Genomic DNA, 274285 nt, shown 5'->3' with positions numbered 1-274285 from the left:
GCCCAGTGCATGTGTGTGCACAGGTCCCAGAGGGACCCTGGGTCCCTCTCAGCCAGTGCTGCCTGGGTGTGGTCAGTCTGGGAAGAAGACAGCAGACTTCAGAAGCAGCTTTCCCTTCTCCCCCTCCCTCCCACCCCTTCTCTGTCCCCAGACCCTGTCTGAGTGGGTGAGTGGGCTGTAAACACAATCAGGTCCCCCAGTTCTCCATAAGCCCCCCAACACCATGCATGCTCAGTGCTCTGTGTGGTGGGGAGACCAGCCCTTGCTGACCAGGGCCCCAGGTCCAGTGATCTTGTGAGTGGGGTCTCAGTCATGCACCAGGGAGGGGAGGGGTGAGGACTGGGACTTCTCTGCACATTAGGAGCAACTGCTTCTTCTGTGTCCCTGCCCCCCAAAGTTTTCCAGGACACAAATCTCCATTTGTATTACCAAAATAGTATTTGAAGTTCTCTTTCAAAGCGGGTCACACACATATTTGTGGGATGCTCAGAACAAGTTGAAACAGTGAGAACGTCTTTCCTTCACAGCAGGGTCAGAGCCTCACCCCCAGTGGCTGTGATGAACCAGACACTGGTCACCGAGTTCCTCATTCTGGGATTCTCAGAAACACCTCAGCTGCAAATGCTCCTCTTTCCTGTCTTCCTCCTCCTCTACATGGTGGCCCTCTCTGGAAACCTGCTCATCGTGGTGGCCATTGGCTCCTGCCCTGCCTTGCACACCCCCATGTACTTCTTCCTGGTAAACCTGGCCGTGGTGGACATCCTCTGCACCTCCACAATCCTGCCCAAGCTGCTGGGCAGCATGGTGGCTGACAGGACCATCTCCTACGGGGGTTGCATAGTGCAGCTTTTCTCCTTCACGTGGTCTCTGGGAGCTGAGCTGCTGCTGTTTTCTGCCATGGCCTATGACCGCTACGTGGCCATCTGCTGGCCCCTGCGCTACAGCACCCTCATGGACTCCCAGGTTTGCAGGCTCTTGGCCGTGGCCGTGTGGACCATCAGCCTGGCCAACACTAGTGTGAACACCGGCCTCCTGCTGCACCTGCCCTTCTGCCATTCCAACGTGGTCGAGCACTTCTTCTGCGAGATCCCCCCTCTGCTGAAGCTCGCCTGTGCCCCAACACGCCTGAACGAGGCCATGGCCTTCACTGCAGACGTGATCCTGGCCTTGGGGAACTTCTCTGTGATCATGCTCTCCTACGGCTGCATCATCGCCAGCATCCTGCGCATCCGCTCGGCCTCAGGCAAGCAACGGGCCTTCTCCACCTGCTCCTCCCACCTCCTGGTAGTCTCCCTGTACTACTGCACTGTCATCTACACCTACATCCGCCCAGCATCCAGATACTCGTTGCACAAGGACAAGGTGGTGTCTGTGATCTACACTTCGGTGGCGCCCTCCCTGAACCCCCTTATCTACTCCCTGAGGAACACAGAGGTCAAAGCTGCCCTCCGGAGGCTGTTCTCCTGAGCTAAGGTCTGTGTGCCCAATGCCCAGGCCCCGCCACCTCCCCCGAAGGGTTTGACAACAGGCAGTGATCCAGGGTGTAGGTTTCCCTAAAGTGAGATGTGTCCTAGTGTCCGGGAGCCCCCATCCTGATCCCTGCACGCACATCTCAATGTGCTGTGCAGCATCCATGGGGCCCAGCTGTGACACCACTGCACCCTGGGGCCCCAGGAAGCCCCTTATCCTCCCAGATGCTGGGTGTCCTGCCCTGTAGGATCAAGGAGACCTGTGTGGCAGCTCTGTGAACTGAAAGGCACTAAATAGATTAAAGAAGTCATCAGTGTGGACATGGCCCTGTCCCCAGCCCTGGCTACCAATTTTCTCTCCAACATGCCTGTGCTCAAGGCAGGGGCTCAAGGCACGGGCTTTAAGTGGGGCCCGTGGCCGCCCCCCCACCCCCACACTCTCGAGGCTGTCTCGAGGCAGAGCCAGTGAGGGTGGCAGCTTGGGGGAGGATTTGTTTTTAGGAGAAGAGGTTCTGCCTGGAAACAGAGTCTCCAAGAGTTGTCTTTAAAAAAATGTTAGCACTTTTTAGGGTGATATTCTGACAAGGCTTTTTCAAGTCTGGAATATGGAGATGGTCATCAGTGTGGGAGGTGAACCAGGGTGGCTGTGCCCTGCCCTCTTCCATCACAAACCAGGAACCTGTCGACCCTGGACCTGAGGAGGTTTGGGTTCCAGAGAATTTGGGCACCAGGGGAGGCCTGAAGGAAGCGAAGCTCCTCGTGGCCCAAACACTCCATTCCCCCTTGAGATCTAACTGTGCAGGGCTGGGACGGGGTGCAAGAACATGTGTAGTTTGGAAGCTCGTGGACAGAAATGGTCCTTTGATGGAACAGGGCTGTGACCCCCACATGCTCTGTCACCATGTTTCCAGGCCTGCCCTCCTCCACGTCACCTTGTCTATCTCCCTCTACAGACTTTAAACTCTTTGAGGACAAGGACAATGTCCTGTTCACCTTCTTACTCCTGCACCAGGGATGTTTGTCTAAATCAATTCACTTGCAAGCATTGTGCACCAGGCACATGGCAGGAACTCAGTAAATACCAGCTGACAGAATGGACCAATCATCCAGGGATGATTTCTACCAATTAGAAGTAGTTTTGGAAAGGCTGCACAGAAGCATTTTTGTGACATGGTTAGTCAGGGGGACAGTGACCATTCTCTTTATTTTTCCCTAATTGGAAATAAACTTCATGTTTATGAGGTTTACAGAACCTGTGGAACCTGGGCAGAGCTATCAGGATGGCGGCCAGGGGCAGAGTTTGCAACACAGTCCTGGAGCCTCCAAGTTTTGCACAGGACACAGGAGGGTGGCTGGTCAGCACAGCCATGTTGGGACTGGCTGCAGCCACAGAGGTGGCTTAGCCTGCCTTGCTGCTCGGACCACAGTGGGAGACGGTTACCAGAAATGCTCCCAGGGATAAACTCTGGGGCCAGAACTCTGCAGGAGAGGCGCCAGTTCCCACCCTCGGGTTGAGGGAGGCATTCTGCAGAGGGGAGGGTCTGGAGCCACCATGGAGGACCCCAGGCCCAGGGACCCCCAGCATGACTCACACCCTTAACTCGTATCTGCTCCTAGGTTTTCTGTTGCTCTGTGTGGTAGGGATTCTCTGAAAAAGATCCATGGGGTTTCTTATCTTTCCAAATGTGTATTTCATGCTAATAAAATTGGAAAACAAAGACATTTAAAAGGAGAAAGTAAAAAAGCAAAGCCTTTTAATTTCATCCAAAGGCTGGTGTGAACAATTTTTTGTTTGTCTATGTTTGCACATATACACAGACTTTAATAAATATAGAATAACTTTATACTTATTATTTTATAAACTGTTCCTTTCAGTTTAAAAAACACGGTGTAATCCTTTCCTTCTCATTCCAGGTTCTCCCAAATTAGTTCACATTGGAAGTGTTCACTTTAGTTACCAGCGTGTATACACAGGTTCAGAGGCTCACCAGTGCCTCAGACACATGTGCTAGAAATGTTGGCCTTCTCCCTCTTCTCAAGCCCCTGTATTCAAATTATCAGCAAGTCTTTTGTTCTTTTCTTACTTCAGAATAAAATGTATTCAAATTATCAGCAAGTCTTTTGTTCTTTTCTTACTTCAGAATAAAATGTATGCATATTTAAGGATTTTTGGAAAAATTTGAATTAAAAAGGATACAGTGGGCTGTTTCTAGACTGTGTCAGTAGCCCTCACATAGATACCAATTACAATCTCCTGAATAAATATTTTTTAAATGTCACAACTCTTTTTAGCACCTGAGACTGACCTAAACCAGGAAAATCTGGGTAGGAATAAACCTCGAACGAATGGAGTCACTGTAAAGATCTCCTGTATCTAAGCTCAACTGCTAATGAATTCAGAGCACTTATGACTCATCACCGGGCCATAGACCTGTTGGTCCAAGGTCTCAGAGGACAGAGATTGTGGCTGCCAGGCAGATGGAAATTGAGGATAAATGTCTCAGAAAAAGTCAAGAGCTTCTGGGGGTGGGGAAAGGTCTTCCGGCCATTGGCTGATACTTGAACTGTGCGTGAAAAGAGGGCCCTGAAAGGAGACAATATCTGGCAGGCTCTAGTGGCTGATACATGAGCTACTTCTCATCATGGGACAGATGGAGTTTGAAATTCAAGTCCTCCCACATTAGAGGGGCTTGGTAAACACCTCAACATCTCCATTAAAACCCAAGAAGGGCCACACCTAAGGAATAAAGACTATGTCACAGGACCAAAGGTTTACCTTAAGACTAAGATCACTCAAATACAAATCAAAACCATATTGATGTGTCACCTCACACCTGTCAGAATGGCTCACATCAAAAAGACAAGAGATAATATGTGTTAGCAGGAATGTGGAGAAAAAGGAACTCTCTTGCACTATTGGTAAGGATGCAAACTGGTGCAGCCAGTGTGGAAAACACCACGGAGGTTCCTCAAAAATTAACATACAACTACCTCATCATGCAACAGTTGTACTTCTGGGTACATATCCAAAGGGATTGAATCAGAATCTTGTAGAGACACCTGCACTACCGTGTCCATCACAACATTGCTCACAATAGGCAAGATGTAGAAACAACCTAAGCATCTGTTGGTGGATGAATGGATAAATATATGGCTCATATACAGTAGAATACTATTCACCCATGAGAAAGAAGGAGATCTGCCATTTATAAAACTTGTATGTACCTTGAGGACATTGTGCCAACTGAGGTATGTGGACAGAGAAAGATACATACTGTATGATATCTCTTATGTGTGGAATCTAAAAAAAAAAAAACAAGAGAAACAGACTGTAAGGTGAGGATTAGCAGGGGCTAGAGGGTGTGGGGTAGGAAATTGGAGATATTGGTCAAAGGGTACAAACTTCCAGTTATAAGATTAACAAGTTCTGGGGATCTAATGTACATCATGGTTATTATAGCTAATAATACTATTTACATACTTGAATGTTACTAAGAGAGTAGATCTTAAATGTTCTTACCACAAAAAAGAAATGGTAATTATTTGACATGATGTAGGTATTAGCTAATGCTCTGATGGTAATATTTTACAATACACAAACTTTCCAATATACAAACGTATAAAATCAAGAGGCTGTACACCTTAACCTATAAATGTTTTATGTCAATTATATCTCAATAAATCCAGAAAAAATAAATTTAAAATAATGAGGGAAAAACTGAGGTCAAAACCAAAACAGAACTATCCTGACAAAATAAAAAGTAACCTCTAACAAACAAAACTAAGCCTCCATAAGATCCCCCAGTAATTTAACTCCACTAGAAGAAAAAGTCATCAGTCTTCACATGAAGGTAACATAATCAGAGTCTTTGTGAAGTTTCATTTACAAGGTCTAGTAGTCCAATGTTACACATACAATAAAGAAGGCGTGTGACCAAAGACAGACAGAAAATACAGTTGATACAATTAGACCTTGTGATGACCCAGATGTTGGACTTATCAGACAATTACTCTAAAGTAGCTATTTCCTATGTCATGGTTGCTTCAAAGATTTTCTCCCTTCCTCTCTCTCCTTTTTCTCCTTCTATTCTTACCATTACACGTGTGTTTCACCTTCTGCACTTGCCCCACAGCCTAAGGATATTCTGCTTTTTTGTTTCAATCTTTTTCCTCTCTTCTTTGCAATTGTTGAAAATTCCACTGATTTATCCTGTAGCTCAGATATTGTTTTTTCCACCATGTCCAGTCTACTAATGTGCCCATAAAAGAGATTCTTCATTTCTGTTATAGTGATTTGTATATCTAGAATTTCACTTTTGTTCTTTCTTGGGATTCTACCTCTCTGCTTACATTGCCCACCTATTAATTAGAATTGTTTTAAATTCTTGGTCTGATCATTCCAACATCCCCGTCATGTCTGGTTCTGATGTTTGTTCTGTGTCTTCAATTTGTATTTTTTGCCTTTTGATATTCCAGTAATCCCTTTTTCAGAGGCAGCTATGATAGAACGGGTGAAGGGACTAGTGTAAGTAGGTCTTAAGAATGTGGTCATGATGCGGAGGCAGGAAAAGCCTTCTGCAGTCCTACAATCAGGTCTCAGTCTCTTAGTGAGAGAGACTGACTCCTGTCTGGCTTTGGTGTCCATGGCATTCCATTTCTATGCACCTCGGTTTTCAATTTCCATCCCATACAGTCAATTCCCCTAGCATGCACTGAGTCTCCAGACAGCACCAGGCCCCATTCTGAGGGGCCAGGATTGAGTGTGAGGGAACTAGCAGCTGGACCTGGTGGGTCCTCTGTTAAGAGGGTCACCCAGGAGCATGTGAGCATGCTTGTGGCTCAGTGACACGTGAAGTGTGTGTTCCTCTGAGAAAATCAGGTACAACTGTGGTGTCTTAGCCTTTCTAGTCTTCAATAAAATATATTAAATGAGATTTAAAAAAACAGCAATAAAACAGCAATAATGTAGAAATTCAACCTAAAAATGCCATCTTCAAGCCAGTGACCTTCACCTAGGAGGGGGAGGGCGAGGCCCTGGGGGCAGTGAGGTCTAAGATGGGGGAGGGTCAGAGCATTTGGGGGCAACGCGGTTTACGGGCCGAGAAGCTGAGCAGGGTGTTTTCCGTCAGGAGCGTCAGAGCAAACTCAACAACAGCACCAGCAATCGTGTGTTCCTCCCCACGTCAAACATCATGCTGCTACAAGATAATCCATATTTCCCCAACTTCCCTTGAGCTTGTATGAGTACGTATTGTGTCTTCAGGTCCTTTACCAGATGGTGCTCATCTTCCATTCACGGCCCCACCACCACTGACCTCAGACGTGCACTGCTGTCTGATCAGCACCACACTCTGAAGGAGGATGATTAGACACTCTATGCAGAGTCCCCACCTCAGGGATTTTACTGTCCAGGGCAGGGGCTGCCTTTACACAAACAAAATAAAAATAAGAATAAAAAACAAGAAAAGTGATGTCCTTGCATCTCTGTAAGTGTTTGATATAAAATACCTAGATTCCAGGGGCACCCATCAGGGACTCTAACCTCTCATGTAGGGCTATGGGTGGGGAAGTGTGATGTCAGAGGCAAGTGGCCTGGGGCACCTGGGGGGCTCAGTCGGTTAGGCGTCCGACTTTGTCTCCGGTCATGATCTCACGGTTCGTGGGTTCGAGCCCCGCGTCGGGCTCTGTGCTGACAGCTCGGGGCCTGGAGCCTGCTTCGGATTCTGTGTCTCCCTCTCTCTCTGCCCCTCCCCTGCTCTCTCTTTCTCTCTCTCTCTCTCTCTCGCTGTCTCTCAAAAATAAATAACATTAATTTTTTTTAAAAAAAAAGAAAGCAAAGGGCCAGAATAACATATTCTTGGCAAAGCAAGAAGGGTAGGCTTCAAGGAGGCGGCTGGGATGAGGGGCCCTCACAGAAGCAGGGCATGTGACAGGAGACTGCAAGAGGGCCAGCTGGGAGTGAGCAGCGTGTGTCTGAGACCAGCCAGCCAGAGCACAGTGACGGGAAACAGGGGACAGGAGTAGATGGGGAAGAGTCGGAGGACCTTCCAGGAGACACTTCTGTGCAGCCAAGGGCATGTGAGAACAAGGTGAAGGATGTCTTCAGAGAGTGAATGTTTGCGCAAGATGACCCTTCAAACCTTGAGCTGTGAGGGGACGTGACTTGCAGGCAAGATTGTTCTGCCATTTTGCTTCTTTGATTTAATATGTGACCAGTGAAGGAAGGAGGCAGCCAGGAGGGAAAGTTCACTACGCAGGAGAGAGGGCAGAACAGAGGAGGAGGCCTCTGAGGGGTGGGAGGGGGGACACCCAATGCAGAGCAGGGCCCAGGCCAGGACGATGGAGAAGCCGAGGTCAGAGGGTGAGCAACTCTGCCAGACACCTGGTGGGCAGGGCCCAGCACAAGGGGTAGGCTGAGTGGGCCCCTAAGCCCCTGTATGTACGTCTCAGCAGAGTGGTGGCTGCAGGTAGCCTGGGTTGAAATGCAGTGGGGACTGGGCACGCCCTCTGTCTCCCCAAAGCTTGTGCTCTTACCACTCTACATTCTCACCTCCCAAACCATGTGCCCACCACTTCTCAAACACTGAGTCAGAACCGGTGGCAAGCCTCCACTGCGTCTCCAAATTAATCTTTATAACAGCTCTTCGAGGTAAGTTTATCCACACTCTATGAATGAAAAACTTCAGGCACCCATCCGCTAAGTCACTTGCCATGGTTTCTCCCTCCTGTCCACTCTTGTCAAGCTCCCCGGCGTCTGTTTTGTCTCTGGCGTGAAGGCAGAAAGCCCCCACTGCTGTGCAGTCTCCCCAGACCGCAGTGGAGGGGGTGATGAGAACAGCCCTTCTCTGTTCGCTTCTCAAGGACCCGTGTGCCAACTGCACAGCCCTCCTGGCTCCTCCTGTCCCACCACACTCGGGGGCACCTGCCAACCTCCTCAAATGTCTCAAGATGTGGCCCAGCTCCACTGCCTCTACAATTTCTTCCTTGATTCCTACAAAACTGTTCACTGGTTGCCTTCCCTGCAGCCCAGCCTCGATCTACTTCCCACGCTGGCCTCGGGAGGGTCTTCTGCAAAGCCACAGGCTGCCATGCCCTTGCTGCAATTCTCATCCCTCTCGTGAGGCCCCGAGCTCCTTGCTCAGGCCCTTAGCTCCCCGTGGATGGAAAGAGGGAGGCAGGAGGAAGGGAGCTCCGTCAGCTGTGTGTCCAGGAACCTTGCCAGGCCCCTCAATGTGTCACTGGTTCTACTGGCAGCACTGGAACCAAGTTGCACTTTAGCTGAAGACACACGATGTTCCACAATCTGTTGGCCACGATGCCCATTAGATCTGGCAGGTTGCTCATCTACTGCCAAGTGTCTTCCCCCGAGGTCAGCTAGTGTGTGAGGACCCCTGGGCACCAGGCAGGCCGGTGGCCAGAGTCTCTGCAGGGCAGGTGCTTACGTCTCATATGTGGTGACTGCCGTGTCCACATCCACAGTAACAGATGTTGTCCCCACTCTTACCAGGTCACCTGTACCCTAACCTCCACCCCGGCTGAGCTCTGCTGGCCTCTTCTGGACTGGACCTCCATGTACCTCCATCTCCAAGAGAGCCATAATCCTGTGTCCACCCAGCAGGCAGGACAACATGGCCATTTTGTCTGTGGGGTTTGTGCCCAGTCGGGGTTGGAGACACCGTCCATTGGCAAACAGACCACCATGATTCTGGGTGGACATGTCCCTGGGTCTCGGCGTGAGGGCGGTGGCAGGGGAGAAGGTGGGACAGTAGCAAGGCCCCAGGGCGGCAGATGGCAGCCCCCCGGAGCACTGAGCCCCACGCTGGGGTGGGTTTAGCGCCCGTCCCATACGCTTGCTTGAGAATCAGCAACACAAGAAGAACAACTTGATTAGCTTGGAGAATTTTCTCTAAAATCCAAACACTGCTTACAGAGCAAGACTTCACCGCCAAAGGAGCGGCTTCACCCTGAACTGGCATCTGGGCTTTGCAACCCTGGGACTGGCCCAGAATCACCAGCATCCAGCTCGTCTCCCAGTGGGACAACCCCTGCCAAACACCTCATGCTGAAGAGGGTGCAGGCACGTGGAATATTACTCAGCCATGAAAAAGAATAAAATCTTGCCATTTGCAACAACGCAGATGGAACTGGAGAGTACTGTGCTAAGCAAAGCAAGTCAGTCAGAGGAAGACAAATACCCTATGATTTCACTCGTGTGTGGAATTTAAGAAAGAAAACAAATGGGCAAAGGGAAAAAGAGACAGAGAGACAAACCAAGAAACAGACTCAACTACAATGAACACACTGCTGGTCACCAGAGGGGAGGTGGGTGGGGGTGGAGAGTGATGGGTATTCAGGAGCCCACTTGTGGTGTTGAAAACAATTAAACTAAAACAAAGCACCCCACACCCCGCTCCAGAGAGAATGCCTCTGTGGGCCTCCCTTCTGGCCTTTCCCTCCGTCCACTGTTCCCTCTCTTCCACTTTTCCTCTTTTCTTTCAATTTAATTCACTATAATGACACACTCACAGGCGAACAAGTTCCCCTTGGAAACCCAAACATCAAGAGCCAGAGCTGAAGGCCCTCGACCACCCCCAGCACCACTGCCGTTGTGTTGTGTGTCCACAGAAACTGCTGCCTGTGTATTCGCATGCCTGTGTTTATACAGAGAATTATAGCCCCTGCCTCATAATTTTCTTGTTAGCAGCAAGATATGCTTCTTGTTCTATAACTTGCCATTTTCAGTCTCTGGAAGACGGTGACTTGGAGACCTTCATCCTACCTGATGCGCTGCCCTGGTGAGAGGCGCCATAGCTTGGCCATGACCCAAACAGTGGTCTTCAAGGCATGCCTCATTGTTGCTGTGGTTCAGGCTACAGTGAGGACAGGGAACGTCCACCACAGGCAACACCACATGCCAGACCGCAGACGCGGTTGCCGGGGCCGACAGCGCGGATGTGGAGTGACCACTTGAGAGCTACAGTGTCTCCGTTTGGGCGCCAAGAAAGTTCTGCACCTAGACAGTGGTAATGGTCACATGATATCAAGAACGTCTTCGGTGCCACTGAATTGTTCACTTTAAACGGTTAAGGGGCACCTGGGTGACTCAGTTGGTTAAGCATCCAACTTCAGCCCAGGTCACGATCTCTCAGTTTGTGGGTTCAAGCCCCATGTCAGGCTCTGTGCTGACAGCTCAGAGCCTGGGGCCTGCTTCAGATTCTGTGTGTCCCTTTCTCTGCCCTCCTCTGCTTGCGCTCTGTCTCTCTCAAAAATAAATAAACATTAAAAAACTTTTTACAAAATAAAAATAAAATAAAATGGTTAAAATAGGGACATGTGGGTGGCTCAGTTGGTTAAGCATCTGACTCTAGATCTCAGCTCAGGTCTTGATCTCACGGTCTTGAGTTCAAACCCCACACCGGGATCTGTGCTGGGGAAGAATCCTACTTTAAAAAAAACGTAAAATGGTTAAAATAGTAAACTTTATGTTATGGGTATTTTACCACAATAAGGAAACGTAGAAATGCTGTGGGAGAATATTAAGTCACATACCCTTGAATAGATACAACTTTTATTTGCAAAATCTTTGTTCTGTTTTTGTTTTAATTTTTTTAATGTTTATTTATTTTTGGGAAAGAGAGACAGAGCACCAGTGGGGAAGGGCAGAGAGAGAAGGAGACCCGGAATCCGAAGCAGGCTCCAAGCTGGAGGCCCAGAATCACTGCTGGAACAACCCTCCCAGCCTGGAGGCTATGCGTGGGGCCACGTCCAGCTCTGCTCTGCCATCCACAGGCCCATGATGTGGGGCAATCCCCCCCTCACTGCACCTGCTTTCTCCTCTGTACATGAGGGTCAGCACCATCACCTCCAAGGAGACTTCCAGTGCTGTGTTTCCACAAGGAACCAGCACTCGGAGTGTGCACTTGGCGTTTCGTTGTCTGGCAGACATTCTCCACCACAGCCCCGTAGGGAAGTAAGTTCTTGTCTGCTGAACCTCGAGGAGGGACAGCTAACGTCAACACCTCTTGTCTCTGTCCATAGTGCTACCCACTCTGTGCTGCGGCCACCGCCCTCAGGTTCAGAGGCTCCCAGGACTTCTGAGTTCCTCTAAGTGACAGGATCTGGAGCTGGGTCCCAGTGGGTTTATGCCCTCACTCGCTGCGTCACACAGCAGCCTGGCTCTTTAAAACCAGGCCACCCTCGGCTCCGGCTACTGTCCCCCATCCTGAGCACAGGAGGACCCAGACTGTGCCTACACAAGGGGATGTGGTTTGTTTCTTCTGAATCAGTCCCGAGGGGATTCCCTCAGCAGTTTAAGGACCATCTGCAATGTTTCCAGGACTTGAGAAGAAGCTTCAATCTGCCAAAAAATTGTTTAAGTGGTACTGTGTATTTATTCTTGATTGTGAATCTCTTGCTATAGTTGGAGAGATTCACTTTACAAAATTAGTGGAATACAATGACTTAGATCATGAAAGTTTTTATTTGCTAGGTCAAAAGTTATTGAGCAGTTTTGAATTTTAAGGGGTTTAATCAGCTTCAGTGTTCACAGAGAGAGCAGGGCAGGGAAGGGAGTAGGGGCTAGGACTCTGTGGCTGAAGTCCACGTACATGAGTTCTGCAGCTCAGGGCAGGTGCAAGGGCAGAGATGTGCCCCGTCCTCTCTGGACCACCAGCAGACGCCTCCAAATACCTGTCAGGAAGGCAGAGGACAGCACGGCTCTCCTCTGAGGTGGGTGCTGCCACATTTGTCACCTCTCCTGACCCCAAGGAAGTGAGACAGGCCCCCAGTTGCTCCCATCTCCCTCTGGCTGATGCACCTTCTGTCCTGGGTTTGCATGTGGTCACGTCCGTGGTGGCCTGCTGCCCCCCAGAGCCCAGTGCCCTTAAGTTCTGCCATTTCTGTCTGTCTGGGTCACGTACCCTGGCTGTGCCCTGGGAGGGGGTCGTGTGCAAGTCTGTCCTGGACATTAGGGAGAGTTTGAAAGTTACTGGCTTCTGCTTTTTGAGGGAATATGTTGTTATGATAAGTTGCAATTTCATAAACCAACAACTGACCACACACTGTCCAGGGTCAGTTCTTCCGTGGCCGGAAAGGAGAGCAGGGTGGGAGTTTTCTGCGTCTTCACAAGAGCGGAGGGTTTGCCCTACGGTGCTTCTATGTTCCCACTGCTCTCCTCTGACCCTCAGACTTCAGCCTCTGCTCTTCTTGGGCCCCTCATGTTCACAGCACAGCCCAATCCAAGGGCAGCAGATCATAAATAGCTCATTCTGTGCACTATTCTCTTTTCTGCAATGGGAAAAGCCTGAAAGGGTCTGACTTCAGGTCCAGTTGCCAGAATGATGTATTTAATGACACTTCCAAGAATGTCCCTATTAATACCACATTACCGCACAGAGCAGGAGCAGTATCTTCCTTCAGAAGATAGACTGGCTACCCCATGCTTGCTGGTCTTTCCAACATGAAAATCCCTTGGGTTGTAAAAATGAGGATGCTGGGACCCATTCACACCTGATATTTTAAGCAGAAATATTTTTCTTAAGACTGTGAACTTCCCCTGTGAACTTGGGGAAGGTTTGTACATTTGCTGGACAAAGTCATCATTAGAACAGTGACAATACAACATGTCACCTGTTTGTCATAGGAAACCCTTTAAGAAGTGCTTTACTGACAGACTTAACTGGTTCACAGTGTCCTTCCGTTCAGGCAGGTCTGGGCTCGGGATGGAAGAAAGAGACTCTCCCACTCAGCAGTAGGTAATACTGTCATCTGATCTGCAATAGGGTTACTTGTCTGCACGTGTGAAGTATGCTTGTGGGGGGTGTGGTCCTGATACTGGGTCCGGTTAACGGGACACCGTGTAACCCCATCCACTGGAGCAACTGTGTCTTTCTGAAGTGTCCAGCCTTCTCCATAAGCCTGACATTTATGCACTTGTCATTTACAGGCTCATCCTTGAAATATCTCTTGTGTCTGTTTTCATACAACAAATATGATTAAGGAATATGAAATACATCTGCAGTTGTGCTAAGTTCCAAAGGGCCAGCATGGAATCAGCATGGACAAGGGCTACGGACAAGGTCACCCCTACAGAATCAGTTGATGCTGCCCTGACCTGGCCTTGGGTGTATCATTCCCAGGACTGGGCAGTCATCGGGGCAGAATCAGCAACCCTGGGCTCTGGGAAACCCCTTGATCTGCTCCTTCTTTGTGTGTCTGCCCTAGACCCCTCAGCCTGGGACTTCCTCCTTGCTTCCAGGACTACCTGAACCACCACTGGCCTTCCTCTTCTGGTCTTGACTCTGCCCACCAGCCTGGACCTTGTGTCTTGTCCCCATTGGTGACTTACTCTCCCACCTGACTGCAGACCACCCTTCCCTGAACCTGGGCTCCTGCTTCCCCCGGCAGCAGCCCCTGTCCCCTAAGCAGAGCCCAGGCTCCATGTTGGGGTCTGACGTTCACTTAGGTGGAAGCTCCCATCTGGGGCAGCTCATCAGGGGATGTGCAGAGGGTTGGGGGACCAGGCAGAGAGAGCAGAATAGGACACTTTGAGGGAGAGGGGAGAAGAGCAGGGGTGAGGCTGGACACTCCCTGGCCAGGATGGGACATGGGGACACTTTAAGGCCCACTGTGGACGTTGTACATCATGCTCCTGAAGGGTTCTAGCAGGGACAGGGTGAGGTCAGACAATCACTGCGGGAGACCACTGCACCAGGTAGGGGTGTGGGTAGTCCTGAGCACAGGGGTGTGGGGGGCGGGGAGGTAGTCCTGAGTGTAGGGACATGGAGGGGTGGGGAGGTAGTCCTGAGTGCAGGAGGTGGAAGGGTAAGTGCTCCTACCCGTTTCCCTGAGAGGAGCTTGTTAGCTGGTGATGCCTGAGTCTAATGAAATAAGAAATTTGGTAAATTCCGGGACAGTCTGACATATGAAGGTATCTTGACCAGAAAGAGTCTGGACAGACCAAAGTCCATGAGTAATCGGATGCTGGTGACACAATTCCCACTGCAGGGCTTCTCAGAAGTGCCGCCGTTCCAGGCTCTCCTCTTCATTCTCTTCCTCTGCCTCTACGCCGTGGCACTCTGTGGCAACTCCCTCCTTGTGGTGGCCATCACCCTCAGCTCCAGGCTCCACACCCCCATGTACTTCTTCCTGGCCAACCTGTCTGTGCTGGATCTTGTCTGCACATGCACCATGGTGCCCAAGGGATCCTGGTGGAGGAGAAGAGGAGCATCTCCTACTGGGGCTGCATGGCCCTGCATGGTTGTGGGCGGTGGCAGGGGAGGTGCTGCTCTTCACTGCCGTGGCCTACGACCGCTACATGGCCATCTGTCAACCACTGCACTACGGCTCCATGATGACCCCCAGGGTGTGTGCAGCGCGGGCTGGAGCTGTGTGGGCATCGGCATGCTTGGCGCTGGAGTCAATGCCTGCCTGATGTCACGGCGGACCTTCCGTGGGCCCAACGTGATTGGCCACATCTTCTGTGGGACCCCTCCTCTGCTGCTGCTCTCCTGCTCCTCCACATATGTGAACAACATCATGGCAATTATAGCTGACGTCTTCTTTGCCATGTTGAACTTCCTGCTCACCATGGTGTCCTACGGGTTCATCATGTCCACCATCCTGAGGGTTCGAACAGCCAAGGGGAAGCAGCGGGCCTTCTCCACCTGTTCCTCCCATCTCATTGCAGCCACCTTGTACTACTTCACCATCATCTACACCTACTTGAGCCCTGGCTCCAGCCACTCCCCAGGGACGGGCAAGGTGGTGGCTGTGCTTTACTCCACTGTGAGCCCCACCTTGAACCCTCTCATCTACAGCCTGAAGAACAAGGATATCAAGGCAGCTCTCAGGAAGGTCTTGATGCACATGGCCAAAAATCTGTAAATGGGCAGTTTCTAAAGTTCGCGTTCTTTGTTGCTCTCTGACCCCTGACTCTTATGTGTCCTACCTGTTATAAACACCCTCTTTCTATGTGAGTTGCCATTGACACCTTCAAAACAGCTTTGTTGAGGAAATATTCCTCTGTGGATTCTCCACGGCATCCTAGTGAGATGTGGCTTTCAGCCACCTGTTACTGAAAGTTTGCAGTTCCCAGAATATGACACACATTAACACACAACGGATGCATTGGTTCCTTCTGAGATCCCTGGGATTTCTCACCAACCCACAGTCTCTGCCTATGTCTTATTGACCTTCAGGAGGTGGGAGCTGGCTCAGTTCCATTAAAAGTGCCCCTGTATAGCTGCCCAGAGTTCTGCTTAGGCCACGTGGGTCTCGGTCCTGAACCGCCGAGGATGTCTCTCCTACAATAGTTGCTTTTGTGTGCCAACCTGACTGGGCTGCAGCACACCAGACAGCTGGTCAAACATTATTTCTGGGTGTGCGTGTGAGGGTGTCTCTGGAAGAGATGAACATTTGAACGGGAAAACTGGATAAAGAAGGCTGTCCTCACCAGCGGGGATGGGCGTCATCCAGGCCAGTGACGGCCAGAATGGAACAAAAAAGGGAAGGAAGAGTATACTTGCTTCTTTGGCTTTCAGACCCAGAATCGGACTTACATGTTGCCCCCCAACTTACAGACCTTCAGACTTGGACTGAATTATTCCATCAGTTCTTCTAGGTCCCCAGTTTACAGATGGCTGGTAGTGAGGACTTCCATAACTGCATGAGCCAATTCAATAATGAGCCTCCATATGTATGTATATGTGTATTGCACGCTATATTGTATAATGCCGTTCATGTAATTACACATATATTAGTTATACTATGTTATACATATGTGTGTATGTGCATATTATGTGTGTGTGTGTGTGTGTGTGTGTGTGTATAAATCATCATAAGCCCAGAAGTATGTATATCTCCCACTGGTTCTGTTTCTCCGGAGAACCCTAAGACATCTCCCTTCCCATCTAATGATGGCCCTGGAATCTCTGGTCCAAGGATAGGATAAGAACCTCATGACTCAAGGCAACATGCCTCCTTGAGTCTTGTGGACACATTATTCCTGCACGAAATGCTATTTGCCTGGTTAGCTTATGCTCTTTTCACATCCCAGCTGCATGTTAAATCCCTGATTTCCTCCTAACCAGACTGAGTCAGCTCCCTCCACCATCTGCCCTCCTAGTGCCTTCTTATTTCCCTTAGAGCTACTCATTCAGTTGATTACTTAATTAATATCTCTCATACTGGGTTTCATTAAGAGAGGGGCTATAGTTTGTACTCACCATTGTATCCTCAGCAAGAAAACAGGACCTGGAACACAATAGGTGATAACTAAATGACACGTGATCCACAGGACTGTCTTACTTTGCACATCTATTCAAGGTGAAGATGCACATATCTACTATACAACAATTTCACTCCTGTGTGTACAACACAGGGTCACAGTTGTTTATTCCATCACTTTGTGCAGGAGCAAAAAAGTGGAAACTACCTAACCACCCGCCCATGGGAAGATAAATTAGCAAGCCATGGATTCATCACACATTGATTATCATCCCAAATCCATACATATTAATGTGGACACACATCACATGTGGACTGTCATGTTGGATGTGCCTTTTTCACAGGGACACACAGCAAAAACATAATGTCAAGTAAGGAAAGCAAGTAGAAAGTGACGGCAGACAGGTGGCAAGCATTGCCGTATTTATAAAAATATTGAAATAATACATCGTATTGTTTACTAAAATAAATATATGCAAAAACATATGAAGTGATGTTCAGTCTTCAGAATAGCAGTCACATCTAGGGTGCAAGGAGGGAGAGAGATTAAATGGGAAACTTGAGTTGCTCTGTGATGTTTTCTTACACAGAGATATAAAGCAAATGTGGCAAGAAGTCAGCATCTTGTTACACGTATACATTTGAAATTTCACATGATTAAAAATAGTTTTAATTTTACTGTTAATTTTTACTACTAAAAAAGGAATCACTTGGAAAGCTCATTAAAACCTAATGAATCAGGGGCGCCTGGGTGGCGCAGTCGGTTAAGCGTCCGACTTCAGCCAGGTCACGATCTCACGGTCCGTGAGTTCGAGCCCCGCGTCAGGCTCTGGGCTGATGGCTCAGAGCCTGGAGCCTGTTTCCGATTCTGTGTCTCCCTCTCTCTCTGCCCCTCTCCTGTTCATGATCTGTCTCTCTCTGTCCCAAAAATAAAATTAAAACGTTGAAAGAAAAAAAAACAACCTAATGAATCAGAGTCTGCATTTTAACAGGCTCCTTGGGTGATGCCTGTGTAAACCAAGGTGTGAGTACTCCTGATCCAGGGTAAAAGCACGACTTTCTGTATTGTCATGGATCTGATACTCTCCCTCAACCCAGAGAAAGCTGAGGACCCCCTCAACTAAATTCCTCCATTTAGCAGATAATTTTTAATTTTCACTCAGCAGAAATACTCATATACTGTTTGTTTAAAGAGAAGTTGCCAGTCTCATAATGTGAGGTTTCAGAGGTACCCTTCTCAGTAAGTGTAGGCAGCTCAGCTGGTTGGCAAGTGCATCGTGTCCCCCAGAACACCCCGTTTCCTCTCAATGGCCTGCAGGCCATGGGTCATCTCCCCACTGCAAGGCCCAGCCACAGGCAGCTCCCAGAGGCTCCATGAAGGTTATGTTTCACTGCTTTTGGAGGGTCACCACATGGCACATGAGTCCCTCTGTGACCAGGTCCTGATGTACCACTGGCAGCACGGTCACGCTGTGGGAAGGCTGTAGAGGACCACACACTACTTCGGATGGTAACACAGTACTTGAGCTCTGAAGATAGTATTACAGGGAAAAGATTTCTTCCAAATTCTATCAAAATATAAATCACAGGAATGCTTCCAACCACCATCCAGCCATCTGCATTTCTATCATTCTCAGCTTGCCTGACTCCAAAAGATAAATGAACCGGCTACAGAATGTTACATAGCACTGGCAGCTTGTGAGTCAGCAGGATCAAAACGGTTTCAACCGGCCCCTCCGGACCACTTTAGTCACTTAGAATTCATCTCCCAATTTTCTTAATGTTTATTTATTTTGAGAGAGCGAGCAAGCGAGAGAGCACAAGCAGGGGAGGGGCAGAGAGAGAGAGAGAGTGAATTCTAAGCAGGTTCTATGCTGTCAGCACAGAGCCCAACATGGGGCTTGATCTCACAGACTGTGAGATCATGACCTGAGCCATAACCGAGAGTCAGAGGCTTAACCGACCGAGCCACCCAGGCACCCCTAGCCAGGCATTTATTGATGGAAATTTGATTACTTCATTTTTGTTATAAAAATGCTACACTTGGTATTTTCATAAATATTTGAGCACTGGGTATTTATGCAGAACACAGTCTGGGAAGGGGGATGAATCTTGGAAGGGATATTTATGAACACTGACAAATTTTATTTGTTCACAAAATACAAACAATGTACACATGTATTAATTTCCCCTTCTCTTCACCAAAATTTTCAATCTGAAAGTGAAATTTTATTTCATCATTGATGTAATCTGCACTCATTGTTCCTCCTCTGTGACATGTGTTTGCCCACCGTCATGATTCATAGAGACTTCACATACTCCGTGGAGGACGCAGAAGGGCTGTAGGTCAGATGCAAGGCCAACTTAGCTGCAGAATAAAGACTACTCTAGACAACCCCAGGGCACTTACATGTAACCTTAAAAGCAGCAAACAGATCAGCAACCCATTAGTTTCCTGCCAGAAAAACTACAAAAACAGGCACAGCCCTCTGCACTGGGGAAGGGCAGGGAGCACTCTGTACTGTGGCAGGGGAGGGAGCACTCTGCACTCTGCAGGGGAGCACTCAACACTGGAGAAGGGCAGGGAGCACTCTGCACTGGGCAGGGACAGGGAGCACTCTGCACGGGGGAAGGGCAGGGGAGCACTCTCCACTGGAGAAGGGCAGGGGAGCACTCCTAACCAGGGAAGGGCAGGGAGCACTCTGCACTGTGGCAGGGGCGGGAGCACTCTGCACTCTGCAGGGGAGCACTCAACACTGGGGAAGGGCAGGGAGCACTCCACATTGGGGAAGGATGGGGAGCACTCCTTACTGGTGAAGGGACGGGGAGCACTCTGCACTGGGGAAGGGACAGGGAACAGTCTGCACCTGGGGAAGGGACGGGGAGCATTCCGCACTGGGGAAGGGACAGGGAGCAGTCCGCACTGGGGTAGGGCAGCACAGATGGAGGAGCCCTGCATCCTTCCTCTAAGTCCCAACCTACTCGGGCTGCTCAGCTGACATCCTTACTCTGCTCCCCATATATCTTCCAGGTCTCCTGTCCCATACTCAGACCCCCACACCACTGCCTGCCTGCTCATTTCTCTCCCTCCTGACCCCAGGGACACCCTCCTGCTGCACATCTTCCCCCAACCCCCAGGCCCCAAGGATATCCAGTGTGAGTGGGGTGGGAGGGGAGGGCAGGGCAGGTATGGTCAGGGTGAGGTCACGGTGAATGTGGCCAGAGAGGGTCGAGTGGGGAGGATGGGATCAGGAATGAAGATGTGAGGGTTAGGGTGGGGAGGGTGTGGTCAGGGTGTGGTCGTGGTGGGTGTGGTCAGAGGAAGGTGTGAGGGTGGGGTGTGGTCATGGAGGGAGGGTGTGGTCAGAGGAAGGTGTGAGGGTGGGGTGGAGTGTGGTCATGGAGGGAGGGTGTGGTCAGAGGAAGGTGTGAGGGTGGGGGTAAGGAGGGTGTGGTTGAAAAGGGCTGGGTCCTTCCTGGAGTACTGGGGACTCTGGTACAAGGGAACGCCGGAACACCACTGCAGATGTGAGGAGGGGTGGCAAGGAGCTGGTTCACTGGCTACCCCACCCCAGTGCGTGCCCACCCCAGTGCGTGCAGTGAGGAAGTCGGACACACTCGGCCCGCATCCGACCAGGGTGAAGCGGGGAGGAAACACAACCCGGGCTGTGGCGGGGCCTGAGGAATGCTTCTGAGATGAATTAATGGGTGAATGAGGAACTTCAAAGGGAGTTTAATGACATCTCTCTTAGAAATGAAGATAATGAAAGACCCCGGGGCCTGGGTTCTCTCCCCACTCTGGTCTCGCTGACGCTGACGTCCCATGGCCAGCACACTGTCATCAGGTCCTAGGGCACGCCACATCTTCTGTCTCAGCAGGAGCTTGGGGGCCCAGGCTGCAAGGAACCCCACCTGTGTTGAAGGAGAGAGACGCACGTTGGGCCCTCTGGAAACCCCTCAGAGCCCCCACGGTCTCTGGTCCCTGCTGTGTCACTGCACCCTGAAGCCAGAACGTCAGACAAGAACAGGACAGCATGAGCCGGGGCCACCCTCCCACCCTTTCTGCTCAGGCCCCCTGCAGCCGACTGAGACAAGGTGCTAGAAGGACCCTGTGGGCAGCCACAAAAAGAAACCCAAATAAAACTCCAGGACCCTCCCTGGACTCCACGTCCACCCACGAGAAGATTCCAGTCTAAGGAGCAACTTTGAAGGGACAGCTGAATCCCCTAATGTCCAAGCCTGGACACAGCAGTGAGGGTCACGGACTCATGGAGAGGTGGCTCTCAGGGTCTTTAAATGTAGGCACTGGCCAGAGCAGAGCCCTGGGCGTAAGAGTACAGCAGGAACAGCAGCGCAGGCGCCAAGGCGCAGAGGTGCACACCGGCGGGGTTCAGGGGCGCGTCCTCCTCCTCAGGGCCCTGTTCTGGTTCCCCAGCGTCATCATACTCCTCCTCCAGGGCCAGGTTCAGGGACACTCTGGGCCCCTCATCTTTCTCCCCCGTGGGAACAACTCCGATGTCCTCATAAACACCCTCCGAGGGCAGACTCCCCAACATTCTGGAACCTGCAAAGGGCATGCCACAGCTTCTAGGACAGGCGCTCTCACAGTCTGGGCCCACCCGCTGCTGGCCCCGTGGGGTGTCTCACGTGTGCCCACCCAGAGCCACGTCCCAGACAGCCGGGGCAGTTGGCCCTACTACACAGATGACATGGGGAATCGGGATACCCCTGGGGCCTTGTCCTCACACCCAGGCACCCCTCAGAAGCGGAGCAGGGCCCAGGGTCCCCTGACCCCAACCACTCCTGGGCCCATGAGTATCACTGAGAAGTTGCCATGCAGCAGGGTTCCAGGTGGGACCTGGCAGAAAGGGCCTGTGATGGGCTGGGGTCTCCAAGTATGCCCCCAACCTCCCTCCCCCACAGTCCTGTGTCGCCCACCCCGGCCACACCCACCTACCCTGGCAGACTCTCCTTCCACGGAACCACTGTAGCCCCAGGACCAGGGAGACGATGACCAGGAGGGTGCCCAGGACAAGGCAAAAGGTCATGGGTAGGTTCCCAGCCTTGAGGGCAGTCGGAGGGGTGAGGGGGGCACCTGTGAGGACAGTGAGAGGCGGGGTCTCCCCTGTATGTCTGTGCTGCCTGGGGTATTGTGACCTTGGGCCTGGGCCACCTGAACCTTTCGGGGAGAGGGAGGGCACCCAAAGGAGATGGCCCTGGTGCTCCTCCCCCAGAGATGGCCCAGAGGTCACAGGGCTGAAGTCACAGGGCCAGGGTCAGGAGGGAGGGGGGAGACCACAGTGTTCCAGGGTCAAATGCCCCCAGTGGGTAAAAGAAAGACCCCGGAGAAGTGGCTGGGCCTGCTGTCCCTCCCCATGGTTCTCTGCCCAGGCTAGCACAGGAGGACAGAGTGGGCGGTCCTGACCCTCCTGACCCTCCTGACCCTGGCCTGATCAGCCTAAAGAGTGGCTGGCTGCAGCCCTGGCACCCACCGGAGACTGCCCCACTGTGCAGAGCCCACGGCAGGGCCCCTCTGGGTCGGGGCCAGACAAGAGGGCGTGACCTGAACCCTGAGAGAGAGCACACCTACCTGATGCCCATCCCAGTGCTGGTGGCCGAGCCGTGGTCCCCCTGTCACCTGCAGGAGAAATGGGAGGGACTCCCAGGAAGAGAGGCAGCTGCAGCCCCGGGCAGCCCAGACCCTCAGGAAGTGTCCCAGCCCCACTCAGCCTGATCCCAGCATGGCATGGGACAGCCGCAGAGGCAGCCAGAAGGACCCAGCACAGGGACGGCCTCAGGGCCATGTTCTGGGTGGGGAGACCCCCTCCCCAGCCCCAGGCAAACCCTCCCACCCACCTGTGCCCCCTCCCCTCCCCACTCACGGGAGCAGTGCACGCCCGCGTCCTCCTTGTGCCCACAGTCTCCAAGTCCCCACGGCTCTGCGGGGCAGTTCCACAGAGATGCCTCGCTGCCCCGGCACCCCACCTCGTCCAGCCACACGGGCCCTGAGCCTGGGCCAAAGGCGGCCCCGGCAAGGGCACCCACAGCTGGGCCACAGCCCAGCTGGCGGCATACCACCTCCGCGTCTGCCAGGTCCCAGGAATCGTCACACACGGTGCCCCAGGAGCCAGCGTGCCAGAGCTCCACGCGGCCCGAGCAGCTGTCCTTGCCTCCACGCACACGCAGCATGCCCTCCCCTGGAAGAGGGGGCTGTGGTCACTGCAGGGCAGGACCGAGGTGAAGAGTGCACAGGGAGGCGGACAGAAGGGTACCTGGGCAGCTGTGGGCGGATGAGCAGTTGGTCTCCCCAGAATCCTGCGTCATTTTCTCTGACAATCCTACGGGATTAACCAGTGACCATCCCTCTGTAAACGCCCTGAAAGCTTCAGAATGAAGTGTGTGGAGCCTGAGTGACCTCCAGGCCCTAAGTCACAGATCAATGGCAGCCTTGCAGGTGACTTGTCAGAAACCGCCAGAGACCCACCTGCACAGGTGACCCAAGCCTCCTCTCCGTGGGCACAGGAGCGTGGGTGCCATGGTGCCGAGGGGCATTGCCACAGTGTGGAGTTTCTCAGCTTGCGACACTCGATGTTGTCCAGCCAGGAGGTGCCCACGCCAGTGTGGACAGGCCTGTTCTCTAGCCAGCCCTGCTCCCCACAGCCCAGCTGCTTGCAGATGATGGACAAGGAGATGTCTTTCAGGGCATTACTGCACACGGCGCCCCACGTCCCATTGTAGAACACATCTAGCCACCCAGCACACTGGTGGGTGCCACCTCGCAGCCTCAGGGCCACTGACCCTGGAAGACAAAAGCAGTCGGGCCAGGAGAAATCTCCAAAGGATGACCCCAAAATGAGAGGGTCCCAGCACTAAGATCAATGCTGCTCAGGGGCATCAAGCCCAGTGAGCCCCCAGCAAGAACCTTAAATCAGTCATGTGTCCCCGTGGCAACCTCCCACCCCAAGGATGCAGGTAGCAGTTAATCTCAGGTGATCAGATTTAACTGCCAGCTGTAACATCTTAGCAGGTGTCACCTGATTGCCCAGAAATCCACCCTTGGAAATCATTCAAAAAAGAATAATCTTTTGCACAAGATGATCAATTTAGCAGTGATTATAAAAAGTTTTTTTAAAAATCAGCAAAACTAAAAGGCAACTGACAGATGGGAGAAGATATTTGCAAATGACATATCGGATAAAGGGTTAGTATCCAAAATCTATAAAGAACTTATCAAACTCAACACCCAAAAAACAAGTAATCCAGTGAAGAAGTGGGCAAAAGACATGAATAGACACTTCTCCAAAGAAGACATCCAGATAGCCAACTGACACATGAAAAAATGTTCAACATCACTCGTCATCAGGGAAATACAAATTAAAACTGCAATGAGATACCACCTCACACCTGTCAAAATGGCTAACGTTAACAACTCAGGCAACAACAGATGTTGGCGAGGACGCGAAGAGAGAGGACCTCTTTTGCATTGTTGGTGGCAATGCAAGCTGGTGCAGCCACTCTGGAAAACAGTATGGAGGTTCCTCAAAAAACTAAAAATAGAACTACGCTACCACCCAGCAATTGCGCTAACTAGGCATTTATCCATGGGATACAGGTGTGCTGTTTGAAGGGACACAGGTACCCCCATGTTTGTAGCAGTGCTATCAACAATAGCCAAAGTATGGAAAGAGCCCAAATGTCCATCGATGGATGAACAGATAAAGAAGATGTGGTTTAGGGGTGCCTGGGTGGCTCAGTCGGTTAAGCGTCCAACTTCAGCTCAGGTCATGATCTCACGGCTCGTGGGTTCGAGCCCCGCATCGGGCTCTGTGCTGACAGCTCAGAGACTGGAGCCTGTTTCAGATTCTGTGTCTCCCTCTCTCTCTGCCCCTCCCCTGTTCACACTCTGTCTCTGTCTCAAAACTAAATAAGCATTTTTTAAAAAAAGGTGTGGTATATATATATACAATGGAGTATTCCTCGGCAATCAAAAAGAATGAAATCTTGCCATTTGCAACTACGTGGGTGGAACTGGAGGGTGTTATGCTAAGTGAAATTAGTCAGAGAAAGACAAAAATCATATGACTTCACTCATATGAGGACTTTAAGAGACAAAACCGATGAACGTAAGGGAAGGGAAACAAAAATAATATAAAAACAGGGAGGGGGACAAAACGTAAGAGACTCATGAATATGGAGAACAAACTGAGGGTTACGGGAGAGGTTGTGGGAGGGGGATGGGCTACATGGGTAAGGGGCAGTAAGGAATCTGCTCGGAAATCATTGTTGCACTCTATGCTAACTAATTGGATGCAAATTTTTAAAAATAAGAAATAAAAATAAAAGCAAAAAAAAAAGTAACGAGTACAGAGTTCTATGTTTGGAGACAGCAGCAGCCCTGGCTGGTCAGGGCCCAAGCCCTCAAGCAGAGTAATCTCCACAACAGTGTGACGAAGCAAGGAGACTATAATATCACCAATAATAAAGTATTTGATAGCCCTTTAAAATTATGTTTTGAATGTCTGATACGTCAAAAATACCTCCACAGGATAAATGGAGACAGTAAGATATGAATTGCATGTGACAGAGTCATAACCAATTAAAATTTAAATAACCTTTAAAAAACAAAAACACTTGAAGGAAGTACATCCATGACAGATTACCAACATGGCCACAAAGGTCTGCTGCCTGTACCCACAGCCCTAGAAAGGAGTCTGTGTCCCCACCCCCCAACTCTGGGCTGCCCTGGGACTTCAGCCGACTGACCACGTGGCGTAAGAGCTACCCTCACTCCTTGCAGGCCTGGGCTTCCCATGCACCTCGTCTGCTTCTGCTCTCGATTTGGGAACACTGCTTCCATGTTGAATTGTGACAGAAACAGAGCGTCCCCCACCCCTGCCCACAGCCAGTCCCCAGCAGCAGAGTCCTATCAGTCGGCAAGTGACCAGCAGCCTGAGGGAGCCCATGAGACAAGGCAGAGGAGACCTGCAGGCACAAAGGCCACGTGGGATGTACATCCGAGCACGCAGGCCCGGTGTAGATGCTAAGCCAATCAGTGATGTGCACAGTACCTGGAAACGCTCCCAGAATTCATGAGGAAGAGCAGACTCCCCAAAAGATAATGAATAAAAAGGATGGGGAAGAGGTAAAATGATGAGCCCAAGTGTTACTTTAAAAGAAACAGGACGATTGAAATGAATGCAACCATCTGAGACACAGTTGAGGGAACGGCTGAAATCACTGAGAAGAAACCACACCCGAATGCTCACCCCACCCCTGGAGAAGAGCCTGAAGACGCCCCAGGAGGCTGCCCTGTACACACCCCTCCCAGGTTCCCCAGTGACCGCAGAACCCCGTCCCTCAAGAATGGTCACACCCAGACAAGACCAACGTAAGGAACCTCAGATATGCACAAGCTGAAAAGCAAAGACACTCCAAACACCACCTTTCCTGCAGCTCACAGAAACACGGGCCAGGAGCTGGGGGGAGAACCCTCCCGCACAAATGTGAGACCAGCCTGTGAGCAGCGGGGAGAGACCCGGCTGTGCCCGGCCCGGCCCGCAGCAGCGTGGCAGCAAGAAGACGGTGCAGTACACGGTGGGGGCCCCATTCGGGAAGGGGTCAGTGGGGTCTGTGGAAGGCCCAGGGAAGCCCCGCGGAAGTCCCGTGGAAGGCCACGGAAGGCCTGGGCGCACAAAGACAGTGCACCGCTCGATACCCAGCCGCCCCGAGAAGACACCCAACTACCCTCACCGACCTGAGCAGACGACGCCGGCGTCCTCCTTGTGCCCGCAGTCCCGCGGGCCCCGGCCCCCTGACGGGCACCGCCACAGCGCAGACTCGTGGCCCCTGCAGCCCAGCTCGGCCATCCAGATGCGCCCCGCCCCGGCACCGAAGGGCGCGGCGCCCAGGGCACGGAGGGCGCGGCCGCAGCCCAGCTGCCGGCAGACCACCTGGGCGTCCCGCAGGTCCCAGCCGTCGTCACACACGGTGCCCCAGTCGCCCCCGTGCAGCACCTCCACGCGCCCCGCGCAGCGGTGGGGCCCCGCGGCCAGTCGCACCCGCCGGCTCCCTGCGGAGACACCGCGTCAGGGCGGCGGGCCCAGGGGCCGAGGGGCGGGCGGCCCGGGCCTCACTCACCCGAACACACGACGCCCGCATCCCGCGAGGCCCCCGCGGGCACCAGCGGGGACGCGGACACGTTGCACTGGGTCAGGCGGGTCTCAGTGCCCAGACACAGCGCGCGGCTCAGCCCCACGGGGAGCGCCCCGCGCCCAGGCGCCGGAGTGTCGTACGCCCGGTCGGCCTGTCCGCACCCCAGCTGCCTGCACACCACGCGGGCGCCACGCAGGTCCCACGCGTCGTCCAGGACGCGGCCCCACACCCCGTCCAGGGAGACCTCCACGCGGCCGTCGCAGCGGCTCTGTCCGTCCCTCAGTCTCAGGGCGTGGGGGAGACCTGGGGAGACCGGCGGACGAGACAGGGTGTCGGGGGAGGGGCCCTGCGCCTGCAAAGGGGAGAGGACCACCCCTCCCCGCAGGACCCCTCCCACTCCCAGCCTCCAGCACCCACCTGAGCAGACGGCGGTGGCTGCGTTTCCCGGGGCACAGGCCCGGGCCCCCAGGGTGGTTACTGGGCAATTCCATAAGTAGGGCTCTGTCCCCACACAGTGAAACACATCAGGCCAGATGGGAGCGTCCCCGACCCCAAAGTGGCCTCCTCGGGGTGTGGCCACCGCGCTGCCACAGTTGAGCTGGTGGCAGAGGACGGTGGCATCCGCTAAGTCCCAGTGGGCAGCACAGAGGGGTGCCCAGGCCCCCTGCACCTGGAGCTCCACGCGTCCCTCACAGCTGCTGCTGCCGTTAACCAGCTGGAACTCTAAAGAGGGGGCTAGGGGTCAGCGCCTCCCTCACCCGCAGACCCAGCTTGGGGCAGTTTCTTCCGGTTGCACCCAGTGTGGTGACCACAGAGCCAGGCCCTTGCCTCACCAGCCCCCGACCCACCTCAGCCCCCCCCATCCAGATCATGCCTCTCTGCAGATGGGCCTACAGTCTGTGGTACAGCCTTAGCGGGGAACACAGTCCTCTCTTCCCTCCCCCCTCAACCCCCAGAAACAACACTTCTTAGCCAAGAACACGCACACCCCCAACTGGCCAGAGGGGCCTTCATGAGCCTAGCTTAGAGCCCCCAGGCGGAGTCATTGAGGGAGGCTGGCAGGGAAGGGGGCAAGGCTGAGCCTCAGATCCCACCCTCCCAGCCTCACCTGAGCACCTGAGCCCAGCGTCCTGGTGGTGCCCACACTGGCGCCCAGGCCCCCGAGGGCAATGGAACAGCAGAGACTCATTGCCTGCACAACGGAAGGCCTCTGTCCACATGAGCCCAGAGCCCTGGCCGAAGTGGGCGCCCCCAGGAGTGGACACAGCAGAACCACACTGCAGCTCCCGGCACACCACATGGGCCGTCGCCCGGTCCAGGTCAGCATCACAGACAGTGCCCCAGGTCAGGCCGCGCCTCACTTCCAGACGCCCAGCACAGGGGTGCTCACCGCCCTCCAGCCGGGCTTCCATGTGTCCTGGGGGACACACAAACTCTCAGTTAGGGATAAGTGTTCTCAGGTGAGCAGTTCAGCCACCTCCCTGGACCACAGGAGACTCTGGCCAGGGTAGACCATCCGGGACCAGGCAGTGGGTCTGCAAGTCCTGGGCAGAAACTGATAGCCAAAGACCCATACACCCTGCACCCAGAACAGAGAAGGGGTCCCTGGTCACTTCCCTGAGGTCAGAGGTCAGAGTCACCTCCTACAGGTGCCCACATGTGTGACATAGCCTCTGCCTGCCCAAGGCAGTGGCATCAAGGTCCTGTATAGTCTTGGAGGCCAGGTCAAGGCACCTCTCCGGCCACAGAACGCTGCCTTCTTAGGGGCACCAAGGAGGCTGGCCTGTCCGTCTCACGTTAGCCTGCCCTAATTCCCAGAACACAGCCAGAATCTGAGGGTCAATTCGCTTGCCCCTTTGAGACAGGACTGGGAGGGGGTGACCACCAGCCACCTTGACTCCTACTGGACACACAATAATCAGAGCACAGATGCTGCAGGACAGACAGGACCCCACGCCCACCCCCACCCCCACCCCCAGGCCCGGGTTTCTGAGCCAGCACACCTCTGCTGGGACGTAGGCACAGACCTGAGCCCACCACACACCCACCGGCGAACCATCCACCAGCACTTCCTGTGCCCTCTCTTCTAGGCCTCTGTCTGCAACAACCCTGAGCTAGAGAGCATCGGATCTTCCCAGCACAGTGCCTTCCCTCGCCTGCCCAGCCCGCTCTTAGTCCCTCTGGAACAGCAGGCTGCACAGGCATCAAGAGGGGGACACACTGTGAGATGTGAGGACAGAGCGTCCCCCAAGGGTCTGCACCGCCCCCCCCTCCCCAGAGCCTGGCTGTGCCCGGCGGGCCTCACCTGAGCAGACCACCTCGGCATCATGCTGGAAGTCACAGCCCCTGCGCAGGCGGTTGTTGAGTCTACAGTTCCGGATGGTCGGCTCGGTGCCCCGGCACGTCATATACTTCCCAACGATGCCCGCATCCTGGCGGGGAGCCTGAAGTGCAGGCCCACACCCCAGCTCCCGGCAGAACACCGTGGCCTCCTCTTCATGGAGGCCACAGAGGCGATCCACCCCGTTCACATTCCTGATCTCGGGGAGTCCGGAGCAGGGGCTGCGGCCCTTTACCAGCCGGATCTCCCGAAAAGTGCCATCTGAGAAGCACAGGCCCACATTACCGAAGGCGCGGACTCCGCGGGCCCCGTGGTCCCTTGGAACCCATGGCCTGCCCCAGCGACCAGACGTTGCCATCTGGGCAAGCAGCCCCTACCTGGGCCTCCGCCCTGGGCCTGGGTTACAGCCTGAGACCAACCCTGCTCCTTCAAGAGGGTCATCGCTGGCTGAGAGGGCCCTTTCTGGGTGGGAGGTCACAGAGGACCCCTCGCTCAGAGGGATCTATGCCTCGTTTAACATTCTGCCGTCATTGTCTTGAAAATCTTGTTGTTGAACGAGGATCCCTGCATTTTCCCTTCATCCTGGGCCCATAAACCATGTCATGGGTCAGCTTCAGAGACAGGATGCTGTAAGGGAGCCTCAGGAGCTCCCTGTCACATAAGTGCCCAGACACAGCAGAAGACCCTCACGACAGACCTCACAGGGAAAGCATTTGCCTCCTGGTCACTTTTGAAATCATGTTGAGATACCTAATGTTAAATACCTACGGTGGGGGGTGGGGGTGGGGCAGGGACAGGGGTGTCAGGCCCTCAGGCATCTAGAAGACAAGGTGTCTCTGGCCCTCCCTCCCCCCATCTGTTTTCTGCATCTCCATGTTCCCGCATTGCTGTTTTACTTAGTTGTTCACTGTTTCTCCCGGGACAGTACAGGCTCCATGCAGCAGGATTTTTGTCTGGTTTATTCACAGCTGCATATGGCCAAGCACCTAGAATAGAGCATCTGTTGCGAATAAGCATCTGTTGGGTGAAAGACGAAGGGCCCCTTACAGAAGTGACCGAGTCATGAGAGACTGGAACCAAGACAGGTCAGCATGGTCCGGTGCCCTGGGAGGAGCCCCCCACCTCTGCCACAGAGCCGCCAGACCCTCTCTCCACCCCTCCCCCAGGCCCGCCCACCTCCTCCTCCTCCCCCTCCTTCCCCAGACCCACCAGCTTCCTCCCCCTCCCCCTCCCCCTCCCCCTCCCCCCCAGGCCTACCCACCTCCTCCTCTTCCCCTCCTCCCCCAGACCCGCGCTCCTCCTCCCCCTGCACCAGACCCTCTCTCTGCCCCTCCCCCAGGCCTACCCACCTCCTCCTCCTCCCCCCAGGCCCGCCCATCTCCTCCTCCTCCTCCCCCTCCCCCCCAGACCTGTGCTCCTCCTCCCCCTGCATTAGACCCTCTCTCTGCCCCTCCCCCAGGGCCGCCCACCTCCTCCTTCTCCCCCTCTTCCCCCAGACCTGGCTCCTCCTCCCCCTGCACTAGACCGTCTCTCCCCCTCTCCACCAAGCCCTCCTCCCCTCCTCCCCCAGACTCACCCTCCTCCTCCTCTTCCCCCTCCTGTTCAGACTTACTCGCACACAGAGCGACCACCACCCACTCATGGGGACACTCGGTCTGTGTCCAGGCCCCAAGGCTGCACTCCCAGAGGGAGGGCTCGTCACCCCTGCAGGACACGTTGTGGAGCCAGGGCCGCACCATCTCCCCGGGCAGTGGGACGTACTTGGGGGCTCCCACAGCATGTCCACAGCCCAGCTGCCTGCAGACCACGGATGCCTCTGCCAACGTCCACTCCTGGTTGCACACGTGTCCCCACTGCCCATCGTGTAGGACTAGCACCACTCCGTCACAGGGACTGTGTCTGTACGCCAGCCTCAGTTCTCTTGGTCCACCTACAGAAGAACAGGCCAGCCTCAGAGGGGCCCGGAACCAGTTCGCGGGGTGGAGGGTGAGCCAGCGCCAGCTGGGAGGTAGGAAGACTCCTACGTTTGCCTGGGGCCACTTCCAAGGCCTTGCTGCAAAGCCTCAGCACAAAGCCAGGTCCCCCTACCCCCACCCCCAATACTCACAGTCCAGAAAGGTGATGGGGTGGAGTCACATGGAAACCCTCCCACTGCCCCCACGCAGCCCTGCATCCTCACCTCCACAGACCCCCTTCCCTCCCGCCAGGACCACGGCCTCTGCTCCCCTCCCAAGCCCTCTGAGGCCCCCACGATGTGGGTGACCCTCACCCTCTTGGCAAGGAAGTGCCCTTGTGTTCCGCTGCCTAGAAGCGGGGTGGCTCTTCCAGGCCACCCCTCCCCACCCCCAATCGTTTCTCCAGTGCAGTAGAGGCACCGGGGCCCCTGACTCTCTGTTTCCTGCCTCACCGGCCGGCCACCTGCCCTTCCAGTTACAATCTCTAGGCCGGCCTCCTCAGGTCTCAGGGTCTCAGCAGCTCCCTGGACCTGAACTTGGACCAACAGGACCTCCCACCAGGGCCACGGATGCACTTCCTCAACCATGCCCCTTCTAGGCCCTGCGCCCTGGTTCTCTCTGCACAGCCTCTCCCCATCACAGCCCCTTGGTCCTCACAATTCCATCCACAGCTGGTGCAGAAGAAACACAGCAGCCATGAAGAAGTCTTGCACACAGTCCCAGCCTGGGCCACCCCAGACCACCTCCAGTGCCCACCCTGAACTCATGTGAGGAGGGGACAGAGCGCAGACCCCCACATATAGGTACAGAGAAAAGCATGCCCCTCTCACTGCCCCTCTCACCACCCCCTGATGGTCGTCATTCACCGCTGGCATCCTCCCCCACAGCTTCCTCACACCCTGCCGGCCTGTTCTTCTGCAGACGTAAACGTGCACACATATCTGCATCTTTAACACAAAACAGGATCCCCTCCAGCGTTCCCACACCGCTCCCGCCAGACAGCATCACTGCCCACAGATTCCTGCCACCAGCACCCAGGATGCCCCTACTGTCCAGCCCTGAGGTCACCCTCTTGCTGGACCTTGGATCGGCCTGCCCAGCAGAGTGTTCTTCCATCAGCTTCCAGAGCACTGGACACCGACTGCTACCCTCTCCTGTCTCTCTGCCCAACTCACATGCGTGCACGTACTCACACACACATGCACACTCTCACACTCTCTGACACTATCACACACGCATGCACGCACTCACACTCTGACACTATCACTATCACACACATGTACACTTGCTCACACTCTGACACTATCACACACGCATGCACACTCCCTCACACTCTGACACTATCACACGTGCATACACGCTCTCACACACTCTCTGACACTATCATTGTCACACACATGCACACTCTCACACACTCTGACACTATCACACATGCATGCATGCACTCACACATGTGCATGCTCTCATATACTCTCTGACACACTATCACACATATGCATGCATGCACTCACTCTGACACTCACACACACATGCATGCTATCACACACTCTCTGATACTATCACTATCACACACATGCACGCTCTCACACACTCCCTACCACACACACACACACACACACACACACAAACACACACACGCATGCTCTCACACCCTCTCTGACACATACTATCACACACTCACCCAGAGGCTCTGTGTTACTGTATGCAGTACCCCCAGGGGTCATTCTGTCACGTCCAGCCTCTCTGTGCTGTTCCACCTGACAGAACCCCTCTCTACAGGCTCCTGCCCATGATTCTGCCTCTTGTCTTCTAGACCCGGCAGCCCTCACACCCCTAGGCCCCTTCCCCAGGTTGTTGCCACTCCCTGGAACAGTGAGTGAGCTGGAGATCACCCTCAATGCCAGGTGCAGCCAGCTTTCACACTCCCCCACCAGCACCCCAGCCCCAGGGACAGGGGTGGAGCAGCCCCTCTGCTGGACCTATCACCACCTCATGTCCATCGGGGTCACTGGGACCAGACGCTACCCATGCCCCCTCATTCCATCCAGGCTCTGACCCAGCTCCGCACCCTGGGTTCACCCTGGAGTTAGGCTCAGTCAGTGTTGGAACAAGAGTCTCTGGGGGTACACACTTTGGAGCCCACATGCCCTCCTGCCCTCCTGTGGACGACCCATCCATGTCCAGGCTGAGCAAGAGCCAGAAAGACATCTGGTCACAGCAGGAGATCCCCATACCCCAGGGTCTCAGCTTCTACAGAACCACCGCCTCCAGGAGCCTCCATAGATGAAGGAAGGAGAAACTTACCAACAGGGACTGCCCTGAGAGTGAGGAGAAGGGTCCCCAGTCCCAAGGCCCAGAGAGCTGCCTTCATGGCACCGTGACCCCCCAGGGCTCAACCAGTTCCTGCTGTTCAACTAGGACAAGAGCAGAGATTTCAGTCCAGAGTGAAATATGCAGAAATAGGAGTCACCAATGGCCTCCAGGAACCAGTGGAGACAGCAAGGGCCTTTCCAGAGCATATCAGGGGCCTCAGAAGCCCTGAGCACATGAGCAAGGGCCCCAGGCTGCGGGTTTCCTCTCACACTGATAACTGCTGACAGACCAGGTTCACTCAGACCCAAAGTCAAGCAGGTAGTCCAATCTGCCCACAACCACAGCCGCAAAGCTCTGTGTGCCTCTGCCTTCCACCCAAGCCCAGTGGCTCTGACTCCCCACCACAGATAGTGGCACAGTGACAACCAACTTCTGGGGACCAGCAAGGACTGAGTGGGAGCCCCACAGCACCAGGAGAATGAGACAGGCCAGGATAGCCTCACAAAGCCCCTAAAAACTGAACTGTCATTGGAGCCAAAGCCACAAAAGGCCAGAAGCTACACCCTGAGCTCAAACAGGTGGCTACCTGCCAACCTGGAAAAGTCTCCTAACATCACAACCAAAATTGTCCAAAATACAAGTGAAAATCACTCATCATTTGAAAGCATCACACTCAGTGAAAGTTGTCAGACACAAAACACCACCTGTATGACTCCACTGATATGAAACGTCCTGACGAGGCCAATCCACAGACAGAGACAGTGGCTGGGTGGCTGCCAGGGGCTGGAAGGAGGAGAAAATGGAAATGGCTGCTGATGTGCCTACGGGGTTTCCTTGGGGGAGATGAAGATGCTCTGAAATCAACTGGTGCTGATTGCTGCATAATTCCGAGTATGCTAGAAACTACTGGAGTATACACTTTTTTCTAAAATTTTGTAATGTTTATTTATTTTTGAGAGAGAGAGAGAGAGAGAGAATGACAGAGTGAAGGGGAGGGGCGGAGAGAGAGGGAGACACAGAATCCGAAGCAGGCTCCGGGCTCCGAGCTGTCCGCACAGAGCCCGACGCGGGGCTCGAACTCATGGACCGCGAGATCATGGCCTGAGCCGAAGTCAGATGCTCAACCGACTGAGCCACCCAGGCACCCCTAAAGTTGTTACTTTTTAAAGAACCAAGTGGAGATTATAGAACTGAAAATACAGTAACTGAAGTTGCTTTAAAAAATCACCAAATGATCTCAAGAGTAGAATGGAAATGACAGAGGACAGCATCAGTCAACCTGAAGACAAATAGAATTTACCTAATGTAAACAAAAGAGAGAAAAGAGACAACAATAATACAGCCTCAGAGACCTCTGGGACAATAACAAAAGATCCATTATTTCTATCAATGGAGATCTGAGAAGTAGGGGAGAGAGGAAAGAATATGAAGAAACAATGGCTGAAAACTTCCCAACACATAAACTTACAGATTCAGGAAGCTGACTAAACTCCAAACAGGATAAATCCAAAGAAACTCACACCAAAACACATCATAATTAACATTTTGAAAACTAAAGATTAAAACAATCCTAAAACCAGCCAAAGAAAAATGATACATCATCTACAGAGAAAAACCAATTAGAATGACAGCAAATTTCTCCTCTGAAATGGAGACCAGTAGGGAGTGGACAAGTTTTTAAGTGCTGAAACAGAGGATGTGTCAAGCCTGAATTCTACGTGTGTGATACTATCCCGCAGAAATTAAGGGGAAGTAAAGGCATGCTCAAGTGAAGGAAAACTAAAAGAACTTCTTGCTAGCAGACATATTTATTACATGATAGTTAAAGAAAACTCTCCAAACAGAAAGAAAATGATAACAAAAAGATGGGGCTTTCAGAAAGGAAAGAAGAACAATGAAATGGATAAAAGTAGAAGTGACTATAATAGACTGTCCTTCACTTTGTGAGTTTCTTCAATCACATTTTACGTTATGACACTACCAGAAGTAGTGCTCAGGGAATACAGAGGAAATACTTAGCACAATTATGTGTTTAAATTGGGAGGGTAAAAACCAAAATTTAAGTAAGGTTTCCATATTTCACCTGAAGTGGTAAAATGTCAACACCAGGAGGCTGTTATAAGTCCCATACAAGGCAACCAATAATAAAATTATACAAAATACAAAAATATTATAAATACATCAAAATAGAAGTCTAAAAAATGTTCACATAACTCACAAGGAGACAAGAGAAAAAGAAACGCGTACATGAGAAACAAGGGAACAAATAGAAAATAAAAAGCAAGTGGCAGATATAAGCCCCAACACATCAGTAATAATCTAAATGTAAAGGTTCTAACCACACAAATTAAAAGACAGATGTTGGCAGAGCAAATTTTTAAAAATTATCCAAATGTGTGCTGATTCAAGAAAAAAACATTTCGTGTGAACATTAAACCAAAAAAAGCAGAAGTGGCTATATTGATATCAGACAAAATTTTCAGATAAAAGGAAATTACTAGGAAGAATGGGAGACATTACATAATGAAAAAAGACAAATCCACAATTCTTGGGCACTTCAAGATGCCATTCACAGCAATCAACAGAAACTCAGCAAGGTCTGGAAGAATGGAACAGCAACCAAGAGGATCACAGAGCACTTCCTACAACAAAGTCGAATACACATTTGTTTCATGCACACATGGTACATTCACCAAAACTGACTGTACCCTAGGTCACAAAATAAACCTTAACAAGTTTAAAATAATTTAAATCATACAGAATGTTTTCTGACCATAATAGAAAAAAACAAGAACTCAATAACAGAGAGACAATGGAAAAATCTGCAAACACTTGAAAATTAAACACACTTCTAAAAAAGCCATGGCTTAATGATGAAGCTCAAATGAAATTTTGAAAATACTAAAAAGTGAATAAAAAATGAAAATAACATATCAGAATTTATGGGATGCCGCTAAAGTAATGGTGAGAGGGAAATTTATAGTGTTTGATACTTACGTGAGAGGAAAGATCTCAAATCCATAATCTAAATTGCTATCTCAAAAATCTAGAGAAAAAGTGAAAGGAAGGAAAGGAATAAAGGAAGGAGTAAGGAGGGAAACAATAAAGATAAAACCAGAAATCAATGAAGTTAAAAACAGGAAAATAATAGCAAAACATTAGTGAAACAAAAAGCTGTGTTTTTGAAAAAAATAAAAATAAAATTAACACACTTCTAACAAGTTTGACAAAGATCAAAAAAGACCCAAATCAATACCTGGAATAGAAAAGGTGATAACCCAAGGTGCCTGGGTAGCTCAGTCGGTTGAGCATCTGGCTCTTGACTTTGGCTCAGGTCGTGATCTTAACATTCATGAGACTGAGCCCCATGCCAGGCTCTGTGCTGACAATGTGGAGCCTGCTCGAGATTCTCTCTCTCCCTCTCTCTCTCTCACTCTTTCTCTGCCCCTCCACTGCTCACGCTCTGTCTCTCTCTGTTTCTCAAAAATAAATAAAAATGTTTTAAAAAATTTTTTAAAGAAAAGAAAAGAAAATGGGTGTGTGCAGGCATTTCAGCAAAGAGGACATACAGATGTGTCATACGAGGACATGAAAGGATGCTTACCTCCATTAGCCATTAAGTGACTGCAGACAAAAAACACAATAAGGTATCACTACAGAACTACCAGAAAGGCTTTTTAAAAAATTAGTGATAATACCAAATGCTGGCAAGAAGTCAAGAAACTAAATCACTCATGCATCACTGGTGGGGAGGTGAACAGCGCAACCATGGCCGCCCTGTAGAATAATTCAGCAGTTCTTTTTAACCCTCAGACTAGGCTTGCCCGCACGACTCAGCGACCACACAGTTGGGCATTGACCCCAGAGCAGTGAAAACTTCCCTTCGTGCAGAAACGTTTACTCTGGCGCTTACAGTGGCTTTATTCATGGTAGCCAGAAACTGGAAATTACTTAGGTGCCTTTCCGTGGCTCAACGGTTAACAAATCGTGGTGCATTCATACATGGAACATTGCTCGGCAGTAAGAAGGACCAAGGTATTGATACACACAGCGACTTGGGTGAAACTGAAGGAAATTATGCTGAATGAAAACAGCAATCTGAAAGGGACACATATCGCATGATCCCATGTATACGATATTTCTGAAATAACAGTAGACATGAAGAACAGGTTAGCAGGGTTAGGTATGTGGGGGTGGAGGGGTGTGAATGTAAGGCGGCAGCCCCAGGGAGTTCACGTCATTGCTGTGGTGGTCACCTGAAGCTACACATGTGGTAAAATTGTGAGTTCCACGGACGCACGAATGAGCACATGCACAACCGGCAAAACTTGAAAAAGCTCCCTGGATTGTTCCAAAGTGTATTTCCTGGATTGTGTACAGTTTGGGACTATTATAAATAAACCGGTTAAGAACATTCTTGTACAAGCCTTTTGGTGGATGTATATTCTGATTTCTCTTAAGTAAATACTGAGGAGCACAGTGGGGGGTCGGATGGCAGGAACGTGTGTAAGTCACCATGAAAGGCCGGAACTGTTTCCAAAGTGGTTGTGCTCTTTGGGGCTTCAGGTCCTCCACATCCTCTGCACTACATAAATTTCCAGGAAATGCAAACTAACCTGCGGTGACAGAAAGCAGGTCAGTGGTCGCCTGGAGAGGTAGGTACGGGGAGGGGCAGGAAGGGGGAAAGTTTTGGGGGTGATGAAAATGCACATTCCGTTGGTTGTGGGAATGGTTTCATGGAGATATAGATATGTATATGTCGAAGCTAATCAAATTGTTCACTTCAAATATGTGCTATTTAATGTATGTCAATTGTCCCTCAATAGTCCTGTTCTCAAGGAAAGATTATCCTCCCACAAAGAAAACCCTGGGCCCAGAACCAATAAAATCAGTGATGCGTACAAAGCATAGCAGCGGTGCCCACGATGGCCTTCTTCCAGGAGTGCCAAGTTGGTTTGGCATTAGGAAATCCATCATTGTCACTTGTCACACTGAAATACTAAGGGAGAAAAATCATATTATCATCTTAAAAGAGGCAAAAAGTTTTATATTAAAAAAACCATTTACTACAATAAATACTTTGCAAACTAGAAATAGCAGGGAACTCCCTTAATCTGATAACAAGGATCATGGAAACACGCCACAGCAAGTGTCCGGCTCTCTGAGGCCGGAGACACCACAGGACAGCCCTCCCCATCTTGTCCCTCCCCACCTTGTCCCTCCCCACCTTATCCCTCCCCACCTTATCCCTCCCCACCTTGTCCCTCCCCACCTTATCCCTCCCCACCTTGTCTGCCTCTGCTCTGCCCTGGGGGCTCTCACGGTGCAGTCAGTTCGGAGAAGGAAGTTGTAAGACAGGATGGGAGGGTGAAGCCCTCTTACCCACATACAATGCCACCGGGAATATAGGGAATCCAGAAAAATCTGCAGAGAAGTTAGAATTCATGACAAAGTTCACTTAGCAAGCTCACTGGACACAGTTAATAAACAAAAAGCCGTTATCTTTCTACATAAAAGCAGCAAACAGAAAATGAATTCTTTTAAGTAGCTACCACTTATAAAAGCAACAAAAATATTAAACATCTAGGAATTACTCTAATGAAAGATGTGGAAAACCTTTACACAGACAACTGAGACATCACAGCAAAGTTTAAATAAGAATGGAAATACGCCAAGTTTATGAGTCAGAAAAGTTTATCTTCATATTTAATGTTTATTTCTTTATTTTGAGAGAGAGAGAGAGAGAGAAAGAATGAGCAGGGGAAGGGCAGAGACAGAGAGAGAGAATCCCAAGCAGACTCCACACTATCATCACAGAGCCCTTCATGAAACTCGATCCCATGAGCCAAGATCATGACCTGAGCCGAAACCAAGAGTCAGAAGCTTAACCAACTGAACCACCCAGGCGTCCAGAAGACTCAATCTTGCAAAGACAGAAAAAAAAATCCCCCAAATTAACTGCTGAAGGAGGGATCCCGGACCTAACAAAATGATTCTAGAATTGACATGGAATCCCGAATGGGCGGGCATAGCTGTCAAACCCACGAGCAGCAGAATTGTGCAGCCCCATTTGGATTAGCAGTAACGCAGTTGTGGGGTCTCCAATGCTTGTTGCCCAGCCAGTGTGGACGGAAGCAGACAGCAGGGTTAGGAGGGGATTCTCTGCTTCTTGAAGGCCAGTGACAGGAGGGGCGGCCTGCTGCCCAGCTGACAGGGACACTAGAGCCGAGGAGAAGGTAGATGAGGACAGGCGGGTGCTGCTACCAAGGGGCAGAGGGTGTAGTCTGAGGGCTGGGGCTTCCTTCCCTTTCGCTTCTCAGACAGGAGGCTGGAGCCTGTGTCCATGCTGACGTTAGAAGGCAGACCCAGCAGCAAAAGCCAGGGGAGGGCCCTTAGGGGTTGGGGGCCAGGTGCAGAGCTCAGCACAGCCAGGAGCAGGAAAGCCCCCAGGATGTGTGTGCATAAAGATAAGGTGTCTGAAGCAGGATGTCAGAGTCCCTGCCCCTTGGCTTGTTTTCTGAGAAGGGGTGGGGCGGGGGCCAGAGTTTAGGACACCTGCTTGGGGAAGGCAGGGACGGGGGGTGGGGGGGCGTGGGGGAGGCTGCCAGAGATCTTGCTGCAGGGGGAAGGGGTGAGCACTGAGGTTGGGGAGGGGGTGGTGGGCCCAAGGTGGGACTAATGTGCTGGGGCAGTGATGTGAGAAACAGGCAGGACCTTCATCTACATGGCTCGGATCCAGAGGTGAGGTTCTGGGCCATGGGAAGCCAGGGGTGTCTGTGGGAAGGGGCTGAGCGGGCACAGGGAAACAGGAGGCCGGGAGCTGTGAGTGGGGAGGGCTGTCTGTGGATGCTGGGGTCCCCAGAAGAAAACTCCACCCAGCCACCAGAGTCTGCAACAAACCAGCAAGAAGCCAGCAGCCCTACAGCCCAAGACACACCCGCGGAGAGACCCCTGACCCCACTGCTGGAGACAGGCCAGGCTCCCGGGAGGGTGCAGGGGTGCTGGGATTTGCACCAGGGCAGGAAGCCCCAAGCAGGCCAGGGCGAGGGCGAAGACACTCACACGGGTCACAGAGCTTCCTGTCTGGAAGGCTCCAGCCACCATTCTGCAAAGCTGCCTGGTGGCACAGGTGGAGCCCAGGGTGCCATGGTCAGCCCTGCCTCAAGGCCCAGCAGGCAAGATGGCATAGGGGCCGAGAGTGTGGACACGTGGGCCAGTATCCGAGCATCCTTTCTTGGCCACTCCCGCTGGCCACGCTCTTGTCGCATCACACTGCACCTGAAGAGCCTCGTCCAGCGCGAGTGAGAGCCTACAGCAACGGAAGAGCAGCCAGCCAGCCCTGCTCCCGCACCCTCCTTGGCCCTCCACCGGCACCCTGGCAGACCCCAAGCGCCCACCTCCGGGAGGTTCCGCGAGGTTCCGGACTCACATGTCCACGCCCCCACCTAACTTCCCCTCATCCTAAATCTGCACACGGAAAACTTCCTCCCGCCCCCCCCCCCCGGAAGACTCCAAAAGCCACCGATCCCACATCCTCGGGCCCTCGCTCCTGCACCCCATGCCGGATCCATCAGCAAACCCAGCGACGCCCTGCGCCACCACGGTGATCGCGAGCTCGGACTGCAGCCTGCACCCCATCTGGACCCTGCCAGTCTGCCCCCCCTCCCCGGCAGCCCTGCTCTGCCCAGAACCTGGCCCGTCTCCGGGGCGCCGCCAGGCCGCACCCACCGGGGAGCTGGGCCGCCGAGCCCTCCCCAGCTCTGAGTCCAGGCCTGTCCCGCCACACCCAGCACACAGAAATCACCCCATTCCCCACCCGGCAGCCCACGCCACCTCCGCGGTCCGCAGCATTCTGGACAAGCTATAACTGCACCCCAGACCTCCTCCGTGACCCCGCTGGCGGGAGCGCTCTTCCCCAATCCCGCTTGTGGGTTCCCTGCAACACCAGAGCGCCACACACAGGAGCTTGTCTGCTCAGTGTCGTATCTGGAGTGCAGGGCCCGGCTGAGACGCTGTAGGAGCCAGCAGACTTTGCTGAGAACACGTGACTTCTTTAAAATGACTTAGGGACCCAGGGACACAAGGCCAACCCATGCCGCCCTGGGCCACCAGAGAGGCAGCTCCAGAGATCTGGGTTCCACTGAGGCACGGACCCCAGGCCCAGCAGACAGCAGGTCCCTTGCCCACCTCTAAGGGGCCGGTCTGCCGTCCCCTGTGGCCTGTGGGGACCCTTCTCTGACTGAGTACAGAGACTGACAGGACAGTGTGGGCAGACCTTGGACCCCACGTGGCAGGGAAGGGCTGTAGCCCAGTGCGGGGTCCTGGACACCTTCCTCTCACCTCCACCTCTGTGGGAGAGAGGGACACACCTCTGCCCCACAGCTGTGTCACAGCTGACAAGGGGGCGTCTCTGACCACCTCATGTGACCCTCACAGTGACCAGCTGGAGAGCAGGGAGGTGGGTGACCATGAGGCAGCATGGAGCCCATTCAGGGGAGTGGGGTCTGGGACCAGCCTGGGCCTGCTCGTCACCCACGGTTCTGGCGGGGTGGGGGAAGAGACTTCCGGGCCCCTCTGCTGCACCGAGCTGTTGCTGGTTGGACGAGAGTGACCCCCATACCCACACCCCACCCCCATCAGGTCACAGCTGCCCTGTGCCCACAAGGAAACCAGGGAGGCCATCTGGCCTCTGATTCTGGCCACTTTGGCTGACAAAGCTGCTCCCAGGGGGTGTGGGTCCCTGAGCGGAGACTCAAGGGTTTCCCAAGAGGAGCCGTTGGTGTCTTGGGCACCAGCCCCTGGGACATCGAGGAGGGACGGAGCCTTGCCACTCTGCCCAGTTCCTGCTCTGCCTGTCTCTCCTGTGAGACCTTCTCCAGTGAGCAGATGGTGAGCAAGGGCTGAGGTAAGCTTTCCGTCTGCCGCTCGGTTATGCTTTAGAAACACACTCGTTCGTGGTCTGGGGGGCCTGGGGGTGCTCGGCTCCTGGGCTGCCCAGGCTCTCCCCATGCAGAGGGGATGTTCCCAACGGCCGCGAACCGGGGGTCCCCCATACTTTCCCCCCACACCTGACTCTTGGTCCTGTGAAATGCAGACAGCAGGGGAGGCACCAGTGGCCGCCTCGGACTTGAGGTCTCTTTGTCTTTTTCATTGTGAGGAAGGGTCTTTGCAGCGGCTCATCTCGTTTCGTGTCTTCCAAGCTCTCTCCTGGACCTACATGCTCACGGGGTATGTGACATCCCTGGGAGGGGGAGACGCATGGGGCCGGCACCCAGTGCCACATTCAGCTGAGAGCAGGACACAGCCCTGTCAGAGCCCTCTGTCACCTCTCATGCCGAGCCCCCTCTCAGCACTCAAGGACCAGGTAGGGACCCACTTTTGCTGAGTCCCTGGCTGGAACAGCACCGAGTCCTGAGGAAAGCCAGAGAACTGAGAGACCCTCCCCTCCACCCGTGAGGAGCTGGGGCTGGGGGTTGAGAGCAGAGGGCGGGCGGGGCTGGGATTCCAAACCCGATCTCCCACCTAAAACCAGCAGTCTCCACACAGGTGAGAGCTGAAAGGTGCACGTGTCTGTGTGCAGTGCATCCCTGAATGTGCACAGGCATGTGCACCTGTGTCTGTGTGTGCTCCTGTGTGAGCCCCTGCTCGTGAGTTTGTGTGTGCCCAGGCATGCGATGAAGGCAACGAGCTGAGCAGTCTGTCTCGAACCAGTGTCTCTGAGGGCCAGGTGTCTGTGGTCTGGGGGTTTATCCCTGTGTCCGTGTGTGTTTCTGTGGCACAGCGTATGGCTCCTGAGGCTTAGGCCGTGGGGGGTGGGGGCCAGCACCTGTCTCCTGGGCAGGACCGGGTCTATAGGGGCATCTGTGTGTCTAAGGCATGGGCACTGAGGTCTGTGTGCCGGATCTGGATCCGCTGGGGGGCGTCTGCTGGGGGTCCAGCTGGCAGGACCCTGGTGTCTGCATGAACACCTGCGTCAGGGGCCTCTCGTGGGGCGTGCGGGACTTTGACTCAGGGAGGCTGGGTGCCTGAGCGAATCTGTTTGGGGGAGGACACGTGTGATTCCGCACCCATGTGAAGTTTGGGGAGCACACATGGAGCATCACAGTGGAGCCTGGGGACTCACCGTGTGTCCTCTCCTGTCTGTGTGACGAGAACTTGGGGCCCCTAATGAAGCACCAGTCTCCCATCCCGTTGGCTAAGCTGACGGCTTTGCTCCCTCTTTCACACAAACAGGCTCTGGATGAGAGAGACATTGATTCCAAGTCCAACAGCTGATCAGTGGCAGGTCTGAGCAGACACTCCTGGAGTCACCAGGGGCCACAGTGGGGGAGAGATAGAGCCCCAGCTACGGGGGAGCTGACCAGGCCCACTGAGATCTGGCCAGGCCGCCTCCTGCTGCATAGGCATCGCTGCCCACCCGGGCCACCAAGCCCACCCGAGTGAACGCAGCAGATGTGCAGGCTTTCTGTGGTCCTCCGAGCTGGTGTATCCCCACCCCCTCGTGGCGTTCTGGGGCCAGGACAGCCCAGCAAGGGTCTGCTCTGACCCCATGGGACAACCGAGGCAGAGAGGGTGGCTATCCCATCCCAGGCACAGGTGTCTCCGGGAGGGTGGGGTTTAAACTGGAGCCACCCATTCCAGAGCTACACCTTAGAGCTCTGGGATCTGCGGCCTGGGATCTGGGGCAGCATGCAGGGGAGAGAGGCAAAGGGCCTGTGGTCACTCAAGGGCACAGGCCAGGAGGAGCCCTGGGGAGTTCTGGGGTTCCGGGAAGAGGCAGGAAGCCGAGAAGAGCTGACACCTGGGCTAGGGGCAGCCCACCCTACCAGGTGCTGGGCTCAAGGGCCTCCCCAGAAGGGGCATCTACTCCATCAGGGCAGGAGGACCACCCTCCACACCCCGCTCAGCCCCAAGCTCAGGTCTGAGGCCCCGGTGGGTAAGGCCTGGTGTGGGGGATGCCCTCTGAGGGCTCACAGCAGCACTCGCTTCGGCAGGACATATACTAAACTTGAGGGTTCAAGGCAGCAAGATGCAGAGCGGAGGCTGGTTTTTGTCCTCCAAGCCCATTCTCCATATCAGCCAGCTTGTTTTAGCAAACTCACTTCCACGTCAAGTGTACGGATACACTCAGGGTGCAGGTAAGAAGCCAAAACCCCAACCGTTCTACAAATGAGTGGATTGGTCCCGACACAGGTTTTGGAGGTCAGGAAGCACGCCTGTGGCCTGCAGGGACGTTCCTAGGACAGAGGCCCTGGCTGATGTGGGGTGGGGTGCAGGGGAGCATTTCAGGGGGCCCCTGAGCCAGGAAACCCGTGGGCGGGCAGGAGGGGAACGCCCGGGGTGAAGGAAGCTGACTTCTGTTTTTAGGGTCTGGCCCTTTCACTGTTGTGAAACAGGTCCTTGTGGAGGCAAGGAAGCCACCTGCCAGTCCTGCCCCTTTGATCCCCTAGCCATCCCTGCAGGGGCTGGAATCGGGGGGCATAGGAAGTCATGGCCCTGAGGGCCCCCTGCACACCTGTGGCCATACCAGTGCGGCTTGGACAGAACCAGGCGAGCCACACATGGAGTCGGGCGGTGGAGGGCTGGACCCCCAGGGCCCATGGCAGGGAGCACGGCTCACCTGGCCAGGACAGGGCGAAAAGGGGACCCAGGGTGGGAAACTCGGCTTCCTGCATCCTCCTAATTCCCTGGGACCCTGAATTCTTCTAGGGAACTGGCACCCCAGGAGTGGCCGTGTTCCCCATCAGCCCCTGTGGCACAAGCCCACGGACGTCCTCCTCAGCATCCCACCCCCCTGGAGGTGCGATAGGTCTGCATCCAACCTGCAGGGCAAGTTCTGGCTGTCATCGTGCGTACAGATGAGGAAGCCCCATCTCATGGCCGCAGATACCCTCCCCCCCGCCCGACCCAAGAAGACGGCGGGAGCCCAGCAGGTCCCTGTCCACCCCAGGCCAACCCCTTGCCCCCTCCCCACAGCAACCATTCTCCTAACCTGGGTGACCTTGGCCAAGGCCTCCCCCACCATCCTGTGGGGCCCCATCCACACCCGTGAGCAGGTCCCCAGGCCGGGCCCCTGAGAGGTTCTCATGGCACCCAGCACACCACAGCCTTCATCCAGTCTGCGGCCAGGCAGGGCCGGTGGCCCCAGGGCAGAGCCCACATCTGCCCAGATCCCACCTGTGCCTGAGGGGAGGCCCACCCGTGGGCAGCAGAGCAGGGGCCGTGGCCTCCAGCACCCCACCCACCAGCCAGCATCTGACCCATTGTCTCTGCCACCAGGTGAACACCATGCCCTTCGGGGACAATCGCTCGGAGGTGACAGAGTTCATCCTGGTGGGCTTCTCGGGCTCGCTGGGCCTCCACGTGTGCCTGGTGGTGCTGTTCACGCTGGCCTACATGCTGACCGTCACAGAGAACGTGGTCGTCGTCGCCATGATCCGGGTCAGCCCCCAGCTGCACAAGCCCATGTATGTCTTCCTCAGCAACCTGTCCTTCCTGGAGGTGTGGTACGTCTCCGTCACCGTGCCCAAGATGCTGCTTAGCCTGGCAGAGCCCCAGTTCCGACACATCTCCTTCACGGGCTGCATGACGCAGCTGTATTTCTTCCTGGCGCTGGCCTGCACCGAGTGCATGCTCCTGGGTGTCATGGCCTATGACCGCTACGTGGCCATCTGCAGCCCCCTGCGCTACCCGGCCATCATGAGCCCCAGCCTCTGCAGCTTCCTGGCCACCAGCTCCTGGCTCTCGGGCTTCACCGTCTCCCTGGGAAAGGTCTTCTTCATCTCGCGCCTGGGCTACTGTGGCCCCAACGTCATGAACCACTTCTTCTGTGACGTGTCCCCCCTGCTGAGCCTCGCGTGCTCCGACGTGTCCGTGGCAGAGCTAGTCGACTTCCTCCTGGCTCTGCTCATCCTGCTGGGGCCGCTGCAGCTCACCATCTTCTCGTATGCCGCCATCCTCGGCACCGTGCTGCGCATCCCATCCGCCGCCGGCCGGCGCAAGGCCTTCTCCACCTGTGCCTCGCACCTGGCCGTGGTGGTCATCTTCTACTCCGCCTCCCTCTTCATCTACGCCCGGCCACGCGCCATCTACTCCTTTGACTTCAACAAGGTGGTGTCCGTGGTCTACACGGTGCTCACGCCCCTGCTCAACCCCATCATCTACTGCCTGCGGAACCAGGAAGTCAAGGAGGCCCTACGCAAGGCAGTGCAGAGGGTGGCCCAGGCCCTGGGTGCCCCGTCCTAGGGGCCTCCCTGGGACCTCGCGCTCCCTCAGACCTGCTCCAGACCTCTGTGTCTCCGGTTTATCTCCTGAGTGGCTCCGGTGGGGTGAGGGGCTGAAGGCAGAGTCCTTCCTGTCCCTCATCTGAGTGGTGCCTGCCCAGGACACAGGTTTGGTGACCACCTCAACCTGGCTCACCCCTTCCCAATGCCTGGAACAGATGCCTCGTGTGGAGCCCCCAACCCTGACCCTCTCCGGGTGCCACACAAGGTATCATCCTGGGACACTTTACAACTGCTGCAGAGTACCAGTTACCCCCGCTCCAGGTGGGGACACCCCCGTCCCCCACATCATGCAAGAGTGGGGGGCCAGGTTGCAGGCTGGCCCCACGTCCTTGCTGAGGCCCCAGGCAGCTGGGCGCTCCCTCCTCTAACCAGGCCCCTGGAGACCCGGTCAGCTGCAGCACCACGACCCCCTGCAGTTATGGGAGGTCTTGGACCATGCAGGGTGATGCCCAGGGCAGGTGTGTTGACAACCCAGCCGAGCAAATAAGACTCTGAGGAGTGGTGGATATTCCCAAATGAAAACCAGAACTGGCCACTGAAACCAGCGTCCCCTGACCAGTGTCCCTGTGACCAGCATCCCTCTCTGTTGGGAGTAGGTGGAGTAAGCGAGGCCAGGCTTGAAAGTGTATGTGGGCCCTGGTGCCTGCCCCAGCCACAGCCCCCACACACGCATTGTCACCAAGGGGCAATAGGGTGGCGTCCACGCCCGCTGCACGCCTGGCTGGCCCGGGAGGGCAGGACCTGGGTCTCCCCAGAGGAGCCCTCACCTGCTCTCCTGCTCTCCTTGGCGCCTGGCTTCAAAAGGCGCTCCATCCGAGCCAGCGGATGACTGTGATGGTGCCGTGAACTTTCCACAGCGGCTTCTAGAGTCACAAGGCCTGGCCCCAGCCTGTGCCGCCTGAGAGTTGGTCAGAAATCTCGTGGTGCCTGTGCAGGATTTCAGGTAATAGCTGTCAACTGTGCTGGCAAGGTTGGGAAACCTAGAATGTTCGTCTTGTGCAATGGACGATGGGGGCTTTGAGCTTCACTCTCAGGGCCACCCCAGAAACACACTACAGACTGAGGGTTCAGACCACTCATTCAGCACACACTGGGCTCAATGGGTGTGATGGGCCTTGTGCTGAACGTGACCCGAAGCCTATGAGACCAGGCCCCACCTTGAGCACAGTGTTACCGAGGGCAAGGGCTCACGGAGCACAGGGCAGCGAGGTAGCAGCGGACCGTCATTGCATTAGGAGGTGGTGCTAGGCGGCGAGGGGCTCTCTGTTGTCCCAGGGAGGACACTGCAAGGAGCGGGGGCCAGGGCTATGGGCGGAGCTAAGCAGGGAGCTGCTGCTGGACAGACCAGCACTGACCAACCCGTCGCTGAGTCCTTTCCAAGGGTCTTGGCACAGACCCCACTGCCGTGGCGGCCACTAGGGTTAGCGAATGTCCCATGCAAGGTGCCTGTAAGTCTACAATTTCAGGCACCTCCCTCTTTCATGTGGATGTGCTTCCAAATCAAACTACTGTAAAATGATTGCTTTAAAACATGGGGTGAAAATACTATTGTGCTCACTGGTTTGTCAATTCATAAAGCAAGCATTGAGTGCCAGCCTCTCACTGGGTGCTGTGTGGCCCTGCAGAGACCAGCTGGGTCAGGGAATTCACAGCCTGGCTTAGATACCCGGAAGCAACAGACACCGCTCGGGTCCGGGCCCAGCACAGCAGGGCCTCCAAGGCACCAGAGACACAGGAACTGGTCCAGGCCGGGCATTGGTGCTGTGGGCAGGACCTGGTCTGGGGGGGGCACAGGCACCATGGGCAGGACCTGGTCCGGGGGGGGCACGGGCGCCGTGGGCAGGACCTGGTCCAGGTGGGCACGGGTGCTGTGGGCAGGACCTAGTCTGGGAGGGGCACAGGTGCCATGGGCAGGACCTCCTCCGGGGGGGCACAGGCGCCGTGGGCAGGACCTAGTCTGGGAGGGGCACAGGTGCCGTGGGCAGGACCTAGTCTGGGAGGGGAACAGGTGCCGTGGGCAGGACCTGGTCTGGGGGGGGCACAGGTGCCATGGGCAGGACTGTGAGGCTACAGAGCCGCCCGAGGGAGGAGCCTGAGCTCTGGGCCACCTGAGGCTGGGTGGTCAGCTGTCCATCCACCCAGACAGGCAGGTCTGAGAAGGAGGACCCTGGAAAGCCCAAGAGGTTGCCCGGTTCCTGGCTCTGGAGCTCCAGGGAAAAGTGACCAGAAACAGAACTTGGAGAGTCGTCAGCTTACAGAGGGTGCGCCGTCAGGAGTACGAGAAGGTCACCAGCCGGGGATGAAGCAGAGAAGCACCCTCAGCAAGGAAGCCCTGAGGCGGGAGAGGTGGCCAGGGGGGAGGTCCCCGTAAGGCACCAAGTGAGGACAGACCTGTTCCACTGGGTTTATCAGCAGGTGGCTTGTCAGGTGGGAGAGGGAGAAGGGGTGCTGGAAGGGGCACACCTGCCAGGTCAGCTGGAGAAAGGGCATTGAAGGAACACTGGTGGAGGAGGGGGCTGCTAGAGGAGGCGGCTGTTGGCGGGAGGGGGTTCCTTGTTGCCGAGCAAGCTGATGGGAAGAGCTTGAGGAGGGAGGGGTTGAGGCAAAGGGGTGTAGCCCATCTGGGCAGGAACAGGCCAGGGCCTCAGCTGGGAGGGAGCCCGGCCCTCAGCTCTCCCCGTTCTGAGCGAGGACTGCAGGAGGAATCTCCCTACCAGACTCCCCAGAGCTGCAAAGGGTACCCTTCTCTGAACTGGCCCCTGCTCTCCAGGCCATACCCGGTCCGGGACGATTCTCATCCTAAGCTCCACCTACCCCCACCCCACACCCTGTCCTGGGCTCCAGGCCTCTCAACAGCCCCCACTCCACAGGGGCCCCTCCCACCAAATTCGGATGACTTCCCCTCCAGGGGGACAGAGAGACTTCACGCTGTAATACTGGCATCCACCTGTGCTCACCCCACATTGCCAGCCCTGCAGGGCTGTGCCTCTGTCCCCCTCCACACCGTCCCCAAGCAGAACCCCTGCTGGGACCACCCTGGTCTCCTACCCCTCACCCATTCACTTGACCCTGCCATCAGACTCCTGTTGTCCACAGGTTAAATTTCCAAATCCTTACTGAGACCCTGTGATCCAGGTCTCACCAGCCCCTACCCGAGGACACTGAGGAGGACAGTCCCCTTTGCCCTGACCCCTCTCACAAGCTTGACTCCAAGTGGGGCTCACACAGAAAGACATCCCCTAAGCTGACCCAGCTCCCCGGGTATCCACCTGTGTCTGTCCATCTACTATATACACGTGTTCCAGGCACCCCACCCTCAGGTGGACAGAAGCATCCTGCAGGCCCAGCTGCTCTGTCCACATGTGCCCTGGTGCAGGGACCAAGCACCAGGAGAAAGGCAGCTGTAGGACTGGAGGCCATGAGAGAGGCCCCTGGCATCCACTGGGAGCATCCAGCTGGCTCCTTCCTCATCAGGGCCAGAACTGCCTGATCTGATGCTCCATTTGTTCTGTTTCCTCAGACTCTGGAAGACGGATATTCCTACCCCTCTCTCTGCTCACTGTGAAGTTGGGGGCTATTGCAGCAGACAAGGAGGAGGCCCCTACTCCTGTCTGAGCAGCAGTGTGGAGCCAGACCTGCCCCATTCCCCAGAGCCACAAGAAACAGGATGACCCATTAGCAGATGAAGAGACAGAACTCTGTGGGCTGGAACGCCTCACCACCAGCGGTCCTGTTGACGGCCATTCCCCCCGCCACAGGCCATCTCCAGGGCCTCCTCTGTCTCCTCCCCCAGCCCCAGTGAGGACACAGTTTTCAGTTAAAGATAGTGGATTGAGCATCACATCCTCCCGCCTTAAATCCCACCAGAGTGAAGAGAAAGGAACCCATAGACTAAGGACAATGACAGAGAGGACAGCAGCAACAAAACTCCAGAAACTGGATACATGGAGTGGGCTTGGCAGAGCAGAGAGGACTCAAGTGCAAAGCCCAGGAGCAGCGAGCTTACCACCCAGTACCTCTGACATGGTCTTTATTCGTGGCCGACATGATGGAAAAAGAGGAAACTCATGGAATCTACAATAAAGCTTATTATTCAAAAATCAATTATATTTCTATATACCAGTGACAAACAATAGGAAATTAAATTATCTTTCAGATACCATTTCCACTAGTATCAAAAAAACATAAAATAGCTAAGTGTAGATCTTACAAAAATGTGCAAGAACTGTACTCTCAAAACTACAAAATATTGCTTAGAACATTAAAGAAGACCTAAAGAAATGGAGATGTAAACCATGTTAACTGGTTGAAACACTCAAAAATGTTAGGGTGACAATTCTCCCCAAATTGATCTATAGATTCAATGCGCTCTCAATCAGAAGGTAAGCAGGTTTCTCTTAGAGATTACCAAACTGATTCTAAAGTTTATATGGGAAGCAAAGGACCTAGAATTTTCAAAACAAGTTGAAAAAGAGCCACAGATTTGGAAAACTAATACTATCTGATTTCAAGTTTTATTATAAAGCTACAGTGGTAAGACGGTGTAGTATTGCCATCAAGAGAGACAAATAGATCAGCAGATCAGAGTAGAGAGACTAAGAAATGGAGCCACACATACAAAGACAACTTATTTTTTTAACTTGTTTTACTTCTTATTTTTTTAAATTTGCATCCAAATTAGTTAGCATAGAGTGCAACAATGATTTCGGGAGTAGATTCCTTAGTGTCCCTTACCCATTTAGCCCATCCCCCCTCCCACAACCCCTCCCATAACCCTCAGTTAGTTCTCCATATTTATGAGTCTCTTCTGTTTTGTCCCCCCACCCCGCCATGTTTATAGCCACACTATCAACAATAGCCAAAGTATGGAAAGAACCCAAATGTCCATTGATGGATAAATGGATAAAGAAGATGTGGTTTATATATACAATGGAGTATTACTTGGCAATCAAAAAGAATGAAATCTTGCCATTTGCAACTACATGGATGGAACTAGAGGGTCTTATGCTAAGCAAAATTAGTCAGAGAAAGACAAAAATCATATGACTTCACTTATATGAGGACTTTAAGAGACAAAACAGATGAACATAAGGGAAGGGAAACAAAAATAATATAAAAACAGGGAGAAAGACAACTTATTTTTGACAAAGATGCAAAGGCAATTCAGTGGAAAAATAATAGTCTTTTCAACAAATAATACTGGAAAATTCAGGTATCTCTTATTCCCCAAAGCAGGCTTTGATCCATACCTCACACCATATATACTAATAAACTCATAGACCTAAATATAACCTAAACCTCCTAGAAGAAAACATTTGAGGAAATCTTTTTTACCTTGGGTTGGGCAAAAATTTCTTAGACATAAAAGCAAACCAAAGTCCATAAAAGAAAAAAATCATTAACTGGACTTCAACAAAATTTAAATCTTAATGGGGGTGGGGAGTGCCTGGGTGGTTCAGTCAGTTGAGCATCTAACTTTGACTCAGGTCATGAACTCATATTTCATGGGTTCAAGCCCTGTGTCAGGCTCTGTGCTGACAGCTCAGAGCCTGGAGCCTGCTTCAGATTCTGTGTCTCCTTCTCTCTGCCCCTCCCCCAACTGGTGGTCTTTCTCTCTCTCAAAAATAAATGAAGAGTTTTAAAAATTTGTTTATGGTCTTCAAAAACACAGTTAAAATAATGAAAATACAAGCCATAGTCTGAGAGAAGATATTTTCAGATCACTAGTCTTGGTTGGAATGTAATGACATAACCACTTTGGAAAACGAAGTGGAGCTTCCTGAAACATTAAACACACACCCACCCTATGGCCCCCATCACACTCTTAGGTATTTACCCACAAGAAATGAAAGCATATGTCTTTCAAAGACCTGTAATTGTATGTTCATAACAGCTTTCTTTGTGATAGCCCCAAGCCAGAAACACCTCAAAGCTCCATGAGAAAGCGTAGAAACAAATCACGGTGCATCCACATGCTGGATTTATCAGCAATAAACAGGAATGAACTATTGACACAGGCAACATAGATGGTCTCAAAGTAATGATGTCAAATGGGAAAAGTGTGATATATAAAAATCTAGAAAACACAAACTGATCAACGGTGACAGAATGCAGATCGGTGGTTGCCTGCGAAGCAGGACGGGTGGGCAGGAAGACTGAGACCTGCCAGCCAACTGTATGTACTCTCTGACCCTTTCCAGAAGAGGCTTGTCCTGGGGCACCTGGGCGGCTCAGTCGGCTGAGCAGCTGACTTTTGATTTTGGCTCAGGTCATGATCTCACAGTGCCATAGGTTCGAATCCCGTGTCGGGCTCTGTGCTGACAGCTCAGAGCCTGATTGGATTATCTCTCTCTCTCTCTCTCTCTCTCTCTCTCTCTCTGTGCCCCTCCTCTGCTCACGCTCTCTTGGTCTCTCTCAAAATAAATAAATAAACTTGGGGAAAAAAAAGGTTTGTCCCTGGTATAGAGCAATACTTGAAGAGACCATAATTGAGAATATTCCAAAACTGATGGGCAATAGAAATCTATACATTCAATAAAGGTCAATGAATGCTGAGCAGAATGAATATAAATGATGCCCAGACACATTACACCAAAATTACAGGACATCAAGGACAGAGAGAAACTCTTAGAAGCAGCCAGGGGAGCAGGTGGTCCCAGGGAACTGGAAGCTGACTTTCCAGCAGCTTCTGTGGACATCAGTGAGACAGTGCCTTCAATGCTAGAAAAACCTGCCAGCCTAGGATCCTGGACTCAGGATAGTGGGTCACTATCTAAGGTGGACATTTGCCACTACTGCAGACACTCAGAACCAGCTGGCCCAGGCCTTACAGAAGTGGCCTGAGAAGTTCCTGAGGGTGGCTCTAGGGGACCATCCTCTGGAGGGGCTTCTCCTCTGCACCCCAGGTCACCTGGCTGTGGCCAAAAGCACCTGTGCAGTCTGGAGAAGTGCTATTTAAGTAGTCTCAGATGACTCTCGTGCCCTACCTAAAAGCCCCTTCAGTAATTGCTTATTTTAACATTATCTTCAGCCTCACATTCCACCATCCTTCCCTTAACCATCTATATTAGTTTTCCAGTGCTAGATAACAAATTATCACAGATTAGCAGCTCACAACTATTACTTCATAGTTTCCACAGGCCCTCAGCTCAGGGTCTCGCCAGACTGCAGTCAGATGTCAGCTGGGGCTCCACTGGGGTGGGACCCACTTCCAAGCTCCCTCAGGTTCTTGGCAGAATTCATCTCCTCGCACCTGCAGGACTGAGGTCCCCATTCTTTTTCTGGCTGTTGCCAGCACTGAGGCCACGTGGCTCCTTCAAGACCAGCAGGGCCAGACCCAGAGGGAGTCCCACGTAACCTGTCATCATGAGAGTGATGTCCCACCCCCTTTGCATGTCTGCTGGTTGCTGTCCACTCTCAAGTGCTTTACGTTGTCCTCAAAATATTAATAAAAGCTAATTGGAGATGAACTGGGTTCACTCATTAGACTAGAGGCCTTTTGCCCACAAAACTGTTGGCCACACTTGTACCCAGGTATTTCCACTGCTTAACCTTTTTAAAGTCTTTTTTTCAAAAAGCCTTCATTCAAATTACAGACAAGGGGAATATAAGGCAAATTTTAACAAAGTAGAACTTATTTATTGATAACAATGAAGTTGTATTACTAGGAAGAAATTTCACACCAGGATAAATGTGAGGTGCAGTGTTTTTCTTTAAAATGTTGACTTTTTGGGGCACCTGGGCAGCTCAGTCGGTTAAGGGCCCGACTTCGGCTCAGGTCATGATCTCACAGTTCATAAGTTCAAGCCCCGTGTCAAGCTCTGTGCTGACAGCTCAGAGCCTGGAGCCTGCTTCGGATTCTGTGTCTCCCTCTCTCTCTGCCCTTCCCCTGCTTGTGCTCTGTCTCTCTCTGTGTCTCTCTCTCTCTCAAAAATAAATAAACATTTAAAAAATAAATAAATAAATAAATAAATAAATAAAATGTGGACTTTTTTTAGTTTATTTATTTATTTTGAGAGAGAACGAGAAAATGAGCACAAGCATAGTAGAGAAGGAGAGACAGAATCCCAAGCAGGTTCCGTACCATCAGTGCAGGCCCGATGCAGGGCTCAAACTCACAAACTGCGAGATCATGACCTGAGCTGAGATCGAGTCGATTGCTTAACCAACTGAGCCACCCAAGCCCCCCTAAAATGTTGACTTTTAAGGAACACCTGGGTGGCTCAATCGGTTGAGAGTCTGACTCTTGATTTCGGCTCAGGTCATGGTCTCATGGTTCATGAGTTTGAGCCCCATGTTGGGCTCTGCGCTAACGACACGGATCCTGCTTCAGATCTCTTTCTCTCTCCCCTTCCCCCCTCAACTCTCTCTCAAAAATAAATAAACATTTTAAAAAGTTGACTTTTAAAAATTCTCATTGTAATTCTGGCAAATAAGTCCAGATTTGTTTATTTATTTGTTTATTTATTTGTTTGTTTATTTTTGAGAGAGAGAGAGAGAGACAGTGTGAGCTGGGGAGGGGCAGAGAGACAGAGGGAGACACAGAATCTGAAGCAGGCTCCAGGCTCCCGGCTGTCAGCACAGAGCCCATCATGGGGCTCAAACCCGTGAATTGCGGGATCATGACCTGAGCCTAAGTCTACACTTAACCAACGGAGCCACCCAGGCGCTCAGTCCAGATTTTACTTTTACCATGGAGTAATTCCTGAGAAATGTTTAGCTTGCATGCCTCAACCTGACAGACACTGTGATTTATAGTGTCTAATACAATGTACCAAGTATAGCCCTAGGCCCCATTGAACAACTGATGATTGGTTGGACAATAAAGAACTTGCTATGGGGGGTTGGGGTGCCTGGTGGGGTTCAGTCGGTTAAGCATCTGCCTCTTGGTTTCAGCTCAGGTCATGATCTCTTGGTTCATGAGTTCGAGCCCCACATCAGGCTCCGTGCTGACAGCTCGAAGCCTGCTTGGGTTTCTCTCTCTCTCTCTCTGTCTCTCTCTCTCTCTCCCTCTCTGCCCTTCCCCCGCTTGTACTGTCTCTGTCTCTCTGTCTCTCCCTCTCTCTCTCTGTCTCTCTCTCTCCCTCCCTGCCCCTCCCCCACTTGCACTATCTCTGTCTCTCCGTCTCTCTCTCTCTCTCTCTCTCTCTCTCTCTCTCAAAATGAATAAATAAACTTTAAAAGAAAGAACTTGCTTTGAAAGAAGGAAAAAGTCCCACTCACTCTCAAGAATTATACAGCAGGGGACATGGGGCCACCCTGGGCTCTGCCTCCACAACCTTCTCCTTTCTCAAACTTTCAAGTGTATGCCCCAGTGTTGTCAACGTGAGCAGTGTCATGCAGCAAATCTCTAGAACTTACTTGTGTAACTGAGACTCTGTGCCCATTGAACCACAAGTTCCTGTCCCCCTGGCCAGCTCCTGGCAACCACCACTCCACCCTGTTTCTATGAATTGGACTCTTCTAGGTGCTTCATGGAAGTGGAACGGTGCAGTATTTGGCCTTCTGTGCCTGGCTTATTTTTTTTAATATAATTTATTGTCAAACTGGTTTCCATACAACACCCAGTGGCTCATCACAACAGGTGCCCTCCTCAATGCCCATCACCCCTTTCCCCTCTCCCTCACCCCCCCATCAACCCTCAGTTTGTTCTCATTGCTTAAGAGTCTCTTATGATTTGCCTGCCTCCCTCCTCTTTTTCCCCCCTTCCCCTTCCCCCACGGTCTTCTGTTAAGTTTCTCAAATTCCACATATGAGTGAAAACATATGATATCTGTCTTTCTCTGACTTATTTCACTTAGCATAATACCCTCCAGGTCCCTCCACGTTGCTACAAATGGCCAGATTTCATTCTTTCTCACCACAGGTAGTATTCCATTGTGTATATAAACCACATCTTCTTTATCCATTCGTCAGTTGGTGGACGTTGAGGCTCTCTCCATGATTTGGCTATTGTTGAAAGTGCTGCTATAAACATTGGGGTACAAGGCACCCCTGTGCATCAGCACTCCTGTATCCATTGGGTAAATTCCTAGCAGTGCTCTTGCTGGGTCGTAGGGTCGTTCTGTTTAGCATGTCCTCCAGGTTCACCCATGAGGTCGTGTATGGCAGGATGTCCTTTTCTAAGGGTGAATACTATTCCACTGTATGTATGTGTGTATACGTGTGTATGTGTGTATATATGTGAATTGTGTATATGTGTGTTTATGTGTGTGTACATGTGTATATGTACATGTGTGCATGTGTGTGCATCTGTGCATATGAGTATATGTGTGTGTCTATTTATGTCTGTGTGTATGTGTGCATATGTGTGCACATATACGTGTATATGTGTGTATGTCTTTATGTGTATATATGTTTGTATGCATGTGTGTATGTGTGTGTGCATGTGTGTGCGTGTGTGTACATGTACATGTGTATATGTGTGTATAAATGTGTGTATGTGTGTTTATTTGCATGTATATGTGTATATGTGTGTTTATATTTGCATGTATGTGTGCATATGCATATGAATATTTTATGTGTGTATGTCTATGTGTACATGTATATTTGTATATATGTGTATACACAGATGTATTTGTATATGTGTCTATATATTTGCATGTATGTGTGTGTGTGTGTGTGTGTGTGTATCCACACATCTGTTGATGGACATTTAGGTTGTTTCTGTGTCTTTACTATTGCAATGAATGTGGAAATGCAGACAATCTTTTCACTCTTAGTTCTTTCGTTTGCTGTTCAGAAGATTGTTGTTTGACATCACCCCACTCATCTACTTCTGTTTTTTGTTGCTTATGCTTTTGGTGTCATGTCCAAGAAATCACTGTCAAGACTGATGGCATGAAGGTTCTCCCCTGTGTTTTCTTCTAGGGGTTTTACAGTTTCAAGGCCTGTATTTGAATCTCTAATCCATTTTGAGCTTATTTATGTGTAAGACCAGGGTCCAATTTCATCCTCTTACATGAGGGTCTCATTTTCCAAAAACATTTGGAAGGCTATCCTTACCCACGTGTGTTCCTGGAACCTTGCTGGAGATCAGTTCCATTGCCCGAGCTTGTTTCCGGGTTCCCTGGTTTGTTCTGTTGGCCTATATGTCTGGATTTGGCCAGGACCACACTGTTTTAATCCCTGTAGCTTTTGAAATCAGAACGTGTGATGCCTCCAGCTTTGTTCTTCTTTCTCATGATTGCTTTAGCTATTCGGTGTCTTTTGTGATTTTGTGTAAATTTTAGGATTACCCTGATACTTATGCCAGACAAAGACACTATAAGAAAAGAAAATCACAGGCCAATATCCCTGATGAACATACATAGAAAAATCCTCAACAAAATACTATCAAACCAAACTCAGTGGCACATTAAATAGCTCACACACCATGATAGAGGGATTTACCCTTGGGATTCAAGGATGAATCAAAGCACAAATATCCATTAATGTGATGCACCACGGTAACAAAAGGAAGAGTGACAATCCTTGTAACAACCACCTGCCATCATCCAGCTCCAAAGTTCTGGGTCACAAATGGCTTCAGGACTGGAGGAGAGCAAGTGCATCCCCCAAGCCCATGAGAGAGCCCAGCCAGCCCACAGCTACCCACACACACCTCACTGAACACAGCCAAGCCAGGAAAACTGCAGCTGTAGACTCATGAGGGGTAATAGAGGGCTTTTGTTCGATGCGATCGCAATGCAACTTTAAGCCACTGAGGTTTTTATTCAGGTGTTATTTGCATATGATGAAATTCACTCATGTAAAGTGTGGAGTCTGATGCGTCATGGTAACTGCATGAAATAGTGTGGCCATCAATACTATCAAAATGCAGACCAGTCTCCTCTGTCTAAGCAGCTCCCAGTCACTCAGATTTGCCCCTCCTAGAATAGCACATAAGTGAGGCATGCAGTACATTGTCCTGTGTAATTCTTTTCGTCTCTACCTATTGTTGCTGTGTGGGATACCACAATGTGACTATCCCACACTGCTTATCCAGGTGATGGACCTTGGGTCACATTCAGTTTGGGGCTACCATGAACAGTGCTGCTATAAACACACTCATAAACATCCGTGTGTACATCCAGTTCCAGTCCTCGTGGGTAAACACCTACGAGTGAAATTGCTGGGTCACATGGTAAGTGGATAAAGATACTGCCGTGCTGTTTTCCGAAGTAAGCTGGTAAGACCTGAGGTGCCTTATTACCCAGTCACTGTATGACCAGATGACCTACACCTAATATGAACAGTATAGCAATATGAACATCAAAGCAACAGGGGACAAGCAGGGTTTCCCCGCTGCCTGTCATGACCCCAGCTGACGGGCACACCTGTGACCTGGGGTCAGAGCCACATCAACGACCCACCGGCCCAAAGCCAGGGCTCACCAGCTGCTCAGTGAGCAGAGACACACAGCACACAGCCACGTACAGACATTCTATTCACTTCAGCAGGAATGAAACTGTGATGATCGTGATCACAACAACTAATGTAATAATCATAAACGGTGCTTTATACCAAAAGGAATATTTTCTTGTTTCTAATTCTTTTAAGTTTACTTATTTATTTTGAGAGTGACAGAGACAGCACAAGTGGGGAAGTGGCAGCAAAAGAGGGAGAGAGAGAATCCCAGGAAGGCTCTGCACTGCCAGCACAGAGCCCGACAGGGGGCTCAATCCCACAAAGCCATGAGATCATGACTTGACCCAAAACCAAAAGTTGGACACTTAACCGACTGAGCCACCCAGGCGCCCCAGGAATATTTTCTTAAAGAATTGTGTCCAGAAAAAATGCTCAACATCACTCATCAAAGGGGAATACAAATCAAAACCACAATGAGATACCACCTCACACCTGTCAGAATGGCTAACGTTAACAACTCAGGCAACAACAGATGTTGGCGAGGATGCGGAGAGAGAGGATCTCTTTTGTATTGTTGGTGGGAATGCAAGCTGGTGCAGCCACTCTGTAAAACGGTATGGAGGCTCCTCAAAAAACTAAAAATAGAACTACCCTATGACCCAGCAATTGCACTACTAGGCATTTACCCACAGGATACAGATGTGCTGTTTCAAAGGGACACACGCACCCCCATGTTTATAGCAGCACTATTGACAATAGCCAAAGTACAGAAAGAACCCAAATGTCCAAATGTCCATCGAGGATGAATGGATAAAGAAATGGATAAAGAAATGGATAAAGAAAATATATATATATATATATATATATATATATATATATCACATTTTCTTCATATACACACACACACAATGGAGTATTACTCAGCAATCAAAAAGAATGAAATCTTGCCATTTGCAACTACATGGATGGACCTGGAGGGTATTATGCTAAGTGAAATTAGTCAGTCAGAGAAAAGACAAAAATCATACGACTTCACTCCTATGAGGACTTTAAGAGACAAAACGGATGAACATAAGGGAAGGGAAACAAAAATAATATAAAAACAGGGAGGGGTACAAAACATAAAAGACTCTTAAGTACAGAGAACAAAGTGAGGGTTGCTGGAGGGGTTGTGGAGGGGGGTGGGCTAAATGGGTAAGGGGCATTGAGGAAAACACTTCTTGGGATGAGCACTGGGTGTTATACGTAGGGAATGAATCACTGGAATCTACTCCTGAAATCATTATAGCACTCTATGCTAACTCAGATGTAAATTAAAGTATAAATAAGTAAATAAAAATAAAGAATTGCATTCAGAGCAACTCAGTCATCTTCAGAGTAGAAATCATCGTGGACAGTATCCCCGGGGGCTGTCAGGGTGGCCCTTCCGCTCACAGCTGCCAGGCTGAGTCACTGCATTCAAGTCGGGGACAGTAGGTGGACAGAGACTCAGGTCATGGGTCTGCGCTGTGCTCACCATGTAACCATGAGTCTCTTCAACAAAGTGAGACTCTAGCCCCACTTCGTCCTGCCAACAGGACAGGTGAGGGGGAACCCAGGTCCTCACAGTGCAGACATGGTGGTCACTCTCATTGTGCAGATGGGCATGACGACAGAGCTGCTGACAGCTGACAGATGGAGCACAGGGTCACAGAGCCACTGAGACGGGGAGCAGGGCCCACCCCGGCTCCTGCCCGAGGCTGTGCTGCCTCGAGTGACGAGTAATGCCTGATGTGTGGCCCAGAGAAGCTCACAGCAACTCTGTGGCCCCATCCAACATTTCTTCATATTTAAGAGGAGCTTGTTAGCCAACCACATGCATTTCAAACAGAAAGGTTTTGGGAGATGTGCTGGGACAAAGAGGTTGACCTGGCCCACCATCTCCAAGGAAACACAGCATGGTGCAATGCAGCCCTGCTGGTCAGTGGGGATAAACGGGTTCCCACAGAAGCCCTGTCCTGCTCTCAAATCCAAGATCAAGAGAGATCTGACTCATATCCCAGTGGTAAATGAGCATGAAGAAACGCCCAACTTCATAGTCATCAGGAAATGTAAGTTGAAACCACAATGTGACACATCCTCCAGGATGGCTAAAATGCAGACAGTACTAAGTGCTGACGAGGACAGAGAGTGCTCCTACACCCCCTAAGGGACTGGACGGTGCGGCAATCATTCAGAAAGACTGCTCATCTGCTAAAGCTGAACAGACACAGACCTATGACCCAGCGATTCCATTCTTGTATATGTGCCCAAAGGGAGCACCTGGGTGGTTCAGTCAGTTAAGCATCCAACATCAGCTCAGGTCATGATCTCAAAGTTTGCAAGTTCAAGACCCATGTCAGGCTCTCTGCTGTCAGCGCAGAGCCCACTTCAGATCCTCTGTCCACACCCCCCACCTCTCTGCATCTCTGCCTCTCTCTCTCAGAAATAAACATTAAAAAAAAAGAAAAAGAATGCATGCATATTCTCCCTGAAAGAGCAGAACTACTTATAATAAACAAAAGATAGAAACAACCTAAATGTCCATCAACAGTTGAGTGGTGAATCGTGATCTGTTCGTGCAATGGGAATGAATTTCAGCTGCACACGACTCCTGAGAGAGCCTCACAGCCATGATGTTGAGGGAAAATGCCACATCCACAAGAGCACATCGTGTGGTTTCGCTTACATAAAGACAAAAACAGGCAAAACTAATCTGTGGTGGTAGGTGGTTAAGATCATGGTTACATTTGGGGGCCATGGGGTCCATCTGGCTCTCAGCAGGGTGCTGGTTTCATACGTGTGTGCTGTTTCTAAGAATTCATCAAGGGTCTCTGGGTAGCTGAGTCAGTTAAGTGTCTGGCTCTTGACTTCAGCTCAGATCATGATCTCACAGTTGTGGGTTCAAGCCCTGGAGCCTGCTTGGGAATTCCTCTCTCTCCCTCTCTCTCTGCCCCTCCCCTGTTCACATGCGCTGTCTCTTTCAGATATTTCAAATATTTCAAATAATTCATCAAATTATACACCTAAGGTTTGGGCACTTTTCTTTATGCATTTTATGATTCAATAAAAAGTTTGCACACTGGATGTAGTGCACAACACGGTGACTACATTGGGTCACACTGTGTTGTATTTTTTAAAGCTGCTGAGAGAGTGGATGTTAAAAGTTCTCATCACAAGAAAAAAAGTTGTTACTATGTGTGGTGATGGATGTTAACTAAACTTGTGATCATTTCTCAGTATACACAAATACCAAATCATTGTGTTGTATGCCTAAAACTAATATAATGTTATCTGTCAATCAGACCTCGATATAAATAAATAAATAAATAAATAGTAAATAAGTGCAAAGTACTGTCAAAGTTTTGTTTGCCACATACTTACATAGCTTACTAGAAATCAAAAGGGGTGAACAAGCAGCCCTTTGCCTGGCGTGACTGTGTTCTGGGTGCAGGTGGGGAAGTGTTGGAGACCTGACATGATGTGCAGCCTGCTGGTGTTTAAGGTCGCAGCCATACTGCATGATGCTCTGGGGCAGCCCGCAGACCCTGTCCCAACTGAGTGTGGCAGCCAGGGTCCTTGCAGGAAAATTCCACACAAACCGGGGAATCCAACGTCTGCTGAGGCTGGGAAGCAGTCAACACGCCTCATCTCCCACAGCGCCCCCTCTCCTGGCTCTGCCTCCTGCTGCAGCCACCCCACTCTCCGGAGGCTGTGTCCAACAACATAATTGTTTAAAACTAATTGCCTCCTCTGAGCCGAACTCCTCTGAGTGAATTTGGTGTCGTTAGTAACTGGGATAGACTTCATCATGCTCATGATGATGCCCTAGAGTCCCGGGTCCCACATCTCCCTGTGCCTAACAAGCCAGAACCACCCAACTTGTCATCAACTGGGGCCTGACAAGGCATGTCCCCCCATTGGCTGCTCAGCCTCCGGCAGCCCACCCACCTTCTTTTTAATGATGCCCCTGGGAAGACAGCACTTTGGTCTCCCAGCTGTTAAAACTTCTCCCATCAAAGTTGGCTGGAACTGTAAACTTTGATTGGGTACCAAGAGGTTTATTAAGAATTCCCCAATTGCCTGAAGAACACAAACTTTTTCTCAGAAACAGGGCTCAAGCTAAAACACACCCCCTTGGGTGAAGCAGGTCAGGCAGGGGGCAGAGGCCGGGCAGACAGCCCCAGCTCAGCATGAGCTGTGCTGTGTTGGAGAACAGCCCAGGAGGCACAGAAGTGTCACAGACTCAGTGTGCCCAGGGCCCTTGCTGCCTACGAGGAGCTGGCATCTCCTGGACAGCATCCTCCTGGGGAGGAAGCTGCAGCCAAGCTTCAAGCTCAGTTCCAGCCAAGCTGTTCATTCCAAGTTCCTCTTGAGGGTGAGCACAGGAACTCTATGTCTACAGATCCAGGGTAGACAGGCCCCACATTGCCCCCTGGTCTTCAAAGAATTACTGAAATGGCCCCAAAGCCTCAAAATTCTCACCTTCAACCTAGGGCTGGAGTGATCCAGGATGCCCCACAAAGCGCCTCTTCTGATGGCCACTCTCACCTGATGTGAGGTCACTCCAGAATTTACCTTCTCTTGTTCCACAATACCAGGCATTTTCCATCAAATGTGATGCTATCCCCATAGGTTCACCTCACTTCCTCCTTCAGCTGTTGCCACTTCCTGGCTCCTTGATGGAGTATCAGTGTGTACTCTCTGCTCACCCTCTCCCAAGCCTCTGTCCCCACCACCTCACCCAAACTACTCTGTCACAGGCATGTGGCCTCTCCCACAGTGAAGCCAAAGGTCCAGATGAGGGTGGGAAGGCACTATCAGTAGCACCTGGCCCTCTGCCTCCCTCATGCCTGCTCTTCCCGGTTCCCTGGGCTGGTGCCATCACGCTCCTGATCTCTTAGCATCAGAAGGGCTCAGGCTCATCATCCAACTTCTCTTTTCTCTCCTCAGCCCCTCCTCTGGGGTCTCACCCAGTCTTGTGACTTCCGCTGCAACATTCTCAAATAAGTACCACTGTCCAGGCTCTCCCCGGAGGTCCAGACCTGTGTCCAGCTACTCACTGACCATCTCCACTCCGACATCTCCTCATCTCACAGACTTGATGTGTCCAAAGTAGAGCCCTTGAAATTCCCTCCAAAATTGCTCTATCCACAGCTTTTTCCACCTCTACTGATGGACTCTATCCTTCTAGTTGCTCAGGCCAAAACCCTGAGTCACTCTTGGCCCTTCTTTTTCCCTCACATCCCATCAGCAGTTGTATTGGATCTACTCTGAGAATATATCTAGACCCCAGTGGCTTCTTCCTCCACCGTTGCCATCACCACCACCTCTCACTTGGATTATTGCAATGGCCTCCCAACGGCACTCCCTGTTTCCACACTACAGTGTCTCTTCTACATATTCAAAATCTCATCACTCCTCTACTCAAACCCCTAAGAGCTCCCAACTCATTCAGAGCACAATTAAGGTCCTCATCAGGACCTGCAAGGTTCTGCATAACCTGGATCACCTCCATTCTGATATCACCTTCTCTTACTATGCTCTTCTATCACCTCACTCTAGACACATAGGCTCCACAGCTGCTCCTCAAACACCCTGGAAAGGGGAAAGGGAAGGAATCAAAAAGTTGGAAGAAAAGGAGGGCTTGGGTGGGTCAACAGATGTATGAATAGATGGGTGAATGGATGGTGGGCAGATGGCTGGCTGGATTAGTGGGTGGATGGATGGATGGATGGATGGTAGGTATGTAGAAAAATGGTGGGTAGATAGATGGTGGGTAGACGGATGGATCTTAGGTGGGTGATTGGACTGGTGAGTAAGAAGATGACAGTGCTAATGGCAGGGACACAGATAATAGCCACTGGCCTCTGTTCTCAAGGAGCTTACAGTGTAGGGGGAATCAACACTGACAGATAAACACTACAACATCCTTTTGCCAGGAAAAGGTGGCTTAGGATGGAGTCAGGAGTCACCTGAACAGCTTTAGGAGAGAGTGCACCTTAATCACAGGCTCAGAAATGGCCACCATGACCAGATGGTTGAAATAAAAACCAAATCCAGACATAGCCAAGTCCACAAGGCAAAGAGTCCAGCTCAAGATCTGGGTCACCCAAGTTGCATTTGGGTGGGGCTTTCCTCAAAAACCAGTGGAGTTCTACAGCCACAGGCCAACCTTTAGGGTAGCCCAGAGGCAGATGGCATGCCATGAGCATGAGTAACCCTGATGTGTTAAGGGGCAGCTGACCCTGAGGCTTTTGGTTGCCTCGGGTGCCCAAGGAATGGACATGGGGCTCCTGGGAGCACAGGATGAGGGAGGCAACCCAAGAGCTGAGGCCTAAAGAATATGGAGCCAGCACAAGAGGAAAGGGTGCTCCTGAGAGTGGGGACAGCACATCAAGAACACAGAGAGATAAGGAAACACAGGTCACAGAGAGGAACCAGGACTCAGAACAACCACACCACAATGTTTGTACATATTAGTGTGACCAAGGTGATGAGAGAGGATGGGTTTCCAGAACTTTTAACTAAATTTGTTTGTTTTCTACAAGAGGGAGGAGTAGTGAGCTAGGTGATGAAGTCTGAGGGTGAAGGTCTGGGTATAGCTTTGTAGACTGGCTGGCTGTGGTGACCTCTGCCTGGTCTTACCTTGTGTGGAAAACAAGATGATAAAACCTTACCTGGTCTACTTTTCAAGGAAGCCATGGGCATGAAATGAGATGATGTGATCTATAAAATGTAATGACCAGATCACATGTAAGGGATTTTTGTTGTTCACGTTCACTGGGTCGATAGCACAGCACAGGAGACAGACCCGCTCACACTGTGGGGTGTAAACTGACACAGCCTTTTGATGCAAGGCAGTAATTTGGCAAGGAATCAAGCTTGGGTGCAAAGAGGCTCATTCGGGCACGTTATTTGCAGTGTCGTCTATAAAGGAAAAACATGGAGATCCTCTAAATGCCAATTAGTAGGAAGTTGGTGAAATAAATTATGGTATATCATTTACTTGAATGATAACTGCTAATTAAAAATAAGACTTAGAACTGTTATTTGTTGATATGAAAATATATAGTCATATATATATTAAATGGAAATTTCGGTTGCAAACTTTGGTGTCCTGTGATCATATTTTTATAAAAGTGAGGATATACTTAGAAAAGCATTTTAAACAACCTATACTAAGCCATGGATATGGTCATTTCTTAACCACCCTTACAATGAGCATATATGCTTTACTAATAAGGAGAAAAAGGAAGGTTATTTGTCCCCTTAAAAATGTTCATGTTATCTATTAAAGAAATTGAATCAATAATTAATAATCTTCAAGAAGAAAAAGCCCCAGACCCAGATGGTTTCACTGATAAGTTCTACCAAACACTTAAGAAGGAAATGATTCCAGTTCTCTACAAGCTCTTCCAGAAACTAAAAGCAGAGGGAAAACTTCATAACTCTTTCTATAAAGGCAGCATTACCCTAGTAACAAAACCAAAGACATTACAGGAAAGAAAAACTATGGAATACAGGTCATGAACATAGGTATACAAATCCTCAAAAAATATTAGTAAATCAAATCCAACAATTTCTCTCTTAAAAAAAACTATACGCCACAATCAAGTGGGATTTATGCCAGGTATGCAAGATGGAACCTCTAAAAACCAATTAACGTAATCCATCACATCCAAAGGCTAAAGACAAAAAGTCGTATGATCATATAAATGGATGCAGAAAATGCATTTGAAAAAATCCAATATCCATTCATGATGAAAACTCAGCAAACTAGGAATGGAAGGGAATTTCCTCAATTTTCCTACAAAAAAACCTACAGCTAACGCCATGCTTAATGATGAGAAACTAGATATTTCCCCTTCTGAAACTGGAAAAAAGGCAAGTATGCCCCATCTCACTACTTAAGTTCAGCATCATACTGAAAGACTAAGCTAATGTGATAAGATAAGAAAAGGAAATAAAAGTATAGAGATTGGGAGGGAAGAAAGAAAATTTTTCTAGGATGACGTGATTGTCTTTGTAGAAAATCCCATCCAAAAAATGACAAAAAACTCTTGTAATTAAACAGTAATTACAACAAAGTTGCAAAATACAAATTCAATGTACAAGTCAGTTTCTTTTATATATTACTTATATATCAGCAATTAACAAATAGAATTTGAAATGTAAGACACAATAGCATTTCCATTGGCAAAAATGAAATACTTAGTTATAAATCATATAACATATACATATAACAAAATACATATAAGATCTATATGAGGAAAATTATAAAGCTCCAATGAGAGAAATCAAAGAAAGTCTAAATAAATGGAAAGATATTCCATGCTGATGCATAGGAAGACTCAATATTGTCAAGATGCCAATTCATCCCAATTTTAGTTATAAATTCAATGTAATCCAATCAAAATCCCAGCAAGTTAATTTGTAGGTGTCAAAAACTGATTCTGAAGTGTAGCCATCACAATACTGAAGAAAGACCAAGTCAGATGACTGACACTATCCGACCTCAAGACTTATGTGAAGCTGCAGTAATCAGCACAGTATTGATGAGAGAACAGACTCATCAATCACTGAAAAAGAACAGACTCCTGTAAGTACAGGCAACTAATCATTGACAAAGGAGCAAAGACAATACAATGGCGAAAGGACAGTCTCTTCAACAAATGGCGCTGGAATAAGTGGACATCCACATGCAAAAAAAAAAAAAAATGTAGACAGTGACCTTACACCTTGCACCAAAAAACTTAACTCAAAATAGATCCTAGAACTAAATGTAAAATGCAAAACTATAGAACTTCCAGAAGGTAACATAAGAGAAAATTGAGGTGATCCGGGGTTTGGTGATGACTTATTAAGGTATAACACCAAAAACACAATCCATGAAAGGATAAGTTGGACATCATTAAGATTAAAACTTCTGCTCTGTGAAAGACATCCATTGGATAAAAGACTTGTATCCAAAATGCACAAAGAACACGTAAAATTCAACAATAAGAAAACAGACAACCCAATTTAAAAATGAGCAAGAGATATGAGCAGACACCCCACCAAAGAAGATACACAGATGGAAAATAAGTATATGCAAAGATGCTTATTAAGGATTGCAAATTAACAACCATGAGATACCACTATACACCGGTAGAAAGACTAACATCCAAAACACTGAGAACACTAATGCTGGCAAAGATGTAGAGCAGCAGAAACTCTAGTTCATTGTTGGAAGGAATACAAAACAGTACAGCCGCTTTGGAAAACAGTTGGCCAGTTCCTTACAAAACTTAAAACGTGGCCTTACCATACTATCCAGCAATCACACTCCTAGGTATGTACCCAAGTAATTTGAAAACATATCTAGCAAAAACCTACATCTAGATGTTTATAGCAGCTTCATTCATAATTGCCGAAATCTGGAAGCAGTCAACATGTTCTTGAATAGATGAGAATAAGTAAACTGTGGTCCATCCAGACAATGGAATATTATTCCGTAATAAAAAAGAAATAGGCTATCGAGTCACAAAAGGAGATGGAGGAAACATATGCATATTGCTTAGGGAAAGAGGTCAATCTGGAAAGGCCCCATCCTGCACAATTCCACTCATATGACATAAAACTATAGTGAAAATAAAAAGATCGGAGCTTGCCAGGGGTTCAAGAAGGAGGGAGGAAGGACGAACACGTGGCACACAGGATTTTAGGCAGTAAAACTGCTCCGTGCGATTCTGTAATGGCGGACACGTTACAGGTGCGTTTGCCAAAACCCATAGAACGTATAACACTCAGAGTGAGCCCTGATGTAAATTATGGACTTTAGTTAATAATAATGTGTTAATATTGGTTCATCAATTGTAATGAACGTACTCAACACTAATGCAAGATGCTAATAAGGAAAAACTGAGGGAGGGGTATATGGGAGCTCTACGTCCCTGCTCGATTTTTCTGTAAACCTAAAAGTGCCCTTAAAGTCTATTATTTTAAAAACCATTTAAAAAAAAAACTTTTCCCCTAAGAAGAAAGGAAAGGATTAAAAAGCAGGAAATGTTAAAAGCTGGTTCTCCTTCACTGACTTACTGAGGACCCTGAGACCCTCAGAGCCAAGACCGGCCGGGCCCAGAGGGCGGGGCTTCTGTCCGGGGCACCCTGTTGTGCTGACAGCGGCCCCAGGTGAGTGTGAGCAGGGCCTGGACCCTGGCTTACACCGCAGCACCCGCATTTCAAAGAGCTTCAGGTTCAAACTGTTCCCTGAGCTGCTCTAATGTTGCTCCCTGACCCCTGCCCCCCTCCTGCTGGACCCCGGTTTTGAAACCCAAACTTCCCTGAGGAAGGTGTGTCCAGCACCAGATCACTGCGGTGACCTTGTCCTCGCGTGACTCGTTGGGTCACAAAACCTGCACAAAAACCCTTCAGTGATAAACGCATAGAGCACCTTGCGGGTATGAACCCCCACCCCCGACAGCTGGCGGTCCTCACCGTGAGCATCACCCCATTTGCCATGAGAAAGCCGAGGCTTGGGGAGGTCAGAAGTTGGACGGAGAAGCCCAGCTGGAGCCCCCTCCCTGGTCCCCAGCACGCCCTGCACCCCTCTTCCCCGGGGAACCGCCAGAAGCGCTTCGTACCCACCAAGCCCACCACGCCCGACCTCAGGCCTGCAGCCCGGCCCTCACACCAGCCGATAATGGAACACAGCATTCCCTTCAGGCCTCCAGAAACCGCCTAATTCCTAATCCAGAGAGGGGACACCGAAGGATTGGCACGTTCCCAATGAGGGGGCCCCCAGAGCGGCTCTGAGCCAGGAGGAGGGCCCCCCCCCTGCGCCAGGAGGAGAGGTGCCCCCGCGACTGGGGATCCAAGGCCGTGGCACCCACGGCCTGGAGGGGCGGAGGGCCATCCCAGACCTGCTCTGGGGCCCAGCAAAGCGGGTGCGGACGGAGCGCACTGTGTCTCCAGAAGGAGGGGAGCTGTGCCGCCCCTGCTCTGGGTCTTTAGCCCAGGGAAACCCTTGACAGGGGCAGGGACAAGAAGCATTTGTTGGTGGCTTGATGAGGTCAAGCCTACATGGGCGAGGACCTCTGCCTGCGGCCACACCCAGGGCCACGCAGACCAGGGCATCCGCCTGGAGCGCTACCCGGGGTGGGTGGGGGACAAGCAAGGGCCAGAGTCCAGTTCCCTGAGCCGAGGACCCTCTGGAGGTTGACTGGCTGAGGACATGGGACCAGAGGGGAGGGACCAGAGGGGAGGGACGTGTGGGTGGGGGCGGTGGGGCACGGAGGTAGGGTGGGGCGTGGAGGAGCCTTGGTGGATCCCCTGCCCCGACTGGTGCTCTTGAAGTTCGTCCATCGAAACAGCCTCTGTCTCTGGGGAGAAGCATTGACAGTGAGGCCTCGATGAGAGAGCAAGAGAACGAGATCCCCTCCAAGCAAGCGGCTGGCCCACTGAAGTGGTTTCTGGCTGTGCTGACCCTTCTGTGTGGCCTTGAGGGGGTCGGTCAGCCTCTCTGGGCCTCCGGTGCCACAGCAATGAAGTTACAGGACCTTGGCCCCCCTCCCTGCCCTGCCCTGGCCGGTCTCCCACCCGGGTTCCGCGGCTGTGGACACACCATGCTGACGTGAGGTGTTCTAACTGACCACACCCCTCTAGCAAAGGCAAGAGTTGGTTACATGCAGACACGCTTTAATTCATGATTCGGAGATAACGTCACAAAAGCACAGGCTTCACGAGCATCATTAGCTACAGATGACCGAGTGGACGAGTCAGAGAGAGGCAGTATACTTTTACTCTAGCCCTGGGCCCACGGGCCGTCTGGGAACCCCACCTTCCCACTGTTGGGAGATGTCTCCTCAACCCACGGGGCAGACGCTTACCGGTACCTGTGGGCACAGGGTCCCTGCAGAGAATAAACACCCTGGACGTGGCGTCCCTCGGCCTTGCCTGACCCGTGTGTGAGGTGGGAAGAGGGACAGTGCACCTGCTGAGTATGGGTGCCACCAGCAGCACCTCCCGAGCACCTGCTCCCGTCAGGCCCTGGACACACGGGCTCCCCGCACACTCATCAGGGCCCCATGGGATTGTGCACGCACAGTCTCCATTCGTAGACAAAGACACAGAGTCGTTATGTGACTTGCCCAAGTCACGCCGGCAGAGGGTTGGATTCGGAGCCTGTGCTTGCTGCTCTGAGAATATGTAATGATGGGCTGTCGCGTCAGACCAGGCCTCCCACAGAGGTTCCAGACCCCGAGGACCTCACACCACTGAGCCACTCAGAGGCCGAACCAAGCCCCCCACCCTTCGACACGGGTGCGTCCCACAGCGCAGACCCCAGGAGCAGGTGAGCCCTGAGGGGGGTGCTCTGAGGCAAACCCACACGCTGACTCCAAACGAGAGTCCGTGTGCCACCAATGAGGGCAGACTCAGGAAGCCACGCGTGTTAGCAGTGGGGAAAAACCCAAGGGCAGACAGCCCACCCCTCACTGACAAGACAGCTCGCAGCCCCCCGGGACCCAGACCAGGCCGGGGGCTCACGGGCTGGTCCAGCGCCCAGTACTGGTGGGCAGCGGCTATGTGCCAGGGCACATAGTGCTTCCCAGGGCGCCGTGTCCTCATTTCGCTTCCACAATCTGTGTCCGGACCCCGGGGGCTGAGCACCCCCAAGCCTGTGAGAGGGGCGGAGACCCCTGAGGCCGGGATGGGAGGGCCCCTCCCACACCACCAAGCACCCTTCCCGAGCCCCCTGCCGCCCAAGAGCCCCCGCCCACACTGGGACATCAGGATGCTGTTTCCAGCCCGTGCAGAGAGCGATGCTGAGCGCTGGCTCCCACAGACGGGGCAGTCCGATGGCCCGGTCCCACTGTGTGGGCTCGGAGGGTTCACTTCCGCTGCACCGACCTCTGCAGAGCCTCCCTGACGTCCTTGTTCCTCAGGGTGTATATGAAGGGGTTCAGCACGGGAGTGACAACGGTGTTCAGCACCGTGACGGCCTTGGTCAGGTCCAGCGAGCTCTCCACCGAGGTCCTCACATGCAGGAAGATGGTGGAGCCATACCAGATGAGGACCACGATGAGATGGGAGGAGCAGGTGGAGAAGGCTCTGTGCCGGCCCCGGGCCGAGGGGATCCTGATGATGGTGGCAACGATGTAGGCGTAGGAGAGCAGCGTGACAAAGCAGGAGCCCAGGATGACACAGAAGGCAATGCCGAAGGCCGCCAGCTCCACACCCCGCGTGTCGCTGCAGGACAGCACGATCCAGGGCGCGATGTCACAGAAGAAGTGGTTGATGACGTGGGAACGGCAGAAGGAGAGGCGAGCAATGAGGGCAGCGGGCACGGTGATGGCGGAGAAGCCGCACAGCCAGGAGCCCAGAGCGAGGCGGGCGGAGAGCCCAGGCGTCATGGTGCTGCCATAGCGCAGCGGCAGGCAGATGGCCAGGTAGCGGTCGTAAGCCATCGCGGCCAGCAGGAAGTACTCGGTGCAGCCCAGCGAGAAGACAAAGTACATCTGCGCCGTGCAGCCGGCCAAGGAGATGGCTCCACTGTGCGAGGCGAACGTGGCCAGGGCCTTGGGCACACAGGCCGTGGTGAACCAGATCTCCAGGAAGGAGAGGTTGCAGAGGAAGAAGTACATGGGCGTCTGCAGGCGCCGGTGCGCCCCAACCAGGGAGATGATGGCCAGGTTCCCGGCCACCGTGAGCACGTACGCAACCAGGAAGAAGAGGAAGAGCCAGGTCTGCAGGCCCCGTGGCCCCGGGAAGCCCAGTAGGATGAATGTGGAGAGGTTCTGGCTGCGGCCCCAGGCCATGAAGGCGGCCCGGACACCCACCACCCTCGCCGGTACGAGGGACCTCCTACCCCAAGCCCTCACTGAGGCCTAGGAACGGAGAGGCCCGGCCCGTTCTCCTCTCCCTGGGGTCCACTCACCTCGTCTCTAATCCCAGTGCTCCAGCCAGGCCTGGTGTCCCTGTGGGAGCCCGTGGACCACGGATGACCGTGGACCTCGCCCTCTTGGGGGGAAGCCGCTCAGGAGACTGGACCCAGGTTATCAGTTGCTTGCCACCTAGGGAGGGGGGACATCTCCTCATTCTAGACTCCTTGTCACCTTGTGGGAGGGGTCCTTATTCTAGACTCACGAGGCCAGGGAAAGGACAGGAATTGTCATGTTTTCACAAATGAAATTACGTATGGCTTCATTTTTCGCATTTTCATCCAACAAACCAGATTGATTCCTAGGAAAGCATTCTTACCTCTGTGCCCAGTAAAGCCCCCCGCACACACCCAGCACAACAACGGTCAGAGGAAGCCCATGGGGGCCCTGCTCTCCTTGCCTGGGGCTGTCACCCTGGATTATTCGTTAGCTGGGAACCTGGCAGCCAGGAGGCTCTGACGTGTGGAATTGCAAACAGCTCCATCACCAGCGCCCCCTCCTGGCAAGAAGCTGCAGGTGGCACTGTTGGGGGGGGGGGCAGTGGAACCTGCTGGAGGGGAGGGGGCACCTGAGGGTGGCTGCCTGCATGAGAGAGTGAGGGGCTGCGGCACCAGTGAGGAGGGGGTTTAATGGGAACTGAGCTCGGCACCACCCCCAACCCCTCTCTACAGGGCTGGACTCTGCCCAGCCGGCTGCTCTGGGCCCACAGCACCCAGTGAGTGTCCGAGGGGGCAGCTGGGCAGAGGCAGGAAGTGACCACACAAGCGTGGAGCCCAGAGCAAGGCTTCTCCCCAACAGTGTCCAGACCCTGGGTCCACCCCGGGAGGACTGCACTCAGGAGTCACAGCGACCCCTGCAGTTTTCTGCCTGCGCCCTTCCTACCCCCTGCCACGCACAGGTGCACATACCACCCACACAGAATCTCACACCTGTGCACACCACACACACACGCATGGGCCTGTGCTCACACGTGTGTGCACACTCACTACCTGAACCAGCCCCTGGAACAGTCACCCTGGCTCCTGATAGGCTGGGGGTCCCTTGGCTGCGTCCCCTCCCCAGACCCACAGTGCAGTCAGCAAAGCTACCCCCAACAGTGCCAATCGGTAACAAAGTGACCAAGCTCCAGCCACAGCCACAGGACACCTGGTCAGGCTGTAGCCCCCGCCTTTCGCAGCCATGCAGCTGTGTGGTGAACGTTCGGGCAAAAGCCAACCCCAGCAGACAGGCCAGTCCCCTCCCCACCCTCAGGTCCCAGGAGTGGGGCCACTGTGGGTCCTGGAAGAAGCAGTCTTCGCAGCAGGGCCCCCGTGACCCCATCTCCTGGGGGCCAGCGTGCTTTTCAGCTGCCACCTCCAGAGTTCGGGTGGGCACAGGCCGCTGCCCAGGCTGCACCAGGGCCTGAGTCCACTGCACGGCTCGTGAGCCCTCACTCTGCCCCTGCAGCCCAGCACTCTGCCCGGGGCACTGGGTCCTGACCTGGAGAATTGGGCTGTTTTGCTCAGCCTTGACTCCAGGACAAGCTTCGTTTAGAAACCTTTCTCACCGCTCAAGATTACGGCTACAAAGACTAAAAAGAGACCTATCCAGGGCTCTCTCAGTTCTCCGGCCCCAAATCTCCCGCCTTCCTGTGCCCCTGGAGCTACGCGTGCAGGGGCGTCAGGCCCTCCCGGCTGTGCAGTGTGAGGACCACTCAAATCCCATGGAATCTTCCACATCTTGCAAGGGGTCCCATAAGGGCTAGAGAAGATAGAACTAAATAAATGGGCGGGCAGTCCCAAAATGAGTCTACCTTGGGACCCTCCCCCCTACAGTGGCCTGACTCCTCAAGAGGGACAGTGTGGGTGGGAGGGTCCATTCGCCCAGGTCGGCTCGCAGGGACATAGCATGATCAAGGTCACTCACCCAGGGGGTGTGAGCTCGATCCAGGATTTCCCCCCGAAGCAGCCCAGAGACCAGGAGGGTGAGCTCGGGATGATTCCAAGGACCCTCCAGGCAGGGCTGTGTCCTGGGGGGCAGGGGGCCTCTGTGGTCTCCTGTTGCCTGACCGCTTGCTTCCCACCGCCCGTCTGCTGGAGACGCAGCAAGAAGGAACAGAGGTGGGGGGTCAGGAGCTGCTGCAGATCTGCAGCTCCAGGGTGTCCATGGCACTGGCCGGGAGGCAGGTCTGGGCTGTCCGGGAAGACGGCCTGGCCATCCACCAACATGAGAGCGGAGTGCAGTCCCCAAGCCCCCTGTGGGGGGCTCCAGGCGTGCAAGGCCACTCTGCCCAGGCGACCCTGACTCTGGGTACTCAGAGTGGCCAGTACTGGTGAGCCCAGCACAGACCCCGGAGCACAGGTGTGGAGGCTGCCCCAGCCCCCGCCATGAGAAGGAAGCCAGTGGCACCTCCCCTGTTGTCCTGTTCCTTGGGCTGTTGTCCTTCCCTCAGATTGTGGCCGTGCAGTGTCCCCTCTTCCTCTCCTGCAGGACGGTGATTCCACCAAGCCCCGCTGGCCGTCAGCTAACACACAGCCCTGGCGCTCCTGCTCACAGCCCAAGGACCAGATGCAACTGATATAGAGCAGGGAGGGGGATCCCCCACACTGGAGAGCCCCCCGCCTGCCCACCCACCAATGGGGAGGGTAGAGGGTGAGCCCTGTGCCCTCCGACACTCTGGTGACTTCTGCCCTCACCCAGCCTCCCTCGGGGGCAGGCCTGCAAGGACCCACTTGTTAATGATAGAGCTGCAATGAGACTGGCTCTAGGGGCTGGCGAGGGCCCCAAGGGTGGTCCTGGGCAGCAACCAGCATCCTAAGCAGGGCCTCTTGCCCTTAGGCTGTGCCTGGAGGCCGTTTCTCACCCACAGCTCAAGTGCACTTTCCCCATGCCAGGCTTGTCTCTTGGGGCCATGCCCTACACGGGGTGCCCGCACCTGGGGACAGCAGCGGCCCCATGCACCCCAAGGCATGGGCTGGCTGCACCCTGGACACTGGTGTTCTTGGCAGGTGCTCTGTGTCTGGTTCTCCCGTCTGCAAGTGGGGCATTTTCCCCATCTGTAAGCTACGCCTCCATGTCCCCTCTGGAAACAAGGTGATGACGCCCCACAGGTTGACAGGCAGAGCAGGCTGCCCCACTCCCCGCCCCCACCCAGGCTCGCTGGAAATGGCTGCAGTAAAAAGAGCCAAGCTGGGGGCTGTCTGCCACCAGGCAGCTTCCCGAGGTGGCGTCCAGCCCGGCGTGCCCTGTCCACAGGTGGCTGTGGCCATGAGCAAAAGCCCACCCTCTGCACTCTGCCAGCATCAACCTCGGGGACACCTCAGGGCACACCTACGGGGAGCACTCAGGATATGCGGAACTGGGATCATGGCCATGGGAAGGTGGTCACTCGGGGCCTGGGCCTCAGTGGCAGAGAATCAGCCGCCCAGGGCAGGGGTCCTGGGAGATGGTGGGAGTGTGCTCCCCACAAGCCTCCAATGTCCCTCATCAGCATTGGCCAAAGCGGGTCCTGACGAGGCCCCAGGGACAAGGGGCACTGTGGCAGTCAGGACGTATGCTGACCCCTGTCGGCCTGCTCCGGGGTGACAAGTGTTACACTGCCCTGGGACTCCAGTGCCACACAGGTGTCTGGGCTACCCCTAATTGGGAGTTCGTTAAAAGTTGGCGCAGGGTGTCCCCTGGGGCAGGAGCCGTGCCTCATCAATTAGCACCAAAGGCAGGGGCTGCCACTGGTCTGGGAAAACACGGAGCGCTGCTTTGTTTGATTCAATAAACACTTTTTCCAAATCTGGTAACACTCTAGGAATTTGGGAGATGTCGAAGTAGAAGAGAGATTTTCAAGGCACAGATCAGTGTGGAGATTTGCTACGTCTTCCCTTCCTTGGGATTATGTTTCCCCGTGTCACGGACAGGGACACACTTGTGCGCCCCCATTTCTTTTTTCATTATTAACTTATGGTTGACATACAAGAACGGTGCACATGCTTCAAGTATACGTCTTGGTGAGTCTGAAGATACGCATACACCTGTGAAATGGTCACCATCGCCTTGGAAAGTCTCCCTCCTTCCCTGCGCAGAAGGTAAGAGCCTCCCACTGAAGACTGACCCTCAGGCTCAGCGCCACACACCAGGCTTTCACAGGGACAGGGACATGCAGGGACAGCTGGGTTCCGGCTCCTCCTATGAAGGGACGCTCTTACAAGCCTATGTTGACCAGTTTCCGTAGTGTAGTGGTTATCACGTTCACCTGACAAACCTATGTTGACCAAAAGCTTCTTCATGGTTCTGGTAATTTCCTTACAATAGAAGAAGAGCAGTTCAAATCCCTAATTCCCCCACTGATAAAGCCACTCAAGAGGTGACAAGGCCCAGGGGCTTGTGCCCAGAAACGCAGAGCCAGACCATGAGCTGGGCACCCTCTCTTGGACCCCTTTCTCCGTGAAAGAGCGATGGTCTGTCCTGCTTCCTCTGCCCCGGAATCAAATGTGATCACGTGCAGGAGGGTGCGGGGGCTCATGATCACGCTGACCAGATACCTCAGAGCCCCGCCTCAGGGCTCAGCCCCAGGGTGCACCAGGGCTCCTGTGACCTGGCTCACACCTGGGACCCCAGGACCATGGCTGGGCTGACCCACACCTAGCTTCCTTCTCAGTTTCTGAGCCTGGTCCTTACAGAATCACCTTCTGTCCCGGCCCACCTTCTCTGCAGACCTCCTGCCTGAGAACCTCAGAGTTTGAACCTCACCCTATGACCTCCAGCTCCTGCACCAAAATGTCCACTGAGGTGCTGCATAGTTGACATAGAAATTGCTGGGAGACCTGGTTTCTTCCAGGCTGGATGGTCCTGGGCCTCCGTCCCCCATGCCCAACAGAGAAGGACAGGAGTGCCCCTCTGCCAGCAGGAGGAGGTCCCCCTCTTTGAGAACCATGGCATATTGAAGACAAAATTGAGGGGGGGGGCACCTGGGTGGCTCAGTCAGTTGAATGTCCAACTCTTGATTTTGGCTCAGGTCATGATCCCAGGGTCATGGGATCAAGCCCAGAGTGGGGCTCCGTGCTCAGCACGGAGCCTGCTTAAGATTCTCAGATTCTCTCTCTCTCTCTCTCTCTCTCTCTCTCTCTCTCTCTCTCTCTCTCCCCCTCTCTCCAGCTCCTTCTCTCTCTCTCTCTCTCTCTCTAAAATAAAAATAAAAACAAATTTAAAGAAAAATATGGAATCAGGCGGGGCTCTGAGTATCACTGAGAAGCCTCCACCTGGGAAAACTACAAGTTTTACAAAGAAGTGAAAAACTAAAGACAAAAACTGAATACAATTAGTGACTAAAGGTCTGCCTGGGTTTAGTGGCAGTACCTTCTTTAAGGACATCCTCACAAGCACCATCTCTACAACAGAACTCGGAGAAACAGCCAAATGTGTGGTGTAGGACAGAGGAAGCCAAGCAGACAGTTGAGGGAGGAAAGCGCTGTTCAGCACTGGAAAACTGATGTGAAATAAATGCTTATCTTAAACCATGCACAATAATAAACTCCAGATACAGATTTTGTAGGAAAGCTGAAAGACTTTGAAAGTGACAACACAACATACCAACTCGTGGGATGTAGAAAGAGCCATGCACATACAGGGAAACACGAGTGTCAACACATTTGTAAAAGAAGAAAATTCTCAAACTAATAAACTAAAAACACCTTTAGGAACTTGAAAAAGAAAAGCAAACTCAACTCAAACCCAATGGAAAGGAGGAAGTAATAAACTTTGAGCAGAGACAAATGAAATACAGGATATAAAAATAGAATCAACAAAACCAAAAATTGGTTCTTGAGAAGATCAGTGAAATTGACAAACCTCCCATTACACTGGCAAAGAAAGGAGGAGAGATGCACATTAGTCAGAAACGAGAGCAGGGACATCACCACCGACCTCACAGAAATAAGAAGGGTTACCGGAGAATGCAGGGCAATACCAACAAATTAGATATCCTGGATGGAATGGACAAATTCTTAGACACACAATGCCAAAAGTGACTCAAGAAGAAATAAACAATTTGAACAGACCTGTATCAAGTAAAGAAATTGATCCATATGCAAAAACCTCCAGGCAGAGAAAAGCCCAAAACCAGATGGCTCCACTAATGAATTCTACCAAACAATTAAAGAAGAATCAACACCTTCCCAAATCTTCCAAGAAATAGAAGAGGGAAGAACACTTCCTAATGTGAAGCCAGCACTGCCTGATAAGAAGGCCAAAGACACCACCAGAAAACTACATACCAATATCTACAAATGTAGATGCAAAAATCCTCAACAAAACACTAGAAAACCAAATCCATGGCATGTTAAAAGGGTTATACACCATGACCAGTGGGATTTATCCCCAGAATACAAGGGTGATCCAACACCCAAAAATGAATAGAATAGACCACACTAATAGAATGAAGGAGAGAAATATGGGATTGACTGAATTAATGCAGGAAAACCATTAGACCGAAGGACAGAATTCCACATACTTTCATGATACAAATACTGAGAAAACTAGGTACAGAAAGGAACTTCTTCAAAATGATTGAGGGCATTTATGAAAAACCCACAGTTGCCATTATTCTCAACAGGGAAAGACTGAAAGCTTTCTTACTGAGAACAGGAACAAGAGGAGAATGCTGGCTTTCACAATGCTACTCAACATCACACTAAGTTCTAGCCAAAGCAATTAGGCAAGAAAAAAATGATAAAGGCATCCAAATGGAAAGAAGCAAAAGTATCTCTATTCCCAGATGGCATGATTCTTTATATAGAAAATCCCAAAGCATCTATACCCCAAAAATAACTAGAACTAATAAGTAAAGTCAGCAAACCTTCAGAGTATAAGATCAACACAGAGAATATATTGTTTCTGAAATATGCTAGAAATGAGCAATTCAAAGTATAAATTAAGAAAAACCCATTAACAAAAGCATCAGAAAAGAATAAATAGGAATATATTTATAGGAATATATAAGAATAATATATAGGAATAAATATATAGGAATAAATTTAATCAACGAGGGGAAATACTTGTACACTAAAAACTACAAAACATTGTGGCAAAAAATTAATGAAGACATAAATACATGGAAAGACAACCCATATTCATGGATCAGATGACTTAATATTGTTAACTTGGCAATGATACCCAAAGTGACCTATAGACTCGATGTAACTCCTATCAGAATAACAATGGCCTTTTTAGAAAAAAATTTCTTAGAAAACTGATTCTAAAATCAATATGGATTAGCAATGGCCCAGAATAGCCAAAATAATCTTGAAAAAGAACAAAGCTGTAGCACTCATACCTCTTGATTTCAAAACTTACTACAAAGCTATTGTAATCAGAAGAGTGTGGTACTGGAATAAAGAAAGACATATAGACCAATGGAATAGAACTGAGAGTCAAGAAATAAATTCATACATCTATGGTCAACTGATTTTTGACAAGAGTACCAAGACCACTCCATAGGGAAAGAACAGTCTCTCCAACAAATGGGCTGGAACAATTGGACATCCACCTGCAGAAGAATGAAATTTGGCCCCCCTACCTCACACATTATACCAAAATTAACTCAAAATGGATCAATGATGAAAATATATTACTTAAAACTATAAAACTCATTAAAGAAAATATAGGGGTAAATCTTTATGATCTTGGATTTGGCAAAGGATTCTTAGATGTGACACCAAGAGCAACAAAAGGAAAAATAGATAAGTCAGAGTTCATACAAATTTAAAACTTTTGTGCATCAGAGAACACTATCAAGAAATTGAAATGACAACTCACAAAATCAGATAAAATATTTGCAAATCTTATGTCCAATAAGGGTCTAGGATCCAGAATATATTTTTTTAAAAAAACTCTTACAACCCAACAACTAAAAGACAAGCAAGATAATTTAGAAATGGGCAAAGGACTTGAATAAACATTTCTCCAAAGAAGACATACAAGTGGCCAGCAAGAACATGACAAGATGCCCAGTGCCATTAGTCATCAGGGAAACGCAAATCAAAACCACAATGAGACACCACTTCGCACCCACCAGGATAGGCTATCATTTTTTTTTAATGGAAAAGAACAAGTGTTGGTGAGAATGTAAAGAAATTGAAATCCTTGTACATTGCTGGTGAGAATGTAAAATGGTGCAGCCTCAGTGGAAGACAGTGTGGCAGTTCCTCAGAAAGTTAAATAAGAGTTAGTATATGACCCAGCAATTCCATTAATAGGTATATATCCAAGAGAATTGAAAACCGGTGTGAATGTACATAGCAATGATATTCACAATAGCCAAAAGTTAGAAACAACCCTAATGTCCACCAACAGATGAATGAAGAGATAAAATGTGGTATATACTTACAATGGAATATTATCCAGTCATAAAAAGGAATCGGCACATCGCTAAATCCCGCTGGACCACATGCTCTCACTTGTTTGTTATGTCATGTGAATTTCACTTCAGTAAGAAAAGAAAGGAAAAAGAAAATAATGTCAAAAAGAAGGAAATCTTTAAAACAATTCCATGAATATATAGATGAATATTATTCTCACCGCAGAGTAGTCAAGAACTTCCTTAAAAAATGTGAATCATAAAAGAAAATTTGGGGGATGCCTGGGTAGCTCAGTCGGTTAACCATCTGACTCTTGGTTTCAGCTCTGGTCATGATCTCACAGTTTGTGAGTTCGAGCTCCACATCAAGATCTGTGCTGACAGCATGGAGCCTGCTTGGGCTTCTCTCTCTCCCTCTCTATCTGCCCCTCCCCCACTTGCTTACACGCGTGCGTCCTCCCTCTGTCTCTCAAAATAAGTAAATAAACAAAAAATTTAAAAAAATTTTTTGAAATTTCTGAAAATCTGTTAAAATTAAGACCTTTGGGGAGCCTAGATGGCTCACTTGGTTAAGCATCTGACTTCAGCTCAGGTCATGATCTGACAGCTGGTGAGTTCAAGCCCCGCATTGGGCTCTGTATTGACAGCTCAGAGCCTGAAGCCTGCTTCAAATTCTGTGTCTCCCTCTCTGTCTGCCCCTCCCCCCCCACTCATGCTCGCTCTCTCTCGCTCTCTCTCAAAAATAAATAAACATTTAAAAATTTTTTTTAATTTTTAATTAAGATGTTTATGATGAATCGCTAAATTCTACTCCTGAAACCATTACTACACTATATGTTAACTAACTAGGATTTAAATCTAAAAAAAAAAAAGAAATTGAACATAAAAAAAAAAATTAAGATCTTTAACACCTCACCAAAGAAGATATACAGATGGAAAATAAACATATGAAAGGCTGATCAACAAAATATGTTACTAGGAAATTGCAAATTAAAATAAGGAGATGCCATGACATGCCTATAAAAATGGCTAAAATCCAAAACCCTGACAATGCAAAATGGTGGCAAGGATGCAGAGCAACATTGCTGGTAGGGAAAGCAAAATGATAAAGCCACTTTGGAGGGTGGTTTGGCAGTTTCTTATGCAGCTAAATATACTCTTGCCATACAACCCAACAATGACACTCTTAGGTATTTACCCAACTGATCTGAAGACTTATGCCCACACAAAAACTGCACAAGCACATGAATGTTGATAGCAGCTTCATTCATAGTTGCTCAAAACGAGAAGCAAACAAGATGCCTCGTAACAGGTGAATGGATAAACAAAAAGTCTGCATGCTGTATGATTCCAATTATATGACATTCTGGAAAAGTCAAAATTAAGGAGACAGTAAAATGATCAGTTCAGGGGGAAGGAGAGAGTGTTTAGCAGGTAAAGCTCAGAGGATTTTTAGGGCAGACAAACTAGCTGTATGATAGTGCAATGGCAGATATGTGATACTTGTTGAAACCATAGGACTTTACCACATAAGAAGTGAACTTTAATGTATGCAAATTTTAAAAACTCATTTAGGAGGTTTGGGGATCTGGGAAACAATCTAACCATAGGGGTGGGTGTAAATGTGCTGATCTAAATAATGTTGAAAATAAGTGGAGTCTGTAAGACCAACAGCAAGAAAGCTACACAAGCACTGTACTTGAGCCAATAAAGCTTCTTCCTGACAGAGTAGATGTTAGCAATCCTGGTGCCACTATGCATGTATGCTGAAATTGAACAGCTGAATGAGTGGATGTTGGATTGTGGGAGACAGGGTTGTCACTGCTGGAGTGGACTTACACATCAGCAAGGGCAGGAGGCTGGAATGACCCACGTAGTGGTGGATGAGAGGTGGAGATGTCGGTGAGGTCTCGTGTTCAGCTTAATATGGGTACAGATGGCTACACACGCAGTGTTCAGAGATATGTGCACATGCACAGGTTAATATCCACACATAAAACTCTTCGCTCTGTCAGCTGAGAGGACCTAAAAGTGACAACACTCCAGGAGCAACAAGTGGTTTCTAATATGTTTGTCTAACAAAAAGCACCAGATCTCCTTGGAGAAATCACTGAATTTATGGCTGGGGCAAGAAATTTACACAAGATGGGACTGGAACATATCACAGCACCAGAATTTTAATAATAAGTGTTCAGAAAGAAGAAAGCACAGTGATGGGGTATGTCAAAGGGGCCAAGAAGACAACTGTCTCCCCGGCCAAAGCTGAGACAGCAAGACAATAAAGACAGCAGTATTGGAATAACCCAAAGTGTGAAGTAGGTATCCATGACTCTGTACTGATATAAACAAGTGATTGGATAAATAAACAAATCAATGGACAGAATAGACAAATGTCCCATGAAGAAGAATTCCAAATAATCTGTGTACATGTTCCTTTCTCCAGGAGGGGGAACATGACTTACAACCCCTTAAATATGGGCTGTGCATGGAACCTCCTTCCAAAGAGGGCAGTATGAAAGGGAAGTGAATGACAGTGGAGAAATCTGACACATGGCCTCAGCCAGGTGACCAACCATGATCATCCATGTGAACAGCATGTGCCCTGATGTGATGTGATGTGATGAAAACAGCACCTCACATCTGTGTCTTCCTCCAAAGACCCAAAGCCCCAGTCTAATCATAAGAAAAACATGAGACAAATCCCAGCTGAGGACATTATACAAGATAGATGACCAGAACTCCTCAAAACTGTCAAGGTCATAAAAAATAAAAACAAAAATAAGGAAAGTTTGAGAAACTCACAGCCAAGAGGCGCCTAAGCAGATATGACAACTGAATGTAACGTGGGATCCTGGATAGGATTCTGGGACAGAAAAAGGATATTGGATAAAAACTAAGGAAATCCAAATAAAGTATGAACTTTAATTGATAAGAACATATCAGTATTGGTTCATTAATTGAACAAACGTACCATATTAATGTAAGTTATTAGTACTAGGGGAAACTGGGTGTGGGGTATATAGGAAGTGTCTGTACTATCTTTGCAGCTCTTCCATAAATCTAAAACTGTTCTAAAATAATTTTGAAAAATGTATAACTTCTGTTTCATCAAAAGACATCTTAAAGGAACTGAAGAAGAGAAGCTATAATCTGGAGAAAGGTATTTGTAAAACATGCTAAAACTTACAAACCACTGATGAAAGTAATCAAAGATGGCCTAAATAAATAGAGAAATATACCATGTTCATGGTTTGGAGACTATTGTAAAGATGCTAATGGTCCCCAAGCTGATCTATGGATTCAATAAAATTCTAGCAGAACTTCGTTATAGAAAACAATAAGCTGAGTCTAAAATTTATGGAAAAGAAAAGGAGTTAAAAGAGCCAAAGCTATTTGGAAAAAAGAACCAAGTCAGAGAACTCACACTACCTGTACCTGGTTGCAATACATGTAAAGCTATAGTAATCAAGACAGTGTGGTATTGGAAAAAGATAAACATATAGAAGTGGAACAGACTGGAGAATCCAAACATGAGACGCACACAGGATTGATTTCCACAAAGATGAAAGGTAATTCAATCTTGAGCAAATAGTGCCAGAAAAATCAGCTATCCATAAGCAGAAAAATGAACTTCAATCTGTATCTCATACCCTACACAAAAATTAACTCAAAGTAGATGGTAGATCTAAGCATAAAACCTTAGACATATGGAGAAAATGTTTGTGAGGCAAAAATTTCTTAGATGCAACATTAAAAGCACAATCCATAAAAGAAAAAAACTTTAACAGGATTTCATCAATAAAGAACTTCTGATATTCAAGAGACTACTAGTAGACTCAAAATACAAGCCATGATTTGGGGAAAAAACATTTACAAATCAAGTATCCGATAGAATATTTGCATTCAGAATTTAAAATTCTCAAACTTTAATAGCAAAGAAACAATCAACTCAATAAACAAACAGGTGTAAGACTTGAATGGGCATTTCACCAAAGAATGGATAATAATCACATAGACAGGCAACATCACTAGTCAACAGGAAACTGCAAATAAAAACCACAAGGAGGGAACCTGGCTGACTCCACCAGTACAGCGTATGACTCTTGATGTCAGGGTCATGAGTTCAAGCCCCATGTTGGGTGTAGAGATTCCTTAAGAATAAAATCTTTAAAAAAAAAAAAAAACACCCACAACACAAGGAGATACCACCACCAACTTCTTAGAACAACAGTTTTTAAAACTCACTACTGAGTGCCAAGTGGCATAGCCACATTGGACGATGGTTGGCAGCTCCTTACAAAGTTAAACATATACTTATCATATAACCCATGCTTACACAAGAAAAACATACGCAAATGTTTATAGTGACTTAATTCATAATCAGCAAAAACTGGAACCGACCCAAAAGTGCCTCAGCTGGAGAATGGATAAACGGTGGTCCTTCCATAAATGGAATATTACCCACAATAAGGAGGAACACAGCTGATCTACACAACAGCATGGCTGAATCACGGAAGTGGTACGCTGAGGGAAGGAAGCCAGACTCAAAACAGGACACACTCTTTTGATACTATCTATAGAATATTCTAGAAAAGTCAAAATCATAGGAACAGAAAACATATTTGCCAGGTACTGGGGATGGGAGTCTTATTTACAAAGGGGCACAGAGGACACTTTTGGAGGGATAGAATTGCTCTGTATTTTTATTGTGGTGGTGGTTACACAAGTATACACACTTGTCAAAACGCACAGAACCATACACTAAAAAGAGTAGATGCTACTGTATTTAACTTATACCTTAACTTTTAAAATGTTAAAATATTTAAGAACACCTGTTCATCAAGACACCTTAAAGACAATGAAAACTAAAAGTTAAAAACTGAGAGAAGATATTGCAACATAGAGGAGACAATTAACTTTGAGATATATAAACAGTCTTTCAGCCATAAAAAATGAGCTCACTCCAGTCTAGCCCTCCACCACAAACGATAAAATTAGACAAAATATATAATATGATTATACTTCTATACAATACTATAATTATGTAAATACTATAATTATAAAATACAGCACTATAATACATGTCTTTAATACTGTTTTCAGATGCTGGACAAGAGGCAGTGCAGGACTGTGACTCTAGACAGAAAGGAAACGGACAGGCTGGGCTCCAGGCATCAGTGCAGACTCTGGAGGCCCGGGCTGCTGGTCAGCAAGGGGAGGAGACACAGACCGGAGCTCAGGGACACTGAGGCAGCTGTAATATAGGGGACAGACGCCCACATCCAGCCAGACAGAACACAGAGACGGGATTTACCCTCCCACCAGAAAGGAAACAGAATATGGAAAACTGTGGATTTCAAGACCCTGGACATCAGGCCGTGAAGGACAGTGACCCTGACCAGTGTGAAACAAACGCAGTGAGTCCTGGCTTATTGCTTTGGGAGTTTTCAAGCCACCACCCAGGGAGGGACCCACGGAGACAGCCAGAGACCATGAGCTGGGGCAGAATGTTATGCAGGAGTCAAAATAAACGCCAGTCCAAGCAGCTTGCGACTCTTAATCTCAAGGTCTGAGTTGAAGCCCCACCCTGGGTGTGCAGCCGACTGTAACAGACAAGAACCTCCTGGAAAGGACAGTGAGGCTGGGGGTGTACTCCGGACGGGTGGCAGGTAACAGGCAAAGACCTACTTGTCACTGGGGAGACAGGGGGAAGGCCTCACACCCTCCCTCCAGGGACCCCGAAGCGCCCTCCACAAATTGCTCTGAGAGTGCCGCCCAGGTGAGAATTTGCAATTAGAAGACGCGGTGGGGAGCACGGCCACTAGTGAGCCCGATCAAAATCACCCGGGGCCAGAGGTGGCAGGGACCCAGTGAGCCGCGGCGTGTGTGGGGACAGACCCTCAGAGACCTGCGGGGACCCTGCGGAGGCCCTGCGCCTCCTGCGAGGTGCGGTTGAGTCGAGGCACAGGGTCTGGGGAAGGTTGGAAGGACCGCGCCTGGGGCAGGGGCGGGGGGGTGGGGTGTGCAACAACACCCGCCGCCAGGCTGGGCACAGACGGCTGGGACGGATTCCGGAGCCCCCCGACGCCCTCAGCCTGGGGGGGGGGGGGGGCGTCCAACATGGTCCCACCGGCCAAGGCCCCACCCTCTGTCCTGCAGACACTTGCAGACGCAGCCTCTTCCTACTGCATCACCAAGAATTGGGGGCACAGCCCTCATCCCCTCCAAACCCCGGCCTGTGCCCCCCCAGCTCGGAGCACCCCCTCCCCACAGGACTGAGCAAGTCGCCGGGTCCCCCTCATCCCCTCCGAACTCCGGCCTGTGCCCCACCCCCAGCTCGGAGCAGCCCCCTCCTCGGGTGAGCAGGCGCCAGAGGACCGTGCGTCATGCAGGAGTTACCCTGGTCCACTCTTGTCCACGGGGACAGCGCAAAGCGCAGCCGCTCCCCAGACCCCCGGGGGGAGTGGGCAAGGGTCCTGAGGCCCCCCCTCCTCCCGGACGGGCAGGAAAGCCTGGGGAGTCCCTCCCTGGCTGTGCCCCAGCCCCCCCCCTCCCCGCAATGCGTCCATCCTTCAGACACCTACCTCCAGGGCTGTCGGACCAGAGCCCCAAACCGTGCAGCCCCTTAGCGGCTCCAACTGGACCGCTTCCATCCATCTCCCCCAAACAGCCATTATGCTGCCCAGAAAACACAAGATAAGGACGCATGATCTACATGGGGACATCAAAGCTGGGGGTGAGCCTCCCTCCCCTTGCAGCTGGCGACTATGCTCAGCCCTAGAGAGCTCACTGGCCATCTGATGGCAGTGGTGTCCTTCCCCAGGCAAGAGGGGGCCCTGGTCCTGAGCAGAGAAAAACATGAACGAGCATTCTTCTGGGGGAGGCGATCTGGATGAGACCAGAAAGTGCCCAGGGACACAGCCAGAGAAGGCAGCCTGGGTCTTCCCTCTTGCGTTTTGTACGCACCTAGGTGTGTGTGTGTGTGTGTGTGTGTGTGTACCTGAATGGATGGGTATGTGTGTGTGCACACCCAAGGAGGAGATCTGGAGGGGTGCACACCTGGGGTTGTGTAAAAAGTGTGCACCTGGTGCGTGTATGTGCATACGTGCACCTGAATGGATGGGTAGGGGTGTGTGTGTGTGTGTACCTGGCAAGTCCAGACAGTGCCACAGGCCACACACGTGCCACCTTTTCTCAGAAACAAGAATATCATTCTATTTAAAACTTGATGGGTCTAATGACTAAATGGCATACCCATACCTGGTGTTTCTGCCTTTCTTCTCTGGCACTTGGGTACAAAGGTGGATTGATCCGGCACTCTCCTTATTGGGCTACTGTCACTGCCAGGGTGAGCGCTTCTCACTTGGTCCCACGTTTCCCACACTCCAATCACGCCCGTCAGGAACCCCGGTGTGATGTGTGGTGTTTGCCCTCGGACAGGATGCATGTATCCACAGATGTGTCGTATTGCTTTGCTTGTGAGAATTTTAAATTCATGTAAGTGATTTTGTGCTGTAAATATTCTCTTACTGGGGCAGCTGGGTGGCTCAGTCAGTTAAGCGTCCGACTGTTGGTTTCAGCTCAGGTCATGATCTCACGGTTCATGGGTTCATGGGTTCTCTCTCTCCCTCTCTCTCTGCCCCTTTTGCACTCACACTTGCTCTCTCTCAAAATAAATAAACTTTAAAAAATAAAAAAAAAATTCTCTTACTATTTTGTTTTACATATTTTGAGGTCATGTCCTTCGTTAGGTACATAAAATTTAGAATTCTTTTGTCATCTTGGTAAATTTAACCTTTTATCATTAAGAAGTGTTACTCTTTGTTTCCAGTAATGCTTTTTGCCCTAATCTGTAAGGCTCGGTCTGGCATTAAGAGAGCTGAGCCAGCTTCCTTTTCATTCACTGTTGCCTGTGTGACATAGGTTTTCATCTGCACCAGTACGTACCAGCCTCTCAGCTTCTGACCTGTTGTCAGCTCACCGAGCTGCTCAGGAACTCTACAAACCACATTTCTGTGTTCTCAGCTGCTCCCTGTTTCTGTGGAGAAGCCAGCTTATTTTTACTTGTTTTAGGTATTTGGGTTTCCCCCCACTTTGGGAAGCTTTCAAGATCTTCTTGTCGTGTTTGGTTTCTGGGGTTTGCTTTTTCTTCATATTTATCATGTTCGGAGTTTGTGATGCTTCTAGAATTTGTGCCTTGCCTCCTTGGTTTTTGAAAACGGTCAGCCTGTGTGCCCATAAACACTGCACTCGTCACCTTCCTTCTCTGCTGTCCGTTCAGTTTCCCTGGTCCACACAGGGGGTCTTCTGTCGCGTCCCCTCCGCCCCCAGCAGCCTGTTACGTACACTCTCTTCTTTTCTCTCCATGCTTTCTTCTGGATATTTCCTTCCGATCTTCCCGGTTACTAATTCTCCTTAGCCATATCTAATCTCTGTTTTTAAGTGTATTTTTTAGCTCTAGAATTTCCATTTGGTTCTTTTAGTTTCCTGTCCTCTATCAAAATTCTCAATCTTGTTTATGCCCGTAGACATGTGTAAATTCCTGAGTCTGTCAGTGATCCTCGTTTGCCTGTATTGGTCTCTGTCTGTTCCTAGCCAACACCGGGCTGTTTTATTACCGTGACTTCCTGTAACATCTTAACATCCCGCGGGGTGAGTTCTTCTTTGATCTTGGTTTTCAGAATGAGTTACATTAGACCTTTACGTTTCCACGTGGACTTTAGAAACCCATAGGTTCTCAATTAGTTTACTCAGGCCACCGTGACAAAGTGCCACAGACCCAGCAGGGTCTGGAGGTCTGAGACAGGCGTGGGCAGGGCTGGATCCTTCTGAGGCCTGTCTCCTTGTGAGAGGGACGGCTCCTCTCACAGACGGCAGCCTTCTCCCCACGTCCTTGCAGTGCCGTCCGTGTGCGTGTCTGTGTCCTGATCTCCTCATCTTATAGGGACACCTGTCAGATTAGGTCAGGGCTTGCCCTATGACCTCATTTTACCACAATTGCCTCGTAAAGGCCCTATTTCCAAATACAGTCATATTCTGAGGTTCTGGGGATCAGGACTTCAACACAGAAATTAGGGAGTTTGAGCCTCTGGGGATCGAGAGGGTCTGATGGAAGCTAAGAGAGATCACATCACGTCACAGGTGAGGTCATGGAGCCCACCTCTAAAGCCATCAAGAGGGCCTGGTGTCCCCAAGTGGAGTGGCTGGGGTAAAAGCCCGGTTGGGAGGGGAAGAGGTCGTAGTCGCGAGACAGACCTGGACAGCAAGATAGCACCCTTTCAAGCCCCAGAGCCGGACCCAGCAGGGACTGGAAAGGCCGGCTGGCTGGGGCAGTGGGGCTCCAAGTGACCTTGCTGTGGGGTGGCCACCGTGAGGGCGGGAAGAAGAGGCACCCTGGGGACCTGGAGAGCCATCCTCTCCTCTCTGGGCCTCCCCGTGGAGAGCCCTGGACACCAAGATCTCGAGCTCAGGGCCTGCCACAGCATTCCGTGGTCCCCGCGTCCGGGACACATCACCTGGGGCAGAACGGGAGAGGGGGAGGGGGAGGGGGAAGGCGGGAGGCGGCGGCTCGGTTGGGCCGGGTGCGCACTGGGTGCTGGAGGTAGAGTGGGCGCACGCGTGTGGAATCGGGAGGGGGTGGGGTGAGGAGACGGGGGACGGTGTGCAGCGAGCAGGAGGGTGCTGGGAAGGGAGAGGGGCCGCGCGCGACTCCGACTGCCGTTTTCTCCTCCCTTCCCGTCGCCCGGGGGATGAGCCTCCGCGTCTGCCCGCCCCCAATCCTGGGGCGGAGGCCTCGCGCAAACTCGGGGCGCGGCGCGCCGGTGCAGGGTCTCGGCCGCAGCCGGCTCCTTCCCGCTCCGCCGCGGCCCCCGGAGCGGCCCCTCCAGCCCGCGGTTCCCACCGAGGCCCGAGGCGGGTAAGGCCGCGCGGCGGGGTCCGGGAGCGCGGGGAGGCAGGGGACGGGGGCTCCGAGGGGACGGCGGGGCCCGGGAGGAGGGTCGAGCGGCCACCGGGTCCCTGCGCCGGAATTAGACCCCGCGTCGCATCCGCGTCCCCGTCCCCCGCGCCAGCTGCTCCGCCAGGCGGCCGGGGTGGGGCGGGAGGGGACGGTCCCCCGGGTCCGGGCTGCGGGGGCGGGGTCTGCACTGTGTCACCACCGCGCTTCTCGGCGCCCCCGCGAGGCCAGAACCCGCTGCTCTGGCTCCGCGCCGCATGCGCGCTGCCCCAAGGGGTGCGGGCGGAGCCACCCGCGTGTGGCCTTTGTCCAGACAGTGGAGACTGTCCATCCCCGAGACTGTCCTTCAACACAACCCCCACCCCGGTGTGGCCTCGGGTCCCCGCAAGCCGTGGAGGTCTGGGCGGGTCCTCCCACCGCAGCCGGGGATGTGGGGGTCCTCCCTCATTCTTTGCTCCCACTCCACCCCCAGGTGCGCAACCCGCGCACCCGCCTCACCCTCTGTCCAGGCCCGAGTGCCTTACCCTCCCACCCCACTCCCAGCCCTGCGCGGGCCGTCCTCGAGATGCCGAGTCCCCGAGCCCGTCTCCAGGCCCTGGGGACCCTGCCCCCCTGACCCTCACAGAAGCTGAGGTCCTTTCTCCGTTGGCCGCAGGCTCGCCCCACAAGGATGAACTGGACGGCGGCGACGTGCTGGGCTCTGCTGCTGGCCGCCACCTTCCTCTGCGACATTGGCGCGGCCAAGGGCGGCCGTGGAGGGGCTCGCGGCAGCGCCCGGGGAGGGCTGCGCGGGGGCGCGCGCGGGACCCCACGGGTGCGCGTGAGGCCGGCGCCCCGCTACGCGGGCTCCTCCCTGCGCGTGGCTGCGGCCGGGGCGGCGGCGGGGGCGGCGGCCGGCCTGGCGGCGGGTTCCGGCTGGAGAAGGGCCCCGGGCCCCGGGGAGCGCGGCCTGGAGGACGACGAGGACGCGGCACCAGGCGGCAACCGGACGAGCCAAGGCGTCTACAGCTACCGGGCGTGGACTTCGGGCGCGGGGCCCACCGGCGGCCCGCGCCTCTGCCTGCTGCTGGGCGGCGCCCTCGTTGCCCTGGGGCTGCTGCGGCCCTAGGCCTGGCCAGGCTCGGGGCCAGATCCGGCCCCCAGCCCGCGCCCTCCCCGCAGGCCCCCCGCCCCGGATCGGCCCCAGAGGCCGCCAGCGGCTGAGCGCCGCTTCCCACCGCTGCCGGCGGCCTCTGACCCAGAGACGCTGCCTGGGGGATTCCAGCCAGCCCGGGCAGGAGCCGCGGCCTCTCCTATGGGTGCCCACTGACGCCCCTGGTCCACCGCCCGGCCCAGGTCCCTCCCCAGCCTCCCCATCCTACCGAAGGACCAGGGCCCTTCAGTCCCAGGATGCCCCGCCTACCGCCTGGATGCCAGGGTCTCCCCCCACCCCCTCCACCGTCAGAAAAGCAGGTGTCATCCCGTGCTTCCGGTACCATCCAGGCTGACGGCCCACCATCTCTCCAGAGCTGCCCAAAGTGATGTCCAAGACCAGGCTGCTCAGGCCATTCCGGCCCCCCTGAGGACCCTGTGGCCTCCCCCACAGAAGCAGCCAGAATGGACCAAAGGATTTGAGGACTTGGGGGGAGAGGTTTCCCTCACAGGTTTTAGTGTGCCTACCACCTGTTCGGAAGAGGCCGTCTGCGGACTGGAGCCCAGGCGTGCCCATCACTCTCTGGAGAATCCCTGGAGCACCCCCTGCCACAGCAGCTGCCCCGGAGCCTGGCCAGCCCACCCTCAGGTCCAGAAGTGTGCACCCTCACCAGGCAGACCCTCTCAAGGCCACTGCCAGGCGCCTCTTGGAGCCACTGTGCTCTAACTTGAAACAAGTCACTTAACTCTTCTTAGGACCTGTTGGGGGGGGGGGGGTGGGGGTGCGGGCACTGTCTAAGCTTCAGAAGCTTTTCATTTCCTTTGAGCTTTAGGCTCCCGTTCTGGAATCGTGCCTGCTGGTACTCAGGGATGGAGAGAGCTCCCCAGGACAGCCAGCTGTGGCTCCGGCAGGTCTGCAGCTGCTCCAGGAAGGTGAGGGCCAGGTGTGAACAGCGGAGGCCGGGTCTCAAGTCAGAACCAACAGGCCACCATCAGGTCCCTGGAGGGAGGCGCAGCAGCAAGTACGACCAGATGAGGGCTGCTCTGGCTGAGCAGAAGGAAGCGTGCAGGAGGCTGACCCCCACAACACCATGGCGGCCATCCGGGCACCTGAGGGTGTTCTGAGGACAGAAGACACCCAGGGAAGCGTCTAAGAGTTTGCCTCTGGCACACAAACACCCGTCTGCAGGCCAGCCCATTGCTTCTCAGGTGCCCGGAAGCCCATTTCCCTCCAGCCTCTGGCCTGGCTTGCAGTTCGTAAGCTCAGCCCTGGAGGCCTTGGCTCTTTACGCCCTCTGCCCCATATCCCACAGCAGGACAACGCCCCAGGCCTGGATCCTCTGGATCGCCCCCCCCCCCCCCCCCCGCCGTCGGTGCTCACTGAAAGCCTCACCTGCCGCTGGGCTGCCTCCCAGAATCTGCCCTCACCCCCCAGACTATGGGGCCTTTGGACTCAGCTGACAGAGGCCAGTGCCAAGACCAGCACCTCCGGGGGCCCTGCCACCTCTGCTCGCCCACAGCTGACACACAGGTCTGGTCAGGGTGAGGGTCGCCAAGCTACCAGCGGAGCCCTGGATCAAGCATTGTTCTCCAAAGACCAGGACATGGATCCGCACTGCCAGCATTCCTGGGGTATGAGCCCAGGTGCCTCTCCATCCATTCCAGACCAAATTTGATGCAACCAAAGACCAGCAGGCTGCGGCCAAGCCCTGCCCAGGCCCTCGGGCAGTGTGACCATTCTGCCACCGTACTTGCAGGCAGCACAGGGAGACCCATCAGGGCTGCACCTCGGGCCAACTCAGTTCTCCCTGCGGGGCCAGGAGCATGGGCCCAGCCTCTGAGCCGCCCTCACAGGCTACAGGGCACCACACACCAGCCTGACTCCCAGAGCCTGTCCCCATCTGGTACAGTCACATGCTAGAGTACTTCCTGCCCTACTGGTCAGGGTCCCAGCAGGAGGCAGATGGCACCCAGGGGGGGTAATCTCAGATTAGGAAGTGTGCACCACCGTGGGCACCTTCAGGAGGGGAGGTGCCTGGGCAGAGACTCCAACGCTCCAGGAAGGCCACACACACTGGACACAGAAGGAGCAGAGCTGCTCACCAGGCCCACCCCACCCCCTTTCCCTCCTCTGCCCTTTTCTGGAATGCAGGCTGGCAGGTGCAGGTCCCTGGGGAGAGTCCCACTGTCCAGTAGCTACAGTTTGCCACTCGGAAGTGGGGGGAAGCCACACCAGCGACCCTCCCAGCCTGCATGCAGCTGGCCGTGAGCAGGGCAGCCCCCGGGGCACCGAGGGAGCAGACAGTTCTTGGGTTTGGCCACAGCTCCTTGGCACCTCTTGTCCATTTTGTGTGCACATTTTCGTCGTGTCGTGAAATAAACACTCCACTGGCAAACAGACTCTTCTTTACTGCAGGACCCAGGGTACCACCAAGGCCCCAATACATAGGCCTTACTCACTAAGCAGTTCATATCCCATTTTTTGTGTCGTTTTGGAGAGACGTTAACATGTGAGCCCAAGGTGCTCCTGGTGCACAGCAAACGAGCCACCAGCAGAGACTGGCCTCGTGAGATTTTTAAATTGCAGACTGTACGTTCACGTCCTCCTGAGAAAGCATCATCTTCCCCCTGAGAGATACTCGGCACAGTTGAGACACCCAGGGACAGCTTAGGGACTTCGTCAGCCCTGACGTCCAGACCCCAGGCACAGTCCCCAACAACAGCTGGCCAGGCTGTGGGGCAGCAGGAGGTACAGGTTCCTTCCCGGCGTAGAGACCTGAGTGGATAGTGCCCAGCATGGAGCTTCTGGAAAAGGGAGGCCCAGCATCAGATTCTGGGCTGTGGTCTGGGATGCCCCGCATCTCTGGTGCCAAGGGCCAGGCAGGAGTGAGGCCCCTGCCAACTGGACCAGTTCAGGGCTCTGCCACGGGGGACCTCTGCAGGACATCCCTGTCCAGCATCACTGGGCCCAGCAGCCCCCTGCGGAAGGTCTGGAGGAAGTCTCGGGCTGCCGCAGGGTAGTTGGGCTGGATGACGTTCACGTCACCTGGGGGAGAGAAGAGGGTCTGGTGAGGAAGGCACCTCCCCACGGGGCAGGCGCAGGATTCAGACGCACGCCTCCCTGCCCGTCCTCAGGGACGGAGGGTGGGCACCTGTGGAGCCTGGGCACGAGCACATGTTCTGAAAGAAAACACAAGAGTCTGGGCTGTGGCACCTCGACCTCGGCAGGTTTCAAACCGGTGGGACGCAGGGTATATCCAGCGCCAAGAGGCAGGGCCGCCTTGCCATCTACAGGCTGAACCGAGAGCCCGCCCCTCTGCAGAACCTGTGTGCCCAAAACAGCCACACGTGCCCACAGTGTCCTCCCCCAGCACCAGGGGCCGCTCGATCGGCTGCTTCTCCAAGCCCAGCCGGAGGCGGATGCCCCCACTTCTCACCCGTGCCCGTGAGCACTTTCACCTTCTGCGTCTTCCCCAGTCTCACAGCCACCTGCTTCAGCACGCTGGCGATGTCGTCACAGGCGCCGCCCAGGCCATAGTGCCGCACGTACCTACACACAGACCAACAGTCGGGGAGTGGGAGCCAGGAGGGGACATGCTGGGTCACGCCTAGCTCCACCAGGGACCCCTCGTGCATGTGGCCATAAGTGCCCACTGCAGAGCTGCCGACGTCTGTCCTCCCACGTGGCCACAGCCAGCTGTCCTGAGGACCGCTTCCCTGCTGATGCCCGTGGCTGCAATGGCGGGACGACTGCATCATCCACCCCGTTCCCGAGCAGCCCGTAGCCTGGAGCCCTAGGTCAGCACGGCAGTACCCTGACAGGTGCTCCAAGCCTCTGGGCAGCCGCCCAAGGCAGGATCGCCAGGATTGCCAGCACTCTCTCCAGGAGAGAATGAGCAGGTCTGACTGGTGTTCTCTGTAGCCCACAGACCAGCACAAACCCACTCGGCGCCCGCCTCTGCCGAGAACTGTCCAGTAGCTCTTGTGGACGCCCGGTCCGTGACGCTGGCTCGGGGCCTGATGAGAAAGGCCAGCACAGGGCCGGGTGTGTCTGACCCTGAAGGGTTAAAAGAGACAAGCCTCATCCACAGACAAGCACGTCCGCCACAGGAGCCGGGAGACCCAACCAACACCTCTGCCAGCCACTCGTCCCGGAACCTACGACGGCCGGAGCGACGGTGGGATTTGCCTCCGGGTCCACAGAGCAGGGCGGGGCTCGGCCGAGGGGAGACCCCACCTGGGTATCGGAGTGCCCACCTTGGAGGACATCGCATCCTGAGGAAGGCAGGTCCCAAATCAAACTTGCGGCCCCTCTGTCCTGGGCACCCCACTACACACACACAAGGGCCGCCCTGCAGGACACGGCTGCCTGTTCTCCAAAAACACTGGGGGACCGCGGAGGCCCACACAGACTCCCGCGGAAATGAAACAAAATAATCAATTTGAAATCCTACTTCCATGCAAAATGGAGTAACGAGAACTGAACTTACGATCCACCTGAAACAACCAGAAACATATAAAACAATGGTTTTCAAGGCACCAGACATCAAGCTACAAAGGATGTAAACCAACAAACACCCAGCCTGGTGCCCGGAGGCCCCAGGGAGCCCCGAGGGTGGCTGGAGTGTGGGCCCAGTAAAAGTCACACGACAGAACCAGAAAGGGCAGAGCTGCCCAGAGAGAGAATTCTGGAAGCCTGCCATCCTCTGTATTTAGCAGAGGAGGGATCTGCACACATGATAAAGGAAGTTCCCCAAAGCCAGAGGCCAGGAAGGACCACCCTGGAGGGCACAGGGGCAGCAGTCAGTGCTCACAGAGAGCCAGGAGCAGACGGAAACCTCATGACCCATGGGGCACAGCGGAGGTGGGGGGAGGCCCTGCCTCAGTCAGGCCTGGAAGGAACTGTTTCCAGATAATTGTCTCAAGCAAAGCTCAAGGATGTGTCCAGGAACTTAAAGATACCCATCTCCCAAGAAGGTAAAATTTAAAACACCCAGCATCCAAGCAAAAATGATCAGGAGTGCACAGCAGGAAAACAGACTCATCGTGAGGAGGAAATCAGTCAGCTGAAAACGCCCCAGACGTTAGGACTAGCAGAGATGTTAGACCGGTCATCGTGACCACATTCCATGTGGTTACAAAGTTAAGCAGATACACAGAAGATGTAAAGCATGATCCGAATCGGACTAGAGACCCGTGCTGTGAGACACACACTGGCGGGCGCTTGCAGTGGGTCAGACACATGGGGTGCAGGCAGGTCGCCCATGGGGCAGCAGCCGTGCCCAGCAGGTCCTGAGGACGGGAGCAGGCAGGAACTGAAAACACAGGAAGAAATAATAGTTGAAAATGTGATAAAAGCTACAAAGCCACAGATCTAAGAACTCAACAAACTATAAGCACAAGAAACATAAAGAAAACCACACGGGTCCCATTGTCATAAATTGCTCAAAAGTACGATAAAGAGAAAATCCTAAAGGCAGCTGGAGGAACAAAGACAAACGTGACAGGTTCCTCATCAGAAACAGCACAGGTGAGAACAGGATGGGACAAAATCTCTCCACTCCTGAAAAAAAACCATCCACCTAGACTTTCACACACAGGGCAAGTATCCTTCCAAAACGAACATGAAATACGGGCATCTCTGGACAAACCTGAGGAGACAAACTCCTCACCAGCAGACCTGCATTACAATAAACACTACAGGAAATCGTGAGAGGATGGCGACACCAGACAGAACGTGGATCTACACAAAGAAACAAGCGGTGCCCATGAACCATAAAGCCATGGGCAAACAGCTAAGATTACGTCTCACACCTGGGAGTCTCCATATGAGCGAAAACAGTACATCTCAGGCTTACAAAATACACGAAAGCAAGACAGAACAACAAAAGCCCAAAGATCACGAGAAAAATGGAGATGCGCTATCGTAAGGTGCTTATACGCCATGAGACGGGTTCTATCACCTGACCCTCCTCACACAGAGACAACCTCCTCCATACGTTACAGAAGGCAAGCTGACAAAGGGGAGAGAGGGGATAAGAGTATCCCAGTAACCAGAAAAGGACAGAGAGACAGAGAGACAGAGGAAGAGAGAGAAAGATGCAGAGAGAGACAGAGAGAAAGATGGAGACAGCACAGGCAGAGGCAGAGGAGGAGGAAAAGGAACAAAGGACGGATAGGACAAAGAGTAAGATGACAAACGTAACCCCAAGATCAATAATCACATCACATGTAAATGGTCCAATACCCAAAATAAAAGACAGAAATGGTCAGGTTGGATAAGAAACAAGGCCTCACTATCTGTACACAGCCTATGAGAAACACATTTTATTTCATTTTATTTTAAATATTCATTTATTTATTGAGAGAGAGAGAGTGAGGGGAGAGGGGAAGAGAATGGCCCGGTCCCACGAACTGTGAGACCATGACCTGAGCTGAAATCTAGAGTCGGATACTTAACTGACAGAGTGCCCCCAGGCACCCCGAGAAACACGTGTTAAATATAAAGACACAAACACGCTCCATGTGAGCACTCATCAGAAGCTACAGCAGGTGTGTAACTACCAGACAAGGTCGATGTCAGAGCAGGAAGTATTGTGAACATCAAGAAAGGCATTTTGACTGATAAGGGCATCGGTTCAGGGGGACACGATGATCCCCGGGCTGTCCCTGCACCGCACAACAGAGCTCCGAAATGCGTGAAGCAGACGGACAGAGCCGCAAGACAGACAGACCACAGGCAGAGATTTCAGTACCTTCTCTCAACAACCAATGGCAAAAACAGAAGGAAAACCAGTAAAGCAGAAATAATAATAAAGACTGAATGGTAATCAATGAAATAACAGAAAGACAATGGAGAAAGTCAATGAAACCATACCAACAAAACTGACAAAGCTCCGGCCAGGCTGTGGTCCTCGACGCGGTAAAGGACACCCAGCAAACACCCTCTGCTCATGTCTCACTCCTGGGGGAATAACAAGGTGTAAATCTGCACCAGGAAGGAGCGACTGGAGGCACCACACAGAGGAATCTGAAAGCAGTCACACCGAGGACGGGAACCCCGCAAGACAGAGCACAGGACGTCCAAGGAAAGACAGAAAACAGATGGTCACCAGGATGTGGCGAGCAGGCTTTGGGGTCTCGTCTGTAAAATGGGAGCAGGTAAAGGTGGGAAGGAGGAATTACCAAAGAGCACAGGAAATTTGAGGCTTTTCTTGACTGTGTAACAAACATATCGACCTGTATGCTGCAAATAACGTGCAGGCTGCTGGTCTAATCACATCTTACTGCTGCTGCTTTTTTAGACTATGTTTGTCTAGAATGAGAGAGAGAGGCTAGCCACCTGCCCCGGACCCTGCACTCACCCAAAGAGCTGGTGCCTGTTGAGGGTGTAGAGAAGGTAGTCCGCCAGGGTCTCCTCCCCGACAAGGTGGTCTAACACGGTTCCTAGAATCAGGCGACCAGGGTGAGCCTGGCAAACCAGCCTGGCATCTGCACCCCAGGGCCCCTCCCTGTCTCAGCCCGAGGTGCTGCTGAGGAGAAGGCCCGGCTGTGGCCCTTGGACCTGACCCACAGACCTGCCTTGGCTGTAAAATGGGAGAAGGAAGGCACTCTCTCCAAGGAAGGCTGTGAGGGTCAGTGGGGTCACAGCAGTGCCTGGCCCACATGCGCGCTGAGCTAGGACCGCACTGGCTGCTTGAGACGCCCGCTCAGCACAGCATTCAAGAGTCTGCAACATCCAGGCCTAGAAAGGCAGGCACAAAGTGCCAGGGCTGGGGGCCCCGCACCCAGGCGGCAGGAGGGGGCACGAAGGGTGACCCCCAACTCACCACACAGGGCCAGCTTTAGGCCCATCTCCACGCTTTCAATCCGAGGAGCCAGCACCCCAGGAGTGTCCAGCAGGAACATCAGCGGCCGCTCACACACCTGTGGACACAGAGGACAGTCGGCCGCGCCGCTGCCTCCAGGCTTGCTGCTGGGCGGCCCCTGGAGCTGGGGTGTTAGGCTCCTGAGGCTCCAAAAAGGCCTTTCCACCACACTCTTGGCTTCCCCACTGGGTCAGCTCCCACTGAGTCCAGAGCACAGGAGCAACAGGCCCCAAGGGCCCCAATCTTCTCCTCCCAGGGAAAGAAGGGAACGTGTGGACAAGCTGAGCTGAGCTGTGTGACCTTAGGCAGGTGCGTGCTCCCCCTCCATAAAACAGGGGTGACGAGCACGCCTGCCCGCAGCTCTGGTGGAAGGCTGGTGCAGTGCCTGGCGTGCGGCAACACTCGGTGGGGCGGGTGGAGGCAGGGCCTCCCGAGTCCTCAGGAAGCAGCAGGCGCCTACGTGTGGAGCTCCAGACCCAGCAGCCGAGGACCCTACCTGGATTCTGGACATCACAGCTCTGGTGATCCCAGGCTCGCCGCCCACCCTGGTAGCTTTCCCTGTGGGATGCAAAGGGGCTGTCGGACGTAGTGAACACAGAAGCCTGGCACACAAGCTACAGAAGAAGAAACGACACAGCCGGAAACCCATGAAGGCCCAGATGAGCTTGTGCTCAACTCAGCACCAAACCAACAGGGACCGAAACACACCTCCCTGGTGCCTGGGAGGGTGAGGAGAGGCCAGGGCCTGGCCGTGGAGGTCAGCACAGAGCTGCTGCTTCCCACACGACGGCTTCCTCCCTCCTGGACTTGACCCTGTGCCCCCGACACCGAGCCTACACCCGGCAAATCAGCCCCACAGCACTGATCACGACAGGCCTGTCTGTGAGCACAGCTCCCGACCAAGGGGCCGGATAAACTCAAGAGTAGAGATACACATATCTATCGGTGGACGAGTGGAAAAGCAAAACGTGGCATCTAAACATAATGGAATATTATTCAGCCTTGAAAGGGAACAGAATTCTGACACAGGCCACAGCACGGATGGACCTTGGGGACATTATGCTCAGTGAAATCAGTCCAACAGAAAAGGACAACTACTGTGTGATTCCATTCATGTGAGGTAGGAGCTCTTCAGAGATCCAGGGACAGAAGGCAGATTAGTGGTGCCCAGGCAGTGGAAGGGGAGAGGGGGCTAGGGCTTATGTTTATAGACTTTCAGTTTGAGACCAAGGAAAAGTCTAGAAATACTGTCATGGTCGCACAGCACTGAATATATTTAATGCCACCAATTTTTTTTTTAAGCCACAATTAGAGAAAAGTAAACTTAAAAAAAAAGATGATTTGGGGCACTGAGGTGGCTCAGTGGGTCCGACTTCAGCTCAGGTCATGATCTCGCAGTTTGTGGGTTCGAGCCCCGCGTCGGGCTCTGTGCTGCCAGCTCAGAGACTGGAGCCTGCTTCGGATTCTGTGTCTCCCTCTCTCTCTGCCCCTCCCCTGCTCACACTCTGTCTCTGTCTCAAAAATAAACATTTTTTAAAAAATTAAAAAACAAAATGATGATCTGACAATTCTCCAACGAGCACCAAAAACACCATCTGTAAAATAACAGTTCAGTGGAGCTCATGGTGTTTGGGTTTGTTAATAAAGAACGCATCCTGGTGTGGAACACGAAGCCAATGTGGGACTTGGTGCTGAACTTTAAAATACCTAATGGAAAAGGGTAATGACACAGCGAGTAAGTAGTGTGGGCACGTCTATGTGACTCCAAATCCAAATGAGCACGAAACAAGGAGATAGGCCCGGGGTCTCCCCAGAATCTCCCCCGAGCAGTCGGGCAGGATGCCGTCTCCCAGCTGGGGCTGCCCCATCAACCGCCTGCTGCTTGTTATCAGGCCCCATCTATCTGACTACGCCATGAGTATGGGCATCAAAGAGATTTCCGTGAAGGGGAACACAATCACCAACAGGCAGGAAAGTCATCCACGTGTTAAATACCTTAACACTTCATGTTCAGGAGAGAGAACAAAGTAAAATGTGTGACAGGATAGGGGCGCCTGGGTGGCTCAGTCGGTTGAGCGTCCAACTTCGGCTCAGGTCATGATCTCACAATTCGTGGGTTTGAGCCCCACGTCGGGCTCTGTGCTGACCGCTCAGAGCCTGGAGCCTGCTTCGGATTCTGTCTCTCTCTCTCTCTCTCTCTCTCTCTGCCCCTCCCCTGCTCACACTCTCTCTCTCTCTCTCTCTCAAAAATAAATATTAAAATTTTTTTTTTTTAATTTAAAATGTGTGACAGGATGATTCTGTCTCACCATTTAACCTTACATCAGTTATCTGGTGCAAAGAGACAACCCTGAGGGGCCATGACGCTCTGGCTAAGGGCGAGGTTTTTCTCAGAGCCAGAGGAAGAGCGGCCGCTCGCCAGCAAACACCACAGCATCAGCTCACAACGGCCAGCAGTACCTTTCCTGAGGTGCTGTCTCCTGAGCGCGTTGATGAGCGAGGATTTGCCCACGTTGGGGATCCCAATCACCATGGCACAGTACTCCAGGCTCTGCAGAAGCACAAGAGCAGGGAGTCAGGGGTCCACCCGGACCACCCACAGCCCCACTGAGAGCCTCATGTGGCCCATGCAACGGGACCCACAAACCCAGGCCAGTTCAGGTGAAGAAAGGTCACTGTGGAGGCCCCGCCAGCCTCAGCAGGGCCACCCCCCACCCCTGCTCCAAACAAGAAGACAGAGGGCAGCTCTGTGGGCTGGGGCAGCACAGAGACAGCCCCCAGGAGTTCTCGGGGCTTGGTGATGGCCCAGCATGGGGACTGGTCTACCACTGCTTAGCCACCGAGCCCAGGGCTCCTCAGCAGGAGGGACCACCCCACAGCCAGCACTGAGCCCCACCACCGACCTCTCCTCGATGATAGCGGCAGCTGCTCCCCACCAGTCCCGTGACCGTCGGGATTATCTGCAACAGACAAACCACACAGCGGCACACTCGCACAGAAACCGGCTTCCTCCTTAGCTTCTGGAGGTGGTGTACCCCATGCCCAGCATCGAAGAACCCGGGCTCTGTCCACATCAGGGCTTAGAATGCGCTGGGGGGGGGGGGGGGGGTGTCACCTGCGCCCTGACCTGTCCCTCCACCGTCAGCAAGCAGGTCAATCCCCCAGAGGGTGACGGCTGTGACCGCAGCCACCTTCCACAAAGATACACCAGCCAGGGAAATCCTCGAAATACAACTGCGGAAAACCAGGCACCACACCCTCCAGAAGCTTGTCCAACAACAGCCCCGGGTACACACTACAGCCTGGCACTGGGTCCTGCAGACCACCACAGGCTGCCCAGGGCCTACCTGCTCTCGACCAGAGATGAGTGTACCCCAGGAACCCCAGCCAACCCCTGCCTTGCCTCCAAAACTCTGCTTCTCACAAGAGCATGAGATAATCCATTTCTTTTAAATGTATTTAATCAAAAGCATTAGGGTGTAAAACAGAGAAGCACCTACCTGCTTGACATTCTCATCCTGTAAACAGTTGGTGAAAACAACATTTTTTAGGCCTTCTCCTTCTAAGTGCTGTATAATTTTCTGAAAGAGATATTTCCATTTTTTTTTCAATATATGAAATTTATTGTCAAATTGGTTTCCATACAACACCCAGTGCTCATCCCAAAAGGTGCCCTCCTCAATACCCATCACCCACCCTCCCCTCCCTCCCACCCCCCATCAACCCTCAGTTTGTTCTCTTTAAGAGTCTCTTATGCTTTGGCTCTCTCCCACTCTAACCTCTTTTTTTTTTTTTTCCCTTCCGCTCCCCCATGGGTTCCTGTTAAGTTTCTCAGGATCCACATAAGAGTGAAAACATATGGTATCTATCTTTCTCTGTCTGGCTTATTTCACTTAGCATAACACTCTCCAGTTCCATCCACGTTGCTACAAAGGGCCATATTTCATTCTTTCTCATTGCCATGTAGTACTCCATTGTGTATATAAACCACAATTTCTTTATCCATTCATCAGTTGATGGACATTTAGGCTCTTTCCATAATTTGGCTATTGTTGAGAGTGCTGCTATAAACATTGGGGTACGATATTTCCATTTTAAAAGCTAAATGAAAATGTGGATGTGATATGCTAAAATCCAAGGATCTGAGATTGAAGCCCCACCCCGACCCAGGCCAGGCGTGCTCCAGGCGAGGGGGCCCTGTGGATAGCACAGACCATAGAGGAGGCTCCAGTGTGAGCACAGGAAGGAAGTGCCCTGGGCAGGGGTCCACGAGCTGGAGGCTCCAGCAGGTATGAGGGCTCAGCACAGACACTGGCTGTCCTCTCGGGACACAGGTACCTCCATGGAAAATGAGCCACCTCTGGCTGCATTCAGTGATCTGCTTAGTCCTGAGTATTCTGACGAGCTCTCACAAAATGACCACTGTAAACCCAGCCTTAACCCAATCCAAGTACAAAGTACATGCAACGCTTTAAAAGCTCAAAAGTAAACTAAGGTTAATATGAATTTATTGGTCTTAACATTAAGTGAAATCAGTGTAGGAATCATAGTTTTTAATACCGGTATGATATTGTTTGACCACGTACTGACCTAAAACATGGTCAATGCCTAAATGAACCAAAAGTCATTTGCTAACTTAATTTTCATTATATATTTCAGTTGTTTGTTATGATGATACAGATGAGGATACAGGCCACAACAAAGACATATTTGAAGCCACGCTTTGAAGTGTATACATTCACATGGGATGTCCCCACCCACCCCCAGAGGCAGACATGAAGGGCCATCCCTGGGGCCTTCTCCTCTCCTCTCCTCTGCCCACAGCAGCACCTGAGAGGAGGAGCACACACTCCCGCCGCCTCCCAACCAGTTGAGACACCGCTGTGTCCCTATGTTAGGTCACCTTATGTGCCCAACACTCCACAAAGATTAGCACTTAAGGCCAGAAGCAATCGCTGGTAAGACTCAAGTCTCAACCAATGAAAGCAAAGCTTGTGATGCTAAGTTAGTAGAGCGTGCGTGCAGTGAAGCCCATGAACACCTTGTTCTGGGGGCTCTGGAGCTGTCCACCTCCCGTCCTGCAGAGCAGAAGGGACTTAAATGACCAGAGGTACCCGCACGTGGGTTAGGGGTGGCCTCTGCTCGGATTCTCAGCAAACAAAGAGCTCCTATATTTGATGTTCCCCTGGAAACCTTGTGACAGAGACTTGTGGTTGGGGTCTAAGTAATTCAAACATACCACGACCAACTGATAAGCCTGAATGCACTCTGCCAACAAAGAGGACGCTGCGCCACTAACAGCCTGAAAACTGCTAGGCTGGAATCCACAAGGGTCTGACACCTGCCCTTCCAGAAGGATTTGATAATACAGCAAGAAAAGCAGAGGTGAACACTCAAAAATAATATGCCCAGACCTTCATGTTTCTTATATGCTGGGACATGTGGGCATGCCCTGCACTTGGTCACTTGTGTCCCCCGATCCTGCCTGCTTTGAAGACATTACTTTGGGCCTCCAGCACACTTGGTGTCTGGAAGGCCATGGAACTGGCCAGTGTGGGTGCCTGGGCCAAATGCAGCCATCACAGGAGACCTCCTGGTCAGTACCTGTGGCCTGTGCCTATGGCCACCAGCCTCAAACAGCTATGGAAACTTATTAACTGAAATGAAATAAAACACGAGTATCGTGTCTGCAGCAGGAGCCACATCTCAAGCGCTCAGAGCCGCATGGGGCCAGAGGCCACCCTGTGGGGCACTTGGCTCCAGCAGCAAAGCCTGGCCACTTCCTTTGGGAGGTGCGCTCTCTGGTCATTTGGACCATACATTAAACATTAGAGGGAAGCAGGTCATTTTGAGAAATCAGGCGGGAATACCTCCGCAAACAAAGGGTTGTTTGCTAAAAAGCAAGCCTGCCTGAGTGAATCAACACAGAGTCTGCTTGCAAGGGTGACCCTAGACACAACCCTAGTGCTGGAGGTGCCCAGGACAGGGACCTTCACCTGCTGCTCCTTCAGATCCGCCAAGTCCATTTTGTTGAGGACCAGCACATGAGGCTTAAGCCCAAGGGTTTCTTGAAACAGAGGGTTGCGGCCTGAAAGTGGAATGTGGCAAAATTAAGGCAAAAATTCCTTTAATGCTTCACCAGACCATTATTTTATCTCGTCTTGTTATGCATATTGGCACCACCTTCAGAAGAAAATCTTTTTTTTTTTTTAAGGTTTATTTATTTATTTTTGAAAAAGAGAGCGTGTGCACACAAGCGGAGGAGGGACAGATAGAAAGGGAGAGACAGAGAATCCCAAGCAGGCTCTGCACTGTCAGCGTAGAGCCTGACAAGGGACTCAATCTCCTGAACCATGAGATCATGACCCGAGCTGAAACCAAGAGTTGGACACTTAACCGACTGAGCCCCCCAGGCGCCCCCAGAGGAACATCTTTAGAAGGAAGTGAGCAGAGGAGGAAGCCCAGTCTCAAAGCAAGTACATGCCAGCCAGCCCAGCCTCATACCCCAGTCCTACCCTCTTGGCAGAGAAGAAGGAAACGGTCTCACTGCCATGGAACCACCACATGCAAGCAGGGCAGTGGTTCTCACGTTCCTCCTCAAATGGGAATGGTGGCGGCAGAAACAAAAAACAAAGCTCAGGGGAAGGTCTTATTGATGGGTTCTTTGTTTAGTTGCCAAGATATGTGAGTTCAAAATGAATGATCTGATCGCTCAAAAAAAGGGCCTCCTGTAAAGTCCTAACTAGTATACCTCAGACCAATGCCGCCCTCTGGTTACTGCCAAGGAGATGAGGGTCCCCCATGGAAACCACCACTGAAGGTTCTGCCTCCTTACTAGCACTGCCACGCCCTTACTCCCTCAGCCAGGGACCCTCGGGGATCACGACAGGTCCCACCTCGTGGAACCCTAACGCAGGTAGGAGGGGGGTGCCCATATACCTATCTTCTGAACACTCAGCCCCTTCCCGGTGCTTCATCTCCTAGTGAGTCCAGGTGTGAAATTCCTGAGGCCTTGGGCACACCCTGGGTCCAGGCACCAGTTAAGCTGCCTACTCTCTTCCCTAAAGGGTTAACCAATCCTGTATAATTCAGACTCCACCCCAGGGCCGCAACCCAACGTAGACATTCTTGCTGTCCTGGAGAAATGGGCAAACATCTAGAAGCCAACAGGACAGGTGTCCTCTTACAGAGCACTGAACAGTAACTACAGGTTCATCACTTTTGATAATCGTAAGATCGCCAGCAAACACTTCTGGCCAGCATGAGATATCCTACAATATTTCGCCTACAATAAATAAACTCAGTACTTTCTTACAAAAGTTCCAAGTCTTTGAAATAGTGAAAATTGTCCCTCATCTGCTATCCCTGAGGTGGTAAGAACTCTCAAACCAATGCCTTTACCACATAAAGAGAACCCAAGCATAGCTCAAATACAATAAAAACAGGGTCTGGAAAGTACATGGTAATGAGCAAGATCGCCAGACCCTGCCAGTTCCCGCCTCAAGCGTGGAGGAAAGCCTGCTGGCAGGAACGTCGAAATGAAGGCTGCACGCCCCACCTCGAGAACCGACTGCTGGACTCAACTGGAAGGCCTGGGCAAGGCAGGCAGAGGTCAGAGACAATGGATGCTATCTACCTATCAATGAGGAGGCTCGAAAAACACAAGGCCTGGACCCCCACCAGAGATTCTGATTAACCGGTCTGGAAAGGGACCCAAACCAGGATTTTTAAAGCCTCCTGGGGGAACTCTGTCATGTACTGAGGGTTTAGAGTTAAATGCCAGTAACTCTGAGAGGTGAGGCTGCCAGGCACTGTGGGAGCAGACTGGACCAGAGCAGAGACCAGACACGGGAGGAGGACCAGACAGAGACAAGGCTACAAAGCAGGAATGCTTCCTGCTGCCTTGAGCACAGCCTGATTCAGGAAGGAGGGCCTCTCCTGTACCACTACAATTCCACACCCAATTCCAATAAAGTTGGGGGTGGGGGAGGAGGACAACACCAAGCAATTCTGCGACACTACCAGGACGTCCTACAAGTTAACTCAACTCTGACACTATCTACCTGGAGGAAGAGTCAGACCCCACAGGTTAATGCTCAGTCCCACAATATGCCACCTCCCCACCCCACTCCCTCCAGGTGCCAATCCCGAGTCCAGTTGGTCACCGGTGCCTCTGACCAACTTGTTACAGATGGGAGGTTCCCACAAGCCCCTCCTCAGAGTCAATTAGCTTGCTAGAGCAGCCCACAGCCCTCGGAGAAACATCTTACTTACTAGATTACTGGCTTATTATAAAAGGATGTAACTCAGGAAGTCAGACAGAAGAAATGAATAAGGCGACGTATGAGGGAGTGGGGCACAGAGCTCCTGTGCTCTGAATGTGCCACTCTCCCTCTGTATCCACGTGTTTGCCAACCCAAAAGCTCTCTGAACCCTGTCCTTTTAGGTTTTTCTTGAGGTTTCACTATATAGGCCTGATTAATGAAATCAGTGGCCATTGGCAATCCATCCAACTTCCAGCCACTCTCACCTCCCCTGGCAACCAGCCCTGGAACTTAGGTGACTTAGTGGCTTTCCAAAAGTCACCTAACAGCAGACACTTTTTTACCACTCTCTTCACTTAAGAAATACCCAGGGTTTGTGGGGCCTGGGTGGCTCAGCTGGCGTCAGACTTCAGCTCAGGTCATGATCTCGGTCATGATCTCACAGTTCATGGGTTCAAGCCCTGCGCCAGGCTCTCTGCTGTCAGTGTTCTCGTTCTCTCCCTCTCTCTCTCTCAAAAATAAATAAACTTACAAAAAAATGTCCAGGATTTTAGGAGCTCTGTGCCAGAAACAGGGACAAAGCCCAAATATATATATGTGTGTGTGTGTGTGTGTATACACACACACACACACACACATATATGCACACACACACGTATACATACACACACACATATATACACACATATACAACATATACCTACATGTGTGTATATAGAGATTTCTTATCATAAACCACAGTATTACAACCACTAAAGGATATCCGGGCATCATGGACCTCGATGATACAGTCCACCAACTTTAGGCTGCTCTGCATCTTCTTCAGCCCTGGAAAACAGAAGAAAGATGCCTAAGGGAAGGCGTCTATGGCTTTTCAAGAGTGATGGGGTGACGCTGAATGGTCCAGAATGACACACCACCTAGAGAGAATACACCTGAGTGCAGTGTCCTAAGTCACCATAACTGATACACCCTTGCTGAGGGCCTCTTCCAAGTTCAATAACGGTGTCTCCAAAAAGAAGAGGTCCTGCCTGAAGGGCAAAAGCATGTCTGGGGTGGAGCCACTTGGAGGGCTCCAGCTGCAGTATTTAACCTCCTATGGGTCTTGGTCTCGGCCTTAAAAGGGTAACTCGGACCACCCGACTCTCTGGGCCCTGCACGCTGTGGGGACATGCTGCTGCCTAAGTTTCAGCCACTCGCACAGCAGTGAACTCCCCCTTAACCATTAACCAGGAACAACACCCACAACGAAAGTAACCACCCCCTCCCCCGCAGTGTCCCTCAACACGGTGACCCCCCGCTCAACCGGGTCCTCCGCATAGCCTCGGACATCCGCGTCCCGAGGGCGGACACCGAAGCACCGCACTCCGCAGGGGCCGGCGCAGCGGGCACCGGCTCACCACTTACGCGGAGGTCAGAGCGCGCTGAGGGCTGCGGGAGCGGGACCCGGCGATCGCTGACGCGGAGGACCGCGCCGGCCCCGCGCGTCTTCTCGGGCCCATTTTTACAAATCAACAGCAAGAAACTCCTCGAGGGCTTCAGGCAGAAGACAGCAGTGGCCGTGTCTTAAAGGTGTTGCAACGATAATAGCTGAATACTTCGCAGCTCGGCGAGGGCTTTCCTACCACCATTTCATCGAGTGCTCAAAACAAGACTCGGAAAAGTACGTCTCTGTGGACTCGGATGTGGAAACGGAGGCTTGGGGGAACAAAGTGGCAGAAGGCACTTGCTGGGGCTCGGGGCTCAGGTCCGCCCCCGGGCCGCCGCCGCCTCCCGCCCCGCGCGCGGACAGCCTGACGAGCGAGCGGGCGCCGGGGCCACCGGGCCTCACCGCGCAAACACCGGCCCCTCCAGGCCCCGCTCACCCTTGGCCATGTGGCCCGGGAACCAGCGCGCCACGTCGCGACCGCCCAGGGGGAAGCTCTCTCGCCAGGCGACCCCGGCGGCGCCGCCCAGTGCGCGGAAGGCTAGCCTCATGGCGCCGCGACCCAGAGCGCCGCGGGGGAACAGCTCCCTCGACGGACCTCTCCGACCGGCCCACCATCCGGCCCCGTGGTTCCGGGGTTCGGGAGACGGACGCGCGGTCCGCGCGTGCGCACTACGCTTCTTTGTGCGCCGGAAGGAGCCCAGGGGGTGGGTCTACGAGCCCACCTGGGGCCTGTGCACTCTGGAGACTCTCAGGGGTCCCGAGAATTCGTGAATACGTTAGTGTTTTCCAGTTCTTCCCTAAATGTATTCTGAGTATAACTGTAATATAACTTAGCTGTCCCCTGCCAATGTTTGACCTCTTTTTACAAACTTGGTTAAAATTTTCAAACATTTTAAATGTGCCCTATATATGTAAAGCCTCTTTTTCAAGTACTCCAGGTTGTAAGCAAAGCGTTTGCAAATACTGACTGCAGTTCTGTTACATTAAGCCTATTAATACACTGAGCCTGGGATTCCCACTGCGCGGGTACTCTGTGTAAATGTAGTCAGGTTTTAGCTTTTTTTTTTTTTTTAATTTATTTATTTATTCTTGCGAGAGAGACACAGACTGCAAGCAGGAGAGGGACAGAGAGGGAGACACAGAATCCGAAGCAGGCTCCAGGTTCCAGGCTGTCAGCCCTGAGTCCCACACGCGGCTCCAACTCACGTGTGGACGAGATCGTGCCCTAAGCCGAAGTCAGAGGCCCAACCAACTGAGCCACCCAGGCGCCCCAGGTTTTAGCTTTAATCTGAGTCCAACCAGCTACTCAGCGTACACTGGGTACAAGAATATTACTCTAAATGTAATTTTTGAAACAAGTTCCTAAAATTGCAAACATGCTTGGATTCTCCGCACAAAAATGTCACTACTGTGATGGTCTTAAACCTCCTAATTCTCAGCACTAAACATTCCAGAGATTGAGAAACAAATCCACCATGGGAGAAACAAATCCACCAGCCTTCCCAGGTGGCCTCCAGATGAGTTAGTCACCAGAAGAGGACCCAGCCCTCAGCCCCCCATCACAGAGCAGCCATCCCACCAAGAGGACAGCCTTTGTCACTCTGGATACAAGAAATGTCTCCCAAAAGCATGTGGCTCAATGAACTCTTGGATGGATGTCAACAATACAGATCATTGCGCCTGAGGGAAGCTGCAATCTCTCATAGACCTAGGACTGTAAAACTAAAGTAAAACCCTGTTGGGGCACCTGGGCGGCTCAGCTGGTTAAGCGTCTAACGTCGGCTCAGGTCGTGGTCTCACAGGTCGTGAGTTCAAGCCCCGCGTCAGGCTCTGTGCTGATGGCTCAGAGCCTGGAGCCTGCCTCAGACTCTGTGTCTGCCTCTCTCTGCCTCTCCCCTGCTTGTGCACTCGTTATCTCTCTCTCTCTCTCTCAAAAATAAACATTAAAAAAAAAAAAAAAACAAATCTCACTGGTAGGTGTCCCATGCAAAATCACTCCAGTGACACACAGCAGTAGACACACATACAGAGCTCTAGGGTGGAGGCAAGGAAGACCCCTTGGAGGGGCGACCTGATCTGGGAGGGGAAGGTATGAGAAGGGCCTGTGCAGAGTGTGCTGGGGCCGAGGGCATGTTGGGCACCACTCGGGATTGGAGAAGAGCCCAGACAGGCCTGGCCCCAAAGCCCTTCTTCCGAACACACATACACTCACCCCTGGAGCCAGGGTGCCCCCACCCCAGAGCAGGACACAGACTGCAGCCAGAGATACGAGGACAGGCACAAGCCACTGACTTCAAAGTGGGTGCAGGGCCAGCAGCCCCACCGCCTGCAGCACAGAGTCCAGGCCTCTGAGGCTCCTGCCTCACAGGCACCCTCTGAGGGTGGCCAAAGTGCCTCCTCCAAAGTGCCACCCTCCAGCCACACCTGCCTCCCCTCAGGGCCTGTCCTGGGACGATGCCCAAGCTCTACGCCGGCAGTCGTGAGGCTGGGCAATTACTGAACTCGACCTCTAGGTATTTTGTGCTTTCCCCAGCTGTGAAAATGGAGGTACTTCGACCCCCTCGCTGGGACAGTTGGAGGAAGGGAAGCTGAGGTCAGCTGAGCAGAACACCCAGGGCATCCCCACACTCTCACCCCAACACTGCCCGCTGCACTGGCATGCTCCCCACTCACCCTGACACACCAGCTGTCCCCCTCCTTTGCGTTCGTGAGGCCTTGTTGTTCATCCGCTTCCTCCAGAAAACCTCTGGCCCCAAGTCAGGATGGGGTGCCCCATGCACTCATGGCTCCCACCACCTGGCCGACACCCAGCCCAGCACGCCATGGGTGTCTGCTAAGGTATCTCGTCAGCACGGTCCTGAGCACCAGCAATGAGAGCTCGGGACACCAGGAGATGCCTGGGACCAGGGGCGACCACAGCACCCAAAGTCCAGGGAACTCAGGGGAGGGGGCACCGGGCCCTGCAGGGACCCCAGCCTGGGACCAGGCGAAGACAGAAGCGACAGATGCTGCAGCCCTGAGGTGGAAGGATGAGGACACACAGAGGCTTTAACACACTTTATGTGCATGCCCTCAGCAGCAGTGCTGGCGCCTTGCGTCACACTTCTCCAGGAAGACCTCGCACTCAGCCCAAGCTCGGCCCTGACCAGACTCCATGATACACGTGAGAAATGAGAGCTGTCCCCAGTCACCAAAAAAAGGAAGGCTGTCATTAATATCCCCAAATCTTGGCCAGGCCAGACGCTGTCAGAGAAAGGATGGTGGCAGCCTCCCCCGGCACAGGAGGGGCAGAGCCCAGCTCGGAATGGAAGGAGCAGGGCTCAGAGCCGGGGCTCGGGCAGCTGCGCTTGGGTGTCCCACAGAGCGATGAGCCGGTCAGCCTCCCTCCAACCAGACAGCAGAGCCCCGTGCGTGGTGGAGTAAAACGCCCGATGTGTGGCTTCCCCTGCAAACAGGACCTGGAAAGAGAAGCCGGGGTTAGCACGGGGCACAGGAGTCAGGCTGTGGCCACACGACTGTCACCGTGGCCACAGAGCTGGGAGCAAGGGCGTGGCTGTATTCTTCACTAATCCCACGGAGCCCCAAGACATCCGGAAACATGAGCAAGCACGCCTGGAACCAAATATTACTGCAAAATGGAAAATTCAACAGACCATTTGGGATGCAATGTTAAGAACATCGCCCAAAACGCAGAGTGACAAACCACAGAGATGGAAATTAGGAGGGAAAAAGAGAAGAAAATTTGGGGACCAGTCCAGCATCCAAACAACAGAAATCTCAGCAAGAAAAAGAGAAGAAAAAAGAACAGAGAGAAGAAAGCAAATCCAAGAGACTCTCCCAGCTGACAGCAGTCGCAGGGTGGAAGCTCCGTGAGGTGCGAGGCAAGGTGCAGGGTGGCGTCAGTGACCGCGTGTGGGGGGGGTGGGACAGGTGCTTGGTGAGAGCAGGGCCCTAATGTTCTTCCAAGCTTCCTAGGAGGTAGGAAAGAAAGGAACCTGAATGTCCCTGGACTTCCCCACTGCAGCACCGGAGAATGTCTTCCACACCTGAGGGCAGTGACTCTCAAACTAGGGTCTACACCCAGTGTGCGGCTCTTACACGGCTACAAGTTTTTGGAGACGCCTCCCACTGAAAGGTAGGCTCTGCGTCCCGCCCCGGGAATCTGGGCAGGCGTGTGACTGCGCTGGGCAGTGGAGTGTGGCCCAGCCGCACCGTCTGGCACCCAGCAGCATCCTGCTCCCGGGCACACCTGTGCTAAGAGTCGTGGGCACCACGTGAGCAGCCGCATGAGGCTGCCATGCTGTGAGGAAGCCAGGGCCACACAGGCCACGGGCAGGCACTCCAGTCAGGGTCCCCGCCCAGGGCAGCTATGCAAGAGAAGAGGCCTCAGATGACCCCCGCCCCAACCCTGCGTGATCCCCATAGGTCGTCTTCCCAGCTGAGACCCCAGACATCAAATGGCAGAAACACACGGTCCCTTGTGCCCACCTATAGGATCTGTCATCATAATAAAGTGTCTGTTTTGTACCAGTGGGTTTTAGGGTGGTTGGTTCTGTAGTGACAGGACTGGACCACCTAAGTATAAGGGTAGAAAAAAGACATTTCCACACCTGCAAACTTTCCCTAAACATTTACCTCCATGCACCCCCTCCTCAGGAAGCTACTGGAATAAATGCTCCAACACAGTAAGGGTGGGGCTGGGGGCAGGCAGGGTGTGGGCTCCGGGCAGGTAGGGCATGGGCACGGGGCGTGGGTGGGGGGCAGGCCACAGCTGTGCCTGAAGGGGCTGGAGCTGACTCTGGCCCGAGGGAAGGAAGCGGGAGACAATGTAAACAGTTAGCAGAACCCAGGCAAAGAAAATGAGCCTGCACACTCTCTCCCACACTCACATACATGCTGCACACACTCACACTGAGAAACACGCTCACATCTACAAAGAGGCAGGAAAAGGAGCCGCAGCTTCCTTGCACCCAGGGGTGGACAGGGCCTCACCCAAAGTACTGCTGCACGCATGGGGAGCTAGGGGGCACAGGAGTGAAGAGAGCAAACACCTTATCGGCCATAGTGAGAGTTCAGTGATGCTTAAAACTGAAAATTCAAGGAGCAACGTTATCAAACAAGCAAACCAAAAAGAGATCATAAAGCACATGGAAAACTGAACAGTGTTGGACAATATGGAGGAATTAGTGTAAATTCGTAACTGCGATAACGATGTTATAGTGACACATCTTCAGAGGGCATCCCTCATCCTTTAGAGTCGCACACGGAAATATGTGCAGGAAAATAATGTCACCTGTGGGGCACGCTTCATGATCACGGGGTTGGGGGAGGTGAGTGACCGCCGCCACCTGACAGCTCAGAAGTTGGAGATGGAGACCCAAAGGTTCCGCCTGCTTGTGCACACATTCGAAGTGTTCCACGACTGCATGCTTTGGGGCAGGTAGACGCGTTATTTGGAGATGTGATAAACCTGGAGAGGAGACTCCGCCAGAATAGTCTGGGAAAGGGGTGTCAGGCCCTCCACCAGCCTGCTATATCTCGTGTTATTTTATTTTGTTAGCCAGCACTGCCGAACTCTCTGATGCTTCAGTCTATGCACATGTAGAATTCTGATAAAATAATACATGCGTAACAGTTCATAATTTCAAGAAGCCCACGGACTCCGCCCACCCGCCGCCTCACCTGCGCCTCCGCGCGGTCCACAGGCAGGGGCTGCGCCAGCAGGTCCACGTCGTCCCCGGAGCTGCCCACCGCCACGTAGCTGTAGGAGCCCCTGGTGTACGGGGCGCTGTGCCAGCGCGAGCGCAGCACGCTCCTGGGCGCGGGGAGCTCGGCGTTTCCTGAACCCAGAGACACGCGTTACCCCTGCGCCGCGGGCCGCCTGGCCCCAGCCGCTCTTCCATTTAAGACCCCGCAGCTGGACGGGGCGCCTGGGTGGCTCAGTCGGTTGCGCGTCCGACTTCGGCTCAGGTCATGATCTCGCGGTCTGTGAGTTCTAGCCCCGCGTCGGGCTCTGTGCCGACAGCTCAGAGCCTGGAGCCTACTTCGGATTCTGTGTCTGCCTCTCTCTCTGGCCCTCCCCCGTTCATGCTCTGTCTCTCTCTGTCTCAAAAATAAATAAACATTAAAAAAAAATTAAAAAAAAAAAAAAAAGACCCCGCAGCTGGAAAGTCAGGAAACTACCCGGAATGAAACCCAAGCCACGAATGTATTCATCAGAGGGCTGTCTCTGTCTTACCCGCTTTGCTTAACTCAGAACCCCCAGAAACAGAAAAAAGAAGTGGAAAGTGTTCGCAAAGCCATTTGAGTTCCTCAGAGATGAACACTCGAGTGACCCCACTAATAGAAGGGAGGACTGTCCTAGAGGCTCACAGCTCCAAGTTCAGTTCTGCACAGCTGGTGCCCTGGTTGCCCTACAGAGTTCACCAAGGGGCCCAGGTGGTGCCCTGGCCGCACGTGTGCTCGGTACCTGTCACCCTGCGGAGCACTTGGGTCAGAGACAGAAGCACTTCCTCGTCGGACAGGGTCTCCATGAACTCGGACTCCAGCCCAGCGATGAACCCACAAAGGACGTGGGCAGACCTGCGCAGGGAGACACACCCCTGACACGCCTGGCCCCCGGCCAGCTGTGGCCACAGTCACCTGTGCCGGGCGGTTCTGCAAGTGTGGGCCACAAACTCCAGGGTTCTGTGAGGTCAGAGCTCATTTCACAGGGCACCTGGGTGGCTCAGGCAGTTAAGCATGGACTCTTGTTTTCCCTGGGGTCATGATCTCACGGTTCGTGGGTTCAAGCCCTGCACCGGGCTCTGTGCTGACAACTCAGAGCCTAGAGCCTGCTTCGGATTCTGCGTCTCCCTTTCTCTCTCTCTCTCTCCCCCTCCCCGGCTCACTCTCTCTTTCTGTCTTTCAAAAATAAATAAAATGTTTTAAATTTTTTTTTTAAGAAATACAGTTACTTTTCATTTAAAAATGATATTTATGTTAACATGGTATAGGCTTACCATTTAAAAATAACAATTTTTAAATTTCTCAGTTTTAATCTCTAATGTGGTAAATGCACAGATACAACCACATAAACAAAAGCTCTTTGGGATCCTCGATACTTTTAAAGAGTATAAAGGGGGTTCCTGAGACCACAAAGTGTGAGAGCCACGACGTGTCCCCAGGACTGTCATGCCCACCAATGTCCTGAGCACAGAGCATAGGCCAGAGAGCCAGGCGTAGGGAAGCTGGCCGGGCCCCCCAAGCCACCGCTCCACCACCCATCCACACAACCACGGCCACATTTCTGAGCCCTGGAGTCAGCTTCATCCTCAGTGCAAAGGAGACATGCAGGGTCCCTCGTAGGCTGGAGGAGCCCATACATCCTACTCTCATGACCACTGGGGATGCTCTATGCCGGCAGGCATGCCTGTGTTTTGTCCTCCAGGCCAAGAACATGGTCCCTGATCCCACCCCGTCTCTGTGTGGAAACTGGACCACAACATACTAACCACGTCTTTTGATCTTGCTGGAAAAATCAGCCCCCCCCCCCAAATTATTCATGGTCTTATTTCTGAATAAACACCGAGTCCAGAGTTGCCACATTATTTATGTTTTATGGCTGGGCCACACGATTTAGCCACTGATGGGTCTTTGATTCCATGACTTGTAAGGGTATTTGCTCAATTACTGCAACAGGTTTAAATACTGTCTTCCAGCTACAGACACATCCATGTTTCAAATTCCTCCTGAACCCTACATGCCCCAGCTTCCTGGGGATTTCAGGAAATACTTTCTTACTGATTGAACATTCCTGCCAGGCCACCGGCACATTCCAGGCCCCCAGGCCCGGGAGATACGACAAGCTGCACACAGCAGGCTTCTGTCTGTCCCTGCAGGGGTTAGCCCCCTGGTGTCTGTCATCAGGCTCTGGCTGCCCTTGGGATCCCACCCAGAAATCCTCCAGAAACACCTCCCAGTGAACCAACACACCGCTGATTCTCAACCAAACTAAGGCCAACGAGCCAGCCCCTTCAGAGCTCACACCTGAAGCTTCCTCAGAGAAACTCAAGAAGCATACGTACTCGAAGGAAGGCAGGACTAAAAAGCCAATAAGCTTCTTGAACCAGACGTGCTGGAGCTCGGAGGCGCCGTCCTGCAGGGGCGACGTGTCTTCCCACACCACCTGGATGAACTGGCAGTCTGGCTCCCAGAAGGGCTCCTCAAACTCCAGGAAGATTTTATTGTTGGTCCCAAAGCCTATTTTCCTGATCGCTTCTGCCTTCTGGGTGGGGAGCGGGGGCTCAAAGAAGGTGTCCAGACGTTCTTTAAGAAAACCTGGAATTCATAAGTGGACCCAACTTACACCACATCTCTTAACCTGGAGGCGAGAGTCACACCCCGACCCCCACCAGAGGAGTCAGAGAAGAGGCCTCCAGGGACCCACACCAGCCCCAGCTCAACTGGGCTCCCAGACGCTGGGCTGGCTCTGGCCATCTCTGGACTCAGCCTCAGCAAGCAGCACCACCGTGGAGGGACACAGAGGGCCCCGTGGCCAGCTGGTCAGGCAGGGGCCGTTGGCACACCCCTGAACCGTTCTCAGGACAGTTTCCCCTTCTAAACCTTCCACCTCGCGACGTCTGCAGTCCATGCTGACGTGGATTGGTTTGGAGGAGACAACAAACAGGCTTTATCCAGAAGCTACAGAAAGAGTATCTGCATGGCAAAAAATTATATCTTGCCCAGAGTCAAACAACGAGGTGAGATGTTTGCAGCACAAGCCAATCTCCTTAAGACAGAGATATCTTGAAAGGCAGTGAGTAAAGGACAAACAGCCCAACAGGAAGCAGATCCACAGGGGGGTCACGTGCCCTCCGCCACAGTCCCCGTCTGCCCAGCAGTTCCTCTACTGCAATCCATGTCACAGATACGTTCGCACATGTGTTTTGTTTGTTTTGGTTTTGGGGGTTTTGAATTTTATTTGAGAGAGAGGGAGTGTGTGTGTGCGTGCATAGGGGAGCGGGACAGAGGGAGGGATGGAGAGAGGAGGGAGGGAGAGGGAGAGAAAGAGGGGGAGAGAGAGGGAGAGAGAAAGAGAGAAAGAGAGAGAGAGAGAGAGAGAGAGAGACTCAAGCAGCCTCCACACTCAGCACAGAGCCCGACACAGGGGTCCATCTTACGACCCTGGGATCATGACCTGAGCTGAAATCAGGAGTTGGATGCTCAACCGACTGAACCACCCAGGTGTCCCACACAAGTGTTTTTAAATGCACGTGGGAAACGTTACGTAAAACAGAAAAAGTGAAAATAACCTAAACTTCCACCGATTTTAAGTAATATTGAGTAATGACATCTTCAAATAAGAAATAACTATGTGGCTATAACTATGTGGCTACGTGACAGGTGTCCTGGCTCCTTGTGAACAATATCAACATTCACAGTAATGCACCTGCTGATTATAGCAGAGGCTCAGTTAGCACACACCACAGCAGTGAATGAACACAGACATTGGTGGGGGGAAAAACCCATGTCACGGATCTATATGTGCTGAGTTGGAAACACTGACACAAGTTGTATTAACCAAAAAGACAGGGTTGGCAAGAGAGGAGCAGCCGAAGACTATGCTAATATGTCCAGTATGATTCCACATGTGGGAGAAAGGACTAGGTGTTCAGCAAGCTGCGTCCTGAAGGTACCCCAGGGCGCAGGCTGTAGCCACCGGGCTGGGGGGACTCTTCATCTTACAGCAGCTCTGGCTTTGCTAGGCTGGTGAACTTGGACAACTAAGTGTGGGGAGTAAGTGAGATAGCACAGACACGGCGTGGCTCCCAGCCATTCACATCCTTTGTCAAATTTCCAACTCCCACCAATGGCTTCTGTCTAGGGCATCAGATCTAGAATTAAACGGAACCCTATACTTGACTCCTTTCTCAATCATACAAGGACTGAACCTGAGACCTGGCTGTCACACCCTTTGCCATGTCCAAGAAAGCAGGGTTTGGGGAACCCCTGGAGGCAGTCCCAACCTGTCCATAAATGACCTCTGAAGAAGCAACACGTGGGCTTTCTCTTACTGTGAAACTCAATTCCAAAGCATGCAGTTGCTACAAAACACATTAGAATAATCCTGTCCAGGACTACAATGAAAATACGAGCTTAGCAGCCGAACAAACACCACAGAGCCAGCTGAGGTGGGAGAGAGCCAGAGGCCAGGGCACCTGGGATGGGTGACCGGAGGGAAACCCGTGGGGAAAAGCAGCTTTACCTAAGGGCACAGTGACAATGACATGATGTGCAGGGAAGCAGCCTCCGTCCTCACACTCCACCAACACCGGACACGTCTCCCCAGGAGAAGAGGCTTCCCGGAAGGACCCATTCCAGTGAATGGTCTTTACAGGCTTGTTAAAAACTACCACGTCCTCGGGCAAGGAGGCCATTATGCGGTTTGTGAGCCCCTGGTAGCCCCTAGGAGAGACAGAAGCGCTGGTGTCTTCAGAGGAAGCCGCTGGAGGAAGTGCCCTGCAGGGAAGGAGGGAGGAGGGCAAGGGTTCCCCCCACCCCTGCCCCTAGTGGTTTCCAGTCCACCTCAGTCGGGGCAACCAGGAGGAGTCCACGAGCATGAGCAAATGGAGGCAATCGTGGGAGAAGGCCTCCTCCCTGCCCGGCCTGGCCCCCTACTTCTGATCACAGATGCCCTCCTCTGCCAGGAACCTTGGGGTGAATGCCTGGACAGCCCAGGCAGACAGAGCCCAGACTGACAAGCCTGCGAGGGTCTCTGGAATGCTGGTGGGGGGGGGAGGGCAGGACAGCCACCCACCACAGGGGTGGGCTGTCTGTCCATCACAGGGGCTGAAGCCTTCACACAGCACTTAGCACATAAGGGGCCTCGTAAACACGGGCAGAAGAAAGCTCTGTGAGACGCACTGCCTTCTTCTAACCACCTTTTCTTGAAAATAATTATTTTTCCTAAATGAGCAAAACTAGAGAAACAAGCGATCTCTCTAAAACAGGGAAGACTAATGTCCCCCTGACCCTGTCACCCTCCCCTGCTTCCCAGCTCAACCTGAGGTAAATGGAAGAAGTCCCAGGGTGTATGGAGTGGGCCTGGGTGTGTGGAGAGGTCCAGACTTCAGAGGGGGCTTGGATGTGTGGAGGGACTGTGGGAGGCCATGGGGGGGCCTGGGTGGGTGGAGGGACAGTGGGGGGACATGGGGGGGTGGGTGGGTGGAGAGACTGTGGGGGGACATGGCGGGGCCTGGGTGGGTGGAGGGACAATGGGGGGACATGGGGGCCTGGGTGGGTGGAGGGACAGTGGGGGACATGGGGGCCTAGGTGGGTGTAGGGACTGTGGGGGGACATGGGGGGGCCTGAGTGGGTGTAGGGACTGTGGGGGGACATGGGGGGGTGGAGGGACAGTGGGGGGACATGGGGGGGCCTGGGTGGGCGGAGGGACTGTGGGGGGACATGGGGGGGCCTGGGTGGGTGGAGGAACTGTGGGGGGACATGGGGGCCTGGGTGGGTGGAGGGACGGTGGGGGTACATGGGGGCCTGGGTGGGTGGAGGGACGGTGGGGGTACATGGGGGGGCCCTGGGTGGGTGGAGGGACGGTGGGGGGACATGGGGGCCTAGGTGGGTGTAGGGACTGTGGGGAGACATGAGTGGGTGGAGGGACAGTGGGGGGACATGGGGGGGCCTGGGTGGGTGGAGGGACTGTGGGGGACATGGGGGGGCCTGGGTGGGTGGAAGGACAGTGGGGGGACATGGAGGGGCCTGGGTGGGTGGAAGGACTGTGGGGGACATGGGGGCCTGGGTGGGTGGAGGGATGGTGGGGGGACATGGGGGCCTGGGTGGGTGGAGGGACGATGGGGGGACATGGGGGCCTGGGTGGGTGGAGGGACGGTGAGGGGACATGGGGGCCTGGGTGGGTGGAGGGACGGTGGGGGGACATGGGGGCCTGGATGGGTGGAGGGACGGTGGGGGGACATGGGGGCCTGGGTGGGTGGAGGGACGGTGGGGGGACATGGAGGGGGACCGGGGAGTGGAGGGCTGACTGGGCGGGTGGGGCAGGCACATACCCAGGAAAGGTGCAATCCAGCCCCGGCAGCACGGTGTATTCCCCGAAGGGTGCGAGGGCCACCAGGTCCATGCTGTGGGTGCCACTCACACAGCACTCCACGTTGAAGAAGCTGTTCAGGATGGCCAGCTTGAGCTTCCTGGTCTCCTCATCCTCCGTCCAGCCAGCTGCATGCTGACTGATCTCCCTCTTCAGGTACTCCCCGACACTGGGCACTGGGGCGTCCGGCAGGTGCAGGAACTCCCGAGTCTGGTCGATGAGCCCATAGAACAGACCAGCCATCTCCACCACCAGCTCATGGCTCACACTTACCCCAGAGCTAGTGTAGGACACGGAAGGCAAGCCCACGTGGCCCCCAGTCTCAATCAGCTGGTTCTCCTCTGACAAGTCCTTTTCCTCCAGCAGCTGGTACCTGGCCGCCAGCTGGAAGACGGGGTTGCCCTGGGAGGGCCCGTGGATCCAGTGAGCACCTAGCTCTACCACGCCACCTGGGAAGGGCAGGAGATGCCACCTTGAGGTTCTCTCTCCACAAAGGCCACCCCTGAGCCCTTCTCCTGGACCACACGCAGCCCTGCCTGCCCTCCCCAAATAAGCTCTGAAAACCAGCCCAGGGCCATAGAGTCCCTGAAAGATTACAGTCCTTCATGGGCAGCACCTGCTCAGACCTGGTTTAAGGGGGACACTTGAGAAGGGGGTGCTGGCCTGCACCTGCCCTGGGAGGACACGTGGAGAGCAGGCATGGGGGCAAAAGGGACACCTGGGAGTGGTCCCGAGGCTGGGGGGGCGGGGGGGGGGGGGAGGGGGGGCGGTGCTACTTGTGGGACACAACGGGGGCGACTGCAGAGACATGGGTTACCCTCCTCCGCAGGGGCAGGCCCTGCCAACCAGGTAGCTGAGTTTCGGGGACCATTGAACTTTGGCTGATTAAGTGGGGTGGGGCGGTGATTCACTCAGGGGACCAGGTAAGTCTTCTGGGTCTGTTAACCCTGGGCGCAGGCCGGACCAGGAGCGGCAGAGCTCGGGCGACACCCGCTGGGTTCCAGAAAGGGGGTCCGGAAAGGGGTTACGAGAAAGGCCGTTACCGAAGCTGCGCTCTGAGCAGATGCGGCCGCCGGCGCGGGAAGTGGCCTCCAGGACCCGCAGCCGCCGGAAGGCCGGGTGGCTGCAGAGCCTTTGCGCCGCCCCCAGCCCCGCGATGCCACCGCCCACCACCAGCACCCGCGGGCCGCGACCCGGGGCCTCCGCGCGGCCGCCACTCGACTCCATCGCGCCGTCCCGAGCAGTCGCCGCGCGTCTCCGCCGCTCTCAAGTGCGGAGAGCACCCAGAGGACCGGAGGCGGGGCGAGGGGCGGGGCGAGGGGGCGGGGCGGAACTGGAGGGAATGGGAGTTGGAGTGGGAGTGGGGCGGGGGTGGGGCTGGTGGAAGCGCCGCGCGGTGGGCGCGGTGGGCGCGGAGCGGCGTGGGGCGGGACTGCAGGTGGATGGGGGGCGGCGGGCGAAGGGCTGCGGGCCCGAGGCCAGAAGGCGTAGGCCCGGAGGTGGAGCAAGGAGCCAGGGGCGCGGGACGAGGCCAGGCTCAGGCGCCAGCCCCACCACGAGACCCTGTGGGCTGGGCTCGGGGTTCCCGGCCATGTTGGTGGCGCAGAAGTGCAGGCCGGGCAAGGGCGAGCGTGGCGCCGCCCGTGCGTGTCTCCAGCCCGGTTGCAGGCGCCGAAGCCCCGCTACTGGGCCGTGTGGGCGAGTGTCCCCACGGGGGGAGGATGCGGCCGGCGGCCGGCCAGGCGGCTCGTGTCTCCTTTCCAAGGAGACGTGGGAAAGGCGACCAGGAGGCGGGGGAGACGCCTCTCTCCTGCCTCGGAAAAGCAGGTGAGCGCCTTCACCTTAGGGCGTCGTGGAGCCCGTAGGTGGAAGTCGAGGACGGCCGTGACGTCAGGGTGGGACCGGGAGAGCTTAGCACGTACAAAGCGGGACTGCGCGACAGTCGGCGACGACACTGTTCTGTGTGTACGTGGTCACGTGTCTTTATACACACGTGTACCACACATCAAGTACGAAGTTCAAGATGTACGAAGTTCAAGATAAACGAAGGTAAGTGAAGAACTTTCTAGCACTTTCCCCCTCCCCCCACTGGTCCCAGAAGCCGTTTAGTGCTTAATCAAGCATACCGGCCTCTCTAGAGAATTCCCCTAGTTCAGGAAGGTCTTGCAAGAATTAGAAAGTTCCTGCCCTCTGCCCAAGGCTTTCCTGTAACCACGTGTTAGCGCTTGTCATTCCTTCTTAGCCACGCACTAGTCCACCCGGAGGCTTCCGTGGGCTTTCTGTGGCCACCTGTGCCCGCGGGCGAGGGTGGCCAGGGACGGGAGGCTCTGCAGGCTTCAGCCGCGAACTCCTCGGTCGGCTCCAGTCTGGGCGGATGGTCTGTCTGGGTCCATCTCCCGACGGATTCCCTTCTCTCCACCTGTGCTGGCCCTCTCCAGCCATCTGGTCTTCTTTTTCCTTGATTCACTCACCTGTTTTGGTGAAGCTGCGAAGAGGTGTCTGGGGTATCTTTTTTGTTTAATGTTATTGCAGACCTGAAAATGTCTTCGATTTGCCCTCACACGCTCTAAGCAAAGAATTCTAGGTTAGAGGCTTCTTCCTTCAGACTGTGAAGGCATTGTCCCCTTGATTGTTAGGGGTGCTGTTAAGAAATTCACAGGCTTTCAATTTATAATCCTTTACCACAGTGGAGGCTGGTTCCTCCCTGCAAATTTTCAGGATCATCTATTGAAATTTCACAACGTAGTGGCTCCAAGTGCCTGGATTTTCCTTCACTGTGATGGGAACTCGAAGAGCCCTCAGTCGGGAAACGCCTGTCCCTCACTCCCGGGAACTTCTTTCGTAGGCTGTTTCACTAATCAATCATTTCTACCAATGACTTGTTCCTCGATTCCACATTTCCTCTTTCCAGAATCCCTATTTTAGGGGGTGCATGGGTGGTGCAGTCGATGGAGCATCGGGCTCTTGATTTCGGCTCAGATGTGATCCCAGGGTGGTGGGAGCGTGGACCCTGATGGGGATTCTCTCCCTCTGCCCCTCCCCTGCTCATGTGCTCTCTCTCTTTCTCTCTAAAGAAATTTTTAAAAATTAGAATTCCTGTTTTAGGATGTCAGAGGTCTGAGCCTGACCCTCGAACGTAGTCGCTCCTGTTTTCCATCTTTACCCTTTGCTCTGCTTTCTGAGGGATTTCTCCCATGAGGCTTTTGTTTCTGCTGTCACAGTGTCTAATTTCCAAGAGCTCCTTCTTCTTCCACTCATGTCAGTGTTTAGAGAAATGCTGTTCTTGCTTCAAGTGAGCAACGTCTGAGGGTATGAATGAGAAATACTGCAGTATCATTCTCCTGCCTAGTATGTTTGCTCTGAGTTATCTCTTTGCTGTTTCTTCCGTTCCTACCTTCCAGGAAGACGCTTTACACGCCATCAGGTAATGTTTGTTTGCTCGTGAGGAGGAATATACCAGAAGGCTATTTGGAAATACTAGACTTGTAAGTGGGACTCATCAAATTTGAGTTTGACTCTGGGGTGCTCAGGGGGCCTGTTGATTGGGGAGCCCCCCCCATCAGTATCTCTAAGTCTTTCCTCTGGGCTGGCCGGTCTCCCCAGCATCTTCCGGTGTCCTGCGTGCAGCATGCATGCCTGCCTGCTAGTATTTGGAGCCAAAGAGTGGAAGAGAGTGCAGACGGTCAGTTTTCTGGGTGCTGGAGACGCACTCCCAACTGTGCCTCTGTGCAGACACAGACTTCCAGGCTGCTGCCAGGATGGCACGGGACAGTCACCAGGGCCACTGCCTGTAATCTTAACAGTTTCTTAAACATGAGAATACCTATTCAAATGATGCAAGGTGCAGAAGACTCATCCCTGAATAATGACCAAATAGTGGCAAAATCCCAGCCCTTGTGGAATTCAGAAAGTAGACATAAAAATATGAGTAAATATGTGACTCTCAATGAAATGTACATGCAAGCAATACATGCACCTTAAAAGAATGATGTTGGGAGGGGTGCTGCCACAGGCAGGAAGCAGTGTCTGAGAATTCTTGCAGAGTGCCCAGACCACAGGCTGACCTGTCTCCCGACACTGAACAGTTTCTGTGGCTGGTCATATAGGCAACCAAGCAGGCCGGGACACCCACGAGTGACTGCCAGGAACGATCTCTGCCCCTGGGGACCACAGTGGTTGGAGGGCAGCTTTTGTGCAGCTGCATGCTGGGCAGGTGGCCCTGGGCTCCTCCCTCTGTACCTCATCCCTGCTCCCCAATAGGATCCTTGACAGCTGTCTGGTGCAGGGAAAGACGGGGATAACACAGCGTGTCAGAGGGTGCCGGTCCCTAGAGGTGCACCCTCTGACTGGAGGCGCTCACCTGACCCCTGCACAGCCCCTGGCAGGGACATAAAGCCCCAGGAGGAAACCGGAGGTTGCAGGGAACCCAGAAGCAGTGCCAGGACAAGACCAGTTCACAGAGCTGACCGCCAGACCCCTGGCCTTGTCACTCAGCCTGACATCCCTGCCGATCTGATGAATCCAATGAAACATGTTTGGGGTACAGTCACCCTGACCCTAGTATCACCTGTTTTCTGGAAGAGAGAGCTCTCCCTTTGGGGGAAACTTTACCCCCGACTGTAGCACCTGGAGTAAAGCCGCTGGTTCAGGGGGCTTCCTCCTCAGAGGTTCCCCTATATGCCCTGGGGTTCCCCCAGGGTTCAACTCAGCAGGGTCACTGAGCTGTGGTCAATGTCCCAGATGTCTGGTCTACCACTGAGGACACTTCAGCCCACAGATTAAAGACTCTTGGTGTCCCAAACTCCAGAAAATGGCTGCTGGTCTCTGGGTCTCCTACAGGTATGCCTGTGGTGAGAGCCCTGATGTGACCCCTGAAGTCAAGCTGGTGGTGGAGCCCAAGAAGCCCATCTGTTATCAAAGTGGCTAGTTCCTACTCAGTACTGTTTGCCAAATAACCAAATAGTATTTGATGGCAAGCCGGTAATTTATTCAATGACCAGAGAATAGAGAAGGGGAGCTTGTGCTCTAAAGGTTCCGTCTCCTGGATCAGGTCTCAGGGTCAGGGTTTTATGGTGTCAGGGTATGTAAGGGGCTAGTGAGCCAGCTGGCGGGGTTTTTCAGGGAAGAAGGAGGCTTTCTTGGAGTCAGCGCAACCTCTGTTTTCCCTAAATGGGCACAGTGGGTCTGTCAGGGTGCTAGCGGGTGTTTTCTGTTACAATCCCAAGGTCACCTGGAGGGTTAGCCCGCTGCCGGAACTGGATCAAACTGGTCAAAAACTGGGCCTTGGGGGCTTGTTTAGAGCTCGTGGCTTCTGGCCTGGGCCTTAGTTTTGGGTGGCAAGCAGCCCCTGTAAGCAGGGCTAGAAAACTGGGTCATTGTGGCTTGTTTGGAGCTTGTTAGAGAGTTTCTAGTGACACGCCCATTGCCCCTGATGTGGCAGCACAATGCCACACTCGAGGACACAACCCATGGGGCCGTGAGGCACACGTCATCCTTCAGTGAGGGGGACCTCCTCGTCTGGGCCTTGGTCACTCTGGGCAGACTAACTGGCCAGATGTCAGCCCTCTCTCCAGGTGGCCGGCTGTGTCTCACAGCTGCAGCCCCATTTTCAGGCCGCGTTGTCACTGCCCTTGTCCTGTCAGCTGGCTCTATCACCCTTGAAACTACCCGGTGCCATGTTTTCGGTTATCCTATCCCTTTATCGTCCGCCAGTGGCTGCCCAGAAACAGGTATTTGATGATGTCCATACCCAAGCATCTGGTACCTCGTGAGTGGGGACTTTCTCCTCCTCCAGCAGCCAGCCTGTTCTTTCTGGTGTGAAAGGTAAAATGAGATGGAGTCACGTTTGTCAAGGAGTTTTTCAGATGGAGCCAGGGGCCTTCAAGGGGACAGCCTGTTCACGCCCTCACCAGGTAAAGCCATGAACTTTGAACTGGGCTCCAAGGACTCTGCCCAAACACCGGCAACGCAGCACAGAAAGACTTTGCTTAGTGGTAGCCTTAGCAATCGATTATATTCAGCCAAGATTAGTTTCCTACTGCCCACACCAATCAAAATTCTTAGTAAACAGTGCCTACAAGCATTCCCTTTGGTCTTTAAAAAGCCCTGACTTTTGGGGTGCCTGGGTGGCTCAGTCAGTTGAGCATCAGACTCTTGATTTCAGGTCAGGTCATGATCTCGCAGTTTGTGACCTCTGTGCAGTGTGGAGCCCACTTGGGGTTCTCTCTTTCCCTCTCTCTCTGCCCCTCCTCTGCTCTTGCCCTCATTCTCTCTCAAAATGAATAAATAAACTTGAAAAAGATAAAAATAAAAAACCTTGATGTTTTTTCCCTAGGAGGACACAATTTGGGCTGCTACCCAAATCTCTACTCCCCAAATTGCAATTCTGAGACCCCAAATAATGCTTTTGTTTTACTTCAACTCTGCCTCTTTTCTCAGTCAACACTGGTAAGATCAGGATCATGAGGGGTTGCAGGGGCCTATTTAGGAAGTTAGATTCTGCCCTGATCATTCCTGGATAAGAAGCTGGCCAAAACAGGGTCTGGGGGACTCAAACTTAATTCTGGCCCACTCCCCTGGATCTTCTTGTTTGACACAGCCCTACACCTTGAAGGCAGGGACCACTTGACTGAATACCTGCTCCATGTGTACCCCTGCCCCCAGCCCAGTGGTGGCCCATGCAGATGACATCTGAATGGAAGGCCTGGGTGCATGTAGAGGGTGATTGGAGAGAAGGCAAAGTCCACAACTTGAGTTTATGGCTGGGGAGAGAAGACAGCTAGGTTGACACCTGGGGGAGGGAGCACCTTAGTCCCCAGGCTGTAGGAAAGGACATCTCCTGCCCCTGTGTCCCTTCACTGTGGCACCACCGCCTGAATCAAACTATAGCTGCAACCAGCGCTGTGACCAGTAGCTGGGTCTGTCATCCTCGTCCCACATTCTTGGAAACAGAAAAGTCCCATGGCCACGACCGGGGCTGGACTACTTGGATGTGTCTGAGGCCACCAGCAGCAGCTCAAGCACACACAGGACACCCTTGTTTCTGTCATGAGCTTCTGATCAGCCCGAGGGCCACCCCGGCCATCGAGACTGCAACTACACAGTGATGTTGCCCATGTGACCTAAGTAAATCAGGTTGTCCAGTTGTAAACAGCTTTACTGATCACAATTCACATGCCATATAGTTCACCCGTTTAAAGTGTGCAATTCACTGGTTTACAGTATGTTTACAGAGCTGTGAAACCATCACCACAAGCAAGTTTGGAACATGCTCGTCACTCCAAGAAGAAACCTCCTTTTTAGCAGTGCCCCACCACACCCCTTCTGCAACCCCTGGCGATTACTAATCTGATTTCTGCCGCTATGGATCTGCCTATTCTGGACATTTGTGTAAATGGAGTCATACAATAGTACAGGGCCTTTTTCACTCAGCATATCGTTCACCCACATTGTAGCAGGTGTCAGTACACCTCATTTTATTGCCAAATAACATTCTATTGTATATTCTAATCCATTTTAATGCATTCATTGTATAGACATACCACATTTTTACCCATTAAGGTGATCAGCATTTGGATTTTTTTCCCACATTTTTGATACTATGAATAACACTGCTATGAATATTCGCGAACAAGATTTTGTGTAGACCTATGTTTTCATTCTCTTGGGTATATACGCAGGAGTAGAATTGGTGGGTCATATGGTCACACTATGTTTAACTTTTTGAGGAACTGCCAGACTACCTTCCAAAGTGACTGCACTGTTTTACATTCCCAGCAGCAGTGAATAAGCCTTCCAATTTCTCCACATCCTTGCGAACAGTTACCATTATCTGTCCTTTTTGGTTATAGCCATTCTAGTATGAGGTGATCTCTCATTGTGGTTTTGATTTGCATTTCCCTAGTGACTACAGATACTGAGCACCTTTTTGTGCGCACATTGGTCATCTGTATATCTTTATTGGAGAAGTTTCTGTTCAAGTCTTTTGCCCATTTTTTGGTTTACTTTTTAGTAACCGCTACACCAAACGTGGAACTTGAACTTACAACCCCAAGATCAAGAGTCGCACGGCCTTCCGACTGAGCCATCTAGGCACCCCTCCTTTGCCCATTTTTTAATGGTTTGCCTTTTTATTATGGAGTTGAAAGTGTTTTTATATATTCTAGACACAAGACCCTTATCACATCTTTTGTTTGCAAAAAATTTTTCTCATTCTGTGGGTTGTCTTTTCACTTTCTTCGTGGTGTCCTTTGGAATACAAAGGTTTTAAACTTTGCTGAGGCCCAACGTGTGTGTGTGTGTGTGTGTGTGTGTGTATGTATGTGTGTATGTATATATATATATGTATGTATGTGTGTATATGTGTGTATGTATATATATGTATACATATATATGTATACATATATATATATGTATATATGTATATATACACACACCACAATAAGAGAAACCTCACCAAAATAGAGTCCCGAGGCCAAAAGGGGGAGCCATACCATTCCATGTGGATTACAGGAATTGTGAATTACAGACCCAACCTAAGAATCCTTGGGAATAAAGGATCATCAATTACAGGCCCCTACAGGAAGAGGTGAACATTGCATGTGCACAAAAACAAGGACCACTCCTGCAACTCAGCCAAGAAACGCTCATCACCAGGAACTCTTGCTTCTCTCCAAAAGACTTTAGTTTGAGGCAGTGCCTCCCAAAGTCCTCCTTCTGCATAAACTAAAGTTCCTCTCCTCTGTTGCACTGGACTATAGCTGGCATGTCCCTAATTGCTCTTCTCTGCTATTTCCAAATAAACCCATTTTTGCTGCTAAAGTAAGTGACTTTTATTTTGAAGGTTAATACATTAGTTCTGTCACTTGTGCTCTTGTCCTCATGGAGGACAGCAGGCACCCTCCTCAACACCAGCCCTGGGGTCCCAGAAACTTCTCTCATGCTGGAACCATTTCATTTTGTGTGCCTGTTCCAGCCGTGTAGCCCACGCGGACACAGTCTCCTTTAGCACAGAGTTGGCAATGTTTCTGTTTGCATGAAAAGGTCTTTATTCCACCCTCAGCCTTGAAATAAACCTTGCCGAGTATTCGGTTCTGGTTTGAATTTTTTATTTACTTAAAACTCCAATTGTACTTTCCACTTGTAGACTCTGTCTTTTGTCTCCATTTGCAGAGCCTGCACAAGATACAAATGGAAGCCTGGTGTCTGAGCACTCGTAACTTACAACCAAAAGAATTTAAACTTACAAGGTCATTCTTAAAATTTAGTTAAATATTACTTTTATAAAGCTACCCATAATCTAGTATTCAGTAGCTACCTGGCCGCCAGTGTAAACAATCAGTACGGTGACGCACGCACGCTGTCTAGACCTACACGTACAAAAATTTCGGTGCTGGGGACTACGCAACACCGAGCGCGAGGGCCCGGGACGCCCCGCACCGTGTGCGCGGGAGGTGCAGCCAGGGACAGCACAATGTCTCCGCGGCGCCGAGCGCGCGGGGCTGCGGGGGCGAAGCACCAACAGAATGCCAGCCACCCCCGGGACAGCGCTCAGGAACCATCACTCCGTTCAGCTTCTTTCGGACCCCGCGGTCACGCTTGTCGTGCAGGACTGGGGGGGGGGGGGGGGGTGAGAGACCCAGGGCGTCCCCAAGGGCGCACAGGCTTGGGACCCCGCGCCCGCGAGCCCTGCCCCGAACCCGGCCTCCGGGAAAGCCGCGTGGGGGCTCGTCTCGGAAGTGGGGGGACACGTCCGGAACGGGGTGGCAAGGGCTGAAGGCTAAAGGTCAAGGTCAAGAAGAGGCCCCGGCAGCCCCTGGCGACCTTCCCGGGCACGTCAGGCGGCTTGACCGGGGTCCCCACGGGCGGTCAGACAGCGGCGGGCCTGGCCCTCGGCATCTTCAGGGCTGGTGTCCGCCGCCCGGGGCCCTCCAAAATCCCTCAGCCCACCGCCGCCACCCGCGCACCGGGTTTGGCTCCTCGAGCCTTGACCCCTTCCCCCGGCCTCGTCACGTCCACTTCCGGCACGCCGCTGGTCTCGCGATGCCCTCGCCTTCTCGCGACGCCGGCCAGGAGGCGGGCCGGGCCCTGACTGGCGGAGCCGGGGGCGGCTCCGCGGGGCGGGGCGACTCGTCCCAGAGCGCCATGGCCGCCCTGCGCGCCCTGCTACCCTGCGTCCGCGGCCCGCTGCGCCCCCGGCTTGGCTGCGCGGCCCTGCGCGCCTTCGCCTCGGGTGAGTGCGGGGCCGAGGGCGCGGACCCGGGGTGGGGGCCCGGCACCGCGGCCGCACCTGGGACTCCGGGGCCTGACACTGCTCGACCCCGGAGCTGACCCCTCAGCACCCGCAGTCGCCGCCAGGGCCTGACCCCGCCCCTCAGCACCTGCCGCCTCCCCCGCTGGGCTCCGGGGTTACTGGTGCCCCCTCAGTTGGGATCAGGACCACGTGCCGAGACCGCTGGCCGTTTCAGTTTGCTTGTTGGTTTTCGGGAGTTCAAGAGAAGGTGCATTTGGGGCCTCGGGATTGGAAACGGCCACGTGCTTGGTCCGGCAGGCCTCCAGTGCGGGCCGCCCGTGTCCGCTGCTGCCCCAGGTCTGGCCGGCCCGTCCCGCACTCAGCCTTCAGCCGGGGCGCGGGCCTCCCGAGGAGCGCTTGGCTTGTCCCTGAACTGGGCGAATCCCTGCCTCCTCTTCCTTTGGCGGGTACCCACGCAGGTACCCACGTGACTGCCCGCTGCCTGTGGTCTTACCCTCCGTTTCCTTGAGGTTCCCTTCTGCCCCTGACCTGCAGTCAGCAGTCGTTTCCCAGGCAGCATTCGTGCTGCTGCTAAGTATTTTCCGTGTCGCTCCCCAACCGACCCCCAGGGTGGGTGCCGATCCTCACCCCACACACACCTGTGGTTTCCCAGGTTACACTTCTTCCTCTCCAGGCCTTACTGACCCCCCAAATCTGAGCGGCCTGACCCTCCCGGCCGCGGCAGTCACCTTTTCCCTGTGTGTGCCTCCTGCTGTGTTCTGTCCGCAGCTTGGTTCTGTCACCGAGTTGGCATTTGTTGAAGGAACCTATGTCCCCATCCCTTGTTTCTGCAGGGTCACGGGATGTCCCTAGTGCAGGTTCTGGGCAGTGTTGACCAGCACATGCAGGAGAAGGAAGGCCGCTGTGGGCTGCTATTTATTGTTGGGTTTGCTTTCTAGCTTAAGGAAATGTTCACACTTCTGTGAGGGTAGAGACTGGTACAGAGGCCACCCATGAGGCTGAAAGCTGTGTGCTGCTGCCTGAGGACTGGGCCGGGGACATGTCAGGGTCACTCCGTCCACTGACGGGTTAAGTCCCGCTAGTTCGATGCCTACGTGAATGGAAATCCCTTTGTCCCCTCTCACCCCAGGTGCTGACTTTCAGTACCTCGTCACAGAAAAGAAGGGGAAGGACGGCAACGTGGGGCTGATCCAACTGAACCGCCCCAAAGCACTCAACGCGCTCTGCAATGGCCTGATCATGGAGCTCAACCAGGCACTGGACGCCTTTGAGGAGGACCCCGCTGTGGGGGCCATCGTCCTCACGGGTGGGGAGAAGGCATTTGCAGGTGTGTGGGCAGCATGGCCGCCGGTCAGCCAGGGGTTGGAGGGGCGGTCTGACCGTGGCACGTGGCATTGTAGGCACTTAGACCTCCGCGGCAGCATCAGAAGCTTTAGTACTTGGGGTTTCTTTAAATGTAAAGCGTAAACGACACCAGTATTTCTTCAAATAACTGCTCTGTCTGTTTAACATTCAAGTGTGCTCCACCAGCAAAATGAGTTTGAGAGGAATTCGGGTCCCCGACAGTCGGGTTTTATGTGCGTTGAGGGCTTAAGTGACTAATGAATAAGCCTTCTGAGTCCCGCTTGCACCTGGTTCCTATCCCGCGTTCCCTCTGTGTCACCTCTGTCAACAAATACCATGGTGTATCGCCTCTGTCCCTGCTGCTGGCTCTGTCCCTGTGGCCATCGCCTCACAGGTCCTGCTTGGCCGTTCCTACACACTCACAGCTCCCATAGCAACATGGGGTCTCTGCTCTCGTAACTGGGACCTTGTTTCCACCCCCCAGCTGGAGCTGACATCAAGGAGATGCAGAGCCGAACGTTCCAGGACTGTTACTCCAGCATGTTTTTGAGCCACTGGGACCGACTTGCCCGGGTTAAGAAGCCAGTCATAGCTGCTGTCAATGGCTACGCCGTGAGTGTCGGGCCACACCTCCTCTCAGCACACTGGCAGGCATCAAATAACCAATTTTTGTTTTGAAAAGGCCAGAGTGACCTGGGTGGCTCAGTCGGTTAAGCGTCTGACTTTGGCTCAGGTTGTGATCTCACAGTTCGTGGGTTCGAGCCCCGCATCAGGCTCTGTGCTGACAGCTCGGAGCCTGGACCCTGCTTCAGATTCTGTGTCTCCCTCTCTCTCTGCCCCTCCCCTGCTCATGCTCTGTCTCTCTCCCAAAAATAAATAAATATTTAAAAAGAAAAGAAAAGAAAAGGCCAGAGTGTAGTTACCAGCCAGCATGCCCCTCCTACCAAGTGACGCCAAAGACCCGGGAAGCACAGAGAGAATACATTACAGCACTGGCTTTTGTTAGTGGACGTTCAACCGCTGGCTTTCTGGTTCCTTTGTTAGGAGAGCCCCTCCGTCCCCACCGCAGCCCCCATGACTACAGGGAACGACTGCCTCTACTAGGTTATAGGCTGCGTTCTGCCTTTTGTGTACAGTTTTAATGGCTGCAGCCTGCCCTGCACCTGTAAACTGACAGCCTCTGCCGCCGTTGAGAGACGTGTTCTCCGCGTGGTAGTTCAGGGACTCTGTCCAGGCACATGGGCACTCAAAGGCACTGGGGCTGGTCGTAGCAAAGTGATGAAGGCAGCTCTGTTAGTGATCCTTTAACAAAGCTCCCCTTGGGTAAGCCGGGGTCAGCCAGTCGGGTTTATTGGACCACCATCCTGCCTGCTAATTCATGAACTCCCTGGCTGCCTTCGAGGCTGCCTTCGAGCCTGTGGGACCCACAGAGCTGAGAGAGTTTGCTGTTGGGCCCGTTGCCAGCATCGGCCATTTGTGGGTAACTTATGGGAACACGTAACTAACTTTGCATCTCTTGTGTGAATCTTGCTACTCTTGGGCAGGTTCATTTTAACAGAAAATTTAGGCAGATAGGGTGAATTTCTGACTGGGTTTCCTGGTGGCGCCTCATGTTTTGCAGCTTGGTGGCGGCTGCGAACTTGCTATGATGTGTGACATCATTTATGCCGGAGAGAAAGCCCAGTTTGCGCAGCCGGAAATCCTACTAGGAACCATCCCAGGTAAAGCGTGATGACCTCTCTAACGTAAAGTCTTCCTTCAGATAATTCTCTGGAATTTGCCCACGTCTCAGGAAGTGATGGGCTTTTCCACCAATAGACAAAAGCATGCAGCTTGCATCTGATGAGGGACCCCGGGCTGCCGAACGAGCACTGGCCCGGTGGCCACCTTTCTGCTCCCATTGCTACCTCTTCTGGCCAGCACACTAAGCCCCAGTGGACACAACAGTGCTCAGACAGTGGCTCAAGAGCCTCCGGCTGCGCAGTCTCCTTTAATGACAGCCCGATTCCTTGTCAGACGCTAGTAGGAGTGGCCGGCTGCATATTGCATTATAGTTGCAGTGATCTGGCTTGTGACCCCAGGTTCAACAGAGCAGGGAATCAGATACCGCACGAGGAGGCTGACGGGATCCGTGGGCAAACAGTGACCTCTCTGTGCCCTGGGGACCACTTGATGAGGACTCCTGGCTCACTTCCCCACAGGGTCTCTGCCCTGCATGTAGAGCCTGGAGCTCACAGTATCTCCTGAGCAGCCCGGCAGGCAGGGAGCAGCTGTGGGGTCAGATACGGGCAAGGAAAGCCCTGGATGAGCTCTGCTGACCACTGGGCTCTTCTGTCCTTGTGCCCAAGGCCTGCACTTCCTTGAAATAGTACCTGAGCCTGCTGGACTGTGGGTATCTCCCTCAGGTGGTCCCCTTGGCTCATCCTGGCAGCCTGGGGTTCAGCGTGGGGCAGATGACTGGGCAGATCACTGTTTTTCCAGCTGCAGAATGTCAAGTGAGCAGGAGGGTGAGTGGGGTGCACAGAAGCCAGCACTGGAGATAAAGATACACTCAACAGCCCAGGAGGTGGAGCCCTTGGTCTCACTTCATACCCTGAGGGCAGCAGGCCACTGTCAGAGGCCACCCCAGCTGCCCTCCAGGTTGTGCGGGGCCAGGGTCTGAGCAGTCTGACTCCTGCCAGAGAGCTGCTCATGCAGAGGACTCGGCCTGCCAGGCGTGGGGCCTGAGTAGGAAAAGGAGCCTCCCCTGAGGGCTTTAAGTTGCCTCCTTTCTGCCCACCTGCCCCACCCACGGGGCCCATCTTCACCCCTCAGAACTTGCTGGAAGTGTGTCTGTAGCGTCTTGGCTTGCACTGGCCATGAACTGGCTGTGACCTGCAGCCTTCTGTGCCTGCAGGTGCAGGGGGCACCCAGAGACTGACCCGTGCTGTTGGAAAGTCACTGGCCATGGAGATGGTCCTCACTGGTGACCGGATCTCTGCCCAGGATGCCAAGCAAGCAGGTGGGAGCCAGCGCTGCCCCATGGAGCCGCCCTCACGGGGAGCTGAGTAGAGAGGGGAGGGCTGTGTCCAGCTGTGCTTTCCGGTGTCCCGAGAACCCCGGGGACAGCTGCCTTTGTTTTTTATTGGGAATGCCCCATGTATAAAATAACTAAAACAAACATCTGGTTAAAGAATCATTAGAAAACCATCCTGTTTCCCAAGCCCAGTGTCAGCGGTGGGGGATCTTGGAGACCCTCGGCGGACACACTCCTTCTCTGTCCCTGGGGGACTCTCTCTTCCTAATTTATGTGTCTGTGAGAGCCTAGTGGCCCCAGCAGCAGAGGGCATCGGCCCCACCTCAGGGATGGCGTGGAGCCTTTACTGTGTCACTGCAGCCCCTTGTTAGCACCCAGAAGACCCGGGCTCTTGGCACAGCATCATGACTCAGAAAAACATAACCAGTGCTATTTTCCCATGTTATTTACCTTTTTGTGTTTCAGGTCTTGTAAGCAAAATTTTTCCTGTGGAGACACTGGTCGAAGAAGCCATCCGGTGTGCGGAGAAAATTGCCAGCAATTCCAAAATCATAGCAGCAATGGCCAAAGAGTCTGTGAATGCAGGTGGGGGTTCTGCCGGGAGGCGGAGGTCCAAGGGCCGGGCAGCACAGGAACAGTCGTGAGCCTCGAGGCTTTGGTTCTAAGTCATGCATCTTAACCCACCCTGGACAGAAATCACGAGGTTCTTCATGTTGTGATCCTGGCTCTTTGTAGAGTTCTAGTTTTTGGTTGCTGGCTACAGATTCTCCTGAAACCTTCTGAGTCCCCTTGCTGTCACAACCCAAGGAAGGAGCCAGCCTGAGGGACAGAGGGTGACGAGCTCTGGGCTACAGGGAAATGGGTGGGATGGGCAGGATGGTCCCTAGAGTGAAACCAGTCTGGCTCCTGAGAAAGTCGGCTCAGCCCCCAGAACCTGGCGGGGGATGCTTCCCTGTCTGCAGCAGGGTGTGGGCTGTGCCGTGGGCAGGGCCGGACGGGTAGCATAGGCTCGTGGACACCTTTGTGAACTGGGGTCAGCGTGCCTGCTGCCCCCCGTGGCTCCAGACTCCATCTGTTCTCTACCGGCCAAGCGGCTGTGGCCCTTCTGAGAATTTCTGGAGTTTTAACGGAGCACGTGGTCCAGGCCTTGGGGGTCTTGCCTGGTGCTGCCTAGAAGACCGTGGGCCCGAGATGGCTGCTGAGGCCCCCGGGCCTGCACTCATATGCGGGAAAGCTGGTCACCCTGGGCTGCCGCCACCTTACTTGAGTGAGCTGGTGTTTGTGACGCTTCACTGCGGGGGTGTGTGGGTAGCACACACTCCAGAAGCGGACGCTGCTGTTCCTGCAGAGTGTCCGTGAGGCCACAGTCAGAGGCACCTGCCACCGTTCCACCCCTTGCCCAGGACCTGCTGCTCCTGGTGCTCAGCCAAGAGAAACACTGCACCTTCGCCAGAAAGACGGGGCCCAGAGCAATGGCGTTCTTACTGCCCGGGACTCCAGGACTCTGTTCTGGCACAATGTTCCTTTTTCTGGTTTTCATTCCCTTTTTTGTTTTTAATAAATCCTTTTTTTTCTTCTTTTTTTGTAATTTTTATTTATTTTGAGAGAAAGCACAAGCAGGGGAGGGGCAGAGGGAGAGGGAAAATCCCCAACAGGCTCCACACTGTCAGCGCAGAGGCTGACACAGGACTCAGTCCCACGAACCATGAGATCATGACCTGAGCCAAAGTCCGAGGCTCCACTGACTGAGCCACCCAGGCACCCCTTTAATTCTTATTTTTTTAATGTTTTATGAAATACATCTACCTCTGTAGGCTCCCAGATTCTCTTGTGATTAGACAGAGTTGGTCATTAAACTCCTTTACTCATATCCTCACGCCTCTGTTTTTTCGGCCACTGGGCAGGAAGCTCAGGAAGCCCTCTAAGCAGGTGGCTTTGCTGATGTCTCAGCCAGGGAGGGCTTCCCAGGCTGCGGTCTCAATCATGGTGAAATTGAGGTTGATGTGGGTCAGCGGGAAATGTTCCCTATCACTGTAAAAAATTGATATGTTCCCACATCTAACACCAGAGTTCATGACTTCAGGATTTTCTTTTTCAGCTTTTGAAATGACATTAACAGAGGGAAACAAGTTGGAGAAGAAGCTCTTCTATTCAACGTTCGCTACTGTGAGTAAACAACACTCAGATGAGGCGTCACAAGTGTCCCAGCCATAAAAATCACGGAGAATTTCCTTGTAGATGTTTTCATTAGATACCATTTCTCTTTGGTTGAACCATTCACTTCCCCAGTAACTGGATCAGATGTATCCTGTCCGTGAGCATGATTTTCGCAAATAAGTGCAGTGTATGGAAGCTCTTACAGGGTGACTTCCTGTTACGGAAGGTCTTAGGAACTGCACTCTTAGACAGCAAGCTCCCGTACGTAAATGCAGTCCGCTTGCCCATAATTTTCCTAGATCTGTCAAATTGCTGGGAACGGAATTTGAATGTGTTCTGAAACTGCAACCCAGAGCTTCAGAACAGTGTTTTCTAGGATTTCTGACAGTAACCAAAAGGTGGTCAGTCTTGTAATGGTCATTAAAACCTCTTTTTTATCAGAAAGTCTTATGTAGGTGTTTCATAAAAGAGAGATTAGAAATAGCTTTGCCTGTCGAGGGAGTGAAGGTATGCGTGTGCATGTGTGCACATGCGCGTGCAGGGAAGAGTGTGTGTGTACGTGTGTGCACATGCGCGCACGCAGAGAAAGGTGCAAGGTGGGCTTGCACTCCGTGTCCTGCTCCTTGGCACTCAGGATACTCGTTGACACAGACCGCCACTAAACCAGGTGCAGAACAGGTGAATGACCCAAACACGTGCATCTGAGCTTCTCTGTGGATGAGAGTTTATTTGACATGTAAATCAGTGGCCCCTGAATGATCAGACCTGGGGCTGAGTGACATATAAAACTGCCATTTCCAGGCCAACCCTAAGTGGTCAGGGAATCTGGGTCACTCCCAGGTTTCCAGGCGATCCCAATGCAGGACCCTCCCTCCCGGTGCCCCCACTACTCTGGAAATTGGAGGGCAGAGGAACCCGACAGACTGAGCAAACCCCAGACAGGCTGAGCCCCGCGCTTGACAAATGTCCATCTCCGCCTTTTTTCCCTTTCCCACCAGGAAGACCGGAAGGAAGGGATGACTGCATTTGTGGAAAAGAGAAAGGCCAGTTTCAAAGACCAGTGAGCGCCTCTGTCTCCGCCTTGAAGTCTCTACTTAAAGAGAGAAAATACAGTCTGACAGTTGTAGAAGCAAATCAGTCCTTCTCTTGTAAAGGGCTGTGTGGGGGACACTCAGCTCCTCGGGGCTTGTGCTCTCAGTGGTGGGCAGTCTGAACCCAGCGGCCGTGAGAATCGGCACTTGGAGTGTGTTCACGTCCTGACTAAGCATATTCTTCTTAATCAGATTCTGCTCAGGACGCCGGGGGGCTCAGTCGGTTGAGCGTCCGACTCTTGATTTCAGCTCAGGTCACGACCTCACAGTTCATGAGACCAAGCCCCACGTCGGGCTCTGCGCTAACAGCACAGAGCCTGCTTGAGGTTCTCTGTCTTGAGGGTCTGTCTCTCTCTCTCTGCCTCTTCACCCTGCTTGCGCGCACACACTCTCAAAATAAACTGAAAATAATTCTGCTCACGAGCCTTTGGCGTGTTTAAGTTTTTACTCAATTTCAGGAACTGAGATAGTGTGTACAGCGTGTCACGTTCAGATGGAAGTGTGTCCCCTGCTGGGTCACTGTGTGGTTTCACAGCCAGTGAACGTGCCGCTCCGAGGGTGGCGCTGCTGACTACGTGGCAGACATAAATAGCATCGTGCCTTTCTTCTCTGGAGGTGAGCATCACATCGCTGTGCAAACTTCCACTTTGTTGTTGTGACGACAGTCACACAGCACAGAAGTCCATAAAGTAAGTCACCCATCACACAGGGTAACCACTGCTAACAAGCACGGAGCTTTCTAGATATTTCTGTGCACACGTGCACACATGAGTACGGAGCTCAGTTTTCTTTTTTATAAAAATGGAATTCTGCATCCATGCTTCTCCAAAGTGCACTGACTGGTTGTCTTCTACTCCCGTCCTACTAGTGCACCCTCTTCTCGTGTTTGACGAGCATTCTTTTACTTGTGGTAAAATATATGTAACGTACAGGTTACCATCTCGTCCGTTTTTAACTCTCCAAGTGTGTTCGCGGTGTTTTCCCTGCTGCCCATCTCCATGCTGCTTCATCCTCCGAACAGAGACTCTGTCCCCATTAAACACTAACCCCTGTTGCAAACCGTGACCTCTCAGCCTTGGTGCTGCCTCAGCCACCTTCTTTCTGTGTCCAGGAATCTAGTGTGTTTCCAAGTTCTGTCCAGGTCATAGCACACAATGGAGTTTGATTTCTTCTCATGGCTGAGTAATGTTCCTGTGAGCATCCCGCCCGATGGCCCTGAAATACATAATTATGCAGGTATGTTGTGGTTTATTTCCCCTGGTGTTGGATATTAGGTTGCGTCCAGTATCCAATTACCAGAACTGTGTGCAAAACACCGTGGTGAGCATTCTCTGTGTGAATCTTCGTGCTTCAGCGTGAGCGTGTCTGTAAGATTTTGAGAAGTGAGCCTGTCAAGGGACAGGCTGCCTGTGACAGGGACCTGCCCTACCCCGTCCCATCTAAACTCGTCGGCTAGCCTCTCCCTGGTGCTTCTCAGGGCCAGGCAGCCTGAGTCTCCGGCACTGATGTTAGGCACCACATGCATCCGAACCGAACCCCTGGGGTGTTTGCTGGAATGCACGTGCCCCCAGACCCGGACCAGAACCATGGGGGCCCTGGCATGTGAGGTCTCCAAGGCATCCAGCGGAACCTGCGGTAGGAGACCGAATTTCTACAGCACGTCTCCTCTGTTGGCTTCAGACTCTGGTGGGCCAGCTGCATCCCCTGGATCACACCGTGCAGGGCACTGGGTAATGGAGGGACCCCAGTCACAGGAGGCCACCCACACCCCACCAGACGTCTGCTGCTCAATTCTTGGGCCAGCATAGCATGGTGCTCCAAACCGTCCCTTACCAGGTCCATGAGCAAAAGCCCTGCAGCACAGGACGGAGACCCATGTCCTGCCTGAGAGCTTCAGGGGTGAAGCGAGCAGTCACTACCCCAGGGCAGGGGCCCAGCCTCAGAACATCATCGGACCCTCTGAGGTGAGGCCGGGACGTGAGCATCTACGGGTGAGCGCCGGGCACCATGGGGACCCAGCTAGCTGTCGACGCTGGTGCATGTGGCACAGCAGCTGCCGGTTTACTGATGGGCCCGGGTGAGGGGAAAGCACCTGCCAGCTGCCACGCCATCCCCAGCCCTCACCCTGCCAGCGTTGCTCTACAGAGACAGCCCCACCTGTCAGGGGACGGTGAGTGCTGCCCACAAACCAGGGCAGAGCTCTGCCCACGCAGGGACTCGTCCAGGAGCTGAGCCTCAGAGCGCACATCCCTGGGAGCCCTCTCTCCCTGCAGCTCAGTGGTGACCCGGGAGCACTCATGACAGTTGCCTCCTCCACTGTGTCCTGCAGGTAGGTGTGGGCAGGTAGTCCAGAGGCTGGAACACAGCTGAGATCATTTCTGGACGTGCAGATCCAGTCACAGTCTTGGGCTGGGATAGGGCCAGGAGTGTGTACCCCCCGCTCCAGGAAACGAGCTGAATGCTTGACAAAGAGTTGAAATGACCTTCCGTAAAGCTTGGCTGTCTGAACACCTTAGATGACATGCTCTTGTGTTTTGGTTACATTTGTGCAGCAAAGCCGGGCACTGGGCCCACAACAGGAATTCTGATCCTATGCAGACCGTTTGCCCTGCAGGTATTAGCGCTGCGGGCTTCACCCAGGACCTGTCTGTTCTCCTGTGCTTCGTGGTCAGAAATCAGTGAGTTTGGAGCAGGCTCCAGAAGGGAGGTGTTGAGAGGCAGGCGGGAGTTCCCCTGCTCCCCGGGGCTGAGAGTGCAGACAGAAGGCAGGGTGATATTCTTTACAGATAAGCCTCGGTCTCAGACCATGTGACATGGGCAGAAGTAGGTACGAGGGAATGGGATTCGGGCCGCACCGAACAGGCTCTCTGGGCAGGTCACCAGAAAGCTGGGCATTCTTCGGGCAATAGATGTGGAAATACTCATTTCTTAAAGCTGAATGCATAACTGAGGATTTGTGCTGGATGGCATAACACCTATCGCAGATTCTAGAATGAACAAGCAGAGGTGTCCGAGGAAAGAAACCTGAAAGTTGGAGAAATCCATTTGTTTAATTTTTCACAGGCATGAGGCAGCAGCCTCTGTAATTTGATCGAGCAATGTGCCCCAGGATTGTGAGGAGCTGGGGTTTTTCTTTTTTTTTTTTTAATGTTTATTTATTTGAGAGAGAGAGAGAGCAGGGGAAGGTCAGAGAGAGAGGGAGACACAGAATCCGAAGCAGGCTCCAGGCTCTAGGCTCCAGGCTCCAGGCTCCAGGCTCCGAGCTGTCAGCACAGAGCCCGACGCAGGGCTCGAGCTCAAACCGTGAGATCATAACCTGAGCCAAAGTCGGACGCTTAACTGATTGAACCACCCAGGCGCCTCCTGAGGAGCCAGTTTTGAGGGGCCCATCCGAAACTTGTCTTCACACCCTGTCTTAGCCGTGTGCAGCCAGAAGCCAAGAAATTGTTAAACATTGAACATGCACGTCAGAGTCTCCGTGTGCCTCACATGTCTGTATCCACAGGGTTATTTGGGCTCCAGAACTTGGCAGAGACAGGAGCCCACCCCCTAGGCCTGGTGGAGTGAGAGCTGGTTTGGGGGCTCTGGGCTGAGCTGCAGGGAGGCTAGCACGCGGCCACAGGCTTTGCCGTGAGTGACAGCATCGCTGGCAGCCCTGAGCAGGACACTGCCTGGGGGCCACAAACCCCGAGGCGAAGCTCCCACTCCCTTGGAGTTAATGGACTTCTGGCCCCATATTGTTTGGGATTTTGATTTGTTTTGAAGCTGAAACCTTGCCTTACTTATCTCTCTGTACCAGATTGGCTTCTCCCCTCATGTTTGCACACTTCCATTTTGGAGTTCAAACTGCTCAGGCACAACCCTCACCCAGGGTGGAGGCAGCCACTCGGATGGCCCGGGTACAGGCCCTGCTGGCCTTCCCCTGCCCCCCGCCCCCCCCCCCTCCCCCTTCCAGCCCCTGGCGGCTCCTGCCTTCACCCTGCCCAACCGGGCAGCCCAGGGCCCTGCGTTCCTGGCCCTGCCAGATGCCAGGCTGGTTTCCAACTGTCTCCTCAACCAGCCAAGCACCCCAAGGCCCAGCAGGAAAACACAGAGACGTCTTTTCTTTCTTTCTTTCTTTCTTTCTTTCTTTCTTTCTTTCTTTCTTTCTTTCTTTCTTTCTTTCTTTCTTTTTCTTTTTTTTTTGCTGTGGCTTTGTTGTCTTTCATGTACAGAACCTTCCCAGGAGAAGCCAGGCCTCCCAGCATTCCCAGAACCACAGGGCTGGGGGTCATGACAATAGCACGGACCACACAACCCTGAGTCCATGTGGCAGTGAAGCGGAAGAAGGTGGGCTCCAGAAGGAGAGAGCCTGCCCACGGCTCTGGGTCGGGCCGTCTCCCACTGGGCAGGTGAGCAGGGCCGCACTGTGAGGTGAGGCCCTGGGGCTAAGGGCCGGCTGGAGCTGAACAGGATCCCCATCTGCACACTGGGCAGTGAGGTTTGGTGGTGGGTCTTTACGTGGGATACGACCAGACCAGCACACGTGTGCACATCTGCTCTGCTGTCTGCCCTCCAGCCCGAGTGTGGGAGCAGATGGGAAGAGAGTAGACACAGATTGAAGGCCAACGACAGTGTTGGTGGGGCTCTTGGTGTCCATCTTAGCAGGGCCCAGGAGCCACCTGCATCAGCCAGCTAGAGCTGTGTAACAAATTGCCCCTAAACTTAGTGGCTTAGGGCAGCAATCACTAGCCGTTCTCACAGTCTGTATGGGTCAGCTTGTCTTTATCCCACTGTGTCTGGGGCCTAAGCTGGGGCCTCCTGACCACTCACTCACTCTTCTGGTGGTTGGTGCTGCATCAGCGGGGCCTAGCTGGAGTCAAGGACCAACATATCCACCAGGAGGTTCTCCGTGTGTCCTGGGCTTCCTGCCAATATGGTGACTGGGTTCCCTGGACAAGTGTTCTGAGGATAGAATCAGGAGGAAGCCGTGCTGCCTTTTATGACCTAACCTCAGAAGCCAGACAGCACCATTTCCAGCATATTCTATTGGTCAAAGCAGTTACCAAGGTCCACCTGGTTCAAGGGAAGGGAATAAACCCCGTCTTTCAGTGGAGATGTGCCCGTGGCACTGTGGGATGGCAGTTAGCTACCGGCTACCAGGATCAGGCCCCAGAACCTGACAGAGCCCTGGACACAGACAGGCTGTGGGGTGCCCTGCTGTGGAAGTGGGCATCTTCCAGCAAGGAGTGTACAGGAGGTGGTGACACCCTGAGATGGTTGGTGATCCTGGCTCTTGAGGGAGCCCAGCATCCAGATTCCAGGTGGCAGGGACAAGGGTCAGCAGGCAGGGGACTCTGGCCAGCTGAAGGCAAGGTGCTCCCTCTGTTTACTGGAAGGAGCTGTGGATCCAGCACCCCCCCCCCCAGTCTGGACACCCCATCTTGGGAAGGTGGGGGTGGGAAGATCCAGTCTTGAGGAAGGCTGGCAGGTCAGAGCACTGCTGTCCTGGGATGGGGCGCTGTACCCCAGTCAGTTACCTGAGGGGTGTCAGCAGGCTGACACTTGGGGGACAGGGTAGAAAACGCCAATGGGGTGCTCCCAGCACACCCACTTAGCCCAGAGGCCACAGCTGCCTGCCCTCCAGGGTTCCCCCACCCCAGGGCAGGCCGGCGGGTGTCCTGAAGGAAGAATGTTGGTTAAAGAAGTCTGACAGGTCTGGTCACCCGCCCTTCCCCACTCAGCGACACCAGAGACCCGGCGGTCTGGGGTGCGACTGGGGGGCTCAGCCTGGCCTGGGGGCGTAGCGGAGGCGGGCGGGGAGGCCGCGAGGGGCTGCAGCGGAGAGCTCGGACCACAAACACACGACGCCCGGGTCTTGGACGTGGCGGGGAACGCGAGGCCCAGGAAGACGCCTGTGGGGCTGGGCCGGTTGTCACCACCCCTGCCCAGGGTCAGCCAGCGCGGCTCTGAGCTTCCAGCCCCAGGTACGCCTCGCGCGGTCCCGCCCCTTCCGTCGAGGCCCCGCCTGCTCCGCTCCAGGCCCCGCCCCTTCCGTCGAGGCCCCGCCCCCCGCTCCAGACCCCAGCGAGCATGGTGGTGCTGAAGGGCGTCCCGGCGCTGCTGTCCCCCGAGCTGCTCTACGCCCTGGCGCGGATGGGGCACGGAGACGAGATCGGTGAGCGCGGCGGGGACAGGGCCTCGGGGGCCCCCACCCTCGGAAGAAGCCGGGCAGGTGGCCCGGCCCAGGCTGTGGCCCGGCCAGGAGACGACGACTCCCGCTTCCAGGGAAGGGTGGTGGGGGCATTGCATGGGCCGCCCCATCCGACTTCCCAGTAGGACACTCCCTCCTTCCCCGTCCCGCGTCCTTTAGGAAACTGAGGCCCGGGCGGTGGCCCAAGCCCCTGCCCCGACTTTGGTTGGTCCCAGAAGGTCACGAGGACAGCGACCCTTGCTCCAGGCAGGGCTGTGTCCGGGAGGCCCGGCCCCTCCATCAGCCTGGCTTTTGGGGGTGGGGGGGCGGCCAAGTTCCCAGCTCCGGCCTCAGGCCCAGTGTGCTGTCTCCAGACCCCTTCCCAGACGGCCCCCGAAGGGTCACACCAATTTGTTTGCGGCGCTTTATCTTTTCCTGGGGCCGTGGGCCTCGGACGGGGGCAGCTTCTCAGGACGGGGCGCCCCTGCTGGGTGGAGGCCGCGGGTCCAAAATCCGCCCTCATCCTGGAAACACCTGCAGTTTCTACACCACTGGGAAACTCCCTGTCCCCTCCCCCCACCTCTGATGGGAGGGGTCGGAGAGGGCAGTGAGCAGGTGACCGGAGGTCTGCGCCCACCCACGAAGTTGCAAGATGGGCTGCGCAGACCCAAGGACCCACCAAAGGATGTCTAATCAGGTTGGATGGCTGTTCAGTTTTTGCAGACGTGAACTTCCCCACCTCCTCCATATGCAGGTGTGGCCCGGAGGAGATCCGTGCCGACGGTGAGTTGGCCATCTCTGACAGGGTGGATTAGGGTGGATGGGCAGTCGTCCCCGCTCTCGGCTCCCCAAGTGTGGCAGCTCTGTCCCCATCCCCACTCATTCCCCAAGCACCCACCAGTGAGCCAGGAAATCCCGGTACCAGGACCCTCTTCAACTCCAACCCCAGAGATGACCCTGGGCCTCCTGCTCCATCTGAGACACCACTTGGTAACTTCATGCAGTGCGGAAACTGAGGCCCAGAGCCTCATCGGCTGGCTGAGCACTAGTACAACCAGGTCAGGTGTTCACTAGAAATCCCAGTACTGGTGGCCTGGCCTTACAGGCTCCAGGTGCCCACGTGCTCTGTTTCTAAGACCCTCTGACCCTAAGGGGTGGGCAGGAGGCTTGACTTGGAGAGTCCTGGAACCAGATCCCCAAGGTGATAGAGGTAGCAGAGTTGTACCGAGAGTAAGGTCTGGGCAGGGGGGATAAGAGCAGCAGCGTCCTGTCCTACCTGGGCTGGCACTGGGCTCAAACTGGGCATGGCTGTTTCCCCGCCCTCAGCGATGCCGTGAGGGGAACATGACTCTCCATGGAGAGGCGAGGTCACTGAGGCACAGAGATGTGAAACGTGGGCTAACCCCTCCCCCGCCCCGCCCCGGACAACGCAGGCCAGTGGTCTGAGGCATGTTCAGTGGGCTGCCAGCTCCAGACCCAGTGGCCTTGGCTTCCACTCCCTGCTGACAGAGATGAGCCAGCTGTGCCTCAGTTTACACCCTGAGCCAGATGACCCAAGGAGGATGGGTCGTGGGAAAGGCCAAATGCTGGGAGGCAAGGAGCAGCCAAGCCTCCAAGCGACGCGCACACCCTGCGTGTTAGTGGAAACTAGCAGTTAGGGGTCAGAGCCCAGGCTTGCGGACAAGTCAACCACCAAGAAGAACAGAGAAGACGGCAAAAGGAAGTGCTCTCGGGGTTTCTCACCAGCAGTTTCTGTATTTCCCAGTTTTGTACGATGCGCACAAGTTCTTTAACAATCAGGACCCAGTTCTACGGGAGAACAGGGGCCGTGGGGACAGCCTCTTCCCAGGCCCCACTGTGCTCACCACAGGATAAGAGTGGCAACCCCAGGGGTCATGTCAGGGGACTTGTGGGCTCAGGAAAGTGGCCCAGGTGCCCTTCCTGATAGATGACTTTGAGGTCACCACCAATAACCTGTGTAGTGCAGTGAAGGGGGACGGGCAGGGCAGGCCCAGAGCCAGGATGGCCACAGGGCGGGGAGATGCCAGTGTGGCCCCAATAAGTGTCCCCAGGCAGGCAGCACGTGCCTGCAGGGCCTTCTCTGTCCTGGGCCCAAGTACATTCTTGCTGGCCAGCTGAGTGAGGCCCAGGGGGAACGGTGTGGACAGGCCAACAGGGCAGGTGGCACCATCGGCAGCCAGGTGGGAGAGGGCTGGAGTCTCAGGCTGGTACTGTGCCCTCAGGCCTGGGCATCCCACAGCTCCTGGAGGCCGTGCTGAAGCTGCTGCCCCTGGACACCTACGTAGAGAGCCCGGTGAGTACCTTTTCCACTTGCTTGCTTCTTTGTCAGACCTCAGGGGGCCCACTTGCCTTGAGTGGGGAGGAATGTGTCCCCAAAGGGCTCTGACCCTGAACGGAGGACCCCTGAACTGTCACCCAGTGTGGGGGCCTGGTAGCACCCAGGGCAACCAGACAGACCGCGAAGCTAACCCCTCTGTGCCTAGGCTGCTGTCATGGACCTGGTGCCCAGCGACAGGGCGAAGGGCCTTCAGACCCCCGTGTGGAGGAGCTACCAGTCCATCCTGTCCGGGGCCGGCTGCACGGTGAGACTGCGGCCCCACCAGGAAAGCTTCACCTCCTTGGAGGCCAGGAGGAGCACAAGACCGAGGCCCCAAATTCCATGCTACAGTTGTCTCAGCACTTGCCTTCCCTCCACAGAAGAGTGACCCTGGGGATGTGGCTGTGCCCTGCCTCAGGATCCTGACCTGGCTTCGCCTAGGGTCCCTCCCCCACGCCAGCCTGTCTGAGCGGAGCCAGGGGGAAGTGGGGTGCCCCGGCCCCTGTCTTGTGGTCAGAGGCCTGGCCAATGCCGTGTGTCACCCGCACATTGTGAGGGGGTGGGCTTGTCCTCCAAGGACCACCCGCTGGCAGGTGTGTTGGGCAGGACCCACCTGAGGAGTGGATGCTTGGGGCTTCTGTCCTGGGCAGGCACCCTCCTGCCCTCAGGCCAGCTCCAAGGGACACAAGGGCCCCAGGCAGGTGGCCACCACAGCCCCCCATGCTCCTGCCTGTCCAGCCCTCACAGCTCAGAGGCCAAGCATCCTTGGGACCCCAGCAAGGAGAGCCAGAGAAATGAACCTCAGAGCAGCCATGTGACCTCATGCCCCTGCTACCTGCTTGGGCCCTTGAGGGTTTCTGAGCAAGGTCCCTCGACCATGACATTTTGCCTTCCAGGACACCCTGGCGAAGATAGAGAGGTTTGAGTTTTATGCGCGGGCCAAGAAGGCTTTTGCTGTTGTAGCAACTGGGTGAGTTCTGGCCAGGCCCATGGGGTCCTGCTGGTCCTGCTGGGTCTGGGCCATGCTGGGCCCTCCTCCCCACTCCAGAGCCCCCCCTACCCTCTGCTCAGCCCTGCCCTGACTGAGACTGGATGCCCCACTGGGAATATGACTGCCAAGGGATTTGCCTGATGACCGGTCCCTGGATTAGTCTAGCACCTGGGGTGAAGGTGGGCCAGGTGGGTGGCAGAACAGCGGGCCCCAGCCTGGTGCTCAGCTCACTTCCTTATGCAGGGAGACAGCCCTCTACGGAAACCTCATCCTCAAGAAGGGGGTGCTGGCCCCCGACTCCCTCTGCTAGGCCTGGCGAAGACCACAGGGCCCAGGAGGAAATCTGGATCTCTGAGCCAGACGACAGACGAGCTGGCCCCGCTCTGGAGCACCCAGACTGCAGCCAACCAGGAGCCCTGGGGGGCCAGGCCAGTCCTGGGAGGGGCCTGGGACTGGGATGCACCCAATTTATGAAAATGTCAGAAACCAGTGGTTTGTCAGTGTCCAGAGGCCTCAGCAACAGCCCCACCCTCACAAAGACTTGTTTGGTTCTAAGCACGAGGGAAGCCATTGGCTCTGTGGAGTGCCCATCCCTCCGTCCCCTTTGCTGCCTCCTCAGGTGGGAGGTGAGGCCTCCCTCCCCCCTGTAGTTTGAGACAAGAGCTCACACAGGTGGAGTGGAGACTGTGTGGGGGGCTGTGACTATGCAAGAGGCCTGGAGGTGGGTGGAGCCGCTGCCCAGGTGGCCCTGAGTGGGGAGACGTGGGTGGCCCTGGAGAGGACCAGGCAGGCAGGTGTCAGCACCTGGTCTGGATGCTCCGGGAAGTAGGGGGGGGGGGGCCGTCTCTTGTTCTCTGTTCTCTGTTCTCTGTCTCCAGTGGTTGAGTGCCTCCTGAATACGCAGCAGCCTGAACCATCCTGGGAAGTGGGCGGGTGAGGGGTAAAGGACAGGAGAGCGCCCCTGGCCCAGCAGGCAAAGGGCCAGCCGGCCTGAAGCAGTGTGGAGGAGGAGGCTGTCGTGGCTTCAGCATGAGGCTTGGGTTGGGCCTCGGGGTGGGAGGCATCCTGCCACCACTGCCCTGGACCCCAGGGTCTCCCCAAACCCTCTCCTTTCCCTCCAGACCTCTTTCAGCCATGTGTGTGCAGGAATTGGCATGACCAGTGGCCCTCCGGCCTCAGAGCCTGGGGAAGCGCCCCTGCTTGCGACCAGGAGCTGGTGTCCATATGTCGAGGAGAATCCAGAGGGCAGGCAAGCCCACCGGGCTGCAGATCTGAGGCTCTACCTGAAGGGACCCTGCTCTGGGCCAGTTACTGCCGGGGCTTAACCTCAGACCCCTGACCCCACGGCCACTTCTAGCCACACGAAGGCTTTTCTTTAAACAGCTTTATTGAGACTTAACTGACAGAATAAATTGTACACTTGTAAAGTGTACAGTTAAATGCCCTGGGGTATTGTCCACTCTTGACAGGCCTCTTGCCTCTGCCAGTGTCTCCTGTCCTGAGGCTTGCACACCTCAACTGCACACTCCCAAATCCCCAGCTCACCCGCCTCTTGGTGCCCTCAGCCACATGGCTGTGCCTCTGGGTTGGAGGAAATGCCCGTGAGGAACCTTGGCTCCAGTAGTGCTGGAGAGAGACTTGGCCACAAACGCCACCCTGGGCTGCCTGGGGCTGTGGCCACCACTGACCTTGGATCTGAGCTGGGCACCAGTCCCCAACTGCCCGCACCCAAGCTGCTTAGAGATGGCCGTCCCCGACCTGGCAGGGGAGGGACCTGAGGGACTGTGAACCCTCCTGTGTGCCATGCAGGATTCACTTCTGCCCCCCCTCCGCCCCCCCCCCCCACACACACGTGGGTCTGGGGTGACCCAGACCCATGCAAGGTGCACAGAGGTGAGGCTGAGACTCACTCTGTCCTGTTAGGGCAGGACCTTGAACAGGTCGCTGTCCAGTGTGGGGTCTCCTCAGCGGTAACATGGGGATGACAATGCCAGGCGGTGAGACGTGAGCCACCAGGCAGAGCATCAGGATGAGGGCCACCGTTCAAGTCCTCAGAGGCACTTGGGACCCACGGAAGGACACAGGGAGCTCTGGGGCTTATGAGGTCACCTTGGACAAGCCCACCATCCCCGGAGCAGCCAGGTGCCTCAGAATTGAGAGCTTGGTGGCCTCTGCCTGGCGCTTCCTTCTGTCTCAACCACTGGGGCGGCTCAGGCTGGGGGCAGAGGGCACTGAATGCTTCCCTCTCACTGCAGGGGCATGATCGCCACACAGAAACTGCACGCACAAACGGCACATATTCTTCGTGTGAAATAACTAGTGAGCCTGTCCCTGTGGCTGCCACGTCGGGCCGTGCTGGGGGGCTGGGCACCTCACACAGCATCGGGCAGGCGTGCAGAGGAGGAGCCCTGGGGTCTGGGCCCAAGCCCTGCTCCCCTCATCTGTCCAACTTGTGTTCTCCAGGGCCCACCTGTGGGGGCTGACTGGTCCCAACCGCTGACCTCTGCCATGCCCTTGGCCCTATCCCAACATACAAGGAGGAGGCCTGAGAGGAGATCATTCCAGGAGCCTGGGTGCTGGGTTGGGGGAGCCTCGGGGGCCTCTCGACGTGTAAGGACAAACCTATGGCCCCAGGAGGACACAGGCCCCTTTCTCCCAGACAGCAGGCTAGGACCATGGTCACTGTTCCTGAAGACGCGTGGGATCCACATCTGCAAGGTTTATTTTTCCAGTTGGGGTGGGGTCAGGGGTCAGGAGTCGTCCCTGGGGTGGTAGATGTGGTCTCGATCCTCCTCTGGCCCCTGAAGCTCCTGGTGAGGTGGCAGTGACCAAGAACGGAGCCCTGCCTCGGCCTGGGCCTCCTCGGGTGGTGGGTGGTACAGGCCGTCACGGTCAGGCTCCGGGTCCCAGCTGGGCAGCCCCATGAGCTCGTCGTCCCTTCCCAGAGAAGGGACGCCCCAGGGCCTAGGAGCACAGCTGGGTCAGGTCCGCAGGTGCCACAGGAGGCAGCCAGCCAGCCCCAGTGAGGGCGCCCACCACCCTACAAGCAGCCTGGGGGCTCTGGGGATGAGACCTGGTGGGAATCTGTTCCCCCACCAGGGTCCCTGGTGGCTCTGTCCCATCACTCGCCAGGGGCCCCAGGGCCCCAGGGCCCAGGACAAGTATCGCCATCCTTCTCCCCCTCCCCACCCAAGAGCTATGACCAGGCGGTCCCCACGGGACCCAGACCCGAAGGGTAGGCATCCTCGCCACATGCCTGAGCCGCAGGGGGCCCCGGAAGGTTGCAGCGTCCCCAAGGGTGTCCCTGAGAAAACATCCTGGCCCAACACAGATGCTGCCCCGGCCACAGCCCTGGGCCATGGAGACCCAGAGAGTTTGGGCAGGAGTCCCCACCAGTCAGATGTCAGGCACTGTATCCTCTGGCCTGGCAAGGTGTGGCCCCGGGAGAGAAACCAGCCGAGGTTGCCTCGTGTGGATGCAGGGAAGCAATCATGGCTTAGAAGTGGCTCTGTCTGAGGCCACAGCCCTGGGGGGTGAGGGGATAGCCACCCTAGGGGATCAGCCTAGAGCCCTCAGACCCTGTACTCTGCTCGGTTTCTGACAGATCCCATGGGGTCCCATGCTGGCTGGAGCATTGCCTCCTCCTGAAAGGTGCTGGGCAGGGTTTCCCCTCCATCCACCAATGCCCTTAGCTTGGGGCCAGGGCCCAGAAGGGGCAACAGCAGGGGAAAGCACAAGGGTCGCTGGGGACACTCACTCCTCTGTGTCCTGCTCAGGGGCCCCAACTTTGTCTTTGGTCTTGATGAGGACCTGGAAGGAAAGGATCACAGGTGTGGGCTTCGTGCAGTCCACAAAGGGTCTAAGGTCAGGGGACACCTGGACAGAGATGGCTCCAAGGCCCCTGGGACCGCACCTGCCAACTCCACCCCCTGCCCAGCCTCCTCCAGGGAATGGATGGAGGCCATGTGGTTACTGGAGAGACAGGACAACCCCTGGGGCTGCATCTGGACCCCCCCCCCCATCCCCGGCTGATGGCTGGAGGAAGGGGTCCAGTTCCTCTGGGCCCAGCCCTCTTGTGGAGGCCAGGGGAGTGTATGAAACAGGTGACCCCGTGGAGACCAGCTGTCACTTGCGGGGAAGGGTTGGGCCTTCCCAGGTGTGCAAGTCTGAGTGGTCTTGACCCAAGGCGGCGGGGGGGGGGGGAAGGGGGGGAGGGGGCGGGGGGGGAGACACAGCACAGAGCGCATCTGAGCAGCGATGCCCAGGACGGAGGATGTGCTCTGGGGGTCACAGTGCCAGTGAGCGTCACCTAGGGCCCCTCCTCTGCCTGGGTCACTTAGGCATCACTGAGCCTTGCCTCTCAGACCCCGCAGAGGGGCACGCTCCCCCTCATCCTTAGGGTCCCTCCCGGTGCCCGCAGGGCCACCCTGCACAGAGACCTGCAGTCACATTAATGCCCTGCCTTCTCTGTCAAAGGCCAGCTTGGTGCCCTTTCTTCACATTCCTTGCTGATGGGGCAGGGGCTGGGCAGAGCAGCCCACACATACCTGGGGCTTGGAAGCCGAGCCTGCCTCCCCCAGCAGCAGAGCCGCCAGGCTGGCAACCAGGAGGAGCCTGAAGGGACCAGAGAGGAGAGTGAGAGGTAGGCCGGGGCTGTTCCTCTAGACAGGACAGCCAGGTGGGTGGCCTGGTGTCACTGGCAATGTGGGTCCCAGCCAGGGAGGCCTGGGGCCAGGTTCACAGGTAGTTTATTATCTCCCCATCTCACAGCCCAAGGACACACAGGCACAAAGAGGTGGGATGGCCACAGGCCCACACCTGCCCCCAGGCCCCCTCAGACCAGGTACCACTGTACCCCACGTTCTGGACGGACCCCACACTACTGGACCCTTCAGCTCCCAGCCTCTGTGCTGGTGGCTGCACATGGAACCACATGCACCTCTTAGCCAGGGAGCGGTGTGCGCTCACAGCATCCTCTGCTTAGGTGCCGGGGAGCTAGGACTTGGGGCAAGGCTCTGGGAGCGCTCAGTGCTCATGGCACCCCTGAAGCTATGCGCCGTGGCTCCCTCAGGCCCCCCCAGGTCAGAGCTGTGGGTGCACAGTGGTGCCAGTACTAGGCAGGAAGCCCAGGAGGAGGCAAGTGGGATGGGGCACTCTGCTCGGGCACATTCAGCCTGACCCCGAGGGAGGCCAGGATGGCCACCAGGGCAGAGGAGGTCAAGGATCAAGCCCCAAGCAGGGAGTCCGAGGAGCAGCGGCCAAAGATAAGAGACACAAAGGAACACACGCAGGACAGGTGATCCATGAACCCAACAGCAAAGGTCCTGGAAGCCTTATCCAAGATGAGCAGGAGAACAGGGGGTGAGAGACTGGCACAGTGAGTGTGTGCGTGTGTGGATGGTGGGAGGGTGTGGTGTGTGTGTGGATGGTGTGTGTGGATGGTGGGAGGGTGTGATGTGTTCGTGCGGTGTGTGGTACGTGGGGGGCGGGGGTGTGTGGGAGTTGTGCATTTATGAGCATGTGTGTGTGTGTGTGTGTGTGTGTGTTGTTAAAAAACAAGACAACAGGCCCAGACTGGAATCGCTCACGCTAAGCCCCGCGTCACCAACCCGAGGCCTAACGACAGGTTAGGCTCCCCCAGAAATGGATCCTTACAGCAGTGAGGTGGGCCCGCGCGGGGTAGGTCATCTGATCGGCCCCCACCATCCCCTGAAGAAGAGCGACCCACCAACCCGCCTTTTGCTACTGTAACCTGCTCGTCTGCCTCTAAGTTTTCCATCGCGTCCGGCCCGTCGAGCGCCTTCCTGTCTGCTGGGTGGGACACCGCCCAATTCTAACTGATTTTGCTCAAATAAACTCAAAATGCTTCATGTGCCTCAGTCTATCTTCTAACAGGCTGTGTGTACACAGGGCTCTTCCTGGTGCTCTGGGAAGGTTTCCTTCTGTCTATGCAGCTGGCGGGGTGACAGGCTGGGCGGGGCTGGGAAGGGCCAGGGAGCTCGGGGTCAGCAGGGGCATCAGATCAAGGCTTCCTACAAGCTGCCTGTCCCTGTAGCCCCAGACTCCATCCCCACAAAGACCTTTGCTTCTCCGAGTGGCTCAGCACTTTGGGGCTGAGGCACACCTCGGGAGCCAAAGGGCAGGGGTCCCCAGGCAGAGGCCAGCTCCAGTGCTGGGCAGGGGCTGAACTGGTTGCCTGCGCCTACGTGTCTGGGCGCCACACCCACTGCCATGCTGTCCAGCTGAGTCAGGGAAAGGACTTCACAGGACAGGACGCGGCGGGGTCCAGGGAGTGGGGATGGCAGTGGTGAGCATGGGGCGTCCTGGCTTTGGGGCCCCCATCCTCTGTCCAGGAAGACAGCTCTGGACCCCAGCCCTAACCCAGCGGCCCACCTCTCTGCAAGGAGGCATGGCCTCAGGTTCAAGCTAGGGTCCCAAGGAGAACCCCGCCCCAGAACAGAAGGGCAAGGGGAGGGCTCTGGCTGAGAGGAGGAAGAAAGGGGTCCCCCACAGGAGCAACAGAGCCTCTGACCCCAGGGCCCGGCACACACCCCAGCTGCCAGGCTGACATTCCCTCAGGGTAGCATCTGACCCCTGCCCTCAGCCCTGCCAGCCTCCAACCTCCTCTTCTTGACCCAACCCTCCCTTTTGGGCAGTCACAGACGTGCTGCCTCCTACCTCCCACCTCCAGGGTGACTCTTGGGTCAGGGGACACCCCAAGGGACAGGTGTGCTCACAGGGGTGGCCCTCAAATCGGGTGCCCGGACACAGACAGCAGATGGGCCACAATCTCGGCTGGCTCTGGAGGGAGGGCTCGACACCCTGGGGGCTGCAGCCACCACTGGCCTGAGGACAGAGCCGAGCCTCCCTCCCCCCGCCCCCGACCCTCTCCCCTGGAACCAGTCTGAGTGGCTGCACAGCAGAGCCCCAGGATCGGGTGGTGGGTCTGGCCTCAGAGGGATTGGGTATTACCTCCTCATGCCGCAGTCCCCTTCTCAGCGTAGAGGGTGCTCTCGGGGACCTGTAGTCCCAGATCCACGTAGACAGTAACTCAGACACTGGGCCCGCGCCTCCCCACCCACGTTTCTCAGGGTTTTATGGCCCCCATGTAGGCGTGTACGGACAGAGGTCAGAGACCAGGGTTCCCAACTGCACCGGTGACTGGGTGCGCCCAGCTGGTTCCCTGCGACCTGTCAGTCCCGTGGCCTTCCCACCACCCACTTCAGGGCAGATCTGACACAGCTCTGCCTCCCACACCAGCCCCCACCCTGGAGTCTGCGTCTTCCTGCCCACTCCTCCTGGCCTGGCCACCCACCAACAAAATGTCCTGACGTTGCAGGCCCAAGCTGCGCGACCCGGGGGCAATGGACCCAAAACTGGGCTGACTGGTTGGCTGGAAGCTGGAAAAGCATCCCAGCAAACCCCGCCCCAGCCCTACGGGCACTCTGGGCACAGGCCTCCCCCCGAGCTGACTTTGCCCAAAGACAAGCACAAGGGGTGGGGCTTCCCACAAGTCAGAGTGAGGACCGTTAAAACCAACCATGTCAGGGCTCTGGAACCTGACCTGTGGCACAGGAGCAATTGAGAAGTGGGTGCTCCAGCAAGCTGCTGAGCCCTGGGTATGAGCGGAGGGCGCCAGCGGCCTCGCAGGGGGCTGCAGCGCCCTGACCCTGGGGCGCCGTGCCACACACCAGAAGGAAGCAGCGCACAGGTTTAGTGCAAGGGAATCACTGAATGAACCAACAGCCATCTGCGGAGGAAATACCAGACTCCAAGGTGGTTACCCTATACAATCTGAGACAGCCAGTTGTTTTTAAACAAATAGACTTGATGTTTTGAGTAATTTTAAGGTTAGAGAAAAATCTAACAGAAAGTACAAGTCCCATGGGGCGCCTGGGTGGTGCAGTCGGTTGGGCGTCGACTTCAGTTCAGGTCATGATCTCATGGTTGGTGAGTTTGAGCCCCGTGTGGGGCTCTGTGCTGATAGCTTGGAGCCTGGAGCGTATTTCGGATTCTGCGTCTCCCTTTCTTTTTTTTATTTATGTCTTTATTTTTAATCTTTATTTTTGAGAGACAGAGAGACAGAATGTGAGTGGGGGAGGGGCAGAGAGGGAGACCCAGAGTCCAAGGCAGGCTCCAGGCTCCAAGCTGTCAGCACAGAGCCCGACACGGGGCTCGAACTCGAAATTATCACCCAGGCGCCCCTCTGTGTTTCCCTTTCTATCTGCCCCTCCCCTGCTCATGCTCTGTCTCTTTATCCTTCAAAAATAAATAAAACGTTAAAAAAAATTTTAAGAAAGTAGAGTCCCCACACAGCCTGTGGCTGTTCACCCATGTCTCCCCCACAATTAATATCTTGCATTAGTATGGCACATGTGTGACACTGATGAGCCAATTAAAACACATATTTTGGGGGAACCTGGGTGGCTCAGTCGGTTAAGCATCCAACTTCAGCTCAGGTCATGATCTCAAGACTAATGAGTTGGAGCCCCTCGTCGGGCTCTGTGCTGACAACTCAGAGCCTGGAGCCTGCTTCGGATTCTGTGTCTCCCTCTCTCTGCCCGTACTCTGTCTCTCTCTGTCTCTCAAAAATAAATAACAAACACTAAAAAAAATTTTACAAAACACGTATTTTTCAACCAAAAATCTGAAGGCAAAGAAGCAAGAAATGTGTGGCCAGTATTTAGGGGAAAGGGGGTGACAGAAAGTCTCTCTGAGTGGACCCAGACACTGGATGAGTGGACAAAAAAATGAGTGGAAACCAGGCTTAAAGAATTAAAGGAACATTTGATGAAAATGTCTTAAGTAATTTTAATAAACCGAATTTTTTAAAGAATCAAGTGGAGATTCTGGAATTAAAAAACACAATAACTAAAACTTAAAAATTCACTGGAAGGTTAGTAGAAGACGCATTTAAGTATTTAATATCTTTAAGTCTGATCAACTGTCAAAGACAGATCAATAGAAATTACCCAACCTGAAGAGACCAAAAAAAAAGGAGAAAGATGAACAGCATCCCAGAGACCCGTGAGACCACAATGTCAAGCACATGCATACACACCGTTCACGCATGCACACATGCACACGTGTACCCTACGCGCACACACCATGTATACACACACGTATCTCATACACACGTGCAGCGTGCATACATGCAGACACACACACACATACACATGTATATACACACCAGACGTACATATACATACAGATACATTCCCAGAAGAAGAGGAAGAAGAGAAAGGGGCAGAAAGAATATTTCAATACACGACGGCAGAAACATTCCAAACCTGATGAAATGCATTTACCATAGATCCATTAAGCTCAGTGAGCCCCAAATAGGATACAAACAAAGACACAGCTCAACTGTTGAAATCTAAAGACAGAGCAAGTCTTGAAAACAGCAAGAGAGGGGACCTGGGGGGCTCAGTCGGTCAAGTGTCGGACTCCAGTTCCGGTCATGATCTCGCAGTTTGTGGGTTCGAGCCCCGCATCGGGCTCTGTGCTGACAGCTCGGAGCCTGGAGCCTGCTTCGGATTCTGTGTCTCCCTCACTGCCCCTCCCCTGCTCACGCTCTGTCTCTGTCTCTCAAAAATAAACAAATGTTAAAAAACATTTTAAAGGGCGCCTGGGTGGCTCAGTCGGTTAAGCGGCTGACTTCGGCTCGGGTCATGATCTCGCGGTCCGTGAGTTCGAGCCCCGCGTCGGGCTCTGTGCTGACGGCTCGGAGCCTGGAGCCTGTTTCGGATTCTGTGTCTCCCTCTCTCTGCCCCTCCCCCATTCACGCTCTGTCTTTCTCTGTCTCAAAGATAAATAAACGTTAAAAAAAATTTTTTTAAAAATTAAAAAAAATATATAGAAAGCAGCGAGAGAAAAGCACCCCCAGAAGAGCGCCCGCAATCAGACCCACAGCTGACCTCCTCCTGGAGACGTTAGGGACCCGCGGGCGGAGTCCCAGAGGGAGCCGCAGCCCTTTGGTGTGACAGCGCAGGAGAGGAGAGCGCTCCAGGCTGGCGCCACCCTGCGTCCACAGGCAGCGGAAGACGTTACAAGGAAAACTAGGCACTACGATTCCTCATGAACATTGACAAAAATTCTTAATAAAATATTAAAACACATAAAAAGGAATTTATTTTAGGAATGCAAAATTGATTTGATATTCACAAATCAATTGATATGTTACACTATACTGATAGAACAAAGAACACATGGTCATTTTAATAGATGCAGAAAAATAATCTGACAGAATCCAAATCCGTAAGTGATAAAAACTTCCAACTAGGAAGATGTCGGACAGTGAACATCGCATTTCAGTGAAAGACGGTGGATGGCTTTCTCCTTAAGAACAGGAATAAGGCAAACATGTCCACTCTCACCGTTTTTTAGCGCTGTCCTGTCGATTCCTTTTTTTTTTTTTTAATGTTTATTTATTTTTGAGAGAGACAGAGACAGAATGCGAGTGGGTTAGGGGCAGAGAGAGAGGGAGACATAGAAGCAGAAGCAGGTTCCAGGCTCCGAGCTGTCAGCACAGAGCCCGGCGCAGGGCTAGAACTCACGAGCTGTGAGATCATGAGTCGAGCCAAAGTCTGACGCTCAACAGACTGAGCCACCCAGGCGCCCCTGTCCTGTCGATTTCAAGCAGCACAACCCGGCAAGAAGGAAATTATGCTTGAATTGGAAAGGAGAAATAAAGCTGTCTCTATTGCAGATGATGTGACCCCGTATTTAGAAAGTTCTAAGGAATACAAAAAAAAAAAAATTAGTAGAAATAAGTAAATGAATTTAATAAGATCTCAGGATATAAAATCAATATACAAAAATCAATTGTTTCTACGTACTAGCAATGAACAATTTTAATGAAATTAGGGGAAAAGCTCATTTATGATAGCATTGAAAATAATAAAACACTTAGATTGATTTAACAAAAGCAGCACAAGACTAGTGCTGAGAAAACTGCAGTTCTAAATGGACGGAGAGGTGTCCCAGGTTCACGGACTGGGAGACTCGGTTTTGTCAAGATGGCCATTTTCCCAAAATTGATCTACAGACTTGGTGCAATTCTTGTCAAATTCCTAGCAGGATTCTTTGCAAAAATCTGCAAGTTGATCCTAAAATTTATGTGAGAAGGCAGAAACTCAGAAGAGCCAAAACAACTTTCTAAAAGAATGGGCAAAATTCGAAGGCACACACTACCTCCATTTCAAAACTTGCTCTCATGGCACAGTGATAAAGGACATGCCAGAGGCATGCGGGTTTGTACACAGAGCAGTGAGATGGAACTAAGGGTCTGGAAGTAAGCCCATACACATATGGACAACTAATTTTTGACAAAGATGTCAGAAACATTCAATATGGAAAGGTCAGTGTTTTCAACAAAAGACACCAAGACAAGCAAATACCCACATGCAAAAAAACCCTAAAAGAACTTAGACCTGTAACCTACATTGCACACACAAGTTAACTCAGAATGCATCACTTAAAAAAAAATTTTTTTTTTGAGAGAGAGAGACAGAGCAGGGGAGGGGGCACAGAGAGAGAGGAAAACAGAGGATCCGAAGCAGGCTCTGAGCTAACAGCAGAGAGCCCGATGTGGGGCTCGAACACATGAACTGTGAGATCATGACCTGAGCCCAAGTCGGACGTTACCTACTGAGCCAGCCAGACACCCCTTTTTTTTAATGTTTTATTTATTTTTGAGAGAGAGGGAGAGAGCATGAGGAGGTGGTGGGCAGAGAGAGAAGCGGACAGAGGATCCGAAGGGGGCTCTGAGCTGTCAGCACAAAGCCCAATGCGGGGTTCAAATTTATGAACCATGAGATCATGACCTGAGCCGAGGTGGGTGCTCAATCGACTGAGCCACCCAGCCGCCCCCAAAATGCATCATTCCTTTTTTTTAATTTTTAAAAAATGTTTATTTTTGAGACAGACAGTGTGTGAACAGGGGAGGGGACGAGAGAGAGGGAGACACAGAATCGGAAGCAGGCTCCAGGCTCCGAGCTGTCAGCACAGCTTGAACTCACAAACTGCGAGATCATGACCTGAACCAAAGTCAGAGCCTAACCGACTGAGCCACCCAGGCGCCCCAAAACATCATTCTTAAATGTAAAAGCTACAATTATAAAACCTCTAGAAGAAAAAAATGAAAAAATTATCATTGCCTTGGGTTAGGTAAACAGTTCCTAAGTATAGCACCAAAAGCGTGGTACCAAAAAAAAAAAAAAAAAAAAAAAAAAGGATACATTGGACTTCATCAAAATTACAAACTTTTGCACTTCCAAAGATACCATCAAGAAAGAGAAAAGAGGGGCGCCTGGGTGGCTCAGTCGGTTGAGCATCTGACTTCAGCTCAGATCACGATCTCACGGTCCATGAGTTCGAGCCCCACGTCGGGCTCTGGGCTGATGGCTCAGAGCCTGGAGCCTGCTTCCGATTCTGTGTCTCCCTCTCTCTCTGCCCCTCCCCCGTTCATGCTCTGTCTCTGTCTCAAAAAGTAAATAAACGTTAAAAAAATTAAAAAAAAAAAGAGAGAAAAGACAAGTCAGAGACAGAGAGACACTGTTTGTAAATCATATATTTGATAAGGGACTTGTATCCAGAATATATAAAGAGTTCTTAGAAGTCAATAATAAGACAAACAACCCAACTGAAAAGCATTAGGAACATTTGAACGGGTATTTCACATAAGCTATGTAAGTGGCTAATAAATCCATAAAGAAATGCTTGGTTAGTGTCATTAGTTATTAGGGATTCAGGTTCACAACATAGTGAGATATCACTCCATGTCCTAGGTCAGTGCTAGGGACAGAATTGTTCCTCCCAAAATTTCTTATGTTGAAATTCTAACCCTCAGCACCTTGGAGTGTGGCTGTATTTGGATATGGGATCTTTGAAGAGATAATTGAGTTAAAATGAGGTCATATGGGGAGTGCAGTGTGGCTGTCTCAGTCAGTGGAGCATGTGGCTTTTGATATTGGGGTCGTGAGTTCGAGCCCCGAGTTGGGTATAGAAATTAAATAAACTAAAACAAACAAACAAACAAAAAACCCCAAAACAAACAAACAAACAAAACCAAGGTCATATGGGTGGGCCTAATCCATTCTGACTGGTGTCCTAAGAAAAGGGAGTGAGGACACAGACACACATAGAGGGCCGACCATCCGAAGACACGAGCCAAGGACAGAAGCCTCAGAGGAGGCCAACCGTACCCACACCTCGATATCAGGAACTAAATCCGACGTGTAGCCACCCAGCCCATGGTGCTTTGTCACAGCGGCCCTAACTGACCCATGCAGATGGCTGTTATAAAGACAGGCAGCAACAAGTGTTGATGACGAGGGGGAGACTGGAGCCCTCATACTTTGCTTGCGGGAGTGTAAAATGGTGCAGGCCCTCTGGAAAAGTTTAGCATTTTCTTAAGTTAAATGTAAACTACCACCTGACCTAGCAGTCCCACTCTTAGGTGCCTACCCAGGAGAAGTGAAGGCCTCTGTCCACACGAAGACACATAAGAAAACGTGCACGGCAACGTTGTCAACAACAGGCAGAACTGGAAACAGTCCGGATGCCCATCAGTGGATAAAACGGGCCCATCCATACCACGGGGTACTATTCAACAGCAAAAGGGAATGAATCACTGACACCTGCTGTTTTCCTTGCCCTCTTACACCAGCTGGGAGCCAGGATGCGTGGCCTGACCCCAGCCAGGGGGTCCCGTCCCCCACAGCACCCAGCCAGACCCCAGCCAGAGGGCCCCGTCCCCCACAGTTGCCCGGCCTGACCCCAGCCAGGGGAGCCACAGCACCCAGTCGCTGCGCAGACGCCTACTGAGCACTTTCTCTGGGCTGCGGCACAGCAGTGACCGAGGGTGACAGGAGGGCCCTAGGAAAGCCGACAGCCCAGGGGTTTTAGGCAGGGAGACACGAGGAGGTTCTGCTCCGGGGACGTGGAGGCCAAACCAGCCGCGCCTGAACACAGCCGGCCGAGGGCAGCAAGACGGCGAGTGTGAGCACTGACCAGGGTGGTGGGGCAGGGCCTGGACACCCTCAGGCGAGGCGCAGCCAGGGCTCGGCCCGCCAGGGTGCCTACCCCCCTGCAGCGAGGTGGTGTGAGTGTGTGAGGTGTGTGTGTAAGGCTATGGGGGAGCCGAGGCCCAGCTTCGATTGGGGGGGCACCGTGGGAGGGGAGCGGCTGCAGCAGACGCAAGTACTCCCTCCACCAGCGTCGCCCAGGCAACAGCAGCCTCGGTCTCGGCTCGGCCCCTCCCCCGCCCCGCCCCGGCTGCGAAGCGTCTGGAACCGCGTCCTTCCTCCGCACCCTCGTCCTGCGACCGCGTCCTGCAGCAGCTGCCCGTCGGAGCCGCCTGTGAGCCATTTCCCCATTTCTCCTGGTGGAGCGGGGGGAGGGGGGGCGAGTGTGCACGGGGCAGTGTGCACGGGTGTGTGAGGTACGTGTGCAGGCGCGTGTGCAAGGTGCGTGTGCAGGGGTGGGAGAGTGTTGGGGGGGGGGGCACTGCGGATGAGCCGATGGCGGCCAGGCCGAACCGGGGTCTTCCTTTGGGGTCTCTGCTGACGGAGCGGGGGTGCTGACCCCAGGCCTCCCAGAGGATCGGGGGCCTCCGCGGGGTGAGCCGCTGCCTGGACCTTCCAGAAGAACCCTAGGTGTCCAGCCTTGCAGAGACCCGACGTGCTGCCCGGATCCCCCACCCTCAGCAGAGCAGGGCAGCTGGGTGGGGGTCGTGCTGGTGACCGCAGCCCCTCTTCCCTGCAGATCTGAGAGAGCCATTGGGAGCTGGGCGTCCCCTGGGTAGGGAGGGGGCGCCAGTTGCGTCTGAGGGTGGGGGAGAGCAGGGGGGTGGGAGAAGCAGCGAGGTGGAAGGCGTCAGACGAACCAGACCCCGAGGAAGCGCTGCTGGCATAGAGAGCGGGGTGGCTGTGGCGGGGGCAGGCGCGCGGAGGGGTATCTTTCCAGAACCACCTGCCGCAGACCCAGGACGCGGGGCCACAGGTGGCTGGGATGCGGGACCAAAGCACCGCTGGGTGCGGACGTAGCTTCCCCCAACTCGGGCCTCGCGGGGCGGGGCTGGGGCCTGCAGTCCACAGACCCTTAGACCAAAAGCCAAGCCCACGACCCGCCTGCAGGGCATCTGGTGGGGCTGCGGCTAGGGCAGGGGCGGGGGGCGGAGGGCCGTGCGGAGCGCGCAGCGCCCTGCGCCCCGCAGTCACATGCACGGCCGCCACGCGCAGCACGCTCGTGCCCAGCCCGCACAAGCGCGCGCCCCGGCGCCCCGGCGCGCGCCTCTACTCGTGACGCAGCACACCGCGGGGGGCGGGGGAAGTGGGGGCGCCAAGGCGAGTCTGTTGCGCACGGATCTGCCGCCCGGCTTCGGTCGGGTTTTCAGCCGAGGGCCCCTGCCCTGCCTGGCCGTCCGCGTGTCCGTCCACCCGCACGGCTCCTCCGGTGCCCCTTCCCCGAACGTCGGAGAGGAGCGTGCACGGCCCCCATCCAGGAGGGCACAGCGGTGGTGGGGGGGGAGCGGATGAGCTGCTGGAGAAGACGCAGTTACGGCGCAGGGTGGAGTGAGGGGGGCAGTGGGAGCAGCAGGGGCGACCCCCCAATTCCACGGAGTTCTGTGTCTGTCGTGTGAATGAGCCCAACCAGCCTTCCCAGAGGGTCCCCAGGTCTCAGCGAGGGAAATAAATGTTCGGGGGGAGGGGGTCCCACATGCAGCCCAGCCCCCTCCCAGCATTACGCCTGGTGGGAGGGGCTCGGAACCAGAAGCGGAGGGTCCAGAAGGTCCCAAATGGCTCCTTTCCTTCGTGAAGACTTCTCGTCGCCAGCCTCCGTTGCCATGGAAACCCGCGATGACGTAACCTGGACGTCACACCGCGTCGGAGGAGTTGGAGCTTAGGTTTGGCTCCAAGAGGACCCCAGAGGCGGAACCCCTTATAGGGAGAGGCTTCCTGTGGGGAGACTGTGCAGACCCCGCACACACCCGGCCTTCCAGCGGGGGTGGCCAACCACAGATTGACGGGAGTGCGGAAGGCGACACACTGTGCCCCTCTGCGCTCTCCTCTGTAAATCGAAGGCTGATGGGGGGGGGGGGCGGGACTCCGCTGCTAGAAGGCCCAGGCACACCCTTCCCGCCCCCACGAAGCTCCCCTCAAGCCCTGAGCTCTTGTTGCCCCCACCTCCCCTCGCCCCCCCCCCCTGCCCCCGCTCTCCTGCCAGACCCTCCCTCCGTGGCCCCTTCGCAGCGCTTTGGAGCCACATTTCCTTCCTTGCACTGGGAAGCCCGACATCTCTGTTTCTATTCGGGTGGTCCCTTCTCCATCTCTGCCTCACCGAGCACGGACGTGGTCTGCGTGGTCCTCGTGCAGACTAACCAATTGGTGCAAATGTGCCCCAGGCGGATCCCCTGCCAAGCCAGACTGTCCTCAGGAAAAGCCCTCCAGCAGGGGGTGGGAGTGGGGGGCGCTTTGCCGTCCTGTAAGGGCTCCCGGGCCAGGCTCGTAAATCCAAGGAGGAGCCCCAGCTCAGGGCCCTAGTAGGACCTCCCTCCCCGGGGCGCCCGGGAAGTCCACGATGGGGGCGCTCCTGTCTTGCCCGGCCCGCTGCTTCTCTCGCCAGCCCCACAGAGCTGCTTCCTGGCCACGCCTCCCCCGGTCCTACACAGCCCCGGCCCCCTGCCCAGCACCTCGCAGGTTCTCCATCCTGGGCATCTCTCCGCCTCTCTGCCTCTGGGTAGGGGCTCCTCCTCTATATTCCCACCCTGACTGCTCACATCCAGAACCCACAGCAAGGCCTGCCTGGCCTCTGGGGTGTGAGACTGGCACCTGTGGGCCTGATGGGCACCTGCGCTGGTGGGGCTGTTCCAGGGAGACGCATTTGGGGGTGGCGAAGTCACCCTAGGACAGAAGTTTGGGGTTGCAGAGGCACGGCAGTGTGTGTAGGGTGGGTGCTGGCCTTGGCGAGGGAGGGCCCCATGCAGTGGCCAGGGTAGGAAGCACAGCCCCTGGGGCTCTGCCCTTCGTCCTCACAAGGAAGAGGGTGGGGAGACAGCCAGGGCACAGTTGCCAAGGAACTCACCCTGTCTGCTCAGCGGAACCCCAGGGTCCACATCCTGGGGGAGGGCATGGGGTGGCCGTGCCTCTGCCATCACAAGAGGTCATAAAACAAACGTGCAGCCTAATAATGTAACAGAAGGGCACCCCAGCCATCCACCATCCAAGCAAAGACTAGAAATCCCAACCCAGCCCCGACGCAGCTCCCCTCCCCGACGGGCACCGCCTGTCAGACTCTCCAGACACAGGAGCAACGATTGGTCCGGACCCCCAGAGTGCGTGTCTAAATGCCGCCGATTGGTTCCTAAAGGTTGCAGTTGGAGTTCTCTTACTATCGAACCTTCCTTTGCGCCCGGCTTCTTTTGGCCACCGTTGTTTTGTGGGACTCAGGGCTGCCCTTGCGTGAAGCTGTGACCGGTCACTTCCGTTGCTCCAAGGACTCCGTGGTAGGAACACCCCCATTTATTTACTTGTGTCACTCTGGGTGATGTGTGGTGCTGTGTGCACATTCACGCCCACCCGTCCTTCTGCTGGGTGTCCACGAGTGAGGGCTGCTCGGCGTCGGACGTTGAGTGGATTACGTGAGCGGACGCCACCCATGTGGCATGTCTCCTGGGTCCTGACAGGCTTCAGTGTGTCCCCTTAAGCTGGTTCTAATTTATCTCCCTCGGGGACTAGTGAGGGTGAGCACCTTTTTAGTATTCATGGCCATTGAAATCTTTTTCTGTCCATTTTTCTATTGGGTTTATCTTTTTCTTTACCAACTTGAGATGTCCGTTTTATATTTTGGTATCTGCCCTGCGTTGGCTTCCTCGGGCCGCTGTGGCAAATTACCACAAGCAGGTGGCTTAAGACAACAGACATGTATTTTTCCATCGGCTCTGGAGACGAGAAGTCGGAAATGAAGGTTGGGGCAGGGCCGTGATCCCTTTGAGGCTCTAGGGAAGATCCTTCCTGCCTCTCCTGGCTTCTGGCCGCCCCATGTCTTCCTGGGCCTGTGAATGCATCCCTCCAACCTTCTCATCTGGACCTGAGCATCTCCCCGTGTGCGTCCACATTTCTCCCTTCTGTAAGGACACCAGTCATTGGCTTAGGGCCCCTGCAGTCCGGTATGAGGTCATCTTAGTTACATCTGCAGAGACCCTGTTTGCTAGTGAGGTTACGTTCACGGGTGCCAGGGTTTGAACTTACCTTGTTGACGAGCCCGCAAGTCCTTTGCCAGCTGCATATCGCAAACATCTTCTCCCAGTCGTGCTTTCTGTTTCCATTCTTTGAAGCTGTGTTTTAATAAGCAGAAGTTCTTAAATTGAATGTAGCCCTTTGATGGTTAGTACTTACTTGTCATACTGAAGAACTCTTTCCCTCCCCCAGACCAGGAAAACATTCTCCTGTAGTGTCTTCCAGACACTTTCCCAACTTAGCTACATCCACATGGAGTAGATTTGTGTGTGTGAGGTGGGGTTTCGGTGCCTTGCTCTCCGTGTGGACACATGTTTATCGAAAGGCGGCATCTCTGTCATAAATCTGTGGTCCGTGTGCACAGGCGTGTGTATACCACGCATCTGTACCACAAGGCTGCGCGACTGGCTGCACCTGGCGGACGAATCCTACCCCTCGGTCATTTTCAAGGGGTCACGTGTTCTTATCCCCTTGGTTTTTATATAAAATTACGATGCCGGCATGTTCACACACAAAAGAATTCTTTTGGGCTGTGGATTGGGTGTATTGATTCTACAGATACGTTTTGGGGGAAATGATATTTTTAAACATAGAACCTTCCCAAATCCATGACCATTCCCTACCCCACTTACTGAAAGAATTTAGGTCTCCTTCAGTGTCAGTAATGTTTTGATTGAGGTTTTCCATGATTTTCTCATTAAGTCTGGTCCTGAGTGTTTAATATTTCCAGTGCCACTTAAGTAGAATCTTTGAAAAGCTTATTTCCTAATCTGTTGTCACTAATGACCCCTGAATACCTTGGATGACCCTGCTGGCCTCACTCTTCAGCCTTTGTCACTTATCTGTAGAGTGTCGTGGGTGTTCTGCACATACAAGGTGCTTCATCTATGAGCAACGAGAGTTTGGCCTGATCTCATCCAGGCCTGTTTTCTCTCGTTCGTTTTCCCTGCCCGACAGCTGGCTAAAACCTCCTGCACTGTGATTTATAGAACTGATAATAGCTGGCCTTGATATCTCCTTCCTCACCTTAAAGACAAAGCTTTCACTGTTTACACCATATAAGGACAGCTTAGAGGTTTTTGTGGATAACCTTTATCATCAGATTAAGGAAGTTTCCTTCTGCCCTTGAAGTGCTAATAGATAATTAAAATAATAAATGTTGAATTTTATCAAATACTTCTCCAGGTATTATTGAAGTTAATCAGGTGATCTTTCTTCTGTATTCCTTATGGTGAAAAGACCGATCACTTTTTTAAACAAATATTTATTTTGAGAGAGAGGAGCAGAGAGAGAATCTCAACAGGCTCTGAGCTGTCAGTGCAGAGCCCGGCGTGGGGCTCGAACTCACGAACTGTGAGATCATGACCTAATCCAACGTGGGACGCTTAACCGACTGACCCCCCAGGCGGCCCTTCCTTTCTTTGTTCTTATTTATCGGTCAGCCTAGAGGTAAAATCGTCTTGAGCTCCCGAGAGGGGGGTGGAGGGGGTGGGGGGGCTGTGTGCTCCTCCAGGCACCTCCACTGTCCTCGGCTGGTCCTCTGTCTCCCGTCAGGGTATTCCAGCCCTACTACTGTGCTCTGTGCAGTTAGCATTTGGATCTTCTCACTGATGTCCTTTCTGTACCTCTTCCTTACTTCCTGCATCTCCAGGAGGTTTGTCAGATAGAACACAGGACGCCCAGCTAAACTCGAATTTCAGACAAATAACTTTTTGATACGTCCTATTTTGCATATTACATGGGACATAGACGTCAAAAAACTTCCATTGCTTATCTGAAATTCAGATTTAACCAAGTGTCCTATATTTTTATTTGCACAGTCTGGCCACCCTACTCTCCAGCCTTCTATCTGGGATCATTTTCTGTTGAGCATATAGCTGCCCTTGGAATGTGTTGGAATGTGCTAGCAGGTTGGCTAGCTGCCGGCTCTGCCGGTGTTGTGTGTCTAGGCACTCCCTGGTCAGAGGCAGCACCCCTTGCATGGCTCTGGGACCCAAAGGGAGACCAGAGGGCAGGAAGGGACTAGAAGCCTATGGACGAACACACCCACTTTGTCCTGGGAGATTGGCTTGTCCCGGCCCAGGTGTGAGGAACACCGGGGTCAGCTGGGGCCCTCTGGCTCCTGCAGCAGCCGGCATGGACGTCTGCTGGGTGCTGAGTGGCCAGTAACCTTGTGTCTACTCTGCGCAGGACGAGGACCACCCATCACCATGGTGAAGCTGGGCTGCAGCTTCTCCGGGAAGCCGGGCAAGGACCCCGGGGACCAGGATGGGGCTACCACGGACAGCGCCCCTCTGATCAGCCCCCTGGACGTCAGCCAGCTCCAGCCACCATTCCCCGACCAGGTGAGGGCCTAGACCAGCATGAGGGGGTGAGGGGCTCTTCTCAGCCTGCCCTGTGCATAGAGGGCAGTGGGGTGAGTTTTATGCAGATGTGGCCTCCCCCAACGTGCAGGAGAGCCAGCAGAGGTAGAGCCGGGCTGGACCAAAGCCCTAGTTGGCTATGGGTGATCCATGTGACCTGATCAGCTCTCTGGTCACCCAGAGTCACCCTTTCCTCATCCGTGAACGGGGGTCACTGTGAGGACTCCTACAACATCTTGCAGACAGTGCCCAGCCCACGGTGCTGCCCACAGGCGCTCAGCAAGCAAACAATTCCCATCCTTCCCTGAGGGCCTGAAACAGGGTCCTGGGGCAGGTGACCGATGGGGACCCGCTGTCAGGAGGGATGTGTGAGAAGCAGGGCTCAGCTCTAGCGTAGCCCTGCCTGACTCCACACGAGCTGACTGGCATCAGGACTTGTCCCAGCAGGAGGGAGGGGGCAGGCAGCTGAAAGCTTTTGTCTGGGGGCCGTGGGGGTGGGAGCACCTCCCAGTGATCTGGGGGGGCAGCAGCCGAGTCCACCACAGGTCTGGATCTGGCTCTCAGTAGACACGTGGGGAGGCTCAGTGCTCACCCCTTGGGAGCATTCACAAAGCACAGGACTATTTGCCTGTGCCCCAGGTGGTAGGGGCCTCAAGACTCTGGGAGCCAGAGGAGAAGTCAGGGTGGATTTCCCGGAGGCAGGAGCCAAGCTGTGGAGCACCTAAAAGGGAAGCTCCTGGCCTGGCAGGGAGAGCTGACTGCAGCCCCCAGACTAAGGGGCTCCCTGTGTGGTGTGGACAGGCCCCAAGGCCGCCCGGCCCAGCAGGCTCTCTGCCTCCACCTTCCGTTGGCCTCAGCTTGTAGCCAGTGGAGCCACTAGGCAGTCCTGGCAGATGGCCAGCACCCACACCACTGCCGGGGAGCTGACCCCTGGGCCTGCCCCCGCCAGTCCTCCCGGTTCAGGGTCCTCCTGGGCCATCTCTTTCCACAGGTGGTTATCAAGACACAGACAGAATACCAGCTGTCCCCCCCGGACCAGCCAAAGAAGTTCCCCGACCTGGAGGCCCAGAAGCTGGCCTGTAACCACCCTGAGGAAGGACGCAGGGTAACCCAACCCTCCTGGGCCCATGGTGCCCAGCGGTCAGTTCCATGGGGAGTCAGGGCAGGGGAGATGGCGAGGAGGAGGCTGCAGGCCATGGGGGGCCACGTCTGGGCCAGGTTGGCCGGGACCTCTTGCTCACTCGCCTGCTCTCAGGAAGAGAGGGGGACAGGACACCACCCCGTTCAGAGGCCTTCATCCTGCTATAAAGTGGATGAGAACAGCATCTGCCTTCAGAGGGGCTCCTGCCTTGAGCCACCCTGGGCCCCACCTGCTCCTGCTGTGTGTCCGTTTTCCCTTAGTGACCCCTGGGTTTTCTAGGTACTATGGAAAGTCACTTATGCTATATATCTGGCTAATATTTTCACCCTTCCTGTTTTTTTAGCTCTTAAGTTCACTAAATGGTTTTGGGGTTTTTTTTTTAATCAGTTTTTGCACACCATTTCTAAAACCCTTTATTTTTCATTAGTGACACCTGTCATCTCCTTTCCTCCGTTGTTTCTGAGAGAAAAGCCAAACAGAAGCGAGCAGGGCTGTGTGAGGACCGCCCTGGTCCTTCCAACAGCTTCACACCCCCTTCCTCGGGTCTCTCTCCTTCCTGCAGCTGCCCACAGCGCGAATGATCGCCTTTGCCATGGCGCTCCTGGGCTGTGTCCTGATCATGTACAAGGCCATCTGGTATGACCAGTTCACCTGCCCCGACGGCTTCCTGCTCCGGGTAAGGCCTGGCCAGCTGGGTGTACAGGGTCGGGGTGAGGCAGGCAGTCGTGACCTTACTCTTCTCGGGCGGGGGCGGGGAGGGGGGGTGTCCCTGTGGAAGCACTGAGGTGGGCTGCCTCCCCTCCGCTTCTCGGACCACGCCCAGGGAAGACCCCTGCGGCCCGCCCTGATCCCTCCCCCCCCCCCCCCCCCCCCCCGCAGCACAAGATCTGCACCCCGCTGACCCTGGAGATGTACTACACCGAGATGGATCCCGAGCGCCACCGCAGCATCCTGGCGGCCATCGGGGCCTACCCGCTGAGCCGCAAGCACGGCACGGAGACGCCCTCGGCCTGGGGGGAGGGCTACCGCGCCGTCAAGGAGGGACCCAAGGCGCCCACCCAGGCGGGGGCGGCGGCGGCGGCGGCGGCGGCCACCGAGCCCCCCGGGAAGCCCTCCGCGCCGGGAGAGAAAGAGGCGGCGCGGAAGGCGGCAGGCAGCGCCCCGCCCCCGGCCCCCCAGTGATGGCCCCTCCGCACCTGCAGCCCGGGTAGGTGTGCTCAGGCGGCATGGGGGTCGTGGGCAGGGCGGGGGTCCGGTGAGCTGGAAGCCGGGGGACGGGGTTCAGCCTGGCACCTCTTCCCACGCAGGTGGGCGGCGAGGGGGGACGCGGGCCCACCTCGCAGCGCCGGCTCTCGCCCCTGCTTCCCTCTGTCTTGGCAGCGCCCCCTGCCGGCACCTGTGACCGCCCTCGCCCGACGCTCTCCCATCTCGTGGTCGTGCCCCTGCTTCCAGGACCCTTCGCTGACGCCCCCTGCCCCCGAGCTTGCAGCTCTGTTGCTTTTCTCTAAGTAAAGATTCATATCCACCTGGGCCTCTGTTTCTCCTGAGCCTCCTTGGTCCCGCTGACCTTTTCCCTGCCTTCCCAACCCCCGCCTGGGTGAGCGCCCGCTTCGGGTCTCCTCTGCTGCCCGGAGGGAGCCCCGAAGGATCCGGAAGAGCAGCAGCCACCGTGGGGGTGGGGGTGGGGGCAGTGAGGCAGCCCCGGGAAGCCGCGGCCACGCAGGGAGAGGGGGAAGGCCAGCGCCCGGCGTGCACAGGCCCAGCGCTGCCGGGCTGCAAAGGAGTAAGTTCGCCTCTATCCAGGGCTGGGCTCCAGCCCTGACTGCTGCTTAGCCCTACATCCAGTGAGGCCCTTCCGCCTCCTACTGCCGGGCCTGGTCCTCACACACCTAACCCGTCGACCGGAGCCTCTGAATCCCCCTGTTCTGGGCAAGCGCCCACATGTGGTTCCTGCCCCAACCGCCTCACACAGGCACAAGTCACTGAAGAAATGAGCAAATGCATGGTTCCAAGGGGCCCGGGCCTCTGGAGAGGGGATGTGAGCCCATCCCTGTCTGAAAGGGGTCCCCACTCCTGGAGCACCCCTATCTCCCATTCCCTTGGAGCTAGAGGGGTGGTGGGAGGTCTGAGGATGTTGGAGCTGGCAAGAGTCTCTTCACCCAGCCCACAGCACCCCCCCCCCACTACAGCACTTCGAGGCCTCAGGTCTGTTCCCACCGGGTGAGAGGTAAGCTCGGGCCCTAGTACCAAGGGCTGGGGTTGGAGAGAACAACCTTGCAGGCTCATGCAGCCAGAACTAGGAAGGAAACAGGCATTTTCTGCACTGAGCAGTGTCAGGTGACATGGGGGGGGCCCTTTTTGGCCCTAGTGCAGTCCTGTGAGGGGACACAGGGCTGGGCACTCAGACTGAGTGTGGGACTCTGACCTCCAGCCTCCAGCCCAGGGAGGCAAGGTGAGGGGTCTGAGTGGCTTTGGACAGCAGGCAGTGACCAGGAAGTGGATGAGACAGGTGTTTGAAGGAAACCATGGACATGCTGGAGGCCGGGGGGGGGGGGGGGGGCTTCTTCACCTCAGCCCCTTCCCTGGGTGGGCGGGGCTCAATCTCACGACTCTGGGATCATGACTTGTCCCAAAATCAAGAGTCAGACCTTTAGCTGACTGAGCCACCCAGGCGCCCCTCCATTGACAATTCTTGTCTGAATCAAGACTACTATATTTTGCAAGTGGCAATTATCTAAATTCAGCACTTTTCCTACATTTAGTGGTTGACATTCTATTGGCTTACTGTAAAGAAAAGATTTCCCTTGCCCCCCTTTCCTCATTTATTTACATCAGTGTGACCCATACTCTCCGTTTTATTCAACAGGCAGCAATCTGTTACCACCACTATTAATTCTTATGTTCACATGTTTCATTCCTGGCTGGTGGAAGGCATCCTATTGAAGTGCCCTCATCAGTCTCGGGGCGCTTCCTAGCTTTCTGGAGCAAAGATGCTCCAGGCCCCTCTTGTGCTAGCTACCAAGATCTGGGTGTGGTTGTGGGTGTGGCTTCAGGCACATTCAGTGGAGAGAGCCGGGGTGTGATACATACATGCACACGTTCATCCGCACACAGTCCGTATTTCCCTCCTCCCTGTGAGTGCACGTATACACCTGTGCACGTGTGTGCAAGTGTCTACACCTGTACAGACACAACCCACATTTAATCAATACAATATATCCATACATCTATGGACTATGAGTGCACATACGACATACATGAATCTCCAGGAGTTCATACCGATACTTCTAATCCCAACCCAGAACCTCAGGCTTTATTCTAGTTCCCCCTTTCCTTGCTGATACCTCCATCCTCCAACAGGGAGAAACCTGGTTCCTGTTTTCCTCAATATACTCATTTGCTTAGTCTTAGAACACACTGGAATCCTTTTCAGAAGTGGTAACCATACCATGGCACAAGTAAGCGTGCAAACTAGAGTCTGGTGCTCGTTTAGAGTTCTGTCTTTAACTTGGGGATTCATAGTCAAAATGCTGTGTTCAAGTTAGACGGTTTCTTCTTCACATCAGTGTGGCTGTGTTACTCCTCTGAAATATAGCGGAATTGCTTAGTACTGCTAGCACTGTTTCAGGGTCCTTCTCCCATTTGGTTGATTTTGTCCTATTATTTTTAGCATGTAAAACATGAACACGGCTCCAAACGGTGTGTCCCACCCCCGAGGGAGATCAGTCTTCGTTACCAGCTCAGCCTGTCTGTGCATCTTTTTGCACAGATGCACCTGCACTTTATTTTTCCTATTTGACACTTTTCACTATAAGGATTTCTTTTCCCCACACAAACAACAACCAAATCTCCAGTCCCCCAGTACCAGCCGGGTGTCCTACAGTTCAGTGCTATGACACCTGTTCCTCAGCGCTGGCACAGACCCCACAAGTGAAGGGCTCAGCCTCAAGAGCCTGCTCCCGATTCCGACGCTGGTCACAAGTATCGGGGCCTCAGGCCATATGCATTTCTCTCCAACTCAGCTACCAATTTGGGGACCCCCTCTTCAGATTTGATAACTCAGTATAACTACTCACAGAACTCAGGAAAACACCTGCTAGATTACTGGCTTATTATAAAGCGTACAAATCAGGGACAGCCGGACGGAAGAGGCATAAGGCCAGGGGTGGGCCTAGGAGCAGGGAACTTTCCTGCACCTGGGTGTTCAATCTGGAAGCCCTGGGAATCTCCTTGCTCTAACTAGTGCTCGGCGCCTTCCCTGTCACGCAGGAAATGCTGAGGGTCTCAGGAGCTCTACACCGGGACCCAGGACAAAGGACAAACACATGCTTCATCCGAGCACATTCACCTAACAAACACAGAAGGCCATGCCACACGGTGCTCATGCGCTGTCCTCGTTCCTGTCCCAGCTGCGGGCTGCTCCGCCACACAGGGCTCTTTACCGGGTTTACGGTACTTTGCTGCAATGAATAATTTACGCGTGTGCGGTTTGTGTTGTGGGGAACTTATCTTCAAAGCAAATTCCTACCAGTGGTCTTGGTGGGTTAAATTTTTTTATTTTATAAAATTATAACATTTTATAATTTATACTTATAAACTTAAACCAGTGTCAGGGACATGAATTCCCATCTTCTAGCTGGAGTAAGACAGATTAACAGGAGGAAATCAAACTTAACGATGTACCAACAGGAAATCCACATAGACCTGGAAATTCCAAAGACAGGCGAAAGGAGGTACACATGTCGTCCTGAACCCAGGAGAAGGGGGTGGGGGTCCTGGACGTCAGAGGAGGGAATGCACTTCACAGCGAGATAAGAGAAACAGATGTTGGTAATTAGACGTTTGCCCCACCAGACAGATGAGTCACTCCGACAGAATGTATCTCGGTTAATAACCCTTATTCTGGGAAAGACACCCCGCCCCCGTTTAGATTCCTGCATGTGGTTAAGGGAAGGACAAAAGTTTCTCTTGAGCCCACAGGGTCTCAAGTGCCTTCAGCTCAAAACCATCCACAAGCCAACGTGGCACATTCTGGAGAGGTCTGTCCTGAACCTCCCCAGCTTTCCCAAGCTTTAAAGCTCCATTTAAAAGCTTGCTTTCAAATGTAGTAACTTTTATGTGTCTCTTCACTCATTCTTTAATTTTCTTTTAACTTATATATTTGATATATAGTCAGTCTCTAATTTTTAAAGACATTTCACAAACGTGATAAACTTAATTAGATGCCCTGGGTATTTCAAGCTCTAACCATAAATTGATACAACTGATTCCAACCTACAAACAAAACCTTTATGAACATTTGTTCACTACTCACCATCTAATACAACAGAGTCAGAGTCAATCAGATCTTAAACTGGAATTCTCTCACACATTCTAAAACGAAAACCTTAGGTTAACTGAGATTAACTTTCAACCCTTTAAATTAAAACAAGTCGTTTATGCTACGCGAGCAACGAGCACAACTTCACGACTTGATGTGCCCCAGGACCTCTGGGCAAACCCAGCGGGGGTTGCAGGAGCCGCTCCGCACCCTCCCGGCATCTGTGTGCACAACTGCCCAGAGCACCCCATTCTCCCCAGGAGGCTCCGTGACAGGGTGTGCAGGCCCCTGCCAGGCCCCCTGCAGCGGGCCCAGCTCCTGTCTCAGGGTCCCACACATCCTCTGGGTGTCCTTTCAACTTTGTTCTTACCCAGATTTTACAGAAACCTCTTGCAAAAACCCTTTCCCAAGCTGGCCGCCCTGGAGTGGGACCGCAGGCTGGCTCACTTCAGGTGGGCCTGGCCTTCAGGGGTGCCCAGGACATACCCCCCAGAACCCTCTGCCAGGTTCGCCACCTGCTCACCGTCCCGTCCTAGGCTCTGCCCTCGGGGAGCCAATGCGGACACCCTCTGCACTTTGTTCACCCGTGGGTCTTATCCACGGCGTGTGGTGCCAGTATTGGGGAGGCTCGAACGCACAGCCCGGAAGGTCCTTCGTGAAGAAACTAAAAGAGGCTTTGTTGATAGTGTCAGATAAAATGTCCAAAAGTTAAAACAATTCTTACAGAAACACAGAACGTGTCCCAAGATCACGGGCTCCCACAGGCTGGCGGGACTCGGGGAGAACGTGAGGAGATCTGAGCTCAACGCAGAAAGAAACCCTGGACCCTCAGGGGCCCAACCGGGCAGAGATGCACCTGGGCGCCGTGGCCTTTGGGGCCGTCCTTTCGCTGGACAGACTGCGTGCATGACCCGATGTCCGGGGCCGGGCGGACCTAGGTTGTCAGACGCAGTCAGCTCTGCTTCCTTCGGCTGCACATTCGGCAAGAAGGACACATTAGCAGGGCACGAATTCTGTTTCTGTTCGGTGGGCTGTGGTTTCCACCATGACAAACACCAGGCAAACACACGGGATATGCACATGCCACACACATGCATGCACGCGCACACACGCATGTACACGCAATGCGCACACGCACGCGCACTCACGCAGACGCACACGCACACACGTACACGCAATGAGCACACGCACGCACGCGCACACACGTATGCGCAGACGCACACGCAATGCGCACACACATGCACACGCGCTCACGCAGATGTACGCACGTGCGCACACACACGCAGACGCGTGCACGCACACATGCGCACATGCACGCGCGCATGCAGACACACACACACACACACACACACACACAGGCGCGCGCGCGCTCACGCAGACACGCACGCACACACAATGCGCGCGCGCACGCAGACGCACATGCGGGCACGCACGCACACACAATGCGTACACGCAGGCGCACGCGCACAGACACCCACTGGCCCCATCGGTGTGCCGTGCGTTATGCCCCACCCCCAGCACCTGTGTGACTACCCTCTCCCCACTTGCTTCTCTCACTTCCTCTCGGCTCTTTCCTCAAGGGTGTTTCAAGGTTAAATGCCTTGGCCCATCAGGCAACCCCCCCCCGCCAAGGTCGGGCCTCGGGACTCAAGCGCAGGATCCCGCAGGTGGGAGGCCACTTCACCGGTGCTACCCTCCCAGGAGCCGGGACACCCCGGCGTGCCCACTCATGGTCCCAGGGCACAGAGCACCTCCCGCAGCCAGGCACCTGCCGATTGCTGTGGAGAAGAAAGGTGAGTGTGTGCGGGGCAGACGGTACCGGAGGGAAGCCCAGCTCACGGGACTGACTCCACGCTGCAGTCTGCCGCAGCCTGGATCCTCGGGGTGGGACCCCAACATGGGACCCGCAGTGGGACCCCATGGTGGAGTCAGAACATGTGCTTTTCCTCCCTAAGCGCCCTATGATGTGGGGACCCTGGAAGGGGTCCATGCAGAGGCCCCGTGGGGTGGGCACCGGCGGGTGACACACCATGACGGAGGACTGGCTGTGGACAGCAGCTGGGGTACGGCGAGACCAGCGCCTTAGTGAGGTGCTCCCAGGACTGGATAGATCCTCGGCCCCTCCCTGGGGTCCCCAGGCCCCAGCACACCTGAGGTCACCCACTAAGAACGAGCCAGGACAGATCACCAACGCTTCGCGAGGCATCTCAGGAGATGGAGGTCCCTGGAAAGTTCCATGTCTCCTCCCTCACCTGCCCAGGGGGTACACGTGTGTGCTCTGCAGGGCCAGCTGAGGGGCTGCTCTGGGGTGGACAGCGGAGGTGGGGCACGCAGTGGCCTCCCCTCTCTCCACGTGGAGACCACTGCTTCTGGGCGCAAAGGTGTGCCTGGGGGTGGGAACTCCGGCAGCCTGAGGACAGGGCCTCATCAAACCCCCTGACCACCGACTGCTGGCGTGGGTCAGGACAGGGGTCAGGGCAGGCAGCGTGACTTGGGGGACAGCCCTGTGTCCAGGCTGCTGGGCGGTCAGCTGGGGTGCTGGCACTCTGGAGCCACAGGCCTGGATGGTGCAGTCCTGGGGATAGATGCTGGCGGGCATGGCGGGGGACAGCCAGCTCCAGACCCTGCTCCACAGCGGGCACTGGGGGTGCCGTTCCCCCGGCTGTATGGTACCCCCCTGCCGGCCTGACACCGCCGGACCCCAGCAGAGGCTTGGAATACCAAGCCGGCAGGATCTAAAAGAGACTTGGATTTCCCACAGCTCGAGGAAAAGATCAACGATCCTGCAAAATGGTTCCCATAAGGGCTCCCGGGGGCTCAGTCGGTTGAGCCTCTGACTGGAGATTTCGGCTCAGGCCACAATCTCACAGTCCATGGGGTCAAGCCCCGAGTCGGGCTCTGCGCTGACGGCGTGGAGCCTGCTTGGGATTCTCTCTCTCCCTCTCTCTGCCTCTCCCCTGCTCGTGTTCTCTCTCCCCCTCTCTCTCTAGCCTTTCCCCACTCTTTCTCTGTCTCCCTCAAAATAATTAAGCCTTAAAAATGGTTAATTTAAACCTTTTCTCTTTATTGTGCTCACAAATGTGGTGTTTCATGACTTGAAATATCATGGCCTTTTGAAGGGACAGGCATCTCTTTTTGTCCTTCTGCTGTCTCTGGGCCGCACAGCACCGTGGGGGTAGGAATACACTGTCAGCACATGGTTTGCCCGAGGAGTGGAGGGGCTGTGTGTACATGTGGGCACCCGTGCACACGGCTAGGCCTCAGCCCACAGGCCCCCAGCCACTGTCCCCCAGGGTTTCTGTGCTGCAGCCGGGAGTCCAGGTCCCAAAAGGCCTGGCTGGTCACCTAGCTCCATGAAGCATTCGTGCACCTGCTGGCACAGCCACGTTCTAGGCATCGAGCGGATCCGCAGCCACAGCGGGTGCAGCTGCTGTGGCCTAGAGTAGGCCCGTCAGTGTTCATGGGGGCCACCTGTGCCCAGAGCGGCAGAGTGGGTATGGATGGGCCTGTTGTGTCCTCACCCTATGCTGCATCTGTGGGGCTGCTCCTGGGAGGCTCTTTCTCAGCCTGGGGCCCAGACTATGCCCCCTGCTTCGGACATGGCCGAGACTGAAGGCCTCTCGAGGTCCGTCAAGGTGCTGGGACCCCTTGGAACAGATCCTGATGCCAAGCACTGCCCCCAAGAAAGTTCCAGCACCCAAAGCCACCCAGCGAGCCCTGGGGCTCACAGGACCATCCCCTACTTGGTAGTTTCTCCTGTGACCTGGGGTCCTGCCTTGTGCCTTTGCTTACACTGTCCCCGTGACCAGAGCCCCTCCCTTTTCTGCTCCTCTCAAGGGGGAACCTCCCCGTGCAGTCCTGGCCTCGGGACACAGGTGAGCAGTCCAGCCTCTGTGTCCAGTTAACACGTGTTCAGTGTGTGCAGGCTGCTGGGTGGTGAGCTGTACTTCAACAGATCACAAGACCTGCTGTTCTTGCACAAGACAAGTTGAAATAGAGAAGTCGGTTGCTCACAAGTCCTGGAGGAAGTGCACGCGCGCCTGGAGAGACCACGTCAAGGCAGGGTGTAGACAGGATCTGAGACTCCGGCCTCTGCCAGGGTCTCTGGGTGGAGTGCTTTGGGTTCCTGAGCTAGGACCACATTGGTTCGTTCAAACCAAACGAGCGGGGTTTTGGTAGGATCCATGGTGCAGGGTGGGGGTCTGCTCTAAGGGGTGCATAAGAAGAGGTCTTGGGAGGCAGGCACACTGTTGGCTGTAAGGGCTGCTAGGGAGTCAGAGCCGGGACTTCATTTGCTTGTCGTCTGGTGGCTGTGGTCTGGGGCCTGCGCTCATGGGAGAGACAAGGGGTGGCATCAGGCCCCGAGGGCCACTGGTCACACAAGATGGATGTGAGGCTGCAAACCGGAGCAGCACCTGGCCGCGGGCGGAGGGCTCCCCAGGGCTGATGGGAACACCCAGCTCCAACTTCAAATCTGTCAGATCACCTGCCAGCTGCTCTTTTCCAGACAGAGGAGCTGAGGCAGTGCCCCGGGGCCACTCCTCTTGTCTGAAGTCCTGCCCTGGTGTGCTGCTGGGGCCGAGGGTCTGCAGACCCTGACTGGGGCTCACAGAGGCACGGGCGTGAGGTGCAAAGGTCTTACTGCTGGGTGGACACAGGGTGGGCAGACACGGGCAGGTACAGGGCGGACGGACACAGGGCTGACACAAGGTGGTCACAGGGCGGATGTGCAGCTTGGCCAGGACACTAGCTGTTGTGGCCCCATATCCAGAACCAGTTCCCATTTTTCAGGTTCTTGTCTGCGGAGGCCTCTCATTCTCGGGGGGAAGATCGTCTGCGCCAGGCACTGATCTCCGGATGGAGCACACAGCACCAGCAGGTGGCGCTGCGGCCCCAGGTCTGATGGGTGTCTACGCTGAGGAGGAACGGGGGCCTCCTGGCTTCCAGCAGGGGATGGCAGCGGCGGCCCCACAGGCCCTCGGGGTAGACAGTGGGGGGGGGGGGGCGGCGGGGAGGTGGGGGGGGGGCGTCTATGTGTGTGTGTGTGTCGCCCTGGCGGTGAAGGGTGGACAGCCCCCAGTCCTGGAGGCTGGCCTGGCCTCCCTCCATGCTCCAGTCTGAGGGGAAGGTGCCTGGAAGGGCTGCTCAGGGCGGGGCCACAACGAGCCAGCGGGTTCTGTCCCGGCCCCTGGACGCCAACGAGCCGTCCAGAGAGAGGCAGTGAGCATTTCCTCGGAGGAGCAGGCCACGTCCTGAGGACACCTGGGGTCACAGGCCAGCCTGCCGTCTCCCCAGCCCCTGTCTGCCTTCAGAGCAGGCTGCGGGGTCCTCGGGCTGGTGTGGGGCCTGCGGGCGCAGGTCTTGGCCACAGGGGAGGGTCCCCTACGCACCTCATTGAGGCCTGGTCCGCAGGGCCAGCTGAGGGGCGGCCAGACGTCCGACGGAGGGCGCTGGCGTCACACGGGGTTAACCTCACGCCCCTGGTGCGTCTGCAGCTGCAAGGACACGAACTGGCAGAAGCACAGGCCCAGCTCCAGGTGGCCGCGGGCTCTGTGCGCCTCGTCGCAGGCGGGGAAGTACGCGTGCGCCACGCAGCAGGCGTAGCTGCAGGAGAAGCGCAGCAGGGCCTCCCGGAACAGGGCCTCGCCCTCCGCGGCCTCCAGGAAGACCCGCCTGCAGTCGCCCAGCAGCACGTACACGAAGTGCAGCTTGTTCATGGTGTCGCAGCCCATCAGCAGCGAGTGGGGCGCCAGCAGGAGGTTGGCCTCCCCCACCCTGAGCACCAGTTCCTGCATCATCTTCTTAGAGAACCTCCTGAACCAGCACAGGGTGTTAACTCCCAACACGAAGAAGAGGGGGCAGAAAAATATGTTGGCAGAGATGAGGAAGAAGCGCTGAGCTGGGGTGTTTTCCAGGAGGCCCATGATCAGGGGCAGGGAGAGCAGGGCCAAGGCCACGAGAAACAGGAAGACGGCCAGCGTGACCCTGCAGCCCAGGTAGCGGAGGCAGGACCTGGGGGACCGCACCCCGTTGAGGATGCCCACGGCTCGCTTGTACACCTCGGGGTCCTCCAGCACCTCCTTCAGGGGGTCGGGGACGCCCAGGGTGCTGAAGGTGCCCACCTTCCACGAGGGCAGACTGTCCCTGTTAATGCAGTTCAGGGTCAGGAGGCTCTTCCCGCTGTACAGGGAGGTGGCGGGGCGCCAGGCGGGCAGGGAGCGGGCCAGGCAGTGGTTGGGCATGAGCAGGAGCTGCACCACTTTGCGGTAGAAGTGGCTGTCTGCTGCCTCCAGGTAAGTCAGGTGGCTGAGGTGCAGCGGGACCTGGCAGGGCCTCAGCAGGACCGGGATGACCGGCTTCCTCTCCAGGCAGGAGCCGAAGAGCGACAGGTCGGCCTCCAGGAGGCACCACCGGCTCTGCACGAAGTCCTGGCTCAGCACCAGCAGCACCTTCTGGCTCTGCTGGATACACTCCGCCATGTTCTCCAGCACATTCCTCCCCGGGGTGAAGTCCCGCTCGTGCAGGCAGACCTTCAGCCCCGCGAGGTCCGCCTCCAGGCGGCTGATGAGCCCGTGGGTCCAGGTGGCATCCACGCTGCTGTAGCTCACGAACAGGTGGAACTTCTCACTGGGCCTCAGTGGGGGGATGGCCAGAGCCACGCCTCCCTCCCCAGGGCCAGACTCCATGGGCACCACCTGGGAATCCAGCCCTGGGAATCTGCCTCCGGTCTCCAGAGAAGAAAACCACCCTCAGGCTGCAGAAGATCAAGACACATGGACTGATACGGGATGGACAACAGCGGACTATCTACAAAGACGGAACTGAGGTCGAGAACCCGCAGCACACAGCTCGGAGAGCCACAAACGACTCCGGTCACAACTGGCCCAAACCACCAGCTTTCCTGCTTACTGCCCGCCCCCCTTCCGAGGCAGGGCCCTTCGGAGAAAGCCAGCACGTTCCCTTTCCCAATCGCAAGGATACCGCTGCTCTAGCTCCCCGCCCCCAGCCCCCAGCAGGGTGCCTGAGCCCCCTTCCACCGTGGAGTCTCCCACTCCCCTGCCTGCCTCTGGGTCTCGGCCACACCCAAGTGTCGTGGGATCCCCCAATATGGTGCACTGTAAGGAATCAGCCTTGCTGCTCTCATCTGGGGCATCTTCCTTGATGTCCACTAGACATTGGCTTTGAAAGGGTCGGGGCACAGAGTGACCGCATCTTCCAGCCCCTTCTTTCTCTTCAGTTGTGGCTCACCTGGTTACTGGTCCTGAGGGATTGCTATAGACTGAATGTTTATGTCCCCAGAATTTGTCGGAGCCCTAACCCCCAGGTACAGGTACAGGGAGATGATTAGGGCATAAGGGTAGAGCCCCATGAATGGGGTTAGTGTCCTTATAAAGAGACCCTCAGACAGCACCCCGCCCCTGCCACCAGTGAGGATGCCGTGAGAAGGCGCCACCTGCAAGCCAGGAGGTGGCCATGACACCAGCACCCAGATCCCAGAATGCCAGCCTGCAAACTGTGAGAAGTGACTGTCTATTGTTGAAGCCCCCAGACTGTCGTGTTGTGTTCCTAATTTTTTTTAACGTTTATTTTTGAGACAGAGACACAGAGCATGAGCAGTGGAGGGGCAGAGAGAGAAGGAGACACAGAATCCGAAGCAGCCTCCAGGCTCTGAGCTGTCAGTACAGAGCCTGATGCGGGGCTCGAAGTCACGAACCGTGAGATCATGACCTGAGCCGAAGTCGGACGCTCAACCGCCTGAGCCACCCAGGCGCCCCTGTCGTGTTGTGTTCTGGAGCCCAAGCAGACTAAGATGGGTCCGCCTCTATAACGTTTGCTCTATTGCTCTAGGAAGGGCAGACACACTTTCCAGGAAGCACTAGAACTTTCTCCATGCTGCCTGAGACCCTCACATCGAGATCCCAATGCTCCAACTCAGTGAACAGAGCTTGAACTGCGGCCACCAGAGGTCTGTCTGCTAGTGTCCAAGGAGGCCCACAGAGCACTCGCTGCTGAGACCCTCTCATGTGCCGACGACCGGCTGGCGGCCCTGCCGAGGGGCCTCGCCCACTGGAGCCCTACACATCCCATGTGGCAGCTGGTCAGTGGCTGTGCTGCCACTCTGCCAGGAAGTTCCCAGCTGAGACCCGTCCCCTCTCGGTGAGCAGGGGCAGGAGAGCCCAGAGGAGGACCAGGGAGCAGCTCTGGGAAATGGAGGTGGGAGAAGCCCGGCTGCCCACTCCCTGCTTCCACGGGGCCCCCCACCCCTACTTGCTCTACCAGCTGGTCGGGAAGAAGGCACCCGCACAGTGTTGACAAGGGGCTCCTCCCGTAGCGTGGCCAGCACAGCACAGCTGGAGCCTCTGTAAGGGGCCACGGTGCCCACCCTTCCTGGCCAGCAAGCCCTCCTGCGTGGGCACCATCCCCACACCACCACCCCCGCTTCCAGGTGGCACAGCGGAACGTCAGGTGGGCGAGGCTCTGGGGGACACATCTGAAAGCCTGGTCTCACAGGGCTCCCCCTCCATGGAGGGCTGGCTGCCCTGCCTCTCCCACGGGCAGCCTGCAAAGTGGGTGAGGGTGTGCACGCGTCCGGGACGTGCCTGCACCCGCTCCACGCTTCCCCGGCAGACACGCTTGATTTACCTCGTCGTTAAATGCTATGACTCAGACACCATTCTGGGCATTGAGGGTCTCAGCCAGCCAGCACCGGCCACCCATGCTGCCCACTCTTCACTGCAGTCCGGGGGAGGCTTGGGAGGCAGCTGGGGACCCTCCCCCAGTGCCGTCCCCACATAGAAGGAAGTTTGCAGCCAATACTCTCTAGGGGCATCTCTGCTACAGCACAAGGAGCGAGAAACCGAAAAAAGGAAGCAGATTGAGGAAGGCCCCTTGTGCAGAATGGGGGTGAGGGGTGGACAGGGAGAAGAGGCAGAGCACTGCCCCTTCTGAGAAACCCAGCTGGGCCTCAAGGTCTGGAAATAGGGGCAAGATGATCAGGAAGCTCTTGAAGTCTGTCTGAGGTGGTGCTGGGCACTTACAAGGCCCCTCTGCCGGGGCCGCTGGGCTTGCCGGCCGCCCGGCCAGGCCCTGCAGCTGGAAGGAGTGACGGGGAGGGCCGGGTGACCGGTGCCTCCTGGTAAGGTTCCCCGAGCAGGTCTGGCCAGGGTGGGGCGTGGGAGTGCATCCTCGAAGGAAGGGGAGACCCCAGCTGCTGGGCGACCCTGCCCAAACAGCCACGCGGAGCTCAGGTGACTTCCCCTGTTCCTGCCTCTCAGGGTCAGCCTGGGAGCCAGCTGCGGCCCTCCTGGTGGTTTCCCAAAACCCACCCACACCTCGCACCGGCCCCTTCACCAGTTCTACTCAGCAACCCAAGGGAGAAGCCATCTGGGTCCCTGGGGGCCCCGTCCCCCTCCAAGACCTCCTCCCACCTGGGCCAAAGGTGTGTCTCCAAAGGCTCCTCTCCAATCTGAGCCATCACGTGCATGTGATCTCTTAAGAAAATAGCCATTTGAACTCCCCCCTGGTGAAGACAGTCCCTCACGGACTATTTTGTTCCTGGAAAAGCAGCGACACCCAGAATTGATGAAGCTGCCTGGTGCTGATGATGCCAGTGAGGCTGGCACACCCCACATGGACCAGGGACCTGCGATGTGTCACCACAGATTCAGAGCACAAGCTGGTAACCAGTCCAAGAGGCACGGAGGAGGGGTCTGCCTTTTGAGGACAGAATCCCCCAGAAAAACCAGCCACAGGCCCAGCTGATGAGATCGTGCCTGGAGTAACAGAACTTTGAGGGGCAGGCACATCCAGTGATACCGCCTTCGGAGGACAGAGATTTTCCCAACAACAAATCCTTTGAGGGGCTCACCACCTCTCCCTGCACATCCTGCCCCCCCTCCCCCCAGTCGGAGGGACACTCACCCCTCACCAACACCCAGTCTTCAAAAGCAAGGGTGGCCTGGGGTGTCTGCTACCCAATGAAAAGAAGCCTCTGGCCTCCCTGCCTGTGAGCAGCGGGGGCTAATGGGGGCCAGGGGTAGTTTCCCCTTGCAAGCGCCAGGGAAGGAGGGAAGGAGGGGGAGGGGGGAGGGGGAGGGAAGCCCGGAGTGAGGGAAGCTGGCCAGGCTGGGAACACAAGGGCAGGAAGTAGATCCAGGGAAAGCTATTTGAGCCCCTGGGAGGCTGGAGACACCGCTGCTCTTTGCTCCGGGCTCCCGCGCCCAGGAGTCGGGCTGCTGGGGCATGACTCCCGGGCACTCAGGGCAAAGCCAAAGGCTGCAGTTGGTCCTCCTGGAAGGGCTGTGCGGGAGGGGGCCCTCGGGCAGGTGAGTGTGCTAACCGGAGCCCTCTCCTCTCGGCTGCATTCCTGGCTGGGTCCAGGCTGTTGCGCTTGAGGACCACCACCTTCCGCCCCACACGGTCATGGACCCCCACCCCACATTACTGCCGCATTTCTGCGGGCGGTCCCGGTCCCAGAGCTCATTTCCGTGAGGCAGCCAGGGCAAGAAAGAGGGTCACCGCGAGTATTTAACACACCGCACACTCACACACCGGCCTCTGCTGAGGGGGCCCCCGCTGAGCCCAGGCCCAGCTCGGAACGCGGGGCTCCAAACCCAAGCCTGGAGGGATCGGGGAAGTGAGGGATGTGGGGCTCAAAGGCTGGCCTCCTCCCATCCCCCCACCTTCCTTGTGAACTCTGCTTCCCTATCAGACGACCCTCTGCTCCTTACCGGTTCAGCGCCATGGGCGGGGGTTCCCGCGGATCCCTGGGGTCTCAGAGCATCGTGACCACGGGACCTCTGCCCCCACCCCGGAGTTCCAGTTTGGGGCTGGGCTGGGCTGGTCTGAGAGGTTAGCTCCTGCCACGGACCAAGCTGGGCAGGGCCCTGCTCCTGGCGGGGGGGGGGGGGGGGGGGGGGGGGGGAGGGGGCGGGGGGAGGGAATCCCAGTCCCGCCCGCCTTCCACCCTCGGCCCGCCCCCTCCACCCCCACTCTGGGCAAGTCATCGGCGTCCAGCACCAAAAAGGGCAGTCTGGACACGGGAGGGAATCGGGGAGGTGAGTGGGCTGGGGCCACAGGGTCAGTGCAGGTTCCAGCGGGTGAGAACCTCTCCAAGGGATGTGACCGTCCCACCCCTTCCAGGGCTCCTTTCAGCCTGGTCACTAGTCAAGGGTCAAGGCTATTCAATGCAGACCCTAGTGGGTGGGCAGGGCAGGGGGGGCCCCCATGCCTCCCTCCCCATCACCAGTCAAGGACCCTCTGGGCCGTGGGCAGTGGTCCTTGGGGCCTGGTCAGTGGCTCAGGCAACATTTCCCTCGTAACAAAGCTCTCGACAACTCGGAGCAGGGGAGTGACCTCCTTCCCTGCACCCCACTCAGTTCAGACCCCACCCCCACTGCCTCCCCCGGACCTTAGCTCTGACTCTGCCGGAAGCTCTGCTTCCCGCTCCTGCCTGGGCTCTGATTTCCTGACTCTGTGCCCTGCCCTCGGCATTCTGGGAGGTTCCCAGTGAGCTGTGAGGCTCTCTGGGCCCGTCCCCGCTCCTCACTTGTCTGTATCCTCATTGCTCAACCTGCAGCAAAGTACCACCCTCCTCCCTCCTCCCTCTCTGCGCCTGGTTCCAGTTTACTGATTATCCAAGCTCTGTTTACAAGACTGATAGCCCTAGAAGTGGGGGGAAGGAATGAGAGCAGAAGAGGGGGGTGGGGGGAGTGGGGAAGAGGGCCGTGGACAGCTGCCTCTAGGAGCAGCCATAGGCAGGGTCGTCCCTCCCACAGGTAGGGACGCCCCAGTCATCCTGGGCCTGTGCTGGTGACTGGAGAGGAGAGCAGAGGGAGGAGAGAACCCTGTGCTGGAGGAAGGTGGCAAGAAGGCAGGTGTGGGGCTCAGAAGGTGGTCGTTAGGCTGCTGGCCAGAGTCCAGGTGGTGATGTCACCCCAGCTCCCCAGGCCGACGCGGGCAGACACACTCAGGGCCTCCAGCTTAGCACTGACCCCCAGCCTGTCCTTGCAGCCAGACCTGACTCCCGAGTCCTTAGTGCATCCAAGGGCCAGCCGTCAGCCCTTGTGCACCCCTGAGCCCAGTCTGGTGGGAGAGATGAGTCTGCACATGACCGCATCCTGGCATCCTAGGGCCCCCCGCCCTCATGTTAGCGGGGACGGTCTGGAAAGCAAGTCTGTGCTCCCAACACTGGAGACCAGAATGTGCAGGGCTGGGACACAGAGGCGGGGCTCCGTCTCACCGGGGTGGTCCTGCTGGCCCTGGCCCCGTCACTTGGTGATCCCATCATTTCCCAGCCCGAGGCTGTCGAGTGTCTGAGGGGGGGCTGGATCGATCAAGGAAGAACCAAACTTTTAAGGCTCCATGTGACCCAAGCTCTGCCACTTACTATCCACGTGGCCTTCGGACAGACCCTTAAACCCCCGGAATGTCAGATGGCTCAGCCAGAAAGCGCAGACACTGCCTCTCTGAGGTCAGAGACAGGTCTCTGGCCACGCAAGGCTGCAGGGGGCTTTGTGTGACCCAGAGTGCCTGGGAGTTTTGTTGTTGTTTTATTAAACGTGTTGCCCACACTTTAAAAGCAGGAAGTTGGCTGACTGATCAGGATTTCTAGCTTCTCTGAAGCTCTTGGACGTTCTGGCAGGCAGGGCCCTCCTTCCTCAGTGCGGCCCTCCACAAAAAGGCACATAGAAAGTCTGGAACCTCCCTGGCTGCACAGGAGCACACAAGTGTCCAGGGAGAAGGGAGCTGAACCCCGAGGGGAGCACGACGGCCTGGCTGCAGCGGCCCACGTGCGTTTGCCACCGCAGGGGCCAAAAGCGGCTTCTAGTGGCCCCGCGAGGTCAGAAGAAGGGACGCCAAGCCAGGCCAGGGTAGAGCCGGCAGGGGGGCCGCCGCAGGAGGCTGGGCCCCCAAAGGCTGGTGTCGAGAGAGGGGCCGGACTGGACAGAGAATCCCCCGCAGCAAAACAACCCTGTGGGTGCTCTACAGCCTGTCACCCACAGCTGGGAGTTTAGTCACACACGGAGCTACGCAGACGGTTGGGTTTTCATTTGCTGTGTGGCTCAGCAAATGAGTGGTTCTGGGGTCCCCACAGCAGTAGTGAAGTCTCTTCTAGAAGAACATAGCTCTCAAACCAGACTGCACAGGACTCCCACGGCTGAAACCACATGACACGAACGCCACGGTTACTGGACAGGAGAGGAGACAGTCTCCGCCAGCAAGATGCCACAAAGCAACAAACTCAACCATGCTCGGAAAATGGAATTAGAGAAACCATGCTCGGAAAATGGAATTGGTGGCATCTGGGAGGCGGCGGGCTGCTCCAGGATGAACCTTCCCGACTGCCGGCTGCCAGAAATGGGGAACTCAGACTCCATACCTTTTATGAGGAGCCTGTGGCCACAGAAGTTGCTGCCGATGCTCTGGGTGAAACGTGGAAGGGTTACGTGGCCCGAACCAGCGGTTATGCTGGTTACGCTTTCTCTCTCTCTCTCTCAAATAAAAACCAATTTTTTTAATGAGATTTTCTGGGTCGCCTGGGCGACTCAGTGAGTTAAGCGTCTGACTTCGGTTCAGGTCATGATCTCACAGTTTGTGGGTTCGAACCCCGCATCGCGCTCTGTGCTGACAGCTCAGAGCCAGGAGCCTGCTTTGAATTCTGTGTCTACCTCTCTCTCTGCCCCTCCCCTGCTCACACTCTGTGTGTCTGTCTCTCTCTGTCTCAAAAATGAATAAACATTTTTAAAAAATAAAAAATAAAAATGAGATTTTCTAAGAGTAACAGATAAAAAAAGAAAAAGAAAAAAGAAAATGGAATTAAAGATATTAAAAATAAAGTGTGTGTTTAAAATTTTATTTTAAAGGGTCCGTGCTGTCAGCATGGGATTTTCTCTCTCCCTCTCTCTGCCCCTCCCCTCTAGTGTTCTCTCTCTCTCAAAATAAATAAGCATTAAAAAAATTTTTTTCAGAAATAAAAGAATTGAAAATACAAAACAGCATCAAAATGCATTAAAAACAAATAGAGAAATTTGAAAAGAATAAAGTAGAACTTTTAGAAAGAAAGAAAGTATACTTTTGAAAATTAAATACTCAGTTAAATAGCATTAAACACAGCTGAAGAAAACAGGTTGGGATGTGGAAGAAATAGCTGAAGAAATGATCCAGAACTTGATACAGACAGAGATAAGAGATATAAAGCGGGGGTTAGGAGACCAAGAGATACAACGAGGTCACACACAATTTTAATTGGAGTTTCAGGTAGAAAATAGGGAAATGGCAACATCTGAAAAGCTAGCAGCTCATAACTTCTCAGAATTGATGAAAAAAGTGGACCTGTCTTTTCAAAAAACACAGTATATCCCAAACAAAAATAGACAATAGAAACAGTGTGTTCGACTTCCAAACTACTGGGGGGGGGGGGGAATAATTTCTTTTTCAAAAGAATATCTAAAGGAAATCAGAGAAGGAGAAAAAAGAAGTAAAGATAAAGTGGAACAATAAATAGCACAAAAACAATCACACAACGATGTCTATCAGTAATTATATTACATATAAGAACATATCGGCAAAAAGAGGTTTTCAGCAGGCTAACAAGTAAAATCCAGCTGTTTACAAGAGAGCCACCTGAAACATGAAGATGAAAAGCTGGAAGTGAAATGATGGGAAAAACATACTTAGCAAATGCCATTCATGGAAAAGGAGCTGGTGTAGCTGCGTGAATATTAGTCTAAACATCAGCACTTAATCTGTTTTAATGCTTATTTTTGAACGAGAGTGGGCGGGGGAGGGGCAGAGAGACAGGGAGACAGAGAACCTCAAGCAGCCCACATGGAGCTCAAATCCATGAACTGTGAGATCATGACCTGAGGCAAAATCAAGAGTCGGAGGCTCAACAGACGGAGCCCCGCAGCCGCCCGACATCAGCACTTTATTGGAGACAATACAAATCAGTACTTGATGATAAGGAGTCAAGTCACCAGGATGATATAATAATTTTAAACTTGTAAGCACTTAATAACACGGTGTCAAATTTGGTAAAATAAAACTTGGCAAAATTAAAAGGAGAAATTGACACTCCGTTTTCAGAATGGGGCTTGAAAGGTGCTTTCCTCTCAGCGGCTGACAGATACGTGTTTGTGAATGCATCTGTGTGGGGAGGGGCATGTGTGTATGTGCGTGTTTATGGTGTGCGTGCGCCCCTGCTGCACGTGTATTGTACATGAACCTGGAGTGTTTGGGGAGGTGAGTTTTGAAAGCTGGAATAGGGCTAAGGAGTGGAGCCCTGTGGTCTTAACCCAGGCTCAGCCTGCAGAGTTTCCCAACCTCATCCTGGACAGTAGGCTCTTCAAGGGGAGGGAAGGACGTGGCATGGCCCTGGGTAGGGTGGGCACCCCTAACTAGGATGAAGAAGTGTCTGGGCTGTCACTGCTGAGCCTGGATCCCCATATAGCTGCCTTGAGGGGCCCAAGCCCCGAGGGATGTGACATCTCATAGATCCAGCCAGAGGTCCTCTGTGGGGATGCTGTGAGAGGGGTGACACAGGGACTCCAGGAAGCCTCTGCTGGGGTTTGGGTCTTCCAACCTCAGTTTTGGAGGTGACAAATGGCTCTCAAGTGCATCTACTGTGAGCTGGAGACTGGGCAGCCCCTGGGGGGATCTTAGGACACCAGGCCCCTTGTGGGCAGCTGTGGGGGCACAAGCTCTTTGTGGTGGCCAGGGCCCGGGGTGGGAGCAGGGAACAGCAGCTAACGTGTGATGGGGTTTTTCATGGGGAGGATGAAGATGTTCTGGAATTAGTCCCTGTGACAGTGGCACAGCTGTGTGAATACACTAAAACCCACTGAGATGTATACTTTGAAATGGTACATTTTAGGCTATGTGTGTATTATATTTCAACTAAAAGTAACCGAGATGGCACAGGGATGATGGGGCTGGGGCCGCCCACTTGTAAGCAAAGACCGGAAGCTCTAGTCACCGGCGGAGGAGAGGTGCTGAAGACACTGAAATGCAGCTGGGTCACCCAGGGGGGCAAGTGCCACCTGCCCGGGGCCAAGCTGGGCGTGTTTTCTGGAAATAGAGCCGTGAGAGCCCCTGCACCTGCACCACCACCCCCCGCCCCCCAGCTCAGGGCTGGGACTGTGATGCTCCTCTGCCCCACCTCCCCCTTTGACCTGGAAAACCCTGGAAAACCAGGGAGGGAGCCAACACTACTCCCAGTGCCTCCCATCCCCCTTGACCATTCTCCCCTGAGGTTGGCCACCCATCACTTCTCCTAACTTCTCACGAAGGCTGGACTGGAGACCTTGGCTGCTGCTGTCTGAGCCTCTTTGAACAGTGTCTGGACAGCAACGGGCTCCCCTGGTGTGGGGGGGACCCTGCTGACTCCAGCAGCCGCTCCTCTTTTGCCCCACCGCCCCCAGGGCTCTGGCCACACCAAATGTTCCATCTCTGCGTCCCCACTCTGCCAAGCCTCCGTCCCCTCTGCTGGGCACCCTTCCCCTCTTTGCTTCCAGATTAGCCTGTGAGTCAGGTCCCCACCGGCATCGCACCCTCCCCAGCAGCCCCCAGCACGTGCCTCTTGGCTCAGAGGCCCCACCTGGCCGGACGGCGTCTGTGGTGGCCGTGTGTCCACCCCAGCACAGCCGGCCGGCCAGCAGCAGCGATGTTTGGGTAGGGAGGGAGAGAGAACCGAGCTTCGGTCAGCCCTGCACACGACAGGCCGCCCAGCCATGGGTCATCCACACCAGGACTATGCCCGCTCCCGCGTGCAGCTCCAGGTCTGCCCCACCCACCCCAGAAGGAATCCTTCCAAGGCCTCTAATGTGGGGGCGGCAGGGGAGCCCATGCCTGGTGGGGGCAGGTGGAGAGGGGCCTGCGGGGACCGGGATCAGAGTTTGTGCGGGCGCCCTGCTCCAGGCTAACCTGCGCCCCAGAATGCAGAGAGCCCCAGGTAGGTGGCTGTCCCAGAGCCTGGCCGGAGGGGGTCCCCGAGGATGCGCAGCAGGCCCTGGGGCGTGTGCCCCCTTCCACAGTGGCTCAACAGAAGCTCCGGCTGTGCATGGCCGGGCCCGGCTCTCACTTCCTCTCTCACTTCAAGTCCTAGCAGGATGCCGCCACTCTGCCCTCTGTCAGACATTTCCTGTCCAGCAGCCGGCAGGCGAGGTGCCAGCTTTCTGCCAAGGGGGGGTCCTGGGTGCTGGGATCCCCGGTGGCTGGTAGAGGACAGGCAGCCCCCAGTCTGGGCTAGCTTGGCCAAGGTTCTTGGGGTCACTCGGGGCGCCAGGTGTCCTTGCCTGCCACAGCCACGGGGGCAGTGGGGGCACCATGCAGTCACAGCCATGAGACCCAGGTCACGGCCGCGGGCAACAGGAGGAGGCCTGAGGTTGAGGGGTCCCTGTCCACACTGGCCCCTGGTCCTTCCTCTTGGGGAGTCCTCTCCAAGGACTCACTGCAAGGGTTCAAGGACATCTCCTGCCCCACTGATATATCATGTGAATGTATACAGCCCTGAGTCTGAGGGTGGGGCCAGAAGGAGGGCAGGCATGGCGGCGGGAGCGGGGGAGGGGGGGGGCGGGCAGAAGGTCAGAGGGCAGTGAGCATTCTAGGCTTTCCTTTTCAGTGGGCACCACGCAGTCCAGATGCACCCCTGGGCAGTTTTGTACCGACCAGACTGCCAGGCTCGAATGCCATAGGAACGCCGCTAGCCTGCGTCTAGGTTGAGTCCAAACTCGATCTTAGAAAAGCCAAAAAGAAAGAGCTGGAAACGGCACTAGTCCTCCCTTGGGCGGGGCCCCTGAAGGGGAATCAGGTGATCCCACGAGGCTTCTCCTGTTGCACAGAAAGCGTTGTGACAGCCGCCCCAAGAGCCTGGTGGGTCAGTGCCCCGCGTGAGGCCAGCACACCTGCCCGTGGTGTTTCTGCCCCTCCCCCACATCAGCGAGAGGGGAAACACGTCTGCCTCCTCCGAAGCTGAACTCTGTGCCAAGGAGCGCGTGGTGTGGGTCCAGTCGGACACGAGGGCACGCCCTCCCAGACCCAGCCTCCACTAGCCACTCTGCCTTGCTCCCCGACCCCGACTGGGTCCTGACCCCTGCTGTGTACGTCACTCTAGAGGTTGGGGTGGCTCTACCGTGTGGGGAAGCCGGGTCCTGTCCCCACTCTGGCTTGGATGGCAGAACCCCATGCTCTCTGGGCTCAGTATCCCCATAAGTGGGGACGTGTCGTCAGACTCTGGGCCTGCAGCCTGGTGCTGGGCACACAGGGCTCTGGGGCTCCCATCCCCCAACTCAGGAGCAAAGGTACCCAGGCATCGTGTCTGCTTCTGCTCTGACACCCCTCCCTCTCTCTGACATGCCCTCGGGAGGTCAAAGCCTGGGGCGTCTCCATCTTACCCCAGTGACCAAGGTCAGGTGCCTCCTTCCCGGCAGGCAGTGTCCCCAGTGGCAGGAAGTGACCTCCTGAGCCAGGAGACCACAAGTCAGACCTGACACTGGGCTCTGCTGCACAGGCCAGGCCCCAGGGCACCTCGCCACCCCTCACACTCACATCTGAGCCCAGAGGAAAGGTTCACATCTGCTCTGCGTCAGCAAAACATTTCTTTTGACTTTTGACTTCTTTCCAAAGGGAGAACAATGGCTCACACAGAGGACAGAGATCCTGCCCCAGAGCTCGCAGTGCAGTGGTTGTGGCCGGCTGCCGGGGACAGTGAGAAACTATGTCCATGTTAATTGGCTCCCCCCCCCCCCCCCCCCCGCTCTGGTGGCACAGTAGTGTTCCTGAGGTGGCTGTATGGTCCCGGTGGTAATTCGCTAGTTTAGGGCAGACCTGGATGCTCCTTTCTTCCCTGGCTTGTTCCCTGAAGAGGGTCTGGAAAGAGGCCCGGCTTAGAGCCATCCCCCAGACTCAGGCGGGGTGGAGAGGCCAAGCAGGGGCCATGTCTCCTTGCCCAGATCGTCCCCGAGCCCAGGACAGACAGCTGTTGAGGCTGGTTCCAGATGCTCCTTCTGTGTCTTTCTGGGTCTGCGTGTCCAGGGACGGGGGCCTTCAGGACCCCTCAGTTGCTCTGCTCAGCCAGGCCGGCAGCTGGACACTCAGGTGGGGAGCCGGGGTCAGGTGCCCTCAGGCACAGCAGCTCAGGACCTCAGAGCAAGAGCAGAGCAGGGCTGGCCCACAGGGTCACTTTCCAGCAGGCAGGGGACCAGCCCCCAGCCCAGGACACCATGCCCTACTGGAGGATGTCCCCTGCCCCTGCCTGGAGCCCGAGCCACCCGATGCCCACCTGGTTCCCGGGAAGCACCTGTCTCCGGGGCTGCACGGACCTGTCGGCTCAGCGAGCTGGTGAGGCCACATCCTTACGAACAAGCTGGGACTGCAGTGATGCGACGCTGGCTGTTGTCCGAGGCAGGACGGCCTGGCCTCGCCCCACCTCAAAGGAAATCGTTCGACAAAGTTCCCTCTCCCCAAGGCACATGAGGTGGTGTGTGAGCCCATCTCCGAGCCTCGTGTGGGGCTCATACTGCATCACCTCTGAGCATCAGCAGACCGAGGCCCTCAGCTGCGTGCCCACCGCCCTGGGGAGGAAGGGGCCTGAGCAGCCCAGACTAGGGGGGCCTGCCTGACACAGGGGCTTCCACAGTGTGCCTGGTGCCGGGGCAGGAGCAGGAGACACAGGGAGAGGCATGGGCATACACACAGGGCTGACCCGGGGCCTCCGGTGGTCACCACAGGTCAGCCATGCCAGGCTGCATGCATCTAGCTTCATCAACCTGCCATGCTTTATGACACGATTTATATATAATTAATAATATATTAATTAATTGTTGCCAAATGTGTTTTAAGTATACATGCGATACAATCGTCTCTTGCTCGAGCAGACACGCTGCTGTCACGGGCTGTCCACACGGTCAGGAGAGGCTGCATCTACAGGACACCAGGTAGTGATGGAGGGGCCAGTGGGCGTGGGTAAACTTGAGAAGACCACCCTCCTCAGGCAGGACCTGTTGATCAGGAGTCCCTGCACCTATGGCCCCTCCAGGCAGGGTCTGGTTCTCCTAAAACAGGATGGTTCCAAGCCCCCGAGGGCCTGGGCAGGACAGTGTAGAGTCCCCAGCCCGGCCCTTCACGGGGCCATTGTGGGGAGGAGGGCCCGGCCTGAGGCCCCAGGAGCCCCTGAGGCTCCCCCAACCGTTTCAGGTCCGTATGCTGTGCTCCGAACACTGTTCCCCGGAAGCCCAGGAGCTGAGGTCGTGCACCTGAGCCTGGCGGAGTGGGCCTCACATTGCCACGTGGCTGGAGCTGGGGAGGGATCCGTGCTGGGGAGGGGTCTCCGTGGAAGAAAGTGCTTCTGGGTGCTGGAGTTCGATAGCAGTCAGGGTCAGAAGCAGGGGGAGAAGGAACCAGGAATGGCCAGGCAGCTGCCATGCCCCCCGAGGGGGACAATAGACTCCAGAGGGGACAAAAGAGGGGGACATTCCCCCCACCACACCCATGGAGACAGCTGGTCGGCCAGCCACGAGTCCAGTGGTGGCCACAGCAGGGCAGGAAGGGCAGGTCAGAGCAGCTCCTGGTCACGGCTCCACCAGACCCTGGGGCGGGGGTGTCCCAGGGATGGGGTGTCGCACGTTCCAGCCCTACCCTGCGTACAGGGGCTGAGCATCCTCGGAGCTGGGCTTCCTGCCACCCACAGGCTCCCAGGGATCTGGGCAGAGGACAGGTGCCCCAGGCCCAGCATGGTCTGAGTGCCCACCACCCTCAACATTCATTCATCAACCCATGGTTGCTGAGCACTTTCTGGCTCCACTCCGAGGAGCACCTGGTGAGCACAGGAACATCCTCTCTAGTCGGGAGACAGAGAAAAGTGAGGGCTCATCCTACAAGTGGTCCTAAGGGCTGAGAAGGACAGGGGATGTGGCCACTGGTGACCAGGGGAGACCTCCCTGGGAAGGTGACATGGGGCAGGGCTGAGCACACAAGGGGGCCCGAGGGGACTGTGGGGCCAGGGGGCTAAGGTGAGCCTGGGTTCCAGGTGATGGCCTGGCATGGGGGCACAGGTGGTCTTGCTCCCTCGGGGAGCTGCCACAGCTGGGGGGGAAACCAGGGAGCCAGGAACCCAAGAGCCACAGTCCCTTTGGAGGCCCTACAGGAGGCAAGGGTGACGGTCAGCACTTGGTACGCCTTCGTCGGGTCGTCCTGAAGTTCACCGGTGGCCGCGTGCCCCAGGGGCCCGGATTCAGAGGCGCCTGCGGCCAAGTGGCCCCTTCTGATCCAGGGCCTGGATCCACTCAAGGTGGAGGCTGGTGCTAGACCTGAGAACCACCTCCTGGGGACCCCATACAGGGGCCCCCACCCTGGGCAGAGGAACGGGCCAGTCAGAGAGGCCCCGAACAGCAAGTGGGGGCAAGGGCGCTGCCTTGCAAGGTCCCCGGGCTCGCCCGAGCGGCAGGTGCGTGGTGTGTGTGGAGAGGGGGGAGAGCCACTGCCTGGGAGGCCTTCTCGGTGACTGGAACCCACGTTCTGTGACGCTCAGCTGAAGGAAAGAGGAAGAGAAAGGAAGACCCCAACCTGCAGCTAGCAAGCGAGGCCCAGGGGAAACGGAAGCCGGAAGCTGCAGGCGGGTCGCCATCCCAGGCGCCAGGCCCCGCGAGCAGGCTCCACTCTGCAGGGCCTCTCGAAAGCTGCCCTGCCCCCACCCCGCTCAGGGGGAGAAGGAGCAATCAGGGGCTGGTTCCCAGGAGGCCAGTCGGGTGTGGGCTACTGATAGGCTATGGCGGCGGGGTCCCCTGGGCCGCGTCAGCCTAATGGACACCATCTGTCCCACAGACCCGAGTCCTGGGGACCTGGGCAAACAGGAGCGAACCCAGGAAATTCGAGAGAGCCATCCAGTAACCCTGATGCAGAACAAGGGCTCCAGGAGCCTCCCTTGGAAGTTCAAGTGGGAGCGGTGTGCCCACAGCTACGGCCTCTGAGAAGCGTGCTGGGACGCACAGACCAGACTTGATCCTGCCTCACCTCCCTCGGCACCTGCCCTGCCGTCCCCCGCACCCCCCCGCCCCCCCAGCTGACACAGCAAACAAGAATCAGCCGCTGGCAAATGATTCCGGGACCCAGGGGCTTCTGCTCCACTGGCCAGCCAAGCTGGCCCGACAGGCACAGACCCTCCATAAAGGCCAGTGGGCTCCAAGGTCTGGGAAGAGCTGCCATGTGCCCCAGCACACAAGCCCACCCCGGACCCCAGCATCCTTCCTGGGTCCATGAAGGGAGCGTGGCTGGGTCTCACCAGGAAGATGGCGACCATCACTGACTACAGTTAGCTGTTCTGAGCAGTCTGGTAATAGCGCAAGGCCAGGATCTGATGTCTGCCTAGGAGGTCACTGGAGCCTGAGTCCAACCTGAGTGGTGGGGGAAAGTGGCCTGTGGGGAGACATGGCTCAGGGTGGAGAGGCTGTAGGGAGGAGAGCAGCGTGGGAGAATGGGCAGGGGCACATCCCGCACAGAGGACAGGGTGGGCAGGGATTCAGGACTGGTCTGAGGGAAACTTCATTCTTTGAGCTAGCAAGAGGCATCTGTCTCCTGGGCTGGGGGGGCTGGGCAGCACTTGTGCAGAAGCTTCTGGAGCAGCCACCGTTGGAAGGCCCAGGAAATTCCAAGGGGCTGGAAGTCCGAGAGACTGGGCCCCACCCAGGGCTGCCTGCTTGCCCAGTCCTGGGTGGATACGCTGGTGACAAGTGGCCATTGGGTTTCCAAAAATCTGTCTGAGGACTCACTCAAGTCCTGTCAGAAGGTGTCCCCTGTGCTCTTTACCACATGACTCAGTCCCTGAGAGTGTTGCCTGACCTCCCAGAGCCCCTGGAGACTAACCCCTAACCCAAACCCCAGGGCAAGAAAACCCCTTGTGTGGCCTGGGGCTGGGGGTACGGCCTGGGGTTAGGGGGATGGGGGGTGCAGCCTGGGGCTGGGGGGTTAAGGGGTGCAGCCTGGGGCTGGGAGTGCAGCCTGGGGCTGGGGGTGCAGCCTGGCACTGGTGGGGGGGGTGCAGCCTGGGGTTACGGGGCTGCTTGGTGAATCCTACAGAGTGTCACCTGGTAACCATGGGGCCCGAGGACTGCTGGCTGCGAGCGACCCGGCAGAGGCAGCTCGGACCCTGCCCCCACTCGTGGGCGGGAGGGGCGCGGGGCGGGGCGGGGCGGAGCTTCCCGGAGGCGCAGGCCCCTCCCCTGCTCGGGCCGCCTCTCGCGGGGCGGAGCGGCTCCCTCCCCTCCCCCCCCCCCGCCCCCTCCCGGCGCGGGGCCCGGTTTAATAAAGTTGAAAAGGAGCTGGAAACCGGCGGCCAGACGGCAGCCCCGTGCGCTGGGTGGGAGCGCTCAGGGCACCGCGACGCCGGCAGGCCGGCCGGGGGCTTCACAGGAGCAATTACCCCGGGCCGGCGGGAGGCCAGGGAAGCCCGGGGCCGCGGGAGACCTGGGGAAGGACCGCGAGGCCCGGACTGGCCGCCCCCTCCCCACGGAAGCGCGCGCGGGCGGGGCGGCGACGGGGTCGCCCGTTGAGTGGCGCGGCCTTTGTGCCGGCGCTGTGAGCAGCTACACGCTCAGAGCCCGCTCCCCGGTGACGTCTCAAAGAGCCTTTGACGGGGAGCCCCCTGGCAGGAGGGCTCACCTGCAGAGACGCTCTATAGAGCCTTTGAAAGCGCAGCAGCTGCCAGGGGCTGTCAGCCGGGCACCTAGAGGGACAAAGAATGGGGGAGCTGGCCCCTTCAATGAGAGGCCACTTGGAAACAGCAGGCATGTGCCAAGCCCGCAGACTGGGAAAGAAAAGTGCTCTTCATCGGGGACTCGGTGGTGTTTGAAGGGGACCCTTTCTCAGCCTCAGCGCCCTCATGTGCATGACAAAGGGGCCTCGGGGCACGGGCCTGGAGGCCAACAGTCCCAGCGGGGCGGCCAGAGCGCTCAAGTGTGGCCGGTGCATGCGTCCAGCGGGAGCTGGGCCCTGCTGCCCGGCCACAACCCAGTCATCTCTGGGCGCTCTCTGGTCCCGCACTGCAGGGCGCTCCTGCAGGGAAGCGGGTGGTGGGCTCCCATCCTCCCCTGGGAGGTGGTGAAGGAGGCCCAGCATTGCAGCCTGAACATCCCCAGGGCTCAGTGCCTGCCTGGGGCCAGTGCTGGGGGTGTGTGAGGCTCCAGTCATCACCATCCTGGTTGGGGAAGCCAGAGCTGCCTCTTCTGGAATGTGGAGGGGAATTTGAGGCAGGGGAGCCCTTGTGGCCACAGCATCCCTGAAGCAGAGATCCTGGTTTTCCTTCACCACCCGAGACTGCCCACCCGAGCAGGGGCCAGACAGCAGCCCAGGCCTAGGATCCACACGTGCCCAGCCGCCTCCCCGCCTCCAGGACTGCAGAAGAAAGTGGGCAGTCAGACCCACTGCCAGAAACGTCAGCCTTAAATGGTCTTTTAGACCAGGATTAAATTAGATACTAGATTGTCAATTACCCTCCATTTTCGATTGTTTTCAAACTTAACAATTCTTGGGCCATGAATTGTCCATAGATGCACACAGCTCATTCCCTGGTGTCTTTGATCAAGAAGAAAACACCCAAGGCCCCTACATCTCTCTGCAGAACTCCCAAATGCAGCCCCCCTGTCCCCCTCCCTGCCTGAGGGTGAGGGGTGGGGGTCCTGCTAAGGTCTCATCAGTCCCCCAGGCCACGCCACCAGCACTGGCATGACCTATGAGGCACAAATAGAGAACTACCTTACTGGTGTGGCCACCTGAACTTCCTGCCTGACCCTGCACACCCCTTCCCCCCTTTATTTACAACAAAACCCATGCTCCTAACATCAGTTTTCATGACCCCAAGATCCTATTCCCCTTTCTGGCCCCCTCCCACAGTGCCACCCTCATTGGTCTTGCCTCTGTCCCCAAAACACCCCTGGCATTAGAGTCTCTGCTCAGATCTCACACTTTGCGTTTTCCTAACCACACACCCGATGCCCCTCTATTTGCCACAGTGACTTGAGGGCTGTTGGGGGATGTGTTCCCTGCCCTAATGTCTTCCCTGAATGTGGGGAGTGCACTAGGGTGACTGGTTTCTCAATGCCCCTCATTTACTCTGTCCCTGGAGAGGTTGAGGCTTGCCCAGAGGCCCCTGTGGAGGACAGACTGGGCCCAAGTGGCCCAAGGCTCTCCTTCCCCTTGACCAAGCATGGGCTGGGGCACTGAGGGAGGGCCAAGGAGGCCACCTCTTTCTGGGGCTGGTCTGTTCAACTCTCATACCGGGGTACTGTTCCCACTTGCCATTTTTATGAACGGAAGTGGTCAGCTTGGAGACACCACGCCTTTTCATGTACTTCCTGAGGCAGGAGCAGTGCTCTGTATGAACCAGAATTCCAGAATGCCCCCTAAGAACCCTAATATCTCTCATCTGGTTTGGACCCACCCAGCCCATCCACCTGTCAACTTGTCCTGAGGGGCTCAGGGAGGGGACCGCTCTTCTGGCCTGTCACCAGGGCCAGCCTCAACTGGGACTGCTGTGTGTGGCCTTCCTCTGGGCCTGCAGGGATCTGAGGCCAGCAGGATCAGGCCGGATTACAAGCCCCAGAAGCTTCCGCCCAGCGGGCTCAGAGATGTGAGCAGCTTGGCCGTCGTGGCTGCAGGGAGGACAGGCATGTGTGCAGGACTCCGTGGAGGGCCTCTGTCTAGAACAGAAACTCCGCGCCTGGAAAATTACCAAAACTGAGGCTGCGTTTGTTTTGAAAATTAACGTACTTCAATGAGGAGAATTCAGCGAGGAAAAACGTCCGCCCTTGAAGCCGTGGGATTTCTTCCCCTCTTCCCATAGCTGAGGGGTTTTCAAGGATTGCACACTGGCCGTGTTTCTTACTCCATGGCTGTCCGTCTGAGGCCAGTGCCCCTCGACAGCCCTGGCTCCTCTGAGACCCCATACCCTGGGATTTACAGGCCTTCCTCAAACCACTTCCAGCTTCTCTGGGCTGCTGGCAACCACAGGAATGAAGTCTGGGAATCAGGGTTTCAGCCCTGAATTCCAGGCCGGCAGGACCCCCGACGCCACTGCCTAGTGGCCCCTCGGTGGAGTGCTGCTGGCGTCAGACTCATCTGCAGCAGAGAGCAGGGAGGCTCCGTGGACCGGCCCTGAGCACAGTCCGCCATCCCCAGGGTTCGTCTCCACAGACCATCAACCAGCAAGACCCCCACCATCCACAGAATCAAGCCTGCAAAAGCTTCATCAACATCTAAAGCCACACACTGGGTGAGCCTGAAAGATGGGAGAGAATTACTACAGAAGTGTCAGGCACTGCCTGTGTGGCTCAGAAATTAAACGTTCATGACCCCGTATCTGGGAAATGATTAAGAAACTTTCCACAGTCTGCCCAAAACAACGTGCCCCGTGGGCCTGGGCCATTTATTACGCAGTGAATATGGTGTTTGGCCAAGCAAGGAGCAAGGTCTCAAGTGACCATCAGAGTCCTGGGGCCTCTTGGGTAGCGCTGGCCCAGCAGACTTCCCTGGGCAGGGGCTGCCTGCCCAGCTTCCCAGCGTCCATACACAGGAGCCTGGTCCAGGGCTCCAGTGCCATCCTCCAGGGACAGTGGCCTCTTCATAGCCGGCTCAACAAGGGGAAGGGGACGCTCCTCTGGTCCAAAAGAGGTGAGGCTCTGGAAGATGAGAGCGGTAGAATAGGTGTCTGCCGTTTTGTTTGCTTTTAAAACCTCGTCCTTCCCTGGGGATTCCTGGCCCTGTTCAGTCTCTCTGAAGCCTGTCCTGCTTGGGGTCTTCGTGGGAGGAGGCCCAGCCCCCAGCCCGTGGCCTCCGCAAGGACGCGCTGGGTCCTCGGGACAAAGGAAGTCAATTCCCGGTTCCCCCGGCAGCTGAGTGACTCGGTTGCCCCCAAAGCGATTTTCACAGCCAGGGAAGCGCAATTGTATTTTCCAGCTCATTAACCCGGCGCACAAAGCGCCGCAGTCCCCGGCCCCAGAGCACGGGACCGCGGATTCCAGAGGTCCCTCCCCGCCTGGAGACGCGGCTGCCCATTGTCCCCGAAATGTACCGCCTGTTTATTCAGGTCCTTTGAACACTCCTTCCGCATTGTGTGGGCACGCCTGGGAGAATCCTGCTCAGCCCAGACGAGGCCCCAGGCCGGCGCCACAGACAGAAACTTAGATCCGACCTTCACTCGTCAAGGTGCTACGGGCTCCCCGCAGGCCCGGCGGTGGAGGGGGGTGGGGGCGGTCCGGGCGGCTGGGGGGGCGGGGCGAAGGCTTGGAGGGGGGGGGAGAGGAGCACGTGGCCCCAGCCCCACAAGACCCTCTAACTCCCGAGGGGTGGGGGCCAGGTCCAGGAGGACCCCGCTTTCTCTCCCCGGGTGGGGTCTGGGATGTCACCCCCTCCTCACCCCTGCTACTGAGCTGGTGCCCCAACAGCGGCCGTGTGTGGTCCGGTGGGCTCCAAAAGCCTGCCTAGGATGGGCCAGGGCGGCCCCACCTCGAACGCCACTCCCCTTCCCCACCCCCATGGGTGAGCGGTGGGTTCGGCATCAGGGGAAGAGCCCCAGGCCCATTCTTCCTGCAGCACCAGGAAAGCGTGAGGCTTTGAACCCGTGGCTTTGCCCAGTGCCTTCCCTCGTCTTCCGCTGGGGGGGGGGGGGGGAAGTGGGAGAGCGGGGAGGAGAAGGGAGGGGGAGGGAGGACAGGAAGGAGCGGAGAAGGAGGAGGGAGGAGGAAGGGAGGGGGAAGGAGGAGGGAGGGGGGAAGGAGGAGGGAGGGGAGAGAAGTGGGGGGATACCCTCCAAGCTGTCACTTCCTCTAATGCGGTGTGGGGGGGGCGGGGAAGGAGGGAGGAGGAAGGAGAAGGGAGGGGGGAAGGAGGAAGGAGAAGGGAGGGGGGAAGGAGGAAGGAGAAGGGAGGGGGAAGGAGGAAGGAGGAGGGAGGGGGGAAGGAGGAAGGAGGAGGGAGGGGGGAAGGAGGAAGGAGAAGGGAGGGGGAAGGAGGAAGGAGGAGGGAGGGGGAAGGAGGAAGGAGGAGGGAGGGGGGAAGGAGGAAGGAGGAGGGAGGGGGGAAGGAGGAAGGAGAAGGGAGGGGGAAGGAGGAAGGAGGAGGGAGGGGGGAAGGAGGAAGGAGGAGGGAGGGGGAAGGAGGAAGGAGAAGGGAGGGGGGAAGGAGGAAGGAGAAGGGAGGGGGAAGGAGGAAGGAGGAGGGAGGGGGGAAGGAGGAAGGAGGAGGGAGGGGGAAGGAGGAAGGAGAAGGGAGGGGGAAGGAGGAAGGAGGAGGGAGGGGGGAAGGAGGAAGGAGGAGGGAGGGGGGAAGGAGGAAGGAGGAGGGAGGGGGGAAGGAGGAGGGACGAGGGAAGGGGAGGGAAGTGGGGGGTACCCTCCAGGCTGTCACTTCCTCTGTTGCTTCCTTCGCATTTCCACGGGCTTCCCAAGTCCTCAGAGCGCACTCACAGACCACATGGAGGCAAGATGGGCCCAGGGCGTCCCCCCCAGGCCCCAGCCTCGGCCCTCTCCTCCAGGCGCCCCGCTGTCCTGACAGCCCCACAGCCCGTCCCGAAAGCCTCCTGCCTTTCCAGCGGCTCCCACCAGCTCCTTCCCGGCCAGAGAGTCCTGACAAAGGGCTCTTCCCCAGACAAACCTTCGGGCCCGTTTGCATTTTCCAGAAATGGCCCCAACAGTACGTATTTTTGGGTCCCCTAGGCTCTGGGTGGGCCTTTTTAACACCCAGGAGAACGCTGACCTGACAGTCAGTCGCTGCCGCCACCGACTCCCCAGCCTTCTACCTGGTTCGTCTGCTAGAGCACCGTGGCCCCTCCCCCGGGGTCCTGGGGCCCCTTCCTGTCCCGCGGCCCTGGCCTCTGCCCTCTCTCTGTTCCAGCTTCCCCATACCTCTTCCCAAGCCAAGGACTGTGCAAAGGCAGCCCGGCACGGCTTGCCCGGACCAGGACTGACCCTCAGCTGGTCCCAGACAGGAGTGAGCACCTACCCTGACGGCTTCCTGTGGTTTCTGCTCTGAGCCTGAGAGTTGGGGGCTCACGTGAGAGGAGCTGAACGCTCTTACCCTAGGGACGAGTTTTCCCTAACCTCCAGTGACTCTGCAAGGCAGAGACTTGGTAGTAAGTCCTAGTGCCAAAATCTAGACGCTCGTGCAGTATTCCTTTATGAGGCCTTTCTTGCTCTTGTGGGACCCATTGAAATGGGGGGCAGAGCCTGGCCCTCAGGCCGGCCCGCTGCTAAGATGGGAGAAACAGGAGGGCACGGGGTGAGGGCCAAGGCCAGCTGGCGCTTCAGGGCCCCACTGGGGCTGCTTCCTGCATGAAGGTGGGGGTCCCACGGGGGAGGGGGCCTGTGCTGCCCGTGCACCGCCCCCCAGCACTCCGGGGGTGTGCCATTGCCCTCTTCCCTGTCAGGGGTCCTCCTGGGCCACTCTTCAGGGGCCCAGCCCTCGGGACTTCCTGCTCCCTCTCTTCACTGGCGGAAGCATCACTCTGACTGGTTCCACCCCAGGAACTTCAGTTCTTTCTGCCACATCTCAAGACCCGATAATCGTTTCTTTTGCATCACCTCAAAAAAAATGGCTTCTATTGTAGCTTAAACTACACACACTCGGGAGTGGCACTGATAGTTTTCTGAGACCCTACTGTGGCAGGGGGTGGTCAGCAAGAATGACATAACCTGAAGATTCCTGGGTAGGCTGTGATGAGCTGCGGAGGAGCCAGGACAGGTGGAGAGACCACCTGGGCAGGCACCTCTGAGTCCTGGCTGACTCCTGCACCCCTGGGTGCGTGCCAGCGGACATTCGCAAGGACCAGGCCTCAGGGACTCACCACCACCACCTGCTAAACTGGCTTCTCCCACAGCACCCATTTAAGCCCTGCAAGCTAGAATCTCTCACATGTCTCATGGAAGGTGCCCCCTAGAGGTCTCTGTGACATGCTGGGATGTATGTAGTTCCCACCAGCGCTGGCTGCCTCATCCCTGACCTCACCCATGTAGGTGCTAACCTAGAACTTGGTCTTGGTGACTCCACTTCTGGCCAAGATGGAGCCACAGAGACAGAGTCTACTGTCCTACCTGAAACGTTCAAGGGGTCGATAAGATACACACAACACACCTGAACAACGGTTCCAGGCCGTGAACATGAGGCCATGAAGGACAGCCCGTTATTCAGAGGCAAGAGACAAATGAGATGAGCCCTACAATCGCCCCAACTCGTGGTTGGGCTCCTGGGATGGGAAAGTGGAGATGGGGGGCCAGGCAGACAGGAGACTGGGGTCAGCAGCACAAAAGACCAAAGAAGGCAGAGCTGCACAGAGTGAGGGCTCCAGAGTTCTTCAGGGGCCCCCCTCTGAACTCAAGTCGAGAGTAGATCAGTGCATGCATGTGGGGTTGTGGATAGAAACATTCCAGAGTGTTAGAGTCGCACCTGACACTCAGGTCTGGGAGCAGCACCAGTTCCCACCAGCCAGATGGAAAATCCCATGATCCACGGCGTTTGGGGAGGGGGACAGGGAGCCCTGCCTCAGGGGAAGGGTCCTGGATGAGCACTGCTCCAAATCTGCCTGAGAAATCTAAAAGGAAGATGTGAAAGGACCACCTGTTGCCAAATAACTTACCCATATCCCAGAGCAAAACTCAAGGGCATTTATAGGAATGTGAAACCGTCCAGCACTCAACAGGGTAAACTCCTGAAGTGCAACATCTGACAAAAAATTACCAAGAAGCAAAAAGCAGAAAAATGTGAACCTTAATAGAAAGAAAAATCAAATCATAACCGACCAAGAACTGATATGGATGATGGACTTTGCACAACAGTTACCACAACATTCCATCGTTTCACAAGTTAGGTGGAGACGTGAAACACATAAAAGAGATCCAAACAGAACTTCTAGAGATGAAAACCGCAATGTCTGAGATAAAACAAAAACAAAATACAAATAAACACTCAAACAAAAAGATTAATGGCAGAATGGACATGTAGTGCTCAGAACTAGCTCTCCTCCCACAAAAAAAAGGAGCAGAGGAAAAGATAACTTTTTGAAAAGCGGAGCCATAGAACAACTTCAAGAGGCTGAAGATACATATGATTGGAGTATCTAAATGAAACAGAAGTCAGAAAAAAAAATTTGAATAATGGCTGATAAGTTTCCAAATTGAATGAAAACTATAAACCCACAGATCCAAGAAGTTCACCAAAAACCAAGCACAAGAAACATAAATAAAAATTATCCCCAAACTCACTATAACCAAAAAGCTCAAAACCAATGATAAAGATAAAATCTTAAGTGACCAGAGAGAAGACACCTTATGTATACGGTAGCAAAGATAACAAAGGACAATGACAGATGTCTCACTGGGGACAGTGCAGATAATAAATGCACAACATCAAAACCCGTTGAGTCACAATTCTATACCCAGGAAAATATCTTTCAAAATCAAAGTAGAAATAAACACTTTTTCAGACATACACAACCTGAAAGAGTTCACCAGAAGACTTGTACCATAAGAAATACGAAAGTCCTTGGGGCATCCGGGTGGCTCAGTCGGTTAAGTACCTGACGCTTGGTTTCGGCTCAGGTCATGATCTCATAGTTCGAGAGTTCAATCCCCACATTGGGCTCCGCTCTGACAGCATGGAGCCTGCCTGGGATCTCTCTCTCTCCCTCTCTCTCTCTGCCACTCCTCTGCTCTCTCTGTCTCTCAAAGTAAATAAACTTAAAAAAAATTTTTAAAGAAATATTAAAGTCCTCATGCAGAAGGAAAGTCATAGCAGATGTAATATAAACATACAAAAAACAGTAAAGAGCACCAAAAATTGTAACTGTGTGAAGGAATGCAAATTTTTTTCTTATTATTTAAATCTCCTTAAAAGATAACTGACTATTGAAACAGAAACGATATCAATATAGTCTGGGGTCTCTAACGCACAGAAGCGAAAGGTATGACAACAATAGCACTAGGGCCCGGAAGGAGAAATGAAGATACCAGACAGTATTGGAAAGTTCTTATACTATACACAAAGTGGGATGATGTCACTAGCAGGTGGGTTGTGGTAAATTGAGTGTGTTACTGTCAATCTTAAAACAGCCACTAAAATAAGGATAATAAAAAAGTTATAGCCAATAAGCCAACAAAGGAGATATGCTGGAATAATAATAATAATAATAATAATAATAATAGTCAATTGATCCAAAAGGAAGAAAAAATGGAACAAAGAACAGATGGGAATTTATAAAACAATTAGTAGGATGGTAGGTTAGGGCTCTTGGGTGGCTCAGCCAGTTAAGCGTCCTACTTCGACTCATGATCTCACAGTTCATGAGTTTGAGCCCTGCGTCAGGCTTGCTACTGTCAGTGCAGAACCTGCTTGAGATCCTCTGTCCCCCCTCTCTCTTCCCCTCCCCCGATCACTCTCTCTCAAAATAAATAAGTAAACTTACTTATTACTGGGTTCTTTAAAACATATTTTTAAAAAAGACGATACATTTAAACCTTAGCACATCAATAAGTACACCAAACGTAAACGGTCTAAATACCCAACTAAGAGTCAAAGTAGGTAGAGGCGCCAGAACCACTGCAAGCAGCCTACACAAAGCACTTTTTTAAAAGTTTATTTATTGATTCCGAGACAGAGATAGAGAGAGCAAGTGGGGGAGGGGCAGAGAGGGAGAGAGAGAATCCCAAGCAGGCTCCATGCCGTCCGTGCAGAGTGGGATGCAAGACTTGAACCCATGAACTGTGAGATCATGCCCCGAGCCGAAATCAAGAGTTGGACACCTAAACGACCGAGCCACCCAGGCGCCCCCAGAAAGCACTTTTTGAAGACAAAGACATAACTATGTTAAAAGTAAAAGCATAGAAAAGATATAGCATGCTAACACTGGTCAAAAGAAAGCTGGAGTCTTTATACTAATATTAGACAAAGTTGACCTCAGAGCCAAAAAATTACAAAAATGAAGATCACATCATATTGATAAAGTAATCAATCTGTTAAGAGGACATAACCATCTTAAACATTTGTGAAATGAACAAGACAGCTTCAAGATAATGTTAAGTAAAAACTGGTAGAACCACAAAGAGAAATCGAACCCACAATTATTGTTGAAGATTTCAATACTCCTCTCTCAATAACTGATCAAACAAGTAGGCAGAAAATCAGCATGGGTACAGTCGATAGGTGTGTTTCATCCAAATTGACCCAAATGACATTTATTGACCACTGTGCTCAGCAACAGAAAAATTCATGTTCTTTTCAAGGTGACAGAAGATTGACCAAGACAGACAATATTTGGGGACATAACATGAGTTTCCATACATGTAAAAGGACTCATGTTAAAGTGTGTCTTCTGACCACAATGGAAGTAAACTGAAAATGAATATAGAAATATCCCTGGAAAGTCCCCAAATACTTGAGAACTGAATAAGACACTTCTAAGTGACCCTGAGTCAAAGAAGAAATCAAAAGGGAAATTAGTATTCCAAACTGAGTGAGAATGAAAACAGCATAACTGGGGTGCCACTAAAGCAGTACTCAGGGGAAAATTCATAGCACTGGATGCTGTACGAGAAAAGAAGAAAGGTGGGGCACCCGGGTGACTTAGTTGGTTAAGCGTCTCTTGATTTTGGCTCAGGTCATGATCTCACGGTTCAGTTCATGAGTTCAAGCCCCGAGTTGTGCTCTGTGCTGACAATGCGGAGCCTGCTTGGGATCCTCTTTCTCTCTCACTTTCTCTTTCTGTCCCTCCTCTGCTCATGCCCTCTCTTTCAAAAATAAACTTCAAAAAAGAAGAAGAAAGGTTAGAAAATCTATGACTCAGTTTCCACATTAAGTAACTGAAAAAAAGAAGAGCAAACAACTCAAACCAAGTAGAAGAAAGGAAGCAATAAAGATCACAGTGGAAATCAGCGAGAAACAGCAGGCGATGAATCTGAGAGCTGGTCGCTTGAGATCAACAGCATTGTTAACCCCAGGCTGCCCACAGAGCTGGTGGCCACGACACCTCCAGGGTTCAGTTCACGTCCACGCCACCGTCCTTCTCTGTTTGGCCTGGCCTGGAGCAGGTGCCCCACTGCCCATGTGCTAGAAGCCCTGGGTCTAATCACTGTCCCCTCTGGGGCCCCGTGGCTGAGTGGAGCCATGTCCGGAGTGGCAGCTTGGCTCCCCTGGTTTCTAAAACCATCCCACACTCATCCTTGTCTTTGCCTGAGCGGATTTTTCCCCTCTCCACTGCCCTTTTCTCAAGGATCGCCAAAGAAAAATTGTTAATCCTCAAAATGAAACAAATATCTACAATTCAGTCATCCTAAACAGCATCCTGTCAATATCCACAAGCCTCATGTGATTCCCACAGGCCCCTGTGCTCTCGGCCCGAAGCTGGGGCTATACAGCTCTTTCCACAGCAGGGGGAGGGTTGCGAGGGAAAGTGGGGTTGCGGGGGTGGATTCTCTGCACAGGGGCAGCTTTGGCTGGCTGACTGCCCTGTGCCCCCGCAAGGCCCCCCGACCCACCCAGTCTCTGCAATTGGACCCCCAGGAGACAGTGCCCCACCCCCACTGGACACAGGCGATGGCCCATTGGCCACTTCTCGGCGCTGAGCCCTGCCAGGCAGGAGGCTGAGGAGCAGGGTGGTCTCCTAAAGCACAGATGCCAGCTGGAGAGGCAGGGCAGGGCCACAGATAAGGAGGTGGCCAGGGGTCAGGCTCAGGTCACTGTGCGGTGAAGGAAGGAGTAGCAGGGTATGAGGAGAGAAGCAGGGATTCAAGTCACAGGCCCTCATCCACCTAGAAGGTCAGTCTGTGTTTCTGTTTGCTTCTTCATCCACGCTGGGCCAAGGCTGGCCGTGTGCAGTCTGATGGTGGTCTGACCCCCCGGAGGGGTCCCACCTCCACGGACATCCAGGGCCCACGAGGCATCCCTCCCTGGACCTGCCACACTCCCCCTCCTCCCTGCCTGACCGTGGTGACCACCATGTATGTGATAAGGAGCCACGGCCAGGCCCCTGGCCCTGCAGAGACCCGTTCCTTCGTGGCCCAGGCATCCGAGTTTAGGGGACAGTGTCCCAGCAAGCAGGGACGCTGGCTGAGCATCTGTGGTAGCATTTCCCACTCCTGGAAGGACTGCCTAGCATTCCGGGGAGTCTCGGGCCAGGGTCTGGGCCACTGAGGCCCTGAGAGGGACGGGAGCGAGGCCTGCAGAGAAATGGGGAGCAGGGGGAGGTACACTGTGCACTTGGCCTGAGTCCTGCCCTTGTGCCCGGGACCCGTGTGTGCAATGGGTCACACCTGTTCATCAGGTCAGCCAGTGCCAGACCCTGGCCCAGGGTGACGAGACAGCCAGAGCCAGAGATAGACAGAGAGACAGAGACAACAGAAAGACAGGAAGAGACAGAAAGTACACAGAGGCAGCATGTGGGGCTGACAGAACTGAGAGGGAGCCCCACTCCACTCCTCTGGGAAGCCCCGGAAGGGAGCCGAATCTGTCCTCAGAAACTCTGCCCCACCTGGCCCTGGCGTCCAGAGCCTCAGGCCCAGGACAGTTGGGTCTCGGGCTCACAGCGAGCAGCTGTGAGTGGGTGGACAGTAGCAGGTGCGTCTGGTTCTTACAAAGGCACAGGACCACCTGTCACCTGCCTTCTATCACCAAGTTTGGTCAGTCAGCGCCCCGGGCTCAGTGTAGCAGAGCGGTGGCCCCTGAGAGCACGTCCCACCTAAGGGGGTGTGGAGATGGGGCAGGGTGGGCAGAGCTAGGGAGGCCGGGAGGAAGGCTCCAGGATGCGTCAGGGAGGCCTGGACCCTGGGAGAGGTGGCGCCAGAGGAAGGGTCCCCACATGCCACGGGGCTCTGCTGCCGCCTGTGACCCATGGCTGAGCTGTGGAGGAGAAGCTGGGAGCAGCACCGGGCCTGCCCGCCCCGCTCGCGGCTGTGGAGGGAAAGCATGGACCTCGCAGTCACATGGGGCCGGTTCCGTTCTGCCCGGCCCCCAGCATGGCACCTGTCTCTCTCTTTCGGTTTCCTCTCCCACAAAAGGCAGGGTGATGACAGGTGCCTTAGAAGACAGGTTGGACTCCGACTACAGCTGTGACAGGTGACCACAAAAGGGGTGGCGTAAAACAGCGCAAACAGGAGTGCAGATGGTTCCCTGGGGCTAGAGTGAAGGGGGCGCTGGCTGCTGGAGCCCGCCCCTGGCTTCTAGAAGCTGCCCACAAGGCCAGCGGCGTCTGGCTGCATCCTTCTCACAGTGCTTGTCTCTGGCTCTCCCTTTCCCCTTCAAGGACGCTCAGGGTGAGGCTGGGTCTGCTTGCACGAGGCAGGATGGTCTCTGCATCTCCAGGTCAGGTGACTAACGATCTTAACGCCGCCTCTGCCCAGGGCCCTGCTGCGCTGCCCGGAGCTGGGGCTGCGATGTCCCTGGAGGGGCCGTTCTCTACTGCCCTGGACAAAGTTACGGGAGCCAGGGGCTCTGGACAGAGGGCTCGCTCAACCAGGATGGGCTTCTCCTCTGACGATCCCCCTCCAGAACACTCCCCTGAGTGACGTGACACCAGAGCGTCTCCAGGTGGACCTCGTGTCCCAGCTGCCCCCTTCTCGTGCCACTGCCGCTGGAGCTCACGCCAGTTGGTCTCCCTGTGGCCAGAGTTGTGGGGAAAGTGCCACCGGCGTCTGGAGCAATTTCCTAACAAGTCGAGAAGGAAAAAGTCAAACTCCCAACACACGTGCCTTTGGGGAGGGGGTGTCCGGGCCCTTCAGGGTGGATGGGAGGCTGTCTGCCATACTGCTGGCGACAGCGACATAAGAGGGTGACGAACAAATGGTGGTTTCCAACAGGGCTTTTCCTGGAAGATGACACTGTGTGGGAAGTGCAGCCTTTGGAAGAGGCCTGGCAGCAGGTGGCCCGTCTTTTGAGCAATGGTCCCGTTGTGTGCCAACTGATTACCACCAGCTGCTATACAAGGGAAAGTCCACTGGGGGTTTTCATCAAGGACTGGATGCGCATCACCGATATCCAAGAGGGGAAGATGACTTTCTTCAGAAGAGTGATGTCATGGGCTTTCCCTGACCTCATGCCCGTAGTGGCCAACACTTCCCTCCGCCAACTTTTGTGAGCAGCATTTCTGCTTCAGTCCGGTGCGGTTCCGAACTTGGCCATATAAACCCTACAGAATGAATCCCTTCTCAAAAATCATCTCATTACACTGATTCCCCCACGGGAGCTCCTAGCGGGGCCTCCAAACCTCCGGCTCTGTGATTGCCACTCATTTCTGCGAACTAAGGATGTGCTCATTGCCTCCGAAGTCAGCACCAAAAGGAGGTGGCCTTTGCCTGACCTTCTGTCCCTCGCAGCTCAGAGTGGGAGCAGATCACAGTGGGAGACAGCGCCACTCAAGCTGGGAAGAGGTCTGTCCAAGTGCGGGGTGAGGTGGACAGTCTGTGGGGTTTTGCCACCCTCTCAGGGGCACACCTGCGATGGGGGCGGGGCAGTGGCCTCAAGAAGGGCCTGCGGCCAGAGGCTGTTCCCGGCCTCCTGTTCACACAACACGGCTGGCTGGCCTGCTCCTGGGCTGCTGGGAAGCCAAGTGACCACAGTCAACTTCAGCCCTCCTGGTGGCCAACGACAGCGTCCAGTCTTTCTTGACACATGAGACATGGGTTTCTACGTCCAGAGCCATTACACTGACAGAAATGGGGTTCCCTGTGAGTCCACCACCCCCTGTCCTACTGGCCAGGCCCCAGGGGTGCGGAGGGTACTGTGCTGCGTTGGAGACCTGTTTGTGCGGAGTGTTGGGGTCTGGATTTTCACGTCCGATCCTGGACACTCCCCCCCCAGCCTCCAAATCTTCCCTCCCTTCTCTGCCACCTTGCTGGAGCCCATGCCCGGCAAGGGCCCGGTCAGCACCGGCCCGGCCTTGCCCTGCCAGGGGGGACAAACGCCAATTTGGACACCACAGGGAAGGGCAAGACTTTCTTGGAGGTTGGCCCTGAGACCCCATCCTTCTGCCCCGGCCAGCCGAACCACAGCACAGACTCCCGCTTCACCCCCCCAGATGCCACCTTCAGAGTGTCCTGGGCAGACATGGGGCAGGCTAGGGCGGCTGGCTGTCATCCTTATTAAAATTCTTCTTCAAACACTCCTGGGACTGGCCTGCTGAAGATAAACTACCCTGAGAGAGTTCTTCACAGAAAGTGCTTTAATGATGCAATTATCTTCATTCAACTCGGAACGTCTTTATTACGTTAGAAAGGGGCAATCCGTCTTGGTTTATAGAAGGCGCTGGCCTGGCCCCAGACACCAGACCTGGCCCTGGAGCCTGGTGTGAGAGCCCTTTCAGCCCCGCTTCTAAATTTGCATGGAGAAAAACACTTTTTAATTGAGTTTCTCTGGCTGAGCCAGACAGTTAACTGTCCCCCAAAGCTGGATCTCATTAAAGCAACTTTGGTTTTTCAAAACTAAAAATATGCTGATTCACACTGCTGTTTCTGTGCTCTGGGATGTTAACCAGACAAGAAGTCGGTACAGGCCAACCCATCTGTTGGCCTGTTCCAAAACTTCAGGGAGACACTGCAGACGGAGGGTTCAGTGTTATGGCACAGAAGGCTTTTCAACCAGATTTGGTCCAGTTTGGGAAAAAGAACCTGAATAAGGACAGGTCTCTGTTGGGCCTCTGCTCCCACTTCTCCGAGCTGCGCAGGAGGAGGGGGGAGTCCTATCTCCCCAGGAGCATCCCCTCCGCCCAGGAAGCCCAACCCACCGAGGCCCCTCCCGGCTGGATCTTGCCCTGGTCCCAGGTCCCGGTGGGCCTGGGAAGAAAGTGCTGAGCGGGAGAGCCCGACAGTAAACACCCAGTGACCCAGTGACTCTGCGCTTGTCCCAAGCCCTGTGACCGAGTTGGTAAGAGGTCGCCCCCCCACCCCCACCCCCCGGCCCCTGTGCCCAGGGCCCTTCGACCCGCACCGATGGTGGCTCCTAAGCCCAGGCCGTGAGACACTCGGGCAGCATGACGGCGGCCCTGTCCGGGAGGGTGCTAAGCAGCTACAGGTGCCTGAAAAGCCACCCAGGGCCAAGGCGACTTCAAGGGGACAGAAGCAGTCGCCAGTCCGGGTTCGGGTCCGTCCTACGCGGCCCCCAGGGTTCGGAGAGAGGACCCAGGGTTCCAAATCCCGGCTGGGGCGCAGCAGAAGAGTGGCGGGGGAGCCACGGGGCCGACCCCGCCTCTGATGGCGCCGCGCGCTCAGCCTCGCAGGAACCGCGCGCGGTCAAGGCCGGTGTTCCCACGCCAGCCCCACCGAGGCCGGACCCGTCGTCGATTCCTCCGGGTGGGGGAGCCGAGGCCAGCTCCACGAGCTCCCCGGGGTGCCTCGGCCACCTCCCGGACCGGAGGAGCGCGGGCCCGGCCCGCAGAGCTCCGGGGGAGGCTGGCGGGCGCTGGGAGCGGGACAGGGGCACTGGGTCCCAGGAGGCGGGCCCACCCCTGCCTGTCCCTTCGGCCCTCCCAGGTCAGCGAAGCCAATGGACACCCAGGCTCGCGCGGCAGCGGCCGCGGCGATTGGATGACGGCGCATGAAAGGGGCACCGCCTTCTTATAGGGTTCCGCGGGCGGGGGTGCCGCCAAGCCCGGGTCGATCGCGCCGCGAGCCACCTTCTCGGCGCGCCGGCCGGGCCTCGCCAGCCCTGCGCCCGCCTGACGGCGCATGGCCCCGGCGTCGCTCAGCATGAACCCCGCTGGGCTCCAGACGTTCGGCGGGGGGCGCGCGGGGCCCGGCCCGCTGCCCTTCAGCGTCGAGTCGCTGCTGGAGGCGGAGCGCGGGCTGGACGCGGGGCCCACCGAGCCCCGGGAGGAGAGGCCACGGGGCACCGCGGAGCCCTGGGCCTGGTTCCCGCCGGCCGCCCGCTCGTCCTCCCCACGTAAGTGTCCTGTCTCTCGGTCCCAGGCAGCCAGGAGAGCCCCCGCCCCGGCCCGCGCTGGGAGGACGAGGGCGGAAAGGCCGCCGGCACCCCTAACTTCGCCAAGTAGCCACTAACGCGCCTGGCCTGCGCGCAAAGAAAAGACCGAACCCACCCGGGCCCCCTCGCGCGCGCCAATCCGGACGCGGAGCCCGAAGCCCTTGAACCCGCGGCTTCTTGGCTCAGAGCTTTTCCGGCGCCAGCGCCCCCCGCCCCCGTCCGTCCCCGCGACGGTTAATTCCCGCTTCGCCAACTCCTCGCCCCAGTGCTCGCCGCTCAGTTCTTGCGGCCGCCTCCTGCCCAAGCCCCTCGCTTCTCGGAGTGAGCACGGTCCCCCCTCCCTGGAGGGCAGACCCCGAGTCCAGGGCCCCCCGCCCCGTCCCCCTGAGGCCTGCCTCTCTTACCCCAGTGCTTTCTGGGTCTCGTCGTGCCTCAGGGCCGCGACCGGCACGCGTAACCGGGCTCTGCCGGGGTTCGGAAGCGTGGGCAAGGGGCGCGCGCTGCTGGCGTCGGAGCATCCGCTTTGTGCTTGTCTCTCCCCCCAGGCGCTCCCAGCCCTCCGCCCTGCGCCCTCCGAAAGCACAGGACCAACCGCAAGCCGCGGACGCCCTTCACCACCGCGCAGCTGCTGGCGCTGGAGCGCAAGTTCCGCCAGAAGCAGTACCTGTCGGTGGCCGAGCGCGCCGAGTTCTCCAGCAGCCTGAGCCTCAGCGAGACGCAGGTCAAGATCTGGTTCCAGAACCGCCGCGCCAAGGCCAAGCGGCTGCAGGAGGCCGAGCTGGAGAAGCTGAAGCTGGCGGCCAAGCCGCTGCTGCCCTCTTTCGCCCTGGGCGCGCCCCTGCCCGGCCCCCCGGCGGCGTACGCGGGCGCAGCGGGCTCCCCGCCGCAGGCGCCAGGACTCGTCGCCGCGCCCGTCGCTGCCTACCGCATGTATTACCTGTCCTAGGGCAACGAGGGGCTGCGACGTGGGTCCCAGCGCCAGCGCGCCGGCCGCGTCCGTCCGGGCGCGGAACTCGGCCCTGGGTGGCCTCCCGGAGCCTCCGGTGCCTTTGTGTCTCATTTTTCCGTTTTTGTGTTTCCGCCGTCGTCGATACACGTGATGACCGATGCCTCGAGCGCACTCGTGGGCACCTTACACACATTTTAAAACGGGGGTTAAAAACCCCGTGCCTCCCACACTTCCGTGAAAAGCGGTGAATGGTTTCGTGCAGCGCCCTCGGAGCTTCCCGTTTTGTGCAAACCGTGAGGCGTCGTGGGGTTTACTCCGTGGCGCGCTCCTGCGCCCCTAACCCGGGCAGCAGGGCGCTCAGAACTGGCTACGAGACTGAGGCCCGAACCGCGGGGGAGACAGTTTGGAGCCAGGGCCTTTAGGTGAAACTCACCAGCTGCGTCCCCGGATGAGGTCTGGTGGCGTCCCGACCACATGGAAACCCGCACGCCCACTTTAGGGACCCCCCACACTTACGGTTTTCGTAGGGCGTGCCCAGCAGCCTGCGGTGAACTACTGTCTGGGGGCGTGCGTGGGGTCCACGTGTGGGGGTGGGTGCGCGCGAGGGCGCTCGGCCGGGGTGGGGGAGCCCGCGGGGCGCGTCTGAGGAGGCGGGATGAGAGGCACCCGCGCGGCCCAGCCTGCTGCTTTCCCACCAGCGGGGTTAACTCGGGAATCGGGCGCCGAGTGAACTGGAAGAGGACGGTCCCCTGTTTGGACGGACTGCGCGGCGTCCCCAACACTCCGCTTCGCCTGGTGGTGGCACGAAAACCCACAGGGCCCGCTTTCTGCTCGCTGCGGCGGGAGAGGGGGGCGGGGGGCCCGCGGGGGCAGCCCCCCTCCCCCCCCATCCGGCCGCCCAACCCGCCCTGCAGCCCGTGGGGCCCAGACCGCGGGCGGGGGCTCCCAGCCCTGCCCCCTGCGAAGGCTGCCCCGGAAACAGCGCAGGAACCTGCCCAAAGTCCCGTTACCTGAACCTGCCTGTCAGTAGCCATCATCCTCCCTAGGTTTCTGGGAAAACGAGAACTCACGATGGATTTAAAACAAAAAAAAATTTTTTTTTACATTTATTTATTTTTGAAAGACACAGAGACAGAGTGTGAGTGGGGGAGGGGCAGACACACACACACACACACACACACACACACACAGAATCCGAAGCAGGCTCCAGGCTCCAAGCCGTCAGCACAGAGCCCGACGTGGGGCTTGAACCCACCAACCATGAGATCGTGACCTGGGCGGAACGAAGTGGGACGCCTGACCGACTGAGCCACCCAGGTGCCCCACAATGGATTTTAAAGGGACACCAACCCAGTTCCTGAAGTGCCAGCTGCTGAGGTGACCAGTGGCGACCAGACAGGGCCGGGAAGCCCCTTCCCCTTCCACCTTCCCCGTGTGCACCACTGCCCCTGCAGTGTGCTGTTTACACTCACAACCCAACTCCAGGCACCATCCGCAAGGACACAGGTCTGTAAATACACCGGAGAGGGTGGCTGGGGGCCATGGCACACAGGGAGCTCACTGAGGGGCCGAGGGGCCATGCCCCCCAGTCTGGACACTGCCTGCGGGCTAGCACTTTGATCCGCTCAAATCTGAAGTACCTGAAAGTCAGGGCCAAATCGTACAGCCAGACAAGGCTCACTTAGCAAACAGTTTGAGGACCATGGTGGTCATTTGAGATACTCCAAGGCAAAGCTGACCAAGACACCAACACAAGGAAAACCACCATGAGGTGCCCACCGCCTGGCATCTGTTCACCGTCCCTTGGTCTCCACCCCAACGGTGCTCTTGCCACAGAGCACAGCTCTGCACACACGGCTCCCAACACCACCCACACAGTCTGGCTGAGCAGCCCCAACCCAGTCAGGAATGCTCAGTCAGCTTGCTAAGGTGTCTCTCCATAACCATTTCCGACCGAAGATGCCTACCTGGGAGGTTCTCTGCCCAGGTCCCCTCACTGAGCTGGTCGACAGCCCTTTCATCTGACCAGGGCTTGGCACACAGACCACCCAAAAGTGAGCAAAGCTCTGTGGCTCCCCCCTCCCCCCCCCCCACTGCCCCAGCCAGGTGCCCTTGTTCCTGGGCAAGGCTGAAGCCAGCTTGTGAAGACCAAGACTTTCTACTCTTCTGGAAAGGGGTACTGCCCCGGGGCAGACGTCTGTCCCTCCTCGAGACTTCTGCTGCCTGTCTGCATTCCCAGGGAGGACTCGGGTCCCTGCATGTCCTGGCCCGGCCCCCCAGCTGTGTGGACCTGAGGCCCTCCTCCAGCCAGTGTGTCCCCCATAGGAGGTCTTGAGCTTGCCAGAGCAACTTGGAAGGGCTCATCCATCGGGAACACGCACAGAGGCCTGGGGCCTCTGCCACCCCAGTCTCAGGACCCACATCCCCGAACTCCAGAGTCGTGCCCCACGCCTGTCTGTGCCCTCTCCGTGCTTCACACCCAGGTGCTGCTGGCGGACTCAGAGACAGCAGCCCTGCCTCTGGGAGGCCAACTGGACGAGGGGGACACACCCCTTTGAGGGTGCAGGGGACAAAGAGAGGGTCGAGCTGTGCAATGGCATGGACTGTGGGTGACCCCTGGTAGGGCCAAACCAGGGGGTGGGACCATGGAGACCGCAGACGGTGACCCAGCCACCAAGCCTGGGTGTCTCATCAGTGTCATTAAACAAGTGACATAACAAATAGGCCTGGCGGTCTGGGTGACGAGAAGCCCTCTGAGCCCCGGGAGCCAACCCTGAGGCTCCGAAGTCAGGGTCCTGCTGGCGCAGTGACGAGGTTCCGGCCCAGGCGCTCTCAGAGCCCCTGCTGGGCACCTACAGTAGCTGCAGGCACCCCTGCAACAGCAGCGCCTGCTGGGGTCAGAGGGCGCTGCTCTGGCCCGGCCCCCAGGTCCTGTGTCCGTGGGCCCCCAGGGTGGAGCGGGTCAGATCCCAAGGATCACAAGGAAGCAGTCTGGAGGGCAGAGGTTCCTCGTAGGCTTCCGAAAAGGCAACACTGGGCACTTCTCAGGCTGGGTCATGGGACTGGTGTCTACTGTCCCTTCCAGGACATGCGATCTCACATGTGCTTTTGTCCTTATGAGCTGTTTCCTAACAAGGAAATGCTATTTTCTGTCAAGTAAAACGATGGACATGTAAATACTAACACAATTTCTGCATCGCCTGAATTGCCCTGTGACCTGCTCCGTGGACCCATCCCGGTGCTGGGCAGGCTCTCCTGGACTGGGGCACGGCCCCAGCACGGCCCCCAAGCTCCGATCTGCGCGTGCTCCCCGGCTCCAGGATAGTATTTCCGAGGATGTGGGCTGTGCTGGTTTTCTGATGTGATAACACACAATGCTAGTCAGATGGCCTAAAAGTTCTGGGACTTTCATTTTGACTTTTACTGTTTATTTATTTATTTTGAGAGGGAGAGCACAAGCTGGGGAGGGGCAGAGAGAGAGACTCCCGAGGAGGCTCCCCACTGTCAGGTAGAGCCTGACATGGAGCTCGATCTCATGAACTGTGAGATCAAAACCTGAGCTGAAATCGAGTTGGACGCTCAACTGACCGAGCCACCCGGGTGCCCCTTCGTTTTGACTTTAAAAGAAGTGTCGTCTCCTTCACCAAAATACAGGGTTTTTGCTATTTCTGATATTCTCCATTATGTGCTGTATTCCGTGGATTAGGCCATGCAGAAAAATAAGCGTGTAGCAATTCGCCTGACATGACCAGCACTGCAGGACAGCATGGGAAGCAAGGGGGAGGGAAGCGTGTCTGAGGTGCGTGTATGAAAGCCACACCAAACAGCTACACTCTTCCTTGAAACACCGAAGGTGCTATTTGTTCTGAAGGTTGTACTTTGAAAATTTGTAGACTGCGGAATGATGCACTCACCCTGCCCTCGCTCAAGCCATTTTTGCAACTCGGGATGGTGCGTGCAGCTCCCAGAGGGAGGGCCCCACGACCCCAGGAGGCCACGGAGGCCACGGAGGCCATGGGGCACGAGCCGTTCCTACTTTGTTGAAGCAAATGTTTGGGCTTTCTGCTAAACGGAGCTGAAACTAAACACCGCACACACCTGACCCTTTTCTTGTTTCACTGGGCAGGTGACCACCTCCAGCATAAGGGTGCACAGAAGTTGCCAGAAGGGGTATCTTTGCCTCATTCTTGATTAAAAAAAAAAAAATTTAACGTTTATTTTTTGAGAGACAGAGACAGAGCATGAGCTGGGAAGGGGGCAGAGAGAGGGGGGATGTCACAGATTCTGAAGTGGGCTCCAGGCTCCCAGCTGTCAGCACAGAGCCCGACGTGGGGCTTGAACCCTCCAACTGTGAGATCGTGACCTGAGCCACCTGAGCCAAAGCCGGCCGCCTAACTGACTGAGCCACCCAGGCACCCCCACCTCATTCTTGATTTTTAAAGGAAGTATTTTTTTTTTTTATTTTTGAGACAGAGAGAGACAGAGCATGAACGGGGGAGGGTCAGAGAGAGAGGGAGACACAGAATCTGAAGCAGGCTCCAGGCTCCGAGCCGTCAGCATAGAGCCCGATGCGGGGCTCGAACTCACAGACCGCGAGATCATGACCTGAGCCAAAGTCGGAGGCTCAACCGACTGAGCCACCCAGGCGCCCCTAAAGGAAGTATTTTTAACCCCACCACAAGCATGCTAGGTGTGGTGGGAGTCTCAAAATACCTCTTCCAGGTGACTGTGGTTCCATTCCGCAACTAGTTAATACGAAGTTTTTTCCTCCATGAGTGTTGTCTTTTGTCCGATGCTTTTTCTGCACATATTGAAATGATATGATTTTCCCTTCAGGCTGTTAACATAGTGTATTACAGTAACAGATTCTCCAGTGTTGAGACAAGTGTGAACTCCTAGAATAAACCTGTGGAGGGGGGAGCTTTTGACACATTAAATTAAAAAAAAATCATAAAGATAATAAATGATAGACTGACCACATAACCGTAAAGAACTTACGTACAGCAAAATACCGTAACATGAAGTCCACAGCAAATCAGGAGAAACATGTAAGGTGATCTGCTTGGGGAGAGGTGGCAGGGTGATGTCCTGTCCTCTGGAAGCCTGGCCTGCTTTGCAGTGCCGCAGGAAGCCTCTGGGGCACCCCTCCCCCCCCCCCCATCTGCCTGCCCACTGCCCACCTGCCCGCCCACCTGCTGTGGTCTAACTGGACCACTTCATGGAGAGGCTGCCTCATCATCTCTCCAGGGTCGGTGCTGCTCCCTCCCACTCGCCAGGGGGCTCAGTGCACTTCCCCTGTAAGCACTCACTATGCCCGCCCAAGGGCCTGATCTCGGTTCTTTCAGAGTCCAGAAAGAAAGCTGTTTGCCTCATGCTCCTTCCGAGCAGCCGGGGACAAGGTTTGGGTGGGTGTGAGCTTCTCACCAGTTGCTGTGCTTGCGGGAGTGTGAGGGGCTGCCCTCGGGACATGATGACCCGGAGCTCTGGTCTTTGAGGCTGGTCCTGTCCACACCTGCCTTGGCTTCCTTTTCCTCCTTTTTACTTTACTTGTCGAAGGGGGCGAGTGCGTGTGCACGGTCAGGGTCATTGTGCCCCTGGCTCCTGGTTTCAGCAGCCATCTACCCAGGGTCAGCCTGGTTTCATCTCAGCCCCAAACAGTCCTCCCTCCCAGATCATTCTGAAGCAGACCCCAGACATCATGTCATTTCCTTCACAAATATTTCGGGAAATACCTTCTAGAGACTACTTGGGAAAACAGCCGCAGCATGACCACCACAGAATAGCGCTGGTGCCTGTCGAGTGTCCGGCAGCGTCCAGGTTTCCCGGATTGCCTCGCGATTTCTTTGTTTTACTTACTTGTAAGACTTTTAATTTTTATACTTAAATCTCTATACCCAATGCGGGACTTGAACTCACAACCAGGGATCAAGAGTCGTAGGCTCTTCCGCCTGAGCCAGCCGAGTACATGTTTGTTCTTTCAAACAGCTTTATGGAGACAAACTCACACGCCATACGGTTCACCCATCTAAAGTGTAGGATTCAACGCTTTTCAGCAGATTCACAGATGTGTGCAGCCTTCACCACGGGGAACTTCAGAGCATTTCCATCATCTCAGAAAAAAACCCTGTATTTTCTGGCTATTCCCCCATTTCCGCATAATCCCCAGCCCTAAGAACCAGTAACCTCCTTTCTCTGTACATGTCCGCACACTGGGCGTTTCTAGAAATGGAATAGAAATGGAATCATAGAATACAGGCCGTGTGTGTGTGTGTGTGTGTGTGTGTGTGTGTGTCCTTTGTTCACTCAGCATGATGCTTTCAAGGTTCGTCCATGTTGTAGTAAGTGTTAGTGGTTCATTCCCTTTTCTGGCCAGTGTTTCATTTTATGAATACACCACGTTTTGCTTACGCGTTCCTCACTTGAGGGACATGTGAGTTGTTTCCATCTTTTGGCCATTGTGAATGATGCTGCTGCAGGCATTGGTGCACAAGTTTTTGGGGGGACGTGTATTTCCATCTCTTACGCATATACCACTTTCTTCTGCGTGTGGATGTCCGGTTATCTCAGTACCACTTGTTGAAAAGACTACTCTTTCCCCACCAGTTGAGCACAAGTATGTGGGTTAATTTCCAGATTCTCAATTCACGGGGAGGCCGGCCCTGGCCGCAGGGTTCTCCCAGAGCCCAACACCCCACCTGCGGTGCAGGAGCCCCTTGGCTTCTCACCCCACCGTCAGCTCTGAGCTGATGGCCGCTGGGGAAGGCGGCCCTGGGACCTCTTGCTGAGCCAGGAGCGTCAGCGACTCTGGTGCTACATCCTCACCCCCCAGAGGCTCTGTGGCTTTGTAAATCTTTCCGAAAACCGAGCCCTGCAAACAGAGTCCCCACGGAGAGCTGCTGCCCATTTCCCTACGCAGCTCGACCACAGAGAAGTCACGGCTGGAGACCGTTATGGCAAATATCTACGTATTTATACGGCACATCCTCAGGACGGCCCTGCACAGGGAGGTGGCATGGCAGGCCATTTCATTCACCAGAGCGTGTGTCGGGAATCCGTGGGTCTGTCACTGCTTCTGCTGTCACACAGTTGTTCAGCGACACGGAGCTGGGCTGAGATGGAGGGTGGCAAAGGCCTGAGTCTGAGGGCGGCCGCGCCAGAAGGCGAGAGAAAGTGCAACACTGACGCCCCATCCTGCGAAAGGCCACCGCTCGCTCAGAGTTCTGTGGCTCTCCGTCCACGTTGTCACTGGTGTCCCTTTTTTTTCTTGGTGCTTTTAAATCCTCGTGATGCACCTTGACCGAAACAGATGGTAGAAGGTATTCTGAAAAAGAAGAGTCGTCTCCGTATTAAACCATTTTTTTTCCCAACAAAAACCCAACTCATAAAATAGCGTCGTGAGTTTATTCTGGCGAGCTCCTTCTCTTCCACTTTGAGGAACATTCAGGACAGGGCTGTCCCTTCCCAAGATGCCCTGGGCCCCGGGGTCAGCTCCCTTCCTACACCTGGCCATCCACCTCAGACCCGCTTCTACCAACACACTCTCGCCTGGAAGACTCAGCCAAGAGGGCCGCTCCCGACACTGGCTCCAGGCCCAGGCCTCCTGTGACCCACCATCTGGAAGGAACCCTGACTGCCACGGCATCCGGGACCCACTTGCAGGCCAAAGGCTGGGCGGCTGCGCGAGGGCAGCTGGGGGTAAGAGTCTACCTTCTTATCGGTTTGCACTTGTTGGCAATTTCTTTCCTTCTGTCCTGTGTCCTTCCCAGAATTAGACTCGAAAACAAGTTTAGCCCAATAAGAACACAATTAGCAATAGAAAAACAGATGAGTAGATTGTAACTTCGGCAACGACAGCCAACGTTCCTTCCATCCCAGTTTAGGCCACGATGCAAGGGGGGCGATGGTGCCTTCCCTTCCTGTGCCTCAGGGCCCAAAACAGGGCATGCACAAGACACAAAGTGACTCGAGAGAAACAGGACCGGTCGGGCTCTCAACTCCTGCTGAAGCCAACACTCCAACTCCCTTCTCTCAGGGAGACTACTGCCCAGGGCCCAGCCCAGCATTCTCCTCACAAAGCACACACTCACAACCTGCCTCAGAAGGATGCCAGGCACTGACCTGTGGCTGGAGGTCCGCCGCTTGCCCACAGGCTCCGGGAGGGAGGCCGCGTGTTCAGAGCAGACTTCCATGGCATCCCCTCCTGATTGCTCCCCGTCATCCCTCGGAGCTTCTGCGGATGCTCGTACAGCGGCCCCGGGTGTGGCTGGGCTGTGGAGACAGGGTGAGTGGTGGCTCCTGTGGCCCTGTCTTCCCCCCCAAGACTGACCACAAAAACACTACTTTTCTTGCAAAAAAACGTTTTTTAACTGTTTTGGCAAAGCGTACTTTCCAGACTATCGGGACAAGCACAAGGGTTACAACAAAACCTTAAGTGAATGATCACATGACAGATGCCACGTTTGCAAATTTAGTGACAGTTACAACTCATGTTTTGAAAAAAGTATTTTTGTGGTGCCACGTGGTAAATGCCTCCCAAGGGTGCCCACTGTCTTTCCACAACCACGAGAAGTTTGCTAATGTTAACCTTGCTATCGAGTCTCGTCCCCAATCCCTACTCAATCTAGCATTGTAGGACTCCTTTCCTTGAAATGGTCCCTCCGAGAGGAGAGAGTCATCTTACACTCAGAACCTCGTGACTCTCCTGTGTTGCAGTGGGCTCTCAGACTCACAGTACTTTAAGAGCAAAGACCTGCTGAGGACTACTAGCCTGGTAACACTTCGACACGATTCCCAGGATGTTCTGACGGACTCTGCCAAAGGAACCAGTTGCAAAAGGCAAAGAGATACAAGTTTAAGAATGACTCCTGATGCATTTCCCCAGGCTGTTCTGAGCAGTGGTGTGTAACAAAATGGCTTTATTGTCCAAGTCACCAACCAGACGAAGAGTTGGAGGGTCTGCATGAGGGGAGGGCCTCCCAGCCTGGGGCAGATTCCCAGAGGACCAGGTCAGCAAAGCAAGTGGGGCTGCAGCCCCCAGGAGGAGATACAGGTAGAGCAAAGAATCAGGTGACATTCCTAGGTGCCCCAGGGCAGACACCAAGATGAGATCCCAGTCGTTCCCAACAGGGCCAGCAAAACCATCCCCTACTGGTTTCACTCCTCCTGCCTGAGAACTCCCCACCCAACAGCACCCTTAAAGTCTACACACTCAAAACGCTTTTCTAAATTCAGGGGCCACATCCTGAAGCTTGGCACGTGCACCACCTCGCGTACCCTCTGCTTTTCTTTGGCTTATCAAATCGGAAGTCCGCAGGGTAGAGGTGACATCTCACCAGGTGATCTTTCCTGTCTTTGCTGGTCTTGAACTTCTCTGCACAGCCTTCCACCAGGCACTGATACTGAAACAGAAACAGCGTCACCTCCATCCTGACCCACAGAGTCCCCCCACACCTTGCCCCTGACCTCCAGCTGGGAGCAGTGTGCTGACCGCCCCCCCCCCCAGCTAGGCAAACAGCTTGGGGACAAACCCCTCCTCCGCCCGAGATGACTGCACTTGGCCCCAAGGAACATGGACACATCACCCACCATGTCCTGCCTTTCGGACAGGATCTGAAACAGTGAGTCATGCCACTCCAGGATGTGGACGTCCAGCAGGTGCACTGAGGGGAAGGCCCGTCTGCAGAAGGAGCAGACGTTTCTGTGCAGAGTGTGGTAGTGGTGCTCATAGTCCTCCAGGCTGTCAAACACCTGGCAGCAGCCTGCCACCTGACAGGTAAACTCAGGCACCCTGGCAAAGGAAACCACCTTGTGGGAATGCCGTCCTGCTGATGACAGAGGACCTTATGCTTCCAACTGACACCTTTCCTTTAAGCAGCCTGATAAACGGCAAAGCTCTGATGTTTCTTTGGCAATCCCAAATTCTAGTTTCTTAAGAACTAAATTTTCACAGACCAGCGAGGAGGGAGTGAAGCCAGAACAGAGGAGCATGGACGGTGGTCTGGCAGAGGGTAGGGTGGCGGATCACCCAGGAGCGAGCGGGCTGGATCCAGGGAGGGGGCAGCGCTGGGCCCAGAGGCGAGTACCTGGGCCTCTCCGGCGCCTCTGTCACCTGTGTGAGCACGTCCTGAAGGTAGAGGTGTCGCAGCACGTCCCCATCCTGCAGGAAACGCACATCATGGGCGGGGCCGGTCTGCCAGCCCTGCCCCTGTCCGCCCCGCCCCCATCCGCACGCCCCATCCACGAGCACCCCGGCCCTTATCCCCCGCCTCGCCCGAAGCCCCATCCGCGAGCGTCGGCTCCGTCCCCGCCCGACGGTCCCGCCCCCAACCGCGAGCGTCGGCCCCGCCCACGGCCCCCCACCCTGCCCGCCGGCCCCGCCCCCGCCGACAACCGCCGTCTCCCTCCTGGGCTCACAGACCTCGAAGAACTCGTGCTCCCGCGGGAAGCGTACCCGGCGCGCCGCGAAGCGGAAGGGCGGGGCTCCGGCCGCGGGGTCCCGCTCCACCGGCAGCGGCTCGGCCGCCCCGGGTCCCCCCGCCAGGCGGGAGTGCAGCGCGGGCGGCAGCTGCATCGCCCTGCGCGCAGGAGGCACCACAGCCTGCCGGCCACCGTCCGCGAGCCGGCCGGGGCGGGGCCGGAAGTGACCTCGCGCCACTTCCGCTGCCGCCGCGGGTTTCGCTGTGAGCTTAGGCGGACTGGAGCCCGGACGCGCGGTGAGTCCGGCCGCGGGCTTTGGGGCCTGAGCCTTGCGGGGGGGAGGCGGCGGGGCTCAGTCTCCCTTCCCCGCGCTCCGCCGCCGGCCGTGCGCCGACCGCTCAGGGGCGCACGGCCGGCGGGCGTCTCGCCCCTGGACCCCGCGCTCGGGTACGGAGCTGGCCTGTGCGCTGCCCCACCGACGGTTCACGTCCCAAACTCTAACCGTGCGGCTTCCCTGCTGTGGAGACTCCCACTCCTCCTCCGCCCTCATTACCCTCACCCTTGTCCACGCCGCGTTTGCCTCCCACCTGAAGGGCTGGCGCGGCCTCTGGGTCGTGCTGGTCTCCAGACCAGTAACCAAACTGGAGCCAGAGTGGTCTTTGCAAAATTCACGTCCTACGGCAATGCTTCCTTGTTTAAAGCCCTTCGGTGGCTTCCCGTTACCTTAGTCCAGCGGCTCTCTCGTAGCCTGTCAGGCCCTGCGCGTTCCGCCTGCCTTTCTAGTGTCCTCCCTCCCATCAGCTCCTGAGGTGCGCAGGACTCTGTGCCCGGTGCTCAGTGCCCGCCGGTGAAGAAAGCAGAGGACGCCTCTGCCCAGCCGCGGACACGGCTGCCTACCTGGTGAAAGTTACCTAGTTAAAACAGCGATGGGTGATCCAAGGGACGCAAGGACGCTTGAGACTTACTGTGGGGGGGTGGGCGGGGTGGCCATGGCCGGACTCCCCTCTTCCCCCAGATACTTCGGCGTTGATAGGACCTGTACACCCATGCGTGCAATATAGTCAGGAAGGGGGGTACTGTTTCTTTAAAAAATTAGAATATAATTTTAGAGCTGCCATTTAAAGAGCATAATAAAACTCTTTTGGCTCCTTCATCCTGGAAGTAAAGGCTTGTGGCCCCATCCCCAGTCCGTTTCACAGCTAAGAAGAGCCCTGGACAGATTCATCGCTTATGCTTTATTTTTTTGTCTCTGAAAAAGCATCAGGGCTCTTGACCTTTTTTTCACAAATTTTGTTTTACAAGCCCATTTGTGCAATTAGTTTTTTTTTAATTTTTATTTTTTAACATTTATTTATTTTTGAGACAGAGAGAGAGAGACAGAGTATGAATGGGGGAGGGTCAGAGAGAGAGGGAGACACAGAATCTGAAACAGCCTCCAGGCTCTGAGCTGTCAGCACAGAGCCCGACGCGGGGCTCGAACTCACTGGCTGCGAGATCATGACCTGAGTCGAAGTCGGACGCTCAACCAACTGAGCCACTCAGGCGCCCCGCAATTAGTTTTGAACTCTCAACGAAGACTGTTTTCCTGAAATGTTCACTGGGGGGGGGGGGGGGGGGGGTTCGTGTGTGCCTAACTCATGGGTGAGGGAATGTGGAGGAGGCTTCTGGTAGCTCGCACTCAATGCCACGAGGAGGGAAGTTCTGTTCCGCCACAGAAGTCTGTGTCTGTGACGACTGAGAGAAGGACTCCGGAGCATCAGGAAGATGGAGTGGGCTGTCGTGAGCCCCTCCGAGTTGTTTCCAGCGGGGACGCTGCTAGCATTTTTGGTGGGACGTTTCTGTTGACGTTTAGGTGCTCTGGTCTCTTGCCCACTACACACCAAGAGCACCCTTCTAGGCACTGTGACAATCAGAAGCGTCCCTTACGCCTTTCCAGAGGGCCTCTAAGGAGAGCTACTGCCTGCGGGTGAGAGCCACCGTTCTTGCAAGAATTGTTCCAAATCCCCACAGAGGACCAGCTTCCTTGGAGTATTAACACTTGTAGTGGGAGGATGTCTGCACTTGTATTTTTGCCACAAATGTAAGGTTTGGTGAGGGTAGCTTTAAAGTTTATTTATTTCTGAGACAATGCAAGAGACAGAGTGCAAGCAGCAGAGGGGCAGAGAGAGAGGGAGACACAGAATCCGAAGCAGGCTCCAGGCCCCGAGTTGTCAGCACAGAGCCCGACGGGGGGGTCGAACCCACAGACTGCGAGATCATGACCCGAGCCGAAGTCAGACGCTCAACCGACTGAGCCACTCAGGCGCCCCATGTGAGGATAGTTTTAGAATAAATGTTCACATTGGGGCGCCTCGGGGGCTCGGTCGGTTAAGCGTCCTACTTTTCAGCTCAGGTCATGATCTCACGGTTCATGGGTTTGAGAGCCACTGTGCTGACAGCTCGGAGCCTGGAGCTGCTTCGGATTCTGTGTCTCCCTCTCTCTCTGCCCCTCCCCTGCTCGCTCGCTCTCTCTCAAAATAAATAAATATTAAAATAAATTAAAATAAATGCACATTCACTTCGATGATCTTTCTTCTGAAGCCCTGTCTCCACCTACTTGTATCTGGGGGACAGGTGTTTTCTTTCCATGGTAAACGCAGTGCCCTTGCCCTCTAGCATGACCTTGCAGTCCATCCATCATAGGACATCTAGTCTAGCCATTGTAGGACAACCCCCATTCCTTAGGAACCCTTGTAGAATGTAGAATGTGTGTAAAACCGATTGCCCTGAGATTCAAAGAGGCCTCAGTGGGAGACTTCTGTGTTGTCTTTTCTGTCTTGCTTGTGGTTTGCAGTGCCTCGTTCAGGCTCTTCCATGATCACTAAGGTAACTGATGGTGACTCAGATCCAGTTTTCCTTTGGTAAAACCAGCCATTTCTCCAGTAACGTTTCCTCATGGTCGGCCCTATGTAGTAACGGAATTTGTTCCTGCTTGTCTAGTAACAATACCGTGGGAACTTATCCGTATGGGCCCTTTGGTGTTTTATAAGGATGATTTTATTTGATCTCCGCACTACCTCTATGGGTAGGATTTACTACTCACCCCTTGGCAGAAGAAGCCTAGAGAGATCAGGCTCCTTGCCGAGGACCTTACAGCCCAGAATTGGCCAAGTCAGGGTTCAGACTGCCTGGGACTCCGCAGCCCATGCCCTGCTGTGCCTCATGCCCATAACTGGTTATTGTGAACTCCTCCTGATTTTAAAAGTGTGTGCTAGTGACTTACGCACCAGCTGACGCTTAACCGTTCTGCTTTTATGTTTGAAGATTCCTGACTCTGGCCAGTTTTCGATGTTTAGCAGGAGTTGATGATATTTGTATGTGCGGAACTTGTTTTCTGTCGCACAAGATTAGAGTCTCACTTGCCCAGTTGCAAATTAATATTCATTAGTTAATTAGCATATGGGTTGTGTGCTATGTCTACTGCTCGTTTACCTCAGGCCTCGTCTTCACTAGAGCTGTTAGCACAGTTTTGTTTTTTGTAGACGGCTTTCCTCTTAGCTTTAGGAGAACATATTGTTGATATTGTTTCAGAGCCAAAACTATGAGTGAGTTTCGGATTCACCACGACGTCAATGAGCTGCTCAGCTTGCTGCGTGTCCACGGAGGGGATGGTGCTGAGGTCTATATCGACCTGCTGCAGAAGAATAGGACCCCATATGTCACTACCACTGTATCTGCACACAGCGCCAAGGTGGGCCCCGTCCTGGTGCTGCACTGTGTGCACTGAATAAGGTGGGCCCTGTCCTGGTGCAGCGCTGTGCACTGGACAAGGTGGGCCCCGTCCTGTTGCTGCACTGTGTACACTGGGTAAGGTGAGCCCTGTCCTGGTACAGTGCTGTGTACTAGGTAAGGTGGGCCCTGTCCTGGAACAGTGCTATGCACTGGACAAGATGGGCCCCGTCCTGGTGCAGTGCTGTGCACTGGACAAGATGGGCCCCGTCCCTGGTACAGTTTGTGCGCAAAGTTCATAAGCTTCCTGACTGAGCAGCCACAGCATTACCAGTGCAGATGGCAGACAATACTTGTCAAAGGCTTTTCTTGGACCAAGAAATCTGCTCAACTCTGTGCTTCTGATGCTTTCTCATAATGGCCCTTGTTACTCACTCTGTTGTACAAATGAATAAATGGTGGCTCATGGAGACTGCTGGGCTGTCACCCTGACCTCAGAACCCAGGTTCTGAGTCCCCTGAGGAAGGAGACTCAGATATTCCTCTGGATGGAAAGGAAGCTTCTGTATCAACTGCATTGCAATCCCTCTAAAGCAGGTTTTTCTGTTTTTATTCAAATAGCATATAATTCAAAATTACGGATCTTCAGTACGAGATAATTTTGAAATTTGTTTTTAGAAACACTCTATAAAGCTTGTATTATTTAAATAGCTTGATAATGGGGTGCCTGGGTGGCTCAGTCGGTGACGCGTCCGACTTCGGCTCAGGTCATGATCTCGCGGTCCGTGAGTTCAAGCCCTGCGTCGGGCTTTGTGCTGACAGCTCAGAGCCTGGAGCCTGTTTTGGATTCTGTGTCTCCCTCTCTCTCACCCTCCCCCGTTCATGCTCTGTCTCTTGCTGTCTCAAAAATAAATACACATTAAAAAAATTTTTTTTTAATAAATAGTTTAATAATGGCACAATGATAATTAGAAAAATTCACTGGACAGACTGGGAACACAGAAGTGATCTTAATTTATTACAAGGGGAGCACCATAAATCAGTGAGTGAACATAACCCCTGAGCCTATCCCTGGTTCCAGAGGGAATAGAGTTAAATGCGTAAACTTAAAAAACATTTTTTTGTAATGTTTATTCACTTTTAAGAGAGAGAACACGAGCTGTGGAGGGGCAGAGAGCCCAACACAGGGCTCGAACCCATGAACTGTGAGATCATGACCTGAGCTGAAGTTGGATGCTTAACCTACTGAGACACCCAGGCGCCCCAATGCATATATATTTTTTAATGTTTATTTATTTTTGAGAGCGAGAGAAAGAGACAAAGTATGAGCAGGGGAGGGGCAAAGAGAGGGAGACAGGCTCTAGGCTCTGAGCTGTCAGCGCAGAGCCTGACACGGGGCTCAAACCCCCGGACTAAGAGACCATGACCCAAGCTGAAGTCGGACACTTAACCGACTGAGCCCCCCAGGAGCCCCTAGAGTTAAATGTGTAAAGTGAATGCATAAACTGGTAGAAAGATCTAAATGGTCATTTCCTGATCTGAAGCACACAGGAGGGAAATTGTGGGAGATCATGGGTAGGTTTAATGAGATGTTTTGTTGAGTTTAAGTTTTATTTCAGGGGTGTATGATTATTTAACCTACCTAATTTCACGGTTTTGGTTTTCGTGTTTAATTTTCTGGAAGATTTAAAAAATTTTTTTAACATTTTTTTAACTTATTTTTGAGACAGAGAGAGGCAGAGCATGAGCAGGGCAGGGGCAGAGAGAGAGGGGGAGACACAGAATCCAAAGCAGGCTCCAGGCTCCGAGCTGTCGGCACAGAGCCCAACGCGGGGCTCAAACTCACAGACTGCGAGATCATGACCTGAGCCGAAGTCAGACGCTTAACTGGCTGAGCCACCCGGGCACCCCTGGAAGATTTTTAACAGTTGTTTATTATTGTCACTAAATCTTTCATGTTTATGCTTTTGAGGTTAAAATAGCAGAATTTTCTCGTACTCCAGAAGACTTTCTAAAGAAATATGATGAACTGAAATCTAAAAACACAAGGAACCTTGACCCACTGGTGTACCTGTTATCGAAACTCACGGAAGACAGAGAGGTAATGGCTGTGGACTCATCGAGAGTGTGATGGTGCTCCTGACGGAGCTTGTGTGTGGAGCTGCTGATTAACCTGTTCTACGCACGTGGGTTGGCTCAGTTGCGATAACACATCGTGAGTCTGCTGTCGGACGGCACGTTTCTGCTCGCCTGCAGCACCCAACACGGGGCTCCTTCCCTGCCTTGTGCTAGCAGCACTCTGACGTACCGCAGGGGTGTGTCGGTGGTGCATCAGGAGGAACAGTAGCTCATGTTGGCGGTGCCCCTAGGAAGTTTGACCGCGGTTACCCCTGTGGTTGGAGGGTTTTGTATTTCGTAGTCTCACGCAGGGGTTTTGTCTGTTTTGAATGGGCATGTTACTTGTGACCCTAAGAAAAACACCTAGCGTCACGTCAAGGCCGGAGATGCTGTTGCACCCGAGGGCGTCTGGGGATGTGCTTGGGCCTCTCACTCGCAGGCCCAGGGTCTGGAGAAGGTTGTCGTGCCACACCAGGCAGGTTTGACCGTCACACAGAGGGAAGAGCTCTTGCCACGTGCGGGACGGGAGACTGGCCGAGTGTAGAGAAAAGGCTGAGTTGGGAACAGGGTTTGGGAGTTGGCTGTCAAGCATCCGCGGGATTATCTTCCTCTCTGTCTGAGGATATGACACCTCACGGCAGAAAACACGGAGAGACTGCAGCCCACAGACTTGGGAGTTGCCGCTGCCCTCCGTGGGTGGCTGGGGTCAGGAGGGAAGGAGGGGGCCTGGCCGTGCCCAGCAGAGCACAGGCGTGTAATGTAGGGTCTCGTGTGTTTTCAGACCCTGCAGTACTTACAACAGAACGCCAAAGAGAGAGCCGAGCTCGCGGCCAGCGCTGCAGGCAGCAGCACCAGTGGCTTCAGCGGCCCTGCCACGGCCTCTAAGATCTCCATGCAGGAGCTGGAAGAGCTGAGGAAGCAGCTCGGCAGCGTGGCCACAGGCTCCACGCTCCAGCAGGTACTGCACCCGCCGTCCACGGGCCACGCCTGCTGGAGCAGGTGCGGCGATGGGTGTGTGCGAGCTAGAGAGGAACGTGGACGTGGAGGGGTTGCGGCTCGCTCCCGATGGGGACCTAGCTGCGTAGGGACGGCAGTTCTGACGCACGCTGCAGGTCAGAAACACGAGGCCCTGCGTCACCCGCGCCGGCTCGCCTGTTCTGGGCTCGCGTGTCCGAGGCACTCGTGTGGGTCTTGCCCTGTATACTGTGAGTCTCCGTTTCCATCCATTAGGTTTTCACAGTTTGTTTCTTAAGGTTGTATTTTGTAGATAATTTCATCTACGTCGTGTTCTATCTTCTCTGCTTACTGTTTTTCCTTGCTCTTGATTTCGTGTCCTGCCCTGGTCACTTGAGGGACAGCTGTCTTCTCAGGCTATAACTTCTGTGGCTCTCAAGCTCCCTCAGCTGCGTCCCCACGAGGGTCTGAGCAGAGCACGTGCCTGTTGAGCACCATGGCTCTGACACATGACAGCCAGTGCCGGTGGGCGTGTCCTATCAGCACCTCCCGGGTCCCCGCACTGCCACCCTGTGTGATCGACGAGAAAATGGTCTGCACCTGCTTCTCTCCCTGGCCACCTTTGAGCTGGCTCTGCTGACAGCCGGGCCACCTCGGCCTGCCCTGGTCAGCTTCTGGTGGCTGGTTCCGCAGGAGGACTGCTGCTCCGGGCATGTCGGGGGTCGGCCTTTCCCTGGGTGGATCCCTCCTCTACGCCCGCCCTTCTCCAGCTGGCTGTTGCGGGGGGGGGGGGGGGGGTGGCCTGGTTTCCTTGACCCATCCGTGACCCATCAGGTCATGACTAGACCTTGTGTCTCCGGGAAAAGTGACGGGGTCCGTGTGAGTTGTCCCCGGCAAGGTGCAGCCTGTTGCTGGTGTTGCCGGTTTACCTGTGGGTTCTGCACAGACTGGGACCCTGACAAGAGGCTGGGTTCCCGTCTCGTCCCCAGCTCCTCACACTGTGACGGGCGTGGAGACAGTCATCCTGCTTCCTCATTTGCGTGGAGCAGGCGATCTCTCCAGTGCTGTATGTGTTAGCGTTAAGCATTTGTACTAAAAGTATATATTTTTTTTGTTTTTTGAAAACACCCTCGGCAGTCTCTGGAACTGACAAGAAAGTTGCTTCGAGATAAGCAGACCAAAAAAAACTCAGGCCAGCGCCTCCCCGTCTTTCCACCGTGGGTATACGACAGACCCACCCTCCTTGGGGACTTCCTGCCTGGCTCAGGCGTCAACACGGACATGGCTGTGCCTATAGGTATGCGGTACGTCTGTTTCTGACATCTGGCATGTGTGAGCGGCGTGGGGCACCGTTCTTCCTGTGCTTTTGTGCTCAGGAGGGCCGAGCTCTTGTGTCCTCCCTGTGTCTGCCCTCCCCCGCCCCCCCCTTCCAAGTGGTCCCATGGTTTGCTCCTGGGTCTTTTCTGATTGTTTCCCTCTCCACAGTGACCTTTTAGTTTGAAGGAATCATGCCCCTGTTGTGATCTCAGGTCTCTATCCCTAGGATGTCTCCCTGAATTTTGGCTCATGGGGCCAATTGTCTGCCGTTTGTGTCTACCGCGGGGCTCCTGACCTTCCCTCTGGTGTCCCCACTCCTCTCGTGGCGACCGGTGTCACTGTTTGTCAGGTCCTGGAGCTGGGGGTGGCCCCTGTGTTCATTTCCTTCCCGCTGCCCCAGCCTGGTCCCGGGCCCAGCCTTCACCAACCCTTCTTGCTCACACACTGTCCTGCCCTCACTAGCTTGGGCCTCTACCTCCCCAGAGTTTTCTGTGCTGAAGGAATGTTCTGGATATGCTGTATCCAGAATGTATGGTGCCATCAGCTAAATGGAGCTCATGGGCATTGAAATGCAGCTAGTGTGGCTGAGGAACAGGTGTTTTGCTTTCTTTACTTGGCCCAGGTGGCTGGTGGCACGGAGCCTCGTGTTCTGTCCCTCCTCCCTGGGGTGCTCTCCACAGTCCCAGAGCTAGCGGGTTTGAGCGGCAGGGCTGTGCCCCACGTCGCCTCTGCAGCGACTCCCCAAACCCTGGCGAGCCACAGAGACCTTGCTGGATCGTTCTCCTGGCCGCGGTTCGCGGTGCAGTGTCCCCTTCGGAGCAGTCCCTTCCTATCTCGCCTGCCTCTCAGCAGCACGGCTTGCGGTGCTGTCTCCCACACGTGGGCAGGGTGCTGGAGGGGCAGGGTGGCATCTGCCCCCTGAGGCCAAGGTCCCGCCCTCAGGACCAGCTGACCTGGCGCTGTACCCCTTAACCCCACTGAGAGCGTGCGCCGGGGCTCTAAGTGGGGTGACGCTCAGGTTTCAAGTGAGCGGCAGCCGAGGCTGGTGGCCGTTCCCGGAAGACAGCCCTGCTCACGAGGAACGGGAGCTGTGGGTGATCTTGTCGTGACGGGGTCGTGGAGAGGAGCCAGAGCTCAGAGTGCGCCTCCGCGTGCCGGGTGACCCGGGCCACAGACGGCGGCTGCCTGCTCGGAGCCCGTGTCCTGCGTGTGTGGTGCAGCACCACCCTGAGCCGCCAGGCCCCGGTTTGGGGCACTGTGGGGCCGACACAGGCACGCGTGGGGCCGGCTTTGCGAGGCTGGGGTGGGGGGCGGCTTCGTGGAGACACCTTTCTGCCTCTGCTGCCTCTGGCTGCCCGCGCACGGCGGTCTCTCCCGGCAGGTGTTGCTGGGGGGGAGCAGTGGGGGTCGTGTCAGGGCCCGTGAGCCGAGACAGGCAGGGGGCTGCCTGGGTCAGGAGGTGTTTGGCGGGCGGCCCTGGGGATGGCTCGCGACTGTCCTTCGGTCCGTGGCGTGGTTGTGAGGGGGCCGCCTCATACTGCGCGTACCCGGTTTTAAAGTCTTTGAGGAAAATCTTTTTGTCGTGCCGCAACCCAGACTTGCTGGCCGTGACCAGTGCTGTGAGAACAGCTTACGGCAGAAGCGCTCCTTAATCCCTAACCACATCCTTTTAAGGCCGGGCATTTATCGGAGTGGGAGTTTTTCTCCGCCGGGGGCTTTAAGGCTGTGGCGCACCGCTCCGGGGCCAGTCAGGTTCCCGTCAGCCTGGTTCTCGCGCCCGTGAGCGCTGGAGGGCGTAGCACCGGGGACCCGGTGGGGGGAGGGGGGGGTGCTGCCGAGGAGATTCCGTTGGGAGCAAGGTCTGTGGGAGCGGGGACCCTGGACGCGAGGCCACGGCCCAGCGGTGTCCGCGGCCCGCAGGCACGCTGCCCCTGACCGCCCAGGAGTCGGCTGTGGTGGAGGACCTGCTCTACGTGCTGGTGGGTGTGGACGGCAGGTACATCACCGCCCAGCCTCTCACCGGGAGGCAGAGCCGCACCTTCCTCGTGGACCCCAACCTCGACCTGTCCATCCGGGAGCTGGTGAACAGGGTCCTCCCGGTGGCTGCCAGTTACTCCACGGTGACCAGGTGGGCGCCCGCCTTCCCAGGTGCTCCCGATCCCTGCAGCTCAGTCCTCGTGCCCCCAAAACAAAACCCCAAGAGCGCGCTTGTCTTGTCGTGACCGGGTTTCACTCCTGGCACGGTCCCGAAGGGCCTGGGGACAAGTGCAGGGGGCTGGTGTCTACGGGTTCCCTTCAAGGGTAAGAGCTTGAGTGGGGAGGGGACCCAGAGCTTGTGACATCTGATCTGAAAACTCAGCCTCACCTGCTCAGGTGCCCTCTCCCTCCTAGGTTCATTGAAGAGAAGTCTTCCTTCGAATACGGGCAGGTGAACCACGCCCTGGCGGCCGCCATGAGGGCCCTGGTGAAGGAGTACTTGATCCTGGTCACACAGCTGGAGCAGCTGCAGAGGCAGGGCCTCCTGTCCCTGCAGAAGCTCTGGTTCTACATCCAGCCAGCCATGCGCACCCTGGACATCCTGGCCTCCCTGGGTACGTGCCTGCCCTCCCGCCCCCGGGGACGTGCCGGCCCTCCCGCGGGAGCATCGGCAGGACCAGCGTGTTGTGCGGCCAGAGCCCACGGGGCGTCAGGTGTTAGTCTGTGGCAGGAAAACTCTGGAAGCTCTTCCTGATAGGCTTTAGTTAGCGATCAGCGCGTTACGGTTTGAGTGTGTCCCGCGAGAGCGGCACCTGTCCCCGGGAGACCGGAGATGAACTGAGGCCCTGGCCTCTCGTGACATGGCCTCAAGTGCCAAGGGCACCCCCTTCGCCGCACTGAGCGCCACCTCCATGTCCTTGCAGCCACCTCGGTGGATAAAGGCGAGTGTGTTGGGGGGTCAACCCTGAGCCTTCTCCATGACCGGAGCTTCAACTACACGGGGGACAGCCAGGCCCAGGAGCTGTGTCTGTACCTCACCAAGGCTGCCAGCGTGCCCTACTTCGAGATCCTGGAGAAGTGGATCTATAGAGGGATAATCAACGACCCGTACAGGTAGGGCTCGCGGGGCCTGAGGAGAACACCGGTGAGGTACGCGAGGGGCAGACGCCCACACGAGCCCCGGGAGGCTTTATCTTGTCGAGCAGAGGGCGTTGGAGTCGCCTGGAGCGGCGGCTCCTGGCCTGAGCTTCCTTCCTTCCCAGGGGTGAGACTTGAGCGTTCCTTCTCCGCATCACGCGTTTAAATACGTAAACGGAGCTTGGGTAGCTCACGAAGGAGTCTATTGTGTTGAGGTAGATTTCTTAAAATACTTTAAAAATAAGTTTGTGGCTGGGGTAGTGTTTCTCTGCTAATGGTGCAAATAACAGTCTGAGGGGAGGGCCTTACAAGGAACACGATTTTATATTTTATTTTATTTTATTTTATTTATTTATTATTTTATTTTATTTTTTTATTTTATTTTTGTTATGCTTTTTAACGTTTATTTATGTTTGAGACAGAGAGAGACAGAGCATGAACAGGGGAGGGGCAGAGAGAGAGGGAGACACAGAATCTGAAACGGGCTCCAGGCTCTGAGCTGTCAGCACAGAGCCTGATGTGGGGCTCGAACTCACAGGCCGTGAGATCATGACCTGAGCCGAAGTCGGACGCTTAACCGACTGAGCTACCCAGGCGCCCCAGGAACACGATTTTAAAATTGTGCCTCACGCAGGGCGCCTGAGGGACTCGTCAGTTGGGCGTCCGACTCTTGGTTTTGGCTCAGGTCATGATCCCAGGGTTTGTGAGTTCGAGCCCCGCATCAGGCCTGCTTGAGATTCTCTCTCACCCTCTCTCTTTATTCCTCCCCTGCTCGCACTCTCCCTGTCTCTCTGTCTCTCGCATAAAATAAAGTTTTAAGTAAACTTGAAAAAACAAGTTTTAAAATCCTGCCTTGCGAGAGTGGTATCTGAAGAAGGTGTGCTGGGGTCGCGCCCCTGCTGTTGGGGTCGTGCGTTGTCCGTGTCTGTGATGGAGGGAAGTGCCGAGTTCCCCTGGGAGGGGTGGAGGTAGAGGTCCCCCTGTGGCCCCGTGGCCCCGGGTCTTCTCCGAGCCCCCAGTTGAAACAGCTGCCCCCGGGGGTGTGGGTGGGTTCACTGTTGCTGACAGCCGGGGACCGACCGGTGGGGGGGGAGGGGGCTCTGGTCGGCCAGACCCCGAGAGTGTCTGCTGTGCCCGCAGCGAGTTCATGGTGGAAGAGCACGAGCTGCGCAAGGAGAAGATCCAGGAGGATTACAACGACAAGTACTGGGACCAGAGGTACACCGTCGTGCAGCACCAGATCCCCTCCTTCCTGCAGAAGATGGCAGGCAAGGTCCTCAGCACAGGTGAGCCTTGCGGCCCCGGTGTGCCTCTGCCTGTGGCCTTGCCGTCACGGCCCTGTACCCGGTGGTGCCTTCCCTGCCTGGCGACCGTCCCGTCCGACTCCTGTGGCTCTGGGTGCCGTTGCTTTGTGCCCTGACCCTGGGGGTGTGTCTCAGAGACGCCTTTTCTTTGCCACTTCGCTTCTAGAATTCTGTTATCACTGACAGGAAAGTTGCTTCCCTGCTCCCAGCTGACCCCAGACGCGGGGCTTTTCCACACCGGCATCCCGCTCTCCTGTTCTCTGTGGACACAAGCTGGGCGTCCTGTAAATTAGCCCTCATCCCATCCACCCGGGGTTTGTGGCGGGCTCCTTGGTTTGAGGCTCAGTCCTTTGGGGCGGCACACACATCAGCAAGTACTGGGTCCTGTCTGAGTGGCTGCAAATGGGAGGCTCCCATGGCCCCCTCCTCTGGTGTGACCGTTTGCGAGGACGGCTCACAGAACTCAGGGAAACGCTTTACTCTCTAAATTACCAGTGTGTTATAACGGATACAAGCGAACAGCCAGGTGAAGGGTCCCGTGGGGTGAGGTCTGGGCAGGTCCCGAGCACAGGGGCTCCTGTGCCTGTGGATTTGGGGTGCACCATCCCCGTGTGGATGTGTACCCCTCCCTGGAAACTCTTCAGACACCTTGGTTTAGGACTTTTATGGAGGTCCCATTATGCAGGCATGATTGATGAAATGATTGACCGTTGGTGATTTATTCAGCGTTTCCCGATCCTGACCTCAGTGGGCGGTGATGACGGGGTTGGGTCCCTGGCCACCAGCCCTCACCCTGAAGCCGTCTAGGGAAGCTGCCGAGAGTCCCTCGCTGGCCTGAACTCAGGTGTGGTCAGAAGGGGCTTCATGAGTAACAAAATCCCAAGAGTTTTAGGAGTTCAGCGCCAGCAACCAGGGACAGAGACCAAAGATCTGTTTCTCACTGGGTTGGTCTCATACCATGACAGGAAAACAGCCAAGGATGCAGGCCTCACTGGGCCAGTGATGCTCCTGTCACCATCACATGGACCGATGTACCTGACACGCTGCTGGCCAGGAACTCGGCACTTTGGTTCTGGGAGCTGTGCTGTCTAGGACGGGGTCGGAAGACGGTTTAGAATCTCCTTCTCTGAAATATTTTTGAAATTATTTCTGTGTTCTTAGAAGATCTGGAGAGTCCAGCCTGTTCTAGCACTTAGCGCTTCTGTGCTCCGTGGGTATCAGTTGGTTGTGTTTCTCTGCCACATGTAGAGGGTTGTAGGCTGTTCTCAACCTCTCTTTCCGGTTCTCTAGCTACTGTTTGGGTTACAGCATCCGAGGTTCAGGTCTGTGGTTTATTGTACTTATGGTGAAAATTTTAATTTGCTTTCTCCCTGTCTTTTCAGGAAAATATCTGAATGTAGTCCGAGAGTGTGGCCACGATGTCACCTGCCCAGTGGCCAAGGAGATCATCTACACTCTGAAGGAGCGGGCATATGTTGAGCAAATCGAGAAGGCTTTCAACTATGCCAGCAAGGTCCTGCTGGCCTTCCTGATGGAAGAGAAGGAGCTTGTGGCGCACCTGAGGTGTGCCGTCTGTCCTTGGCCTCCTAGCTCAGCATGTGTAACCATCGGAGGTGTCTGACCAAGGCCACGAATTAACTTTTAGTGGCTCTATCCTATTTATGTAAAAACCAGCACACTGCCAGGTTGTCCTGCCTGAGAAGACAGCCTGAGAACCTTGCACATTTGTGACCCTGCCACTGTGGTCCTAACTCCCCGAGGCCCAGCAGGGCAGTGTCTGCAGTGACACAGCCTCCCAGTCTCACCCCCGGCCCCACCAGCCCCTTCCAGGCAGCGTAGCCGGGCACTGAGTTCTTTGCCCCTGCCTAAGAGCTGTTTGTTTCCGTTTGTTTGAAGCTGACCGCTGGTCTCCCCTTTCTAACATGTTTCCTGGTGTGGGACGCTGGCAGGCTGTGTGCTTGACACGTCCTTCCTGGGCCGTGTGGCCCCTCCTGGCTTCCCCCTGTCCCCCCGCCACCCCCATCATCAAAACCGCTGGTTCTGGTGGGAGCCCTTTGCAAGCACGCAGCTCTTCCTCGTCAGATGCCTGCCTCCGAGTCCGGGCCGCTGTGCGCATCGGCCAGTCTTCCCGATGACCTTGCGTCCACCCGCAGGTCCATCAAGCGCTACTTCCTGATGGACCAGGGGGACTTCTTCGTGCACTTCATGGACCTCACCGAGGAGGAGCTGAAGAAGCCGGTGGACGACATCACTCCCACCCGCCTGGAGGCGCTGCTGGAGCTGGCCCTGCGCATGAGCACTGCCAACACGGACCCTTTCAAGGACGATCTCAAGGTGGGCTGGGGGTGAGGGGGCGGGGGGGAGCACCTTTCAGGCCGCTCCCCGTGTCCTGAGAGCTGGAGCAGCTGCCTGAGAAAGACATTTGAGGTAAAGACACGGGAGGAACCAACTCTTGACAGTGATACCTGCAGCCCGCGTGTGCACACGTGGGTGTTTTATGGTACATGCAGCACAGTGACGTTTCCTTGTCTCTAGCTTTCTTTGTTACGAGGACGCACTGTGTATGGCGTATGACACGCAAAGCGTGCGTCCATCAGCTGTCCCGGAAAGGCTTCTGGTCGGCAGTAGGCTATCGGTAGTCGGGGGTAGGGGAAGTCAGAAGTTGCACGTGGATTTTCAGCTGAACGGCGGGTTGGCGTCCTGACCCCCGACGTTGTTTAAGGGTCAGCTGTACTGTGTTTTCAGACCCACGTACATTCTCTTTCAGCCTGAGCCTGGCACCTGCGGTAAAGTTGTAAATCTGGAGGGATTTAGGCCTTTCTGACTTCATAGCTTTTCATTTATATCGTCAGGTATATTTTAAATGATCTCTCTGTACGTTTGTTTTCCTACTTTGGCGGAGGAAAGACGCCTCCTTTTTGAGTGGGGTCTCTTGGCAGGCGCTTGTTTTGCAAGCTGGGCTCGGAGACGGAGTCCACCACAGGGACTTGCTTCTCCGGCCTGTGCTGCAATGCAGCTGGATTGGTGCCGTGGTCAGGACTCGACGCCATTCTCTCGGTCTTTCCCAAGATTGATCTGATGCCTCATGACCTCATCACCCAGCTCCTGCGGGTTCTGGCCATCGAGACCAAGCAGGAGAAGGCGATGGTCCATGCCGACCCCACCGAGCTCACGCTGAGTGGCCTCGAGGCCTTCTCTTTCGACTACGTCGTCAAGTGGCCCCTGTCGCTGATTATCAATAGGTGAGCGTTGGTCCTTCCTGACCCTTCCAGCACTAGCTTCTCTAGACCTTACAGCAGGTCTGCCAGGAGGAAGGGACTGGATCCGCCCGGCACCTGCCTTGTTCTGCAGAACGTCCAAGGTGCCTCCACACCCATTTGTGTCCAGGGTGGGCTGCCTGGCGCCTGGTGGCCGGAGCGCAGAACCGCTTCGGTGCCGCCGAAGCCCAGGCCGCCATCTGCCGCGAGCCTCATGAGCTCTGGTGCCGCCCAGAAGCCTACCTACGCGCCTGTCTCCTCCTGCTCCCTGCAGGAAAGCCCTGACCCGCTACCAGATGCTCTTCAGGCACATGTTCTACTGCAAGCACGTAGAGCGGCAACTCTGCAGCGTCTGGATCAGCAACAAGGCCGCCAAGCAGTGCTCCCTGCACTCTGCTAAGTGGTGCGTCTCGTCTGCGCGCACGCGCTCCCCTCTTGCAAAAAGGCAATTTGTCGCACACCTTTGTAGCTTATAGATCCGTGACATGTTTCACGTTGCGGAGCAGGGCCACTGCCGACCGCGGTGGCCACTGGCTCTGTCCCTCAGCCGTCTGTGCAGACGTGGGGGCTCGGGCCCGTTAGCGTGAGCCCTTCGAGGTTTGGGGGCGTGTGCTTCCTCCTGCTGGCTCACATGCAGCTGCTCACTGTCGGCCAGGGGTGCCCCACACGCTGGTGGTGTTCGTGTCCGCGTGTGGGCCCCCGTGGAGGGGCATGAGCCCGGAGCAGACGCCCTGACGACAAGGCGGGTGGCCCCCACATGCTGTAGATCACCGACTCCCTGTCATCTGCGCTGAAACCGTCTGCTCGCTCAGGTTTGCCGGCGCCTTCACTCTGCGGCAGCGGATGCTCAACTTTGTTCAGAACATTCAGTACTACATGATGTTTGAAGTCATGGAGCCGACCTGGCACGTCCTCGAGAAGAACCTGAAGTCTGTGAGTTGTAGCTTGGCGTGTCGGAACGTTGAGGAGGCTCCAGCGGGTTCTTGAGGAGGGAGTGTAGCAGGTCAGGGGTCGGGGGTGAGAGCAGCGCCGGCCGCAGGCTGATGGGGAGGAAGCGAAGCCCTCCGCACACACAAGAGGCTTCCCTACGAGCACGGTGAGGGTGTGTGTGTGCGAGAGCAGGCGTGTTGGGGGTGATGTTGTCCCTCAGAGGGCACAGGGTCATCTGAAAAATGGCGACAGACCAGAAACGTGCAGAGCTTCAGCCGAAGCCAGGCCCGCGGAGTCCGTCTGCTTGCGAAGTCGTTCCCAGAGTGAAGGCCGGGTCGTTCTCTCCGCACAGGCGTCCAACATCGATGACGTGCTGGGCCACCACACGAGCTTCCTGGACAACTGTCTGAAGGACTGCATGCTGACCAACCCGGAGCTACTCAAGGTGTTCTCCAGGCTCATGTCCGTGTGCGTCATGTTCACCAACTGCATGCAGGTGCGGCCACCCCACAGCCCATTCGCCTCCTGCCATCTGTCTGCAGGGGTGCTGCTCTGAGTCCCCTTCCGCCGGTGTGGGCCTCTGTTCTGGGCCTTTTTTCTGGACACCTGCTGTTCTCTTTGTCCGACTTGAGTTACTTGATTCAGTTACAAGCAGCTGCCCCAAAGTATTGGCACAGAATATAAGTGTTGGAAGGCAGAAGGGGTGAGGTGGGGGTTCACTGGGGCTTCAGGGCCTAGGGGGTCTGAGTCGGTGGGGTCAGTGGAGAGCGTGCGAGGTGTTGGCCAACCTCCAGAGGACAGGAGCCTGGGAACTGGTTCCTTAGACCTCTCGCGGTCACGTGGGGCTCCATCGGGGGAGAAACGTTCTTCAGTCAGTCAGTGGACCAGCCCTTGGGCAGGCGCCCGTAAGGTCACATGGGCACAGCAGACACCGCCTGGCTGTGCGGAGGCACACCCTTCACTTGGGCCAGGTGGGTTGACGCTAACAGGAGTGTTTCTTTCTGACCCCAAGAGATTTACGCAGAGCATGAAGTTGGACGGTGAGCTGGGCCGCCTGATGTTGGAGCATGGCACAATGCTGGGGCCGCCCACGGAGGCCGAGCGGGCAGAGGAGCGCACCCGCAAGGAGCTCGCCAGGAAGGTGTGCTTCGTCCGGCATCGCTGGGCCTGCAGCTTAGCAGGCGCGCCTGCTGCCGCCCTTCACTCTTCTTTTGGTTAAAAAAGTTTGTTTTGAATTAGATATTAAATATGAGTCCCAGAGAATCTTCTCGCTCGACTTGTCCAAACCTTAGCCCCACTGTGCTTGAGGGCAAGGCCACGGTTCCCCCACGGGGAGGAACGCCCAGGTGTGGGTGCCCCTTGGAGGGCCTGGCACACAGCAGGCGTGGGGCTGTGGGCCCTGCTGTCCTTATGGTCAGAGCCCAGCCTTAACTAGAGGGGCCTCCTTGGAGAGGATGTCGGGGCATAGGCCCTGCAGCACCAGCCCAGGCCCCTGCTCCCGGGCCCCTGGGTCCGTTCCCTCCAGTGAGAGGGAGCCAGGAGAGAATGCTGCATTAGCTCGAAAACCTGAGTTGCAGAAAAAACACCCCAGGCGGGTGGGAGCAAAGCAGGGTGCCAGCTGCCCAGACTGTGTCTCTGTCCTGTGGTCTCAGGAAGCTTTATGTTGTCCTCTTTCACCTTTTATCATGCAAAAACTTGCCCAGATCCTTTCTTCTATTAGAGATAAAGGGACGGGGAAGCTGAGCTGGTGAGAGCAGTGCTGAGGCCGGGCTGGGGGCGCTCACGGTGCCCAAACTTGTCTTCTAGTACCTGGCTGAGCACGTGGACGCCCCGCAGCTGGCCTCCAGCTTCGAGGCCACCATCAACAAGTTTGATAAGAATTTCTCAGCACATCTGCTTGACCTTCTGGCCCGACTGAGCCTCTACAGCACCAGTGACTGTGAGCACAGCATGGCCAGCGTCATCTCCAGGTGGGTGCGTCATCTCCAGGCAGCTTCCCGCGCGGCCACGGGCGCCCTCCTGTCCCTCCCTGCCTGATGGGACTCCCGGGTTTCCCTCGCCGGCTCCCCCTTCACCATTGCCACGCAGCCTTGGGCCACCTCAGGAAGGTGTCACTGAGGCAGGGTCTGCTCGGGTGTGAGGGTGTCTGTCCTTAGCCTCCTATGCGTCACCCCCTGAAGTCACAGACGGGTGTGCGTAGCGGTTTGTGTTCACTCGTGTGTGTGCGCCAGCGTGTGTCGGGCTGCCCCGTCAGTGCCCCCATAGCCCTAGGCTATGCACGGCAGCTGCGTCAGCCCCCACCCCCTGCCCCCATTTTCAGATGAGCAGCCAGGGGGTGGCCACGGGAGGGAGGATGGGACCGGGGATGCCATTTCTGCTGTGGGCTGTGAGCGCACAGTGAGGGTCGTGGCGGCACGTACTAAACCCGCCCCGTTTGGGCTCCTGGGGCTGTCTGTGCCTTGTCACTCTCGGGTGGTGGGGGGTGCGGGGGTGTGGTGGTACATTCCTGGTGACTCTGGGAGGGGCCCCGTGGGGAGGGGGACCAGCAGGCCGCTCAGCCAGTTTGTGGTTCTGGGGCTGTCAGGTTCCCACTGCCCATGAATCCTGGACACACAGCTCTTCCGAGGGGAGGCAGTGGCTCAGCTTCTTTCCAGGAGATTGAGGGGGTGTCCCTGCCTGGGAAGGTGTCCTGTGTTGGGCATCGGATGTCCTAAGGACAGGGCCTGGGACGCTTGTTGTTGTTTAATTTTCATGTGTGTTTGAGTTCTGGTGTCAGTATTGCTTGAAAAAGCGGAGGCCAGATGGAGCCTGAGGCCCTCGTTGTGGGTGCGTGTCCCTTGCACCTGGTGCAGAGACCACCCTTCCCCCTTTGTGGGGCGGACGGGCTGCCCCAGGGAGGGCGCCTCTGCACCTGGGGGTGCAGGAGCCCAGCCCCTCTCCTCCCGCAGACTTGACTTCAATGGCTTCTACACGGAGCGCCTGGAGCGTCTGTCTGCAGAGAGGAGCCAGAAGGCAGCGCCCCAAGTGCCCATCCCACGGGGCCCCCCAGCATCTGCGCCCAGGGTTGCCGTCACCGCCCAGTGAGGCCAGCAGGTGTTGCAGAAGAATGAGTTCAGAAGCCATTATGTGAATGAATATTGCTGAACCACACGTGTTTGTGTGTGTTGTTACCGTTTAAATATAAAATCCGAGGGGCGTCTTGCCAAGCTGCCGTCGTTGCTCAGGGCGCTAGGTTCCCTTCACAGCAGCCACCCGCACCGGGCCGGGTGCCTCCATAGGTGTGTTTGTGTGAGTTCTTCTATTGAATAGGGTGAGTTTTTAAAAATGTTTTTGTTCTCAAATAAAGACAAAGTGAAGGACGCTTGGGTGGCTCGGTCCGTTAAGTACCTGACTTTGGCTCAGGTCGTGATCTCACCATTGGTGAGTTTGAGTCCCACATCAGGTGGGGACGTGTCCCAGCTCTGGGTGAGCTCGTGTCCCACTCCGGGTGAGGATGCGCCCTCTTCTCTCTCCCTCCCTCCCTCCCTCTCTCTGCCTCTCCTGGGATTCTCTCTTTTTCTCTCTTTCTCTGTCTCTGCCCCTCGCTCACTTGGGCACCTTCTTTGTCTCAAAAAAAAGAAAAAAAAGGTGAAAACATGCAGCACTTGAGCAACTTCAGGATGATTATCAAGGTCTCACAGGGAACGAAATCCAAGCCTGGTGTCCAGCTGTGCACACCTGGTGTCGCAGCAATCAGCAAGGCGGGGCTCCGGGCACCAGGGGGCAGCACGGCCCTTGTCCTGCCGCCGCCGGACTGGGCAGGAGGGTGGGGGAGTCCTGAGGAGCACCCGCTGAAGTGCAGAGTGGAACCCATAGGGCGGGTTCAGCCCTGGGTGGCACAGCTGTGACCCCCCACCCCACTGCTCCCCACTCCAGCCATGCTGCCCACCCGCCAAACGTCCTGTGTTGCTGTCCAGACTCGGCTCTGCCTGCCTGCTGCAGGGGGTCTTGGGGGGCAGGTGGAAGGGGCCGGAAGCAGGCTCCTGGAGGCAGGGTGGTGGACACTCAGTCCAGCTGCTGCCTTGAAGAACAGGCACCATGGAGGGGACCCAACTCACAAGCCACAGACGGCTTTCTTGTCCAGGCCGCTTTGTGTGCAGTGGCAAATTCGCTTATTTGCCTCCAGCGTTACCAGAGCCCTGGTGTCGTGCTAACCTCTTCCCGAGCTGAGGAGCCCGCTGGCCCTGGGCTTGCCGCCCTCGTGCCCTGCCCTGAGACCCGGAAACTTTGTGTCCCCGTCCTGGGCTCTGGGCAACAGGCTTGCCCGCTACACCCTAGGGTTGCCAGTGGTGAGGGTGGGACAAGAGGAGCCTTGGCGGCAGGGGGGAGGGGGGGTCCTGTGTCGGAGGAGGAGCAGACCCCTGCTGGTCTGGCTGCACATGGGTGGTCTGGTCTGCTGGCTGCGGAGCGAGTGCGTCTGCGGCAGCTCTGGGTTTTGCCTAAATTTACGGGGACTGTTGCCTTTTAATTTTTGTTCCCAAATAATTGCACAGCTAAGGAAGAGAAGTGAGCTCGCTGGGAAGGGGGGCTCATGAGCCTCCCTGATCCAGCTGTGTGTGAGCACAGGGACGGAACCCACACGTCCAGACCGTCTCTGTGTCTTGCTCTGCTCGCAGGGGCATGGGCCCCGCCGCCACCTCTGCCCAAGATGCCTCAAAGCCCGCGAACCCCTGCTGCTTTTCCTTTCCTTTCCATTTGCTTTGGGGTAACTACTGGGCTGTGAAATTTTGACCTCTGGTCTGGGACTGCCTGGGGCACCACACCCTCGCCCGAGGTTTGGACTTGCATTGATGTGCATCATTTCAGGAAGCCTGTCCAGAACGTGGCTCCAGGGCCACTGAGCTGAGGGCAAACCCTCTTGGATTAGCGGCAGATACAGGGACAGCCCTACCCCCGCCCGCCCGGGGGGCCAGGTCAGTGTGGGGGCTGGCAGGGCAGGAAGTGGTACTGGGTCCCGTGTGGGCTTCTGTTCCCCAGGAAGTCCGAGGGTACATCCGCACCTGAGCACCCCCCAACCTCAGAGAGAGCCTTACTCAAGCCGCTGCCCCGCCAGGCTGCAGGACGAGCCTGGGCTCCTCACCTGCACCGGGGAGGGTGCAGACTTGCAAGGAGGGGCCCAGCTTGGCCCGTTCGCGGCCCCCTTCGTTAGTGCCATCCACGTTTACGACGTTCCTCCTTGTGGACACCAGAGGCCGTTCGGGAGCCCCCCTCCTCGTGGACACCAGGGCCCCAGGAGTAGATGCCGTCCGGGCGGGGGACGGGGGCCTCTCACCCCCCCCCCCCCCCCCCCCCCCCGCAGAGGCCCAAGCCCCGCCCCTCCGGCCGTCAGAGGGGCCGATAGGCTGCGGGCCGGGGGCTGGGCTCCGGGGCGGGGGAGGTCCCTTCCAGCGCAGCGCGGCGGCCAGACCGAGTTTCGAGCGCGGGGCCGCCCCCAGTTCGCGCTGCTGTGTCCTGGACCTGGACCCCGGACCCCGGACCCCCGACCCCCTGTACGCTCCCTGTTCCCGCCCCGGACGCCTGTGTGCGTCCCCCATGCGCCGCCTCGGACTCCCGCTGTTCGCTCTGTGGCTGCAAGGTGAGTGCCAGGGCGAGGGGCTGTCCCCAGGGCGAGGGGCTGCCCCCTGGCCGTCTGCACCCCGCCGAGCTCTGGAACAGACCCAGCGGTTGGGCGCTTGGAAGGGAGCCCTCAGCTCAGAGCCCTCAGGTGACAGGCGGAAACTTCAAAAGGGAACCAGGGAGAAGTAGCTTAGGGCGTGTCGCCAGCGCTGGTCCCGCCAGCGCTGGTCCCGCCAGCGCTGGTCCCGCCAGCGCTGGTCCCGCCAGCGCTGGTCCCGCCAGCGCTGGTCCCGCCAAGGATTCAGGGCAAGGTGGAGAACCCCATGGCTCCCTACCCACCCCGGGGCCTTGGGGTGAGTGCCCACTCCCACCTGGACTCCCCAGCGTGGCAAGGAAGGGAGGACCGAGGAGCAATGGCCTGGGGCCGGGTATAGGTGGTAGTCTACCCCGCCCCCCCCCCCCAGGGGACCCACCTCTGGTGTGGGGAGAAGCCAAGTGTGCTACTGGCCCCAGCCCTCACCGCTGCTCCTGGGAGCTCTCTGGGCTGGGGTGTGGTGCTGTCCCAGCCCCAGGCTGGAGGGGGTCACTTCTCTGGCAGACAGGGCCCCTTTCTTCAGGAGGTTTGCGAGATAACAGTTATGGAAACACTTGGCCTAACACTTTGAGAGAGACACAGAAAAGGGTGTGCAGGTGCTCCAATTCTGGGCCTCACCCCCACTCTCTGGGCTGTTTGTCGTCGGATACCTGGGAGCTTCTAGATCTGGGCTGGGTGAATGGCCTGCCAGGCAGGCCGGTGGGCTCCCCAGTTAGGCGCAATTATGGGAGACATTGAGATGGCAAGGAGGGCCCTTGTGCGCCCTTGGACCCAAGGGAGGGGAGGGGACGTCTAGGTCAGCCCTGGGCTCTGAGGGAGGAGCTGTCCTGGCAGCCAGGGCAGGGTCCTGTGGCCTCTGAACCCAGAACCTGACACCTGGGCCTTGGGCAGCAGAACTGGGTCTCCAAATCTCTGGTCCCTGTGCTGTTAGAGGACTCCCCCAGAGGCAGAGATACAGACCCACCACAGGCCTGCTGACCCCCTTCTCTCCCACAGTGGCCGTCCCCAGTGTCCCCCTGCCCCATGTGGAACAGTACGAGGTGGTGTGGCCCCAACGTCTGCCACGACCCCGTGCTCGCCGAGCCCTGCCCTCCCACTCGGTAAGTCTCAGCCAGGGAAGCTGGCCTGGGGTCCCTCCTGTAGTTCCCAGTGGGCCCAGCCAGTTATGAAGAGGCAGCCTGTGGGGCTGAGGGCCAGGCGGGCTTCTGAGAGGGCTCACAGCCCTCCTGGGCTGCCTGGACTGCCTCCACCCCCAGGCCTCACCTTCCTACTTCCTGCCTCGCCCTGCCCTCTAGTGGGTGGGGGTGCCTTTCAGGAACCCTGCTGGCCCTGGCCATGTCCCAGTTTCACTCAAGGGCTGGATCCTCAAATCCCTCCTAGGCTAGAGAGGATGGCTCACCAGAGGCGTGTTTATGGTGACGCACCTTTGTGAGGCATCTGGGGCTGGCCTGGGGTTCCCCAAGGCTGCCTGGGGGCATTCTTAAAATCCACGTGGGTGTGCCTGTGAGTGTGGAGACCGCCCTCTCCTGACCTCAGTATCCGGGAAAAGCCTTCCCCCACCCTGGGCCCTCATCCCACCCTGGGGGCAGTACACCCTGGGGGCGGTTCCAAGGTCAGCGAGGTCAGCGGGGCCGGGGCTCTCCCCTGGGGTGCCCCCTCATGGGCCCTGCCCCCACCTCCTCTGCTGCAGTGGTTCTAAGGGCAGCCTGGCAGGGCCATGTCTCTGTCTCCCCTCCCCCTGCTTCCTGGGGAAGGGGATCCCAGTCATTACCCTTGTGTGGACCGATGGGGAAAATGAGATCTAGAGCCCCAACCTCGTAATACCGGCCTGACTCTGAATGACCCCGAGGCCTCCTCTGAGGGTCTTTCAGGTTTCAGAGTACTCCGGACTTGGGCAGCATCCCCACCCAGCCGAGCTCCACTGCCCCCAGGTTTGAGGTGGGGTACTCCCCTCACCCTGGACCCCTCCCTCTCCCCTGCCTCAGGACCAGTACCCGGAGAGTGTGAGCTATGTCCTTGGGGCCCAAGGGCACAACTTCACCCTGCACTTGCGGAAGAACAGGTAAGTGGAGGCCGGGCCTGCAGGGTCTCAGCACGCCCACGCCGGTCCCACCCATGCCCCCAGCACCTGGTGGCTCTTTTCCAGGGAGCTGGTGGGCTCGGGCTACACGGAGACCTACAGCACGGCCAATGGCTCCCAAGTGGCGGAGCAGCCACAGAGGCAGGTACAGGCCCCTGGGCGGCGCCCCCCAAGGACGGTGGTGGGCAGAGGGAGCACAGGGCTGTGCACCACTTACCCTCCCATCTCCTGCAGGATCACTGCTTCTACCAGGGCCACGTGGAGGGGCACGAGCATTCTGCCGCCAGCCTCAGCACCTGTGCCGGCCTCAGGTGGGTGGGCATTGCACACCCGGGGGGGGAGGGGGTGTCAGCACATCAGTGCCTCAGCCCTCCCCCACATGCCCCAGGGAGGTAAACCGAGGCCAAGGAAAGCGGGGCTTCACATGGCAGCCTTTCTGCACACGGGTGTCTGTCCTGTTAGAAGTCACGGGTCCCCTAGGCTACGCAGCTCTCCTAGGGCTGTGGGTGCTGTCCCCAGTGTACCACTTCCCTGGGGGGCCTGTGTCCTCGGGCACCAGAAGGAGGCCTTCTGTCCTGCAAGGGTTTGTCCTCCCCAGATGGGCATGGGGTGGGGGGGAATGTGCTAATTTGGAACCTGCTGGCTTCCTTCCACCCTCAGGGGCTTTTTCCGGGCTGGCTCGACTGTCCACCTGATTGAGCCCCTGGATGGGGCCAGTGAAGAGGGGCGGCATGCGCTGTACCAGGCAGAGCACCTGCAGCAGAAGGCCGGGACCTGCGGGGTCAGCGATTCCAGCTTGGAGAAGGCCTTGGGGCCTCGGATCTCAGCAGCCTTCAGGCCCCGGGTGAGCGGGCGCCCCCCCCCCCCCCACCAGCTTCATCATCTCCTGTCTGCTGGGGCTGTGCGTCCCCTAGACTGCAGTGTGGTCAGCTGAAGCTGAGTGAGGGTTCTGTCCACCATCCCCGTAGTCAGGGTGTCTCCAAGCAGTCCCCGTGGCCAGTGGGCCTGGACCTGGCTCCACCAGCAGCTGCAGAGATAGCTCTGGTCTGCACTGGAGCCTCCTGGACGGTCCCCCCAGGAGTGAGCAGGGGGCGGTGCCAGCTCCAGGTCCCTGGGACAGGGTCGGTATGTGAAGACTGGGCCTAGGTCAGCAGGGCGGTGGCTGGGGCGGCTGACCAGCTTCTTGTGCCCCCAGAACTGGCTGCTGCCCCGGGAAACCCGCTACGTGGAGCTGTACGTGGTCACGGACAGTACAGAGGTAGTGCGGGGTGGGGCGCGGGGGCGGGGGCTGGGGCAGGGGCTGGGGCAGGCCCATGGGCTGCGTGCACCTGACGGTCTGCCGTCCTTCAGTTCCAGCTATTGGGGAGCAGAGAGGCTGTACGCAGGCGGGTGCTGGAGGTGGTGAACCATGTGGACAAGGTGGGGGCCGCTCCCTCCCAGCTCAGTAGAAACCCTGGTTGTAGAGATGGGGGGGCACGGCCAGCAGGTGGGACCATGGGCTAGGTGAGCAGGGAGTGGCCTCTGTGTCTTTGGCCCTTGCTGTCCCTGAGCTCGACCAAGGGGTTCTCTGCCCGAAGCTTTATCAGGAGCTCAATGTCCGTGTGGTCCTGGTGGGCCTGGAGATCTGGAACCACAGGGACGGGATTCACGTGAGCTCCCACGCCAACACCACACTGGAGAACTTCCTCACCTGGCGGGCGCAGAAACTGACGGGGCGTTACCAGCACGACAACGCACAGCTGATCACGTATGTGGGCAGTGGACGCAGAGAGCTGGGCCCTTGCAGCCAGGGAGGGCTGTGTGAGAACGAGAGGCACGCGGGAGGGAGGCAGCTTTCAGGGCATCCACGTCCACGCACGCCTCTTGTTTCCAGAGGGGTCGACTTCACCGGGACCACCGTGGGACTGGCCAAGGTGTCGTCCATGTGCTCCCGGGGCTCAGGGGCTGTGAACCAGGTGTGCAGGGAATCTGGCCTAGGCTTGCTGGCTTCTGGGTGGGGAGCCCGGTTCAGAGCTGGAGCAGAGTGCATGAAGGGGAGCCCCGAGGACCTAGGTCCACATGCTCGTCCCCGAGCCATCCACATGGGCTGGAACACCTGGATGGCCACCTACCCTGGAGGATGCGTTGAAGCTTTAAGAAGCCTGGTTGGCAGGAGGCCGCGCCCAGCACCCAGCCTTACCTGGGGCAGTGGGGGTGGGGCGCGGGCAGGGGTGGAGGTGGTGCAGGCAGCACCAGCCAGCACAGCCTCTCCCTGTAGGACCACCACCAGAACCCCATCGGTGTGGCGTCCACCATGGCCCATGAGATGGGCCACAACCTGGGCATGGCCCATGACGAGAACATTCAAGGCTGCTACTGTCCCGTGCCGCGGGAAGGTGGCGGCTGCGTCATGGCGGCCAGCATCGGGTGAGGCCCAGGTCTGCCGGCGGAGCGGGGTGTCCCAGTGCCCCCCCCCGCACCCCCTGACAGAGTCACCCCCCTCCCCCAGCGTCAAGTTCCCCAGAATGTTCAGCCAGTGCAGCCGTGCCGACCTGGAGCTGTTTGTGGAGAAGCCCCGGACGGGCTGCCTGGACAACGCCCCAGACCCTGGCCGGCTGGTGGGCGACCCCGTGTGTGGGAACTGGTTCGTGGAACGTGGGGAGCAGTGTGACTGCGGCCCACCCCAGGTACACAGGCCCCCGTCTCCGTCCTGCAAGCGGGGGCGTCCACGCCTGACCCACCAGGTGCCCTGCGCGCCACAGCCACACGGCAGAAAACGCTCCTGTTCGCCGACACCCGTCACCACCCTCAGGGGCTGCTGGGGAGGGGGTCCTGGGGTCCACCTGGAGCCCGCTCTGACCTTTGCTGTGTCCGGCCCTGCCCTCCAGGACTGTCGGAACCCTTGCTGTAACGCCACCACCTGCCGGCTGGCCCACGGGGCCGAGTGCGCACAGGGCGCCTGCTGCCGGGAGTGCAGGGTGAGTGCGACACCTCCCGCCCCAGCCCGGCTGTGCCCGCAGGTCAGCGGGTGGGAAGGGCCCCGGGTACGTGCCTGCCAGCGCGGGAGGCACGGGTCTGTTTGCGGGCCTCTGTTCCCCAGGTGAGCTCTGCTCTTCCGGGCAGGTGACACCCGCCGGTGAGCTGTGCCGTCACCCAAAGGACGCATGTGACCTTGAGGAGCACTGTGACGGCCAGCAGCCGGGGTGCCCAGAGGACGCCTTCCAGGAGAACGGCACACCCTGCCCGGGGGGCTACTGCTACAACGGAGCCTGCCCCACGCTGGCCCAGAGGTGCCAGGACCTGTGGGGGCCAGGTGAGGCAGGGGCCCCCAGGCCCACGGGCAGCCGCGGGTCCTGAGCGGGAGGACTGACCTCCTCCTGCCCCCACAGGCTCATGGGCTGCCGTGGAAACATGCTACACCTACAGCATCTCGCCCGACTGTAGGGGTAGGATCCCCCTTGGCTCCAGCAGGTGAGCGGTTGTAGCCTGACTGCCCTGGGTCCGGGACCACGGGATGTCCCTGTAAGCAGGGCTGCCCGGGGACCGAGTCAGGGGGTTCTCCAGGGGGCCCAGCCTGCCTTTCGGTGGAGTACCCATCAGTGGACCCCACAGCCTGTCCAAGGGTTCTGGACCTCGTTTCCCGCAGCTCCCCCGGTCCTCCTAAGGGGGGTGGGGTCAGCACGCACCAGACAGGAGACCCAGCAGAGCATGGCATGTTCCTCTTGCACAGGGTCAACAGGTGTGGCGTCCTGTACTGTGAGGGGGGACAGAAACCCCCAGAGCAGAGCTCCTGCACCCTCACCTCCTCCTCGGCTGCTTGCCAGGCCCTCGTCCTGGAGGAAGGTGTTGGCTACGAGCCAGTGCCCGAAGGCACCAAGTGTGGCGAGGAGAGGGTGAGCGCCCAGAGCCCCCCGACCCCATTTGCTGGAGGGCACATCAGCTGGCTGCAGCTTTTAGGGGATTTTGAGGGCTGTGAGCCCGGACATGTCCCACATGGCAGTCAGGCTGCTGGACCCACAGGTCCTAAACTTGTGACCCAAGGACTGTGCACAGGGACTCTGTCTTTTGTTCATGTGGTTTGTTCACCTTTCTCTTGGGCAAGTCCCCCCAAGGCACCCACCGCACCCCTAGAAGGGTGGGGCCAGTCCTCTGGCCCTGGTGGGCTGGCCGGCCAGCTGGCAGAGGGCATTTACACCAAGCCTGGATGCCGGGACCACAGCCAATCTCCCCCAAAGCTCACCGGGCAGGCTGTGGGGCAGCTTCAGCCGACGTTAGAAGTTGGGGTGCAGGGGCTTGAAGCAGCCCTAGAATGGCTGCCCGAGGAGACACTCCCTGCCCTCCAGATTTGCTGGAAAGGACGCTGCGAGCACCTGCAAGTTTACAGATCCAGAAACTGCTCCGCCCAGTGCAACAACCATGGGGTACGTGAGTCCACGGGACATCCCGCCACCTGCCTTTTGGGGCTGAAGGAGACTGGTAGGCGGTGCTCAAGATGAGCCCAGGTGAACAGGGGACAGGGCCAGTGCCCGGGGGGCGGTGCCAGCAGCTGAGGGACTGAGCTGGTGGGGATCTGGGCGTCCCATGTGAGCACTGAGGCCCAGGGCAGTCGTGCTGGGGAACCTGTGGGCTGCTTGTGGTTGAAATGACCCGCTGTGAAATGCGGCTACTGTGGTCAGTTCTCAGTAACCTGTGTGGTGATGCCGGGACCCAGAGCTTGAAACAAGGGGCTGGAGCACCCCCCTCGGGGGCTCCCGTCTCAGGAAGGCCTGGGGGTGGGCCCCGAGAACGGCCCACAAGAAGCTGCCCGGCCTGCGCCTCCCGCGCATGCGGTGCTGGGAAGCAGGGCCCTCCTCTGTTGTCAGCATGTTCCCTCGGCCTTGGTCGTGGCAGCTTGTGGGTGAGCTCGGCCTGTCCTCCATCAGTGGGGGCCGCGGCAGAGCCCCTCCTGGGCCTGAGGCCTGGCCCTGACCCCCACTCACCCCCAGGTGTGCAACCACAAGGATGAGTGCCAGTGCCACCCGGGCTGGGCACCACCCCACTGCACAGAGCTGCTGCCCTCCGTGCACACAGGTACGCCTGGCCGCTTTGGGGCCCGCATGCCTGTACAGCCTGACGGGGTCCAGACCACATGGGCAGGGCTGACAAGGACACCATGTGCCCACAGGTCCCTCCGGGCATTGTTCGATTCAACCCCATGCTTTCTGGCCCCACAGGTCTGGGCCTGTGTGGCCACCTGGGCCCCAATGAGACAGACGAGAGGCCCATCCTAGAGGGAGGGCGCAGGAGCAGTGACAGGAAGCGCTAGCCCCTTTGCTGGGTCCTCAGCCCCCTTCTGAGTCTGTGGGCCCCCACTGCCACCGTGTCTTCCTCTGCAGCAACCACTGTGCGTGTAGCCAGCCACAGCACCACCCCCTCCAGGGCCTGGCCAGACCTGGCTCATGTCACTGTGGGCCCGGGGCCAGCCACCACTAAGCCCTCCAACTCATCATCTGAGAGCCTGGAGTGCTGTTGTAATGTACTGGGTCTCTGGGCTGAGGGTCCTCAGACAAGCCCTGGGCTCTAGGGAGGGTCCCAGGGTTCTGGGTTCACTGGCCCTCCCAGCCCTCACTACCCTCTTGACATCTGGCCTTGTGCACCCCTCCAGGGTCCAGGAGCCTCCTGATGGTCGTGCTGGTGCCTGCGGTGCTCCTGGTGGCTCTGGCCCTCCTGGCAGGTGCAGTCATCTACCGAAAGGCCTCGGGCCGCAACCCTTGGGGGTGAGCCTGCTCTGGGGTTGCAACACACACGTTGTCATGTGCAGGGAGACCTTCTGCTCACAGTTGGGAAATGCCCGCTGCTGTTTGAGGAAGAAGAAACATAACCCTTCCCGGAGAGGGCTTTGGGGCCTCTGCCTCTCACTAGGTGGGGGGAACAGGTGATGACCTTTGGTGACAGGTGGATGGTCTGCCCCTCTGTCCCCCCACACAACCCCTCAACCCCTGCTGGCACCAGAACACGTGGGATGACGTGGGCTTGCAGAAGCCGGCCCGTACCAGCCAGGGTCCGAGCTGCCGTGGGACCTCACCCCATTTTGCTGGGTGCAGGACATGCCAGGAGCCCCTGGGTCCCTGGGTCAGACCCTGAGGCCAGGACACAGTGACCAGTCTTGCTTTCTCCCCAGGACTGCAGCACCCAAGACCGCCATTGGGCTCTCCAACCCCCTGTTCCACGAGGGGCGCGGTGTGCCAGCCAAGGGTGGGGCTCCGGGCCCCCCCCACCACCCCAGCCAGCCCGCCAGGCCCGCGGTCCCCAGGGCGACCCCCAAGCAGCCGCCCCCTGCTGTAAGCACTGCATCCCACTGTCCCCGATGGGCTTTGGAGGCCTCCCCATCCCTCACAACAGGGCTTAGAGCTGGCCTGCAGAGCAGAGGCAGGCTTTAGGGCCTGCAGTCTGAGAACCTACGTGAGCCAGTGACAGAACTGGAGCTTGAACTTGAACCTGAGACTCTTGGCCTCTGTACGGTCAGTCAGAAGGTGTTAAGGCCCAGATCCCCTCCGTTGCTGTCCACCCCCTCCGAGCCCCCTACAAGGCTGAGGAAAGGGAGCATGGGAGGCACAGCCGGGCTCAGGCCTTGCTGGGCAGCGGGGTGAGGGAGAGCCCTCCACGCACACTTTATTCTTGCTCTGGGAGGGGCGGGAACCTTGGGTCCTGCGCTGGGAGCGCAGCTGGAGGCAGGCAGCCCTCCTGTGAGACCCAGGCTACCTGTCCGTTCCCTACAGCCTCCAGCTGCCACGTCCAAACCCCCCCCCACAGTTCCTGTGTATACCTGGCCGCCCCCAGACCAGGTGAGCAGCGGTGGGCCCGAGCAGCCAGGCCATCTGGGGACTGGATCTGGTGGGCGGGGATCTCAGGAGGGCTGATGGCCCAGCCCGGAGGGACAGCACAAGTGCTAGACCTGGGGCCTAGGTGGGCCGAGCTCAGGCCTAGTCTGATCGCTGCCCCTCCTTCCCACCAGCTCAGACCTGCTCCGCCTGCCAAGCCCCTCCCTGAACTGAAGCCCAAGCAGGTGAGAGCCTCCCCCAGCTACACCTGTGCCCCTCGCTGGTGGCAGGGGCTCCGTGGCCAGTGTCTGCGGTTTCTCTGCGTAAAGCCCTTGGCGTCCCTTTGGAGCTGATGTCTGGAGATGCTCTGAGATACATAGTCGATTACTCCTTCCACTGTGACCCCCGTGTCTGTGTCTGTCCGTGGGCCTGCCAGCAGCAACCATTACTGTGGCGTTTGCTTAATGGAGATCCTTTCTCTTTGTAACTTTTTAAACTAACTTTAGACTTAGAGTAAAGCTGCAAAAATAGCCTCAGGAGGGACTTTGACAGGAAAACGGGGACAGTTGGGACAGAAAGGTTTCTGGCCAAGGAGTGGTGATTGGGAACGGCACACCCAGGGTCTCTCCTGGGGATGGGTGACCAGTGCCCACCCCTACCTCCCCGGGCCTCCTCCTGAACCTGACCAGCACACAGATGCAAGTTTTAGTGAATTCTTGGCTTTTGAACTTCCCAAGACCCACTTTCTGGCAACTTAAGAGCTTTTCTTGGGAAACACTGGGCTGGGAGGGGTGGGGGCAGGGATGTCGAGGGAGAGGGGGAGGTGGTGATGGGCCCAGGAATGGGGTTCTGCCACGTTTGGGCTTCATGCTGCCCACGGTGGCAGCCACGGGTTGGGGGCACTCTGCAAGGTGCACAGGAGCAGGGCAGACCTGGGGAGCTTTGCACCCAGGGGCTGTCAGATGGTGTCCACCGTCTGCTGTGTCCTCCAGGTTGTCAAGCCGATCTTCCCACCCTCGATGCCACCGGTCAAGCCTGGGGCTGGAGGAGCCCATCCTGGACCGCTGCCACAGGTGAGCCTCTCACACCCAGGGCTCTGGGTAGCAGGGTGAGCATCTCCCCCACCGCACTGCCCTGACACTGTCCCGACGCTGTCCCTGTCCGAGGAAAGGAAAAGTTAGGGGCCGTAGATATAACATCCACTTTATACTCGGTCAGAGGGCTTTTCCCTGACCACCACTCCTACTGGCCGCGAGTCTGCCTTTTCTTCCTGTTAGTACAAGTGAGAAGTCTAACCGCTACAAGACGCCAGCTGTCGGTCTTATGGCTTGCGGCCCTCACTGCTGTCACTGCACGGGAGCCACTGCATGTTGCATGAGCCGAGACCTGCATCTTAAATGTGAAAGGAAGTGAGATTAATTTGTGCTCCTGGCGAAGCTGGTGGATTTCGGCATCGGTTCTTTTTCCTCCTCCCAGAGCGTAGTCGGTCCCAAGGCTGCTCTGAAGCCACCGGTGCAGCGAAGGTGACTCGGGTGCCAGGCCCCGGCCGCAGCGGGGCAGATGTCCTTCATGTTGAAGGGACCGGGCCTGCCCCGCTCTCTGTCCCAGGGGCCGGGTCGCTGTGAGAACTGCTAACTGGGCGGGACTCGCTCTCCACCCCCACCCCCACCCCGCCCGCCGTGCCCCCTGCCCGGATCCTCGCGCTTCCCCCACCCCCACCTCCGGGCTCCCTGCCCTCCGCCCTCGCCCTCGGAGGGGCCGGGTCCGCTGTGAGAAGTGCTAACGGAGTTGGCAGGGCCGGGACCCCGAGAGGCACCTGCGGCCCCCGCTGCTGCTCTGGAGGCCCCTGGCGCGCCTGCAACCGAAACCGCAAGGATAAGTGTGTATTTTATGACAGTTATTGATCAAGTTCTCAATGACGTGAGATTCCTATTAAATCGATGAAAGAGTGTGTGCTCAATAACGTGGAATTCAACTGATAACACGTAAGGGCCCTGTGCTTGTTAAAATAAAATGAACACTGGAAACGGAAAACGCCAAAATTCTACCTTTTCTCCCACCCAGACTTCAGCCGGAAGTCCGCCGCCCCCAGGGTACCGGCCGGGGGGGCGTGGCTGGCGACCCCCACGGCCCTCCCCTTCCGGCCCCAGGCCCCTCCTGGGCGCCGTCTCCCGGCAACCGCCCCAACAGCCGGTCCCGCAGCCATGCTGGGCGCAGCCGGGCAGACCCCGCGGGCCTCGCCACCGCCGCTGCCGCCCGGCGCCCTCCGCGGCCTCTGCGCCTGGCTGGACGGGCTCCCGCTCAGCCGTCCCAAGCGCCACCTGGCCCGGGACTTCAGCGACGGCGGTGAGGGCCGGGGAGAAGCCGGGGACAGCCGGGTGTGCCTGGCCGGCCGTCAGCAGGCTCCCCGAAAGGAAGGAAGACACCAGAGCGGGGGGCGTGACGGGCGCCGTGGAAGGGGGGGGCAGGACGGCTGCACTGCCGGCCCCTGGAGGAGGATGAATGTGGCCGAGAGGGGCCGCCTTTTGGGGGGAGGTCCCCTCGCCTTTCAGCATTCCTGGGGGAGGATGGGGGCAGCCTCAGGGTTCCCTCCAGCAGCTCCTCCGACCTCAGGCCGGCTCCTAGCCCGCCCCCCTGGGGCACCCACACCCTGCTCCGGAGGCCCCTGTGACCGCTCCCCCAGGTCGAGGGCCCTCCCCGGTTCTCCTGCCATGGGAGACGGATGTGTAAGGAAAGGAGGGGCGCTAAGCTCTTCAGGCCAGCCCACCTTGCACCCCCTGCCCCCTCCAGTGATGCTGGCAGAGATTGTGAAGCACTTCCGCCCCCAGCTTGTGGACCTGCATAACTATGTCCCCACCTGCAACACTGACCAGAAACTCAGCAACTGGAGCATCCTCAACAGGCAGGCTTCCCACCTCCCTGCCTGTCCCGTCGGAGCCCCCGCGCCCTGCTCTGCGAGGGCCCTCCCCTCAAGGCTGGCCTGGGTGGGCCGCCTCTCCCCTACCCTCCTGGGCTCTGGGACAAGCTCTCAGCACAGACTCTCAGGGGCTTCCGGCCAAGAGGACTTGGCCGGCACCAGTCAGCTTGAGAGCCACTCAGCAGGGCGTCAGTCAGGCTCGTGCTGACCACACCTCTCACTTCCTGACTCCGCAGAAATTGCGGGTGGACGGCTGGCTCTGCTCCAGGCACTGGAGACACTGAAGTGAATGGGCCCCTGTCTCCATGGGGCTGGCAGTACAGTGGGGAGACAGATAAATAAGGAGATGGAACCAGCATCAGTTGTAACGAGTGATATGAAGGACCAGGACCCTGAGAAAATGAGAGCAGAGTGAGGTGTGGGTGACCTAGGGGTGCAGTGGGGAGCAGGCTGCAGAGTCCCTTAGCCCCTGAGGCTGGACGGGGAGGGGAGCTCAGGCTTCCCCGGAGACTCTGGAGGGACTCTGGAGGCCAAGGCCACCACCTGGCTCAGACCTGGCTCAGAGCCTGGAGGGCTAGAGGGAGCACAGGGCTGAGACCTGGGCAGATTCTGCTGGGATGGGGAGGCAGGGAGAGGCCGCTGCTCAACTCCAGGGACACAAGAGGTCGGTGGCTCTAGCAGTGTGTATCACGTCCCAATTCTGAGCACCTTGGAGGGGAACCAGCAGGACCTCCTCACGGGACCAGGGGGCACTCAGCCCAGAAGGCCAGCCCTGCTGCGAGGCCCAGGCTGGGACACACCTGGCCTGACTGCTCTGGTCCCAGAGGGGACAGCTGGGGACAAGATGGCTGCTGGACTCCTCTGGGTGCAAGGCAAGAAGGGGCTCTGGTCCCAGCCTCTCCCCTCTGAGGAAAGCCAGATCCCCTGCCTGGCCCTACAGGTGCAACCCTGAGGGCTGTGGCCCCACTTCCTTCGCAGGAAAGTCTTTCACAAGCTGCGTTTGTGGGTCTCAGAGACGGATATCCGAAAGGTGGTGGCCAACACGCCGGGAGCCATCGAGCCCATCTTGTGTGCAGTGAGAGAAAAAGTGGCGGATGGTGCTGCCCACCAGTGCCTGCTTGACCCAGCCGTACGTGTTGGTACCTTTGTATGGTCTCCGACCCTGCTGTGTTTGTCGTGCTGGGATGTGACCCAGTTATCTGTCATGATAGTAAAATCAGGAACCAGGTGGTGATGAAGGCCCTGGTCCCCACGGCCCTGGCCTGCAGACCACAGATACCTGCAACCCTCTGGAGCCCTCAGGCCTCTTCCAGCCTCACCCACTAGGGCCATGATAACTCCCTGTGCAGAATCTCTCCCGCCCAGGCCAGCCCAGCCCGGGCTCTCTCCACTCCTGTTTGCCACCCCCGACCCCCAGTCTGAACAAGGTCAGCCTCTCCTCGGCCTGCCCTTACCATAGACCTTTAAAATGTTTGCAGGGCCCAGGACCCTCTGGCGGGATTGCTGACAGACCACGGGCAGAGCTCACCGCCTCTCCGCACACTGGTAGTATTCCACATCCCCAGATTCGGAGAACTGAGGCCCATCAGAGCCTTCCACGAAGGGCTGCGTCAGAGATGCGTTCACACTCCGGGAGGGCAGGGGCATCCTTGCTCCCAACGCCCCCCAGGCTGCAGCTTCCCAAGGGGGCCCGCAGCCCTGTCTACACCCCACTCAGGTGCCGTGCCGTTCAGGGACATCCAGGCTGCATCTGGCTGAACTAGGCCAGACCGTGCCTGCATGGTGCCCTCTGGGGCTCAGTGCCCTGCCCCCACCCCACGTGCTGCCATGGGGCAGGATCTTCTGGAGGAAGGGGGGCGGACCCCAGATAAACATCTGCTTACCCCTTAGGCTTGCCGGGCCCCACGGCGCCCTCCAGTGCGAAGACCCCACAGAGTCCGAGGACTCCAGAGAAAACAGGCCGCTGTGTGTGCACGGGGTAGGCCCCTGTCTCTTGACCTGTCTGCTGTTCCACCTTTACCCCACCCCCCCACCCCCAGCCTGTGGGTTAAAGGCTGGGTGTTTGCCTTCTAGTTGGGACCCAGCTGGTGGACCCTGGGGGCACCTGGACTCCAGAGTGCAGCAACTACTGGAGGAAAAGGAGCAGGCACTGGCCCTCCTGCAGGAGATGGTCAAGGTACAGGGACCTGGGTGCCCCACGATGCCCAGATACCCCCCAGGAAGGGGAGGGACTGGTTGTAAGCGTTCTAGGGAGGTGCTGCCCCCACCCCCGCCTTCTTGAAACTTGGACTCAGTGTGAAGTTTGGCAGTGCTGGGAGAACGTGCATGTAGTTTTATTGTCTAGAAAACAGCTTAATTATGGAACGTTCCAAACATACCCAGAAGCGCAGAGGAGTATGGTGGACCTCCAGCCCCCTATGACTTGCCACCCAGCCCTGCCGGTCACCAGCCCTCAGAGCCCACAGGGTGCCACCACCCAGTCACAGGTGCCACCACCCAGAAGTGCTGGATCGCAGGCCCAGGGTCTGGGGGCACTGAGTCAGGTAGTAGGGCTGAGTCAATGCAGGGCTGGTGGGAGGTGTGCAGGCCGCCCCAGTCGGGTCTCAGCGTGAAAGGGGCTGTCAAGAGTTGTGAAGACAGCGCAGTTCCCTAGCGGATGCCCAAATGTTGATGTTGATGAGCTGTTTTCTTGAGGAAGCAGGAAGGTGATATCATCGTGCGGTTTGAGTTTGCCAAAGGGCAGCAGAGAGGGAAGTGATAAGCAGAAATGAAGCTGCTGCCGCGGTGAGGTCACCCTCGTGCCCACACCCATGGCAATGGGTGGCAATGGTGGATCCTGACTGCCGCGCTGTAGGGCGCCTGGAGGGAAGGTGGTTGCACTCGGCACGGTTGGACGCTGTCCCCGTGAGAGAGAGTAGACTCGGGGTGGGGGGTGCGGGGGGTCCTGGGAGCGGCAGCTGTGGGGCCGGCAGGAGCCCCCCGTGTCAGCTGGAGCAGGACGTCCGTCACAGCGGACTGCGCTAGTCCGCGTGTGGCCCGGTGTTGGCGTGGGGCCACCGTGGCCAGCCGCAGGGGATGATGGCGTGCCGCGGCGTGCCGGCCCACGCTGTCCAGTGAGCAGGGAAGGGACTCGTCGGCTGAGACGCCAGCTGCCCGCCTTGACCGGCTGGAGCCATCTGTCCTTAGTTGGGGCATGGGCTGTCACGCCGTTGACCTCACTTTGGAGTTGGGGGGCAGACACGGGTTTTCACGTCCGGCTATTTCCTTTTTCTGGGCTGCTCGGGCAGGGTCTGTGCTTCCAGCAGGGAAGGTCTGTGATGTGGCTCGAGAGGGCACCCCAGGCAGGACAGCCTGGGGAGGGGGTGTGGAGCCTGGTGCTTCCTCCTGCACGAACACGCGCCCGAGAACGTTTTCTTGGCGATTTCTTGTTTTTTCAACTTATTTATGTTTTAAGTTTTATTTATTTAAGTAACTCTGCACCCAGTGTGGGGCTCAAACTCATGAACCTGAGATCAAGAGTCACCTGTTCTTCTGAGTGAGCCAGCCAGTCACCCTTAGGCTCTTAACATGTATTTATTTATTTATTTATTTATTTATTTATTTATTTATTTATGAGAGAGAGAGCGCACAAGGAGAGGGGGGCAGGACACAGGATCCAAAGCGGGCTCTGCGCTGACAGCAGCGAGCCCCACGTGGGGCTCGAACTTATGAACCGTGAGATCATGACCTGAGCTGAAGGCAGAGCTCAGCCGGCGGAGCCCCTCAGGTGCCCCTGGCTGTTAACTTGTAGAAATAAACGTTGCACATGCTCCCCAGATGCAGTGCATATATTCGGTCAACATTAATTCCGCAAGCATGCCCTGAAAACCTGCCAGGGGACCAGGCAAGGCTTTTCCGTTTGCAGAGGGGACAGGCTGGGGGGCTCCAAGAGGCCTTGCCAGCTCTGGCCAGCCGGGAGCCAGGAGTGCTCCAGAAAGGGTGAGGCAGGAAAACCAGCCCCTCCCATAACCACCCCCCTTCTTCTCACGTCCCGCCCTCCCTCATGCTGTTGCTACTGCTGGGAGCCCCCGAACGCTTGGCCACCCAGCTCTGGCACCCAGCGTGCTGCTTTCGGAGACGTGTGCTTTCCTGAAGATTTTGCAGATGAAGGTGGTCAGGCTGGAGCACCTGGTAAAGCTGAAGGACCAGCGGATCGGAGAGCTGACGAGAGCTGGGGGCGAGCCCCAGTGACCAAGAGTGGCAGCGGAGAAAGGCTCCTCCGAGAGGCTCGAGGGGCCACCCCTCCCAAGTCCACTAGACCTTGAACTTGAGCCCACACAGAACTCCCCCAGACCAGGGGTCCTTCTGCTTGTGGCTGTGCGCTGTCCAGCAGGCGCAGGGCGGGGACACCCATGTACAGAGTGCTTCAGGGGGCCTCGGTGTGTGGACGTCCACGCAGTGGAGGCCGGGGGTTCCAGCCCACCCCAGAGACCTGTTTGGATATGAAGACCTGGTCTCGTTCCCTTGAGCCCCTGAGGTGTCCTGTCCTCATTGTGTCTGTGAACACAGAAAGTTCCGGTCTGTAGGGTGTTGCGTTGGTGTAGTGGCAGGGGAGGGGGGTGGCTGGGCCAGCCAGCAACATCCTGTGTCAGCCAAACCCAAGTCTCATGGAAGATTCTGGATCCTGTAGAAACAGCACACTGGGAAGTGTGTCCCTGGGTTCAGTCCTTTTTCTCCACGAAGGGAGCACGTGAGTGTCGGGAAGGGCCATCCGAGCCGCTGTGCAGGCACTGGGTCGGGGTGCCTTGCAGAGACCCCCAGATGGACCGACCGGTTTCTGCACTTTGCTTGGGAGAGTTTGGGGGTCAGGGTGGAGCTGGAACTTGACCCAGCATCGCTGTGGCCTTCTCCCCATGGGATAGACCCGCTTCCTCCACGTGGGGCCCTGTCCCTGGGTCGGGGACTTCAGGGCAGTACGCTGGAGGGGACAGGCAGGGGGTTGCATTGTCCCGCCGGCTTCTGGGTCCCGAGCCCCTTCGGGGACTCAGGAAGCTGCATCAAAGCCACAAACCCCTCCAGGGGTTGAGAGTCAGCAGAGCCCTGAGTCAGACAGCCCATGCCTCCCTGAGTCAGCGTGTCTCTCGGCCTCTGAAGCCACTGAAGCACGCACGCGTCAGGGCTTCAGGCTCAGAGGGTGGGTCCGAGGCTACTGTCGAGAGAACTGGGGCTAAACTGCTTAGAAGCACAACTGAGGCCAAGGATTTGCTCCCCAGCCAGGAGGCACGTGGAGACTCCTGGGTCAAGTGGTCTTGGCCAGCAACCAGGGCCCCAAGGTGGGCTGGGGCAGTGAGGGGTTGGGGGGCATACATCCAGGAGGGGAGCCATTCTGGAAGAGCCCTCCGCTGCCAGAAGGGCCTGGGAGTGGCGGTCTTGGAGGTCTCCCGTGCAGCCTGCCCCTGGAGAATGAGGGTTTGGGGGGGTCCAGGCCTCAAGTAGTAGGGCTTCTAGACCTCAGTGTGGGGGCGTTCACAGCTCAGTTTGGGGGGGGGGCTTCTGCTCAAGGGTCCAGACCCCACCACTTGTGGGCATCTGGGCTACAGATGTCACTTGCTTGTTCCTGGTGTCCGGCAGGAGCCAGAAAATCTGCCCAGAGATGGGGGCTCCCAGGGCCTGGAGCCTGAGTCAGGACGGGCCCAGGTGGCTTTAGACCCCAGGCCTGCTCCTGCCCGGGCCCCTGCGGGAGCCAGGATGTGTGTGTGGGGGGGTGCTTCTGCACTCTGCTGCTTCGAGGGGACAGCGGGGGGACTGCCGATGTGCTCCAGGGCCCAGACGTGTGCGGACACGTGCTCACTCATGAGGCTGGTCCTTTGATGAAGCAGGGCTGTGTGTGTGCCTGGTCACACCCACATGCTCACCGGTAGAGGTGGCCCCAAGGGCTCGAGACGGAGATTGGAGCCGGGGGATCGTGGCTGGAGGTGACGGTTTTGCCCTGACTGGAACCTGTCCCCCGCAGGGACCTGGGAGTGGGCCCTGAGCATCTGGTGCCTGGAGGTGGGGGCCGCTTGCAGATGAGGACCCCAAACACAGGCCCAGGTTGCTGGCCTGCAGATGGGCTTGTGGGCTGGACCTCTGCTGCAGCCTCGAGAGGGTCAGCCCCACGGCTGAGGGGAGAGGCAGGGGGCTGACCAAGGGCCAGGGGGGCACAAGGCAGGGAGACCTCTGGGTGGGGAGTGAGGGCCCCACCCTGGCTGAAGGAACAGCTCAGCCTTGTGCCACCAGCACAGGCTGAGCCACCTGAGGTGAGGGTCCGGGTTCCCAGGGGCACATCGGGCCAGATCTCTGGAGGGCCTGTGCAAGGCCCCAAGGCCACCCTCTGGCTTAGCCCAGCTCCTGGAGGGACACCCTTCCCCCACCACGTACACCCCGGACAGCAGACCTAGTGGACAGGTTGACGGGTTCCGGCAGTAGGTTCTGAGTTCCTCGCTGTGGGTGGAGCTGACTCAGGCCTGGGCCGGACAGTGATGGGGGAAGCTGTGAAGCCAGGACCTCGGGTTCCACTCGCCCCTCCAGCCTGTGTTGGATCCTGGGCTACCATGTATGGGAAGCCCTTCCCCAGCAAAGACCCCCAAACTGAAGCTCCAGTGAGGGCACCCTTGGGGGCTCCCTCTGGTTCGGCAGCACCCATGATCTCGGGTGGCTGTGATGTCACAGGACTTCCTGTGACCAGCTTGCGTCTCTTCTGTGGGGTTGGGGTGTCGTCCAAGGTACTCCACGTGGGCCCCCAGGTCTGGAGGTGGGGTGGGGGTGGAGCCCCTGCAGAGAGCAGACCACCTGTGCCCGCTCAGGCCCTCCCCGGTGAGCTTGTGGCTGGGGGAGCAGGTGCTGGAGGTGATGGGAGGTGCCATAGGCTGCAGAGCTGGGGGCTCCCTTAGGGCCTGCGCCAAGCTGATGACAAGTGAAACATGAGGGCGCCGCTGTGGGTCCCCCCACCCCATTCTGTTTCCCCAGGGCCCCTAGAGCAACCTCATGGTCAGGCCAGCACAACATAGCCCCAAGAGGCTTCTGGATCCTTCTGTGGGGAGGTAGGACCCTAGCACAGTGCCACAACTCCCTCTGAGGGTCCCCATCCCAGTTCTGGAGGCCCCCACCCAGGCCACAGGGTACTCCCCAGGGGACCACAGGGCTCTCAGGACCTGGGGTCTGAGCTGCCGGTCGGATACGGGCACACACACCTCGGGGGCTGCCGCAGAGGGCCAGCAAGATGGGACGCGGCTGTCGTGCATGGCTGTGCTGTGGGCTCCCGCCTGGGTCTGCAGCTCCGCCAGGAAGCGGAGGTGACCTGTGGCCTCACTGCCGGCTGCTCACCATGGCTCAAGGCAACGGCCTGGATGAGCCGCAACTCCAAGGAGCCGTGTGGAAAGCCTGGCCGTGACGCCTTGATGACGAAACAGGCTGTGTGATAAACGTCATGCGTGAGTGACACCAGCCAGGTGCCGTTTCCCGTGTAGCCCTAGAAAGGACCGAGCCTGGGGTAAATTTAGGACAAAACTGGAAGCCAGGTCAGCCCCACCCTGCAGCTGCTCTGTGTCTAGTTCACGGTTTCACTGCTGAAGCAGAGAGCAGAGAACCGTCCACGCCCCCACGCGCGCAGTGGCCTCCTCGAGGCCCAGACGCCATCAGGTACCAATCCTTCCAGTTATTCCTGTGTCAGGTCAGACGCACCTGACATGGAAAGTGCTAGAACCAAGTGAGTGCCCGAGAGAAGGGATCCAAGGTAACAAACGCCTTCATCTCTGTGTCCAAAGATGACGCAGAGCAAGGGGGCTTCGATGGTCTGAGTGCAGAACCTCCGGCGCGTCCCCTCTCGGGTCAGGTCCCCTCCCACAGCACCTCCCGGGGCAGCGGGTTCCGGGCCCAGAGGCGGTCCGGCTGAGCCGCTCCCCTCACCAGCCCTGGAGTCCCGCACACGCAGACCCAGGGTCTGGCCACGGGCTCCCAGCATTCCTAGTTGAGAGATTTAGGTCACTCCAGCTCTGTCCTGGAGAAACCGTGCACACCACAAACAGTCATCTGAGAACGAACAAGAAGTTTAAAAGGAGTGCCACTGGGCGCCCCCTGCCTGGACAGCAGGAGGTAGACCGCGGGAGGGCGGAGATTCGTTTGGCAGGGCTTCCTGCGTGTGTGAAATATTTCGTAACTGTTAACACTCTTAAAGGGAAACGCCTAGGATGCACAGAGGTATACGTGCGAACTGGAGGTCAGAAACCCACCGCACAGACAGCTGAGTGTGCAGCCGGGCGTCGCTGCGTGGCACTGACCCGCCCCTGCCTGGCGTCAGCCAAGATCGGGGGTGGCTTGAGTTTCCCCAGCCCACTTCCTCATTCGTAAAATGGGGAAGTGCAGGTTCCACTGGGCGGGGTGCCCCGCCACCTGCACTGCCCCACTCCCAGCCCCCATGGGCCGGCCCAGGGGTGCCCCCATGTGGTCAGTGTGGAGATCATGCCTTGCTGACGCTTAAAAATGGGCCATAGGCTGGTAGGGTTTGTAAACACCTGCAGCTCTGGGCTTTGTTGGCCTGCATGCCTGGCCTTCCCATCGCCTTCCCACGTCAGCCAGAGACCGGAGAGGAGAGGTCGCCGATGCCTGAAGGAGGTCGGTGGAGCGGGTGGTGGGAGCCCCCGTGTGGACAGATACCCCCACAGACTGCATGGCCTGCACTCCAGGGGAGCCCCCTGCCCACCCGCTGCCTTCTGCCTGCTCATGAGTGTATATTTTCATAAATTTTGAAACAATGAATCCAACTTTCTCATCCTCTTGAACACAGGGTTCGTTCCCAGATGTGTTTTTTGAGTGAGTGCCAGAGGCTGGGGAGGCACTGGACAGGGTGCTGTGGGAGACACGCCTGGACGGGGCGGGGTGGGGGGGGAGCTGCAAAGCTCCTGTTTCCTGCAAAAACCCTCTCCCTGCTGGCTCTGTTCCAGTCCAAGCCCTCCACCCGCACCCTTGTGGCTCTGGTCCTCCAGCGGCAGAGGGGGCTACAGGCAGGAAGGCGGGGGTACCAACCAGAAACAGAGCAGGGACCAGGAAATAATCAAAACAGGGCATTGCAGAGAGGGTGGCCGGGGAAGCCCACTAAGACTATAAAGAAAGTGTGGGCGTTGGTGGTTCACACAGGGGAGCAGAGGTACGGAGGCCCCGGAGAACCGGGGTCAGGGGGCTCATGACCTATAGCCTGCGGGCGAGTGGGTCACAGCTGGGCAGGCAAGAGGCTCAGCATTCTGTCAGCGTCCTTGTGACCGACCACAAGGTGTTAGGGCCTGGGGGCTGAGAGACACCTGGATGCCCCTGGTTGGACAAGGCCTGGGAAGCAGCAGCAAAGGTCTGAGCTGTCTTAAGGGAGCCAGCAGGCCCGGCTCCGAAGGAAATGTTAGCACAAGTGTCCTCAGCATCACTGATGAAGCACATTCAGAATTCCAGAAAACAGGGAAAGTGAGTGGGTGCTTTTACTAAAAGGTCATAAAGCTGTTCTCAGGCTGAATGAGAACCCCAAAGTGCAGGGCTCGCTTGGGAGGTTCAGACGTTGCACGAGCTCCTCAGGTTGTTTCTAAGCTGGAAAGTGGTTGCATGTGTGCCCTTCATAGCATTTAAGCACAGCTTTTTGCAGTGTTAAGTATTTTGTAACACTTAAAAAAGACTTTTATTTGTTTTGAGAAGGAGAGCACAGGTGCACTTGCTTGAGATGGGGAGGGGCAGAGAGAGAGAGAGAGAGAGAGAGAGAGAGGGAGACAGAGAATCCCAAGCAGGCTCCCCGCTGTCAGTGCAGAGCTCCACGCAGGGCTCGAACTCACGACCCTGAGATCATGACCTGAGCCGAAACTGAGAATCGGACGCTCAACCGACTGAGCCACCCAGATACCCCTTAAAAAACATTTTTAGGGAAAAAAACACCCAGGGATGCACAAAAGGTGTGGAAGTGTGAACTGACGATCAGAACACATTGTTGAACAATCTGCTTTCATGAAACTACCTTATAAAGTTAAACTATAAAATTTAGATCAAAGCTTTAGATAACTGCAAGCAGCCAGTTAGACCAGTTGTGATGGGCTAGAGTTGCCTAGAAATGAAAGCACGAATGAACATTTAGGAAGAGAACTTGCCGGACAGCAAGCGTCCCTGTGTGAGGCCCGAGGCTGCCTGCAGACCGCCTGAGTCTCGGGGACCCCCCCCCCCGCACCGTGAGCACCCAGGAAAGCACTGGTGCGGAGCACGGAGGCCAAGTGATGCCTGGACCCAACATGGTGACCAGGGACCGCCTCGGGGCGGCACACGGCGGTTTCTTCTCTGTGCTGCTCACGGTTTCCGTAATAGCCACGTCTTGTTCTATAACTAGGAAAAAATGAAAACGATGGTTCTGTTAAGCTCGCCTTGGAGATGCAGAAACCTGCTGCTGCTGCCGCCTCCAGTCTTCTCAGAGACTCTGCATTTTTTCTAGAAAAGAGAAAAATGCTCAAAGACCCATTAAACAAAGTGCTCAAAACGGTCAGGTGTGGACCTACTGCCCCGGGGCCCCACCCCACCAGGAAACACGGAGCCTTGGGCCAGGACGTGTTTGGTGGGGTGTCCCGGAGGGTGGTCCTGCCCCAGGGGAGAGTGGGGACCCCAGGTCCAGAACCCGGCTTGTTCTCAGAGGGTCTTCACCTCCTCCCCTCCTCCCACGCAGTGAACTAAAGGGATACCCACCTCTGTGCCCCTGACTTCATCCTTCAAGCCAGCCTAGTGGCTAAGGGGGCATGTGGGGCCCTCCCTGGACACCCTCATGGTGACAGCTGCCTGGGTGTGCCGGACCCACGCCTAGAGTCCTGGATGGACCTGGTTGGCACTGTGCCAGGTAGCCCACCCTGCCCCCTGCAGGTGGCCCATGCCAGGTGGCTGGCTGATGGGTGTTGAGCCCTCCCTGGGCTCCCGGAGGAGAGCCCACCCTTCTAGGCTGGGCCCCGGGAGAGACCAAGCAGGTGTGAGCGTACCTCCAAAAGACCACCACAACACCTGCTTCCTGCTCCTGGGGTCCCCACCCCACTCAGGAAGGGTTCACCCTCCCACAGTCTGCCTCGAACTTTCCGATGGTCCCTTACCCCTCTACCCACGTCCTGGTGGCCCTAGCCCTGGGCAGCTGCCCTGATCACTCCGTCTTCACGGCGTCCTCACGCCCCTGTTTCACCCTTCCCCCCACCCCCCACTGTGGGGAAGAAGGCAGGGGCTCTGTTCACTTGCAATTTCAGGCCCAGAGGCCTCCGAGCCCTAGTCCTCGCTGCCCCCACACGCCCTTCACCGCCCCTCCCCCCGCAGGGCCCCCAGACCCGTAGGTGCTCACATGTACTCACATGCACACCCCAAGTGTACACACGTGTGCCTGCACATGTGTAAGTGCACACTCATCCCCCCAGGCCTCTGTCCTTCCCTCCCACGGCCCATGGTCTCCTGCCCAGACTGGACTGGTCCTCTCCCCGTGACCCAGAGCCACATGGAAGAAGGCACAGGACTCCCATCCGCGTGGTCCTTACCCTGCGGCCAGGACCGACAGCCCCAGCCCCTTCCCCAGATCCAGGGGCCACTCAGCCTTTCCAGCTCCCACCCAGGCCAGGGGTCCCCGGGGAGATGGTGCCCCACAGCCCCCACCGGCCCAGCCAGGCAGTTTCTCTGTTTACAAGGAGAGCAGGAAGGGGTCTCCTGGGGAGCACCTGGAGCTGGGAGACTGTTGTGTCTGACCCTGGCTGGCCCTTGTTCCTGAACGCTAAGCTCACCCTACTCTTCTGGGCCTCGGTTTCCCCTCAGCAAAGTGGGGCCTAGGACCAAGGCCCCATAGGCCCAGCCGGAGCTAATGGAAGCAGCGAGTGGGTGGTCTGGGGCCGGGTTCCCCAGCATTTCCAGTTCCTAGCCGACCTCCCAGACTTCCGCCGAGGGGCTTTGGGTAGAGATCCTGAGCCGGAGCCTGAGGGAGGGCATTTCCCTGTGGGTCAGCTGGCCTAGGACCTGAGGAGACAATGAGAGAATGGCAGTGGCCATTACAGGGGCAGGCTGGAAGGTGGCAGGCCCCTCTTCAAGCCCGGGGGGAGAGCCCCCTTCTCAGTGGGAAAGAGGCCCCCAGCTCCCAGGTCAAGGAAATTAGTAACCGAGCTGGAGTCAAGGTGAGGAGCTGGACCTGGGCTGAGTGAGCCTGGTGTCTAGACCCAGGGGGAGGAGGTGGGAGGGGGGCGGGCCAGGTGTGTGCATGCACGTGTGCGTGTGCACATCTGTAGGACGGGCTCTGGGCTATGTG

General features: G+C 55.6%; 17 protein-coding genes and 1 pseudogene across 37 annotated transcripts; 11 read left to right on the top strand and 7 right to left on the bottom strand.

Annotated features, from left to right (window-relative positions):
• The first annotated feature begins 555 nt into the window (after positions 1-555).
• LOC106987500 (olfactory receptor 13G1-like) lies at positions 556-1467 on the top strand. The gene has a single exon (XM_015085792.3). The coding sequence runs from the start codon at positions 559-561 to the stop codon at positions 1465-1467; it is 909 nt and encodes a 302-aa protein (XP_014941278.3). The 5' UTR covers positions 556-558.
• Positions 1468-14435: 12968 nt separating this feature from the next.
• On the top strand, positions 14436-15353 carry LOC113600388 (olfactory receptor 13A1-like; annotated as a pseudogene).
• Positions 15354-20395: 5042 nt separating this feature from the next.
• Positions 20396-38788, bottom strand: SCART1 (scavenger receptor family member expressed on T cells 1). 6 transcript variants are annotated; one of them, XM_053207231.1, is made up of 16 exons: positions 38743-38786; positions 38358-38454; positions 37369-37520; positions 30800-31117; positions 29152-29448; positions 27955-28263; positions 27264-27569; positions 26832-27149; positions 26449-26763; positions 23179-23493; positions 22967-23032; positions 22577-22891; positions 22285-22332; positions 21652-21789; positions 21076-21258; positions 20396-20606 (listed from the first exon to the last, which is right to left on the bottom strand). In XM_053207231.1, the coding sequence occupies exons 4-16, from the start codon at positions 30924-30926 to the stop codon at positions 20536-20538; spliced, it is 2808 nt and encodes a 935-aa protein (XP_053063206.1). In that variant the 5' UTR covers positions 30927-31117; positions 37369-37520; positions 38358-38454; positions 38743-38786; the 3' UTR covers positions 20396-20535. The 6 variants fall into 6 exon arrangements, with proteins under 6 accessions (XP_053063206.1, XP_053063205.1, XP_053063203.1 ...); XM_053207230.1 differs by lacking the exon at positions 37369-37520 and having other exon boundaries at positions 38743-38788; XM_053207228.1 differs by lacking the exons at positions 37369-37520; positions 38358-38454; positions 38743-38786 and adding exons at positions 33447-33556; positions 33725-34348.
• A 6955-nt stretch (positions 38789-45743) lies between these two features.
• Positions 45744-46700, top strand: LOC106987494 (olfactory receptor 226-like). The gene has a single exon (XM_015085786.3). The coding sequence runs from the start codon at positions 45744-45746 to the stop codon at positions 46698-46700; it is 957 nt and encodes a 318-aa protein (XP_014941272.3).
• Positions 46701-70367: 23667 nt separating this feature from the next.
• Positions 70368-81812, bottom strand: LOC106987511 (olfactory receptor 287-like). Its single transcript, XM_027063486.2, has 2 exons — positions 81386-81812; positions 70368-73161 (listed from the first exon to the last, which is right to left on the bottom strand). The coding sequence occupies exon 2, from the start codon at positions 72904-72906 to the stop codon at positions 71980-71982; it is 927 nt and encodes a 308-aa protein (XP_026919287.2). The 5' UTR covers positions 72907-73161; positions 81386-81812; the 3' UTR covers positions 70368-71979.
• A 9179-nt stretch (positions 81813-90991) lies between these two features.
• On the top strand, positions 90992-94837 carry SPRN (shadow of prion protein). Of its 2 annotated transcripts, XR_008292122.1 has the most exons (3): positions 90992-91271; positions 91966-93374; positions 93651-94837. XR_008292122.1 is itself a non-coding variant. In XM_027063491.2 (2 exons), exon 2 carries the CDS (start codon positions 91981-91983, stop codon positions 92416-92418), a length of 438 nt encoding a protein of 145 aa, XP_026919292.1. In that variant the 5' UTR covers positions 90992-91271; positions 91966-91980; the 3' UTR covers positions 92419-94837. The 2 variants fall into 2 exon arrangements, 1 of the variants encoding a protein (XP_026919292.1); XM_027063491.2 differs by having other exon boundaries at positions 91966-94837.
• MTG1 (mitochondrial ribosome associated GTPase 1) lies at positions 94831-110715 on the bottom strand. Of its 6 annotated transcripts, none has more exons than XM_053207251.1 (11): positions 110439-110715; positions 109324-109401; positions 106306-106397; positions 103810-103890; positions 103213-103269; positions 102770-102860; positions 100806-100867; positions 100271-100367; positions 99806-99887; positions 95901-95991; positions 94831-95487 (listed from the first exon to the last, which is right to left on the bottom strand). In XM_053207251.1, exons 1-11 carry the CDS (start codon positions 110548-110550, stop codon positions 95479-95481), a joined length of 852 nt encoding a protein of 283 aa, XP_053063226.1. In that variant the 5' UTR covers positions 110551-110715; the 3' UTR covers positions 94831-95478. The 6 variants fall into 6 exon arrangements, 5 of the variants coding, with proteins under 5 accessions (XP_053063226.1, XP_053063224.1, XP_026919283.2 ...); XM_053207249.1 differs by having other exon boundaries at positions 95879-95991; positions 110439-110671; XM_027063482.2 differs by having other exon boundaries at positions 95879-95991; positions 109278-109401; positions 109981-110599.
• A 2329-nt stretch (positions 110716-113044) lies between these two features.
• PAOX (polyamine oxidase) lies at positions 113045-123389 on the bottom strand. The gene is made up of 7 exons (XM_027063479.1): positions 123140-123389; positions 122059-122545; positions 120249-120448; positions 118069-118321; positions 116472-116584; positions 115685-115842; positions 113045-113460 (listed from the first exon to the last, which is right to left on the bottom strand). The coding sequence occupies exons 1-7, from the start codon at positions 123321-123323 to the stop codon at positions 113323-113325; spliced, it is 1533 nt and encodes a 510-aa protein (XP_026919280.1). The 5' UTR covers positions 123324-123389; the 3' UTR covers positions 113045-113322.
• Positions 123390-132174: 8785 nt separating this feature from the next.
• On the top strand, positions 132175-140379 carry ECHS1 (enoyl-CoA hydratase, short chain 1). Its single transcript, XM_027063477.2, has 8 exons — positions 132175-132327; positions 133478-133675; positions 134177-134304; positions 135314-135413; positions 136589-136693; positions 137174-137293; positions 138807-138874; positions 139864-140379. The coding sequence occupies exons 1-8, from the start codon at positions 132240-132242 to the stop codon at positions 139927-139929; spliced, it is 873 nt and encodes a 290-aa protein (XP_026919278.2). The 5' UTR covers positions 132175-132239; the 3' UTR covers positions 139930-140379.
• A 3807-nt stretch (positions 140380-144186) lies between these two features.
• FUOM (fucose mutarotase) lies at positions 144187-149943 on the top strand. The gene is made up of 6 exons (XM_027063490.2): positions 144187-146113; positions 146843-146911; positions 148372-148442; positions 148633-148731; positions 149363-149436; positions 149701-149943. Exons 1-6 carry the CDS (start codon positions 146029-146031, stop codon positions 149765-149767), a joined length of 465 nt encoding a protein of 154 aa, XP_026919291.1. The 5' UTR covers positions 144187-146028; the 3' UTR covers positions 149768-149943.
• Positions 149944-152161: 2218 nt separating this feature from the next.
• On the bottom strand, positions 152162-156583 carry PRAP1 (proline rich acidic protein 1). Its single transcript, XM_053207248.1, has 4 exons — positions 156430-156583; positions 154005-154071; positions 153215-153267; positions 152162-152421 (listed from the first exon to the last, which is right to left on the bottom strand). The coding sequence occupies exons 1-4, from the start codon at positions 156435-156437 to the stop codon at positions 152208-152210; spliced, it is 342 nt and encodes a 113-aa protein (XP_053063223.1). The 5' UTR covers positions 156438-156583; the 3' UTR covers positions 152162-152207.
• A 7086-nt stretch (positions 156584-163669) lies between these two features.
• CALY (calcyon neuron specific vesicular protein) lies at positions 163670-172730 on the top strand. Of its 2 annotated transcripts, none has more exons than XM_027055249.2 (6): positions 163670-163818; positions 169887-170041; positions 171051-171164; positions 171763-171876; positions 172080-172407; positions 172581-172730. In XM_027055249.2, exons 2-5 carry the CDS (start codon positions 169907-169909, stop codon positions 172380-172382), a joined length of 666 nt encoding a protein of 221 aa, XP_026911050.1. In that variant the 5' UTR covers positions 163670-163818; positions 169887-169906; the 3' UTR covers positions 172383-172407; positions 172581-172730. The 2 variants fall into 2 exon arrangements, with proteins under 2 accessions (XP_026911050.1, XP_053063222.1); XM_053207247.1 differs by having other exon boundaries at positions 163794-163900.
• An 8805-nt stretch (positions 172731-181535) lies between these two features.
• Positions 181536-187417, bottom strand: LOC106987506 (uncharacterized). The gene is made up of 2 exons (XM_015085798.3): positions 187251-187417; positions 181536-183274 (listed from the first exon to the last, which is right to left on the bottom strand). The coding sequence occupies exon 2, from the start codon at positions 183204-183206 to the stop codon at positions 181977-181979; it is 1230 nt and encodes a 409-aa protein (XP_014941284.1). The 5' UTR covers positions 183207-183274; positions 187251-187417; the 3' UTR covers positions 181536-181976.
• Positions 187418-216198: 28781 nt separating this feature from the next.
• LOC113598097 (homeobox protein MSX-3-like) lies at positions 216199-221466 on the top strand. Its single transcript, XM_027055251.2, has 2 exons — positions 216199-216420; positions 217005-221466. The coding sequence occupies exons 1-2, from the start codon at positions 216207-216209 to the stop codon at positions 217403-217405; spliced, it is 615 nt and encodes a 204-aa protein (XP_026911052.1). The 5' UTR covers positions 216199-216206; the 3' UTR covers positions 217406-221466.
• Positions 221467-221851: 385 nt separating this feature from the next.
• ZNF511 (zinc finger protein 511) lies at positions 221852-228046 on the bottom strand. Of its 2 annotated transcripts, XM_053207246.1 has the most exons (7): positions 227826-228046; positions 227491-227564; positions 226994-227195; positions 226741-226806; positions 226176-226218; positions 225527-225676; positions 221852-224729 (listed from the first exon to the last, which is right to left on the bottom strand). In XM_053207246.1, the coding sequence occupies exons 1-7, from the start codon at positions 227976-227978 to the stop codon at positions 224434-224436; spliced, it is 984 nt and encodes a 327-aa protein (XP_053063221.1). In that variant the 5' UTR covers positions 227979-228046; the 3' UTR covers positions 221852-224433. The 2 variants fall into 2 exon arrangements, with proteins under 2 accessions (XP_053063221.1, XP_026919289.1); XM_027063488.2 differs by lacking the exon at positions 226176-226218 and having other exon boundaries at positions 224518-224729; positions 226682-226806; positions 227826-228042.
• TUBGCP2 (tubulin gamma complex associated protein 2) lies at positions 227970-247884 on the top strand. Of its 4 annotated transcripts, XM_027063473.2 has the most exons (18): positions 227970-228120; positions 231395-231554; positions 233504-233632; positions 234431-234607; positions 235741-235900; positions 237841-238048; positions 238312-238511; positions 238821-239010; positions 240175-240320; positions 241721-241901; positions 242492-242672; positions 243408-243580; positions 243870-243998; positions 244408-244528; positions 244878-245021; positions 245538-245666; positions 246332-246495; positions 247474-247884. In XM_027063473.2, the coding sequence occupies exons 2-18, from the start codon at positions 231405-231407 to the stop codon at positions 247607-247609; spliced, it is 2718 nt and encodes a 905-aa protein (XP_026919274.1). In that variant the 5' UTR covers positions 227970-228120; positions 231395-231404; the 3' UTR covers positions 247610-247884. The 4 variants fall into 4 exon arrangements, with proteins under 4 accessions (XP_026919274.1, XP_026919277.1, XP_053063218.1 ...); XM_027063476.2 differs by lacking the exon at positions 227970-228120 and having other exon boundaries at positions 231415-231554; positions 233535-233632; XM_053207243.1 differs by lacking the exon at positions 227970-228120 and having other exon boundaries at positions 231416-231554; positions 233514-233632.
• Positions 247885-249856: 1972 nt separating this feature from the next.
• On the top strand, positions 249857-261064 carry ADAM8 (ADAM metallopeptidase domain 8). Of its 3 annotated transcripts, XM_027063467.2 has the most exons (25): positions 249910-250139; positions 251211-251314; positions 252200-252276; positions 252361-252439; positions 252529-252605; positions 252955-253138; positions 253490-253552; positions 253645-253713; positions 253872-254041; positions 254168-254249; positions 254552-254700; positions 254783-254960; positions 255162-255251; positions 255397-255586; positions 255663-255744; positions 256004-256166; positions 256617-256694; positions 257259-257343; positions 257649-257783; positions 257918-258029; positions 258434-258593; positions 259032-259097; positions 259268-259318; positions 260066-260146; positions 260550-261057. In XM_027063467.2, the coding sequence occupies exons 1-25, from the start codon at positions 250097-250099 to the stop codon at positions 260598-260600; spliced, it is 2619 nt and encodes an 872-aa protein (XP_026919268.2). In that variant the 5' UTR covers positions 249910-250096; the 3' UTR covers positions 260601-261057. The 3 variants fall into 3 exon arrangements, with proteins under 3 accessions (XP_026919270.2, XP_026919271.2, XP_026919268.2); XM_027063469.2 differs by lacking the exon at positions 259032-259097 and having other exon boundaries at positions 249857-250139; positions 260550-261064; XM_027063470.2 differs by lacking the exon at positions 257649-257783 and having other exon boundaries at positions 249857-250139.
• A 59-nt stretch (positions 261065-261123) lies between these two features.
• On the top strand, positions 261124-270761 carry LOC106987502 (sperm flagellar protein 1-like). Of its 3 annotated transcripts, XM_027063471.2 has the most exons (7): positions 261124-261419; positions 261864-261975; positions 262969-263119; positions 263469-263535; positions 263881-263968; positions 264064-264166; positions 266125-270761. In XM_027063471.2, exons 1-7 carry the CDS (start codon positions 261278-261280, stop codon positions 266218-266220), a joined length of 759 nt encoding a protein of 252 aa, XP_026919272.1. In that variant the 5' UTR covers positions 261124-261277; the 3' UTR covers positions 266221-270761. The 3 variants fall into 3 exon arrangements, with proteins under 3 accessions (XP_026919272.1, XP_053063047.1, XP_053063048.1); XM_053207072.1 differs by having other exon boundaries at positions 264064-270761; XM_053207073.1 differs by lacking the exon at positions 261864-261975 and having other exon boundaries at positions 263004-263119; positions 264064-270761.
• The last annotated feature ends 3524 nt before the right edge of the window (positions 270762-274285 follow it).

This window comes from Acinonyx jubatus, chromosome D2 (assembly GCF_027475565.1).
Source record: "Acinonyx jubatus isolate Ajub_Pintada_27869175 chromosome D2, VMU_Ajub_asm_v1.0, whole genome shotgun sequence".
Taxonomy (NCBI): domain Eukaryota; kingdom Metazoa; phylum Chordata; class Mammalia; order Carnivora; family Felidae; genus Acinonyx; species Acinonyx jubatus.
The sequence above is the reverse complement of the archived record's forward strand: the minus strand, read 5'-3'. Positions and strand labels throughout refer to the sequence as shown.

Bases quoted from the DNA above. Each gene is read 5' to 3' on its own strand.
- ZNF511 (XM_053207246.1), bottom strand. From the start codon at position 227,978: ATGCAGCTGCCGCCCGCGCTGCACTCCCGCCTGGCGGGGGGACCCGGG. The intron at 226,807-226,993 runs GTGGGTGATGTG...TTTCTGTTTCAG, and splicing joins TGTCCGAAAGGCAGGACATG to TATCAGTGCCTGGTGGAAGG. The intron at 225,677-226,175 runs GCTAGTAGTCCT...CTGTCTCCACAG, and splicing joins TCGTGTCGAAGTGTTACCAG to CCCAGCCACACCCGGGGCCG.
- PRAP1 (XM_053207248.1), bottom strand. The intron at 153,268-154,004 runs GTATGTGTGGGC...CTTTCCTTCCAG, and splicing joins GCTCGGCTTCCAAGCCCCAG to GTCCTCATCAAGACCAAAGA. The intron at 152,422-153,214 runs GTGAGTGTCCCC...CTGTGCTCCTAG, and splicing joins CCTGAGCAGGACACAGAGGA to GCCCTGGGGCGTCCCTTCTC.
- LOC106987511 (XM_027063486.2), bottom strand. From the start codon at position 72,906: ATGGCCTGGGGCCGCAGCCAGAACCTCTCCACATTCATCCTACTGGGC.
- MTG1 (XM_053207249.1), bottom strand. From the start codon at position 110,550: ATGAGGCTAGCCTTCCGCGCACTGGGCGGCGCCGCCGGGGTCGCCTGG. The intron at 103,270-103,809 runs GTAGGTGCTTCT...TGTCTGTTGCAG, and splicing joins AGGATGAGAATGTCAAGCAG to ATAATCCCGACGGTCACGGG. The intron at 102,861-103,212 runs GTCGGTGGTGGG...GTGCTTCTGCAG, and splicing joins GCCGCTATCATCGAGGAGAG to AGCCTGGAGTACTGTGCCAT.
- TUBGCP2 (XM_027063473.2), top strand. From the start codon at position 231,405: ATGAGTGAGTTTCGGATTCACCACGACGTCAATGAGCTGCTCAGCTTG. The intron at 241,902-242,491 runs GTGTGCCGTCTG...GTCCACCCGCAG, and splicing joins GAGCTTGTGGCGCACCTGAG to GTCCATCAAGCGCTACTTCC. The intron at 242,673-243,407 runs GTGGGCTGGGGG...GTCTTTCCCAAG, and splicing joins CTTTCAAGGACGATCTCAAG to ATTGATCTGATGCCTCATGA.
- ADAM8 (XM_027063467.2), top strand. From the start codon at position 250,097: ATGCGCCGCCTCGGACTCCCGCTGTTCGCTCTGTGGCTGCAAG. The intron at 252,277-252,360 runs GTAAGTGGAGGC...GCTCTTTTCCAG, and splicing joins CTGCACTTGCGGAAGAACAG to GGAGCTGGTGGGCTCGGGCT. The intron at 259,098-259,267 runs GTGAGCAGCGGT...CCTTCCCACCAG, and splicing joins CCTGGCCGCCCCCAGACCAG to CTCAGACCTGCTCCGCCTGC.
- FUOM (XM_027063490.2), top strand. From the start codon at position 146,029: ATGGTGGTGCTGAAGGGCGTCCCGGCGCTGCTGTCCCCCGAGCTGCTC. The intron at 146,912-148,371 runs GTGAGTTGGCCA...CTGTGCCCTCAG, and splicing joins GGAGGAGATCCGTGCCGACG to GCCTGGGCATCCCACAGCTC. The intron at 149,437-149,700 runs GTGAGTTCTGGC...TTCCTTATGCAG, and splicing joins TTTGCTGTTGTAGCAACTGG to GGAGACAGCCCTCTACGGAA.
- LOC113598097 (XM_027055251.2), top strand. From the start codon at position 216,207: ATGGCCCCGGCGTCGCTCAGCATGAACCCCGCTGGGCTCCAGACGTTC. The intron at 216,421-217,004 runs GTAAGTGTCCTG...CTCTCCCCCCAG, and splicing joins CGCCCGCTCGTCCTCCCCAC to GCGCTCCCAGCCCTCCGCCC.
- LOC106987500 (XM_015085792.3), top strand. From the start codon at position 559: ATGAACCAGACACTGGTCACCGAGTTCCTCATTCTGGGATTCTCAGAA.
- LOC106987502 (XM_053207072.1), top strand. From the start codon at position 261,278: ATGCTGGGCGCAGCCGGGCAGACCCCGCGGGCCTCGCCACCGCCGCTG. The intron at 261,420-261,863 runs GTGAGGGCCGGG...TGCCCCCTCCAG, and splicing joins CCGGGACTTCAGCGACGGCG to TGATGCTGGCAGAGATTGTG. The intron at 263,536-263,880 runs GTAGTATTCCAC...CTTACCCCTTAG, and splicing joins CACCGCCTCTCCGCACACTG to GCTTGCCGGGCCCCACGGCG.
- SCART1 (XM_053207228.1), bottom strand. From the start codon at position 33,513: ATGAAGGCAGCTCTCTGGGCCTTGGGACTGGGGACCCTTCTCCTCACT. The intron at 23,033-23,178 runs GTGGGTCTCTGG...TTAATCCCGTAG, and splicing joins GGCTTGGGTCACCTGTGCAG to GATTGTCAGAGAAAATGACG. The intron at 21,259-21,651 runs GTAGGTGGGTGT...TGCCCTTTGCAG, and splicing joins TGGAAGGAGAGTCTGCCAGG to GTTCCAGAATGTTGGGGAGT.
- ECHS1 (XM_027063477.2), top strand. From the start codon at position 132,240: ATGGCCGCCCTGCGCGCCCTGCTACCCTGCGTCCGCGGCCCGCTGCGC. The intron at 135,414-136,588 runs GTAAAGCGTGAT...CTGTGCCTGCAG, and splicing joins CCTACTAGGAACCATCCCAG to GTGCAGGGGGCACCCAGAGA. The intron at 138,875-139,863 runs GTGAGTAAACAA...CTTTCCCACCAG, and splicing joins TCTATTCAACGTTCGCTACT to GAAGACCGGAAGGAAGGGAT.
- LOC106987506 (XM_015085798.3), bottom strand. From the start codon at position 183,206: ATGGAGTCTGGCCCTGGGGAGGGAGGCGTGGCTCTGGCCATCCCCCCA.
- CALY (XM_027055249.2), top strand. From the start codon at position 169,907: ATGGTGAAGCTGGGCTGCAGCTTCTCCGGGAAGCCGGGCAAGGACCCC. The intron at 171,165-171,762 runs GTAACCCAACCC...TCCTTCCTGCAG, and splicing joins ACCCTGAGGAAGGACGCAGG to CTGCCCACAGCGCGAATGAT. The intron at 171,877-172,079 runs GTAAGGCCTGGC...CCCCCCCCGCAG, and splicing joins CCGACGGCTTCCTGCTCCGG to CACAAGATCTGCACCCCGCT.
- PAOX (XM_027063479.1), bottom strand. From the start codon at position 123,323: ATGGAGTCGAGTGGCGGCCGCGCGGAGGCCCCGGGTCGCGGCCCGCGG. The intron at 115,843-116,471 runs GTACCGAGCACA...CTCTGGGTTCAG, and splicing joins AGTGCTCCGCAGGGTGACAG to GAAACGCCGAGCTCCCCGCG. The intron at 113,461-115,684 runs GTGAGGCGGCGG...TTCTCTTTCCAG, and splicing joins TGGACCGCGCGGAGGCGCAG to GTCCTGTTTGCAGGGGAAGC.
- LOC106987494 (XM_015085786.3), top strand. From the start codon at position 45,744: ATGCCCTTCGGGGACAATCGCTCGGAGGTGACAGAGTTCATCCTGGTG.
- SPRN (XM_027063491.2), top strand. From the start codon at position 91,981: ATGAACTGGACGGCGGCGACGTGCTGGGCTCTGCTGCTGGCCGCCACC.